Source organism: Schistocerca piceifrons, chromosome X (genome assembly GCF_021461385.2).
Source record: "Schistocerca piceifrons isolate TAMUIC-IGC-003096 chromosome X, iqSchPice1.1, whole genome shotgun sequence".
NCBI classification, from domain to species: Eukaryota; Metazoa; Arthropoda; class Insecta; order Orthoptera; family Acrididae; genus Schistocerca; species Schistocerca piceifrons.
Genome location: NC_060149.1, coordinates 70,307,671 through 70,596,028, shown reverse-complemented (window position 1 = coordinate 70,596,028; position 288,358 = coordinate 70,307,671). Strand labels below are relative to the sequence as shown.

At 41.3% G+C, this 288,358-nt stretch overlaps 1 protein-coding gene, 1 non-coding gene and 1 pseudogene across 4 annotated transcripts; 2 read left to right on the top strand and 1 right to left on the bottom strand.

Annotated features, from left to right (window-relative positions):
* Nucleotides 1–78,830: 78,830 nt before the first annotated feature.
* Nucleotides 78,831–288,054, top strand: LOC124721931 (solute carrier family 22 member 7-like). Of its 3 annotated transcripts, none has more exons than XM_047247089.1 (9): nt 78,831–78,864; nt 148,212–148,450; nt 156,386–156,613; nt 183,403–183,560; nt 214,781–214,949; nt 236,094–236,315; nt 265,715–265,929; nt 266,868–267,055; nt 287,408–288,054. In XM_047247089.1, exons 2-9 carry the CDS (start codon nt 148,215–148,217, stop codon nt 287,630–287,632), a joined length of 1,641 nt encoding a protein of 546 aa, XP_047103045.1. In that variant the 5' UTR covers nt 78,831–78,864; nt 148,212–148,214; the 3' UTR covers nt 287,633–288,054. The 3 variants fall into 3 exon arrangements, with proteins under 3 accessions (XP_047103045.1, XP_047103044.1, XP_047103046.1); XM_047247088.1 differs by having other exon boundaries at nt 78,835–78,945; XM_047247090.1 differs by lacking the exon at nt 287,408–288,054 and adding an exon at nt 268,827–269,101 and having other exon boundaries at nt 78,835–78,945.
* Nucleotides 177,863–177,937, top strand: Trnas-cga. The gene has a single exon. It is a non-coding gene; the product is annotated as a tRNA-Ser (tRNA).
* LOC124723336 lies at nt 241,844–241,961 on the bottom strand (annotated as a pseudogene).
* Nucleotides 288,055–288,358: the final 304 nt, after the last annotated feature.

Here is a 288,358-nt window from a genome sequence, read left to right as displayed (position 1 = left end):
TAATCAAATGTAACTAGAAAAGATCTGTGGGAATTTATTGATTATTTTTATATGAAATAAACGAATAAGAAAGAATTCAGAACTACAGATACAAAAAACTTCGATCAGTTTGCAAAACAAAAAATTTAAAAATACTCAACTTAATAAAGAAAAATTAATCAATCTTATTCTACATCCTGTTGACAGTATTCATAACAATAAAAATACAAAAAAATTCTTAAAAGAACTTCATAAAAACTAAAACAAATTTAAAAATTATTCGAAACTTTATAAACAAAAGTTAATTAAACATTTCAAAAATCTGAGAGAAATTTTAGTAACAATGACAAAATATTAATTAAAAACCTCCAAAAAGCTTCACCAAACCTGTAAAAAAATTTTTGAAAGTATTCTAATCTTAGTACACGGGAATTAACAGATCTTATCAATAGATCAGAGATTACTATAAAAATTATTGAAAATGAGAATTAATATCACAAGTTTCTAGTAGATAAATACCAAAAAATTTTAAAAAATAATTATCACTGACATTTATCAGGGTTCAATTTTCTAGATAACTTTTTTTAAATTAACTTAAGAATCTGATGGGATTAATAATAATGATACTACGGCTGTACCACAAGGATTTTTAACAAATTAAACAAGAAGTAATCACCAAATTAAAGAAAATTTTAATACAAAGAAGAGCAATTAAAGTTAATATGAAGGTTTATAGTAATTATAAAAATAAAGACAAAACACAAGAATTTAATCTTAAAACAAGTAATGAAGTTTTATTAAGAACAACTAATGTAGCTGATTATTATAAAAAATTTGCAAATAAACTATTAACTGAGATGGAAGAAATGCAAAGAAAAAATTTGGTTGGTTATTATTGTATACCAATAATTTGGAACTAAATGTTAATAGACATCATTAGTTTTGGTTGTTAGATACCGAATTACCAAAAGAAATTAAAGATAGAAAAACAGTAATTAATGTAAAAACACAGATCAGAAACGTTTTTTGTTATTCAATACAATCGACCTTATATCCACCAGATCTTGATGGAGAAATCGTTAGTAAATATAAAAATATCAGAAAAATGTTAGAGAAATTTTTGAAAATGAAAACATTAATTTTCCCATTCTGTTAACAGATATACCAATACTCAAATATTTCTATTTATATTTATGCCTGTTATTACATATTTTTTGTATATCCTCTTCGCCAAACTAAAACTTAACAAAAAGCATGTTAATCTTCTTTTAATTGGAGATAAAATTACTGTATTATTATTGGATAAAAATCTATCTAGACTAATTAGTTCACAAACAAGTGAACACAATTGAAGGATTTATGCTTGTGATAGATGTTTAAGACATTTTCATTCACAAGGAAAATTAAACCATCATGAAAACGATTGTAAAGAACACAAAGAAGTAAAAGTAGATAAGCCTCTAGGGGGTGATAAAATTGTATTTCGGAAATATTATCATTCATCATGACTACCTTTTATAATGTATGAAGAATCGAATGCTTATTAAGAGATATTGACACTGGTCAACCAAATTCTGAAAAAGCTAATATTAATAAAAATCAAAACATTTACTAATTTCATGTATCACCTATGCTGTTTAAGATGTATAAAAAAATTAGTTGATTTGTTAAAAGAAGAATCTAGAAAAAAATTCTCTAGATTCATACATTCAGACGAAATATGCCAAAGATAATAACCAATGAAGATAAAATAATGTTTAAAAATTAAAAAATGTTTTAATTGTGAAAAGGAATTGACTGTGTGTGAAAAAAAGTAAGTGATCATTGCCATTTAAGAGGAAACTAGTGAGAAGTGCTTAAAAAACTTATAAGCTCAAGTAATAAAATTCATCATTTATTCCATTTTATATTCATAATTCAAGAAATTAAGATGTACATTTGTTAAATAAAGAATTAGGAACAGATAATCGAGATATTGACACTCCTCTAGATAATGAACAAAACATATTTCTTTCAGTAAAACAGTTGAATATGGAGTAAAATAAATATTTTATATTCATTTAAATACATGGCCTCCAGTAATCATTAAATATTTTCTAATCTTACAGAATAACAATTTAGAGAAACAGCAAAACATTTTGAGGGAACATTTTTAATTTAATAAATAAAAAAGGAAATTATGAATACACAGATTCTGAACAAAAATTACAATAAACTAAATTACCTAAAAAATGTTTTCATACGAGAGTTAAGAAAAAAATATTTCTGTTGAAGATAATAATCGCGCAAAAACAGTTGGAAAAAATTTAATATTACAAATTTAAATGAGTATACAAGAATATATAATAAATATAATCTATTAATACCAGCAGGTTTAATAAATCTTATAAACTAAATGCATTTAGGTATTTTGGAGCTACTGGTTCATCTTGAGACTCTATGTTAAAAATTACGGAAATTCAGTTGTCATTATATAACGAATCTGATATGATTTAATTTCTTGGAAAAGGAATTTGAGGTGGCATGTCCCAAAGTATTAAAAGATATGCTAAATCAAAAAATAAATAAATGAACGATTTCGTGATAGAAAAAGAATCAAATTATACACTCCTGGAAATGGAAAAAAGAACACATTGACACCGGTGTGTCAGACCCACCATACTTGCTCCGGACACTGCGAGAGGGCTGTACAAGCAATGATCACACGCACGGCACAGTGGACACACCAGGAACCGCGGTGTTGGCCGTCGAATGGCGCTAGCTGCGCAGCATTTGTGCACCGCCGCCGTCAGTGTCAGCCAGTTTGCCGTGGCATACGGAGCTCCATCGCTGTCTTTAACACTGGTAGCATGCCGCGACAGCGTGGACGTGAACCGTATGTGCAGTTGACGGACTTTGAGCGAGGGCATATAGTGGGCATGCGGGAGGCCGGGTGGACGTACCGCCGAATTGCTCAAGACGTGGGGCGTGAGGTCTCCACAGTATATCGATGTTGTCGCCAGTGGTCGGCGGAAGGTGCACGTGCCCGTCGACCTGGGACCAGACCGCAGCGACACACGGATGCACGCCAAGACCGTAGGATCCTACGCAGTGCCGTAGGGGACCGCACCGCCACTTCCCAGCAAATTAGGGACACTGTTGCTCCTGGGATATCGGCGAGGACCATTCGCAACCGTCTCCATGAAGCTGGGCTACGGTTCCGCACACCGTTAGGCCGTCTTCCGCTCACGCCCCAACATCGTGCGGCCCGCCTCCAGTGGTGTCGCAACAGGCGTGAATGGAGGGACGAATGGAGACGTGTCGTCTTCAGCGATGAGAGTCGCTTCTGCCTTGGTGCCAATGATGGTCGTATGCGTGTTTGGCGCCGTGCAGGTGAGTGCCACAATCAGGACTGCATACGACCGAGGCACACAGGGCCAACACCCGGCATCATGGTGTGGGGAGCGATCTCCTACACTGGCCGTACACCACTGGTGATCGTCGAGGGGACACTGAATAGTGCACGGTACATCCAAACCGTCATCAAACCCATCGTTCTACCATTCCTAGACTGGCAAGGGAACTTGCTGTTCCAACAGGACAATGCACGTCCGCATGTATCCCGTGCCACCCAACGTGCTCTAGAAGGTGTAAGTCAACTACCCTGGCCAGCAAGATCTCCGGATCTGTCCCCCATTGAGCATGTTTGGGACTGGATGAAGCGTCGTCTCACGCGGTCTGCACGTCCAGCACGAACGCTGGTCCAACTGAGGCGCCAGGTGGAAATGGCATGGCAAGCCGTTCCACAGGACTACATCCAGCATCTCTATGATCGTCTCCATGGGAGAATAGCAGCCTGCATTGCTGCGAAAGGTGGATATACACTGTACTAGTGCCGACATTGTGCATGCTCTGTTGCCTGTGTCTATGTGCCTGTGGTTCTGTCAGTGTGATCATGTGATGAATCTGACCCCAGGAATGTGTCAATAAAGTTTCCTCTTCCTGGGACAATGAATTCACGGTGTTCTTATTTCAATTTCCAGGAGTGTAATTTATACGACTAGTAATGCCTCAATTTTCAACATTAAGGTATTTTAGTTTCTTAGAGCGAAAATTATTTCAGTCTTAAAAAATACTTAAAATCTCAGATGGTAACAAATATGAAATATATTTTAGAAGTCGATTTAGAATAGCCAAAAAAGTTACATGATTCACGTATTGATTTACCACTAGTACCAGAAGGAGAAAATAAAATAGTAGAAACATTAAATAATGAAGAAAAATATATTTTACGTTACAGAAACCTTAAACATTGTTTAAAATTAGGATTAAAGTTAAGGAAATTACACAGAAACTTATCATTTGAACAAACAGATTGATTAAAAAAATATTAATTTTGATACTGAAATGGGAACTAAAGCGTGAAATGATACTGAAGAAGATTTCTATAAATGATAAATAACTCAGTATTTGTAAAAACAATGGAAAATATCAGAAGTAGCCAAATAATAACAGATAGAGAAAAATATATGAAATATATTCCAAAGCAAACTATGAACATGCAATTATATTTTCAAGAAATCTACTTGTAATTCATATGAAAAAAGTAACATTAAAATAACTAATTTATATTTGAATGATTATTGTAGATATTTCGAAAATAAAAATGTAATATTTTCATTAAATGAAATGAAACCAAAATACATTGAAAATATATGTGTATGTTATATGTGTAGAGATTCCTTTAATTATAATATAAGAACTGAAGATATTTATAAGTACATTAAATCGATGGCAAAAGAATTTGACGTGACTGATTATTCTAAAGATAAAATTTATGGAATTTAGTAAAATTAAAGATGAAGATTATGGAATACTATGCTATTCCATGTTAGTTTCAGATCGAAAATGTATGCTTATAAAGTTGGTGTTAAGACAAAAAATCTAAAAAAGTTAGAAAATCTGTTGTAAAAGAGAAATTAGTTTTCATGATCACAAAGTTGTTAATATAACAAAATAAAACGATATCCCACAATTTATTTAATTAGATAATTTAAATATATGTTGTATACAGGGAAATGTAACGAAATTACTTTTAGTTTTGATAATGATGCAATTGATACATTACCATATGGGCTGGGCACTGTAGCTTCAACTCCCGATGATACGATTTATTCCTTTTGGTAACTAAACGGTTGCATAGCAGATTAACCAAAACTTACAATGACATAAAAAATTAACCACTTTTTTGTGTTTTCTCATGATATGGAAATTTTTGATGATTTTTCAAATACATATTATAAACAAATTTTCCACGCACATTCAACTCCTTGTTAAACCCTGTCTATACGATTTTGATAATGGAAAATTTGTATCTCTTTTTTCAATTGATTTGATCACAGTTAAAACAATTAGAACTTTTATTTTTACGAATTGTAACATATAAATGTTTGTTATTCCAGTTATTATCAAGCTCTATCCTATCTCAATATTTACTTTCCCTGTATTCTTTATGTTATTTTTTACACAACCATTTTTCAGATGTATTGTGTTTTGTATTCTTATTTCTTTATGAATTTTTTTCTTGATTGCACAATGGAAAAACATTTTATTTTCACTTTCCATTAACAAAGAAAATGTTTACTAGAATTAAATGAAATAGATATATATTACATTGTATATACAGTGTGTTTCAAAAATGACCGGTATATTTGAAACGGCAATAAAAACTAAACGAGCAGCGATAGAAATACACCGTTTGTTGCAATATGCTTGGGACAACAGTACATTTTCAGGCGGATATTAAGCGTTTCCGGACACATGTCCACATAAAATCTTTTCTTTATTTGTGTGTGAGGAATGTTTCCTGAAAGTTTGACCGTACCTTTTTGTAACACCCTGGATAAAAAATAAAGAAAATTCATTAAAACCATTTGATTCCATTGATACAAAATTAAAATTTTCAAGTAATTACAACATTAAGTTTTTTTGTTAACCTTTATTTCAGTATCAAATTACAATCTATCTTCTTTAATAAAACAATCAACATAATGAAAATTATTTTCAATATGAAATACATTTAAAATTGCGATAACTAACTCTGTTTGTATATAAAAATTTATTTAACATTTTAAAAAATTACTTCATTATTATTTATGTAACTGCTGTTTGAATTACCATAGCTTAACCATTTAAAATATGATGAATTATCTTTCGTTTTTAAAACTTTTGCAAAATGTGATTCTAATTGAATGAATAACATCTTAAGTTTCACCTTCTTCGAAATTTCCTTTTGATTTTCTTATTTTTACTTTATCACAAATTTTATATTTAGCATCTAACAAATTTGTTACATAGACAGTTTTCAATAATTTTTTTCATTTTCGTTGATTAAATTTTTGTTTTAATTTTTATTGTTGACTGTTTTGTGTTAGTATATTGATGAATTAATTTAAAAACTACATACATAAATTTATAATTTCTGTGTAAGTCAAATTACTTCCACATTATTTCTCTTAATGTTCTATTAAATTGTTCAACAACAAATTATTTAAATTCCCTAAATGTTGAAAAATGAATAATAGTTAATTTTTTGTATATTATTAGCCATTATCTGTTTGTAAATTATTTGGTTTTCTCGGGTCAATATTTTTTTCAAAAAAATTAATTTTATTTTCCCAATTTGTATCTTTGACTATCATAGTACAAGCAAATTTTGAAACAACACCTATATCATTTAATAAATATTTATACCCTTTATTTATTTTTGAAATTCCTTTTAATTTTCACAAATCATTTTCTAGTAAATCAGCTGGCAATAAACCATCTACTCCAAGGAAATTACATTCTTCCTTAAAATTTTTCTTCTTTGTTTCTGTAATTCATTAAGAATTTCTTTGCAAATGTTTAATCCATTACCTACAAATTTTTTAAAAAATTTGCTTTTTTGTTTCACAAATTGAACAAAGGCCTTCAATTCTTTCTTTTTCATGTTTAGGGTTACGCTATGAGGAATATGTGTTTTAGTAAACTTTTTATATTACAAACAGTAGGTGTGATTATGATTCTCCATTTATATATAATAAATAATAATTGATTTTGTTATAGCCAGTAAAATAAACTTTTTATCAACTGGGACTGTTTTAACAAAGTTACTTAAAGTTGGAAAATTTGATTTATGCACTATTATTATTAACTGAAAGAATTACTTTGTAAAGTTTGTCAAAGCACTCATATACAGTTAAAAATCATTAATTGTTAAATCTCTTTATACCAAAAACGACAAACTTTTTAAGAATAAAATCATATTCATTTAAATTGTGCAGTTTTATTCACCTCCAGTCGTAAACATAAATTTAAATATTTGTTTATTATATACTCATCTTTAAGTATACTTCCATCATTTACGTATGAAGTTAAAACAGTTTTCGAGAAATATTCCGTATAACTTGTTCCATTTCGTTTTTTGTAAAGTCATTAGTTAGATTAGTTCAGTTAAGCTGATTGAAATCCGTTTTAGTGAGATAATTATTCAAGTGTGTGAAAATTATTGTATATTCAACTTCATCTAAAAAATTCTTTGTTCATTGGAGCTTTTACATCGGTTGGCTATTTTATGCTTACAATTCTTCTACCTTTAAACCTAATATTACCTATGGTTACATTAAAAATAAGATTTAACTTTTTAATTGTTTAATTTTGAGTTTACTGCTGTCTGAATATCACTAAATTTAATTTCTGATAATTGCATTGACGGTTGTTAATAATCCTTACGCCATTTCTTCTTGAATTTGTGGATTTATTGTTGACTAATTAATTTTAGTTTTCATTTATAATCTTTTTTTGGCTGAGAATCTTGAATTTTCAGATTAATTCCACAATAATTTTTGGTCCTAATGGCTGAAAATCATTTATTTTTTATAAATTGTTATTGTGTTTGAAATATAACATATTGCCTAAAATATCCATTTATGAAATGTAAAGTATTATTAAACTTCAACTCCATAATAGTAGTTTGATCACATATAAACACAAAATGACTACATATTGTTTCATGAAACTCTAGTAAAATATTCTCTAACTGTATCATGATATTCAAGAATAAAGTCATCAGAAACTACAACTGAGTTAACTTTTCATTCGTGTAATGTAATAACTTCATTATTATATTCAATAAAAGAAACAATTTTTCATTAATTTTGTGTCCAATTTTTTATCTAGATATTTAGGTTGATCTGAGCTATAAGAATAAATGTACAAATGATGAATTTTTTCCAGTTTAACCATTCTGGAGCTAGAATATAATTATCAATCATGAATGTTGATTTTCCACAATCACTTGATCCTATTATTGAATGGAATTTGATAAAAGTAAGATGGTCTTTTTTCTATTTTTTCAAGCATTCTCGTTTTTTATTCCCAATCTGTCATTAACAAATTTTTTTTAATATAAATGAGTACATTACTTCAATTGAGTCATAATTCATCTTTTCTGAAAAAAAGATAAACTGTTCTAATAAATAAACTAATAAAAATGTTTCCCTACTTGGTTTTATTCAACTTTTTAACTCCAAATATTACAATGAAAGATAACAAATTATACACTGACGAATGAATGATAGAGTTTCCTGTTGGTGAGTATAATATGAAAACTTTGGAATATTTATTCAATGGAAAAAACTTAAGATACACATTAAAGAAGTTGAAATGTTAAATAGAGCTGTTATTGAAAGTAATATTAAACTATTTACAGATAAGGAAGTTGGATTGGTCAAATTTTAGGAATTAATAATTAAATTATTGGAGCATATGAAAAAGCAATTGCTAATAACATTCCTAAAATCATTCCATTTGAACTTTAAAAACAATGAATTTTAATGTAGCTGATGGAATATTTGTTAAACGTAATGATAATATTCATTGAGAATTTATTATTATTTCTTCATTTAAACGAAGTGCTGAGTGTAGAGGACCAAAATTTTATAAACCAAATTATTCTATAAATATTTCAATTTTTGGTACCATTCAAAATTTAATAATTACTCTTGCTGAAAATTTTAATTTGATGACTTCTATGGTGCTTGTGGAACAGGTTTTTTAAATGAATTTTTTGCAAAATAAATCATTAACAAAATTGAGATTTATGTATTTTACTCCTTTTCTGTTAATGAGAAAACAAAAAAAGTTAAATCTTCCTAACAAGGAAACAAAAATTAATATTAATATTGATTATGGTTGGATTCACACTTACAATACACTACTTTCTATGACCTTTGATGTTATTCAGACAAATTGACCGAATTTTTCACCATATAATTGTAAATCGAATGTTAAACTAATTGATAATTATGTGCCGAAATTGGTTGATGTTATTACAATTAAAAAAGGAAACAGTATTTTATCCATAATAGAACACCTATTTATTTCTTCATCAACTTTTATTTGATTAATTTCATCTCTATCAAATGAATTTACAATGGAAAATCATATTCTTAATAACGATTAAATTAAAAACAAACAAATGAAGCACTTTATCCATTAGAATTGTTTGGTGGTTTTAAATGATTAAAAAGAAATCATTTGGGAAGGAGATTTAGCAGTAATTTTTTGGTGTTCAAGAAAAGATCAAGAAGATTCTATTCTTCGATGAACTACTGATAATGATAATAGTACACTTCCACAAGAAGTTAAAATTGTTGTCAAAAGTATGGAAATTCATGTTCCTGTTGTTAAATGTGAATCAGGATATTTGCTTGAATTAGTAGAAGAAAGACTAAAAAATCCAAAAATGCCAATTTCTTGCTTTGAACTACAGCCAGCTGAATTTGCTGGATAAATGGAAAAAGAAATTTTGAACTAGGTATTAATAATTATTATACATACTTGTGCTGAATTTGATATGCCTTACTAGATATTAATAATTATTATCAATAGTTGTGCTGAAATTGATATGCCTTACTTTAGTTATGTTGTTTTCCAAATTAATCGAAAAAATTCTTCTTCTTTTGATCGTGTTAAATTAAAAATATTTGTGTAAAAATGGAAGGAATATAGTCTTTCTTCAAGAATTATGGAATCTTGATCCCCAAGAGAACGTTTTAAAAGCTTATGATGCTTTTACAAAATGTTCAAATGTGTGTGAATTCTTAAGGGACCAAACTGCTGAGGTCATCGGTTTCTAGACTTACACGCTACTTAAACTAACTTAAAGTAACTTAAAGCTAAGGACAATACACTCACCCAGCCTGAGGGATGCTTTTACAGATTTTAAAAGACTAACACAATTAAATAACGATGTAAATGCAAATCCATACAATTCCATTCAAAGATACCTTATCTGTGGCATAAATATTACTAGAAGAATTTTGATGAAAATATACCAAGTTTTGCAACTGTATATATGATTATACATGGAAAATGATTTTAACTTATGATTCACAATATAGTATTTTAACTAAACTTTTTAAGTGCCTAATTGAATAAAAAAAATTAGAAAATTTGGAGTTTCTAAATATTAAAACGTTTGGTCAAACTCTTTAAGTTTCATAAACCTAAATTTTCAAGAGTTTGAGCAAAGGTTTTATTTTCTGAAAACCTAAATTTTAAAATTTTCGGTTTCAAAAATTTTAATTTTTAATTTTCAAAAATTTTAAATCTGAATTTTTTCTATATAAATAAAAGCAAAACCAAATGAGTATGAAGGACTTTGCTATTAATCTATTGGTGGTTATGCAGAAGTGTTCACTAAATTATCAGAACTGAGAAAAAGTAAAACTTGTTGTAATGGTGACCAGAATGGTCGTAGGGTTGAAGTGATGGAAAGCGTGGTGGGACCCGCAGAATGGCCCACGAACAACAACACAATAGGAGAAGACAAACATGACCAACATAGGACAGAACGAACAACAACAAGTGCGAAACAATGGAGGCACAAGAAAACCTAACAACCGTGTCCACTTGTACACAGAACAAGAAAGTAGATAAGCTGTCTAAGGTGAGGCGATGTGTCAGAGACGTACCCAAGGTTAGACTGGTTGGCTGAGCAAGAGGCAGGTGCTTAAATACTCTATCAGGGGCGCCGCTATTGGCCACTGGAACCACGTGTTCCACTGTGGCGCCCTCACACTAAATGCGGGACAGGAGGTGTGCGCCGCCACAGCTTATGGCGCGATGGTGCAGAGACCTATAGGGGTCTTTGACTTCCATGACGTCTGGTGGGGATTCAAATTCTGCAGCGCGCGCTACCAGAAATCTTACAATATTTCAAATGCTGGAATTTTGCCAACTAAGTATGGAAAAAAGTTTTATACTTTTAGACAACAAATAAAAATATCTCTTCCACATTGTTTTACTAAAATCTTTTCAGAAGGTGAAGATAAATTAGAAATAATTTCTGGATTAAAATTTATTTATCGATGTAAAAGACAGAATGAAGATCGTTAGATTCACGTTATTGAATTTGCATACATTTTAGAATTTTTGTTTTCTTAAATTTAGTTTCTTGAATATTAAATTTTAATTGAATAAATTTGTTTCTTAAGTAAACGAAGGTTTCGTTTGCTGATACATAAATTTTTAAATGGGGGAAATGACAAAACTACAATCTTGGTTTCAAATCGAAAAATCTTTTAAAAGCATGCTCTCTGCGCTACAACTCTCATTTATATACTACTCTTGTTCCAGGATACACACCCTTTGTTTGCATTGTTTCTGGGGTACAACATGCCATCATACACCAGTTAATGTGTTACATTTCCTCTTGATTAGCACTCGCTTTTTCTCTTCATTTTGCTCTCTCCTGATGTTCATTATCATTCTTTGTGGCACTCCTTCATGTGTAATCCTTTTTTATAAGACAAATACTATTTTCTCTCGGCTGAGACAGTGTTGATTTGTTCTCCAGTCCTAAAGAAAAATGTCATAGTGCATCCAGCACTATTTGTTGCATGCTTGGCATGTAATAAATACCAAAATCAAATTCTTGCAGAGCAAACATCCACCTCCTCGGTCTCCTGTGCCGAAGTGTACATGTTGACATAAAAGACATTGCCTTATGATTTGTTACAACCTATGATTTTGGCTAGCCACGAGGTACCTAAGCTTTATGAATCCAAACACTACTGCAAATGCCTGCTTCTCAGTTGTGGAGTACTTTTACTCATTGGCCTTTAATACCTGATTACCTAAGGCAATAGTTTTTATCAGTTCTTTCCCATCTTCCTTTTCCTTTTGATGTAAGTGGACGACGAGATCGTAACCAGATGCATCACAGCCTAGGTATAATGTTTTCGTTATATCTGGAGGGCCAGTACTGCAGCATTACAGTTTTTGTTTTATTCTCTCAAAACCTGTCATACATCCTACCTTCCAAGGCCAAGTGTTATTTTTCTTCAATACTATATGCAGCACCTCGCTATTTAAATTTTGTTCATCAACGAACCGACGGTAGAACCTGCAGAGACCAAAATGCTCTTTAACTGCTACCTATTTCTTGGTGTCAGAGTACCTCTTATGGCTGCCAACTTTTCCTGGTCATGTTCTATCTCTTCTGGTCCTGTACTATGTCATAGCAAAGGTACCACTGGACTGCCAAATTCTAATTTTTTGAAAATTAAGCCTTTTGCCTGCTAGTCCACATATTTCTAATATTTTTTAACGTCTTTATGTGTTCATCCCATGTTTCATTGGCTATCAATATCATCCATGTAAATGGTAATTTTTCTCAACAACTCTTTTCATAGTACTCAGACCAGTGTACTGATTAAAGCTGATACCAACACTTTCAGTCCAAAACGCAGCACTCTATATTGATAATGTCACCATTCTTATAAAAAAAGCTGTATCTGGCCTCGATTCTGGGTCCAGCAGAACTTGGCGGTATCCAGATGTTAAATCGAGGCTATTAAATAACCTTGATATATTTAAGTTTTGAATTAGTTCGTCTATGCTTACTGGTTGATCCCTTTCTGGTTCAAATACTTTGTTGGCTTGCTGTGCAACCAACACAAGCATCACATTTCCATTTTTCTTTGCTAAAGGGCTATTGCGCTGACTTCGAGTCCTCTCTATTATTCCTGCATTCAGCATTTTTTGCAATTATTTTTCTACTGCTTCTTTCCTGGTGCGTGGAATTGGATTAGGCAGCTTTAAATATGGTTTATGAGGCTTGCCTCAGCGATACAGATAGCCGTACCGTAGGTGCAACCACAACGGAGGGGTATCTGTTGAGAGGCCAGACAAACGTGTGGTTCCTGAAGAGGGGCAGCAGCCTTTTCAGTAGTTGCAAGGGCAACAGTCTGGATGATTGACTGATCTGGCCTTGTAACAATAACCAAAACGGCCTTGCTGTGCTGGTACTGCGAACGGCTGAAAGCAAGGGGAAACTACAGCCGTAATTTTTCCCGAGGGCATGCAGCTTTACTGTATGATTACATGATGATGGCGTCCTCTTGGGTAAAATATTCTGGAGGTAAAATAGTCCCCCATTCGGATCTCCGGGCGGGGACTACTCAAGAGGATGTCGTTATCAGGAGAAAGAAAACTGGCGTTCTACGGATCGGAGCGTGGAATGTCAGATCCCTTAATCGGGCAGGTAGGTTAGAAAATTTACAAAGGGAAATGGATAGGTTGAAGTTAGATATAGTGGGAATTAGTGAAGTTCGGTGGCAGGAGGAACAAGACTTCTGGTCAGGTGACTACAGGGTTATAAACACTAAATCAAATAGGGGTAATGCAGGAGTAGGTTTAATAATGAATAGGAAAATAGGAATGCGGGTAAGCTACTACAAACAGCATAGTGAACGCATTATTGTGGCCAAGATAGATACGAAGCCCACGCCTACTACAGTAGTACAAGTTTATATGCCAACTAGCTCTGCAGATGACGAAGAAATTGAAGAAATGTATGATGAAATAAAAGAAATTATTCAGATTGTGAAGGGAGACGAAAATTTAATAGTCATGGGTGACTGGAATTCGAGTGTAGGAAAAGGGAGAGAAGGAAACATAGTAGGTGAATATGGTTTGGGGGACAGAAATGAAAGAGGAAGCCGCCTGGTAGAATTTTGCACAGAGCACAACATAATCATAGCTAACACTTGGTTTAAGAATCATGAAAGAAGGTTGTATACATGGAAGAACCCTGGAGATACTAAAAGGTATCAGATAGATTATATAATGGTAAGACAAAGATTTAGGAACCAGGTTTTAAATTGTAAGACATTTCCAGGGGCAGATGTGGACTCTGACCACAATCTATTGGTTATGACCTGTAGATTAAAACTGAAGAAACTGCAAAAAGGTGGGAATTTAAGGAGATGGGACCTGGATAAACTAAAAGAACCAGAGATTGTACAGAGATTTAGGGAGAGCATAAGGGAGCAATTGACAGGAATGGGGGAAATAAATACAGTAGAAGAAGAATGGGTAGCTTTGAGGGATGAAGTAGTGAAGGCAGCAGAGGATCAAGTAGGTAAAAAGACGAGGGCTAGTAGAAATCCTTGGGTAACAGAAGAAATATTGAATTTAATTGATGAAAGGAGAAAATATAAAAATGCAGTAAGTGAAACAGGCAAAAAGGAATACAAACGTCTCAAAAATGAGATCGACAGGAAGTGCAAAATGGCTAAGCAGGGATGGCTAGAGGACAAATGTAAGGATGTAGAGGCCTATCTCACTAGGGGTAAGATAGATACCGCCTACAGGAAAATTAAAGAGACCTTTGGAGATAAGAGAACAACTTGTATGAATATCAAGAGCTCAGATGGAAACCCAGTTCTAAACAAAGAAGGGAAAGCAGAAAGGTGGAAGGGGTATATAGAGGGTCTATACAAGGGCGATGTACTTGAGGACAATATTATGGAAATGGAAGAGGATGTAGATGAAGATGAAATGGGAGATATGATACTGCGTGAAGAGTTTGACAGAGCACTGAAAGACCTGAGTCGAAACAAGGCCCCCGGAGTAGACAATATTCCATTGGAACTACTGACGGCCGTGGGAGAGCCAGTCCTGACAAAACTCTACCATCTGGTGAGCGAGATGTATGAAACAGGCGAAATACCCTCAGACTTCAAGAAGAATATAATAATTCCAATCCCAAAGAAAGCAGGTGTTGACAGATGTGAAAATTACCGAACTATCAGCTTAATAAGTCACAGCTGCAAAATACTAACACGAATTCTTTACAGACGAATGGAAAAACTAGTAGAAGCCAACCTCGGGGAAGATCAGTTTGGATTCCGTAGAAACACTGGAACACGTGAGGCGATACTGACCTTACGACTTATCTTAGAAGAAAGATTAAGGAAAGGCAAACCTACGTTTCTAGCATTTGTAGACTTAGAGAAAGCTTTTGACAATGTTGACTGGAATACTCTCTTTCAAATTCTAAAGGTGGCAGGGGTAAAATACAGGGAGCGAAAGGCTATTTACAATTTGTACAGAAACCAGATGGCAGTTATAAGAGTCGAGGGACATGAAAGGGAAGCAGTGGTTGGGAAGGGAGTAAGACAGGGTTGTAGCCTCTCCCCGTTGTTGTTCAATCTGTATATTGAGCAAGCAGTAAAGGAAACAAAAGAAAAATTCGGAGTAGGTATTAAAATTCATGGAGAAGAAATAAAAACTTTGAGGTTCGCCGATGACATTGTAATTCTGTCAGAGACAGCAAAGGACTTGGAAGAGCAGTTGAATGGAATGGACAGTGTCTTGAAAGGAGGATATAAGATGAACATCAACAAAATCAAAACAAGGATAATGGAATGTAGTCTATTTAAGTCGGGTGATGCTGAGGGAATTAGATTAGCAAATGAGGCACTTAAAGTAGTAAAGGAGTTTTGCTATTTGGGGAGCAAAATAACTGATGATGGTCGAAGTAGAGAGGATATAAAATGTAGGCTGGCAATGGCAAGGAAAGCGTTTCTGAAGAAGAGAAATTTGTTAACATCCAGTATTGATTTAAGTGTCAGGAAGTCATTTCTGAAAGTATTCGTATGGAGTGTAGCCATGTATGGAAGTGAAACATGGACGATAAATCGTTTGGACAAGAAGAGAATAGAAGCTTTCGAAATGTGGTGCTACAGAAGAATGCTGAAGATTAGATGGGTAGATCACATAACTAATGAGGAAGTATTGAATAGGATTGGGGAGAAGAGAAGTTTGTGGCACAACTTGACCAGAAGAAGGGATCGGTTGGTAGGACATGTTCTGAGGCATCAAGGGATCACCAATTTAGTATTGGAGGGCAGCGTGGAGGGTAAAAATCGTAGAGGGAGACCAAGAGATGAATACACTAAGCAGATTCAGAAGGATGTAGGTTGCAGTAGGCACTGGGAGATGAAAAAGCTTGCACAGGATAGAGTAGCATGGAGAGCTGCATCAAACCAGTCTCAGGACTGAAGACCACAACAACAACAACATTTTTATACGATATGTGGGCCTTTAATTATCCTCGGCCTTGTTCCAAAAGGCCTTCCTCAATCTTTCAATTAATAGGAATAGTTGTACAGCTGCTACAGGGGATAGAATAATGTCTGAAATAGCCCAACAGAAAAAACGTCCTTGGACTGGCGGGATGCCAGTTCAATGCTATGTAGAGTTTGTGAAAGACCTTGCCCCTCTTCTAGTAGCAGTGTGCCACAGGTCTCTGGAGGAGCGAAGTACTCCTGATGTTTGCAAAAATTACGGATAATTCCCATTTTAAAAAATGGTCTCCTAATAGACGTACAAAACTATAGGCCAATCTTTCTGATGTCGATCTGGTGTACAATTTTGGAACATGTTTCAAGCTCGCGTATTATGACGTTTCTGGAGGAATGTAGGAATGAACATGGGTTTCAGAAGCAACAATCGTGTGAAACCCACTCATTCTCTTCATCCATGAGACCCATAAAGCAGTAGATACAGGTGTCTAGGTAGACACAGGACTTGCAGGGAGTGTTTGACACAGTTCTGCACAGCAAATACACAACTGAAAGCAGAGCTACAGTGCAGTTAAGTGCAGTCACACTGCCTGGAACTCATTCATAGACTACCTGCACAACACGCTGGTCTTTCAGGGTAGCCAAGATGATAGGCTTTACCAAACCCTTTTAACCCCCACCCCTATGAGAACTAGATGGATTAGACAGAGAAGAAAACGATTTAACTAAGTCATGCCCAGCTAAATTACGGTACGGACACCTTACTGGCTGCAAGTAAACTTCTCTAGTGTTCCCCCAGAACTGAGACAAGTTTGTAGTCTAACAACCGACACTTTTAACGTACTGTCAAGGTTCCTGCTGCTCAACATGGCCGTAAGAAAATGCAGAACAAGAAAGCAAACAAATATCAGTCACTCACCACACCGTTTTATTACAAACTTCAACTTGTAGCTGTTGACCTCATGTTGGAGCTGTGTAGATGGTCAGCTGCTGTTGTCCTAGATGTGTGGATGTGGCACCAGGCATAGACATCTCTACCACTCGCAACCACTCGCTGACACCAGGAGTCCAGTCCCAGACTCCTACAACAGTCAGGAAAGAGCTGGGCAAGATGTGGCGGCGAGGTCCCAGTTACTCTCGAGAGCACCAAGAAAACGTCATTAACAATAACACAATTGTTAGGCAGTAACACAGGATTGTCTTCCAAAGTTCCATGCCTCAGCTGGGCAGGTAAAGCAGTGCCTCGTCAGCAGTGGGCGGCCAGCGTGCACTTGACTTGCAGTATTTTCAGCACAGTGAAGTGTCGTGTGCCAGCTGGTACATCACGTGGCAGGCGTCGACCTGCAGACTCTGGCAGCCTCCAACTCTGTGTATCGATCTCCAAACTGCTCTCATTGAAGTCGAAGACTTGCATTCAGGAGATCCTACCCTCTACTGCTGAACGCATGTGTCTCTTGGGTAACTTTGCTTCTGCTGTGCGTGTAACATGACCCCACCATCTAAGACTGTTCTCCGTGACTGCTACATCTATAGAGTTCATTCCCAGTTTTTCTTTGATTTCCTCATTGTGGACACCCTCCTGCCATTGTTCCCATCTACTAGTGCCTGCAATCATCCGAGCTACTTTCATATCCGTAACCTCAACCTTGTTGATAAGGTAACCTGAATCCATCCAGCTTTCGCTCCCATACAACAAAGTTGGCCGAAAGATTGAACGGTGCACAGATAACTTAGTCTTGGTACTGACTTCCTTCTTGCAGAAGAGAGTAGATCGTAGCTGAGCGCTCACTGCATTAGCTTTGCTACACCTCGCTTCCAGTTCTTTCACTATATTGCTATCCTGTGAGAATATGCATCCTAAGTACTTGAAACCGTCCACCTTTTCTAACTTTGTTCCTCCTATTTGGCACTCAGTCCGTTTATATCTCTTTCCCACTGACATTACTTTCGTTTTGGAGATGCTAATCTTCATACCATAGTCCTTACATTTCTGATCTAGCTCTGAAATTTTACTTTGCAAACTTTCAATCGAATCTGCCATCACAACTAAGTCATCCGCATATGCGAGATGCTTATTTTGTATTCACATATCTTAATCTCACCCAGTCAGTCTATTGTTTTCAACATATGATCCATAAATAATATGAATAACAGTGGAGACAGGTTGCAACCTTGTCTTACCCCTGAAACTACTCTGAACCATGAACTCAATTTACCGTCAACTCTAACTGCTGCCTGACTATCTATGTAAAGACATTTAATTGCTTGCAAAAGTTTGCCTCCTATTCCATAATCTCGTAGAACCGACAATAACTTCCTCCTAGGAACCCGGTCATATGCCTTTTCTAGATCTATAAAGCATAGATACAACTCCCTGTTCCACTCATAACCCTTCTCCATTATTTGCCATAAGGTAAAGATCTGGTCCTGACAACCTTTAAGAGGCCTAAACCCACACTGATTAGACACTGGACTCGCATTCGGGAGGACAACGGTTCAATCCCGCGTCCGGCCATCCTGATTTAGGTTTTCCGTGATTTCCCTAAATCGCTCCAGGCAAGTGCCGGGATGGTTCCTTTCAAAGGGCACGACCGACTTCCTTGACCGTCCTTCCCTAATCCGATGAGACCGATGACCTCGCTGTCTGGTCTCCTTCCCCAAACCAACCAACCAACCAACCCACACTGATTTTCATCCAATTTGTCCTCAACTAATACTAGCACTTTCCTTTCAACAATACCTGAGAAGATTTTACCCACAACGCTGATCAAAGAGATACCTCTGTAGTTGTTACAGTCTTTTCTGTTGTCATGTTTAAAGGTTGGTGTGATTACTACTTTCGTTGGATTGCAACTGGAACAATTATTTCCACGCGAAAGTGAAGCTTAAATGCAGTTATGTCAACTATTAAACTAGTAATTCCATGGTTCTTCTTTCCAAACTCTACAGTTATTCAGTAGTCAAGTAAAACATCAGAAAAATGACGTGTAAGTAGTAAAAAACAGATTCACCTCATTTTCTCACCCCTGGAGCGATCTGCTGGGACGAACATTCGTGGACCAATAAGTTACTATAAGAAAAATCTGTGAGCTGGCGGTCAACTCCTGAATCGATGGCACCCAGTTCTAAACTCGGCCGTGCGTCGTGTCACGGACTGCGCGACCTCTCCCGCCGGGGTTCGAGTCCTGCCTCAGGCATGGGTGTGTGTGTGTTGTTCTTAGCATAAGTTAGTTTAAATTTGTTGTGACTTAGCAAGACAGCCAAGTCACAATGAGAGGAAGCCGAAAGGCACGCGTTAAGCTCACGCAGATTGGCGTGAGGTCTGGAACAGGACAATGTCTTGAGAATTGCAATAAAGTACGAAAATCTTGTAATACTTAACTTTAATCCATAATCGGTGTACATCGCTCTTGTACAGATATAATCTCCATTTTTATATACACTGGTAATGGCGCCTTGCTAGGTCGTAGCAAATGACGTAGCTGAAGGCTATGCTAACTATCGTCTCGGCAAATGAGAGCGTAGTTGTCAGTGATCCCCTTCTGGCAAAGTCGTCTGTACAACTGGGGCGAGTGCCAGGACGTCTCTCTAGACCTGCCGTGTGGTGGCGCTCGGTTTGCAATTACTGACAGTGGCGACACGCGGGTCCGACGTATACTACCGGACCGCGGCCGATTTAAAAGTTACCACCTAGCAAGTGTGGTGTCTGGCGGTGACACCACAAAATTAGTTTAAGTAGTGTGTGAGTCTAGGGCCCGATGACCTCAGCAGTTTGGTCCCTTAGGAATTCACACACCTTTGAACATTTTTTCAAAAACTCGGTGCGGGTTTTTACTCCACACCTACCCAACGTCTTTTCTTCTTGTATTATAATTTCGCATCAGAATCTTCAGACAACCCAGATTTATATTCTATACTTGTGGCTGCCTCCCTGCGACTTCTGTGCAATTTTTGGTCTCTGAGATTGGCAATTATTACATCAGAGGCACCATCTGTACACGTTTATGTACGAGCTTCCGCAAAGGGGACATCCTGAGTGACTTCCGGGGTTGGGAGCTGGTTTTCGGCTTGCACTACGGAAGGAACGGCTGTCGCACCTGTAAAGGTCCCCGTAAATGAGCAAACCTGTATGTCAAACGAGCCCTTGTCTAACCTCGGATTTGTCAAACAAGCCTGTACACGTACAAACATAGGTTGTCAGCTTAACCTCGAAGTAGACGCTGTTTGTGTTCGTGAATATTTTGACAGCAGTGAGAGTGGCCACCAAAGCCGTCCTGGAACTGACTCTGGTTCTCTGTTTAAAGAAGATGATGGAAACAAGACACCGGTCCAGCGAATGGCTTAAAATGAGAGAGAGATTTACCCATGAAAATCTGCTAAAGGAAATATTACTCTCACAAGGGAACCTCCCCATCGCACCCCCCTCAGATTTAGTCATAAGTTGGCACAGTGGATAGGCTTGAAAAACTAAACACAGATCAATCGAGAAAACAGGAAGAAGTTGTGTGGAACTATGAAATATACTTACTTACTTACTTACTTATCGCGAATGGACCCAGAAGGATCACGCAAAGCTTTCTGACGTCGTTTTTTCCATACTTCTTTCATTCGTTCTCCATGTTTTCTTTTTCTTTCTTCTGTCCATTTTGTTCCTGGTCTCTTTAGTGCTTCCTTCTCCGACAATACAATCCACTTTTCCACCTTATTTCTAAAAGTTTTCCTATCTTTGACATCTTTAAGTTCAATATTTGCTTTTTGTAAATCTAATTTTACTTGGCTAATCCATGGTGTTGTTGATTTGACTTTTTCTATGTAAGTGAGAATTCTGTTGGTGAGTCGTGCGGGGGGAAGTCTAGTGACATGTCCATAAAATTTTAATCTTCGCCTTCTTATGTCTGCTGCCAGGTTTGATATAGTTTCTGTGGTTCTCCTTGATTGTATCCGGTATCCTTCTTCTGTTAATTTTGGACCTAAAATCTTTCTCATAATTTTGCGTTCTTCTTTTAGTATTTTTTCTAAATCACATTTTGTGTGGAGTGTGAGCGTTTCACTAGCATATAGTGCTGCTGGCTTAATTACTGCGCAGTAGTGTCTGATTTTTGTGTTCGAGGAGATGCATTTTTTATTGTATATTTCATGTGTCATACCATATGCTCTCTTCATTTTCTGTTGTCTGATCTTCTGTGCAACTTTCTCTCCTCCGGTTGGCTCCAAAATTTCACCTAGGTATTTAAAATGTTTTACTCTATTTATTTTTCCATATTTTGTGTTCAAACTGTGTATATGGAATTTCGTACAGAAAAATTCTGTCTTTTGAAACGAAATTTGTAAACCTACTTTATCCGCGCATTCCTTAAGGATCTCTATTTGTTTGGTGGCGATTTCTTCATCATCTGCAAGTATGGCCAAGTCGTCCGCGAATGCTAAACAAGATATCTCCACGTTGTCTTTGGTTCTACCAAGATGGATTGGTTTCCAGTAGGATTGATTTTTTAATTCTTTTTCCCATTCCTTAATGACTTTATCCAGGACTATATTAAACAGAAGTGGAGATAGCCCGTCACCTTGACGTACTCCAGTTTTTATGAGAAAAGGTTCAGAGATTTCTCCCCTGAATTTAACTTTAGATACAGTGTCTGTCAGTGATTCTTTGATAAGCCTTAGTGTTTTGGAGTCAAGTCCAAGTTCCTCTAAAATGTTAAACAAAGATTGCCGGTCAATTGAGTCATAGGCTTTCTTAAAATCTACAAATGTACAAATTATGGGGGCATTTCTAATTGCTTTGTGTTTTAATATTGTCTTTAAATTAAATATTTGTTCTATGCATGAGCGACCGGGGCGGAAGCCTGCTTGATAATCACCAATTTGGCGTTCCAGCTGCTCTTGTGTTCTTTTCAGCAGGCATGTTGAGAGAATTTTGTAGGTGACTTGTAAAAGTGAGATTCCCCTGTAGTTATTGACATTTGTTCTGTCTCCTTTTTTATGTAACGGGTGAATAAGGGCACATTTCCAATCCTCTGGTAATTTTTCTGTTTCCCATATTTTTGTTATTATTTTTGTGAGCTCTTGCAACGTCTTTGGTCCTAGGTTTTTTAATAGCTCTGCAACAATGCCATCTTCGCCAGATGTTCTATTATTTTTTAAGTTTTTAATGTGACATTTGATTTCTTCCTGTGTTGGTGGTAATGAATCCGGTTGAGCGTTGGCACTGATTTCTTTGGGAAACCTTAAACTAGGTTCTGGGCAATTTAGTAGGTTAGAAAAATATTGAGCCAATACTTGACAGTTTTCCTGGTTTGTTAGGGCTAATTTACCATCAGGTTTTCTGAAACATAAATTTTGAGGGATATATCCTCGTATTTTATCTGCGAAAGTTCTGTAGAAGTCTCTTGTATTATAGTTTTGGAAATTTTCTTCTATGGCATCCAGTTGTGCCTTTGTGTACTTCCTTTTTGCTTGCCTAATAGATTTTGAAACCTGTTTTCTAACCTCGTTAAATAAATGTAGACTTTCTTGTGATTTTTTACTGTTATATTCTTGAAATGCCTTTTTTCTCCTTTCCAATGCATTTTCACAGTCTGAATCCCACCAAGGGTGTTTGAATATCTTTTTCAAGGGAATAGTTTCCTTAGCTATTCGCGTGATTTTAGAATGAAATTCTTCCCATGTGTTTGCCTTTTCCTTCTCCCATTCTTCTTTTACTTTAGATTCTTTAATCTTCTTGGTGTCATATTTCTGTATTTCTGTTTTCTTCTGATGACTTCTTCGTGCTGTAAACTTGATTTTAATTCTAGTTAGGTAATGGTCTGAATCAATGTTTGCTCCTCTGCGTACTTGGACGTCGTAAATTTCTTTTTGTACTGGGTATGAAATCGCCACATGATCTATTTGAAACTCGCCAATTTGTTGTATAGGAGATCTCCATGTCTTTTGTTTTCTTGGACATTTTCTTAGAGATGTTGACATTATCTTCAGGTTATTCTGCTTACATAGTTCGACGAGCCTTGTACCATTTTTATTGGTAAATTTATGTGCAGGATATTTGCCTACGGTTTTTTGGTGGATTTTCTCTCTACCAATTTGGGCATTAAAATCGCCGAGTAGAACTTTTGTATCATCTTTTGGAATCTTGGCCATTATATTCTCCAAATTTTCCCAGAACTTTTCTGTTTCTATGGGGTTTTTCTTGTTGTCTCCGTTTGTGGGAGCATGAACATTAACCATTGTGTATGTTTTGTTGGCACATTGTAAGCGCATCGTCATTATCCTATTATTTACGGGAGTAACTTCCTTGATGGAGCTGAGCACGCTCTTGTGTATGATAAACGCCATCCCGAGATGGGGGGCTCCTCTTCCGATTCGTTTATCCGTCTTGCTCTTAAAGATGCGATAGTTGCCATAATCTGATGTTTCTTCATCTGTAAAACGTGTCTCCTGTAAAGCTAGTATTACTATCTTTTGCTTTTCAAGTTCTGTTGTAAGGTTTAGAAGTTTTCCTGGTTGGATTAATGTATTTATGTTAAAGGTTCCAATGTATGTAGGTGTTTTAAGTGGAAGTTTGCCAGAGAGCTCCGACTTTCTCTGGTGTAATCGTGTAAGTCCAGGTTCCCCAGAATCCGAATTCCTGGTTGCCATCTGTTGATGGGTGGATTGGTTACCACCTGGGGTAATGTTGTTATTACTTGCACGAGTCATACTTGCTTGTAATGAAGTTGGTCCAGTGTTTCCACTGGGTGTTTAGAACCAGGGATTGTTAGTTCCTGGCGCATTGTGACCAGCCGCACATTGTGTGAACAGACGCTGACCAGGATGCCGATGGTTCCCACTTCAGACGCGTCCTGGATTTGGGTGTTGACAGTGCTTATTGTAATGGCGGCACTTACTCGCCATGACACAGCAACGTCTTCGGGTTCTGTGGTTTTTGAATGAGTGTGACCCTTGCCAAAAGTCACCCTCCCACACCCTCGTGATGCTGCCGCCTCGGTCCGGGACTGCTTGTTTGGGCTTCCCCTTATTCGCAGCTGTCCACCATATCTGATGGATCGTTCGCTATCCGCCACCTGCGACCCGCCCTGTACCTGAGGCTCGGCTAGGGACTATGAAATATATATATATCTATATATATATATATATATATATATATATATATATATATATACAAACTGAGTAGTCCATGCGCAACGTAGGCAACATCAAGGAGACTGAGCTTAGGAGCGCCGTGGTCCCGTGGTTAGCGTGAGCAGCTGCGGAACGTGAGGTCCTTGGTTCAAGTCTTCCCTCGAGTGAAAAGTTGAAGTTTTTATATAATCAACTTCGCTCTCCAAAATTCCAGGACATGTTCAGATTTGCTTGAAAATATGCATGATTTGACGATCTACACACGGAAAAATTTGAAATCGTTAAAAACATATGTTTTGACAGAGCACAGAGAAAACTGTGCGACTGTGAAACTGTTGCATTCATTTGTTACAGTTTATCTGACAAACTCTTATGTTTTCATCACTTTTTTGGGAGTGATTATCACATCCACAAGAAAACCTAAATCGGGCAAGGTAGAAGAATTTTTTTACCCATTCGCCAAGTGACAAGTTAGGTGGGTCGACAACAAATTCCTGTCATGTGACGCACATGCCGTCTCCAGTGTCGTATAGAATATATCAGACGTGTTTTCCTGTGGAGGAATCGGTTGACCTATGACCTTGCGATCAAATGTTTTCGGTTCCCATTGGAGAGGCACGTCCTTTCGTCTACAAATCGCACAGTTTTGCGGTGTGGTCGCAAAACACAGACTCTAAACTTATTACAGTGAACAGAGACGTCAATGAACGAACGGACAGATCATAGCTTTGCAAAAAGAAAGAAAATAAACTTTTTACTCGAGGGATGACTTGAACCAAGGACCTCTCGTTCCGCAGCTGCTCACGCTAACCACGAGACCAGGGTGCTCTTGAGCTCACAGCGTCCTTGATGTTGCCTATCATGCTCATGGACTACTCAGTTTGTATACTCGTATTTTGCTTATTTTTTTCATAGTTCCACTGTGTCCAAAGAGTCTGTACACGAACCGAGAAAGATTGTCAGTTTTATCTTACATATGAAGCGGACTCTTTTCGGGTATTATATATTTTGGCACTCGTGGGAATGGCTACAAATGGAGATAAGGCATTTCTAACATTGACTCTGTCACTTTGAAGAAGAAAACAAGACACTGGTTCAGGGAATGGTTTAAAATAAGAGAGGAGTATACACACAAAACCTGATAATGGAAATTTTACACTCAGAACCTGATGATCACATCAAATTTCTGCGGAAGAAGAGTGAAACTTTTAATGACTTGTTTAGAGTTACTTCGCCCTCACACTTAAAAAGATGATATATTTATGCGAACATGTATTCTCTTCTACTTGCTCCTCTAATAACAGTTCATTAAAATACCACAACGCAGTAATATACGGCCCACGGTCCACATCGTCCGTGGAAGAACGGAAATTTCGATTTCTTTTATTTAATTGCACCCCCGCTTGTGTGTTATGCTAAAATAGTGATTTTTTCATGACCTCTTCGTGCGTAATATATGGATGGTAAAAGATGTGATACCTCTACAATTTTGGTAATTGTGGCTGCTATTTTGTTTTTATCCTTGATAGTAGTTCTCATAGCTTTGGGAACCTAGGATACTCTGAGGTAAATTGTAATAAAACAGTTTTTCACTAAATCTATGCGGCAAATCATCGACACAAACAACGTCCGTTATATTGTCAAACTTACTGTCAATCAAAATCTCTCGCAAAAACGTCAAATACGCTTTATGCTTGAGAAGCACGTCAAACAGGACGGTACACATGTGGCAAACATAGTTAAGTTTGACAAAACGTTTGCCCGTTTACGGGGGCTAAAAACAGGCCTCTCTGCTTACATCGACTGGTCAGCTAGTGGCTCAGACGAAAATGTAACTGCAGTCAACTGCTGGGAGGTGACGGGCGCTGCCGGTCTACTTGCGATGGCAGTTTCATGTGTCGGGTTTCTTGCGCTGCAGTCGTTCAGACCACGGCTGATTACCTCAGCAGCATGTGTACGGCGTGAGCGGTTAAGTGGGCCGCGTCGTCGCCAGGCGGCAATGGGCCACGCAGTGCACTCGGCACGTAAGTCACCACAAAGTCGCAAACACAGCACTTTATCAGCTGGCTGTCACGGATCACAAGTGCTCTATAGCCTGTAACAGTGATGAGTGACAGGATGAGCTTTGTGAAATTAATTTTCACCTTACGATTGCAGTTAAGCCCAGGCAGTGGAAAACCGCTACCCCACTTCTTCTCAAAAACTGAAAATACACATCCACATGGACTAAGCGGTCAGGTAATACACTACTGGTCATTAAAATTGCTACACCGAGAAGAAATGCAGATGATAAACGGGTATTCATTCGACAAATATATTATACTAGAACTGACATGTGATTACATTTTCACGCAATTTGAGTGCATAGATCCTGAGAAATCAGTACCCAGAACCACCACCTCTGGCCGTAATAAAGACCTTGATACGCCTGGTCATTGAGTCAAACAGAGCTCTGATGGCGTGTACAGGTACAGATGCCCGTGCAGCCTCAACACGATACCACAGTTCATCAAGAGTAGTGACTGGCGTATTGTGACGAGCCAGTTGCTCGGCCACCATTGACCAGACGTTTTCAGTTGGCGAGAGATCTGGAGAATGTGCTGGCCAGGGCAGCAGTCGAACATTTTCTGTATCCAGAAAGGCCCGTACAGGACCTGCAACGTGCGGTCGTGCATTATCCTACTGAAATGTAGGCTTTCGCAGGGATCGAATGAAGGGTAGTGCCACGGGTCGTAACACATCTGAAATGTAACGTCCACTGTTCAAAGTGCCGTCAATGCGGACAACAGGTGACCGAGACGTGTAACCAATGGCACCCCATACCATCACGCGGGTGATAACGCCAGTATGACGATGACGAATACACGCTTCCAGTGTGCGTTCACCGCGATGTCGCCCAACACGAGTGCGACCATCATGATGCTGTAAACAGAACCTGGATTCATCCGAGAAAATGACGTTTTGCCATTCGTCCACCCAGGTTCGTCCTTGAGTACACGATCGCAGGCGCTCCTGTCTGTGAGGCAGCGTCAAGGGTAACCGCAGCCATGGTCTCCGAGCTGATAGTACGTGCTGTAGCAAACGTCGGCGAACTGTTCGTGCAGATGGTCGTTGTCTTGCAGACATCCCCATCTGTTGACTCAGGGATCGAGACGTGGCTGCACGATCCATTACAGCCATGCGGATAAGATGTCTGTCATCTCGACTGCTAGTGATACGAGGCCGTTGGAATACAGCACGGCGTTCCGTATTACCCTCCTGAACCCACCGATTCCATATTCTGCTAACAATCATTGGATCTCGACCAACGCGCGCAGCAATGTCGCGACACGATAAACCGCAATCGCGATAGGCTACAATCTGACCTTTATCAAAGTCGGAAACGTGAGTGTACGCATTTCTCCTCCTTACAGGAGGCATCACAACAACGTTTCACCAGGCAACGCCGGTCAACTGCTGTTTGTGTATGAGAAATCGGTTGGAAACTTTCCTCATGTCAGCACGTCGTAGGTGTCGCCACCGGTGCCAACCTTGTGTGAATGCTCTGAAAACTCATTTGCATATCACAGCATCTTCTTCCTGTCGGTTAAATTTCGCGTCTGTAGCACGTCATCTTCGTGGTGTAGCAATTTTAATGGCCAGTAGTGTATGTTCACGAGGAACTTCGAAAGGCAGTTCGAATACTGACTCGGTACGGAGAACCATCCATGCACGCGACCCTTTCACTTATCTAATGTTCCCTTCCACAAGTTCGAACTTCAAGATACCTCCATACTTTTCTACAATACTGTTACACAATTAATTATATTTTAATTTGACATAAATGACAGCGGCAATCTGTGACACTACAATACCAATGATATGGCCTAAGGAGATTTCTACCGTTTCAGTGGCAAAGTGAAGAATTTTGCGCGAACCAGGCTTACAACATTCACTACTGAACGATAACTTGTTGGTGTCTCTATAAGTCATCGTATTCTTCTTCAAAAACGATACACAGAAAGATCAGTCATCATCCTCCAGACGGCACTAAGTATCAGAAATCAAACAAAATACAACACTCACAGTATACAGCTAGAAACTGCAACTAGCGAAGTAAGTAAGCTTGCCTCGCGAGGAACAGCCACAAAGATCTCCGCTGAGCGACTGCTCGCCACAACAGCTCGAGGCAGACTGAAGCTAAGAAGGCAGCAGCTCCCAGTCATTGTGGTCTCACAGCGCAACGTTGCAGATAAGAACAGTTGTCATTTCTGGAAACCCAGAATCTACTATGTAGGAATCAACATGGATTCCGGAAACAGCGATCGTGTGAGACCCAACTCGCCTTATTTGTTCATGAGACCCAGAAAATATTGGATACAGGCTCCCAGGTAGATGCTATTTTTCTTGACTTCCGGAAGGCGTTCGATACAGTTCCGCACTGTCGCCTGATAAACAAAGTAAGAGCCTACGGAATATCAGACCAGCTGTGTGGCTGGATTGAAGAGTTTTTAGCAAACAGAACACAGCATGTTGTTATCAATGGAGAGACGTCTACAGACGTTAAAGTAACCTCTGGCGTCCCACAGGGGAGTGTTATGGGACCATTGCTTTTCACAATATATATAAATGACTTAGTAGATAGTGTCGGAAGTTCCATGCGGCTTTTCGCGGATGATGCTGTAGTATACAGAGAAGTTGCTGCATTAGAAAATTGTAGCGAAATACAGGAAGATCTGCAGCGGATAGGCACTTGGTGCAGGGAGTGGCAACTGACCCTTAACATAGACAAATGTAATGTATTGCGAATACATAGAAAGAAGGATCCTTTATTGTATGATTATATGATAGCGGAACAAACACTGGTAGCAGTTACTTCTGTAAAATATCTGGGAGTATGCGTACGGAACGATTTGAAGTGGAATGATCATATAAAACTAATTGTTGGTAAGGCGGGTACCAGGTTGAGATTCATTGGGAGAGTGCTTAGAAAATGTAGTCCATCAACAAAGGAGGTGGCTTACAAAACACTCGTTCGACCTATACTTGAGTATTGCTCATCAGTGTGGGATCCGTACCAGGTCGGGTTGACGGAGGAGATAGAGAAGATCCAAAGAAGAGCGGCGCGTTTCGTCACTGGGTTATTTGGTAACCGTGATAGCGTTACGAAGATGTTTAATAAACTCAAGTGGCAGACTCTGCAAGAGAGGCGCTCTGCATCGCGGTGTAGCTTGCTCGCCAAGTTTCGAGAGGGTGCGTTTCTGGATGAGGTATCGAATATATTGCTTCCCCCTACTTATACTTCCCGAGGAGATCACGAATGTAAAATTAGAGAGATTAGAGCGCGCACGGAGGCTTTCAGACAGTCGTTCTTCCCGCGAACCATACGCGACTGGAACAGGAAAGGGAGGTAATGTCAGTGGCACGTAAAGTGCCCTCCGCCACACACCGTTGGGTGGCTTGCGGAGTATCAATGTAGATGTAGATGTAGATGGGAAGGGCGGCACTCTGGGAGTTCAAAACCTAAATTTTCTCTCTCACTGGATCATCTGACATCAGGATTAATGCAGCGTAAGTCATCGAAGTGGAAAGGAGAATGCCAAGTGAATTTAGCGGGCCGATTCAGGACCACAGACGAAAGTAAATGCACTATCAGAGGGTTGCCAAATATTTGAAACTACATTACCAATTCTTATTTGTGCTATGTAGCGAAATGCTTGTCATGCTCGTATTACACGGGCTCTCAGAGGAGAAGCGCGAGGGCGTTTGGTTTTTATGCAGCGTTATCCCCTGATACTTTCTAATGTTTATTTAAGGCATTCAGTTAGATTTAGTCAAGCATTCCTCATTTTTTTAGCTTTCCAGTGTGGAAGGGCCGTCTCTTCTCTCACCACCACACTATCGTATATACAGGGTGTTTCAAAAATGACCGGTATATTTGAAACGGCAATAAAAACTAAACGAGCAGCGATAGAAATACACCGTTTGTTGCAATATGCTTGGGACAACAGTACATTTTCAGGCAGACAAACTTTCGAAATTACAGTAGTTACAATTTTCAACAACAGATGGCGCTGCGGTCTGGGATACTCTAAAGTACGATATTTTCCACATATCCACCATGCGTAGCAATAATATGGCGTAGTCTCTGAATGAAATTACCCGAAACCTTTGACAACGTGTCTGGCGGAATGGCTTCACATGCAGATGAGATGTAGTGCTTCAGCTGTTCAATTGTTTCTGGATTCTGGCGGTACACCTGGTCTTTCAAGTGTCCCCACAGAAAGAAGTCACAGGGGTTCATGTCTGGCGAATAGGGAGGCCAATCCACGCCGCCTCCTGTATGTTTCGGATAGCCCAAAGCAATCACACGATCATCGAAATAATCATTCAGGAAATTAAAGACGTCGGCCGTGCGATGTGGCCGGGCACCATCTTGCATAAACCACGAGGTGTTCGCAGTGTCGTCTAAGGCAGTTTGTACCGCCACAAATTCACGAAGAATGTCCAGATAGCGTGATGCAGTAATCGTTTCGGATCTGAAAAATGGGCCAATGATTCCTTTCGAAGAAATGGCGGCCCAGATCAGTACTTTTTGAGGATGCAGGGACGATGGGACTGCAACATGGGGCTCTTCGGTTCCCCATATGCGCCAGTTCTGTTTATTGACGAAGCCGTCCAGGTAAAAATAAGCTTCGTCAGTAAACCAAATGCTGCCCACATGCATATCGCCGTCATCAATCCTGTGCACTATATCGTTAGCGAACGTCTCTCGTGCAGCAATGGTAGCGGCGCTGAGGGGTTGCCGCGTTTGAATTTTGTATGGATAGAGGTGTAAACTCTGGCGCATGAGACGATACGTGGACGTTGGCGTCATTTGGACCGCAGCTGCAACACGGCGAACGGAAACCCGAGGCCGCTGTTGGATCACCTGCTGCACTAGCTGCGCGTTGCCCTCTGTGGTTGCCGTACGCGGTCGCCCTACCTTTCCAGCACGTTCATCCGTCACGTTCCCAGTCCGTTGAAATTTTTCAAACAGATCCTTTATTGTATCGTTTTTCGGTCCTTTGGTTACATTAAACCTCCGTTGAAAACTTCGTCTTGTTGCAACAACACTGTGTTCTAGGCGGTGGAATTCCAACACCAGAAAAATCCTCTGTTCTAAGGAATAAACCATGTTGTCCACATAAAGGCGCTGCAGTCTGGAACTGCAAGACCGCTACGGTCGCAGGTTCGAATCCTGCCTCGGGCATGGATGTTTGTGATGTCCTTAGGTTAGTTAGGTTTAACTAGTTCTAAGTTCTAGGGGACTGATGACCTCAGCAGTTGAGTCCCATAGTGCTCAGAGCCATTTGAACCATTTGAACCATGTTGTCCACAGCACACTTGCACGTTGTGAACAGCACACACTTACAGCAGATAGATGACGTACAGAATGGCGCACCCACAGACTGCGTTGTCTTCTATATCGTTCACATCACTTGCAGCGCCATCTGTTGTTGAAAATTGTAACTACCGTAATTTCGAAAGTTTGTCCGCCTGAAAATGTACTGTTGTCCCAAGCATATTGCAACAAACGGTGTATTTCTATCGCTGCTCGTTTAGTTTTTATTGCCGTTTCAAATATACCGGTCATTTCTGAAACACCCTGTAAATACGTTACAGTCAGCTCCACTCAACAAATACACTTAAGACACAACTTTCACCCACCACGAGGAAATGGGCCATTCAGTGTGGAAGAAACTTCCGTATTAGGCGACTCAAGCTACCCCTCCGGGTCTGCCAGTCAACAATGTCATAGATCTCTTTGTTTCTTCGGATTACAATGTCATGTACAAAAGATTAACCATAAACTGTTGGCGCTCAGGAGTGGCATATGCGGCTTATCCTGTGTAGGTCAGTGACCGAAGCTAGGTACTACCATCCTGGCAACGCATAGATTTCGACAAAATCGACAGTGCTGGGTTCGTTAGCGGAGCTAACTTCAACTAACCAGGAGTTTGAGAACATATCTAAGACAAGAAAAACTATTGCCGTGCATTTCCGTCAAGTACATGGTAAGTACGAAGTGGATACTTAATGTCCGGCCAGAGTGGCAGAGCGGTTCTAGGCGCTACAGTCTGGAACCGCGCGACCGCTACGGTCGCAGGTTCGAATCCTGCCTCGGGCATGGATGTGTGTAATGTCCTTAGGTTAGTTAGGTTTAAGAAGGTCTAAGTTCTAGTGGGCTGACGACCTCAGAAGTCCCATAGTGCTCAGAGCCAAATTGATACTTAATGAGTCCCAATATTCACAAGCCTCAAGTAATGCAAGAGAGGGCTCTCTGTCAGATGGAATAACTAACTATGTTTCGATCTTATGTAACACATCAGCCTGCTGTCGCAGAACTTCCTGCAGTGTTTTCAACTGTGGCTGCTACGCTAAAAATTGCACTAACTGATACTTCAACTGATATGTGTGAAGTCTGTAGTAGTATACGACGGCAGTTCAATAAGTCATGCAACACATTTTTTTTCTGAAACAGGCGTTGTTTTATTCAGCATTGAAATACACCAGGTTATTCCCCAATCTTTTAGCTACACAACACTATTTTTCAACGTAATCTCCATTCACTGCTACAGCCTTACGCCACCTTGAAATGAGGGCCCGTATGCCTGCACGGTACCATTCCACTGGTCGATGTCGGAGCCAACGTCGTACTGCATCAATAACTTCTTCATCATCCGCGTAGTGCCTCCCACGGATTGCGTCCTTCATTGGGCCAAACATATGGAAATCCGACGGTGCGAGATCGGGGCTGTAGGGTGCATGAGGAACAACAGTCCACTGAAGTTTTGTGAGCTCCTCTCGGGTGCGAAGACTTGTGTGAGGTCTTGCGTTGTCAGGAAGACGGAGAAGTTCGTTCAGATTTTTGTGCCTACGAACACGCTGAAGTCGTTTCTTCAATTTCTGAAGAGTAGCACAGTACACTTTAGAGTTGATCGTTTGATCATGGGGAAGGACATCGAACAGAATAACCCCTTCAGCGTCCCAGAAGACTGTAACCATGACTTTACCGGCTGAGGGTATGGCTTTAAACTTTTTCTTGGTAGGGGAGTGGGTGTGGCGCCACTCCATTGATTGCCGTTTTGTTTCAGGTTCGAAGTGATGAACCCATGTTTCATCGCCTGTAACAATCTTTGACAAGAAATTGTCACCCTCAGCCACATGACGAGCAAGCAATTCCGCACAGATGGTTCTCCTTTGCTCTTTATGGTGTTCGGTTAGACAACGAGGGACCCAGCGGGAACAAACCTTTGAATATCCCAACTGGTGAACAATTGTGACAGCACTACCAACAGAGATGCCAAGTTGAGCACTGAGTTGTTTGATGGTAATCCGTCGATCATCTCGAATGAGTGTGTTCGCACGCTCCGCCATTGCAGGAGTCACAGCTGTGCACGGCCGGCCCGCACGCGGGAGATCAGACAGTCTTGCTTGACCATGCGGCGATGATGACACACGCTTTGCCCAACGACTCACCGTGCTTTTGTCCACTGCCAGATCACCGTAGACATTCTGCAAGCGCCTATGAATATCTGAGATGCCCTGGTTTTCCGCCAAAAGAAACTCGATCACTGCCCATTGTTTGCAACGCACATCCGTTACAGACGCCATTTTAACAGCTCCGTACAGCGCTGCCACCTGTCGGAAGTCAATGAAACTATACGAGACGAAGCGGGAATGTTTGAAAATATTCAACAAGAAATTTCTGGTTTTTTTCAACCAAAATTGGCCGAGAAAAAAAATGTGTTGCATTACTTATTGAACTGCCCTCGTATTTTCATATATATTAGCACTGCTCGCAAGAGATAGTACAGAGTGGAATTCTAGCTCAAACTGCGAATAAGCTTTGCATAGCTTGGCACAAGTTGCTGAAGGTGGCCAATACTACTTCGCCTAATGACGCAGCTGAGCGAGTGGCGTATACGGCTACGAGACGCTCACTCAAAAAACTGTTGAAATGTGTGTGAAGTTCTGAGGGACCAATCTGCTGAGGTCATCGGTCACTAGTTATACTCACTACTTAAACTAACTTATGCTAAGAACAACACACACACCCATGCCCGAGGGAGGTCTCGAACCTCCGGCAGGAGGGGCCGCGCAGTTCGTGAGACGCTCACTCAGGATCACACTGTAGTGTAGAGAGCGTGAAGTTTCAGTATTCGCTAGGATGATGCGCTCCCTTTACTAAAAATCTGAATGTCGTATCGCATTGTTGGCTGAGATATTGCACGGAGTGTGTTCCACCACCTTCCGGACAAGGTGTTCCACTGAGCAAATTGGCCCCTTTCGTTGAGGATATGTGAGAATTGTGCGTATATATTTATGGAGTGTAGATGCATGTTATGCATGCGTGTATAGTGTAATGTTACGTTTGTGTTGATTGATGATAATACAGTCCATCCTCTCGAATAGCACCAATGGGGCCCTCAAGACTAACGTCCCATTCGACGGACGGATCACCATCTATACTGTCGCATGCCCTCACTTCATGAAACACTGCCGAGATGTTTGGAATTTAGCCCATTTCTTCCTAGAGTTGCGTACACACGACACGAAGTTTTCAGTGTTTTTTTTTCTTTTTGTTATTCACGAAGTGTTAGACTAATTGTGAAATATAAAAAAAACTCGACAGTGAATGCTTTTTAACACATAGATTATGAGTTTTGTATAATAAGTTAATTCTGACTGTATTTTGTGGAGAAGAACATCCATTTGCGTGTCGCACCACTGGGAAAAAATGGGTTAATCCAGGACATTGTTGCGAAGACTGGTGATTTGGAACTTTACCCTACCACATCCCCTACCCTTGACGGCCAAATACTGCAAGTGAAAAATTCCTCCACCACCTGGAATCGACCTAGTTTACCTGCAAGTGGAGCACCGCCGCACAGGCGTGTGTAACCGACCTCGTCTATGGAGGTGCGTGCTACCTCTGCTTCTCAGTACAATTCGCACTGTGATGTGACGTAGTGTAGCTAGCGACCATGTCTCCTTAACCATGTGATAGGGCCCTGCGCCTGTGACCGCTCACAAGGCGTTGCTCAACCACATGAAGGCGACTCAGGAAATTGTTGTCTGAGCGGTGCTGAGTCGCAGGGAAAGCGAGTGATGGTGGACGAGTACCGCTCACGTGGATTCTTTGCGTGGAAACCATTCACAGATGTACTCAGAGCTAGTATCACAGAAGTTCGTCGTAATATTGTTAAACTGATCATAGTTACTAGGAAAAGCGAAGAGACGACGGAACTCATTTCTGTGATCTTCAGAATAGGAGAGGCTGGTGATACAGCGTCTATATTAGGTATCAAGTAGGGTCTCCTGTTGTGGTCCCCGATCAAGTTCACAAATGCCAGTCAAGAAATGTATCCTAGTCCACTTTGTAGTGCAAATATCCAAACGATGTTAGAAATAAAATTTGTAATGTACGTGGCAGATTTATTATGTTTGACACTTGTTAAGCCTTTTTCTGCTTATAACTGCAATATGTAGCGTATTGTAAATTATAAGCAGAGAGTTGTAAATAAATCTGAGGTGACTAACTAAGTATGATTAAAAGATAAAGTCCGTTTCACTATCCCGTGACCGAACCATTGGACTGCCTGCAGACAGAGAACTGCCTTTCCACACTGCAACAGCCCACTCGCCGTCTTTTTACCCCCGGGAATGTTCTCATGTACTCATTTTATTGCAGGCTGAATGGATCTATGGACTCCTGGTGGGATGGGTACGAGTAAATACACATTTACACTACTGGCCATTAAAATTGCTACACCACGAAGATGACGAGCTACAGACGCGAAATTTAACCGACAGGAAGAAGACGCTGTGATATGCAAATGATTAGCTTTTCAGAGCATTCACAAAAGTCTGGCGCCGGTGGCGACACCTACGACGTGCTGACATGAGGAAAGTTTCCAACCGATTTCTCATACACAAACAGTAGTTGACTTACGTTGCCAGGTGAAACGTTGTTGTGATGCCTCGTGTAAGGAGGAGAAATGCGTACCATCACGTTTCCGACTTTGATCAAGGTCGGATTGTAGCCTATCGCGATTGCGGTTTATCGTATCGCGACATTGCTGCTCTCGTTGGTCGAGATCCAATGACTGTTACCAGGATATGGAATCGGTGGGCTCAGGAGGGTAATATGGCACGCTGTGCTGGATCCCAACGGCCTCGTATCTCTAACAGTCTTGATGACAGGCATCTTATCCGCATGGCTGTAACGGATCGTGCAGCCACGTCTCGATCCCTGAGTCAACAGATGGGGGCGTCTGCAAGACAACAACCATCTGCACGAACAGTTCGCCGACGTTTGCTACAGCACGGACTATCAGCTCGGAGACCATGGATCCGGTTACCCTTGACGCTGCGTCACAGACAGGAGCGCCTGAGATGGTGTACTCAAGGACGAACCTGGGTGGACGAATGGCAAAACGTCATTTTTTCGAATGAATCCAGGTACTGTTTACAGCATCATGATGGTCGCATCCGTGCTTGGCGACATCGCGGTGAACGCACATTGGAAGCTTGTATTCATCATCGTCATACTGGCGTATCAGCCGGCGTGATGGTATGGGGTGCCATTGGTTACACGTCTCGGTCACCTCTTGTTCGCATTGACGGCACTTTGAACAGTGGACGTTACATTTCAGATGTGTTACGACCCGTGGCACTACCCTTCATTCGATCCCTGCGAAAGCCTATATTACTGCAGGATAATGCACGACCGCATGTTGCAGGTCCTGTACGGGCCTTTCTGGATACAGAAAATGTTCGACTGCTGCCCTGGCCAGCACATTCTCCTGATCTCTCACCAATTGAAAACGTCTGGTCAATGGTGGCCGAGCAACTGGCTCGTCACAATACGCCAGTCACTACTCTTGATGAACTGTGGTATCGTGTTGAAGCTGCATGGGCATCTGTACCTGTACACGCCATCGAAGCTCTGTTTGACTCAATGCTCAGGTGTATCAAGCCCGTTATTACGGCCAGAGGTGGTTGTTCTGGGTACTGATTTCTCAGGATCTATGCACCCAAATTGCGTGAAAATGTAATCACATGTCAGTTCTAGTATAATATATTTGTCGATGAATACCCGTTTATGAGCTGCGTTTCTTCTTGGTGTAGCAATTTTAATGGCCAGCAGTGTAAATAAACCTCAGTTTTAGTGAACCATATTTTTAAATCGGACGAAAAAGTATAAAATAATTTCTCAAAGCCTCATACAGATTCCTGACCCCATAGAGTTAGTCCTAAGAATGCGTGACTGCAAATTGTTAATAGTTATGAACATATTTATAAGATTTTAAAACCTGGTTCATATGCAAGGGAAAGTAGAAAGTGCGTTCAATAAGCAATGCAACCCATTTTTTTCTGAAAGCAGGCCGGTTTTATTCAGGAATCCAGTAGACCATATTATTTCTCACTCTTTTGACTACAGAACCCTATTTTTGGACAAAATCTTCGTTCAATGCCACGGCGTTACGCCACCTTATTGGGATGGTCTGTGTGGTACCACTCCACTGTTCGACGCCGGAGCCAACATCTTGCTACATCAATAGCCTTCTCATCATCCATGCACCTTTGATTGGTACAAAGAGATAGAAGGCGGAAGATTCGAGATCAGATCTATAGGGTGGATGAGGAACAGTTCAATGAAGTTTTTTGAGCTCCTTTCGGGTGCGCAGACTTGTGTGAGACCTTGCGTTGTCGTGGAGAAGAGAAAGTTCGTTTGCATTTTTGTGGCGACAAAGTCGTTTCTTCAGTTTCCTGAGGGTACTACAACACACTGCAGAGCTGATCGTTGCACCATGAGGGAGGACGTCAAACAGAATATCTCTTTCAGAATCCCACAAGACTGTCGCCATTGATTTACCGGCTGAGCGTACGGCTTTGAACTTTTTCTTCAGAGGAGATGTGGTGGAGACTCTGCATGGATTGCCGTTTTGTTTCGGTTCGAAGTAAAGAACCCATGTTCATCGCCTGTGTCGACAAAAAATTGTCAAATTGTCACGATCGCCGCGCGGGATTAGCCGAGCAGTCTCAGACGCTGCAGTCATGGACTGTGCGGCTGGTCCCGGCGGAGGTTCGAGTCCTCCCTCGGGCATGGGTGTGTGTCTGTCCTTAGGATAATTTAGGTTAAGTAGTGTGTAAGCATAGGGACTGATGACCTTAGAAGTTAAGTCCCGTAAGATTTCACACACATTTGAACATTTTTTTTGCCACGATCAGCCTCGTAACTTGCAAATAATTTCGCACAGACGGTCCTTCGTTGCCCTTTATGACCTTCTGTTACGAGGCGAAGAACACTGCGGGCAAACACGTGTGAGTACTCTATCTGGCAGACGAGTGTGTCTGCACTACCAAGTTGTTCAGCGAGGCGCAAGATTGTGATCCATCGATCAACTCGAATGAGAGTGTCTGCACGTTCCAGCATTTCAGGAGTCACAGCTGTGTGCGGCCGGCCGGCAGGCAGCAGATGTGAGGAGGTTGCGTGACTTTGTTGTCAGACGCCTCACCCGACGACTCACTGTGCTTTTGTTCACTGCCAGGTCTACGTAGGCATTCTTGAAGCACCTATGAATATCTGCGATGTCATGGTTTTCTGACAAAAGAAGTTCAGTGAGAGACCTTTGCTGGAACGCACCTGCGTTACAGACGCCAGTTTGAAGGCCACCTATAGCGCCGCCACCTATGGGAACTTCAGGGGACTGTAGGAGATGTAGCGGGATTATTTCACCATGACCCACAACAAATTCCGCACTCCCGCTCAGGCTGCGGAGAGGTACGGATCGCTGTTGTCGCTGTTGCTGCTCGAGATGTCGGGACGCGGAAGGGGACGTAAAGCTGCAGTCCTGGCGGAGTTTTCTGCTCACGCTAGCAGGAACGTCCGGCAACCGGAAGAAGACTGTAGCGCAGTGCTTTCACTGCCAAAAGCTTGACCACGTCGCCAAGCATTGCAGCGGCGCAGTCTCGTGTTTGAAGTGTGCGCGAGCACATGACACACACGACTGCAAGAAGGAGAAGGATGCTCCTTGTACCTGCATCAACTGTGGCGGTGCACACGCGGCGAACGCCCGTTCCTGCGCCTACAAGAGGAATTGGCGCGGACCGGACAAGAAGACGACGCAGAAGCAAGTGGCCACCACTCATGAAGAGGTGGTCTCTTGTACAGAAGACGTCGTCTCCATGCGTCTAAATGACGCTGTACAAGAAGCCATGTCCGCCTTCAAATCCGCCATGGCGTAAGAGAGGGCGGCCATGTTGGCGGAACTGGGCGAGGCTCGGCGTCAGATTGCTGTGCTGACGCAGGAACTTCGCTCAGCCAAAGAAGCCTCCGCCACCAGAGAAGACACCGCCACCCAGACGACTCCTGCACGAGAGAGAGAGAGTTCGCAACGGTGGCCACGCAAACCGACGAGCCTGCCAAAGGGGAGGCGACACAGCAAAAGGACACCGAAGCAGCTGCACAAGAGGAAGAAGAGTGGGAAGAAGTACCATTCCTCCCGCTTCCGGACTTGTACAGCGCAAGTGCTGTACTGAAGAAGATTGCTAGTTCGCTTCGCGACGGTACATACCCTCACCACGAAAATCCCTATCCTTTCGTCCCACCAAACAATCCAACACCGACACTGCTACATCATGGACTTGACTATCCAGAAGGTCATATTGGACTCTCCAGGAAGGATTATGAGCTAATTAATTCCTACCCTGTCTTCGCTACCCTGCAGATGAAGGGTCTAATCTGTTCTGTGTACTACGGAGAACAACTGAAGACAGAATATGCTACGTATCAAACCAACACCGAGGAACAGTCCTCAGTCACCAGTAAGAAGAAGAAGAAAAAACGTCACATCGACAAGAACAAGAAATAATTATCGGCACTCCTTGCCAGTTCCAGATATTATCAAAAATTCCAAGAAAGAAGTTTCATCCAGATTCTTAGGGGAGTGAAGGCCAACAGGCCACAAACTTCCACTTGAACTTCCTCACAGAGAGGAAAGTCAAAAAAGGAGCAGAGGGGACAAATTCCGCAAATTTTCAGTCGAAACTGGTCCTGAAAAAAAGCGTTGTATTACATACTGAATGTCCCTCGCAATGAGGAGGTGAACTATTCACACATCAATTATGTCTTGTATGTGGCAAATGTTTTTCGTTTTAAACCTTACAAGTACTTTTATAGCTGTTAAAATTCACAATCAACAATTTTTATAACTATCCGTATGGGGTTAGTAATTTGTATGGGATCGAAGAAATTATTATATACTTATTTAGTCCGATTTAGAAGTGTGGTTAATTGAAAATTAGTTTCTATTTAAATAATTTTCTGCCTTGTCGTCTTGTGCGTGACAAATTTTTCTATTGATTACAATAGAGACATTCTGGTTTATCTCAGTTTCTCTTCACCTGAGTCAATCAATATTTTGGTTCTACCTGCATATACACTCCTGGAAATTGAAATAAGAACACCGTGAATTCATTGTCCCAGGAAGGGGAAACTTTATTGACACATTCCTGGGGTCAGATACATCACATGATCACACTGACAGAACCACAGGCACATAGACACAGGCAACAGAGCATGCACAATGTCGGCACTAGTACAGTGTATATCCACCTTTCGCAGCAATGCAGGCTGCTATTCTCCCATGGAGACGATCGTAGAGATGCTGGATGTAGTACTGTGGAACGGCTTGCCATGCCATTTCCACCTGGCGCCTCAGTTGGACCAGCGTTCGTGCTGGACATGCTGACCGCGTGAGACGACGCTTCATCCAGTCCCAAACATGCTCAATGGGGGACAGATCCGGAGATCTTGCTGGCCAGGGTAGTTGACTTACACCTTATAGAGCACGTTGGGTGGCACGGGATACATGCGGACGTGCATTGTCCTGTTGGAACAGCAAGTTCCCTTGCCGGTCTAGGAATGGTAGAACGATGGGTTCGATGACGGTTTGGATGTACCGTGCACTATTCAGTGTCCCCTCGACGATCACCAGTGGTGTACGGCCAGTGTAGGAGATCGCTCCCCACACCATGATGCCGGGTGTTGGCCCTGTGTGCCTCGGTCGTATGCAGTCCTGATTGTGGCGCTCACCTGCACGGCGCCAAACACGCATACGACCATCATTGGCACCAAGGCAGAAGCGACTCTCATCGCTGAAGACGACACGTCTCCATTCGTCCCTCCATTCACGCCTGTCTCGACACCACTGGAGGCGGGCTGCACGATGTTGGGGCGTGAGCGGAAGACGGCCTAACGGTGTGCGGGACCGTAGCCCAGCTTCATGGAGACGGTTGCGAATGGTCCTCGCCGATACCCCAGGAGCAACAGTGTCCCTAATTTGCTGGGAAGTGGCGGTGCGGTCCCCTACCGCACTGCGTAGGATCCTACGGTCTTGGCGTGCATCCGTGCGTCGCTGCGGTCCGGTCCCAGGTCGACGGGCACGTGCACCTTCCGCCGACCACTGGTGACAACATCGATGTACTGTGGAGACCTCACGCCCCACGTGTTGGGCAATTCGGCGGTACGTCCACCCGGCCTCCCGCATGCCCACTATACGCCCTCGCTCAAAGTCCGTCAACTGCACATACGGTTCACGTCCACGCTGTCGCGGCATGATACCAGTGTTAAAGACTGCGATGGGGCTCCGTATGCCACGGCAAACTGGCTGACACTGACGGCGGCGGTGCACAAATGCTGTGCAGCTAGCGCCATTCGACGGCCAACACCGCGGTTCCTGGTGTGTCCGCTGTGCCGTGCGTGTGATCATTGCTTGTACAGCCCTCTCGCAGTGTCCGGAGCAAGTATGGTGGGTCTGACACACCGGTGTCAATGTGTTCTTTTTTCCATTTCCAGGAGTGTATTTCACGCAAAGACCATGTAGGTAAAAATTAGAAAGATTCGAGCTCACGCGTTGGCTTTCCAGCAACTGTTCTTTTCGCTAACCATTAGCGACTGGATCAGGAAAATGGGAAAAAGCCAGTGCTACTCAGAGTACCATTGGCCACACACCAGATACGAAAGCGAATTAATATTACATTGTCATCCACTTGTGAGCTATGGTGAAAGGTCGGAAGTCTCTGGGTCATCGGGAAGTTAATTTAAAATCAGTTGCCAAATATATACCGAATTGAAAAACAGACAAACAAGAGAGCGTCTGTACGAGCTATGCCGCAGTCTGCTAAGCACAGCCATCGTGCAGGAACCCCAGTTGGACAGGAGATGCCCTGCGTTATGTTTCGTCACCCAGTTTTTTCACCCCGACGGCTTTCCTCTCACAGGTAGTTCTGATTACCCCCACACTACTGTATTATCATCCAGGTCTGAGCTATGTTTAAAAATTCAGATCTTTACCTCATCGGTTGGTAGGGCATATTCTGAGGCATCAAGGGATCACCAATTTAGTATTGGAGGGCAGTGTGGAGGGTAAAAATCGTAGAGGGAGACCAAGAGATGACTACACTAAACAGATTCAGAAGGATGTAGGTTGCAGTAGGTACTGGGAGATGAAGAAGCTTGCGCAGGATAGAGTAGCATGGAGAGCTGCATCAAACCAGTCTCTGGACTGAAGGGCCGGCCGAAGTGGCCGTGCGGTTAAAGGCGCTGCAGTCTGGAACCGCAGGACCGCTACGGTCGCAGGTTCGAATCCTGCCTCGGGCATGGATGTTTGTGATGTCCTTAGGTTAGTTAGGTTTAACTAGTTCTAAGTTCTAGGGGACTAATGACCTCAGAAGTTGAGTCCCATAGTGCTCAGAGCCGTTCCATTCTGGACTGAAGACCACAACAACAAACAACCTCATCGGGAAGTTAGTTTAAAATCAATTGCAATACTTGTACCGAAGACGCAGAAAGACAAGAAAGCGACCTATTAAAAACGTGGTAAAATCCCATCCCCTGCCTGCAACTGAAATGGGGAGTCGAGTGGCCCACCAGCTAGACCGCTACAGGCACAACTAAGTATAATCCATGGACGCAATTGAATGCAAGTCATACATGTTGCGAAGATTTATGACCGGTATAATGAGTTTGGACGTTCTACTGCGCAAATTATGTAATATGCACATTCGAGTATTTTTTACAGTTAGTAAATGAATGGATATCTCACAAATCTATACAGTGTAGAAGATACTACAACAGTATTTTCCGGAAGGATGTGTACATTTTTGATTATATGAAACCCCGAAAAACAACGCATTTTCGCTGATGAAATCACACATACAGCATGATGGCGTTCTCTTCTCTGTATGCAAATGCATGACCGAGTAAGTCTTTGCACCACTGCAAAATGTTTCAAACAACGGATAGCTTTCTTGTTACTGTACATTGTCTTTAGATTGCTAAAATGTGAGTTTCATTGCAAGTTATTTATTCTAGATTGATTTATCCAACGAATGGTGAAGTAAAATCTGTAGCACAATCCCTCAAGTGGGTATTGGCCTGGCTGTATGTACAGAGCACTAGAAGGGGGCAGGTACACAGCACAGGTCCCCAGCTACCTTTCGCATCTGGGAAAGTTGCCCTGCATTCATTTGATAACATGCTCAGGCGACCTGGGGTGCCCTGGGAGGACTGGAACGTTGGCAGGGTCTAATTCCCTCCCCGCTAGATCATTGCTTATTTCACACTACAGAAACTGTTAAGCGCCAGTGAAAAGAAGTGTATCATCATCTGCCATTTCTCGGGCGTAAATACAAGTAAGAGGTAATAATCACGTCTGGGTTATCAGCCCGAAATACCAGTCATACTCCAGTTGCTTCTGGAAATACTGATAATCCTTTGTGTTTTGTTGCCGTCATCAATAACTATTGATGAAGTGAATATCTCACTAGAATAATATGACGCCGCTCTGTTATATTTAAACCATTTTGTTAGAGTTCATACTCATCTTTCTCCTCCGAATTCGAATATATTTTGTTGATTACCATTTTTATAGACTGAAATTATCGTCATAATGACTCAGGGCCCGCACATAAATATTTAGGCGTTCATTTTTCTACATGATATTCTAGAGCAGAACTGTCAATAAATAGTCTGAAAGACTATGGACCTTTCGCCAAGCACTAAGATGTGAATTTCAGAATACTCGTGTAGATGCAGAAACCGACATTTTCGATTTCATATGCTCACAGAGCAGTTTGTCTCAGTGGCTCTGTGGTTAAGTGCTGAACTACTCACTCATAGGTCTGGGGTTCGAATTTTCGTCAGTCCTCTGATTGTCATCTGTCACTTATCAATTCTTTCACATATGGCGATATTTATTATGTGGAAAATTACGAGGTGCATAACTGACTGGGCAATAATTTCAAATTAGGAGGAAGACCAGGACACACCATCTCCAATACGATCCTGGCTAATAAAGCACCACGGTTGTTAAACGGACCTTAGGGTTGACAACAACATTGCTTTTTAACACTTTTTATTGGGTCGCTTTCTTGTCTGTCTGTGTCGCTGCTTATTAGGTACAAATTTTGCAATTTGTTTTAAACTAACTTCCTGATGAACTAGGTACTTGAAATTTTGAACTTACTCAGAACTGAATGGCAGCGCAATACTATTACGTCCCGGGATAGTATCCCTGGCGTACACTAAAATTTAGTCCAAGTTCTACCTTTCCAGCTCCTGGAAGCCAAACCACCTGTGCCAGTGACCGTAGACTGCCAGCTAGGAGGAAATGCTGAGCCAGTTGTGGTAAACACGGAGGCTATCACAGCATGCGGGAACGATCGAGAGCCCAAGTCTCCCAGGAAACATAATAACATCACAGAAGCCGAGAGATACCGTCATACTAGTGACCGAGCAGAGTTTCGTAAGGAAGGTTAGGAACAGTGCAACAATATGTACTCAAGTGTCGAGCCAGCAGAAAAGAGACTCTGAAAGGTGAAGTTGCTAAAGTCTGAAGTCACTAGGAGAGCTGAGAGCGAGAGAAAAGCAGGAAACATGATGTCATAGGCATCATCACCACCACAGGGCACATGGGAAGCGCAAACATAAATACCGCACCATTCTTAACAAATGCCTGATTGCTGAGTGCTGATTACCGACTAGTCAGTGCTTAGTCTGAGCCCGTGTGTCAGCTGTCCCATGTATCGAACCACGAGTCTGGCTGGAAGGGCACTGCAGCTGCTAGACGCACTGTCAACTTCTGATGCGACGCTGGTGGGGCGTGAAGGCCGCACATCGTCGTCTCCGGCATTGCCTCAGGCTGTTGTGGACGGACCAACGCCCTTGCCTCCTCCTACCGTGATGTGCAATGATGCAGGGGATAGACCTTGACTCCATGGTTGTGCCTACCGACGCTTTTGTGCTTGACCATCCGGATCCCCAGGCGTCTTCGGACACTGAAGACCACGTGCGCAAGCAACGGTCGCCGAAGAGAAGTCGGAAACGGCGGATCGCCCCTTCAGACACTTGCAAGACGCAGTCTCAAGACGATGAGGTTCACAACTCTCAAGATGTTCCCCCGATGGGCAATTCCGTGGTGGAAGCACAAGCCTGCCCCCGTCTGAGGTGCAACCATCTTCGCATGCGCCAGGTGCTGTACCTATGGACGTTGAACAGCAGCTGAGCCAGCACCACTCTTCCACCGCCGATGTGACGCCGCCTTCGTACTCTACAGGTACTCCACTGGACGCACACCTCCACGCACCTTCGAGTGGTCTGACGATGTAGACGACGAAACACCCACTGTTGTGACAGCAGCGAATGTTGCTGCTCCAACCCACGACTGCTAATCTACAGGGTTACTGGATGGGGATGTGCATCCTGCCGGGACAAAGTTCCTGTTCGCTGCTGCTCTTCGTACCTCCATGAGTGTGCCAGTAGTCCCAACTCCGCGACAAGCCTACAGGATTGGCTCCATCAGTGTCAATCAACATCATTGGCTGAGGGGGTCGGACCTCGATGTTGCCCTTCTGCAGGAAGTTCGCCTAGCGACGTTTCCCGATATCTATGGCTATGTTTCTTATCTCACGCCGTGTGCTGACAGTAGCAGTGGGACGGCTGTCTTTTAAAGGAAGGCATTGAGGTAGATGATGTAATTTATCTACCATCTTGCTGTTATTTCCACCGTGTCCGAATCATCAAAGTTTTCGCTCCCTCGGACACAGCCAAGCGATGGGAACGGTCGGCATTCTACTCACAAGGGAACCTCCCCATTGCACCCCCCTCAGATTTAGTTATAAGTTGGCACAGTGGATAGGCCTTGAAAAACTGAACACAGATCAATGGAGAAAACAGGAAGAAGTTGTGTCGAACTAGGAAAAAAATAGGCATAATATACAAACTGAGTAGTCCATGTGCAAGATAGGCAGCATCAAGGATATGGCGAGCTCAGGAGCGCCGTAGTCTCGTGGTTAGCGTGAGCAGCTGAGGAATGAGAGGCCCTCGGTTCAAGTCTTGCCTAGAGTGAAAATTTTAATTTTTTATTTTCAGACAATTATCAAAGTTCAGGCACTCATACAAAATCAACTTCGATCTCCAAAATTCCAGGACATGTTCAGATTTGCTTGGACATATGCAGGATTTGACGGTCTACACACGGAAAAATTTGAAAACGTTAAAAACATATGTTTTGACAGAGCACAGGGAAAACTGAGCGACTGTGAAACTGTTGCATTCATTTGTTGCAGTTTATCTGACAAACTCTTATGTTTTCATCACTTTTTTTGGGGAGTGATTATCACATCCACAAGAAAACCTAAATCAGGCAAGGTAGAAGAATCTTTTTACCCACTCGCCAAGTGTACAAGTTAGGTGGGTCGACAACATATTCCTGTCATGTGACGCACATGCCGTCACCATTGTCGTATAGAATATATCAGACGTGTTTTCCTGTGGAGGAATCGGTTGACCTATGACCTTGCGATCAAATGTTTTCGGTTCCCATTGGAGGGGCACGTCCTTCCGTCTACTGATCGCACAGTTTTGCGGTGCGGTCGCAAAACACAGACACTAAACTATTATAGTGGACAGAGTCAACAATGAACGAACGGACAGATCATAACTTTGCGAAAATAAGGAAAGTAAAATTTTCCCTCGAGGGAAGACTCGAACCAACAACCTTTCGTTCCGCAGCTGCACACGCTAACCACGGGACCACGACGATCCTGACCTCACATTATCTTTTATGTTGCTTATCTTGCAGATGGACTAGTCAGTTTGTAAATTTTGCTTATTTTTTTCATAGTTCCATACAACTTCTTCCTGTTTCCTCGAGTGATCTGCGTTCAGTGTTTCAAGGCCTATCCACTGTGCCAACTTATGACTAAATCTGAGGGAGGTGCGATGGGGAGGTTCCCTTGTCAGAACAGGTCGCTCCTTTTTTTTGTGTGCCGCTTCGACCATATTATTCTTAGCGGCAACTTCAATTCTGTATTATCCAGGAGGACCAACATCCTCGTTTCACTACATGCCTGGAACTCAAGCTGCTTGTGCATGAACTGAAACTCACCGAAAAAAAATTCAAATGGCTCTAAGCATTATGGGACTTAAGAATTGACGTCATCAGTCCCCTAGACTTAGAACTACTTAAACTTAACTAACATAAGGACATGACACACATCCATGCCCGAGGCAGGATTAGAACCTGAAACAGCAGCGCGGTTCCGGACTGACCGCTCGGTCACAGCGGACGGCTGAACCTCATCGATACTTGGGACCGCGTGCATGGTGATGGACCTCGATATACGTATATCACCAGCCATTCAGAAAGTGGTCTTGTTCATGTCTACGTTTCCCAAGAAATCGTAACTGCCACGCTTGACACTGAATTATGGCCTACCGCCTTCTCCGACCATATCGTCTACGTTTGCATTGTTTCGCTCCAGAGGCAGAAGGTGTGGGGCGGTCGAGGCCTGTGGAAGCTGAATATCGCCCATCTTAAGGGTCCGAAATGCAGGCAGGTCGTAGAGACGACTTGGAACAACTATGAGAGACGCCTCCTAGCGTATTCTTAAACACCGTGGTGGTGGCTCGACGGCACCAAGCCTGCTTTACGTCGGTCGATGATGAATTATGCTCGCAACAAAATGCTGTGGCAACGACATACCATGGAATAATATTGCACAACTCTCCGTGAACTCTCCAACTATGCCCCCTCTGTTCAACGACTGGTTGAAATTCAATGGGTTAAGGCGAAGATAATTTCTCTTATGCGTCACCACCTTGAAGGGACAATAGTACGAGCAATATGTCACGATTGTGTACTAGAAGAACCCCCGTCCTAGCATCATATTATCCGAGTGAAGCATTGGTGTCGGAGAAAGCTGGTCAATGCCCTCGACATGCCACATGCTCGCCAGTTGACGTCTCAGAATTACACTCCTGGAAATGGAAAAAAGAACACATTGACGCCGGTGTGTCAGACCCACCATACTTGCTCCGGACACTGCGAGAGGGCTGTACAAGCAATGATCACACGCACGGCACAGCGGACACACCAGGAACCGCAGTGTTGGCCATCGAATGGCGCTAGCTGCGCAGCATTTGTGCACCGCCGCCGTCAGTGTCAGCCAGTTTGCCGTGGCATACGGAGCTCCATCGCAGTCTTTAACACTGGTAGCATGCCGCGACAGCGTGGACGTGAACCGTATGTGCAGTTGACGGACTTTGAGCGAGGGCGTATAGTGGGCATGCGGGAGGCCGGGTGGACGTACCGCCGAATTGCTCAACACGTGGGGCGTGAGGTCTCCACAGTACATCGATGTTGTCGCCAGTGGTCGGCGGAAGGTGCACGTGCCCGTCGACCTGGGACCAGACCGCAGCCACGCACGGATGCACGCCAAGACCGTAGGATCCTACGCAGTGCGGTAGGGGACCGCACCGCCACTTCCCAGCAAATTAGGGACACTGTTGCTCCTGGGATATCGGCGAGGACCATTCGCAACCGTCTCCATGCAGCTGGGCTACGGTCCCGCACACCGTTAGGCCGTCTTCCGCTCACGCCCCAACATCGTGCAGCCCGCCTCCAGTGGTGTCGCGACAGGCGTGAATGGAGGGACGAATGGAGACGTGTCGTCTTCAGCGATGAGAGTCGCTTCTGCCTTGGTGCCAATGATGGTCGTATGCGTGTTTGGCGCCGTGCAGGTGAACGCCACAATCAGGACTGCATACGACCGAGGCACACAGGGCCAACACCCGGCATCATGGTGTGGGGAGCGATCTCCTACACTGGCCGTACACCACTGGTGATCGTCGAGGGGACACTGAATAGTGCACGGTACATCCAAACCATCATCGAACCCATCGTTCTACCATTCCTAGACCGGCAAGGGAACTTGCTGTTCCAACAGGACAATGCACGTCCGCATGTATCCCGTGCCACCCAACGTGCTCTAGAAGGTGTAAGTCAACTACCCTGGCCAGCAAGATCTCCGGATCTGTCCCCCATTGAGCATGTTTGGGACTGGATGAAGCGTCGTCTCACGCGGTCAGCACGTCCAGCACGAACGCTGGTCCAACTGAGGCGCCAGGTGGAAATGGCATGGCAAGCCGTTCCACAGGACTACATCCAGCATCTCTACGATCGTCTCCATGGGAGAATAGCAGCCTGCATTGCTGCGAAAGGTGGATATACACTGTACTAGTGCCGACATTGTGCATGCTCTGTTGCCTGTGTCTATGTGCCTGTGGTTCTGTCAGTGTGATCATGTGATGTATCTGACCCCAGGAATGTGTCAATAAAGTTTCCCCTTCCTGGGACAATGAATTCACGGTGTTCTTATTTCAATTTCCAGGAGTGTATATTGTAAACGCCTTTGTGGATCGCTACAAACAGTTCTATACAGCAGAGGACCAGAACATGACTGCAACGACTGATGTCCCCCGTTCCTTGACAGGTACCCTTGACGGGGCTGGTGCTGAGATTCTTACAGCGACAATTACGGCTGATAGCCTCGCGATGCTGTTCATAAGGGTGCGGCGAACAGAGGCCCAGGTCCCGATGGGTTTCCGCTGGAGTTTTACCGCACGTTTCACGACATCAGGGTCTGACTCTAGACTGCGCTGTATGAAGAACTGATGACCTCTGACCCTCCCCTCCCGCCAGAATTCGTAGAAGGCTTGCTTATCAAGATCCCCAAGCCATCGGGAGATCGGGGAGTTGGACATTATCGGCCGTTGACCATGTTAAATTGTGACTTCAAGTTTTTACCCGGGTTCTTGCCGCTCGCCTTCGGCGCGTAATCCCTCAGGTCATTTCACTGGATTAAACGTGCTTAGGTGGTGACAGTAACATTCAGACGGCACTAAGCGATTTCCGTGACGTCATTGCCCTGGCCACGACCTGCCGCAGCAACACCGACTCAAAGGAAGGCCTCGGCGCTTGTTGGTGACGTCACGTCAGCTAGGCACGGCGAACGCCAGGTCTGTTGCAGGCAGAAACGCCTGGGCGTGCTTATCACTATAAATCTCTTATTTTTGGACAAAAAGATAGGTATTGTTTTGGATTCTGCAGTTTCATTTAGATGAAAGATTTTCTTACTGTCGTAAAGCTACAAATGAAGATCATAGTTCTGTATTACTGAATCCTGTCGAAACAAACGTAGATCAATATGACAAGATCCTTTGCCCCATAGCAAGCTTCACAAATTTTACATTCAAGTAACTATATTTACTTGATCCATTTTGTTATCGAAACTTACCCCAAACCCCTTACAATGAACTCATTTCTTTTACTTATTTATTTATTTTCGTTTGACATCGTCACTGGAAATGTGAACTAATTTATATGTGTAAATGTCCAACTGTTGCCAGTCATTAGATTACAGTCGTTTTCAACGAACGGAATTCTAAACGGGAAACAAAATAGCTTCATACATCGAAAATACTGCTGAGCTTAAACTTTTCTTAAACATGCACATTCTAACATTCTGCGTGGTGTCTGTTGTTCTATGTCGTGTCTCCATACCACTTTCGCGCAACGACGCTCTGAGCGTGTTTTTTAGGGAACTGACTAGTTTGAACCTGGGACCTGTTGCTGGTAAGGAGACGCCAGACCACACATGACATGTAGAGTTCAGAAGAGTTCAGTGAGACTAGCGATGATATAACCAAATACTTAATGATTTCAGCGTCAGCTCCACTGCACTCCCTGTAAAACAATCTTAATATTAACTAAATTTAGTGGAAGGGGTTCAAGGATTTCCTATTTTTAGTTAGCTGGTAAAATAACGTCGAAAAAGCAGTTAAGTTTACCATTGGAAATTTTATTCTACTCACAAAACATTGTTTATAAATTGCACTATTGATAAAAGGAAATGTTTTAATACAGGATGATAAAAACCAACTGCGTTCAACAAAAATGTGAACGAATATTCCCTGAGTGGGTTTCCAAGTTCTACAATAGTAGTAGTAGTAGTAGTAGTAGTTTATTCATCCAGAGACAATTTACATTGCATGGATTTCGTCAAAAAATACATAGTATATATATATATACACACATATAGGGTGAACAATACTATACAAAATACAGATGTGCATAGTGGACTACATAACATCAGACCACATTGAAATAGCATGTACAACTTTGATTATTTACATTGATGTATGAGAAAGGCTTTTTACATGGAATAAACAGTTGACATTCTAGCACTTTTGTACATATTATTTATTTAGATCATAGCAACAGTCAGATAAAAATTACTATTGGCACAGAGTACATCACTATAATTGTTTAGTATGAAGCTATTCCAGGTATTATTTTACACTATAATAGCAGTTGGTCATTAAAAATATGAATACTGCTTCTTTAAATGAAGACAATTTTTTTAATTCTTTTATCTTTGCCGGTAGTTTGTTATACAGTCTGCTTCCTTGTATGTTTGTTTGTTTCTGCGCCAAAGCCTTGTTAACTCTTTTTATATGAATGTCATTGCACTTTCTTGTGTTGTAAATATGTAGATCCGAGTTGGATTGGAAATTGTTAATATTTCGTTTTACATTAATTACGCTTTTCTGGATCAGAGGATGACCTATGCCACATCACATCCATTATCTAGGTTTAAATTAAGTTTCACAAAAGAGAAAACTATCAAAATGGTCTACAGTGACCCTCAATTATCTTTAATTACATATCTAACTTGTCGTAAATTACAGTGGCTGATGTGGCTTCTCAATAATTATATAACAGAAAAATCATCGCGTTTCAGATTTTAACTTACGTAGCAAATGTGAATACCATGAGCTTTAATTGACGATCGATACTAGTATTACGCAAAACGGGGGTGTAACAGATGAGTCTTCTGCAGTTCTGAGTGAAGCTTTATGCACTGTTATGCGGCATCGCGTGCGTTCATTACCTTGTCGTTGGTTAGACAGTGTCAGGGGGCGTCGGTCGGCACAGCTCCACGCACCTCACCGACTCAGAAGCAACTCTCTCCTAACTTCTCCTTACTACAATTTACCGAAGTTGGTTTAAAAAAAAACGGTCTGGCTGTGTTTTCATCTGACCAACCAGGGTCTCAATGTTAACCTTAAGCTCCGCCTACAAAAATTCTGTCTATCCAATGAGAAACGTTATACTTTTCTTGGTGGGGCAATGTTTTTAAAGTTTGCAACGTAACAGAGACGCGAAAAAGTCTCACACTAAAACTTGCAGCTGGTGTGGCCCTTTTAGTGTTATCGTAAGAAAACTTGCGGCTGGTGTGGCCCTTTCAGTGTTATCGTAAGATCTATACTGTTCTTCTGGAGGGCTCTAGCTTTTAACATGGGCTGGGGGGTGGCCCTGGCGGTTAGCTGGCGACGTGGGTGTCCGTCCCTTATCGTAGGGCCTTATAGCTTAACACGGTTCTGCTCTCAGCTTCTGTTCTCGTTTCTCCCCTCGGAACTGCGTCTGTCTCACGGTGGGAAGGTATGACATGCATTTAGGCATTCTTGTGTTAGTCTGTGGTATTCCATTTGCTCACTTGTTATTCGGAGCTATGTGACATACTACTGGATTTGCTTATCATGTCAGGGTTTTCATGGAAGGTGTTGGATTTGCCTGACACCTTACAACATTAGAAAAGATAAACATTCCCTTCTTGCAACTGAAAGGAGAAACTTTATAAGATAAAAAAATTTTATTTGATAAAACAAGTATCTCTCTTTTGCCTCTTCTTCTGTCCCCCACCGCCCTTCCCCAACGTGTACAATCGCAAGATATTTCATTAACATTCAGTTCTCCTCATCCCATAGTCAACCAAGATACCTAAAGAAGAGCACCAATATGTTCACAGTTTCTTGTAAAAGCAACCTAGTACAAACGTAACTTCCTCAGATTTACAAATAAGGTAAAGAAGCACGAATTCTGTTGCTGCTGGACCATGAAGTTGTTTTTGTATGCCAATCCTTAAAACAGATGGAAATTTAAGTTCAGGAGTACACTATTTGTTAAGAAGTGTAATGAATTGCACAATTAATTGATTGCAGAAATCTCTCAGAACAATGTGTGTTGGTCAACTACCGCCAACAGTTTCACATTTTCCTGTGTCAGAGAGGGAGACACCACCATTATGAATATGCCTGCAACAGACCTGGCGTTCGCCAAGCCTAGCTGACGTGACGTCACGAACAAGCGCCGAGGCCTTCCTTTGAGTCGGTGTTGGCCGCAGTCGCGGTGCCTTAGTGACAATGGACTTCGACCACGCCTTTGATAGAGCGAGCCATAACTTTTTTGAAAACGTACTCCGACGCATGGCCTTCCCGCACAGATTTATACACATCACCTTGCTGCTCCTCCGAGGTGCCACGTCGCGAGTGCTGGTCAATGGCCGTTTGACGGGCCCTATCAATATCGTGCGGTCGGTCCGTCAAGCATGTCCGCTGTCGATGCTCCTTTTCGCCATCGACATTTGAGCCACTGTTACACGGTTTGAGAAGCCGGTTGACAGGGATAACAATGAGGGGTCGTGCTTTCATGTGCCGCGCCTATGCAGATGACGTGGTGTTCTTGGTTCTATCGGAGGATGAATGCGAGAGACACTGGCATGGGTCGATCAGTACGGGACTGCTGCGGGTAGCCGTGTGAACCTGACGAAATCCAGTGCTATATTCGTAGGTAGAGGTCTTCCAGCAGAGAGCGTGGCTCCAGTACCATTAGTGGACAAGCTCAAATGTTTGGAGATCACCTCTATGCGTGATGTACAGCACACAATCTCATTTAACTATAAACGCCTGCTTCAAGCTATTTGCGCGAACTTTCGTGGCAACCTCCTGAGAGCATTGGACATGATACAAGGGGAGGATTTTGTTAACACTCATCTAGTCTCGCGACTACCCCATTTAGCAGAGATTTTACCGATACCAAAGGCAATGGCACACAGGCTGCAGGCGGCGTTCGGCTAATTTGTAAGCGAGGGTCTTATCTTAAAAGTCTCTACGATACGCTGACACTTCCTCCTCGAGATGGCGGCCTCGGCCTCGCCAACGTCCAAGCGAGAGCAGCTGCCCTTTATGTAAGTACGATGGTTAAATCGTGGACCTGCCAGCGAACCGGATTATCGGGAAGCCTGATTGAAGATCTGGCCCCTCCCTCTCGAGTAGCACCCATTGCAGCAGGCCATTACTCTTCCTTTCCCTCACATGTCAGGACCTTCTCCATCGAATACAGGTATGTCCATGCCGACTTGCCTAGTACCAGGAACCATACGGCACGTGGTGTCTACCGCCTAATGATGAGAAATCATACTCGGAATGTTGTGGAAAGCCGGTTTCCTACGATCGCATGGAACGTGGTTTGGCGTTTCTGTGCACCATGTCCTCCTCGACACGAGAGCTCATGCCACCTGATACCTAGTCGTTAATAGAAAATACATGACACAACTTCGACTACATGCCATAAAAATGACAGATTCGCCGTTGTGCCCTCGTTGTCACACGCTTGATATTGACGAACATCCACTGATGTGTGGTTGTTATGCAGAGGTGTGGCATCTGATTCAGACGATACTTGCCTTTCTTCTACATACAGCTCCCCATGCCATTACACCTAAATCACTTCTATTCCCAGATGAGACTTATTTCCCACGTATGAAGACCAACGCTGTGATCTAGATAAAAGGCCTCTCGCTCTCTTATTTGTTCCTTGATTTTTGGACGTTGGTGCAAGATCGCTTTACTTCTCTCGTGAACCATCCGCGATACCGTCAGTACTACACAGCTTTTTGGGTAGTGCCTTCTTCGATCCCCCCCTGCAGCCGGGGTGTCCGAGTTACTGTATGAGAAGGTGATTTCAGTGTGGTCGTTTAATACCGGGACTCGATCCAATGTACCGGCCAAATGGAATGTTCTTTGCGAAGACGTGCCTGGAACATGCCTGACTGCCTTGGGATTCAGAGTGCGTCTACCCACAAGTTGGCGAGACGTGGATGTCATTTTGTTTGTTCTGCCAGGAGGACGTTTTCTTTAATTCCATTTATTTTCTGTTTGTTATTGATGCTAATTACACATCATTATTTTTCGCCTCCTCTGTGAGCTAAAAACAAAAAACAAAAACAAAACAAAACAAAATATTTGGTATGATGCATGTTCTGAAAGAAAAAAGTCGGCAGAGCACTTGCTCCCGCAAGGCGAATGTCTCGAGTTCGAGACCATGTCCAGCCCACAGTTTTAATTTGCCAGAATGTTTCACATCAGTGAACACTCGTCTGCAGAGTGAAAATTTCATTTAAGAAAATTACTTGTAAAATTGTATGCACACACCTTCCAAAAGGACCAGAAACCCAATTACAGTTTTTCTCGTGAACTCTCTGACTTACTTAAAAACCTGCAAATGAAAGATGTCTGGAAAGTAATATATCCATCTACTGTCAAGTTCACGTTATTTACCAACATGTGAGCAAGCGCTCTGGACAGAATATATGTAACACGCAATCCGGAACGAAGTGTTTCTTCTGATGAAGTAATCCCAGCTAGTTTTACAGATTATTGTGCAGTGAAATGTTATATTACACTGGTCAAACAGAAAACGTGCTGGCGGCGTGATCATTGGAAGCTGAATGATACTATACTCGACAACAACTAGTTACAAGAGTGCGAACAAATTACACTCCTGGAAATGGAAAAAAGAACACATTGACACCGGTGTGTCAGACCCACCATACTTGCTCCGGACACTGCGAGAGGGCTGTACAAGCAATGATCACACGCACAGCACAGCGGACACACCAGGAACCGCGGTGTTGGCCGTCGAATGGCGCTAGCTGCGCAGCATTTGTGCACCGCCGCCGTCAGTGTCAGCCAGTTTGCCGTGGCATACGGAGCTCCATCGCAGTCTTTAACACTGGTAGCATGCCGCGACAGCGTGGACGTGAACGTATGTGCAGTTGACGGACTTTGAGCGAGGGCGTATAGTGGGCATGCGGGAGGCCGGGTGGACGTACCGCCGAATTGCTCAACACGTGGGGCGTGAGGTCTCCACAGTACATCGATGTTGTCGCCAGTGGTCGGCGGAAGGTGCATGTGCCCGTCGACCTGGGACCGGACCGCAGCGACGCACGGATGCACGCCAAGACCGTAGGATCCTACGCAGTGCCGTAGGGGACCGCACCGCCACTTCCCAGCAAATTAGGGACACTGTTGCTCCTGGGGTATCGGCGAGGACCATTCGCAACCGTCTCCATGAAGCTGGGCTACGGTCCTGCACACCGTTAAGCCGTCTTCCGCTCACGCCCCAACATCGTGCAGCCCGCCTCCAGTGGTGTCGCGACAGGCGTGAATGGAGGGACGAATGGAGACGTGTCGTCTTCAGCGATGAGAGTCGCTTCTGTCTTGGTGCCAATGATGGTCGTATGCGTGTTTGGCGCCGTGCAGGTGAGCGCCACAATCAGGACTGCATACGACCGAGGCACACAGGGCCAACACCCGGCATCATGGTGTGGGGAGCGATCTCCTACACTGGCCGTACACCACTGGTGATCGTCGAGGGGACACTGAATAGTGCACGGTACATCCAAACCGTCATCGAACCCATCGTTCTACCATTCCTAGACCGGCATGGGAACTTGCTGTTCCAACAGGACAATGCACGTCCGCATGTATCCCGTGCCACCCAACGTGCTCTAGAAGGTGTAAGTCAACTATCCTGGCCAGCAAGATCTCCGGATCTGTCCCCCATTGAGCATGTTTGGGACTGGATGAAGCGTCGTCTCACGCGGTCTGCACGTCCAGCACGAACGCTGGTCCACCTGAGGCGCCAGGTGGAAATGGCATGGCAAGCCGTTCCACAGGACTACATCCAGCATCTCTACGATCGTCTCCATGGGAGAATAGCAGCCTGCATTGCTGCGAAAGGTGGATATACACTGTACTAGTGCCGACATTGTGCATGCTCTGTTGCCTGTGTCTATTTGCCTGTGGTTCTGTCAGTGTGATCATGTGATGTATCTGACCCCAGGAATGTGTCAATAAAGTTTCCCCTTCCTGGGACAATGAATTCACGGTGTTCTTGTTTCAATTTCCAGGAGTGTATTTGAGGAAAGTGTCTTAGAACACGTCCCAAGTATAAATCTGACATCGACTGTTGGAAATTGGTTGCAAAGAAGAAGTTAAGGTCTACAATGATAAAGTGTGGGAAAGAGACGTCTTGTTAAGCAATAAAAAAAAATATTAAAAAAAAATGTTCAAATGTGTGTGAAATCTTATGTGACTCAACTGCTAAGGTTTTCAGTCCCTAAGCTTACACACTACTTAACCTAAATTATCCTAAGGACAAACACACACACCCATGCCCGAGGGAGGACTCGAACCTTCGCCGGGACCAGCCGCACAGTCCATGACTGCAGCGCTCTAGACCGCACGGCTAATCCCGCGCGGCAGCAAAAAAACGCCATAGAATTTTTCTATAAGTGTCTCAGCAAGCGCTACAATCAACCTACGGTTTCCACTGCGATCAAAATGGAAATAAAAAAGATCAAAGCGAAACTAATAAATTTAAAACGAAACAGTTTGAGGGTCTAACAATACGATCTAAACCAAAAACGACACATCAATATACCATCTGCTGAAGCTCGCAAGGAACAAGAGGAAATCCTTCACCAACAAAATGGCGTTTCGAAACATCATCTTGCTGGAAGAGCAATGCGACATAATTACTGGGTTGCAAAATCTATGGGTTGCATCAGTTCTTCTCCAAAATGTACCGTGAAACTGCCTACGATGAACGCTCTGTGGACGAAATGCTTGAAGGGATGAATGAGAGCGTCTCACAAGAAAAGAACACGGATCAAAAAAATGGCTCTGAGCACTATGGGACTCAACATCTGTGGTCATAAGTCCCCTAGAACTTAGAACTACTTAAACCTAACTAACCTAAGGACATCACACACATCCATGCCCGAGGCAGGATTCGAACCTGCGACCGTAGCGGTCGCGCGGTTCCGGACTGAGCGCCTAGAACCGCTAGACCACCGCGGCCGGCAAACACGGATCTCGTGACACGTTTCGGTAGTAAGGATCTATTGGAAATGGTAGTTGATACGGCTTAGAAGAAAACACCTTGTCCTTATGGTTTACCTGCTGAATTTTGTAGAAAATTTTGGCACATTATCGGCTGTAAATTCACATATATTGTAAATGAAGTATTAAATGGCGAGCCAATTCGCAAACAATTTAAAGAGTATCAAATATATCAATAAAAGAGGCCCATAATGCCTGTTCATAAGCGACTAGAAGCTCATAGCCCGTGCCACCAAATTACGTGTAGCGACATTTCTGAAGCGCATAATTAGTAACGAGCAAACCTGCCTACCAGGTCGCAGCATCGTCGCAACCGCAAGCGAGTACGGAGACGTTATCGCAATTTTTTCTTCGATAAAGTTAAAAGGAGGTCTAGTATTTGTCGATTTTGCAGAAGCGTTTGGCTATATGAGTCATAAGTATCTGTTCAAAACAATGATTAAAATGGGTTTTTCAAACAGATTCCTTTAAGTAATGGGAAACATGGTGAAAGGGATGGTGAAGAAAATAGTTATTAATGGCCAGTGTACAAAACAAATCAACATTCAAAGAAGGATCACATAAGGAAGCCCACTGACGATGTTGTAGTTTGTGATAGGTTAGAAGAATGGATAAGAAGATACTTGAAAGGTGGCTTGATACTTGAAACCATCTTGGGTACTCAAAAGTTAGAAATGCCTATGCTGACGTCTTAGGTGTGATAGGCCTCAGGAGCCGCGCTCAGCGAGACCAAAACTTCTTTGCTAAGCTTAAGAGGTTTCGCACTGGTGAAATTAAACTGTATAAAACAGAGCAATACAAAAATTCGAAGCAACACAGATCCTTAGGCATCGTCTTCCTTAGCTCCCCGCTTAAATTGAATGACGTAAATTAGAAGACAATGTTTCGTAATATTAGATCCGCAGCAAAAGAAAACAGGTGCGGAGACATAAACGTCTTGCAGAAAGTTCAGTTGGTTAATATTACTATCCTAGCAAAGGCAGTTTATTTAGGACAATGCTTGCCAATCCCCAAAGGGATAGCGAAATCGATTATGACTTAACGACGTAGTTATATATGTCAAGGGCACATATTCCATGTCGCTTCTCGTGTTTTAACACGAAAGATGGGTGACGGTGGCGTAGGTCTCACAGATATTCACAAAAAAAACAACAGCCTTGTATTTAAAGGTAAGTTTAGAGTTCACTGAAAATATCCGGACACCGTCACCACAGCATTGCTGAAAGTGACAGAGTCTCAATCCACCAACAAATGTTGCATCGATCACTTCTAAATTAAAACATGTAAAGCAATTTTACATCGAACAAATTTACATCATAGTCAAGCAAAGAAATCAGTCAGACGCAAACAGTCGTTCGATCGTGTAAGCTATGATGCAGGATATGAAACTATACAAAATACGAGGTGCATTCAAGTTCTAAGGCCTCCGATTTTTTTTCTCCGGACTGGAAAGAGATAGAAACATGCGCATTGTTTTAAAATGAGGCCGCATTCATTGTCAATACGTCCCAGAGATGGCAGCACCGTACCGAAGATGGAATTTTACCGCCAGTGGCGAGAATGAGAACTGTTTTAAATACTTAAAATGGCGACGTTTTCCTTACTTGAACAGCGTGCAATCATTCGTTTTCTGAATTTGCGTGGTGTGAAACCAATTGAAATTCATCGACAGTTGAAGGAGACATGTGGTGATGGAGTTATGGATGTGTCGGAAGTGCGTTTGTGGGTGCGACAGTTTAATGAAGGCAGAACATTGTGTGACAACAAACCGAAACAACCTCGGGCTCGCACAAGCTGGTCTGATGACATGATCGAGAAAGTAGAGACAATTGTTTTGGGGGATCGCCGAATGATTGTTGAACAGATCGCCTCCAGAGTTGGCATTTCTGTGGGTTCTGTGCACACAATCCTGCATGACGACCTGAAAATGCGAAAAGTGTCATCCAGGTGGGTGCCACGAATGCTGACGGATGACCACATGGCTGCCCATGTGGCATGTTGCCAAGCAATGTTGACGCGCAACGACAGCATGAATGGGACTTTCTTTTCGTCGGTTGTGACAATGGATGAGACGTGGATGCCATTTTTCAATCCAGAAACAAAGCGCCAGTCAGCTCAATGGAAGGACGCAGATTCACCGCCACCAAAAAAATTTCGGGTAACCGCCAGTGCTGAAAAAATGATGGTGTCCATGTTCTGGGACAGAGAGGGCGTAATCCTTACCCATTGCGTTCCGAAGGGCAGTACAGTAACAGGTGCATCCTACGAAAATATTTTGAAGAAAAATTCCTTCCTGCACTGCAACAAAAACGTCCGGGAAGGGATGCGCTTGTGCTGTTTCACCAAGACAACGCACCCACACATCGGGCTAACGTTACTCAACAGTTTCTTCGTGATAACAACTTTGAAGTGATTCCTCATGCTCCCTACTCACCTCACCTGGCTCCTAGTGACTTTTGGCTTTTTCCGACAATGAAAGACACTCTCCGTGGCCGCACATTCACCAGCCGTGCTGCTATTGCCTCAGCGATTTTCCAGTGGTCAAAACAGACTCCTAAAGAAGCCGTCGCCACTGCCATGGAATCATGGCGTGAGCGTTGTGAAAAATGTGTACATCTGCAGGGCGATTACGTCGAGAAGTAACGCCAGTTTCATCGATTTCGGGTGAGTAGTTAATTAGAAAAAAAATCGGAGGCCTTAGAACTTGAATCCACCTCGTAGAACATAAATTTCAAGACAAAATTGGAAGATAGTCTGGAAAAACTTTTCAAAAATTTCTTGTGAAGCGAAATAAAGGATTTCTGATACAGAATGCTAAAGAACGTTATAAATAGTAGTGACAGACTACATTCAGTTGGTTTACGCAACGTAACTTATGTCAAAGCTGCAGATTCACAAGCGAAATTTATATAGTTATCTGGAAGGATATCAAAAGAAAAATAGCTTTCATTAAAAGAACTGGTGGTAAATATGCAGTAATATCTGAATTGTTGGTTTGTGATCAAGTAGCATATCAGTACATGAAAAACAACGGCTTCACAGGACGTATGTCAATTGTATCATTAACAAGAAACAGGTGACAGCTTGGAGGAATACCAGACGTCCATCGAAAAAGAGTTCATAGAGACTGTCCATTGAAAGTTCGTAAAACACAATGTGGAACTAAGCTGAACATCCTTTTTCAAAAGACGGTTGTAGGATAAGAAACATATAGCTCCACATTTTTATTGCGAAGTAGTGCAGAGGTGACGGCAACAAGCAGGGGGCAGCTGACGAGGGCGAAGTACCGTGGTGGTTTTCTGGTAGCCGTGTACGCCTCAACATAACTCTGATACGTTATCCCTCGTGCGAGCGTCAAGTAGCTACTGCAACGTTTTTATAAATGAAACTTGAAGAGAATTCTCAGATGGAAATCAAAACCGGAACTAAGAGTTGGACAATTCAATAACTGATACATAAATAAATTATGAAGAAGGAATTTTTAGTTTCAGTTCTCGTGATTGATTTCATTTCAGTTCATAGTTATCATGACAGAGAAAAGAGAACTTTTCCTACAAATTAAAGAAGTTAATTTGATTTAATTTCATTTTACCATACTAATGTCAGAATAAGAAGTAATATTTATTTTTCAATAACGGCGGAAGATCAGTTCTGAAGGAAAGAAATTTCAATGCCTTTGTAACCTCCCCTTCACTTATCGACCTTAATGACAGTGAAAAATTAAACAGCGTGTACGTAATGGAAATTTGGGAAAAGCAATCGTCACTGAAGTTAATCTGTCGGTAAAGAGGGAGGAAGGGTTACATCTAAATGAAAGGAAAAATGCAAATGAAATTGGCGTAAATTAATTGTGAAAAAGGGTAAAGTTAATAAAGAAAGTAAATGTGCGGTCGTTACGATAACAATTAACTGGCGTTAATGAGATATTTGAGATTTGGGGAAAATTATGGTCGCCAGTTCTATGGACAACTACTATAATAACTGAAAAAGAAAGGTTAATGCACATTTAATTAGCACTAAAAGCGTGGCAACTGATGGTTGACACGTGCTGTGTGTAAACTGAATATTTGTCAGAAGTAATAAATTTCGCTACACTCTGACTTAATTTAGCAAAAGAATTAATAAAGCCGGAAAATTGAGAGTTAATTTAGTGATTGAAATTAATAGTAAACTTTGTTTCTGAAGCACTACGAAATTAAATAAAATAAGGTTAATCTTGGGCTACCTCAACAATCATCTCAAAAGCAACTTGAATATACGCAATTTAGAAACAAGAGATTTAACTTTGAACTTGAATTAAATGATTTTGAACAATTAACAATAGTAAAATTTAGTATGTACCAAGCTGAGCTGCAGTCACAGGTAAGCTAAAATATGGTAACAAAACTAGCAGTTTGAAAAGCTGAGGTCCGCCATACAGTTCTAAAACTTAACGTACTTTCAGTCTTCCTTGTTGGTTGATTGAATGTTTGAAGTCGTCGATCGAGGAGGTGGCGACAATCGATTATTGTCGGCCGTCGCTGTTGCAGAAGCTGGATGTTGGCGCACCTTCCTCTTGACACGGTCACCTGGCGAAACAGGTTCTTGATGTGTGCCAGCTAATGTTACCCGTCCGCAACGCCGTGCCAGAAACTATGAAAAGCTGTGCCAGAAACTACACTCCTGGAAATGGAAAAAAGAACACATTGACACCGGTGTGTCAGACCCACCATACTTGCTCCGGACACTGCGAGAGGGCTGTACAAGCAATGATCACACGCACGGCACAGCGGACACACCAGGAACCGCGGTGTTGGCCGTCGAATGGCGCTAGCTGCGCAGCATTTGGGCACCGCCGCCGTCAGTGTCAGCCAGTTTGCCGTAGCATACGGAGCTCCATCGCAGTCTTTAACACTGGTAGCATGCCGCGACAGCGTGGACGTGAACCGTATGTGCAGTTGACGGACTTTGAGTGAGGGCGTATAGTGGGCATGCGGGAGGCCGGGTGGACGTACCGCCGAATTGCTCAACACGTGGGGCGTGAGGTCTCCACAGTACATCGATGTTGTCGCCAGTGGTCGGCGGAAGGTGCACGTGCCCGTCGACCTGGGACCGGACCGTAGCGACGCACGGATGCACGCCAAGACCGTAGGATCCTACGCAGTGCCGTAGGGGACCGCACCGCCACTTCCCAGCAAATTAGGGACACTGTTGCTCCTGGGGTATCGGCGAGGACCATTCGCAACCGTCTCCATGAAGCTGGGCTACGGTCCCGCACACCGTTAGGCCGTCTTCCGCTCACGCCCCAACATCGTGCAGCCCGCCTCCAGTGGTGTCGCGACAGGCGTGAATGGAGGGACGAATGGAGACGTGTCGTCTTCAGCGATGAGAGTCGCTTCTGCCTTGGTGCCAATGATGGTCGTATGCGTGTTTGGCGCCGTGCAGGTGAGCGCCACAATCAGGACTGCATACGACCGAGGCACACAGGGCCAACAACCGGCATCATGGTGTGGGGGGCGATCTCCTACATTGGCCGTACACCACTGGTGATCGTCGAGGGGACACTGAATAGTGCACGGTACATCCAAACCGTCATCGAACCCATCGTTCTACCATTCCTAGACCGGCAAGGAAACTTGCTGTTCCAACAGGACAATGCACGTCCGCATGTATCCCGTGCCACCCAACGTGCTCTAGAAGGTGTACGTCAACTACCCTGGCCAGCAAGATCTCCGGATCTGTCCCCCATTGAGCATGTTTGGGACTGGATGAAGCGTCGTCTCACGCGGTCTGCACGTCCAGCACGAACGCTGGTCCATCTGAGGCGCCAGGTGGAAATGGCATGGCAAGCCGTTCCACAGGACTACATCCAGCATCTCTACGATCGTCTCCATGGGAGAATAGCAGCCTGCATTGCTGCGAAAGGTGGATATACACTGTACTAGTGCCGACATTGTGCATGCTCTGTTGCCTGTGTCTATGTGCCTGTGGTTCTGTCAGTGTGATCATGTGATGTATCTGACCCCAGGAATGTGTCAATAAAGTTTCCCCTTCCTGGGACAATGAATTCACGGCGTTCTTATTTCAATTTCCAGGAGTGTATCACAGCAAGTCGAGCGCAATTACATGCTGCCAAACCCCGAAAGCGCAGCAACTCGCGGGAGCGTCACTCAACACACCTGCTCCACCGCCCTACTCCAGCCAGACTCTGCTCTGCCCTCGCTCCACGGCAGAGTTAACACTACCCAAGATCCTAAACACTTCGGTTCTCTACACAACCTATCGATGTAATCGTTCGATAGCATAGTTTTCCCTAGGCAAGACCCAGCGTAAAAATACAAATAATATTTATAAAACAAACCAATTATACATCGACACACACACACACACACACACACACACACACACACACACACACACACACATATATATATATATATATATATATATATATATATATTGTAAAACAATTACAATATATAAAGACACGGAAATGTCATTTCTTCAGGTAAACAAAATAAGGAAAAATTTTATAGTACAACAGAAGGAAATAGGAGGATATGCATTTCCGGCGTTACACCTTCTCAAGAATTTTTAAGTTTTACCCATGCAACCAAGGAAAAACTGGCAGTAGAAGAGGAGTACTATTATGCACAAAAAAACAACTTTTCTTTTAACTTCAGATATCTCATTGTTTTTAAAGGCAATGAAGTCGAGCCCAGAAGGAACACATGGCGAGAGCAAGGCGGGTCGGAGGAAGAAGGCCTTAAAAAAGTGGTTCCGCACATGTCTTGCGATACAAGGGCGGAGTGAGTAGTCAGTTCCATGTGCACTATGGGCCAGTGTATTTTAGGTTCTTATTCTCCGTTTTATTTAATGGAGCTGCAAATCCCTACACGAAATTCTTTAACTATATCTGAACATAACCTTTACACATCAAGTCTTCTCACAAGCTAGACTCCGTAAGATGAGTTAATGCTCATAGGTATCTGCTTTGCATATAATAAACTGATTCACTATACAAACGTCCCTGAAGAACTTCCACTCGACCGTCAACGATAAGAATTTCAGTTTTGTTCGTCACATAGGACCCATACGTCAGGGGAGTAGCTAAATCTGTGTAATAGCAGTTAGGAATCCCTGTAAACATTTGCTAACACCGTCGTTATCAACTGCCTTCCACTCTGGGTAGCTTCAAAAATTGACAGTTTGGTTAGCCTAAATCTAACTCAATACCTGAAACATCACTTTCGATCAGCGTTTTGTTCTTCATGAATCCTTACGTGAACCTCAAACTGTGGGGTGTACCTGCGTTGCTATAGACTATAGATGCAAGGTATTCACACAGTTTATAGCATACATTTACCGTAAGAAATCACACAATGACAGTAAAACGCATTACACCACAGTTACTCACTGTGGCTTCACGAAAACAAATGTATTCCTGACCAAAAAATTGCTTGAATAACCGCTTCCAAAAGAAAAAGAAACGAAATATAAAGCGTTACTGATAACATCAAACAATGAAGTGTGGTTTTCTAGCTAGATAACAAACTATAAAATTAATTTTGAGCGATACTCATGTCTTGCATTTAGTGTAATGCAGTATTCATCATATTAAAACGGATCGCCTACCTCCATTGCTATCGAGCGTTAAATGAAAATCGCAGACATTTTTTGTAGAGCATCATGCAACAACAGTAAACCATTTTATATTATACAGAGCGAAGGGTAAGGGGGCGCTTCGCTGCCGCGGAGTCGCTACCGGATTCCAGCAAATGGACCCTGGACAGCTGTGGCCCACGTGGCGTTCCAAAGCAGACAGTCTACCGAAAAATTTTTCGCAAAAATGTTATTGGATGAAACTGTCATTTCCCGTGTGTCATAGAGTAAATTACACTGCAGCTGTTCTACCAGTACACTCAGGACTTCAGTATTCAGACGAAAGGCGCTGTACAAATTTAGGCAACGAACGGTTTTGACCGCGAGACATTGCATTCAGATGAAGGGCGACTTACCGCTTTTTTTTTTTTTTTTTTTTTTTTTTTTTTTCGCCACGCGCATTACCGCCCTTATTTTCCCCTCTAGAACTCCTCCACTTTAGGCGTTGGCCCATACTACCCCACCTATCTAACATACAAGCAAAACCAGTGTCTAATGCAACCTACCACTTTCACCCAAAAAACTAACTAGGACGGATTGTTGCCACCACTTCGTGCTCCGGCCACGAACAAAAATGATCGTTTTGTTAAAAAAAATTAAAAAGGAGGGAAGACAAGAATGCAATGGTTTTTATTTTTTTGTTTATTTTTCTCTTTTTTGTCTTCTTCTGAGGGGTGTCCGTAGCAGCCACACGGTAGGGTATCCAGGCCGTCTTCTCTTTTGTCGAGAGTTAAATACCCTATAATTACCGTCGCTGTCTCCCGTCAATCAATCCTGTGCTATACTTTCAATCTCTTCTTACACGCTATGAGGCGTAGCGCCGTATACCGATCCTGCCTTGGAGGCGGTTAAGTGGGAGATGTGTCTCAGAGCTGGATGGTGACAGATGGTGACGCGAGACTGGACGCGCACGTAGCAGCCGATAGAGGACAGTATTGGATAGGGGACCGTGATTTGGTTTCGAGTGTGCCCACTATTGTGCACTAAAGTAATAGAATGTTTTTCATAAACTGTACTAGTATTTTCATAAAGTGTTATTAAGTCTTTTTGTGTATGTAAAATGTTATAAATGTGTTTTAGCAGTATGAATAATGCGCGAGTATGGTTTAAGGTGAATATGAAGATGATTGGGGAATGAGATTTTCACTTTGCAGCGGAGTGTGCGCTGATATGAAACTTCCGAGACTCGAACTGGGGACCTTTGCCTTTCGCGGGCAAGGCAAAGGTCCCGAGTTCGAGTCTCGGTCCGGCACACAGTTTTAATCTGCCAGGAAGTTTCATATCAACACACACTCCGCTGCAGAGTGAAAATCTCATTCTGGAAACATCCCCTAGGCTGTGGCTAAGCCATGTCTCCGCAATATCCTTTCTTTCAGGAGTGCTAGTTCTGCAAGTTTCGCAGGAGAGCTTCTGTTAAGTTTGGAAGGTAGGAGACGAGGTACTGGCAGAAGTAAAGCTGTGAGGACGGGGCGTGAGTCGTGCTTGGGTAGCTCAGTTGGTAGAGCACTTGCCCGTGAAAGGCAAATGTCCTGAGTTCGAGTTTCAGTCCGGCACACAATTTTAATCTGCCAGGAAGTTTCATGAAGATAATTGTTTAACGAGTTATGTAGTGGGATTTAGCGTGGAAACAAATCGAAGAAGTATGGATGCGGACAAAGGGGATTTTTGTAGAATAGATTTGTAAAGTAAGTTTATGGTAAAGGGAAAATTAATTCCGGTATAAATAACAACAGTAACTAACTTTATGCATAAACAAACCTACAGCATATTAGATAATTACGTCGGTAAAAAGTGCAGTCGTTAGGTTTAGTATTTAGCGATTGGTTATTGATGAAAAGCGCGGACTGACGCGGGAGATTGTTGTTTTGCTATTGGCTGTTGAGTAAACTGACCAATGATAAAGCAATATTCTTATCGTGCCTTTCTCTACTGGTAGAGAAGACTTAGAGTATTCTAGAGAGGGGTCGGAGCCTAGCCATGGAACAGTTCGGACGTGTGCAGTACTAGTTCCGATGGAAATGATAAGTTGCCGGATATAGCAGTGTTTCATACATCAAAAGTGTTGTAAAGTGACGGCATAATTATTCTGATGGGTGTGTAGAAATTTCGGAATTTTTAAGTGAATTTTGTGACGAGAAAAGACATAAATTCCGCGTGGCGTATTGAGCAGGTCGGTGGCTAAAAACTGTGACTGCATTAGGTACCGACAGACTTAATATTTGTCGAGCATTCTTAATCAAAAATAATCCGTGTTTTTGTAGCTATTACATTTTCGGGAAATGCAACACCATACACTTGGTAACGTGAGTGTAAGGGATCGCGAGTGACAGACTGTGTTAAGACTAGCACGGGCTTGGCAGTGATACTTATTCACCTAAGTTTCAGAATATATTAATTAAGGACAAAATTTCCAACCTTTCATTTCGTGTGAAAACTTTCTCCCGAAACGTAGATTAGTGACTTTAATTGCAGCCTGGTTCACGTTGAAGTACAGTAGGTTTCACTCGGCTTCCCTACTGCTGATCTGCTGAGACAATGTTCACAGGTAGGTGCAGGTTCGTCGTAAAGGGACGGAAGGGACCGCGCCGCAGCAACTATACACCCCAATCCTCTGGAGGGTGCGCAAACATCGACCTCAAGTAATTACCAAAGAGCGAACCATACGACGCCTTGCACCATAAAACAGCATAGTTTCTCGTTAAATAGTGCCAAAAATCTACCAATTCTGCAGCGCCCTCACTAAAAATGTATGACAATGTCGCACTTTTAACTCATATCGTGGCATTGTGTCGAGTAACACGGAAGTAAGTGACGTCAGGATGGACCACTTCGGCGGGCTCTACGGACTGAGGCGTCCGTCACAGCAACAATGCCAACATGCGCCGTGTGAGGAGCCAACAGTCGGCAGCTGTCTCACAAACGAAACTGTGCACGTCAGTGTCGACAGCGGCGTATCTGAGGCAGAGAGCGTCCTCGGCAAGATCAATAGTGTATAAAAGTTGTCGGGTGTGGAATTTTTCAGTTGTTGTCACATATCACAGTTCCCTTACCGCGGTGGTAAGGAAAGGTGAGTGTATGTATGTAACTCCACACCTGCTTCGAGCCAACCGCCGGTTGTCAGCGTTCAGTCACATTAGCAGGTGGTGTCCGTTGAAAGTAGCGGTAGAGGTCCTTGGTTCTGGGCGCCCACGTGGTCGGTAGGACATCTGTGGTGTGCGTACTGCAAGACCTTCAGTACACACACCACCAGATTATTTGACTTGTCGCTCTAACGAAGTAGGCGAGTGTCAGCAATATGTCTCGTGGTCTTATCAGGGCGTGTTTATCTTCTGCCGTTCGGTCAGACGATAGAAATTCCACTTGCACGCTTAGAGTAGCAGATTGACGGTGACCAACTTTAAACAGAACTTGATTCATTTTCACACACATTTATTAAAAGAGTAAAAAGCATAAAAATTACTTAACTTGGTTCTGGATGCAATTTACAATTGAAAATCTGAAGTTCCTTTGGTATTGGTACGTTAATCTTATTCTCAAATATATCTCTGATACTTGACAAAAGTGTCTATACATTTATCTTCGTGGCTGTGTACAGAAATATGGTAATCTTATTAGGCGCAGACTGAAACTTGACTATAGACTGGTACAGACAAACGTAGAACTCGCACAGACTGGTACAGACTAATGCAGACTGGTACAGACTGGTGCAGACCAAATGCAGACTGACCAATCGGAGGTCTGTACACTCGTTATAATACCTCGCGCGTTCATGTATCACTGCACGAGTGTGATCCGAGAGGAGAAAAGGTTCTACGTTAGCAGCAATCTCATTGGCTGCGTTACATATTAATACACGGATCGGCGGAAGCAGAATTTGGTCCGTCTCTATGGCAGCGCCATCTCGTAGTGCGGAGACGGACGAGCACTGGGCCTGTGCTGTTGTGCTTAGCGGGGCGCGCTCTAGTGGGAAAGTTGTGTACGCGCTGACTACGTGGAACTATGTACACAACAACATCCAATAGATATCTCGTGTAGAACAGATAGATGCGAATGTGATGTGGTGGCTGCGCGATATGTCCAAAAGGAATTGGCGGCGGGAGGGATTGAGGCACCACCTCCTCAATCAGTTTACCAGTGAGGGTGTCCTTGTCCGAAGCACGTAGGTGATGCGTCATCCACATGCCATATTTTGCTCGTTCATCATGGCAATGGTGCCCACATGTGTGGGCAACGTCAGTGTCTCATAACGAGTCTTGAACACTCTATCATCGCTGGTGAAATGACCAACGGCCGCCTGGAACTTGGCAGCCACTGTAGCGGGCAGTGTGAGAACGTGTGTATAATGATTAAGTTTCAGGGCGAGATAGACGTTCACAAAATGTACCCTCATGATGAAGTCACAGTCTCGAAAGGTATGAAGATGAACTTGCGTGCGGATCATATTGATTAGTTTGCCATACAGAGGTGCTGCTGTACACTGCACGTTCCCGTGTAAGGTCACTCCCACACAGTTTATCGCCAGGACCTTGATTATGAGCACTGGCGTACTGATAGTTAGTCCACTGCCCACAGCCATGTAGTGCGACCTCCGCAGTTTGATACGGCTGCCGGCAACCTCGCGATAATGCTGAAGCTATACGATCGCCGTACAAACATCTTCTGCCGACCTCGCCAATAAAACTGCATCGTCCACATAGGCACAACATTAAAAATGCACATTGAAGAGACAAACAAATGCTGATGTAGACTATGAAGTGCAGGTTCGACGGCGACGGAGAAGAGAAAGGTTAACAGAGGGCAGCCTTGTCCGACTGTGTGCTCAGTAGTGAATGATAGCGAGTGGTAGCCAGCGACCAGTTCAGTAGCAGCGGCCCCGTGGATTAGACGGAGAACCACACTAGCCGATACTGGGGAGACAGACCTGATTTCTCTAAGCTAGCCTGCAAGAAACCGGTGAACAAGTGGTGTAGGTCAACCGCCTCGAGGGCACCTTTTAAATGACACGGTGACATGAGCGCCACCACATCTCTTAACGCCACGTGTATATTACTGCCTCCCCTCAGATATCTTTGGTCGGCGTCAATGGCATCCTGGACAGTAGCAAGGAGGTGAGCACGAAGTATGCGTGTGGACAACTTCTAATACCAATCCACTTACGTCAACGGCTAGAAGTTTTGCGATTTGCACCCTCCGTTCGGTTTTGGCACAGGGATTACCATGCTCTCCAAAAATTCGGGGGGGGGGGGGGGGGGGGGGACTGATCGAGTGAACATCCGCTGCACATGTGCTGCCGTACTTCCCCCATCAGGTCAGAATAATAGGTGCTATAAAATGAAAGTGGAAGACCATCAGGTCCAGGAGATTTATTTCTCGCGCCCTACGACGGAGCTACGAGCGATTCTTCCAGCGTGACGGCCTCTAAAACTGTGTCGTCTCCTTGTGCCCTTCCCGAAGGTGTCAGGTTGTGCAAGACGTCCTCAACGTCATTGTCAGGCCGTTGACGAACCAGATATAGAGCGCGATAATAATCTGTAATGACACGGGAGATGGCGGTGTGTGTGCACGTTGCCCGTCCGCCGCAATAAGTACCGTGATGAGTCGCCTCTTACGATGTCTCCGTTCTCTGACGATGTGATAGAGAGAAGCACGTTCATCTGGGATGGAATCTTGAAGTGTTGCTCGAAACTACGTGCCTTCCAGTTTGGCCGCCGTGATCTGCAAGAGCCGCGCCCCTGTACAGTGGACGGCCGTTTCGCGCTCCGGTGAAGAAGATCGCGACGCTAGTTCCCTTAAGACCATATAGCAAAATTCAGTGGTCGAATGTTGCCAAAGCGCTCTGTCTCGCCCGTATGCCATGAGCGTGCAATGAATAGTTGGTTTGGTGAATGTCTCCACCATCGTGTCACAGAATCATAGGGACGACGTCGTCGTTCAGATTTGTGCCAGAAATCAACGACATCTAGACTGCCAGCCTCTTCCTAGAGAATGTTGACTTTAAGAGTCCATGGTCATCTAATACAGCTTGTCTGCTGTCGCTGCAGGTTCACAGCGCAAAGGAAGGCCTGATGGTCGGTGAATGTGGTGAGCCACAGCTCGGCACCAATAGTTGCTGCCCAAAGAGCTCATGAAACGTAAATCATATCCAGCCTGCTGGCCAAGTGGCTAGTGAAGTACTTATACCCACGTCGTTCGGCGTGGATGATTGTCCGTGTATCATGAAAAGCTAAGTCCCTGACCGTTCGATAAAGGGCCGGACACAGAACATGGTGAGGGACCTAATCATCAGGGCGTAAGACGCTGTTAAAATCCTCGTCTACCACTAAGTAATCTGTGGCACACTGAAACAACGAAGCCGTCTCGGAAGAGTAATAGACTGATCGCTCACGATGCCTCACAAGGCAGATCACGCCGACGTCGAGGGCAATAGCTCGCGCTGATTGCAGATATTGATTATCTATTGCTTCTATGCCATCATGTATTAGTACGGCCGTATACCACCCCCACCATCTGTAGTTGGGTTGCCATAAGAAGTTTATCCATAAATATCCAGGAGCAGGTCAGGCTTCTAACAATACCACCACTTGCAAAGTAGGTTAGAAATCAGATTAATAATGTTATTCACGCAGCATATGTTCGCTTTATCGGGCAACAACAAAGTTATTGACTGTGGATGGTATCGTCAGAATGGAAATAATGAAGTCACTGTAAAATAGTCGTTAATTATGGCACTTATCTTGAATGGATTCCCACGTAGACCGTCGAAGTTGTTATGGCTCATCTTGTTGATTCTAGGGTGATTCCACTTTGACTGCTAGAAGGTCCAGATCTGTATTTTAGCAATATTTGAAGACCTAACAAATGCGTTTATCAGGAAATTCTTAATGATCAAACAATCCCAGATCAGAAGAATGGTATGGTAGAAATAATTTTTGACTTGGTGTTCACAATCCACATTTTTATTAAACTTCTTGTAAATTCGCATATACTTCTTCTTGTCACATCATCGAGAAAACAGTTTTGTATCAATCTTCATATATATAATTTCCACTTTAATCAAACAGAAGACTTGACTGTTCTTTCGCAAAGCGAAATAACAACTTAACTTCTGCAAAGTGAAACAAAGACTGCTCTGTGCGCATTCGCGCCAAAACGGTTACAAGTAAGTCAAAGATTATTACAGTCTCACAGAAATGAATACACACAAGAACCATATCACTGTAATATTTCGATACATCGGAGTACCTATACATTAATAAAACCAAGTGTGAATATTGTCACAAAAAATTTGTCTGTTACTTCGCAGAATAGTAGTACGATATTACTGCTATCGAGAACTGGGGTTGGAGTGCCGTAATGGTTACGTGAATAAAGAACCATTACAGGCTGTACCTCTTGATGAAGGAAGACATCAATGTCCGCTGCCTGAATAATGTCCATTAACAGCTGAATTTTGGTCGTGGAATTAATGCTATTGATATTGACTCTACCTATCCGATATATCTGAGTCATTGGGTAGTAAAAAGAGATATCTTGCAGTCGCTTGAACCAGTGAGTGCGAAGTCACCCCTCTGACCGTCCCTGTCACCAGCGACATGCATACAAGTATCAGTGATCGGCCGAGATACGATATCCGTCCAATGGTCCTCCGGCCGTGGGCATCAGGTGGTCTCTCGAGTCTGACATCGTCCTTTCCATCTCCAGATCAGACAGCCATTCACCGAGCTGGAGGTGGGGTACGCTAGGCGATGGATGACGTCCATCTGGCGTCTTAACCACAGTCTTAGCCACAACATCGCCAGGGAGCTCGTCAGTGGGTAAGAATCGTCAAACTGTCTTCGTCCTTGGGCGGTCGTTGCCAGCATCGAACCAGGAACCGCTGCAGTGGAGTTCACTGCCTGAGATTTGTAGCAAATAAGTTGGATTGCTTCAAAAGGAACTGCCACAGTCACTCTGTGATCACTACAGAGAAAGACGATTTTCGCTTGGACAATACTTCTTTAAACGAAACTAATGAAATGCATTAAAACAAAATGAATGGATCGATGAAGGCGAAATCTGTAAATGTGCAAAGACGTGAACTGAGATCAGTGCGAACTTTGTTTGTGTCGGGGGTCAGAAAATGTACAGGTTGAGGTCACTGCTCGCAAAGATCAGGATATCCGGCTCAAAGTTCCGGTCACGACGTATTCACACCATTAATCGCTGTATATAAAACGTGTGCACCATTCTGCAAGTTTCATTTTCAGAAACCTTTTAGCAGAACTTAAAAATATGAGGGCTGAACCGCAGCTTATCATACCAAAGCTGAAAGACCGCCTTCTGACACCGTCATTGTATTCAGTATAGGAGTTCCTCCTAATAGTTTACAGCCTGTCACTGTAACATAATATTTACTGTATAAAATATTGTGCATCATTTTGGATTTTTTAAATTTTGTAGTCTGGTTTTCTTGGTTTTTAAATTTTCTTGAAAAAACGCTGACAAGAAGAAAGGACAGGCCGGTAGAACATCCGTTAAGACATCAGGGAATAACTTCCATGGTACTAGAGAGAGCTGTACAGGGTAAAAACAGTAGAGGAAGACAGAGACTGGAATATATCCAGCAAATAACTGAAGACGTAGGTTGCAATTCGTGGCGGGCCACATCAAACAAGTAAGAAGTCTCATTACTCAAAAAGCTATCTGTGAAGTACGAAATGACTCGTTACACGAAGAATTAGCTTTGGGTCACATCGTCTCACGGACCCCGTACAATTATGAAACTAACATATCTTTACGAAGTGCGTGCGGAAATTGCGAATACGATTGCACAATGCTTATACGATTTAATAGCAACGTATGAAAATTTGTGCCAGACCGGGATTCGAACTGGGATTTGGCTCTTTACACGAAAGGTCGCCTTAACCGCTTTCGCTATCCGTGCAAAACTCACGGCCAGACCCAAACTTCCATACGTTCCAGTGTCTACGTCCATACAAATCCTATGATTCCTGCTCATAGAGAGACATTGTTTCGCTCGTCAGATTGCCTTGCTTGGGCGTGAAATACAGTAGGGCAGTGTCTGTATTTTACAGTGTTTGTACAGTACGATGCAATGCATACAACGGAACATTGTATCAGACTATACAGACACTGCAAAATGCAAATGCTGCACTACTGTAATATAACTTTGTGTAAAACCAAGTTAAAGAAGCGCCTGTGGAACAATCCCTCTTAAACTATGGAAGAAACGATTTGTTGTAATAACAGAACCTCGTGTTCCAAATAATACTGGAAATTCCTGTTAATTGTCTGTAAACATATCAGTTTTAATCTAAGATGGAAAAGAAGAAAACTCATAACTGTTGGTGTTCTTTTTTATTTTTATTCTATTTATTGATAATATTCCTGTATCGACTCTTTCCAAACGACTTGTTTGCAGATGTGTATCTGCACACCGTAGTTAAGTGAGAAAAATTGGTGACTGAACCACCATCCTTCCTCTTCTTGGCGGGCAAGTCCTGACGATGAACGGTAGGGTTCGAACCGGCTACCTACATCTACATCTACATACATACTCCGCAATCCACCATACAGTGCGTGGTGGAGGGTGCCTGGTACCACAACTAGCATCTTCTCTCCCTGTTCCACTCCCAAACAGAACGAGGGAAAAATGATTGCCTATATGCATGCCTCTGTACGATCCCTAATCTCTCTTATCTTATCTTTGTGGTCTTTCCGCGAAATGTAAGTTGGCGGCAGTAAAATTGTACTGCAGTTAGCCTCAAATGCAGGATCTGTAAATTTCCTCAGTAGCGATTCACGAAAAGAATCCCTCCTTTCCTCTAGACACTCCCACCCGAGTTCCTGAAGCATTTCCGTAACACTCGCGTGATGATCAAACCTACCAGTAACAAATCTAGCAGCCCGCCTCTGAATTGCTCTCCCTCAATCCGACCTGATAGGGATCCCAAGCACTCGAGCAGTACTCAAGAATAGGTCGTATTAGTGTTTTATAAGCGGTCTCCTTTACAGATGAACCACATCTTCCCAAAATTCTGCCAATGAACCGAAGACGACTATCCGCCTTCCCTACAACTGCCATTACATGCTTGTCCCACTTCATATCGCTCTGCAATGTTACGCCCAAATATTTAATCGACGTGACTGTGTCAAGCGCTACGCTACTAATGGAGTATTCAAACATTACAGGACTCTATTTCCTATTCATCTGCATTAATTTACATTTATCTATATTTAGAGTTAGCTGCCATTCTTTCCACCAATCACAAGTCCTGTCCAAGTCATCTTGTATCCTCCTACAGCCACTCAACGACGACACCTTCCCGTACACCACAGCATCATCAGCAAACAGCCGCACATTGGTATCCACCCTATCCAAAAGATCATTTATGTAGATAGAAAACAACAGCGGACCTACCACACTTCCCTGGGGAACTCCAGATGATACCCTCACCTCCGATGAACACTCACCTCCGTTTGGAACGCCATCCCACAAGCATGAGGTCTGAGGTGGTGACATCGGATACGCAGACTGCTGTAGGAACAGGAATGTAATGTCCTCCAAGAGATATGCGCAAGCCTCTTTGTTAATTAGCCTGTAAACGGGATTATTAAGGGGCTCCGGAACACCCTATACTTGCAATGTTAAAATAACGCTTATAAATTACATCTTTCCTCACAAAGTAGTTGAGGTAGGAAGTTGAAGTTTTTACAGATTATTTATTGGAATATGGGCTACAACTTAACACAGGGATTTTACAAAATTTTAGTTCAGTTATTAAAGACGATTTTTTTCAATTGTAATGAATATTCACAACATTTTTTTGCAATTTTTTATTTATATATTCAAAAATATTCAGTTTTTTGGAAAAAGGCTGTGTTAAATTATGCAGCAGGTACTGTGTAACATTTACTGAAAGTTTGAAACAAATATGTTTGGAAGATCCTTAGAAACATGTAATTAGTATGAGAAAATAAAAGTTTTGGGAATCGAGCGACAAAGATTGGATTAACTTTTTAGTGCATTCCAGGTCCATAGGATGGATTATCTTCATCCTCTGCAAACTCCTCCTCCAGCTTCCTCTTGTTCCTCCTCCTGTTTACTCTTGCTTGTATTTCTAGACTCTTTACAGCCCTGTCTGCAGCCCGAAGGCGTTCCTTGTCTAAAGCAAGCATCGCTCGTTGTTGTGTTCGTAGATTTTCCTACCATTTTCTTCAGTTGCAGTTACTGCAACACTGTTCCAAAAGGTGGTCATGTATGAACACTTATCACATTTCAGTTGTATTTCACTAGCAAGTCCTACGTGCTTTATTATGGAGAGTTCCAGACCAACTTCACTACAATGAATACATCTTACACAGTTTGAAAAAATTCCTTTGAAAACCGACATATCAAATATTTCGTTCACATCCGATTCGCCCATAAAACATTCATAGTTTTCACTCATTGAACCAAGCTTCTTCTGTGAAGTATTTTCTTTCCCACTTTGACTGCTATGGGCAGGTGTACTTGACAGGTTAGGTTCACTCACTTGGTTATCGTCTTTATTGTTTACAGTAATAACACATACCTTTGGCTTTCCAACATTTCTCCTTTTCTTAAAAGCCTTCAGAGGATTTCTAATAACTTTACTTTTACTCATTATTATACGTCAACAAAACAGAGACTCAAGAAACAGAATTAATTACGAATATTTTCGAGATAACGACAGAGTAAATAAACATGAAACAATCGACAATCACACCAGCAATATATATATTGAACCATCACAGGTTAGCCACAACACATACTTTATCTCACATCACTAAAATGTACCTGATGAACACGGACGTTAATAATAACACCATTTGACAGCAGTTCAACAGCGCCACAGTGGGTCACGCCCATGTGGAACACATTTCAAAAAAAATTTAAAAATAGTTGTAGTCTTCGAAACTGAATAAATTATATATCTATTAAAAGGTAATAGTCTGCAGATTCAGAAAACGCAAAAAAGTAAAAATTGAACTTTTCATGATTTTGAGCCTTTCCGGAGCCCCTTAATAGCTCTGATGTTACGTGTTAAAGGTTTCACGTTCGATGCAAATTAGTTATGGAAGATAAGTAAAGAAGCGATAGTACTGCCTCAAATTACGGCACTTCTCGGTATCCCTACACATATAACGAGCCTATTATCGTGTGTTCGGTACCGGTTTTTAAGGGGACATTATAGATAGTAGGCTTCTTGGAGATTTCACAGGTAGGACACAGCAATGAAACGTTAGGTAAGACACTGGCCTGCGGACAGCAAAGCTTACTGAACACAAGCCGAGGAGGCAGCATCGGGGTTCGCAGACGCGCTCTTAGTGAGTAATATACACTTGATGAATATAAAGAATACTACGCTAGGTTTTACCTTCAGCTTCACCATCAAATATCCTTCGGTAAATCAACCGCGTTCTACTCAATCTCTCAGTCTGGAAGTCCCCACATAGACACCTATTCACTTCAAAGTTGCGCGAAAACGACAGGAAGGAAGGTTACGGATTAACGTGGTGTTGACTACCCATGTGACTACTAGAGATGAAGCACATGTTCATTTTGAGGAAGGATGGGGCGGGACAGAGAAATCGAACGTGTTCTCTTCAAATGAACCACCCAATGTACCCGTTCATTCTACTCCTCATTACATTCGTCATATTTCACGGATTCGGCAAAGAGAAGTCGCTAGCATTTGGAAAGAAGTCAAGAATGCACAGTTTATTTGTGTTCCATGGAATGGAATGACTCAGCTTTACGAATGTTGAAATATTAACGTGCAAATATCAAATATAACCTGATATATTAATGTAGAGTTTCTTTGAAGGCACTACACATTGGAGTAGAATGAGTTGTCCAACAGAAAGCTGTTTAATTCAGACATAATCCACTACATTGCCTACAATTTTACGTGCTATGACAAGTTGTTGAATAGACATCTACACATGTATCGACTCGGTTCTGTACTAATGATAAATCATTTAAGTCTCTGTAGAGAATTGTCATGCTTTCTTTTGTGTCTGTAGCTGGTAAGAGGTGGCGTGGTCAGTTAACCATAGAACACTAAAGGGAGGGAAATGTAAAATTGTTATACTAACAATCTTAGTTTTACTATTCCACGTTTCATTTAAAGGAAGTCGGCCGACCGGTGTGGCCGAGCGGGTCTAGGCGCTTCAGTCTATAACCGCGCGACTGGTACGGTCGCAGGTTCGAATCCTGCCTAGGGTATGGATGTATGTGATGTCCTTAGGTTAGTTAGGTTTAAGTAGTTCTAAGTTCTAGGGGACTGATGACCTCAGATGTTAAGTCCCATAGTGCTCAGAGCCATTTGAGCCAAAGGAAGTCGTAATTTATAGTGTATGCACTACTTAATTACAATTGAAAGGTCTCCAGTGGTATGTCACATACAAAGTAAGTACAAAATGTCCTGTTTTACAACTTATACTGACAATACTAGTTTGGCGGAAACCGCGAATTGGTACCAAATGCAATTGCAAATTTTATGAGAGTTTAGTAATCTAGGTTTAAGGTCGGGCGACAAACATTCGATAGTGGTTTGAAGGTAGATGCCCAACATCTGACCGTGAGATGCATTCGCAATAACTTTCAACTGTACAACTAAATCGCACGTTCTTGGTGTGGTGTCACCGCCAGACACCACACTTGCTAGGTGGTAGCCTTTAAATCGGCCTCGGTCCGTTAGTATACGTCGGACCCGCGTGTCGCCACCATCAGTGATTGCAGCCCGAGCGCCGCCACACAGCAGGTCTAGAGAGACTTCCTAGCACTCGCCCCAGTTGTACAGCCGACTTTGCTAGCGATGGCTCACTGACAAATTACGCTCTCAATTGCCGAGACGATAGTTAGCATAGCCTTCAGCTACGTCATTTGCTACGACCTAGCAAGGCGCCATTATCATTTACTATTTATCTTGTGATGCATGTACCGTCAAGAGCGATGTTCACCAATTATGGATTAAAGTATTCCAGAAGCTACGTGCCTTTTTTGCTAGTCTCAAGACATTGTCCTGTTCCAGACCTCACGCCATCCTGCGTGAGCTTTACCGCGTGCCTTTCGGCTTCCTTTCATTGTGGGTTGGCGCTCTGGCCAATCGACAACACTTGGAACTGATGATACAGGCACATGTCCATATATTGCCAAGAAAAGCATTTCAGTATCTACATCTAATGCATGGCATGCATGTTCTGTTGTATTATACAATATGTGATCTGAGCATTTGGTTTCATCAAATGCTTATTGTCTTCTTGAAGCAGTTTAAACACAGAATTATGCTTCCAGTGATTTGCATTTGCATTATCGCCTCAGTTTACAGTGAGGTTTTTTATATCTACTTTATGAAATTTCAGTGAGCACTTGATTACACTTTGAAAACCATTAGTTGTCTCATCAGCCTATACAGTGAAGTTCAGAAACCTATTTCTTATTACCCTTTCAGTATCAAAATACCTTACAACTAGACGAACATCTTTGTGTTTTTATGTTTGGAGGTATCAGCTGCAATGGAGAAAAAGTTGTTTGATTTAGAGGGATCTTTCAAGACATCAGCGATAATGACCTTGCTGTCATTATCAAAATATGTGAGTAAATTTGAGGACGCCTTCACTTCTTTTTCGTTCCTGTTATGTACATCTATGAAAGAATGTTGGCTGCAGAGTACGCGAAAGAACTTGCCCCCCTTCTATCACCTTGTACCGCAAGTCTCTAGAGGAACGGAAGGTTCCAAATGATGGGAAAAGAGCACAGGTAGTTCCAGTTTTCAAGAAGGGTCGTCGAGCAGATGCGCAAAACTATAGGCCTATAACTCTGACATCGATCTGTTGTAGAATTTTAGAACATGTTTTTTGCTCGTGTATCATGTCATTTCTGGAAACCCAAAATCTACTCTGCAGGAATCAACATGGATTCCGGAAACAGCGATCGTGTGAGACCCTGAAAGGGTGCAGTACCGCCCGACATTGAAAATAGGTACAACATACTTCATTATTTTTGTCAGAACAACACATTTTTTTGTAAAATAACTCAATTTCAATTAATACAGCGAAGCCGGATACCAGTGTGGGAAAGAATGACAATTTATTTATTTAATTGATCACATGTGCACTCCCACAAAGTAAATCCCTACATCCAGTTTGGTGAGATCTGTGAAGTGAATGAATGTATGGTGGTCTGCTAACCGCAGATAGTGAATGTGAATATATGATCATCTTTGAGACGATCCTTTGGCCACCTTTGGTGGGACCAAAGAGATGAAATTTACCTGAGCTTTGAGCGCCTGAAATGTGGCTGACCAATACGGTAGCAAGGTGCTCCCCTACTTCAGCAGAGGTGCGAGAGGACCTGCAGAATGGCCATGTTTCGGCACTCTGCCGCTGGATCTGGTGCTGTTAAGACCTGTCTTAGGTGTGCTTCGTAAAGACAAAAGAGTGGAGACATGGTATGCATGTGGAATATTTAAGAGTAGTTTGAAATAATAATTTCTCTATTTCAGGAACTTTTGCGGGGAGAATTAAATGTCAGGCAGGTAATATTAATGGGATCGTAGTAATCTTCGGAAGTGACCAACAGTCACAATGAAACCACATGTAGCAATAAGTTGAAATACTTCCGTGGGCTTAAGTCAAGCTGAATTACTAGCGTGTGCAGGACTTGAAATTAGAGACGAGTACTTCCACGTGGTGAGTACTGTGTGAGCCTCAATCTGTGTATGAGACAAAGGATAAAGAGAAGTACTCGTCCATGGTATCAGTTGAGGACTCGCGTGTGTGACGAATATGTTCTTGATATTACTCTCCGTGTTATGTTTCCGTGTGACGCTGGATTCAAACTATAATACTCTGAGAGAGAAGCAAGGTGAGTCAGCCGTCTATCCAGCAACGCCACTTGGCTTGCATTGCACAGGAAGACGTGCATAAATCTCCAGAGTTCATAGTAGGAAAGCAGAATTACAAAGTGGGGCAGTGTCGTGTGAAACTGGGATAAATACTAATTGGAGTGGGAAAGCTGAAAGTGATAGTGTTGTGACTATTTGCTGAGTTGGCAGAAGAGCCAACACCGTGTTGCTAGAGGAGGCCGAAATGCACGCGTTTAATTACACGCAGACTGGCGTGAGGTCTGGAACATTACAAGGAAATGAGAACTTAGAAAAACGGACGCAGTTGCTGTAATACTTAACTTTAATCCATAATTGTAGAACATCGCTCTTGCTGGTACATTAATATGCTCAATATAAATTGGTAATGGCGCCTTGCTAGGTCGTAGCAAATGACGTAGCTGAAGGCTATGCTAACTATCGTCTCGGCAAATGAGAGCGTATTTGTCAGTGTAGCATCGCTAGCAAAGTCGGCTGTACAACTGGGGCGAGTGCCAGGACGTCTCTCTAGACCTGCCGTGTGGTGGCGCTCGGTCTGCGATCACTGACAGTGGCGACACGCGGGTCCGACGTATACTACCGGACCGCGGCCGATTTAAAGGCTACCACCTAGCAAGTGTGGTGTCTGGCGGTGACACCACACTATTTATTGTATTGTATTCCATGTTGTAGTGTGGTGTATGTCATGTAATTTGGGTATGTGTGGTTTGCATGGGGGAGTAGCAAGGTAGTTTCAAAAGATTAGTGGGTTATGCTTGTTCCTTCAGTACCGCTCGATCTGGAGGAAAGTTTCTTGATGATGATTGTGAGAGTCGAAGTGTGAGATATAATAAAAGATCCACCATCCTATTCATAAAGTGCACTGTAGCGTTAAATAATTACGAGACCATAAGGTAGAGAATCACCAATGTAAAGCCATGCCCACTGGGAGGAATTTCTCATGCGTTATTGTTGTAGGTTATAGAATTTGTGTGTTTAGGTTATAGAATTTATCGGAATAAATAAGATAGTGAAAAGAAAAAGATTGGTGGACTTTTCCTTCGAATTGTATGTTGTCATGATGTCCCGAATTTATAATGTGTGCGCCATTCATATTCAGTGCGGTGGCCACGTGTTGATAAAAGCCGTTAAATAAAAGACAAAAAGAAAATGTGGTATTGCCAGTGCGTAGTGAACAGCCAGAGTTCTGTAAATCACTGATAGTCAGATGTGCGCTTCCGTTGCGTATTATTCATACAGGAGGATAATTTGTAACTTAATTGTGAGTACGAGAGTTCATGTTACTCAATAAATAAGAATGAATCCACTCGCTTGGCAGACCACTCATCTTGCAGGCCTGACCGCTTGATGCCACAGTATGAGCAAGGCATGTGGGTACCTCTCAACCCAACTCGCTTTATTTGTTCATGAGACCCAGGAAATAATAGGTTCAGGTTCCCAGGTAGATGCTATTTTCCTTGACTTCCGGAAGGCGTTCGATACAGTTCCGCACTGTCGCCTGATAAACAAAGTAAGAGCCTACGGAATATCAGACCAGCTGTGTGGCTGGATTGAAGAGTTTTTAGCAAACAGAACACAGCATGTTGTTCGCAATGGAGAGACGTCTACAGACGTTAAAGTAACCTCTGGCGTGCCACAGGGGAGTGTTATGGGACCATTGCTTTTCACAATATATATAAATGACCTAGTAGATAGTGTCCGAAGTTCCATGCGGCTTTTCGCGGATGATGCTGTAGTATAGAGAGAAGTTGCAGCAATAAAGGAGGTGGCTTACAAAACACTCGTTCGACCTATACTTGATTATTGCTCATCAGTGTAGGATCCGTACCACGTCGGGTTGACAGATGAGATAGAGAAGATCCAAAGAAGAGCGGCGCGTTTCGTCACAGGGTTATTTGGTAACCGTGATAGCGTTACGGAGATTTTTAGCAAACTCAAGTGGCAGACTCTGCAAGAGAGGCGCTCTGCATCGCGGTGTAGCTTGCTGTCCAGGTTTAGAGAGGGTGCGTTTCTGGATGAGCTTTCGAATATATTGCTTCCCCGTACTTATAAAAATGGTTCAAATGGCTCTGAGCACTATGGGACTTAACAGCTATGGTCATCAGTCCCCTAGAACTTAGAACTACTTAAACCTAACTAACCTAAGGACAGCACACAACACCCAGCCATCACGAGGCAGAGAAAATCCCTGACCCCGCCGGGAATCGAACCCGGGAACCCGGGCGTGGGAAGCGAGAACGCTACCGCACGACCACGAGATGCGGGCCCCGTACTTATACCTCCCGAGGAGATCACGAATGTAAAATTAGACAGATTCGAGCGCGCACGGTGGCTTTCCGGTAGTCGTTCTTCCCGCGAACCATACGCAACTAGAATAGGAAAGGGAGGTAATGACAGTGGCACGTAAAGTGCCCTCCGCCACACACCGTTCGGTGGCTTGCAGTGTATAGATGTAGATGTAGTCGATATTTCTCTTGCGAGGAATGTTGAAGTTACGTTTACACAGCAAACAGTAAGCTTGTGTTAGTGATCTGAGAAGTATGTAATGTAACGAGTGGGACATGAATGTGTCTGTAATACATTTTCGGGAGTCATTGTTATTTCCGTGCCTTATGTACACCATAACTGCTGATCGGTACGAAGCGAGCGCATCCGTGGGTTTCCAGTATTGATCGAGAAACAAGTAGGCCTAAGCATTCCCCCTCTCACAACCCCTCTAGACGCGTAAGCTGTGGCATTCTTTCTCCACTCCTCGCACTGTCTTGAGCCAAAGCGTCTTATTTCCGTAGAAGCATGAACAGAAAAAAAGGCGACATGTCGAAAATAGTACCTGTTATTATACGAAAATGTTTCCAGATTTGTCGATCACGGATTTTGAACTATCGGTAGTACTTAGTGAGATTAGTATTTATAACAGTGATCACTGACGAAATATACAGGAGAACGAGCCAGTCAATAAGAGAGCCTGGACGACTGAAAAAAATGCTGTAGTACGGGAGATTCGGGTAAAAACCTGAGAGTTGGTCGCGCTAGCTTATGGGCTCTCTGAACTTTTATTAAATGGTCGAAACATGAGCTTATTTATTTACACTAGAAACAAAGTAATGGAAAACTTACATAACAAAGTCTCTTGGCTGTCTGTTACGTACTAGTGTAATGGTTCTCATACTCTAAAGAGCCAAATTAACTGGTACACCTGCCTAATATCGTGTATGGCCCCCGCTGGCACGAAGAAGTGCCGCAACGTGTCGTGGCATAGAATCGATAAATATCTGATGTAGTGCTGGAGGGAGCTGACACCCAGAATCCTGCACGGCTGTCCATAAATCCATAAGAATACGAGAGGGTGGAGATCTCTTCTGAACAGCAGTCATCCCAGATGTACTCAATAATGTTAATACCTGAGGAGTTTGGTGGCCAGCGGAAGCGTTTAAACTCAGAAGAGTGTTCCTGAAGTCACTTTGTAGTAATTCTGGACGTGTGTGGTATCGCATTGTCCTGTTGGAATTGCCTAAGTCCGTCGGAATGCACAATGGACATGAATGGATGCATGTGATCAGGCAGGATGCTTACGTTCGTGTAACCTGTCAGAGCCGTATCCAGACGTATCAGGGGTCCCATATCAGTCCAACTGCACATGCCCCACACTATTACAGAGCCTCCACCAGCTTGAAAAGTCTCCTGCTGAAGTGCAGGGTCCATGGATTCATGAGGTTGTCTTTATACCCGTACACGCTCATCCGCTCGATACAATTTGAAACGAGACTCGTCCGACCAGGCGACATGTTTCCAGTCATCAACAGTCCAATGTCGGTGTTGACGAGCCCAGGCGAAGCGTAAATCTTTGTTATGTGCAGTCATCAAGGGTACACGAGTGGGCATTCGGCTCCGAAAGCCCATATCGATGATGTTTCTTTGAATGGTTCACACGTTGACAACAGCTGAAACTGTTGAAATCTGCAGCAATTTGGGGAAGGGTTGCACTTCTGTCACGTTGAACGATTCTCTTCAGTAGTCGTTGATCCCATTCTTGCAGGACCTTTTTCCGGTCGCAGCGATGTCGGAGATTTGATGCTTTACCGGATTCCTGATATTCACAGAACACTGGTGAAGACTGCCAGTTTCGCTAGCGGGATGAAAGCAGAGCTCACCATCTGCAGCATCGTCGACAGGACTGACTGCGGACCTTTGGTACAGAGCCGAGTGGAGGGTCTGAATCAGAGGCTGAGACGGTTCTGCGACCGTGTGGGCTGCGAATTCCTCGACTTGCGCCATAGGGTGGTGGGGTTTCGGGTTCCGCTGGATACGTCAGGAGTCCACTACACGCAACAAGCGGCTACACGGGTAGCAGGGGTTGTGTGGCGTGGGCTGGGCGGTTTTTTAGGTTAGATGGCCTTCGGCAAGTACAGAAAGGGCAACAGCCTCAACGGGTGCGGGGCAAAGAAAGGACATGCGGGGACCAAGCAGCAATCGGTATTGTAATTGTCAACTGTCGAAGCTGCGTTGGTAAAGTACCGGAACTTCAAGCGCTGATAGAAAGCACCGAAGCTGAAATTGTTATAGGTACAGAAAGCTGGCTGAAGCCAGAGATAAATTCTGCCGAAATTTTTACAAAGGTACAGACGGTGTTTAGAAAGGATAGATTGCATGCAACCGGTGGTGGAGTGTTCGTCGCTGTTAGTAGTAGTTTATCCTGTAGTGAAGTAGAAGTGGATAGTTCCTGTGAATTATTATGGGTGGAGGTTACACTCAACAACCGAGCTAGGTTAATAATTGGCTCCCTTTTACAGACCTCCCGACTCAGCAGCATTAGTGGCAGAACAACTGAGAGAAAATTTGGAATACATTTCACATAAATTTTCTCAGCATGTTATAGTCTTAGGTGGAGATTTCAATTTACCAGATATAGACTGGGACACTCAGATGTTTAGGACGGGTGGTAGGGACAGAGCATCGAGTGACATTATACTGAGTGCACTATCCGAAAATTACCTCGGGCGATTAAACAGAGAACCGACTCGTGGAGGTAACATCTTGGACCTACTGATATCAAACAGACCCGAACTTTTCGACTCTGTATGTGCAGAACAGGGAATCAGTGATCATAAGACCGTTGCAGCATTAATGAATATGGAAGTTAATGGGAATATAAAAAAAGGGAGGAAGGTTTATCTGTTTAGCAAGAGTAATAGAAGGCAGATTTCAGACTACCTAACAGATCAAAACGAAAATTTCTGTTCCGACACTGACAATGTTGAGTGTTTATGGAAAAAGTTCAAGGCAATCGTAAAATGCGTTTTAGACAGGTACGTGCCGAGTAAAACTGTGAGGGACGGGAAAAACCCACCGTGGTTCAACAACAAAGTTAGGAAACTACTACGAAAGCAAGGAGAGCTTCACTCCAAGTTTAAGCGCAGCCAAAACCTATCAGACAAACAGAAGCTAAACGATGTCAAAGTTAGTGTAAGGAGGGCTATGCGTGAAGCGTTCAGTGAATTCGAAAGTAAAATTCTATGTACCGACTTGACAGAAAATCCTAGAAAGTTCTGGTCTTACGTTAAATCAGTAAGTGGCTCGAAACAGCATATCCAGACACTCCGGGATGATGATGGCATTGAAACAGAGGATGACACGCGTAAAGCTGAAATACTAAACACCTTTTTCCAAAGCTGTTTCACAGAGGAAGACCGCACTGCAGTTCCTTCTCTAAATCCTCGCACAAACGAAAAAATGGCTGACATCGAAATAAGTGTCCAAGGAATAGAAAAGCAACTGGAATCACTCAACAGAGGAAAGTCCACTGGACCTCACGGGATACCAATTCGATTCTACACAGAGTACGCGAAAGAACTTGACCCCCCCCCCCCCCCTTCTAACAGCCGTGTACCGCAAGTCTCTAGAGGAACGGAGGGTTCCAATTGATTGGAAAAGAGCACAGGTAGTCCCAGTCTTCAAGAAGGGTCGTCGAGCAGATGCGCAAAACTGTAGACCTATATCTCTGACGTCGATCTGTTGTATAATTTTAGAACATGTTTTTTGCTCGAGTATCATGTCGTTTTTGGAAACCCAGAATCTACTATGTAGGAATCAACATGGATTCCGGAAACAGCGATCGTGTGAGACCCAACTCGCTTTATTTGTTCATGAGACCCAGAAAATATTGGATACAGGCTCCCAGGTAGATGCTATTTTTCTTGACTTCCGGAAGGCGTTCGATACAGTTCCGCACTGTCGCCTGTTAAACAAAGTAAGAGCCTACGGAATATCAGACCAGCTGTGTGGCTGGATTGAAGAGTTTTTAGCAAACAGAACACAGCATGTTCTTATCAATGGAGAGACGTCTACAGACGTTAAAGTAACCTCTGGCGTGCCACAGAGGAGTGTTATGGGACCATTGCTTTTCACAATATATACACTCCTGGAAATTGAAATAAGAACACCGTGAATTCATTGTCCCAGGAAGGGGAAACTTTATTGACACATTCCTGGGGTCAGATACATCACATGATCACACTGACAGAACCACAGGCACATAGACACAGGCAACAGAGCATGCACAATGTCGGCACTAGTACAGTGTATATCCACCTTTCGCAGCAATGCAAGCTGCTATTCTCCCATGGAGACGATCGTAGAGATGCTGGATGTAGTCCTGTGGAACGGCTTGCCATGCCATTTCCACCTGGCGCCTCAGTTGGACCAGCGTTCGTGCTGGACGTGCAGACCGCGTGAGACGATGCTTCATCCAGTCCCAAACATGCTCAATGGGGGACAGATCCGGAGATCTTGCTGGCCAGGGTAGTTGACTTACACCTTCTAGAGCACGTTGGGTGGCACGGGATACATGCGGACGTGCATTGTCCTGTTGGAACAGCAAGTTCCCTTGCCGGTCTAGGAATGGTAGAACGATGGGTTCGATGACGGTTTGGATGTACCGTGCACTATTCAGTGTCCCCTCGACGATCACCAGTGGTGTACGGCCAGTGTAGGAGATCGCTCCCCACACCATGATGCCGGGTGTTGGCCCTGTGTGCCTCGGTCGTATGCAGTCCTGATTGTGGCGCTCACCTGCACGGCGCCAAACACGCATACGACCATCATTGGCACCAAGGCAGAAGCGACTCTCATCGCTGAAGACGACACGTCTCCATTCGTCCCTCCATTCACGCCTGTCGCGACACCACTGGAGGCGGGCTGCACGATGTTGGGGCGTGAGCGGAAGACGGCCTAACGGTGTGCGGAACCGTAGCCCAGCTTCATGGAGACGGTTGCGAATGGTCCTCGCCGATACCCCAGGAGCAACAGTGTCCCTAATTTGCTGGGAAGTGGCGGTGCGGTCCCCTACGGCACTGCGTAGGATCCTACGGTCTTGGCGTGCATCCGTGCGTCGCTGCGGTCCGGTCCCAGGTCGACGGGCACGTGCACCTTCCGCCGACCACTGGCGACAACATCGATGTACTGTGGAGACCTCACGCCCCACGTGTTGAGCAATTCGGCGGTACGTCCACCCGGCCTCCCGCATGCCCACTATACGCCCTCGCTCAAAGTCCGTCAACTGCACATACGGTTCACGTCCACGCTGTCGCGGCATGCTACCAGTGTTAAAGACTGCGATGGAGCTCCGTATGCCACGGCAAACTGGCTGACACTGACGGCGGCGGTGCACAAATGCTGCGCAGCTAGCGCCATTCGACGGCCAACACCGCGGTTCCTGGTGTGTCCGCTGTGCCGTGCGTGCGATCATTGCTTGTACAGCCCTCTCGCAGTGTCCGGAGCAAGTATGGTGGGTCTGACACACCGGTGTCAATGTGTTCTTTTTTCCATTTCCAGGAGTGTATAAATGACCTAGTAGATAGTGTCGGAAGTTCCATGCGGCTTTTCGCGTATGATGCTGTAGTATACAGAGAAGTTGCAGCATTAGAAAATTGTAGCGAAATGCAGGAAGATCTGCAGCGGATAGGCACTTGGTGCAGGGAGTGGAAACTGTCCCTTAACATAGACAAATGTAATGTATTGCGAATACATAGAAAGAAGGATCCTTTATTGTATGATTATATGATAGCGGAACAAACACTGGTAGCAGTTACTTCTGTAAAATATCTGGGAGTATGCGTGCGGAACGATTTGAAGTGGAATGATCATATAAAATTAATTGTTGGTAAGGCGGGTACCAGGTTGAGATTCATTGGGAGAGCGCTTAGAAAATGTAGTATACTTGAGTATTGCTCATCAGTGTGGGATCCGTACCAGATCGGGTTGACGGAGGAGATAGAGAAGATCCAAAGAATAGCGGTGCGTTTCGTCACAGGGTTATTTGGTAACCGTGATAGCGTTACGGAGATGTTTAATAAACTCAAGTGGCAGACTCTGCATGAGAGGCGCTCTGCATCGCGGTGTAGCTTGCTCGCCAGGTTTCGAGAGGGTGCGTTTCTGGATGAGGTATCGAATATATTGCTTCCCCCTACTTATACCCCCCGAGGAGATCACGAATGTAAAATTAGAGAGATTAGAGCGCGCACGGAGGCTTTCAGACAGTCGTTCTTCCCGCGCACCGTACGCGACTGGAACAGGAAAGGGAGGTAATGACAGTGGCACGTAAAGTGCCCTCCACCACACACCGTTGGGTGGCTTGCGGAGTATAAACGTAGATGTAGATGTAGAAATGGTCGTACTGGAAAATCCCCACTTCGTCGCTACCTCTGTGATTCTCTCTCCCATTGCTCGTGCGCCGACTATAGCACTTCAGACTTACATCTTGATAACGTACCATTGTAGCAGCAGTAACTGATTTAACAACTGTGCCAGATGCTTGTTGTCTTATATAGGCGTTACCAAGCACAGTGCCAATTCTGTCTGTGAATACGCAAGCCTATACTAGTTTCTTTGGCGCTTCAGTGTACAATCATTGAACTGTAGTTACAATAACACTTACTGGAGAGAGCGTGGCTCGCGCTGGCTTGCTGCAAATGTGTCTTCTTCCACAGAGGTGTGAGCGGCGCGGCGTGTGCTGTCGACAAAGACACCGTCAAAACTGCTTTGCTCTCGCCACCCCCTCCAAATTGCGCACAGCCACATAGTCTAGGTGCGTTTTTTTTTAGGTGTGAGCCCCTCCACGCTCGCACAAGCATGGTGACCAACTCAAAAGGTCTACTGTCACCTCTGCATTGTTACGTCTGTGTAGGGTTACCCATTAATACGGGCCCATTTGGGTGATAGAAATGGTCGAAAAAGCTCGACAGAGTCAAGCTTGAAAGAAGAGCGGTTTGAAGGGCAGAGGGAAAAAAGTGCCAAGGGAAGTGCCATGGGAAAAAACAATCTCTGCGGCAGTATCAGGTTGGGTAGTAAGGGCAGTAGCGGTTTCTTGCTATCTGTGACAGATCGTGCAAGGTAAGGTTATATTAGCAATTGGGTATCATACATCAGTACCATAGAATCAATGCCAGATTGTCATGGAATGATCAGTCCTGTCGAGGAGGTGAGCGCTGCTGATGCTGGGCCGACGATGTCTCCTGGGCCAGCTGCCGCTGCTGCTCCTGTAACATAGCCATGTTTTTTTTAGGTTTGTAAGTTCGATGGTCCTGAAGGAACAGGCGGTGTGATATGTGTTGGGGGTTTGTTTATGAGTCGTGTATGGCTTCCCTGCGATTGCCAGTTCTCGTGGCAGAGGCTCAGCTAGCAAGCTAGTCAGTGGCTGCTGTGCGGGGGCTCGCCTCATTGTGTCGTTTGCGTAGTTACGAAGTTACCACAGATGGTTAGTCCCTGAGGAGTGTCTTTGGGCGCTTGTGTTTCCATTTATGGTTGTGATCGTAGTTGCCCAGGTGTAGGATGTGAGGATTGTTCGAGTGACTTGATTTGTACAGTCGTGTGGCGAGCGTTTGAATACCTCCTGGAGAGTCTCCAGTCGGTATTCTCGGTGAAGGTCCGCTGTCCGTGTTTATCGGGGAGCATTGCTTATGATACGTAATACCTTGTTCTGTATTTTCTGGAGGCGGTCTAGGTGTGTGGACGCTGCGTATCCCCAGACAGGAGCTGCGTATGTCATCAGCGGTCTAAGCAGTGTCATGCATAATGTCCTAGACACCCTCCTATTCGGTGTACTATTCCTGTTGAGCATAGGATAGAGCTGTTTGAGCCTCGCGTTTGCCCTGTTGGTCATGTATTGTATGTGGTCCCGTCCAGCCAAACACCGAGGTATCTGACTTTCGCAGTGAAGCGTATTGGGCTTGCAATTTTGGTGTTTGCGCAGTAATTTCGGCCTGCGAGTGAACAGAACTGCCTCGCACTTGTCGACGTTTACTTTAATACGCCACTTCTCCAACCAAGGCTCAACAGTTCTGAGTGCTGTCTGTAGTCTGTTATTAATGTTTGACGGTTTCCAGTCTTGCGCAAGGATGGCTGTGTCATCCGCGTAGATGGCAACCGTCGTGTTTTGTGTCGCTGGAATATCATTAATGTAGAGATTAAACAAGAGGGGCCCTAGGATGCTACCTTGGGGTACCCCTGCTTGGATAATATGTTGTGTCGATTGTTTACTCAGAATGTCAGTGTTGAAACATCTGTTGGTGAGGTATGAGTGTGCGAGACATACGAGTCCGTCGGGGAACCCAGCGTCCGTGAGTTTGCGGATGAGGCCATTGCGCCAGAGACGATCGAAAGCTTTCTCGATATCAAGGATCACTGACCCAGATGCGTTGTTCGTGTTGTAGCCGTGTGTTATGTACTCTACAACTTACAGTAGTTGTGTTGTTGAGTGGTGATTCCTGAATCCGAATTGCTCTGGGCGCAGGGTGTCATTGAAAAACCGAGTGGCTCGAAGTCCGTCACTCACGTCAGTGTGAACAGGGACGAATGCAACAGCAGCGGTTGCGTAGATTGATCTACAACAGGATCATAATAATCACGAAAACGAAGTTAGTTTCGGTGCCGTTTGTGGGTGCCTCTTTCGCCACAAATGGTACAATGAGCTCGTCCAGTCGTGTCAGTGACGGTGACAGACTGCAAGTTGTGAGACTTGTTACAGACATGATAGAAAACTCTGACCTTAGTGCGAAAATTTGGTGTAAAGTTGGCATCTGAGACAAGTTGGCAAGTGCGGAATAGATGCAGCGAAGTGCGATGATGACGACCATGTAATAATTCAATCGTCGAAGCAAGGTGAAAGGGCAGAGTGCGATAGGCGCTGTGAAACAACAAAGCATTTTCCCCTCGAGTGCAGAACACGAAGTTTGGACATCTAAACCCTGAAAGTACGATCGCAGTTCGATTGTAACTCCCATTTTGTTGCCAATATGATTGAAATCACAACGGCCGCGTGGATTAGCCGAGCGGCCTAGGCGCTCCAGTCATGGGCTGTGAGGCTGGTCCCGCCGGAGGTTCGAGTCCTCCCTCGGGCATGGGTGTTTGTGTTTGTCCTTAGGATAATTTGGGTTAGGTAGTGTGTAAGTTTAGGGACTGATGACCTTAGCAGTTAAGTCCCATAAGATTTCACACACATTAGAACTTTTTTTTTTTTTTTTTTAAATCACAACGAGGAAAACTGCGGACCGTAATCCGAAACAAAAGACAAAACCGAGTGCTTTTATAGCGCTACCGCTAGTTGAAGTCACTAGAATGGAAAACGGAAATCTACTGTATGCATCGATGAGATGATAACCAGCGAAATCAGTATGGATTCGTTGTCAACAACCGGCAGTTGGAAGTTCTCTGTTCAATCTACTTATCAACATTGGGCCACAAGAATGCTGGTGCGCTAGCTGTCTAGTGTTAACGATCCCCAAATATCCTCTATAGGGGTGGACAAAAATATGGAAACACCAAAAACACAATTCATTACCATGCCTAATACGATGCAATAAACTCTTTGGTAGTCGTCTCGGAACGGATAAATAAAGGGCCTGTATGGTTTCTAAAGGGATCTTACACCATGGTTCCTGCAAAATAGAAGCAAGTTCAGGTAACGATCATGGAAGTGGACTCAAAAAACCGGTCCTGGAGGATACAAGCTGTGTGAACACGCACTCCATCATCCTGGAAAAAAGCATCACCATTGGAGAATGTCAGCAGTTGTAAACAGTGTGAAACAGGGCTCATCCGACCAAATTGCTTTCTTCCACTACTCCATATTCTAGGTTTTATGGCTTTGGTTCCACGTTTCCCTGTTACTGCCATTTACATCACCTATGAGCAGTTTTGGAATTGAAGGTAGCTCTGCAATTCCCTGCTTGTGGAGCTCCCTTCGCTTTGTTTTGGTGCTGACAGGGTCCGCGAGTGCGACATTCAGTTGTGCAGTGACTTTTATTTTTCGTCGCAAACCTCTTCAATGACCGGCTGTCACCATCACTTAACACACACTTTCGTCCGCATTGTAACTTAGCGTATGATGTTTTTCCGCTTTTCCTGTATGCGGTATAAATCTTCGATACGATGCCTCTTGTAAAACCAAACGCTTCTGCTACCTTGCTTACCGAAGCACCAACGATTTTCCCATGTTCGAATTCATTTAGCTCCTACAGAATGCACGCACAACTACACAAAACATTGTTCTGACCACGACAGGCACTTGTAACGTATTGAGGACACTGCACAGGACCTGTTCGTGATAAAATACAACAGCATAATTGCAGGGTTGGCAAGCATCTGAATTTACGTTCAAGCATGAACTTCTTGCGGTGTTCCCATATTTGTATCTAGCCCTGTATGTACGAGGGTCGTTCAATAACTAATGCCCCACATTCTTTTTCTCAGATCGTATTTATTGTTAAGAGTCAGTTTTGGTGACAGTATACATCAACATGTCTTGTTTGTGTCCTGTTTTTCTACATAGTCTCTATCACGTTCTGTGGTCGTATGCTATCGTTGTGGAAGAGCATGTATTCCCTGCTGATAAAAGTTCTTATCCTGTAGGAGTAGCCATGTTTTCAGTGCATGACTGACACTCTAGCCATTTTCAAAGTGTTCTCTGTAGAGAATTCTTAAGCGGCCCAAAGAGATGGATGTTCGTGGGTGCCAGGTCTGGACTGTAGGGTGCATGAGGCAATGGTGTCCAACCCAATTTGGCGATGTGTTCCCGGGTTCCCAGACTTGTGTGCGGGCGTGCATTATCGTGTTGGAGCAAGGTTTCTGTTGGATTCTTGTCCGATCGAACAACTCGGAAACGGTTCTTGAATTTATTCAGAGTCTTCGCGCATGTCTCTGAATTGATGGTTGACCCTCTTGGCATCACATCCACGAGATTGACGCCATCACAAAGTAGGAAGACTGTCACCATGGCTTTTCCGGCAGAGGGGGTCGTCTTGAATTTCTTCTTTTGTGGTGAATGATGATGATACCACTCCATGGTCTATCTTTTTGTTTCCGGCGCAATGTGGTGCATGCAGCTTTCGTTCCCCGTAACGATCCGTGAAAGAAAGGCCTTCCCGTCAGTTTCAAAACGCTCCAACAATTCAGATGAAATAGCCTTGCTTTGAATCTTGTGGTCCGCTGTGAGTATTCGTGGAACCCATAGTGAGCACATCTTTGAATATCCAAGAGTCTCGATCATTGCAGACGCACTTCCAATGCTGACCGAGAACTGTACAGTCAATTGTTGAGTTGTGATGCGCCGGTCGGCACGAATAATCGCATCCGGCATCCGCACTATTCATTATGTCTGGAGCAGTGGTTGTGACAGGACGTCCCGAGCGTGCTTGATCATGGATTTTGTTTCTGCACTCCTATCAACTGCAGCATCGCCATACACTGCACAAAAACGTTTATGGATGTTCACCACGGTTTCTCTTTCTGCATACAAGAATTCAATAACAGCACGCTGCTTGTAATGTGAGTCATAAGTAGACGCCATTTTGACGCTGTACTGCGGCTCTGCCGTCTGCCAAAACGGTTCGAAACTTCACCGGCACACAGAACAAACATCAAATTTGAAGCACCAACAAGGACGTTTGCCTATGTATATTAATGGCTTTCTTTAAAAGAAATGTGGAGCATTACGCATTGAACGACCCTCGTAGAAGTTTCAAAACATGTGCTGGAATGATGCGGGAATCATGACTAGCGTTTGTTGATTAGGAGTATGCAATAAAATGACACCGTTCTGTAGAGAAAGTTTGTCGCGATGAGCATAGTATTTTGGTACTGATGCATCTGAAAGTAATTTCCGATTACGAGGTCGACCCATCTGAATATAGTAGTTAAGCAACCATAGTGATTGATCCTGTTTAGCAGCTTGTGCGATCCGCCGACAATCAATATCAAAAGCGTGCAGTGCTTGCAAATCAGAACGATCAATTTCAAAACAAGAAGCTTCAGATGCATCAAATTTCAGATCGCTTCCAATAAGTAGGCGTGATAGGCGCCTACGCTTGCACGCTCTTGCCGTAGGACGATAAAGAATTTCGTAATATGAGTAGTAATTCGAAAGGAGTATGAAAAACGTTGCAGCTTCTGAGATGTACAGTCTGGTACATATGTCGTCGGATGAAAAAGAATAATCAATTGCTTATTATCGGTTACGAGAGAAAAAATTCTGGGATGATGATACTTACGAAATATCGTGATTCCATATATAACATTTAACGCTTCCTTTTGCAGCTGACTTCAGTTGACTTGGGTCTTGTCGAAAGTTTCAAACAGAACTTCTGCGGGGTGCTCTGTGTTTCCAACCTTGTGAGATAAGTCTGCCCCTTTTCCCTGTGACGATGCATCAACTACAAGCACCACCGGTTTCTGTGAATCGAAAAGAATAAGACATGGGTGACTAAGAGATGTAGTTTTCAACTTCTGAAATCGTTGATCGCTTTCTCCAGCCCATTGGAAAGGAACAGTTTTACGCCTGTGGCGATGCAACGGGCAGAAATTTGAGTTGCATTAGGAAGAAATTTAATGTTATAGGTAAGTTTTTCGAGACCCGTTGTTACTCCTGTAGTAAGAAGTCCCAAATATTTAATTTTGGTGTTGAAAAATGAGCATTTCTGTACATTGCATTTGAGTTCAAATGGTTCAAATGGCTCTGAGCACTATGGGACTCAACTGCTGAGGTCGTAAATCCCCCAGAACTTAGAACTACTTAAACCTAAGTAACCTAAGGACATCACACACATCCATGCCCGAGGCAGGATTCGAACCTGCGACCGTAGCGGCCGCGCGGTTCCAGACTGTAGCGCCTAGAACCGCTTGGCCACTCCGGCCGGCACTGCATTTGAATCCTGCGTCAGATAAAACCTGAGGAAGAGATTCTAAATTTTTGATATGCTGTTCTGGTGTTTGTCCGAATACATTGATGTCATCCAAATAATTTAAGCAAGACGGAATTTTGGATTTCGCTTGTTCGAGGTTGCATTGAAACTACGTAGGTGAGATACGCATCCGAACGGAAGGCACTAGTGTAGTTACAAGGCAACTTGTGTATTGACCACATTTTTTTGCGTTTACTTATCCAGTGATGTTGAAAGTAATTATTAGCTAAACCAAGGTGATTCATAAGCTCCTCGATACTTGGAAGTGGTTAAGAGTCATTAAGTGTTTGAGCATTAACTGTGGCTTTAAAGTCCGCACAAAACCTGATTTTCCAGATCGATTTTCTAGTCATAACTAGAGAAGATGCCCACTGAACTGCATAAATGAGTTTCAAAACACCAGTTTGTTCTGATCTGTTGAGTTCAGAAGCAACTTCATCGCAAACAGTGTAAGGTAGCGGACGTTCCCGATAAAATTGGTTTTGCATTGCCCCTGAGCGTAATGAGCACTTGAAAATTCTTTAGATGCCCCAATGTGCCATTGAACGAATGTCCATATTTTTCACACTCGATGAATGTTAGCATGGCAAATCTGAGAATCGATAGAACCCATTTATCCAGGAAACGTACCCGTAGCGACTTTGATTCATAATCAAAACGCCTTCGGTCCCGGGTTCGATCCCCGCCACTGCCTAAGTTTTGATAAATAATCAGCATTGGCGGCCGAAGACTTCCGGTATAAGAAGTCAGCCTCATTCTGCCAGCGGCCTTGTCAAAGAGGGCGGAGGAGCGGATAGAGGTTCAGGGCACTCTCTTGTCCTAGGGGTGGGAAATTGCCCCTAAAGGCGGAAGAATCAGCAAAGATCGACGACATGAGGATGCAGAAGGCAATGGAAACCACTGCATTAAAGACACGTAACGTGTATCCACAGGACATGTGGCCTGTAATAGAAGAAGTGTCATGATGATCTCTCCATTGGCAAAAGATCCCGGAATAGTCCCCCATTCGGATCTCCGGGAGGGGACTGCCAAGGGGGAGGTTACCATGAGAAAAAGATTGAATAATCAACGAAAGGATAACGTTCTACGAGTCGGGGCGTGGAATGTCAGAAGCTTGAACGTGGTAGGGATACCAGAAAATCTGAAAAGGGAAATGCAAAGGCTCAATCTAGATATAGTAGGTGTCAGTGAAGTGAAGTGGAAGGAAGACAAGGATTTCTGGTCAGATGAGTATCAGGTAATATCAACAGCAGCAGAAAATGGTATAACAGGTGTAGGATTCGTTATGAATAGGAAGGTAGGGCAGAGGGTGTGTTACTGTGAACAGTTCAGTGACAGGGTTGTTCTAATCAGAATCGACAGCAGACCAACACCGACAACGATAGTTCAGGTATACATGCCGACGTCGCAAGCTGAAGATGAACAGATAGAGAAAGTGTATGAGGATATTGAAAGGGTAATGCAGTATGTAAAGGGGGACGAAAATCTAATAGTCATGGGCGACTGGAATGCAGTTGTAGGGGAAGGAGTAGAAGAAAAGGTTACAGGAGAATATGGGCTTGGAACGAGGAATGAAAGAGGAGAAAGACTAATTGAGTTCTGTAACAAGTTTCAGCTAGTAATAGCGAATACCCTGTTCAAGAATCACAAGAGGAGGAGGTATACTTGGAAAAGGCCGGGAGATACGGGAAGATTTCAATTAGATTACATCATGGTCAGACAGAGATTCCGAAATCAGACACTGGATTGTAAGGCGTACCCAGGAGCACAGATCACAATATAGTAGTGATGAAGAGTAGGCTGAAGTTCAAGACATTAGTCAGGAAGAATCAATACGCAAAGAAGTGGGATACGGAAGTACTAAGGAATGACGAGATACGTTTGAAGTTCTCTAACGCTGTAGATACAGCAATAAGGAATAGCGCAGTAGGCAGTACAGTTGAAGAGGAATGGACAACTCTAAAAAGGGCCATCGCAGAAGTTGGGAAGGAAAACATAGGTACAAAGAAGGTAGCTGCGAAGAAACAATGGGTAACAGAAGAAATACTTCAATTGATTGATGAAAGGAGGAAGTACAAACATGTTCCGGGAAAATCAGGAATACAGAAATACAAGTCGCTGAGGAATGAAATAAATAGGAAGTGCAGGGAAGCTAAGACGAAATGGCTGCAGGAAAAATGTGAAGACATCGAAAAAGATATGATTGTCGGAAGGACAGACTCAGCATACAGGAAAGTCAAAACAACCTTTGGTGACATTAAAAGCAACGGTGGTAACATTAAGAGTGCAACGGGAATTCCACTGTTAAATGCAGAGGAGAAAGCAGATAGATGGAAAGAATACACTGAAAGCCTCTATGAGGGTGAAGATTTATCTGATGTGATAGAAGAAGAAACAGGAGTTGATTTAGAAGAGATAGGGGATCCAGTATTAGAATCGGAATTTAAAAGAGCTTTGGAGGACTTACGGTCAAATAAGGCAAAAGGGATAGATAACATTCCATCAGAATTTCTAAAATCATTGGGGGAAGTGGCAACGAAACGACTATTCACGTTGGTGTGTAGAATATATGAGTCTGGCGACATACCATCTGACTTTCGGAAAAGTATCATCCACGCAATTCCGAAGACGGCAAGAGCTGACAAGTGCGAGAATTATCGCACAATCAGCTTAACAGCTCATGCATCGAAGCTGCTTACAAGAATAATATACAGAAGAGTGGAAAAGAAAATTGAGAATGCGCTAGGTGACGATCAGTTTGGCTTTGGGAAAAGTGAAGGGACGAGAGAGGCAATTCTGACGTTACGGCTAATAATGGAAGCAAGGCTAAAGAAAAATCAAGACACTTTCATAGGATTTGTCGACCTGGAAAAAGCGTTCGACAATGTAAAATGGTACAAGCTGTTCGAGATTCTGAAAAAAGTGGGGGTAAGCTATAGGGAGAGACGGGTCATATACAATATGTACAACAACCAAGAGGGAATAATAAGAGTGGACGATCAAGAACGAAGTGCTCGTATAAAGAAGGGTGTAAGACAAGGCTGTAGCCTTTCGCCCCGACTCTTCAATCTGTACATCGAGGAAGCAATGATGGAAATAAAAGAAAGGTTCAGGAGTGGAATTAAAATACAAGGTGAAAGGATATCAGTGATACGATTCGCTGATGACATTGCTATCCTGAATGAAAGTGAAGAAGAATTAAATGATCTGCTGAACGGAATGAACAGTCTAATGAGTACACAGTATGGTTTGAGAGTAAATCGGAGAAAGACGAAGGTAATGAGAAGTAGTAGAAATGAGAACAGCGAGAAACTTAACATCAGGATTGATGGTCACGAAGTCAATGAAGTTAAGGAATTCTGCTACCTAGGCAGTAAAATAACCAATGACGGACGGAGCAAGGAGGACATCAAAAGCAGACTCGCTATGGCAAAAAAGGCATTTCTGGCCAAGAGAAGTCTTACTAATATCAAATACCGGCCTTAATTTGAGGAAGAAATTTCTGAGGATGTACGTCTGGAGTACAGCATTGTATGGTAGTGAAACATGGACTGCGGGAAAACCGGAACAGCAGAGAATCGAAGCATTTGAGATGTGGTGCTATAGACGAATGTTGAAAATTAGGTGGACTGATAAGGTAAGGAATGAGGAGGTTCTACGCAGAATCGGAGAGGAAAGGAATATGTGGAAAACACTGATAAGGAGAAGGGACAGGATGATAGGACATCTGCTAAGACATGAGGGAATGACTTCCATGGTGCTAGAGGGAGCTGTAGAGGGCAAAAACTGTAGAGGAAGACAGAGATTGGAATACGTCAAGCAAATAATTGAGGACGTAGGTTGCAAGTGTGCTACTCTGAGATGAAGAGGTTAGCACAGGAAAGGAATTCGTGGCGGGCCGCTCAAACCAGTCAGTAGACTGATGACAAAAAAAAAAAAAAATCCCACTTTGTCTTGAATATTCAAACCAAAATTTCAAATGTATCCACGCCAAAAATATTGGACTAAAGCTTGACTGAACAATCATGAATGGCACTAATGTAGTTTCTTTTTTATATGCTGTATCCATAGTGCCAGCCCCGAGAACGGAGATTCTTTCGCCGTTGTAGGCTGCGAGGTGCAGATACGATTTGTGTAGCTTATGTCGCGTCGCAGCACAGTTTCCCTACACCAAATTGTTTGCTTTTGGCTTCGGTGTTAACTTGTTTGTCAACCTTTAGCGGAGATAAGAAGGAGAAAATCTCCTTGGTTGGGATGAGTCTTCAACTACGACAGGTTGGTTATTTTCATGGAACTAGTAGAACTGATCTGATGAAGTAGCAGTTTATTACATGTAGTCAATTCGTTTACTGTTGTATCAACACACTTGTTTACTGAAGTGTCAGGCCAAAACCCATTAACAGAATGCCAGATGCTTTCAATAATCACTAGGAAGAACCTGTAACAGAGACGATGCTATCACTGCCACTCGGTCTGCTAACTACTGGCTACTTAGCCTAAATCATAAAGCATCAACTCTTTGAAATAACTCACTATCAGTCTAGTGGCACTTGCCCTGTAGAACAAGAGACAAGTAACAAGCAGTAATTTATTCCTGCTATTCGCCGAAATTCCTCTAACTTAGTTCTTTTAGAGAGAGAGAGAGGCAGTCGCTCTTCAGTTCTATTCCAGTAAATACTGCAAATTGCTATTTAGCTTGCAGTTGCCGTGGCGATGGCGAGGTGTCAAGTGTACTGCTTGCAGGAGTGTTTGACCAGCCTCGAAGAAACAATGTTCAGTTGAGACTTTCCGGTGATTCGTTGTCATCTTATAGAATCGGGTGTACTGCCGGTGTTCCGCGTCTTTCCAACATGATATTTCGGCGTGGTAACTTGGCATCTTCACTGGCGATAACGAATAAGATGGCCAGACTTATTGAGACAACAATAACGACGACCGTAATCCGAAGACACACAATACCGGTGTAGTTACCTACCCTACATCCACCTACCTTAAGAAGATTTTGGTACCAAATGTGGGAAAGCGCGTCCACCAGATCTGCAACTCATCGGACTTCGTGGAACGCCTCGAAAACCTACGAATCTCGAACACAGACATCATCGCCAGCTTTGATGGTGGGTCTATTTTCACAAGGTTGCCACTTCAGGACACACTCGATTTAATCAGTGAGAGGTTTGACAGAACTCTGCTGGATATTTTCAAGCATTTTTAACATCGACTTACTTCCTATATGGAGGCCAATTCTTTGAACAGACTGAAGAAGTGGCGATGGGTAGCCCATAATCTCCGGTAGTGGCAAATGTGTTTATGGAGAAATTCGAGGATTAGGCATTACCTACTGCTGCCTACTACCCTACGTGTTTCTTCATATATGATGATGAGACGTTCGTCATCTGGCCAGTTGGCTAGGAAAGACTGGGCAAGTCCCTGGACCATCTGAAATCCAGACACCCCAACATTAAGTTCACTATCGAACTAGAGAATGATGGTCAACTCCGATTTCCGGATGTCCTGGTGAAAAGGAAGGCAGACGGCACTTTAGGCCACAGTGTGCCGTCGCAGGTTCGAATCCTGCCTCGGGCATGGATGTGTGTGATGTCCTTAGGTTAGTTAGGTTTAAGAAGTTCTAAGTCTAGGGGACTGATGACCTCAGATGTTAAGTTCCATAGTGCTTAGAGTCATTTGAACCAACTTGTACGCCGAGTCAAAACAATCTCCAACCGAAACAGCTTGACAGAAGAGTAAGAACATCTACTGTAAGTGTTCGCAGACAACGGAAACTCAACCAGGGACATCCTAAAAGCGCTATATCCCACCAGATGACATGATACAACGGGAGAGGAGCAAGAAGAAGAGACTGGGAAGATAGCTTTTTTACCGCATGCAGAGCCTATATCTGCTAAGATCAGCAAGAATCACGAAGAAACACAAATCAGAAGTGTGTTCTGACAGCCAAACAAGATCAGGATGCTCCTTGGAACTGTCGAGGATGATCTGGGATTAAGAAAACCTGGTATCTATCACATACCATGTGAATGCGGTATGTCTTACATCGGTCAAACCACCACAACGGTTCAGATGGTTCTAATGGCTCTAAGCACTATGGGACTTAACATTTGAGGTCATTAGTTCTCTAGACTTAAACTACTTAAACCTAAATAACCTAAGAACATCACACACATCCATGTCCGAGGCAAGATTCGAACCTGCGACCGTAGCAGCCGCGTGGTTCCGGACTGAAGCGCCAGAACGGTTGACAGAAGAACTAAGGAGAACTAAAGACATACTAGGATACTACAGCCCACTAAATCAGCAACAGCTGAACATTGCCTGCATCTTGAACACATCATGATATATAACAAAACCAGGTTCCTGGCTCAAACCCCCAGATTCTAGGAAAGTGTCATTACTGAGTGCATCGAAATCTAGGTGGCGGAGAACTTGGTCAACAGGAAAGCAGGACACCAGATCAGTACGGCGTGGAATCCTGCTTTGGAATTATTACAGAAACAACTGAAGAAAGTTCCCTTCGCCTGTAATGAACCTTAGACGACAAGAGACGAAATTAACAGGATGAAACCTTTTATGGAGCACCAGGAGGCAACTACCTTCTCGGGAAACAGCCACTGTGGTCACACAAAAAAGGGACAACATGAACCACTTGAAACCTCAGGCATCTCACCACCTGGAAGCAGACATACGACAGAAATCCAGACGGCAGCCACTGCCGCGATACATTGCTGCAGCGTTCGCGGACATAATACACTGTTGGCCATTAAAATTGCTACAACAAGAAGAGATGCATATGATAAACGGGTATCCATTGGACAAATATACTATACTAGAACAGACATGTGATTACATTTTCACGCAATTTGGGTGCATAGATCCTGAGAAATCAGTACCCAGAACAACCACCTCTGGCCGTAATAACGGCCTTGATAAGCCTGGGCATTGAGTCAAACACAGCTCGGATGGCGTGTACGGGTACAGCTGTCCATGCAGCCTCAACACGATACCACAGTTCATCCAGAGTAGTGACTGGCGTATTGTGACGAGCCAGTTGCTCGGCCAGCATTGTCCAGACGCTTTCAGTTGGTGAGAGATCTGGAGAATGTGCTGGCCAGGGCACCAGTCGAACATTTTCTGTATCCAGAAAGTCCCGTACAGGACTTACAACATTCGGTTGTGCATTATCCTGCTGATGTGTAGGGTTTCGCTGGGATCGAATGAAGGGTACAGCCACGGGTCGTAACACATCTGAAATGTAACGTCCACTGTTCAAAGTGCCGTCAATGCGAACAAGAGGTGACCGAAACGTGTAACCAATGGCACCCCATACCATCACGCCGGGTGATACGCCAGTATGCCGATGACGAATACACGCTTCCAATGTGCGCTCACCGCGATGTCGCCAAACACGGATGCGACCATCATGATGCTGTAAACAGAACCTGGACTTATCCGAAAAAATGACATTTTGCCATTCGTGCACACAGGTTCATCGTGGAGTACACAATCGCAGGCGCTCCTGTCTGTGATGCAGCGTCAAGGGTACCCGCAGCCATGGTCTCCGAGCTGATAGTCCATGCTGCTGCAAACGTCGTCGAACTGTTCGTGCAGATGGTTGTTGTCTTGCAAACGTCCCCATCCGTTGACTCAGGGATCGAGACGTGGCTGCGCGATCCGTTACAGCCATGCGGATAATATGCCTGTCATCTCGACTGATAGTGACACGAGGCCGTTGGGATCCAGCACGGCGTTCCGCATTACCCTCCTGAACTCACAGATTCCATATTCTGCTAACAGTCATTGGATCTCGACCAACGCGAGCAACAATGTTGCGATCCGATAAACCGCAATCGCGATAGGCTACAATCCGACCTTTATCGAAGTCGGAAACGTGATGGTACGCATTTCTCCTCCTTAGACGAGGCATCACAACAACGTTTCACCAGGCAACGCTGGTCAACTGCTGTTTGTGTATGAGAAATCGGTTGGAAACTTTCCTCATGTCAGCAAGTTGTAGGTGTCGCTACCGGCGTCAACCTTGTGTGAATGCTCTGAAAAGCTAATCATTTGCATTTCGCAGCATCTTCTTCCTGTCGGTTAAATTTCGCGTCTGTAGCACGTCATCTTCGTGGTGTAGCAATTTTAATGGCCAGTAGCGTATGCAATTCCTACAGCAGCCCGATGCCGCAGGAAGCGCGTTGCAGGGGCACAACCCAGAAAGGCAGGAGATGATACGCCCACGAGAGAAACCAGCAGCGATGGCGAACAGCATAAGAAACGTCTAGACCGTTACGATAGCGCTAGGAACGCGACTGGATGGAGCGGACCATATATGGAACGCCATGGAACGGTTCCTCTCCTCTCCTCTCTCCTTTTCCGAAAGGAATACTCGAGTTCCTGTTTCTCGAAGTATCAGCGCTTGGTGCTCTTCCTTCCTGATCGGTGATGCTACGTATTTCCACTGCCGGTCGGAGTGGCCGTGCGGTTCTAGGCGCTACAGTCTGGAACCTCGCGACCGCTACGGTCGCAGGTTCGAATCCTGCCTCGGGCATGGATGTATGTGATGTCCTTAGGTTAGTTAGGTTTAAGTAGTTCTAAGTTCTAGGGGACTGATGTCCTCAGAAGTTAAGTCCCATAGTGCTCAGAGCCATTTGAACCATTTCTACTCGAATTATTTTGCTTGTCGTTTCTGTGTAGCGATTTTGTCCTACTTTTCTAGCAGTGTTCACCATAGGCTGCTATTTATAATAAGGTTATTGACTTTAGATTACGATCGTCGTTATTGTTGTCTCAGTAAGTCTGGCCATCTTATTCCCTATCGCCAGTGAAGTCTTTTCCCCAAGGTGAGTATGGTTTCATGCCACGCGGGAAATAGCCGCAACGGGCGCCGACGTAAGGCAGGACGCAGACATATACCACCACTAGAAACGACTGCAGCCGAAGTAGATGGCATGGTGAACACCAGACACCGCCCACGCCTAAATATGGGACCCAGCCAGCTTGTCGACCAGTGTCAGGAAACAACCGATGAAGGCGCCAAGTTACGGCGTCGGAATATCGTGTTGGGAGAACACCGGCAGCATACCCGTTGCTGTAAGATGACAGTGTTGAGCTGCTTTGAGACGTGTTATCTGCGTCTGATATACTGTTTAACTTCCCCCTCTCATACGCGCGGGCTGTCTTGCGTATCAGACCCGGCTCATTTCTTACATTATTATCTGACCTGTAATTAAAATTATTAACCTTTTCTGATCTGACATGTAAATATTAACATTTTCTACGGCCATGACACTTATGGTGTCCCAATCGCTGGCATGTATTCCGATTAGAGTTGCACCTCACCAAAACTGCCAAAAACTATAATCCTGTAGCTTCGGGACACTGTATAAATTACACAGTAAATAGCAGGATTACCGGTTCTATGAAAGCATTGGTAGGAACTGGAAGACGACGATCTTCTTTGTTTTTTCACATAATTAGAACCACACATCATTCAGTGTTAGTCCACGGTGTATTTTATATCCTTACAGAATACAACTTGCTTTTTATAAGTTATTTTATCACGTAACTTCTGTACTTTTATGTAATCAAAGCAATTACTTCGATGCAAGTACAGTTCACACGCACAAACGTTATATATATATATATATATATATATATATATATATATATATATATATATATATATATCCAGAGGAACTGGTATAGGCGTGAGTATTTAAATACAGCTATATGTAAAGAGGCAGAATACGGCGCTGCGGTCGGCAACACCTACAGAAGACAAAAAGTGTCTGACGCAGTTGTTAGATCGGTTACTGCTGCTACAATGGCAGGTTATCAAGATTTAAGTGAATTTGAAGGTGGTGTTAAAGTCGGCGCACGAGCGATGGGACACAGTATTTTCGAGTAGCGATGAAGTGTGAAATTTTCCCATACGACGATTTCACGAGTGTACCGTGAATATCAGGACTCCGGTAAAACATCAAATCTCAGTCATCGCTGCGATCGGAAAAAGGTCTGGCAAAGACGTGACCAACGACGACTGAAGAGAATCGTTCAACGCGACAGCAGTGCAACCCTTCCGCAAATTGCTGCAGATTTCAGCGCTGGGCCACCAACAAGTGACAGCGTGCGAACCATTGAATGAAACATCATCGATATGGGCTTTCGGAGCCTATGGCTACTCGTGTACCTTTCATGACTGCACGACACAAAACTCTATGCCTCGCCTGGGCCCGTCAACACCGATACTGGACTGTTTATGACTGGAAACGTGTAGCCTTGTCGGACGAGTCTCGTTTCAAATTGTATCGAGCGGAAGGAAGTGTAAGGGTATGGAGACAACCTCATGAATCCACGAACTCTGCATGTCAGCAAGGGATTTTTCAAGTTGGTGGAGGCTCTGTAATGGTGTGGGGCGTGTGCAGTTGGAGTGATATGGGACCCCTGACACGTCTAGATACGACTCTGACAGGTGACACGTACGTAAGCATCCTGTCTGATCACCTGCGTCGATTTATGTCCATTGTGCATTCCGACCGAGTTGGCAATTCCAGACACCCCACACGTCCAGAATTGCTAGAGTGGCACCAGGAACACTCTTCTGAGTTTAAACACTTCCGCTGGCCATGAAACTCCGCAGACATGAACATTACTGAGGATATCTGGGATGCCTTGCATCGTGCTTTTCAGACGAGATCTCCAACACCTCGTACGTTTTTGGATTTATGGACAGCCCTGCAGGATTCATGGTGTCAGTTCCCTCCAGCACTACTTCCGACGTTATTTTGTGCTTGGGAGGAGGACGACAGTTCAAACCCGCGTCCTGGTTTACGTTTTCCGTGATTTCCCTAAATCGCTTCAGGCAAATGCTGGGATGGTTCCTTTGAAAGGGCACGGCTGACTTCCCTCTCCATCCTTCCCTAACCCGATGGGTCCGAGGACCACGCTATTTGGTACCTTCCTCCCAAATGAACCAAGCGACCATTTGTACGTAATGTAACGTTCATCATGATCAAAGGGAAGAGCTTCTTATTGTTACTGGTAAGTGCGAAAATTGTTTATGAATAACAGAAACACGTTTTATATAAGTAACAGGCAAGAGAAAATCTATAGATAACAAACATGTTCTGTAGGTTATCTGGTCCTTTATATATCCTCATTCAGTTTCAAGAGAGTTCACCGCTTCCGGTTTTTAGGGAAATCTAGTAAGACACTGATTGCATACGTAAAAAAAGGCGATCGTTATGAAGCAACGAGGTATGGTGGTGGTAAGTTCCTATGGGACCAAACTGCTGAGGCTATCGATCCCTACGCTTATACGCTACTTTGTTTAGCTTAAACTAACTTACGCTAAGTGCAATACACACACCCATGCCCGAGGGGGACTCGAACCCCCGACAGCGGGATCCACGCGAACCGTTGCAAGTCGCCCAAGACCGCTCGGCTACTACGCGTGGCAACGAGGTGTGCAACACACCTGGCGTACAGATAAGGCAGTTGCAACCTTAACTGGCATACATGAAATGTATGGCAGCTGCGAATAGAAACAACTATCATCTATATAATGGGATGACGACAATGAAAATTTGTTCCGAACCGGGACTCGAACCCTTATTTCCCGCTTATCGGGAGCAGTCACCTTATCCATAGGCTATCCAAGTACGACTCACATCCAAACCCAAACTTCATTATGTCATCAACCATGTGTCTACAAGCAGCACTAGTACATTCATTATGTATATTTCCGTGCAGGATAGACATATTAATTGTAAATCGCTTGCCCGATAACGGTGGATAAATACGAAATGCATGCATGTCGAAAGGAACACTGCATCATACTTCTGAACAACAGAGGCACTGAAATATCGTATTAACTGACCAACGCTACTAGGAAAACTAACGTTGTCTACCCTTTCTTAATTATAGTCTACAATAGCCTACGGTTATTTTACAACATTAATTCTGATTAATTTATGTGAGTGAAGCACCAGTTTAACTGAAATGGCATAGTTAGACTGTAAATTTGTAAGAGATTAATAGTAAGTGGTTATTCCTCTGAATGTCAATGTCTGTTCTGACTTTTATTTTTGAGTGACAGACCGTTTTGGCCGGCCGGTGTGGCCGTGCGGTTCTAGGCGCTTCAGTCTGGAACCGCGTGACCGCTACGGTCGCAGGTTCGAATCCTGCCTCGGGCATGGATGTGTGTGATGTCCTTAGGTTAGTCAGGTTTAAGTAGTTCTGAGCCATTTGAACCATTTAGACCGTTTTGGTATTTGTGTGAAGAGAGTTAATTTGAATGAGCAAGATTTTGCACTTTGCATTTTACTTTGCGGTACTTGCACCTGCATCTATGGTTTCTGTGACTATTGCCGGGAGGAGCAGGTGACGATTCAGAATGTGGGACTGCACTGATTTCCATTTTCTCCGTTTTAGACTAATGTGAGATACAATGTGCTTTGTGATACTTTTGCAGGCACACATGAGGTCTGTGTACTGACTTACGACAGTGTCGGCATTCCGCTCTGCGGAAGAAGCAGTGCTTGCGTTCGTGTGTTACATAGCACTTAAACCAAGACTTTGGAACCCGTAAACTAGCAGGAAAACTGGCTGGCTCGTCTACTGCTTGCACTACTGCTTGGGCCGTTATCAACATGTGCTACATCGGGTGGGCCCACTTAAGGATTATCTATGGTCAGCGTTGCAATAACAGGCGCGTTCAAGTATAGAATGATTGACGACACGTAAGAAAAAATTTGAAACAAAGCAGCCGTTACGTGTATGTGTGACTCAAAAATTCGGCTTCCTCATAGAGAAGAGTTTAGAATTCTTACTCGGAGAGCAATTTTCGACAGAAACAGAAGACCCACACTCCTAAGCATGGAAAAAAGAAAGAACGTCGTGAGCCACTTGAAATTTTTTAGGTTCCATCCGGATTTTATATTTCACCCAGTCCTCTTGTTTTGCATCAATGGAATGGACAGGAGTAGGCGGTACCTGGCCGCCGGGATTCTGTGCTTCAGTTATATTTTATTGCTGGGCTAGTAGTGCATCCAACAGTCTGCTAATGCTCAACAGTAATGTCTGTATTTGTCGACTCTGAAACTGAATAAATACAGTGAGTGATGGCTATCCATCCTTTGGTTGCCATTTTATACAGAAAAGTATACGAACTTCGATAGAATATGAATACATTAGAAAATCAGACAGTGAGATTCAATTATTGTCTGAAACTGCTGCAAGGAAAAAATGTGTTAATTTGATCACAGATGATGATTAATATTGTTCCATGCATCCACAGTGATCACATAATCATTGCAAGAATTGTCTGTAACGTCCATAGTTGATAAAAGATGCCACTAGCAGTAGGACAACAAGGACACCACCCACTCTGCATTGTTACCAAATTTATTTAAGATGGTGGATTCAAGATGACGGATATAGATGTGACAACGCCACAATGACGTCATGGCGGCAAGTCCAAATTTTGGAGGGAAAATAGATCAATAGGGCTGCCTCCACAGCCTAATTTTTTTTGTTACATTAATATATTTTGTTACATTTTAGTATATCATACAGTCTTTCGATTTTTCACATTAACAAAGCCGAAATTATATTGTCTGCACAAAATGAAAAAACACGTCTGATCACATCACAGACATACATCCGATTGTCTCACTCAGTGGAAATAACAGTATCCCAAAGGGTTTACAGTTTTTCTTGACAAATGAATTTCTATTAGTTTGTTATATTATTCTTTTCGATTATTACTTCATAAATGAATACAGAAGTAGACATAGTAACCAGTACAGTATTGCATAATTAATAACAGAAATTTTAAGTGTGCCAATAGTTCATTATTTCAAATGTTTCTAAAAAATAACTTTAACTGTCCATTCAGAGCTAGTACCTATCGATTATAACATCGAGACTAAGACTTTTTAAAAAGTAATTCATTATCATACATTTTAGCTTGAAATATAACATACTGTGTGCAAAATTATATGGAAGTTATCAGAGAAGCAACTGAGATATTGCTGACCTGTCGAAATATCGAAAAATAATATTGGTATTGACAACTATTGTTGAAGAGAAGTAATGCTAGAGGAGGATGTCCCATTACACAGAGACAGATGAGAGCTATGTTCGTCCAAAACAAGCACGACTGTTCCCTCAGGCTCCCTCGGTGCAAAATGGTTCCTTAGCCACAGAAGAAAAATATAAGTTGTTACGTACGCCGACTTTTGTGACATGAAAATCGTGGAACCCCGCGGCATACCGTCCTTGTACTCGGCCTTCCCATTTTTTCCCTTCAAAACACAAGCTGGGGGTAAAACCATGCCCTCTCCATTGCAGCAAGCGAACACAGATATGATTTCACCCTTTTCAGCGGATGTTATCGCTGGAATGCTCTTAGACCCCTTTGCTGCCAACACGTAACCTGGTCTATTATTCAGCTGAAGTCCGGACTCATCTATGTTGAATATATTTCCCGGCTTATCAAGGAGGTTATGCTCTACCAAGATGGTCTGCAGCAATGAAAAATAGTCTGAAACGTTTTTCATACTTAAAGCCCTTTACCGTGCTTGTGAAACTCCTTCCGATTTGCGGATTGAGAGTTCCGGATTTCTTTTTAAGAATAAACGTAGCCAGTCCGTTCCAGCAATTTCCTTTTCTCGGTTAAATTTGTGATGTTGGTTATATTTCTCAGCTAGTTTATAAGCCATGGTACGTACTTCTGTCCTTGTCGGTGCAAATCCGAAGTTTTGTAATTTTATGATATGTATTACCAACTTTTTCTCACATTCTTGTATTAGTACAGGCGGCCCACCCAAAGGTTTTTTCGGAAAAGCACCCGATTGCTAATCGCCTCTTCAGCGTTGACCATGGAACGTGAAACTCCTTTGAGGCTTTATTCAGGCTCATTCCATTTTGCACCGCTTTTACGGCATCGTTAAGTTGGTCCTCTGTCCAATCAACACGGCTGGATCCTTTTTATCTTTTGTAAAATGTAGGCATCTTTGCCTGGAACGATGGCGGTAGTTAGAACATTTACTTTTTTAATCACTGACTAACCAAACTGTATTCGCAATATATATATACAAACTAATTTTTAAATTAACTATTGTACTGAGACGTCGGATAAAACAGATTATAACTCTCGCATGGGATAGGAAACGCTAACATTTCATGACTTGTCAATATAAAAGCTTTACACTTTACACATAAGAAAAGTCCTTCACAGAATCACACCTGCCCGAGTTCATCATTTCTCCCATTTTTTGCTATGGGTGAAACGGTGAATAGCACAGCAAGAAGTTCAAAACACTAGACGCAACGATTTCTAGGTTATGTAGTACACAAGCAGTATAAGAAGGCAGAATATGTCAAAAAATACCCCGCGGACTACGCTACATGAAGTTGGGTTGGGTTGGGTTGTTTTTAGGGAGAAGACCAAACAGCGAGGTCATCGGTCTCATCGGATTAGGGAAGGATGGGAAAGGAAATCGGCCGTGCCCTTTCGATGGAACCATCCCGGCATTTTCCTGGAGCGATTTAGGGAAATCAGGGAAAACCTAAATCAGGATGGCCGGACGCGTGATTGAACCGTCGTCCTCCCGAATGCTACATGAAGTAACTGCCTCAAATGTATGCAGCGTATAAAAATTATTTAGCATCGAAAACAGTTTTGTACAAAGTACTTACGGTTTTTAAAACGGAGCTGGTTTTAAACACGTGCACACCGCACAGATGATCAGAGACTGTTGGCATACAGACATACAGAGACATATGTTTAACCAGTAAAGAATTAAAGCAATTCACCATTTCACCCGATTCACCATATCACCCTGACTTACCCTACAGTCACGAGATAGGTCAAATGGGAATCCATGGAGGGAAGACGATGTTTTTTTCGAGGAACACTATTGAGAACTGACATTTGAAGCTGACCACAGAGGGATTCTACAGTCCACAACATACATTTTATGTAAGAATCGCGCTATTAAAAACACCATCATAATGACTAATTGTAAGGATCCCATACAGCAAAAACTCCAGCTCTGTTTTTTAGACAATCCCTCTGCATCTTGTAACTGCACCTGTCTCTGCCCCGCCATCCCTGCAGATTCGTCCATGTGATCATCCCAATTTAAGTCGGAGCTGGATGGAAGTCAGAGAGCGCTATATCTAAGACCTTCTGCATCCCGTGGAGAAAGAGAAAGAGCCGAGTTAATGCTACAGGACTGCGTTTTGACCACTCAGTGGAAATGGGAACATGTTGACGTTACCATGTGTAAGGCCAGCGCCATACAAAGCTTTCCCCCTGTCTTCTTTGTAAAATGTAGGCATCTTTGTCTGGAACGATGGCGGTAGTTAGAACATTTACTTTTTTAATCACTGACTAACCAAACTGTATTCGCAATATATATATATATATATATATATATATATATATATATATATAAACTAATTTTTAAATTAACTATTGTACTGAGACGTCGGATAAAACAGATTATAACTCTCGCATCGGATAGGAAACGCTAACATTTCATGACTTGTCAAAAACCCTGGTTGGGATGTACCTAAATAAAAGCTTTACACTTTACACATAAGAAAAGTCCTTCACAGAATCACACCTGCCCGAGTTCATCATTTCTCCCATTTTTTGCTATGGGTGAAACGGTGAATAGCACGGCAAGAAGTTCAAAACACTAGACGCAACGATTTCTAGGTTATGGAAGTTATGGAAGTCAGAGAGCGCTATATCTAAGACCTTTATTTCTCCACGGGATGCAGAAGGTTAATGCGACAGGACTGCGTTTTGACCACTCAGTGGAAATGGGAACATGTTGACGTTACCATGTGTAAGGCCAGCGCCATACAAAGCTTTCCCCCTGTCTTCTGATATATCGAAAACAAATATAGGCTACATGCCGACACTGACCTTATGTGGCAGTCCTATTAAATATACAGATATTGCTTCATTGGAGCAGGTTGCTCGTGATCAAAGTCGCTTCCACAGACCAGTGTAAAGCTTCGTCACATGTACTGTAGTAGGACCATATCCCATAGACTATCAAGCACAAGAGAGGGTCCCTGTGTTGTTGTTCGATACAGTGTTTTTTTTCTGCTGTATGACATCCAAGCAGTGCGTGAATATAGTTACATACATCGCCATCATTTTTTTTCCATGACTTCGAGATTTGTTTCAGGTGCGAAACTGACATTAACACATATCGATCCATTGCCTCTCACAGAAAACTGGCCATCACATGGTGTAAATTATGCTCCTGCTGCTTCCACAAAACTCACAGGATGGTTGAAATAAAAGAAAGAAGCGGTGTTTCTTATTTACAAAAAATGCGGAAGACATCGCAACATATGGAAACTGGTAGAGTTTTGCGGCGCTGAGGGGCATTTCCAAACAGCTGTCTGAGGGTGATTGATGACCTCTAAATTTAAAGTCATCTTTCACAGCGACGACATAGCAGATGTCAAGGTGTCCCGTTACGACTGATCCGTCATGTTGCAGTCATGAACGCCATAACTGTTTCGATGCAGCCCATCCTCGGAGGGTATTGCTCCCAGCAAGACTCTCTCTCCATGTCAAAGAAGTGATGTCAGTCAGTCAGTCATCAAGTGGTAATCAACGGCGTACCAGTGGACGGATGGGACGGAAAAGACGCTGTCTACTTACTGTAATAAGAACCACAGTTGATAGTGCAATCAATTTTGGCAATTTTACAAGTGTTTCTGTAATTACAGCATTAACGAATGAGGCAGCAGCTTGCTTCCCAATTTCTGTATCATGTATGTCTGTGTCTGTGTATGTGTATGTGTCGCAGATGGCTACCATCACCCATTTATCCCACTGGCGAATTGAACTTCGGACATAGAACACATCTCTGAACGATATGCGTGGTGGATCCACCTTCTAACCCCATCTCAGACGTGACGTATCGTGGATACGTCTCTGAACATAGCTCTGGATATAACCCCCAGCGAATCCACTTTCAAACCCTATCCCAGACGTGGCATATTGTGAATCTGCATCCGAAAATCGCTCTAGATGTGACTTGTGACGGATCCACATTCAGACAATCACTCGGGCTACTCCGGGTAATGGGAACCATTTGCGACACATACACAGACATCCATAAAATAGAGCAAAAGCACTGCATCTGTAGAATATGTGGTTGACGGTGACTGCATGCATTCGAGAACAGTGCTGTAGTATGTCATCTGATCAGAAAAAAAGTACATTTGCACAAGGTGTTGACAACTGTACTGCATTTACGAGCAATTTTAGAATACGAGGCAAAAAGTGCCGTTATGATCCTATGGGCAGAGGTGACATAAAATCGATAACATTACGAAAAATGAAAAAACCATCTTCCTCTAAACTGACATGGATCTGCGTTAAACGATGATGCAAAGCGTATGGAGTGATCAGTTGAGAGGGGTTGTGGCGAGACATTGCAGGGAAGCAGCCTACTCACGCCGCCGTAGTAAATTTACATCAGTCTTTCCATTGTGTGCCAGCCAGTCCGCTGTAACTAGCTCTGACGTCATAAATGTTGCGCAATACTTTTAAAATCAAGAGAATAACCTGAAACGGTTCTAGCATGTCAGGAGTAATACTAAATTAATATGTGTTGAATATCAGTTCGATAACTTCAACCATTTTCGAAATTTGGACGTTTTTCTGTAAAAATCATTGGCGCAACAGAAAAGAGCTAGAGACTTAAAAATTTATATTTAGATTCCTTTTTCACAATAATTTAATAGAAACAGTACTTTGGATCTCACAAATTAAGATTTTAGTTGAAATTCATAATTTTCTGGTTTTTGTCTTAAAAATTAAGGAAGCAAGATAGATTAAGTAGGCTAATGAATAAGGCTAGGATGTTTATATTTAAGCTGAATGGAGATCCGCTATAACCATAAAGATGTGAGAAGTTTGATTTGAATAACTATAAAACTATAGCGATAGCGTATCTCCAAAGGGCAAGTTCAGAGCTCGTCTACTGCGTGCAGTGTAATTAAATTAATTCTCTCGCCCAAAATATTTAACTTAGCCACGTCAAACTTTTATTATGATTACTTACCTGTGTGCTGATTGCACATTTAAATTGAGAGCTTCATCTGCCACCAACAAAGGAAGCGATGATTTATTCAATAACTTGAAGTGGTGCATTACTAGCCCAGCGGCTAGTCGGGAGAGCCGATTTGATCAGGCGTTCCCTTAGCCGTCCGCACTGCGGCTTTATACACTCCTGGAAATGGAAAAAAGAACACATTGACACCGGTGTGTCAGACCCACCATACTTGCTCCGGACACTGCGAGAGGGCTGTACAAGCAATGATCACACGCACGGCACAGCGGACACACCAGGAACCGCGGTGTTGGCCGTCGAATGGCGCTAGCTGCGCAGCATTTGTGCACCGCCGCCGTCAGTGTCAGCCAGTTTGCCGTGGCATACGGAGCTCCATCGCAGTCTTTAACACTGGTAGCATGCCGCGACAGCGTGGACGTGAACCGTATGTGCAGTTGACGGACTTTGAGCGAGGGCGTATAGTGGGGATGCGGGAGGCCGGGTGGACGTACCGCCGAATTGTTCAACACGTGGGGCGTGAGGTCTCCACAGTACATCGATGTTGTCGCCAGTGGTCGGCGGAAGGTGCACGTGCCCGTCGACCTGGGACCGGACCGCAGCGACGCACGGATGCACGCCAAGACCGTAGGATCCTACGCAGTGCCGTAGGGGACCGCACCGCCACTTCCCAGCAAATTAGGGACACTGTTGCTCCTGGGGTATCGGCGAGGACCATTCGCAACCGTCTCCATGAAGCTGGGCTACGGTCTCACACACCGTTAGGCCGTCTTCCGCTCACGCCCCAACATGGTGCAGCCCGCCTCCAGTGGTGTCGCGACAGGCGTCAATGGAGGGACGAATGGAGACGTGTCGTCTTCAGCAATGAGAGTCGCTTCTGCCTTGGTGCCAATGATGGTCGTATGCGTGTTTGGCGCCGTGCAGGTGAGCGCCACAATCAGGACTGCATACGACCGAGGCACACAGGGCCAACACCCGGCATCATGGTGTGGGGAGCGATCTCCTACACTGGCCGTACACCACTGGTGATCGTCGAGGGGACACTGAATAGTGTACGGTACATCCAAACCGTCATCGAACCCATCGTTCTACCATTCCTAGACCGGCAAGGGAACTTGCTGTTCCAACAGGACAATGCACGTCCGCATGTATCCCGTGCCACCCAACGTGCTCTAGAAGGTGTAAGTCAACTACCCTGGCCAGCATGATCTCCGGATCTGTCCCCCATTGAGCATGTTTGGGACTGGATGAAGCGTTGTCTCACGCGGTCTGCACGTCCAGCACGAACGCTGTTCCAACTGAGGCGCCAGGTGGAAATGGCATGGCAAGCCGTTCCACAGGACTACATCCAGCATCTCTACGATCGTCTCCATGGGAGAATAGCAGCCTGCATTTCTGCGAAAGGTGGATATACACTGTACTAGTGCCGACATTGTGCATGCTCTGTTGCCTGTGTCTATGTGCCTGCGGTTCTGTCAGTGTGATCATGTGATGTATCTGACCCCAGGAATCTGTCAATAAAGTTTCCCCTTCCCGGGGCCAATGAATTCACGGTGTTCTTATTTCAATTTCCAGGAGTGTATATAAGAACGCTGCGAGAGGAAGCAAGGCCCCAGTTCTCTCCAGATGCTGTATAGCACACCATCTGTGTCGGGAGTCGCGTCGTGTCGGTATCATTGCTATAAACAGCCTCGGATGCCGTATTAAGTTACTTGGGATACGCGTAACCATGAAATCATTTTCGAGTGAAGTGTTAATTCTAGGATGACTTTAATTATCGATCTTCAGTTTGCGTATGTCGTATTTTCACGTGCCGCCGCGGGACAGACATTCTACCATTATTTAGCGTGGCGTTTGATGAGCATTATCATCAAATTATGGCGAGCATTCACTTAAACATTTAATTTGGACAGCGCATTAGACTCTGAACTGCTTTGTTAGTCAGATTGTGTGGAGTTTTCTTTTTTTTTCATCTGTGACTTTCAGAATACAGAATTTTTTTTTTTTACACAATCGTTTTTGATTATGAATCCCGGACAGTCTCCTAATTCCTCAGAGCTATAAGCTGTAGCTATAAGTGTATTTCTCAGATGAAGTGGGCACTAGGAATTCTAATTACAGGCTTCACGTTTTGCTAATCACTTTCTGGTTGCCAAAATTGTAGTTGGGGAGAGCCAGTGTTGAGAACGGCAAAACAACAGCATAAATAATAGGAACACTTATATAACAGTTAATTCCACCCGCCGCTCCACATATGGTTAATCGGCCGGGAAATGCATCTGCAGTGTTTCTACATTCTAACATTTATACAACAGTAAATTTCCACCAGCCGCCCCACAGTATGCTTTAATGGTAGACTGATGATGCATACTAGGAAAGGGGAGATGTTGCTGCATGACATTTATCATGCATTTAACCATTTTTCCCGTTGTTCTCTCGCGGTGTATCAGTTGCGTGGTATAACCTGCGATCGACTAGTATACAATTACGTGTTCTGTAAGTGTGACTTACAAGGGGAGGCCGCCAATTGTGAAATTCAGATTCGATTCGTGCTGCGCATAATAAAAGCTCATGGCCAGAGGTGTAATGTGGCAAAGCACCAAGACGCACTTCGCAGCCGTTATCGAGAAAATCGACAGTTAAAAGAAACCGTTGCGGTGAAATACTCTCTACGATCTATAGTTTTCTACAACGTCGTAGTGCAGTGGTAAGCGCTCTGGTTCGAAATCCGAAGGTCGCCGGATCGAATCTCGAACCATGCAACTTTTTTTTTTTTTGGAATTTGTTTTTTGTAATTCAAATGTGTATACACACACACACACACACACACATTCCCGGCAATCAGTTGCAACAATTATGCATATAATAAGTTGTTGAAAGTCGTTTGTCGTGGAAAAACTGGCGACTTCGAACATCATTATGTTTTCCGCAAACAAAGTTGTATTTCACAAATGTTATTAATTGTCTTCATAATGTTTACCACGTATAGTTAACGGAAGACGTAGAAACGATATTCCGATACGACATGAACATGGTGACGCATTCGTATACGGCACAATATTCAATCACGATGTCTGGACGAGTCTTGCCTCTTGTTTTCGTATGCCTCCCAGAGTCCACAGGTACGTTTGGACCCAGAGTACAGAAGACAGTCGACGAGTACGCCAAGAAGTATACCAACGTTGTTATTACATCCTCCAAATCCGGTAAACTAACAACGGGTTTGTTCATGGACTTCTTGCGTAATGCTTTGCAACCATACGTACAAAAGAGAGAATTTCTCCTTCTGATCGACTCGTGGGGTGGGCAAACGAACCCGGCGTTATACGATGAGATGTTCCAGGACGATAAGAAGTTACCAACGTGCACTATAAAAGTCATTCCTCCAAAGAGCACTCCTCTCGTCCAACCGTGTGACGTGTATTTTTACCGGCAGGTAAAAAATTTGATCAAGCGCCTTCAAAATTGTGCTTTTTTAATCGAGCGAAACCGTGACATCAACTCCAGAGACGATTGTATAAAAATCCAATCCATCGTCCACCGTCAATTGTCTTCTCCGATTTTTGCCGATATGATACGATACGCGTGGTATGCATCAAACCTGTCGAACGATAGAACAATTTTTCAGAATGTCAATCAGGTGTGTTTCCCAACAGACAATTTAAAAAACAATTGTTCTTGTCAAAACGCATCGTTTATCAGATGTGCTCGATGTCGTGCTGTTTTCTGCTTTCTATGTTTCTATGATAACTATCACTCTGGTTCGTGCGATACTCCAGCTACTTCTGGTCACTAATTGTTAATTATGTGCGAATGTATACCGAACTTTTTCAATAAATTGTATCCACTTGAATATTATTTGTGATATTGTGTTTTATTTCAAGTATTACGTTTCCACAACAAACGACTTTCAACAACTTATTATATGCATAATTGTTGCAACTGATTGCCAGGAATATATATATATATATATAGTGCTCTTTGGAGGAATGACTTTTATAGTGCACGTTGGTAACTTCTTATCGTCCTGGAACATATATATAGTGCTCTTTGGAGGAATGACTTTTATAGTGCACATTGGTAACTTCTTATCGTCCTGGAACATCTCATCGTATAACGCCGGGTTCGTTTGCCCACCCCACGAGTCGATCGGAAGGAGAAATTCTCTCTTTTGTACGTATGGTTGCAAAGCATTACGCAAGAAGTCCATGAACAAACCCGTTGTTAGTTTACCGGATTTGGAGGATGTAATAACAACGTTGGTATACTTCTTGGCGTACTCGTCGACTGTCTTCTGTACTCTGGGTCCAAACGTACCTGTGGACTCTGGGAGGCATACGAAAACAAGAGGCAAGACTCGTCCAGACATCGTGATTGAATATTGTGCCGTATACGAATGCGTCACCATGTTCATGTCGTATCGGAATATCGTTTCTACGTCTTCCGTTAACTATACGTGGTAAACATTATGAAGACAATTAATAACATTTGTGAAATACAACTTTGTTTGCGGAAAACATAATTATACATATATATATATATATATATATATATATATATATATATATATGTGTGTGTGTGTGTGTGTGTGTGTGTGTGTGTGTGTGTAGATCTGAATTACAAAAATCAAATAATAAAAAAAATTGCTTTGCGCGAGATTCGATCCGGCGACTTTCGGATTACGAACCCGAGCGCTTACCGCTGCGCCACGACGCTGTAGAAAAATATTAATCGTAGAGAGTATTTCACTGCAACGGTTTCTTTTAACTGTCGATTTTCTCGACAACGGCTCAGAAGTGCGTCTTGGTGCTTTGTCACATTACACCTCCGGCCATGAGCTTTTATTATGCGCAGTATGAATCGAATCTGAATTTCACAATTGGCGGCCTCCCCTTGTTAGAGCACTGTTTACCTGCAACCAGTAATAGCAAACGTCTCCATGTCACAGTCATCCGTGGGCTTCCAACGCATGTGTGATGATGAAACATATCCATCAATGGAAAACCTGTTTCGGCCCCTTCGGCTAGACGAACGAAGATGTATGCGATGTATTCCATTTCTCTGTCACATCTTGAACATAAATCGAGTCTCAGTTTCATATAGGTACGAAGCGGCTGTTACAACAATTTTCATGTTCGTCCTACGCAAAATGCCTTGAAGAGGATCATTAGGGAGGGGGCAGGACTTTTTAGTAGGTTTGTGTATAAAATGCGCAAACATTCTCGTAGAAAATCAAACAGCACATGAGTATGTCAGCAATATGACCATATACATATGAAAACTGTGGAAAAAATATGGGAAATGACATAAAATCGGTAAAATTCGAGGAAACCTGGTATAATCACGAAAAATTGACGCGAGATACGTAAAAACTGAGGGAAGTAGCATGAAATATGTAAAACTGCGAAAAGCTAGTAAAATTATGGAAACTGACTGAGAATACTTAAACTCAGAGACAAACACCATGAAAAGAGGACTGAGCAAGATCAATAGCATTGTGTGTTCTGGTGAAAGAGAGTAGGCTGATGTTACATACACACCTTAATAGTGGAGAGAGGAGGCATTCTAGAGATGTGGCATCAAGGCGAAACGGCAGTATTATCCTGGTTCAAATGGCTCTAAGCACTATGGGACTTAACTTCTGAGGTCATCAGTCCCCTAGAACGTAGAACTACTTAAACCTAACTAACCTAAGGACGTCACACACATCCATGCCCGAGGCAGGATTCGAACCTGCGACCGTAGCAGTCGCGCGGTTCCGGACTGAAGCGCCTAGAACCGCTCGGCCACCGCGGCCGACAATGGACGCAATCTTGTATGTGGTACTCGCAAAGTAGTGGAGGGGTGGTTTAACGATGATACAGAAATTGAGAAGCACGCTGCCGCCTCGTCGAAATTACAGAAAAACTTGTAAGATTGCTAAAATTGAGCGCACTATCAACTGTGGTTCTTATTGCAGTAAGTAGACAACGTCTTTTTTGTCCCTGCCGCGCGGGGTTAGCCGAGCGGTCTGGGGCGCTGCGATCATGGACTGTGCTGCTGATCCCGGCGGAGGTTCGAGTCCTCCCTCGGGCATGGGTGTGTGTGTTTGTCCTTACGATAATTTAGGTTAAGTAGTGTGTAAGCTTAGGGACTGATGACCTTAGCAGTTAAGTCCCATAAGATTTCACACACACATCCTGTGTGTATTGTGGAAGCAGCAGGAGCATAATTTACACCATGTGATGGCCAGTTTTCTGTGAGAGCCAATGGATCGAGATGTGTTAACATCAGTTTGGCACCTGAATCAGATCTCGATGTCGTGGGGGAAAAACAAAATAATGGCGATATACGCAACTGTATTTATGCACTGCTTGAGTGTGTTACAGCAGAAAAAAACACTATATCGAACAACAACACAGGGACCCTCTCTTGTGCTTGATAGTCTATGGGATATGGTCCTACTACAGTACATGTGACGAAGCTTTACACTGGTCTGTGGAAGGGACTTTGATCACGAGCCACCTGCTCCACTGAAGCAATACCTGTATATTTAATAGGATTGCCACATATGGCCAGTGCCGGCACACAGACTGTATTTATTTTCGATATATATCAGAAGACAGGGGCACGGTAATATCTTATCGAGTTCTCTAATGGATGATGTTAGCGGAGTTTTATACTTCATAGGTTTTCTCTGTTTGATAGTACAAAATAATGATGTGGGAGAGAATATTTGGGTGACAGACATGAATGCACCTTGAGAGACGCAGATCTGCTTCACACTGTAGTACCTGTATGTAGTTTGAAGATGTATCCCAATGCAGTACCAAAATCCTCGTCCTACTTCCATTCCTATTTGATGTGGAGTCTTCCTATTTTTTCCAATGAGAAACACCACCTTTACTGCTCTTACTAACTTTACCACTACCTCGTGTTGCAGGGGAAAGCTTCGTTTGGCGCTGGCCTTAGATATTGTAGACGGTTGGAGGAGAATTGACATCATATCCCCATTTCCACTGAGTGGTCAAAACGTGGTCCTATTGCACTAACTCAGCTCGTCCTGTTTCTCCATGGGATGCAGAAGGTCTTAGATATGACGCTCTCCAACTTCCGTTCAGGTCTGACTTAAATTAGGACGATCACATGGACGAGGCAGCAGGGATGGCAGGGCTCAGACTGAGGAGCAGTTACAAGATGCAAAGGGACTGAAAAAAAAAAAAAAACAAAAAAAACGGAGCTGGAGTTTTTGCTGTATAGGGCCCTTAGCAGATAGGTTCGAAAAAGTAACTCGTTTCAAGACAAGACCAAGAATATGATTTACAAGTGGCTGTAATGATTAAAAGACAGGATCCAACGCAAGTATGTGGTTGAATGGATAGACTTGATTCCAAGTCACAGACAGCATTTCTACCAGAAAGCGAAACGCTATCAGTGATCCGTGTGTGCCTGTAGCCTTAAGACCGCTTTTAATGCAGGGTGACTGTAACATAGTCATTATGATGGTGTTTTTAATAGCGCAGTTCTTACGGGAAATATATATTGTGGGCTGTAAAGTCACTCTGTGATCAGCTTCAAATGTCAGTTCTCAATACTGCTCCTTGAAAAGAACATCGTCTTCCCTCCATGGATTCCCATTTGACCTACCTGGCGAGTATAATCCGACTGCAGAAAAAAAATTATTCGCCATGCAAAGTGACTCTCATGATCAATTTAATAAATTAACCTATCAATTTCCAATCAATGGCGTGCCGCCTGGTGGGTGGAAGAGATGGCTAGGGTACCACTGAATGATTCTTGACAGACGTTTCTTTTTTTTTTTTTGTTCTTCGTTGTGGCGCCATCGTTTAACAAAATTTCAATCTCCTCCCTACACAGGGCGAGGCGGGCTCTCATGATTTGTTTTGTAAACGCTAGTATGATATAGCATTGCACTGGTAAAATGGGACATGCCATAGTCTACAAAACAGCTACGGTCTATTGAATTATACTTTCGTTGTTGCCGAAAGTAAAGTGATTGTGTTCTTTCTGACATATGAGCTAATGGCATGAAAGGTTGTATTAAAAAAATGGTTCAAATGGCTCTAAACACTATAGGACTTAACATCTGAGGTCATCAGTCCCCTAGAACTTAGAACTACCTAAACCTAACCAACCTAAGGACATCACTCACACCCATGCACGAGGCAGCGTTCGAACCTGCGAGCGTAGCAGCAGCGCGGTTCCAGACTGAAGCGCCTAGAACCGCTCGTCCACAGCGGCCGGCAGATTGTATTCTCTAATGTTATTTCACGGATATGAAATGCTTGTAACACAGAGGTGTCTGAAAGTTTATTTACGGACAGGAATTTGAACGCGAGAGACTCTCTCAGGTCGTGTAATTTATCCATCAAGCGGAAAGAAATTCCTTAACATACACTCCTGGAAATTGAAATAAGAACACCGTGAATTCATTGTCCCAGGAAGGGGAAACTTTATTGACACATTCCTGGGGTCAGATACATCACATGATCACACTGACAAAACCACAGGCACATAGACACAGGCAACAGAGCATGTACAACGTCGGCACTAGTACAGTGTATATCCACCTTTCGCAGCAATGCAGGCTGCTATTCTCCCATGGAGACGATCGTAGAGATGCTGGATGTAGTCCTGTGGAACGGCTTGCCATGCCATTTCCACCTGGCGCCTCAGTTGGACCAGCGTTCGTGCTGGACGTGCAGACCGCGTGAGACGACGCTTCATCCAGTCCCAAACATGCTCAATGGGGGACAGATCCGGAGATCATGCTGGCCAGGGTAGTTGACTTACACCTTCTAGAGCACGTTGGGTGGCACGGGATACATGCGGACGTGCATTGTCCTGTTGGAACAGCAAGTTCCCTTGCCGGTCTGGGAATGGTAGAACGATGGGTTCGATGACGGTTTGGATGTACCGTGCACTATTCAGTGTCCCCTCGACGATCACCAGTGGTGTACGGCCAGTGTAGGAGATCGCTCCCCACACCATGATGCCGGGTGTTGGCCCTGTGTGCCTCGGTCGTATGCAGTCCTGATTGTGGCGCTCACCTGCACGGCGCCAAACACGCATACGACCATCATTGGCACCAAGGCAGAAGCGACTCTCATCGCTGAAGAAGACACGTCTCCATTCGTCCCTCCATTCACGCCTGTCGTGACACCACTGGAGGCGGGCTGCACGATGTTGGGGCGTGAGCGGAAGACGGCCTAACGGTGTGCGGGACCGTAGCCCAGCTTCATGGAGACGGTTGCGAATGGTCCTCGCCGATACCCCAGGAGCAACAGTGTCCCTAATTTGCTGGGAAGTGGCGGTGCGGTCCCCTACGGCACTGCGTAGGATCCTACGGTCTTGGCGTGCATCCGTGCGTCGCTGCGGTCCGGTCCCAGGTCGACGGGCACGTGCACCTTCCGCCGACCACTGGCGACAACATCGATGTACTGTGGAGACCTCACGCCCCACGTGTTGAGCAATTCGGCGGTGCGTCCTCCCGGCCTCCCGCATGCCCACTATACGCCTTCGCTCAAAGTCTGTCAACTGCACATACGGTTCACGTCCACGCTGTCGCGGCATGCTACCAGTGTTAAAGATTGCGATGGAGCTCCGTATGCCACGGCAAACTGGCTGACACTGACGGCGGCGGTGCACAAATGCTGCGCAGCTACCGCCATTCGACGGCCAACACCGCGGTTCCTGGTGTGTCCGCTGTGCCGTGCGTGTGATCATTGCTTGTACAGCCCTCTCGCAGTGTCCGGAGCAAGTATGGTGGGTCTGACACACCGGTGTCAATGTGTTCTTTTTTCTATTTCCAGGAGTGTATATGTTTTTTCACTGGAGTTTAAATTCTCGCTTTTTCTTTATTCTAACAACGGTTTTGGAATAACGAGGACATTCTGTGGTGATAGGCCGTTTTAGCATCAAAATAGTGGAAGTTTTTTTTCAAGGTTTTAAGCAGGGTGGACATGTCTCTGCTGATCATGTGTAATCAGTGGCGGTGCACTTCGTTGGATGTCGCAAAATATTGAGATGCGAATTGTATCCTGCAGCTTAACGTAAAAACTATACCGTTTTTGCTCATAAAACTAAAAGAAAATGGACTCCGCCCACCCAAAGTCTCGAATGGTTTTCTTTTCCTTTTTTTTGTATGGTTGGTACAGACGCAATTAACTACCGGGTTCGTGCATAAGATCGTAATGAGAGGCACCCACATGCCTTGCTCATACTGTGGCATCAAGCAGTCAGGCCTGCAAGATGAGTGGTCTGCCAAGCGAATGGACTCATTCTTATTTATCGAGTAACATGAACTCTAGTACTCACAATTAAGTTACAAGTTATTCTCCTGTTTGAATATTACGCAACGGAAACGGAAACGCACATCTGACTATTAGTCATTTACACAACTCTAACTGTTCACTACGCACTGGCAATACCACATTTTCTTTCTTATTTAACGGCTTTGATCAACACGTGGCCATCGCAAGGAATATGAATGGCGCACACATTATAAATTCTGGATATCATGACAATATACAATTCGAAGGAAAAGGCCAACAATCTTTTTTCTGTTCACTATCTTTTTTATTCCGATAAATTCTATAACCTAAACACACCATTAGATTTTCTACAACAATTGCACATGAGAAACTCCGCCCACTGGGCATGGCCTTATATTGGTGATTCTCTATCTCATGGTCTCGTAATTATCTAACACTACAGTGCACTTTCTGGATAGGATGGTGGATCTTTTGCTATATCTCACACTTCGACTCTCACACCCATCATCACGAAAATTTCCTCCAGACCGAGCGGTACAAAACGAACATGCATAACCCACTACCTCTGAAACTACTTGCTACTCTCCCATGCAAACCACACATACTTAAATTACATGAAATACCACCGCACTGGCAACATGGAATACAACACAAGGAATACACTCCTGGAAATTGAAATAAGAACACCGTGAATTCATTGTCCCAGGAAGGGGAAACTTTATTGACACATTCCTGGGGTCAGATACATCACATGATCACACTGACAGAACCACAGGCACATAGACACAGGCAACAGAGCATGCACAATGTCGGCACTAGTACAGTGTATATCCACCTTTCGCAGCAATGCAGGCTGCTATTCTCCCATGGAGACGATCGTAGAGATGCTGGATGTAGTCCTGTGGAACGGCTTGCCATGCCATTTCCACCTGGCGCCTCAGTTGGACCAGCGTTCGTGCTGGACGTGCAGACCGCGTGAGACGACGCTTCATCCAGTCCCAAACATGCTCAATGGGGGACAGATCCGGAGATCTTGCTGGCCAGGGTAGTTGACTTACACCTTCTAGAGCACGTTGGGTGGCACGGGATACATGCGGACGTGCATTGTGCTGTTGGAACAGTAAGTTCCCTTGCCGGTCTAGGAATGGTAGAACGATGGGTTCGATGACGGTTTGGATGTACCGTGCACTATTCAGTGTCCCCTCGACGATCACCAGTGGTGTACGGCCAGTGTAGGAGATCGCTCCCCATACCATGATGCCGGGTGTTGGCCCTGTGTGCCTCGGTCGTATGCAGTCCAGATTGTGGCGCTCACCTGCACGGCGCCAAACACGCATACGACCATCATTGGCACCAAGGCAGAAGCGACTCTCATCGCTGAAGACGACACGTCTCCATTCGTCCCTCCATTCACACCTGTCGCGACACCACTGGAGGCGAGCTGCACGATGTTGGGGCGTGAGCGGAAGACGGCCTAACGGTGTGCGGGACCGTAGCCCAGCTTCATGGGGACGGTTGCGAATGGTCCTCGCCGATACCCCAGGAGCAACAGTGTCCCTAATTTGCTGGGAAGTGGCGGTGCGGTCCCCTACGGCACTGCGTAGGATCCTACGGTCTTGGCGTGCATCCGTGCGTCGCTGCGGTCAGGTCCCAGGTCGACGGGCACGTGCACCTTCCGCCGACCACTGGCGACAACATCGATGTACTGTGGAGACCTCACGCCCCACGTGTTGAGCAATTCGGCGGTACGTCCACCCGGCCTCCCGCATGCCCACTATACGCCCTCGCTCAAAGTCCGTCAACTGCACATACGGTTCACGTCCACGCTGTCGCGGCATGCTACCAGTGTTAAAGACTGCGATGGAGCTCCGTATGCCACGGTAAACTGGCTGACACTGACGGCGGCGGTGCACAAATGCTGCGCAGCTAGCGCCATACGACGGCCAACACCGCGGTTCCTGGTGTGTCCGCTGTGCCGTGCGTGTGATCATTGCTTGTACAGCCCTCTCGCAGTGTCCGGAGCAAGTATGGTGGGTCCGACACACCGGTGTCAATGCGTTCTTTTTTCCATTTCCAGGAGTGTAGTCACAACGTTATAATCACATCACTTTCAGCTTTCCCACTTCAATTAGTATTCATCCCAGTTTCACACGACACTGCCCCACTTCGTAGCTTTTCTTTCCTACTATGAACTCTGGAGGATATATGCACGTCTTCCTGTGCAATGCAAGCCAAGTGGCGTTGTTGGATAGACGGCTGACTCACCTTGCTTCACTCTCAGAGTATTAGAGTTTGAATCCAGCATCACACGGAAACATAACACGCAGAGTAATATCAAGAACATATTCGTCACACACACGAGTCCTCGACTGATACCATGGACGAGTACTTCTCTTTATCCTTTGTCTCATACACAGATTGAGGCTCACACAGTACTCACCACGTGGAAGTACTTGTCTCTAATTTCAAGTCCTGCACACGCCATTTCTTAAATATTTCCAACTTATAGTACATACGCCAGTAATTCAGCTTAACCTAAGCACTCGGAAGCATTTCAACTTATTACTACACGTGGTTTGGTTTCATTGTGACCGTTGGTCACTTCCGAAGATTACTATGATCCCCTTAATATTACCTGCCTGACATTTAATTCTCCCCACAAAAGTTCCTGAAATAGAGAAATTATTATTCCAAACTACTCTTAAGTATTTCACATGCATACCATGTCTCCACTCTTTTGTCTTTACGGAGCACACCTAAGACAGGTCTTACCAAGACTAGATCCAGCGGCAGAGTGCTGAAACATGGCCGTTCTTCAGGCCATCTCGCACCTCTGTCGAAGCGGGGGAGCACCTTGCTACCGTATTGGTCAGCCACATTTCAGGCGCTCAAAGCTCACGTAAATTTCATCTCTTTGGTTCCACCAAAGGTGACCAAAGGGCCGTCTGAAAGATGACCATATATTGCACCTTCACTATCTGCGGCTAGCAGACGACGATACATTCATTCATTTCATAGATCTCACCAAATTGGGTGTAGGGATTTATTTTGTGGGAGTGCACTTGTGATCAATTAAATAAATAAATTGTCATTCTTTCCTACACTGGTATCCGGATTCGGTGTATTAAGTGAAATTGAGTTATTATTACAAAAAATATGTTGTTCTGACAAGAATAACGAAGAATGTTGTACCTATTTTCAATGTCGGGCGGTACTGTACTCTTTCAGTAAGATCACAACTTTTTCCATAAGTTTATTAAAGGTTTATTAAATACCACAGATACACGTAACAAAGGCTTTAGTCATCAGTAATACGTTCTCCTTCAGTACGGACAGCAGACTATCAACGCTGGGGTAACTTTTCATTTCTGCGGCTGTAGAAATCACGTGGTTGTGAGTCGAAGAACTCGTCCACCCGTGTTCGGTTCGCATTTACATCCAGAAAGGAAATCCAAGATTGTTTTATAGGGAGCGGGAAAGGTGAATATCTGAGGGTACAAGATAAGATGAATAAGGTGGGTGCGGAATGACTTCCCAACTCAGTTCTTGTATATTGTTTTTTGTCAGTGTAGCAGAATGCGGGCGGGCGTTATCGTGGAGTACCACCACTCCACACAGTCTTCCTGGTGTTGTTGTAGGACTGTGTCTGCAAGACGTCTCTGTTCTTGACAATAAATGTCAGCAGTGACGGCTACACAGCGGGGAAGCAATTCGTAGTACACCACACCGCTGCTCAAAATGGTTCAAATGGCTCTGAGCACTATGGGACTTAACATCTGAGGTCATCAGTCCCCTAGAACTTAGAACTACTTAAACCTAACTAACCTAAGAACATCACACACATCCATACCCGAGGCAGGATTCGAACCTGCGACCGTAGCGGTCGCGCGGTTCCAGACTGAAGCGCCTAGAAGGGCTCGGCCACACCGGGCGGCACACCGCTGCTATTGCACCTGATGCATAACATTATCTTTTGTGGATGCGTACAGGTCTTTGTATGGGGAGTTGCTGCATTGTTTGGGCTCAGCCATTCCTTTGTTTTCCTTATGTTAGCATAAAGACACATTTCTCGTCACCAGTAACGATACGGGATAGGAACGGTCGGTGTTGCTCACGAACCAACTGATGACGAGAAAGCTCAGGTGCACATATGGCCACCTACTGATTTTTGTGGTTTTGGCACGGATGGTTGCTTATGTACTTGACGTGGGAATGGACCATTATGGGTCACATTTAACCAAAACTATCTCTTGTTAGATAAATCTGACTGAGTTCCAGTTTGAGGTAAATGAAAATATGACGTATTTTTAAGCTTTCGTTCGCATAATGTGCTCACCTAACTCCAATATCAAAAAAGTTGTATGTATGTCGAAAATTCTGTAACATCGTCAGAAAGCGCATTTTCATAAATTTTCCGTGTATCGACTTAATAATTTGTTGCCGTACATAAAACTAAAATCGAAACGTAGTGCAGCTCTTCTAGAACACACTGATGCCAATTCCACTCTTGTGCTTTGAATAGTTTGCCTGTTTGAGCGTGTTTAGTGAAATACAAGGTCACGTCTGTGTTCTGTGCCGGACGCGGCATACGACAGGCTCAGAGAACCTTCTCAAGAAGGAGCTGAGGTACTGAAGAACTGCATCCTCAGAGAATGTGCTTCAGATATTTTATTCATACGAAATTGAAAACTATGTCAGAGAATGTACTTTCGCTTTGAGATTCTTCTCTGGATAAAGTTCTTTTTTTCTTTCTTACGACTGATTATCATAGATATGACGAGCGAGTTGGCATGTCAATAAGTAAAACAGAGGCGTTTTTGTTGCGGCGAGATCTTTTCATGAAATTTTAGTCCCTAAAGGCTCGTTTACACTGGGGCAGCGTCTTGCAACATTGTGGCATGCAACGGAAATGTGGCGTGTGTCGTCTTGTGGCATGCTACAAGAGGCAACATCTTGGGACATGTTCCATGCGGCAGGTTAATTTATTTCAAAGCACAGTATTTGTGCCTTACTGAGTCGGTCTTGCAGGAGAATGGACGGTAAAGTGATTGCGGCGGCTGCTTACCTGGTCATCGCACAGTCAGCTAACAACGGAAATCAAAATAAACGGGAAGGGAAACGATGGTGGAAGAGAAGAATATTTAAAGAAGGTGCACAAACTAGTATACAAGGAGACCTAGCAGCAGATGATAGAGCATTATTTAGTAATTTTACGAGAATGTCCAGTGAAGACTTCAATTATTTACTGCCGTTAACGACACCTCTTATTCTAAAGAAAGATACCAATAGCCAAGATAGTATTTCACTAACAATTCGATTGGCCATCATATTACGCTTTTACCCACTGTGGATTCGTACAAGTTACTAATGTGCTTATTCAAAATATCATATTCTGCTATTTCCCTTATGTAATTACGGACTTTTTCGGGCACGACGTACTGTCTAAAATGCTTTCGGAATAATGTCGTCGGTTTTCAGAGTGTTAGGAAGCCAATGTTATTTAAAGTTGAGAATATTGAAAAAGTTACAGAAGCTTGTACGTATCTCCACCATTTTTTAAGGCGAAGTGCAACGTCCAGAACTATTTCTTCATCTCCAAGTAGTTTGGACACGAAAGACGTAGATAATGGTGTAATTACTCGTGGGGAGTGGAGTGAAGCTACTCGCAGCTATACCGGTTTAACGAATTTACCAAAGGTATCTCGCAGACCTTCCAGTGGTGCACAGGCAGTACGAGAGGAATTCAAAGAATATTTTTTATGACACCACAATGGAACGTTGAGTGACGCGACAGACTACTGTTTATATTTATCTATTACATACTGGAATGAATTTGGTAGAAGGTAGTATGTGTAGCCTATTCATTACAACGATTTATTGGGACTTCACAAAAATACAATAAAATTTCCTATTTTACTAATATACTTACTGATAATTTTATGGTCATGGATTGATATACTACAGTATTCAGTTAAGAAATACTAATAGTTATTGAAATCGGGACATTTACAATTGAGCTGTCCATTCCTGCACGTGGTTCAGTCACATCTAGAATGGATTTTAATGATTCATACTTACGAACTTTTTTTCCGTATTAGGCGCTGAGCTTTTCTTTTATTCGTCACTCGTGTGTGTTCGCAATGAACTGCAATTCTCAGATTTTTAATCTTATTCCTTACAGCGTTCTCACCGATTTCTTATTTTGAAGCGCGATTCCGTATAACGTCGCTTTTCATTACATTATTTTTATAATTATTATTACTTTCACGTAAGTTCACAAAATCTCAGCTTGTCTGTAGTCCTCTATGAACGCTAAATACTTCTCGTTCGACCTCCCCATATTTTACAATTTACCGCTGCCGCACGAACCCTCTCAACTAGGCACCCTGCGGCAGCTTTACGACAAGACGCACGGTGTCATCTAAGCCGCATGATTCAAGCGAGAATGTGCGTCATGTGACATGCGGCACTGTTGCATGCCACAGTGTTGCAAGATGTTGACCCAGCGTAAGAAATGTTTAACTTTCTCCTCCGATTGCGAAAATATTTTGTTGACATCCACCTACAAACGGAGAAATGATCGTCGTAATAAAATAAGAGAAATCAGAGCATGCACGGAAAGATTTATGTGTTCGATTTTCCCGCGCTCTGTTCGAGAGTGGGACGGCGGAGAATCTGTGTGAAAGTGTTCCGACGAACCCTCTGCCAGACACGTAAGAGTACATTGCAGAGTAGTCACAGAAAGCATTTGACTCAGCTTATTGTCAAAAGTACGATCATATGGGGTTGTTGTTGTTGTAGTCTTCAGTCCAAAGACTGGTTTGATGCAGCTATCCATGCTGCTACATCTTGTGCAAGCCTCTTTATCTCCAAGTAATTATTGCAATCTACATCCTTCTGAATCTGTTTTAATGTATTCATCTCCTGGTCTCCCTCTACGGTTTTTGATTTTTACCCCCTCCCCCACCCCCTCCGGCTTCCCTCCCGTACTAAATTGGTTGTCCCTTAATGCCTAAGAATGTGTCTTACCAACCGATCCTTTCTTTCTAATCAGGTTGTACCACAAATTTCTCTTCTCCCCAGCTGTATTCAGTACCTACTCATTAGTTACGTGATCTACCCTCTAATCTTCAACGTTCTTCTGTAGCACCACATTTCAAAAGCTTCTACTCTCTTCGTGTCTAAGCTGTTTATCGTCCATGTTCCACTTCCATACATGGCTACACTCCATACAAATACTTTCAGGAAGCGCTTCCTGACACTTAAATCAATACTCGATGTTAATAAATTTCTCTTCTTGAGAAATGTTTTTCTTGCCATTGCCAATCTACATTCTATACTCTCTCTACTTCGACCAACATCTGTTCTTTTCCTTCCCAAATAGCAAAACTCATCTACTGCTTTAAGTGTCTCAGTTCCTAATCGAAGTCCCTCAACATCACCTGATTTCATTCGACTACATCCCATTATCCTTGTTTTGCAGATTGAACAACATCGGAAATAGGCTACAACCATGTCTCACTCCCTTCTCCATCACTGCTTCCCTATCGTACCCCTCGACTCTTACAACTGCCATCTGGTTTCTGTACCAATTGCAAATAGCCTTTCGCTCCCTGTATTTTACCCCTACCACCTTTAAAATTTGAGTGTATTCCAGTCAAGATTGTCAAAGGCTTTCTCTAAGTCTACAAATGCTAGAAACGTAGGTTTGCCTTTCCTTAATCTTTCTCCTAAGGTAAGTCGTAAGGTCAGTATTGCCTTACATGTTCCAGTATTTCTACGGAATCCAAACTGATCTTCCCCCAGGTCGGCCTCCTTCCATTCTTCGATAAAGGATTCGTGTTATTATTTTGCAACTGTGACTTATTTATTAAACAGATAGTTCGATAATGTTCACACCTCCCTTCTTTGTACTTGGAATTATAATATTCTTCTTGAAGTCTGAGGGTATTGCGCCTGTCTCATACATCTTGCTCACCAGATGCAAGAGTTTCGTCATGGCTGGTTCTCCCAAGGCTGTCAGTAGCTCGAACAGAATATTGTGTACTCCTGGGGCCTTGTTTCGACTTAAGTCTTTCACTGCTTTGTCAAATTCTTCCCGTAGTGCCCTGTCTCTCACTGCTTTGTCAAATTCTTCCCGTAGTGTCCAATCTTCCTTCTCATTTTCATCTACGTCCTCTTCCATTTCTATAATATTGCCCTCAAGTACATCTCCCGCGAATAGAACCTCTACATACTCCTTCCACCTTTCAGCTTTCACTTCTTTGCTTAGGACTGGTTTCCCGTATGAGTTCTTGATATTCGTACAGGTGGTTCTCTTTTCTCCGAAGGTCTCTCTAATTTTCCTGTAGGCAGCATCTATCTTACTCCTAGTGATATATGTTATCTTGGATGGAGAGTCATCGTCATATGTTGGAGTAACTTCGGGTGAGCTCCAGGGAAGTGTGTTGGCACCCTTGCTGTTCATATTGGACACAATATTAATAGTAACATCAGGCTTTTTGCAGATGATGCAGTTATCTATAACGAAGTACTATCTGAGAGAAGCTGCATAAATATTCATTCAGATCTTGATAAGATTTCAACATGGTGCAGAGATTGGCAATTTGATTTAAATGTTTCGAAATGTAAAATTGTGCACAGCACAAATCGAAAAAAAGAAACGTAATATCCTATGGTGAGTGAGTCGCTGTTGGAATCGGTCAACTCATACAAATGCCTGGGTGTAAAGGTTTGTAGGGATATAAAATGGAGTGATCACATAGGTTCAGTTGTGGGTAATGCGGGTAGAAGACTTCGGGTTATTGGTAGAATACTGGAGAAGTGCCACCGGTCTACGAAAGAGATTGCTTGCAAATCATTCGTGTGACTCATCCTAGAATATTCCTTAAGTGTGTGGGACCTGTACAAGAAAGGTCTAACAAGGGGTATTGAACGTATACAGAGAAGGGCAGCACGAATGGTCACAGGTTTGTTAAATCAGTGGGAGAGTGTTACAGAGATACAGAAGCAGCTTGAAATGATTACTCTAGGGATAAAGTGTAACCTCATACTTATTACTCACACAGGGATCGTGAGGATAAGATTAGAATAATTACTGCACGCACAGAGGCATTCAAACAATCATTCTTCCCGCGCCCCATACGTGAATGGAACAGGAAGAATGATGTGTTGGCAAATGTGCCAACACCTTGTAGATATAGGAGGCCGAAATGCACGCTATCTAACGCAGACGGGCGTGAATTCTGGAACAGGATAAGTAGTGAATTCTAATAAGAAAAGTATGCAGCTCCTCGAATACTTAACTTTTATTTATCCTTGTTGTGAATACAACGTTCTTGATGAGACATTTCATATGATCACTATCAAACTATGTAAGGCTAATGGCGCCTTGCTAGGTCGTAGCCATGGACTTAGCTGAAAGCTATTCTAACTGTCTCTCGGCAAATGAGAGAAAGGCTTCGTCAGTGTAGTCGCTAGCAAAGTCGTCGTACAACTGGGGCGAGTGCTATTCCGTATCTCGAGACCTGCCTTGTGGTGGCGCTCGGTCTGCGATCACACAGTGGCGACACGCGGGTCCGACATGTACTAAATGGACCGCGGCCGATTTAAGCTACCACCTAGCAAGTGTGGTGTCTGGCGGTGACACCACAAAGAAACCCAAAGTACCGGTACAATTGGACACACCCTCTGTCATGTACCTCACGGTGTTTTGCAGAGTCTAGATGTAAACGTAGGTGTAGAATTTGTTTATGCGCTATGTCGCATGTTACGTCAGTTTATATAAACAACACCAAAATATTAATAATCCTATTGTTGCCTCACAGATTACGGTATAGTCAAATAACGTCTTAGTTTAAATTACACACAAAAACACTTAGTAAAATATTCTGCCTTTTGAAAAACATTATACCAAAGAAGCAGAAAATGTAAGTAAACTTACCTTTTTAAAAAAAAATTCTGACAGCCATTTGATGATTAAAATAACTCCACGAAACAATCGAAAATTTGGGAACTGGCTCCGGAAACTAATTATCTGCCTGGACTTCTGCTTTTTATGCTTTCTAGTGTGCACGTCTTTCTTGGCGCCGGCGTTTGAAATATTTTCTGCCGTCCAGCGGGACCGCATTAACCCGCTATCCGCATGCAGTTGGAAATGTGTTTTGTTTATTGTTTGCATTACTTAATTGTAGAATGCTTGGTGCAAATACTGTACGTAGAACGGTATACTGCGTTTACCAGTGTTGTCGTTTTTGTTTACCGTTGTTTCAAGTATTTCGATGCAGGGCATAATTTGTATGTAAAGATGATTGAAGAGTCTCACGCAGTTCTACGCTGTACTTTTCTAAGCTGTAATTTGCACGATTCTAACAGAAAAGAACCTGAATTTTTATTTTATATTTCCGTAGCATACAATATTAGGAGTTTTGCTGTCGAAATTATACAGAAAAAACAATATGAATGGAGTGGACTGTCGTATATGATATCATTTCCAAGAGTCTGGTTAAGTAAGAAACATTCGTCGGTCATAATCGATGACATTATTGTATGGAAGTGTGTTTCAGATACACTATGTGATCAAAAGTATACGAACATCCCCCAAAACATACCTTTTTCCTATTAGGTGCTTTGTGCTGCTACCTACTGCCAGGTACTTCATATTAGCGACCTCAGTAATCATTAGACATCGTGAGAGAGCAGAATGGGGCGTTCCGCGGAACACACGGACTTCGAACGTGGTCAAGTCATGGGTGTCACTTGTGTCATACGTCTGTAAGCGCGATTTCCACACTCCTTAACAGCCCTATGTCCACTGTTTCCGATGTGATAGTGAAGTGGGAACGTGAAGAGACACGTACAGCACAAAAGCGTACAGGCTGACGTCGTCTGTTGACTGACAGAGACTGCCGACAGTTGAAGAGAGTCGTAATGTGTAACAGGCAGACATCTATCCAGACCATCACACAGGAATTCCAAGTTACTATGACAGGTGGGAGGTGAGAAAACGTGGATTTCATGGTCGAGCGGCTGATCATAAGCCACACATCACGCCGGTAAATGCCAAACGACGCCTTGGTGTAAGTAGCGTAAACATTGGACGACTGAATAGCGGAAAAACGTTGTGTGGAGTGACGAATCACGGTACGCAATGTGGCGATCTGATGGCAAGGTGTAGGTATGGCGAATGCGCGGTGGACGTCATCTGCCAGCGTGTGTAGTGCCAACAGTAAAATTCCTAGGCGGTGGTGTTATGGTGTGGTCGTGTTTTTCATGGAGAGGACTTGCATCCCCTTGTTGTTGTGCATGAAATTATTACAGTACAGGCCTACATTGATATTTTAAGCACCTTCTTGCTTCCCGCTGTTGAAGAGCAATTCGGGGATGCCATCTTTTAACACGATCGAGCACCTCTTCATAATGCACGGCCTGTGGCAGAGTGGTTACACGACAATAACATCCCTGTAATGGACTGGCCTGCACAGAGTCCTGACCTGAATCCTATAGAATACCTTTGGGATGTTTTGGAACGCCGTCTTCGTGCTAGGCCTCACCGACCGACATCGATACCTCTCCTCTGTGCAGCATTCTGTGAATAATGGGCTGCCATTCCCCAAGAAGACTTCCAGCACCTGGTTGAACGTATTCCTGCGAGAGTGGAAGCTGTCATCAAGGCTAAGGCTGTGCCAACACCGTATTGAATTCCAGCATTACCGATGGAGTGCGCCATGAACTTGTAAGTCATTTTCAGCCAGGTGTCCGGATATGTTTGTCATAAAGTGTAGATAAATTCCATCAAGTACTTTGCCATGCAGTAGTGGTAGATCCCTCAGAAAACTGTCTTTGAATTAACTTTTGTTCTTGTGCATAGACGTAGAAACTTATTCTGAGAAGGGAGTGTCTTTAGAAACTTCTGCATAACACATACAGAGTGGTTCCCCACTATTCACCCAAAAATAATACAAATTCCTGCAAAATCCGAACATTCATTGTTCATACTGTCATCAAAAAGAAGTAAGCAAAGCAACTCACGTCGAAAAAGAAGAACGTGGTATGTTTATGCTGCTAACAGGGATTAACTAAATAAAAATTTGGGAAAATAAAAGTGTTGTAGAGAACTTCGACTCGCATCATAACTGTAATGCAGGCAGCGTAGCTCCTTAACTAACATGCATGTACCCCTCTCTCAAAACATCATCAAATGGAAATGTTTGCTTTGATGTTACGACATACAGTCCCAGATTATGATAAGCAATTAATGTATGTCTTAACACTACCGTATTGTTGTTTGACAGCAGTTATATAAAATACTGAAACCTGTCAATGGAAAAATGAAATGTTTAAGTGGATCTGGTTGATGTTTCTTGTTCTTGCCATATGTCTACAAGTATTTCACAACATTATAAGGCTAATAATGTGAAACTTTGGCGTATTTAGTGCACTGCATGACAGCATTGCTGACAAAAAATGTAAACTCGTACTGTTTTTTGTAGGTCGTAGTGTGCAACACTTAATTCCTTGTCTTAACGTATTTCAAGAGATTCTGTTCCAAATTCCTGAATTTTTAAGTCAACGGTTGGAATTAAAACAAGAGACAGTGACAAAATACGTATGTGAATATGATCTGTTACAAATGTAAGGGGCAAAACCCCATCTTAGGAAATGAAACCTTTTTAATATTGATATGTTTACACTAGTAGAGCATTTTATATTTTAAAAAGGTGGGAGAAATCTTGTTCTCCACTGTGACGCCACAGTGCCCGCAAGTAGCAGAGTGGGTTGCTTGTTGTCAAAATTTACAGCTGCCCCCTCCCCCCCCCCCCTCCCCCTTCGCCCTCGCTGGGTGTGCCCATGCTCTTCAATCAAGGCACATAGTAGCAGTAGTAGTAGTAGTAGTAGCAGCAGCAGCAGCTGTAGATCTCTTTTTACAAGGATATGGGACATGTCAAAGTATTTCCAAGTTTAGACCAACTTAAAATAAGCTAATTTGATTACACATGAATTTACAGACTTCGTGTTGGTCTTACTTCTGCTATGCAATACTTTTTTTTACAAATAACTTATTCAATAGTGTAGTGCCACACTGTTCCCTCATATCTCGCTATGTCACTGCACAGACTATAGACGCATTGTTTGATAACACAACACACACACACACACACTGGTGATCTCTGGGCCATTTTCTGTACCACAACTTCCCATTTGCTATCCTGAAAAACTGAATCAGCATCCCTCTATAGTGAGTGAGATGCTGAGCTCAGAAAGAGAAAGAGGTGTTAGTATTGTGCAATGTGTAGCTTGGGGGTATGTTTTTCTAGAAAAGGAAAAAAGAAGGAAAAAAAATAATGTGAAGCTGTTATGAGGAATGTTGGATGTTCTATAATGAGTATTATTATTTCTTTGTATAACCTTTCTTTACCAAGCTCCTTCTCTATTTTATCTAAGTAATCGTTCAACGTATAAAATGTATTGCATAACAGGTATTTTTTAGCTGCCTTTTTAAATAAGTGTATTTTAGAAATTTCTTTTATCTCTTTTGATAATTTATTGTACATTTTCATTAATTGGTAGAAAATGCTGTTTTGAGTTTTATGTTTATTTCTTCCTGGCAAATGTAAGTTGAGTGTAGCTCTTGTTCCATGGTCATGGACAGAACTGTTTGTGCAATAATTACTGATGTTATTTTTGATGTGTACAACTGACTGGTAGACATATTCACATGGAGTATTTAAAATCCACAGTGTTTTGAACAAATATTTACAATGAGCTCGACTACCATTTTTGGTTATGATTCTTATGGCTCTTTTCTGGAGTTTGAAAATTGTGTTCATATTTTGTGCATTTGTTCCCCAGAAAAAGAATGCCATAGCTAAGAATGGAGTGTACATATGAACAGTATGTAACTAAAAGACACTGCATGTTACACACTGATGATTGGATTCTAAGGGCATAACATGCTGATGACATTCTGTTTGCAAGTACCTTTTTATGTTCACACCACTTTAACTGAGAATCAATATTCATTCCTAGAAATTTCATTGGGTGTTAGGTTGTTATTTTCTGCCAAAATATGCATTCTGCAAACCAGTTAAGGTTGGAAATGTAAGGATACCATGATCAATACTCTTACCAATAGCTACCTGGCAGCATGCACTAACTGGCAAGCCTTAGAGTCTAGAACTTTCTGTTGTTTGGTGGCTTTTCCAGTGGATAGGGCATTGTCATGTCATGCCAAGAGTGATAGTTAGTATTGATCATGTGAAGGGAGTAGTGGGGCAAAGTCAATCTAGTGACCGTTTATTGAGAAAATTGAGAGGAGGGAATACATTAAATTAAAATAGAAAGCATTCTAGTGCAGTAAGAGGAGTATCTCAGTGAAACAGGACTGTTGAATTATTTGTGGATTAAACGAAACAACAAGTTTACTGTTAGCAGTCGCAGTTTTGTTTATTTCCACAATGCATTTCAAAGGTTTAAACCTTCATCATCGGGTGGATTTACATTAGTTAGTATGACATTTGTGTGTGTGTTGTGTTACGATTTTTTGGAAGAACTTGTGGCACTGCCTAGTGGAGAAACAAGACACCATTTCAGAACATGGTTTTGGATTTCTTCTGTCTTGTTTCTCCACTATGCAATGCCACAAGTTCCTCCAAAAAATCGTAACACAACACACACATACAAATGTTATACTAACTAATGTAAATCCACCCGATGATGGAGGTTTAAACCTTTGAAACGTGTCGTGGAAATAAATAAAACTGTGAAAATCTTCGTATCTGTGGATTTTTCAGAGTGAATCAGGTTTGGAATTTGTTAGTTTCATCAAAGCGAATGGGTTTGATATAGTTCGAAGTTAAATAAACTATGTGCATCCCAGAAGAACAATTTAATTTCCTATACAATTGTAGCTGCTGGAAGTCCCTCCCTCAAAGTCAGATAGCAAATCCTTAGGAACATGGTCAGGTCACTTAAAATTATTGGTTGGAGGAGAGCTTACATTGGTCACTCTACTTTTTATTATTTTCATGTTGTTTTTCTTGTTGAAAAAAAAAAACTCTGTCCTTAAGACAGAACATATCATCCAAAAGTAAAAGAACTGCATGAATGTGCAACAATTCACTAGTTTCATAAAATTTGGAGCCTGAAACATCACTGTAGGTGAAGGAAAACTGTTTGATGAATACTTTTGAGTGAGTAAACATCTGGATTGTAATAACCAATCCAATATTAGTGTCAGTGAAAAATGGCAGGAAATTTTTCCACATTTCTTGCAGCGAATGGTTGTGTCTAGGAGAAACACAAGTTTGGTTGAGTTTTATCAGACAATTCCAGGTTCCAAAGCACCTGTAGTTTGTTTTCAGAAATAATAACGTTTCAAGACATGAAAAAATTTCAGACTAATCTCAAAAAGAGTGAAAAGACTAATGATAATAAAAAATGTTTGCCAAACTCTTGTGTGTGTATTTCCAATGGGTAGTTGATAAGTAATAAAAAAAAAAAAAGCTTCAAAAGGAAATACACAAGCCTTGAAAGGCTGTTTAAGTGTCAACGAGACTACCGCATCAATTCCAGTTTAAAACTTGTAACAGTAGCATGCTCAGTAATGTTACCAATCTCCCATTTTGTTGAAATATAAATAGTATTATGCCCGTATAAATCAAACATTCAATGATGTACTGATTTCTGCGTTTTTTGGATTTTTTTGTGCAAAAAATCTGATTTTGCCTAAAAATTACATGATAGCCTTTATATTGCAGTTTGTTATATCACTCCTTTCATGTCATGCAAAGAAAACTAAAAACATGTCTCATTAACCACTGACATAAATTTTCTGATTATCTACAGGATGTCTGTAATTAAGGTTCCAGTTTCATAACACTGTAGAAAGGCATCTACTGCCATTAAATTTGGGGAGCTTGTTATTGACACAGGGGGAAATGACATGGAACAAAAACAATAGAAAATAAAAAAAGAAATTAATCTGAATTTGACCAATACATAGTGCTGTAAGCATCAGAATACGCACCTGAGTTTACCTTAAAGACAACCAACACAGCTGTCTCTATGGAGGATCATGCACTGCTGGTAAAACTCTCTTACAGTAATGGTGACTTGTGCCATTGGCCTGCAGAAGTTGTGGACACTCAAGGGCATGAAAAAGACATTGGTCCATTGTCTGCTAAATTAAAAAAGACAGGCTCTTTTGAAGTGCAGTGTGGCAGAGAGAGGAAAGTACGTTGATCCAGTGTCATTTGCAGTGTGCAAACATACAGTGTATGAGGAATTGCCTGAACGTTGGACATGCCTGTGAGCACAGTGTATAAAATCCAACAAAACATTTTGCATTGCTATCCATACAAAAGCACACATGTTCAAGTGTTGCTTCCTCTGGCCTGCCAGCATCACAGATGTTCACTCTCGAATATCTTGTTTGTGTGGAAGTAGACAATGAAAGGCCATGGAACACTCAGTGGACAGACAAAGCCCATTTCCATCTCCAAGAACATATCAATATGCAGAACTGCAGAATATGGGCAATGGAAAATCAACACATACATCAACTGGTACCACTTCATCCTGCAAAACTGACTGTGTGGTGCTGGTATGTGGCACCATTTATTGTACGGCTGTATTTTTTGAGAAGATAAGACCTGTGGGTCTTGTTGCTTTACTAGCAATCACCATGAGACTCTTTTGCACACCAACATCATTCCAACCCTTCAACAGTGTGGATGTGTGAGTAGGATTATTTTTATGCAAGATGGCACTCCTCTGCACATTGCACATACAGTGAAGTGACTGCTGCATAGATATTTCAGAAATGCTAGGACTTTGTGGCATAATTTCCCTACCCGGTCATCCAGAGCACCTGATCTTAAACTGTGTGATTTTGGCTGTGGGTTTTTCTGAAAGATGCTGTGTTCAGTGCTCCAATTATGAGCATAGCAGAACTGAAGGCAAACATTGTGCAATGCATTCTGAACATGACACCTCAAGACATTCTGATCTATTGTGGAACATGTTGTTTCTCATTTTCAGCTTGTGTCAGAAAACAGTGGACAGCATATTGGACATTTCTTTTGCTAGTCTCGTGACAGTTAAAAACCAATGTCATTTTCCTTTTTCTGCACTTTTTGGCCCAAGGACAATTAAAAACCTATATCATTTTTCTTTTTATGTGGCTTTTGGCCTCAAGGGAATTAAAACCCAATTCTTTCCATCCACTGTGGTACAGCCTTGCTGTGGTGGATGGGCATACCTAACAATGACACAGCTTTTGACTGCCGAACTTGTGCAGTCATGCACATTGAACAGTATGGATGGTGTAATGTGCATCTCAAACTGTAGCCACAATATTTTCACTCATCTGTCATTTGTAGCTGACCCCATTTATATTAAGATGCTTACAGAACTATCTACTGGTAAAATTTTCATTGAATTTTTTGTGTTCCATGACATTTTCTCCTGCATCAATAATATGCTGTTCAAATTTGCTACCATTCTGAATGGTGGTTCTCTTTGTACAGCATTTTGAAACTGGATCTTTAATTATGGATACCCTGTTCATTCCTTGATGGAAAATTCCTATTAGATATATGATAAGTAGTAGTGTACTGTGAATAGGCCTCTGTTACAGACATAGGTAAACAATTTTCTTTAAAATTACCAGTAACATTGAATAAATATTATGCTACTATGGAAATATAAAAGAAACAGCAGCTATTTGATATGACTGAGCAAGCAGCTAGTGCAAGTGCAAATATTGTTAAATTGTCTAGTAGTAGTTTACTGTTAATACAATGTAAAAATCATGTTTTTATAATGTTCTTGTTTTTAGTTTATGTACATTGACTTGTTTCACATTGCACTTAACTCTTTGAAGGATCTGTGGGGCACAATGAAGTAATTATTGTCACTTTACACTATTTTGCATATAATTTTTATAGATATTTCCTTTCTTTTTTTCTAAAAGTTTAATTTGTATTATTATTTTATTCATTATTGCAGCAAGAAAACGAAATTGGTAGGTAACTGTAATGTTCTTTATTCTCTTTTATAATATTTTTGCAGGGAAGTCCTCTCTCATTCTTTTAGTAATTCTTAAAATAATGTACTGTAAATCATGTTCCATGTTTTAGAGTTTATACTTGTTGGGGTATTTAGCATTTACAGAAGGAAGTATTTGTGTAAATGGATGGAAAGTGACCTACCAGCCTCAAACACTTCTTTCATGATAACTGAGAGAAACTTCCCAATTTCTGTTTACTGAGTGGGAATTAAAATATGTCTGCACTTAATTTCTCTACTGATTGAGGCTTTAGTATGTATCTATTGTAACAATGTGTTTCTTTATTCTTTGCACTATTTTGATTACTTCACTCATAAAAAAATAACCAAAAATTTTACCTGATACAAGTTGTATGAGAAGTTTGTTGTCATGAAAGAAATATTTCTGATGAAAAGCAGCAAGTTAAAAGCTGCACACTGTAAAATCTACCAAAAGAGCAATTGTATTGATAGAGTAGTTCTCTCATAGTAAAACAAGAGCCAATAGTGTGAAAGTTTTATGGACACTGTGCAAATACTTCCTCACCTTTAATCAGGTTATTCACATTCTTATCTCCTCTTCATGAATGTTCATGTTCAAATGCTATTAACAGGTCTCAGAAGTACTTTTACTTAATATTTCACTTGCCCACAACTATTCCCTGGCATATATAAACTTAATTATTAAACATGTGACTTCATATCTCAGGGGCTATATATTAATCAGTAGGCCTAGATGCAATCCCTGAATGGTATCAAGAACCTTATCTGTTGTCCAAGACAGTGGCACTGTATCTGTCACTGGAGTGGGAACACCACCTCGGTGTCCCCAACTGATAATGATGTTAGGTTGACTAGTTACAGAAAAACACATTTGAGTGACAGATTAGCTTTAAGTACAAATTAATAATTAGCTTGGTGGTGGATCACATGCTTAGCCTTTGGCACCCACTTCGAGCCATCACCTGAGGACTGTGCATGAGCTGCCTCTGTCATTTATTGTGATTTTCACCTCTGGTAAAGTTTGGCAATGTGAAAAACATTGCACTGCACCACAGTGCACATTTAACTGTAGGTCCCTCTGTAACTAGCTGGACAAGTCAGTTCATACATAAGGAGGAGGCATGGGCATACCACTTCCCATAGGATGATGCCTAGTAAAGTGCATAAGTGTTCAAACCAACCATCGGGCTAATAACAGCTTTTCCTTGTTGCTTATTTACTAAACAAAAACATGGGACATAGTCAAGAGATATCACCGGACGATAAGATATTAATTCTAGCATACATAGATGAACTCACACCCAGACAATCCCCATATACAGGTACTGAAATTCAGAATCAGTTTGAGGGAAGCTGGAACATACAATTGATGAATAATGACTAGTACTTACAAAAAGTTGTCACAAAATCTCAAAACTGTTTTGCCATCACTGTTATTCTCCTTGTAATTGAATATACCAGATGTCTCTGGTTTCTAATAGCTTTCATTGCTGTTTTACCTTCCAATGCCAAAAACTACTATCAACATGAATATAAAAAGTACTTGCATCTATTTACGTTCTTTGCCTGACAGCGAAATTATATGAACAAATCCAATTTGTGTATAATATCTCAGTTAAGTGCATTGTATATGGAGTAGTAAAATGAAAATGAGACTGATGGGAAAAAGTAAGCAAAGTGTTCATTATTTCAAAAGTAATCACAATAATAGTTAATAAATTTATCCCAGGGTGAGACAAGATGGTCAATACCTTCATGGAAAAATGTTTGCTGTTGCCCACAGAGTTGTGACTGTACCTAGACATGTACCTCTTTGTCTGAAGCAAATCAGCAGCCATAAATGTTCTTCTTCGGGGCTTTGAAAACATGGAAATTGCATGGGGAGAGATTGTGACCCTATCGAGGAAGTGCAAGTGCTCACGTGTTACCAAGGTTGTTTCAACTACACTGCAGAAATTTTGCTGGAAGCCCTTACACATCCTCCATACAGTCACAATCCCCCCCCCCAAGTGACTTCCATATTTTTTGAGCCCTGAAGATAGACATTCATAGCTGTCAATTTGCTTCGGATGAAAAGGTGCATGCCTAAGTACAATCATTGTTTATTAGGTAACCATGAACATTTTTCCATGAATTCACTGGCTGTTTTGTCTCGCAGTGCGATAAATGTATTGGCAGTTATGGTGATTACTTTTGAAATACTAAACAGTTTACTTACTTTTTCCATCTGTCTCCTTTTAAATTGACCTCCCATTATAGGTAGTACATAAAAATTATAAATTTGTACTTTTAATATGTCTTCTTATTAATAAACATAGTTTTCTAATAGTTTTGAGATATGTTCTGTAATAAACCACGCTCAGACATGGGAAATGCCCTTCAGAGAGAGAGAGAGAGAGAGAGAGAGAGAGAGAGAGAGAGAGAGAGAGAGAGAGAGAGAGAGAGAGAGAATGTGTGTGTGTGTGTGTGTGTGTGTGTGTGTGTGTGTGTGTGTGTGTGTGTTTGTACTCTAGCTCATCAAAGGATTTATTTCAAAAGCTACCAAGTTTCATTCTCTTTTGTGTGTGCCTGTTGACAACTCAATGCTTAGGTTGTTTGATGAGTGATACTCTTTATGCTTACATAAATATATATATATTTACAACACTAGAACATAAAACTTTAAGTGAATCTTAACTGCTGTATTTTTGTTTCTGCCTATTCTTTTCAAAATTTCCCATGGTACTATGTCATTTTTGAATTTTTTATCATCAGTAATTTGAAACTGTCCTATTTCATACAGCACATAATTAGTTTTTGAGTTTTGATTTCTGATTTATTCTGTATAATTATTTCATTACATAGAGTCCATACAAGTAAAATATGTTGCATGTATCTGAAAATTGCTGAGATATTGAATAAAATACCATTTGGACAAACAAACATTATATATAAGTTCTTGTTTTGTAAATTGCTGTCACATTTTGTTGATATATCTAAAATTGAATAATTGATTATTTACTGGTTACATTGAATTGACAGGACATGGAAGAGACATTCCAGAGTGTGAAGTTTGAGGACATTATTGATCAAATAGGTGGCAATGGAAAGTTTCAACAACAACGTAACATAATTTTCATATGTTTATCTGGCATTTTTATGGCAATGGTAATCTACAGCGGAATGTTAGCTATTACAATTCCTGATCACTGGTGTTATGTACCAGGAAGAGAGGAGGCAAATGTAAGCACAGACATCTGGAAGAACATGACAATTCCTAGGCAAGTAAATAAAAACTTTGATTGTTAAAATGTAGAAGTTTTCAAAAGTATGTTAAAGTTTTGCATCATGATGAAAAATTGCCAAGAATCATTATTTTATTAATAATAAAATAATTAAGGGAGTGGTATTGACAACTAATGAAATTATTAAGTCACTGTATCATGAACAGGCACATGAGCAAGACTAATAACATTGCTAGCTTTCAGAGGAACCCTTCTTCTGATCTATAGAGAACATGAAGTAAGAAGGTAATGCAGAAGACATAGAAAATTACCAGCCCATTTCCCCACTGTCAACATTCTCAAAAGTAATAGAATCAATTCAGAAAGACAGTTTAATGAGTTAGCTGAATAAATACAATCTTTTATGTGAATCCCATTTTGGTTTCCAGAGTGGTAGAAGTACAGAATCAGCCATACTAGAATTCACAAAAGTGGTAGTTAATGCTCTTGACAAAGATGAGTGTGTCACAGGCATATTTTTAGATCTTTCTAAGGCTTTTGATACTGTTGATCACAGCTTCTTATTAAATAAGCTAGAAGCATTAGGAATAAGAGGAGTACCTAATAACTGGTTCTGACCATACGTAGCTGATAGAGTTACAAAGATTACATATAACAAACACAGCACATAAGTCTAAAGGTTAGTAAAACACATATCAGGGCCAAAATATATTAATATAGATAGATTTTTAGGATATAATTTTATGTTCAGTACTGTTCTTAATACACATCAATGACTTTCACTCTAGTCACACAAAACCTCCATCGTACAAACCATGTTTTTATCATTGGTATAAAAAAGTCTGAAATATGAGATATACAAAAGTTTTAGACATACATATTCAGGAGTATTTGAAGTGGGAGACACATCTTAACACTCTAAATAAAAGACTGAGTACACTTATGCTTATAGAATTCTCACTCAAAACACAAGATGCTCATTGGTGGTGACAATGTACCACACCAAAGCCACTAATGATGTACTGCATAATTTTTTGTGGCATTCCACACTCAGTAAAACACATTTTTGTTTTGTCTCCTATTTGTTGTTACATAATTGATATTCTTCCTTTACAAATACTATAATTCTATGAACATTAGATGAATTTTATTGTTCTTTTTATTGGTATTTTCAAATCTTTGTGCATTTTGTGCATCAATCATGTAATAAATACTGATGACGAGTGACTTATTGCATGAACTTAGATACTACTGGTTGTGACATCCTGTTCTGTTTATGGGTGAAAAGTCAATACTTTCTGTTTTGACTGTTGTCAGGTATCCAGTCAAAAAAATTAAAATAAAACAAAAGATTTTTCTAATGTAGCACTGTTTCTGTTCTATAAAAGACTTTCTGAATACGTAAAACAAATGTTACTTAAAATTTAGTTGTGTGAATAGATGCTTAACTTTTAATTTGCCTACTCTTTTTCTCGTACTATGTAGTACTGTAACTTTTTTGACTTGTGCTTCAACAGTAACTGATAAACTTATAGTATAAGAATTTCTACCAACTTACTTTCACTCTTTTGCTTATGTTTGATATAACTGTATCTATATTTTGACTTGTCGAATATAAGTTGTCTATGATGAAACTGGACCAATAAAAATTAGTCAGTCTTTGTGGTCAACAGACTATTTTGATGGCTTTATGTACCATAGCAGGGGGCTAAAATGACATATCATTTTGTTTTTAGGTAATTATTGCTTCATAAACCATGATGTTAAATAAAATTTGTATCAGGACCATATCACATTCATTTGTGGGTTTTGCTATCTTGGTGCCATGTTTTTAAATTAATACAAACCATACATTTTTGACATTCTTTTAAAAAGTACTAAATATGCCGTTTTAGACTGTTGTCAGGGTAAAATGGCATAAGAGTAAGGAAAGTAAGAAATGCAGACAAACATTAGATATTTGATATATTTAATATATAAGTAGTTAAGAACAAATAAAAGATCATTCTTGAAATAATTCTATAGCAGTATCAGTTAAGGTTTCCCTGTTCAGTTGTACAAAAAAGTGAAGACTGAAAGTCGAATTAAAAATATTAATATATGAGACAACAAAATTAGTTTCCTTTTTGAAAGAGTAATTATCACCAATCCTATCTATTTGCAGACATCACAAACAAAAAATTTTATTCTGTGGCTTAATCTAGCACAGTGCATACTCACAAATTACACTACTGACACCTTTACCATTGTTCTGTGGGTTTCGCATGTGAGTATAATTCCAGGCAGTTCAAACAGTGACAATCTTTGGAAACATCACTGTTGTCACCTAAAAGGTCTTTTTCATACAATATTTATTTTCCAAAACAAAGTTTCCTCTTTGCTTTTTTCTTTGCAGTGCACTATTCTTTTTCGCATTTCTCATCACCTCTCTGTTGAAATTGTTTTACATAGAGGCTATTGGTGAGTACAGTAGGTATATTGTTGTTTTTTTTTTCATTTTCTTTGGAGTGCATCTCCAAATGAGCTGGAAGGAACGGGGCTGATGTCCGTCACTGCTACGTGAGTGGGAGTCACATTCACTTCCACAGCTTCAATATTTTTGTTTGGTTCTTTGCCTTTGATTTCACAAGGAGAGGTTATTGACTCAGCAAACACTTCTGATGTCTTTGGAGGTTCACAGTACAGAATATCTATAGTTGCTGCTACAGAAAAGAGGTGTTCCAAAGATATGTCACAGTTACAAGGCCAGAGTAGTCTGCTGAAAAACACTAGCATCATTAGCAAGAGTTGCTGCTTTTCTAAATCTACATTTATACTCCGCAAGCCACCCAACGGCGTGTGGCGGAGGGCACTTTACGTGCCACTGTCATTACCTCCCTTTCCTGTTCCAGTCGCGTATGGTGTGCGGGAAGAACGACTGTCTGAAAGCCTCCGTGCGCGCTCTAATCTCTCTAATTTTACATTCGTGATTCGTATAAGTAGGGGGAAGCAATATATTCGATACCTCATCCAGAAACGCACCCTCTCGAAACCTGGACAGCAAGCTACACCGCGATGCAGAGCGCCTCTCTTGCAGAGTCTGCCACTTGAGTTTATTAAACATCTCCGTAATGCTATCACGGTTACCAAATAGCCCTGTGACAAAACGCGCCGCTCTTCTTTGGATCTTCTCTATCTCCTCCGTCAACCCGATCTGGTATAGATCCCACACTGATGAGCAATACTCAAGTATAGGTTGAACGAGTGTTTTGTAAGCCACCTCCTTTGTTGATGGACTACATTTTCTAAGCACTCTCCCAATGAATCTCAACCTGGTACCCGCCTTACCAACAATTAATTTTATATGATCATTCCACTTCAAACCGTTCCGCACGCATACTCCCAGATATTTTACAGAAGTTACTGCTACCAGTGTTTGTTCCGCTATCATATAATCATACAATAAAGGAACCTTCTTTCTATGTATTCACAATACATTACATTTGTCTATGTTAAGTGACAGTTGCCACTCCCTGCACCAAGTGCCTATCCGCTGCAGATCTTCCTGCATTTCGCTACAATTTTCTAATGCTGAAACTTCTCTGTATACAACAACATCATCCGCGAAAAGCCACATGGAACTTCCGACACTATATACTAGGTCATTTATATATATTGTGAAAAGCAATGGTCCAATAACACTCCCCTGTGCCACGCCAGAGGTTACTTTAACGTCTGTAGACGTCTCTCCATTGATAACAACATGCTGTGTTCTGTTTGCTAAAAACTCTTCAATCCAGCCACACAGCTGGTCTGATATTCCGTAGGCTCTTACTTTGTTAATCAGGCGACAGTGCGGAACTGTATCAAACGCCTTCCGGAAGTCAAGAAAAATAGCATCTACCTGGGAGCCTGTATCTAATATTTTCTGGGTCTCATGAACAAATAAAGCGAGTTGGGTATCACATGATCGCTGTTTCCGCAATCCATGTTGATTCCTACATAGTAGATTCTGGGTTTCCAAAAATGACATGATACTCGAACAAAAAACATGTTCTAAAAATTCTAAAACAGATCGACGTCAGAGATATAGAAGGGGGGCAAGTTCTTTCACGTACTCTGTGAAGAATCGAATTGGTATCCCGTCAGGTCCAGTGGACTTTCCTCTGTTGAGTGATTCCAGTTGCTTTTCTATTCCTTGGATACTTATTTCGATGTCAGCCATTTTTTCGTTTGTGCGAGGATTTAGAGAAGGAACTGCAGTGTGGTCTTCCTCTGTGAAACAGCTTTGGAAAAAGGTGTTTAGTATTTCAGCTTTACGCGTGTCATCCTCTGTTTCAATGCCATCATCATCCCGGAGTCTCTGGATATGCTGTTTCGAGCCACTTACTGATTTAACGTAAGACCAGAACTTCCTAGGATTTTCTCTCAAGTCTGTACATAGAATTTTACTTTCGAATTCACTGAACGCTTCACGCAGAGCCCTCCTTATTCTAACTTTGACATCATTTAGCTTCTGTTTATCAGTGAGGTTTTGGCTGCGTTTAAACTTGGAGTGAAGCTCTGTTTGCTTTCGCAGTAGTTTCGTAACTTTGTCGTTGTACCACGGTGGGTTTTTCCCGTCCCTCACAGTTCTACTCGGCACATACCTGTCTAAAACGCATTTTATGATTGCCTTGAACTTTTTCGATAAACACTCAACATTGTCAGTGTCGGAACAGAAATTTTCGTTTTGATCTGTTAGGTAGTCTGAAATCTGCCTTCTATTACTCTTGCTAAACAGATAAACCTTCCTCACTTTTTTTATATTCCTATTAACTTCCATCTGGAATGACTCCCCCCGGTATGCACACGGAGTGCACATTGGTTTTCTTCCCCTCTCTTTCTGCCATTTCCCTAAGGGGCCCCATTACGCACCTGACGTTGGAGCTCTCAACTACCAGTAAGCCCACCCTCTGTGACCGCCTGGATCTTGCAGACTGAAGGGCAACCTCTGGAACAGGACAAGCAGCCATGTCAGGCCGAAGATCAGTATCAGCCTGAGACAGAGCCTGAAACTGGTTCGTCAGACAAACTGGAGAGGCCTTACAGTCAGCCCTCCAGAATGTCTTTCACCCCCTGCCACACCTTGAGACGACCTCCCACTCTACCACAGGTGAGGGATCAGCCTCAATGCGGGCAGTATCCCAGGCAACCACAGTCTTAGTCCGATCGGGGGATGCGTGGGACGAGCTGGCCGTCCCTGACAAACCACCATCCGGACCCCCACAGTGATGCCCATTGGCAACAGCCTCAAGCTGTGTGACCAAAGCCAACACTGCCTGAAGCTGGGCGCGAAGGGATGCCAACTCAGCCTGCATCCGAACACAGCAGTTACAGTCCCTATCCATGCTAAAAACTGTTGTGCAAAGAACGTCTGAACTAATCTACAGAGAGCGCAAACAAATCGACAAAATTTAAACGGTTATTAAAATACAAGATTGCCTAGTAAATGCAGTAATGCTGCTACTTGCTCACTGCTGACACACTGCTCGGCAGCAAAAGGAGACTACGCGATTTTACACTATTTAGGTACTAAAACGCGAAGCTACAACTCTCAAATACTATAATGCGCCTGAAATTTATGAATTAAACAATGCAAGTACCAAAAACACGCAAAGAAATTAAGAATTAAACTATGTAACAAATGAGTGAGCTAGGAGTATACGACTTGCTGCTGCAGCTGCTTATCCAACGGCGCCAGGGAGCACATTATTTCTTCAAGAATTGAAAAGAATTTTTTTACAACAGGTTTGTTAAAACCTGCAGCCCTAGGTGCAGATGTTGCCTCAGGTTTACGTCGGCTAATGTCTAGATTTCACTTTAAGAAGCAAGCAACCCAGTCCCTCCCAGCCATATTTTTGCTTGTTGAATCTGTGCTCAATACAGATTTTCTCACTTATTTGAATGCAAGTTGTCTCACCTCCTTCATAGTTGTGAGGTAATGGGCAAGTTGTGGTGCCCTGAAAATATTCTATGTTCGGAGTTGGCGTGGCTGCATGGGCGGCTCGGCAAGCTGGGGCTCGTCATCAACTGCGTGGTGCCGAAAAGTAGCCGGAGCAACGGGGGTAGCTCCAGGACATGGCCCAGGCTGACCGCGTGGTTGGGAATTCCGTATTGACACTGTGTCGAGGAAGGTACTTTGTGTCTATGAAGGAGATTTGTATGCCAGTAGTGCCAAAGCTGGTGAACTTTGTGAAACAATAATGGCAGACATTTCACAGTTCATGTAAAAATTAATAGTAGCCAGAGGAAACATCATACCTCAAAAAGAAACATTTACATTACCATTATTTGCACAATGATTCCGATGGTGTAATCAGATTTTCAATATCTTTATTAGTTTAAATTTTAGTATCTGACGTAGAATTTCCAAAATCTAAATGGTTCGTTCAATTTTGTCAATCAACATGTCTTTAGGAAGCTATTAGTGTAAACCTAAATTGGTATGAATTACAGGCATGTAACATGAATAGTACATGAGTTATTGGAGGTCAAAGTGGCCAATTACTATTGATCGTGTAGGGCCATAAGTACTCCAAAGTTACACAAGAAAATGGGAGCAGCATGCTTATAAATATATATTTATTCGTCTATGTCTTTGTTTATATCTAATATATACTATTCATCAAGAAATTGGTCATATATTTACTGTGTTTTAGAAAGAACATTAACATTAAGCTTTATGTCTGAAAATGTCAGTGCTGCAGATAATGATCTGATAAGTTATTCAGCTCACTTTTCCAGCATCTTAGGGATATGGGTTTCCTAGCACCTCAAAAGGTAAACATTGGAAGGCCTCACTCACATCTGAGATGGATTAGCATTTGGACAAAAATCGTGGAACAAGTGTAAAAGAATAAGCAGCAACAGAAGGAATGAGTCATCCTCTTGTCTGACAAGGCTAGGTTCACAAGAGATGCTGTTAGGGACTTTCATAATTAATGCGTGTGGGCGACTAAAAATCACCACACATTTGCAGAAAAGGGGCATCAGAACCATTTCTCAGTTACCATATGGGTAGGAATTCTTGGTGAGATGTTAATAGGGCTGTTCATGCTAGTGCAAAGATTAAATGGGGCTCATTATCAGAATTTTCTCATGAATGTTTTGCCTACCATGCTGTAGAATATGCTGTGTAAGCTATGACTGTAGATGTGATACATAGACAGTGGTGCACCAGTACATTTTGGTAACAATATGTGTGTAACTCTGATGTTGCAAATTTAAGACAACTGGATTGATAGGGTGGGCTCCACAGCATGGCCTCCTTTTTCACAAGGCCTGAGTCGATTATACTTTTGGTTATGGAGAAACTAGAAGGAATTGGTCAGTACCATTCACGATAATGATGTGCAGACACTGCAGGATCACAAATTCTATGCATGCCAGCATGTAAAACAACAGCAAGGGCAACTTGAAAAGGTGCATGATTCCTTATACTGAGGAGCATAAGGGTGCATTACAAGAGATGAACACCAATTTGATAATCTCCTCAGAAAAAGTCTTCAGATCTCAAAAAGTATCACTCCCAGACATGTGTTTATTGCACTCATTTTTCTTGTTTCAATGAGTGCTACAGCCTCTTAAAATATGTCACACTTTTCTGACCATCCTCTGTATCCTCTTCCTCCTGCTATTTATTCCAGGCCTGCATAGCATGGACAGTGGAAGCACAGGATTGACAGCAAGAGGGAGGGGATATATAATATGATTCACAGAAGACACTAAGTCATCAGGACCACCTGAGGATGCCAACAAGTCAGGATGCTGAAATATTACCCTTTCTGTAGAATAATACTTGGTTCAGTACCTGAGAATATTCATAAACCAGCAGAATCTAAAATAACACAATATTTTTAATGATGCATTATAAGCTATTCATTCTGCATCTTTCATAGAATAAACTTATTTCATGGCATAACTTGTTTAAATATTCTTGTTGTCATTCAGGAATGGAGAGACCTACAGTAAATGCCTCATGTACAACGATTCAGATGAAAATAATGAGACAATTCCATGCATTTATGGCTGGGAATATGATGACACTTGGTTCTCCCTCACTGCTGCATCACAAGAAAACTGGGTGTGTGACAAAGCAATATATGCTCATACATCAATTTCACTGACCCTCTTGTTCTCAACAGTTATTGGAATAGCATTCTTTTATATTGGAGATAGGTTAGTAAACTGGGGATATTTTCTCACTACTAGCCTTAGTTCACATATTAAGAAAATAACTGAACAGATTTTCCAGCTTCATAAGTAATGATGATTATGTGGATTGCTCACAATGTGATGTGAACAACATTAGCACTGGTAAGTTTTGTCTTATGATGTAATGATACAAATAATCAGCAAATATAATCACACAATGCTCTGACACTTTTAATGAAGACTAACAACAGACTACAGCAAAAGATACTTGGTTACAATGGTGTTCATTTGAATTTCATATCTATTACTTGTTTCTGTGCATGTTTATAAGTGTATGGCTCTCTGTGGTAACAAAGTTTCAGCAACAGCTGCCAGAGAAATTTATTAACAACTCACAATTCACACAACTTATTTATTTACTGTTTGCCATAGTAACCATTCAAGTACATCATTTTTACATATGAAATAGGACAAATCAGAAGCAATACAATTAATTTACAATTACGGTAGTTAATATATTAACCTACAAGTTTTTAACATGCATCAAAGTAAAAAGTGGAATAATACATAATGATAATATAACAAACTATATTTTGGAACTCATATTTATTTATTTATTTATTATTATGCTCCGGAAATTCAGGGGCGTAGCAGAGACAGTGGTGAAGCAACAATTCTTTATACTCCAAAAATTCAGAGACATAGTAGAAGCAGTGAGCAAGCAACATTTCTTTCAAATTTACTTTAACTATATTGAATGTCAGTATGTGTTTTGAATAAGGATGAATGTGATTATATGAGATAACTCCAATGCAATATCCCCCTCTTCTGTGTAAATTTTTACTTCTATTTTTTTGAAAATTATTGAAAACCCCAGAAAAAATAATTCTGTACACCAGGCTTTACTATTAGCAGCTGCAACATCTATGAGTGCATGACTGATTTTAGCACCAAATGGATTCTCACAGAATCATTTGCAGAATAATTATTAATTGCTTACATTGTCGCATGTCTTTACGTCAATACACTGTGCACAGCTGAGGCTGCTTCCCATAAACATTGTCATTGCATTCAAAATGTTAAATTTTAATTATGATTTGTGTAGTTAAGGGATAACAGATGTAGTCTCACCACTCCCCTCTCCCTCCTGAACTATGGATTTTGATAACGTGAGGTGACTTTCCTGTTAGAATGATAAAGACTGTTATACTGTAGGTATAAGCTGTTGGGGTATCTGTGAAGAGATGAGACTAACCTGTGATTCATGAAAAAGGAGCAACAGCCTGTGCAGTAATTACAGGGGAGACAGTGTGGATGACTGACTGATCTGGCCATGTAACATTAGTCAATGTGGCCTTGTTCTGCTGGTACTTTGTATGTCTAAAAGCTAGGGAAAGGTACAGCTACACTACTGGCCACTAAAATTGCTACACCAAGAAGAAATGCAGATGATAAATGGGTATTCATTGGACAAATATATTGTACTAGAACTGACATTTTCACGCAATTTGGGTTCATAGATCCTGAGAAATCAGTACCCAGAACAACCACCTCTGGCCGTAATAACGGCCTTCATACACCTGGGCATTGAGTCAAACAGAGCTTGGCTGGTGTGTACAGGTACAGCTGCCCATGCAGCTTCAACATGATACCACAGTTCATCAAGAGTAGTGACTGGCGTATTGTGATTAGACAGTAGCTCAGCCACCATTGACTAGAAGTTTTCAATTAGTGAGAGATCTGGAGAATGTGCTGGCCAGGGCAGCAGCTGAACATTTTCTGTATCCAGAAAGGCCTGTACAGGACCTGCAACATGCGGTCGTGCATTATCCTGCTGAAATGTAGGTTTTGCAGGGATCGAATGAAGGGTAGAGCCACGGGTCGTAACACATCTGAAATGTAACGTCCACTGTTCAAAGTGCCATCAATGCGAACAAGAGGTGACAGAGACGTGTAACCAATGGCACCCCATACCATCACGCCGGGTGGTACGCCAGTATGGCGATGACAAATACACGCTTCCAATGTTTGTTCACTGTGATGTCGCCAAACACATATGAGACCATCATGATGCTGTAAACAGAACCTGGATTCATCCGAAAAAAAATGACATTTTGCCATTCATGCTCCCAGGTTCATCGTTGAGAACACCATCACAGGTGCTCCTGTCTGTGATGCAGCATCAAGGGTAACGGCAGCCATGGTCTCCGAGCTGATAGTCCATGCTGCTGCAAACATCGTTGAACTGTTCGTGCAGATGGTTGTTGTCTTGCAAACGTCCCCATCTGTTGACTCAGGGATCGAGACATGGCTGCACAATCCGTTACAGCCATGCAGATGAGATGCCTGTCATCTCGACTGCTAGTGATACGAGGCTGTTAGGATCCAGCACAGCATTCCGTATTACCCTCCTGAACCCACCAATTCCATGTTCTGCTAACAGTCATTGGATCTCGACGAATGCGAGCAGCAATATCGCGATACGATAAACTGCAATTGTGAGAGGCTAAAATCCAATCTTTATCGAAGTCAGAAATGTGACGGTACACATTTCTCCTCCTTACACGAGGCATAACAACAATGTTTCACTAGGCGTTGCTGGTCAACTGCTGTTTGTGTATGAGAAATTGGTTAGAAACTTTCCTCATGTCAGCACGTTGTAGGTGTTGCCACTGGTGCCAACCTTGTGTGAATGCTCTGAAAAGCTAATCATTTGCATATCATGGCATCTTCTTCCTGTCAGTTAAATTTTGCCTCTGTAACACGTCATCTTCATGGTGTAGCAATTTTAATGGCCAGTAGTGTATTATTGGTTTTGAGGGCAAGCAGCTCTTCTGTGTGGTTAAATGATTATGGCATCCTCTTGGGTAAAATTTTCTGGAAGTAAAACAGTGCTCCATTTGTACCTCCAGGTGAAGAATACTCAGGAGAATGCTGTCAACTGGAAAAACAAACTGGCATTCTACAGGCCAGAATGTGGAGTGTCAATACCTTAATTGGGTAGGTAGGCCAAAGAATTTGTAGAGGGAAATGGGTAGGCTGAAGTTAGATACTGTGGAAATCAGTGAAGTATTGTGGCAGGCAGAACAGAACTTCAGGTTAGGTGAGTACAGGATTACCAAAAATACAAAGCCAAAGAGGGGTAAGGCAGGAATAGGTATAACAGGAATGAAAGTAAGCTTCTATGAACAGCATAGTAAACATATTATCATAGCCAAGATTGACACACAGCCAACATCCAACACAATACTACACGTTTATATGCCAACTAGCTTGACAGATGATGAAGAGATTGAAAGAATGCATGATGACAAAAAAGAAATTATTCAAATACTTAAGGGAGATGATAATATATTTGTGATTAGGGACCAAAATCTGATAGTCAGGAAAGATAGATAAATAAAAATAGCAGCACAACATGGACTTAGGGGGAAAACACTGGAAGGTTCCAGACTGAATATACAATGGTAAGACAGAGACTTTGAAATGAGGTTTTAAACTGTAAGATATTTTCTGGGACAGATACAGATTCTGACCATAATTTATTAGTTATGAATTGTAGGTTAAAAGTAAATAAGTGTTTAATAAGCAAGTAAATTAAAGATATAGGACCTGGGTAAATTGAAAGAAACAGAGGTTGTGGGGCATTTCGGAGGAAACATTAGACAATGACTGACTGAAACAGGAGAAAGAAATACTGTGAAAGATGAATGACTTATTCTGACAGATGAGGTAGTGGAAGTACAAAGGATCAACTATATAAGAAAAGTCCTAGTAGAAATCCTTGGATGGCACAAGAGACATTGTATTTAATTGGCAAGAGGAGAAAATATAAAAGTGCAGCAAATGAAGGTAGTGAAAGGGTATACATATGTCTAAAAATTGAGATTGTCAGAAAGTTCAAAACGGTTAAGCAGAAATGGCTTGAGGACAACTGAAAGTCTGTGGAAGCATGTGTAACTAGGAGGAAGATAGAGGCCACCTATAGGAAAATTAGATACCTCTGAGGAAAAGAGAAGCAACTCTATGATTATCAAGAGCTCAGGTGGCAAGCCATTGCCAAGCAAAGAAAGGAAAACTGGAAGATGGAAGGAAAATGAAGGAGGGATGTGTATGCCAAGCAGGATTAGCCAAGCGGTCTAAGGGGCTGCAGTCATGAACTGTTCGGCTGGTCCCGGCGGAGGTTCGAGTCCTCCCTTGGGCATGGGTGTGTGTGTTTGTCCTTTAGATAATTTAGGTTAAGTAGTGTGTAAGCTTAGGGACTGATGACCTTAGCAGTTAAGTCCCATAAGATTTCACACACATTTGAGCATTTTTGAAGGGATGATGAGGGAAATGAATCTGACACTACTATTATATAAAGGTAACTGGAAGAAGAGGGAGGGGTGATATGATGCCGCAAGAAGCATTTGATAGAGGACTGAAAGGCATAAGTCAACACAAGACCCTTGGATTTGAATACATTCTTTCAAAGTTGTTGTGATCCTTGAGAGAGCCAGCTATGGTAAAACTATTCCACCCAGTGTGCAAGATATGTGAGACAGGAAAAATACTTTCAGACTCAAGAAGAATGTAGTAACCCCAATTCCAAAAATGGCAGATGGTGACAGTTGTGAAGATTACCAAATATTGGTTTAATAAGTCACTCTTGCAAAATATTGACAAGAATTATTTACAGAATAATGGAAAAACCACTGGCAAACATACTTATATGACATTTTTAGATCTGAAGAAAGCCTTTAACAATGTAGACAGGATTACACCTATTGAAGTGCTGAACGTAGCAGGGATACTTGCAGGGAGTGAAAAGTTCTTTACAACTTGCATTTATTTATTTATTTATTTACATGTTTAGTTCCATAGGACCAAATTGAGGAGCAAATCTCCAAGGTCATGGAACGTGTCAGTACATGAAATTACAACATAGAAGTAATAACAGATAAAAATAAAATGTTTATGAATCCAAAAAAGGTCAAGCCATAAGTTAAAATAGACACAATCAACAAAACAACATGAATCAGCTTAATTTTTCAAGGAACTCCTCAATAGAATAGAAGGAGTGACCCATGAGGAAACTCTTCAGTTTTGATTTGAAAGAGTGTGGATTCCTGCTAAGGTTTTTGAAATCTAGTGGTAACTTATTGAAAGTGGATACAGCAGTATACTGCACACCTTTCTGCACATGAGATAAGGAAGTCCGATCCAAATGCAGGTTGGATTTTTGCTGAGTATTAACTGAGTGAAAGCTGCCTATTCTTGGGAATAAACTAATATTGCTAACGAGAAATGACAGTAAGGAAAATATATATTGAGAGGCCAATGTCAAAATACCCAGACTCATGAACAGGGGTCAACAAGAGGTTCATGAACTTACACCACTTATTGCCTGAACTGCCCATTGTTGAGCCAAAAATATCCTTTTTGAATTGGAAGAGTCACCCCAAAATAAAATATCATACAACATAATCAAATGAAAATATGTAAAGTAGACTAATCTTTGTGTTGATCACTCACTTCAGATACCATTTGAATAGTAAAAATGACAGCATTAAGTCTTTGAACAAGATCCTGAATGTGGGCTTTCCATGACAGTTTACTATAAATCTGAACACCTAGAATTTGAACTGTTTAGTTTCACTAATCATATGCCCATTATGTGAAATTAAAACGTCAGGTTTTGTTGAATTGAGTGTTAGAAACTGTAAAAACCGAGTCTACTGTGATTTAGCGTTAGTTTATTTTCTACAAGTCATGAGCCTATGTCATGAACTGCACTATTTGAAACCGAGCCAATGTTGCATACAACATCCTTTACTATCAAGCTAGTGTCATCAGCAAACAGAAATATTTTAGTTACGTGTAAGACTAGAGGGCATATCATTTATATAAACAAGAAACAGGAATGGCCCCAACACTGATCCCTGAGGCACTCCCCACATGACTGTACCCCACTCAGACCCCACATCAAAGTCACTCTCAACACTGTGAATAATGACCTTTTGCAGTCTGTTGCTAAAGTAAGAGTTCAACCGACTGTGAGCCACTCCCCCTGTTCCACAATGGTCCAACTTCTGGAGCAATATTTTGTGATCAACACAGCCAAACACCTTAGTTAAATTTAAAAAAAAAGATATGGCTAGCACTTGAAACTTTTTGTTTAACACATCCGGTACCTCACAGAGAAAAGAAAATATAGCATTTTCTGTTGTTAAACAACTTCTAAAGCTGAACTGTACATTTGATAGCAAATCATGTGATAAAAAATGATCAATTATCCTTACACACACGGCCTTTTCAATAACTTTAGCAAACACTGATGGCATAGAAATAGGTCTAAAATTGTCTGCACTGTCTTTTTCTCCCTTTTTATAAAGCAGCTTAACTACTGAGTACTTTAATCTATCAGGAAACTGACCATTCCTAAAGGAAAAATTACAAATATGGCTAAATACAGAGCTAACATGTGCAGCACAGTACTTTAATATTCTGCTAGGAACTCGATCACATCCATGAGAGTCCTTAGTCTTCAGTGATGTAATTATCGACTCAATCTCCCCTTGTCTGTATCACAGAGGAGTATTTGAGACATCACACTCGGAATGGCATTTTCCAAGAGAGTTATATGATTCCCTGTAGAAACTAAATTTTTATTTAATTCACCAGCATTGCTCAGAAAATGATTGTTAAATACTATACATATATCTGATTTATCAGTAACAGAAATATTTTTACTACAAACTGACTTAATATTGTCAAACATGTGCTGCTGACCAGACACCTCCTTCGCAACTGACCATATGGTTTTAATTTTATCCTGTAAATTAGCTATTCTGTTTGCACACCACATACTCTTTGCCTTCTTAATAACATTTTTAAGCAACTTACAGTACTCTTTGTAATGGGCTACTGTAGCTTGATTGTGACTACTTCTAACATTCTGATATAATTCCCGCTTTGACTACATGATATCCTTATCCCACTAGCCAGCAACTCAGGCTGCCTTTTACTGCTGGTACCCCATTAAGTTTGCCCTAATAGAAAGCAACTCTCAAAGAGTAAGAGAAATGTGTTAAGGTAAGCATTATGTTTGTCATCCTGCCACTCTTGTTCCTTGATAAGGTTTAAAAAACTGTCTATTGCTGTTGGATTAACTTTCCTACATAGTTTGTAATTATATCTGACATTTGTTTGGGTACAAAAGCCTTTTAGTGTTAAAATTTGTGCATAATGGTCTGTAAGGCCATTCACCCTTTTACTAACAAATGCCTGTCTAATAATGAAGAGTGAATAAAAATATCATCTATGGCTGTGCTACTGTTCCCCTGCACCTTATTTGGGAAAAACACAGTCTGCATCAGATCATATGAATTTAGGAGTTCTACCAACATCCTCCCTCCCTCTCTCTCTCTCTCTCTCTCTCTCTCTCTCTCTCTCTCTCTCTCTCTCTCTCTCTCTTTTTCCATCATCATATACAAAATTTATATTGAAGTGACCACATATAATTGATATATAATGTATTCTGGTACTTCCTATAAACTGAATCAAGAGCCCTCTCTAGCTCGATAAGAAATGCTCTGAAGTCAGAGTTAGGGGACCTACAAACAACAAAAGTTAGAAGTTTAGTTTCACTAAATTCAACTACTCCTGCACAACATTCAAATACAGTATCTGTTCAGTGCAGTGCCATGACATGTCTATGGACTCAAATGCAATACTGTTTTTTATGTACATGGCCACACCCCCACCCCCCAAGAAACTGCTTGAAAAACAGCCAGCTAATCTGCATCCTGGTAAAGGAAGCCTCTGAATATTCAAATTATTTAAGTGGTGCTCTGATATACCAATAATTTTAGAGCCAACATCTGTAAGCAGTTCACTAACTTTACCTCTAATACCGCTCATATTTTGATGAAATATGCTAATTCCTTCTCTACCTGGATACCTGACCTCCTCTGAAGGTGATCCCTTAGTTAGAGGGACTTCCTTTAAGCAAGTATACCTATCATCAGACTAAAAAAGATTCTGCTATAACACCAACTACTACAGGAATTTTCCCACCACCACCACCACCTACTACACTGTCACCTACAAGCACAACACGCCGGAAGCGGCTACAAGGATAGCGGAGTACGTGTGGAGTGCACATGGTTTTTTTTAGGTTAGATAATTCCCTCCCTAGGCCCGACAAGACGCCTCCTGAGACGCGGCAAGGTAGGAGTAGGCAAAATGCAACAGGGAATAACAATATTAATGTGCTAATAGTAAACTGCAGGAACATATTAGACCTTCTGGTGACAAACAGACCCGAACTATTTGAAACAGTTAACGCAGAACAGGGAATCAGCGATCATAAAGCGGTTACGGCATCGATGACTTCACCCGTAAATAGAAATATTAAAACAGGTAGGAAGATTTTTCTGTTTAGCAAAAGTGACAAAAAGCAAATTACAGAGTACCTGACGGCCCAAAACAAAAGTTTTGTCTCAAGTACAGATAGTGTTCAGGATCTGTGGACAAAGTTCAAAACCATCGTACAATATGCGTTAGATGAGTATGTGCCAAGCAAGATCGTAAGAGATGGAAAAGAGCCACTGTGGTACAACAACCAAGTTAGAAAACTGCTGTGGAAGCAAAGGGAACTTCACAGCAAACATAAACATAGCCAAAGCCTTGCAGACAAAAAAAAATTACACGAAGCGAAATGTAGTGTGAGGAGGGCTATGTGAGAGGCATTCAATGAATTAGAAAGAAAAGTTCTATGTACTGATTTGCAGAAAATCCTAAGAAATTTTGGTCTTATGTCAAAGCGGTAGGTGGATCAAAAGAAAATGTCCAGACACTCTGTGACCAAAATGGTACTGAAACAGAGGATGACAGACTAAAGGCCGAAATACTAAATGTCTTTTTCTAAAGCTGTTTCACAGAGGAAGACTGCACTGTAGTTCCTTCTCTAGATTGTCGCACAGATGACAAAATGGTAGATATCCAGGTCATCGCCGTTTTCAAGAAGGGACGTTGAACAGATGTGCAGAACTATAGAGCTATATCTCTAACGTCGATCAGTTGTAGAATTTTGGAAGACGTATTATGTTAGAGTATAATGACTTTTCTGGAGACTAGAAATCTACTCTGTAGGAATCACCATGGGTTTCGAAAAAGACGGTCGTGTGAAACCCAGCTTGCGCTATTCGTCCACGAGACTCAGAGGGCCATAGACACCAGTTCACAGGTAGATGCCGTGTTTCTTGACTTCTGCAAGGCGTTCGATACAGTTCCCCACAGTCGTTTAATGAACAAAGTAAGAGCATATGGACTGTCAGACCAATTGTGTGTTTGGATTGAGGAGTTCCTAGATAACAGAACACAGCATGTCATTCTCAATGGAGAGAAGTCTTCCGAAGTAAGAGTGATTTCAGGTTTGCCGCAGGGGAGTGTTGTGGGACCGTTGCTATTCACAATATACATAAATGACTTGGTGGATGACATCGGAAGTTCACTGAGACTTTTTGCGGATGATGCTGTGGTGTATCGAGAGGTTGTAACAATGGAAAATTGTACTGAAATGCAGGAGGATCTGCAGCGAATTGATGCATGGTCCAGGGAATGGCAATTGAATCTCAATGTAGAAAAGTGTAATGTGCTGCGAATACATAGAAAGATAGATCCCTTATCATTTAGCTACAAAATAGCAGGTCAGCAACTGGAAGCAGTTAATTCCATAAATTATCTGGGAGTATGCATTAGGAGTGATTTAAAATGGAATGATCATATAAAGTTGATCGTCGGTAAAGCAGATGCCAGACTGAGATTCATTGGAAGAATCCTAAGGAAGTGCAATCCAAAAACAAAGGAAGTAGGTTACAGTACACTTGTTTGCCCACTGCTTGAATACTGCTGAGCAGTGTGGGATCCGTACCAGATAGGGTTGATAGAAGAGATAGAGAAGATCCAACGGAGAGCAGCGCGCTTCGTTACTGGATCATTTAGTAATTACGAAAGCATTACGGTTATGGTAGATAAACTCCAGTGGAAGACTCTGCAGGAGAGATGCTCAGTAGCTTGGTATGGGCTTTTGTTAAAGTTTTGAGAACAGTATATTGCTCCCTCCTACGTATATCTTGCGAAGAGACCATGAGGATAAAATCAGAGAGATTAGAGCCCACACAGATGCATACCGACAATCCTTATTTCCACGAACAATAAGAGACTGGAATAGAAGGGAGAACCGATAGAGGTACTCAGGGTACCCTCCGCCACACACCGTCAGGTGGCTTGCGGAGTATGAATATAGATGTAGATGTAGAGAAGCTTTGCCAGCCTCCCCTTCCCATACCTATTGAGGTGCAGGCCATGCCTAGTGAAACCAGATCTACTGATAGACTCAAATGGCACCACTGAAATGTGACCCACAGCCTCTGCCATCAGTGCCCCTTCCAGCCCCATGTTAATGTGCCTAACAGCCACATTAAGATGAGGCTGATCATGGCACTGAAACAGTTGCATGAAATGCATGTTAGTGCCACCAGTTGGAGTAGCTGTCTTTACCAGGTAAGCACCTACATTACATTCCCTGTCCCTATCAAGACTGTTTCCTCTTCCACCTACTATCACTACCTAATCCTTCTTCGTAAAATTCCTACATAACTCCCCCATGTTGTCAGTCACGTGAGCCAACCCTGCACTAGGCTTCACAATGCTGGTGACCTGGTACTCACTCCCCAACACTTTCTGCAACTGCTGGTCCACACCTCTACCATGTGAACTACCTAGAAGCAGAAGTTTCTATTTTCTGTTAGACTTTGCAACTGATCTAGGCCTCGTAACTGCTGAGGACTGCTGCATGTTTCCTACACTTACAGCCATAAGAGGCTCCTCTCTACTCAACTCTGACAGTTGGTCAAATATATTGCATATACACAAAGTATACCTATCTCCTCCTCCTAGCTGCCTTCTTGCCAACTGCCAGTTCCCATTCCCCACCACCATTCACCCTCCTCAACCTATCTAGTTCCTCCTTTGCACATTGGAACTGCACCTGATGGGCACAGACCTTACACCCCTGCTCCTGCTCCTCTATCAACTTATTTCTACTACAGATTCTGCATTCCCAGGAGAAGATCTCATTAGAAGACCCACTGTCTTTCCCACTGCATTCCCCCCAATGAAAAAACTTTAAACAAATCCCACACCATAACCCACACTTCTCACTCATGGTAAAATTTTACAGTTACTGAAAAAACTATATGTCTACATTACATAAGTTCATTTACACCAGTAGAACTATTTATAGAACTAACAATAGCGGTCTCGAAATTCTCTCTCTACTAAGAAAGCAACTATTTCTATTAATACTACTAAAGCACAACTAATACCTATACCAATAATACTACACAAAATTATTAGCTAAAACCAAAAATTCAAGTGGCCATTGGAACACTCAATGAAGTTAAAACACTGAATGAAAATTTTACTCAAATATTTCACTAGAAACAATAAGAAACATCAGCTGAAAACTAAAGCACAAAATTTACTAAACAATTTCAACACACAGAAAACTGCAGTTATAAAGAGCACGAGGATATGAAAGGGAAGCAATAGTTGAGAAATGAGTGAGAGGCAGAGTTGAAGTTTACTCCCAACATTATTTGGCCTGTGCATTGTGCTGTAGTAAATGAAACCAAAGAAAAATTTTATGAGGAAATTAAGGTTTAGGGAAAAGAAATAAAAATTTTAAGGTCTACGAATGGCAATATAATTCTGTCAGAAACAGCAAAGGACTCATGAGAACAGCTGAATGGAATGGATAGTAATTCTAAAAAGTTGTTCCATCTTCCTAAGTAACATACTTAATTATATATGTACTGCATCACTGGCACAGGGGGTTTTTCTAAACAGATTAAACTATTCAATTGTTAAACCTCTTCATAAGAAAGGTGACAAGACAGACTTAAACGTTTATCATCCAGTTTCCTTACAGACATCTTTTTTGAAAATATTGAAAAAGTAATGTTCTCAAAAGTAGTCTCAAACTTAAGTAGAATAAATTACTTAGCATATCATAGTTTGGATTCCAGAAGAGTTGCTCAACTGAGAATGCTATTTATACAGTCACTCATAAAACAGTAAATACTTTAAATACTAAAATATCATTAGCTGGTATTTTTTTATCTTTCCACAGCATTTGACTGCGTAGATAATGTTACTGCCTTAGAAAAACTCAACTTCTATGTAACTGATGATTTTATGCACAGCTTGTTTGAATCATAATTAACAGACAGAATGCAGAAAGTTATCCTGAATAATTCAAATAATGTTAAAAGGGGAGAAAATTTTAGTGACTGGGGTAAATCACCAAGGGAGTACTACAAGGTTCAGTTGTGTTCCTTACCCACACTGCTGAGAAAAAAAATCGTACACCATTTTAGATTTTTCCACCTCGCTCCAGATTTATTGTTGTAACAGTGCATATGGTGTAAATGATATGATTACATTTACAAATCAGTAGCACAATAAATTACAAACACTAGTGAAAGGATTCATAATTAAAAATCATGTCCTTATTTTTGTAAAGTCCAGGGTATCATCATAAACTGCAGTGACTTCAGTGTAATTATTGTCTTTGACTAAAAGTGTCATTTACATTTGCCTCATTGTGTATTTCTTTCATTCATCTTATGTACTACACTGTAGTAGTTCCATCTCTGTATGGTCCAAGTATCATTCAGCTGTGTTACTTGACAGTGACACATCATGCAGAAGGTACTTTCATCCTTAAGTTTTGCACAATAGTGTAGGCTGTTATACTTATTTATCAGAGCAGATCAGCAAGTTACGTAGACTATGGGAAGCTTACCAAAATTCAAAAGTGGTAGTAGTCAGCATAATAACTCAACATCACTTCATCTGACTGATGACATAGTAACTTTACTGACAGAAAATTTGTCCATGACTGACTGACACTGGAGTTTGCATAATGAGTGATGAACAATAACTGATTAACATAGATATCCATATTTTGATTACTGGGCACTGATTAACTTTGAAGTTTACATAACAACTAGCTAGCATGAAGAGACTGCTGCAGTGGACTCAATTTTTAACTGTGCATGCACATATTACAGAAATTACAAAATACTAAAATATAAATTAAAATATACAAAGATACAATAGGCAGTGATGTGTGTATCACAGACATTACAAAACATTAAAACATAAAAAAGATACAAAGATACAATGTGCAAGAAAGTAAATTTGTTTAACCAATAGCTGTATCCTTTTAACCCTGGAGTGGTTACGCAGTATCTGACAGATGCCAGCTGCACTTCATTCTCTCACTGTTGTTCAGCCAATGTACTGATGGACGTGTGGTGGCATCTACCTTTCTGTTAACTAAATACAGACGTATTCAGCTCATCAACATTGCATTAGTCACTGTACAGTGTTGGAGAGATGAGCATGTTTCCAGAGCTGCATTGCTGGAGTCTACCAGATGCCACACAACCTTTGCTGCTACTGAAGGTATATATTACATTTTTATTTAATGTAGTAGTTTTTAATACTTCTTAGTAACAGGTGTTGCTAACAGGTATTTTTTTACCTTCAGATCCAACATGAGTTCATAGAAGACCTACAGTTTGGAAAATGAATGTGATAGGCAAATTGCACTCCGACTGTTGTTCGAGGAAAATGATGAATCAGATGATGAGTTTGATATTTACAGTGATGTGGAAGAAGACAATGTGGAAACAAGAAGATTCAAACACTGAGTAAGGTGTTGGCTCCAGTGACAGTAACAGTGATGATCATGTTGATGAATGTTTTCTAGGAAGAAATAAATCCACAAAGTAGTCAAAAGTTTTCCCCCACGATATGTTCGTACTTGATGACAAAACATTGTTACTCATTTACCAGCAGTGAAAGGAGCCGCTAAAAAGACAGATCACTACTGGAATGTTGAGAATTATTTTTCAGTAGTGGATTACTTTCTAATATTATTCATCACACAAATAAAAAGATTTCTGAAGTACAGAAAAATTATTTCAGAGAAAAGGATGCTCAACTGACAGATGTATCTGAAGTAAAAGCTCTGTTATTAATATTGTATTTATATGCTTCAATAAAAGATAACCATACTAACACCCAAGATATAGGGGCAGCCAATAAAATGGGAATTGAGTTATGTCGTCTAATAATGACTGAAAAACAATTTAGGTTCCTGTTGTATTGCTTGGGTTTCGACAACAAGGATATCCTAGAGGAAAGGTAGAAGGTGGATAATTTAGCCCCCATACGTGAGGTGTTTTCTTCTGTTGTGGAAAATTGTAAAGATGCTTATTCTGTTGGGGAGTAGTGTACTATTGATGAAAAGCTGGAAGCTTTCAGGGGCAAGTGTTTCTTAAGACAGTACATCCCTAGCAAGCCAAATAAGTATGGGCTGAAAATATTTGCTTTTGTGGATGTTAGGATGTATTACACAGCCAACCTGGAAATTTATGCTGCTAAGCAGCCTACAGGTCCATTTGCAGTTAGCAAAAAACTAACAGATGTTGTGAAACATCTCACTAATGAGATCTCAGGAACTGGACGTAATATAACTGTAGACTACTAGTTCACATCATTAGGATTAGCTGATTACCTGCTTCAAAAGAATCTTACTTTGGTTGGAGCTATGAGAAAGAATAAATCTGAGATTCCACCAGAGTTTATGCAAACAAAAAACAGGGAAATAAGAATAACACTGTTTGGATTTCAGAAAAACTCAACTTTAATGTCATATGTCACCAAGAAAAACAAGACGGTTCTGATACTATCCACAATGCATCATGATAATGCAATTGATGCCACTTCTGGTTATAAGAAAAAGACAGAAATGATAACATTTTATAATGCAACCAAATCAGGAGTTGATACTGTCAATCAGCTATGCGGCACCTACAATGTATCAAGAAAAACCAACAGATTACCAATGGCGATTTTTTATGACATGATGAACATTGCAGGTATAAATGCCCAAATAATATACCATGCAAACAACAGCAGTGCTCATGACCAGGTGCAGTGAGTTTCTGAAACTTCTGGCATGTAATCTAGCTGATGATTACTTGCGTTCACATTCCCAGTGCTTATCGCTGCCAAGAAATCTCAGACAAGATATTTAGAACCTTTTTCCAGATGCAGCTGCTGTCCAACCCACAGAAGAGGACCAAAGCTCAGAAAGACAGAGTTTCTGTGAATGTGGTCCTTCAAAAAACTGGTACACCAAGTACAGATGCTGCAGCTGTAAGAAATTTTTGTGTTACAACATGTGCAGCTGCTGAGAGTAGTGCTCACTGAATGTGATATTTCTGTTATTTGTACAATGCAATTTACTAGTAACATTTTCAAACAAGGACTGTAATGCAAGTTTTTGAAAAGTGTATGATAGTTTTTCCCCTTTGTGATGAATGGCATTAAAAATTATATAATGTGACAGTCAACAGTTTTGTGATGCACATTTATACTTAAAAATAAGAAAAATAAAATATTTTCCATTGGTCATAATGTACTCATCTCTTTTAGAGTACTTGATTAGTGCTTTTACAAATATAAACTTGAACAGATTGAACTAAATGTACATTGTTGGCGAAATAATGCTTAAGGCATCTGAGAGATGCCACGCGACCTACAATGAAATGATATCCCGTGCGACCATTGCAGGTTTTAACTGGTAGAAATGATGTGCACTGTTTCATGAGAGGGAAGTATTAACATGCACTAGAGCTACCAAAGCCCACCAAGAATTTTCTGGAAAGTTACATTTTATAATTTGGATATTTTGTTTAATCATATTATTTTCTAAAGTTGTACATTTTGCAGTGAGAAAAATCAGGACTATAAAATTATAACAGTAGATTTGGGAAAGGTTTAAATTTGAAGCTTGGAGCATTCTGGAATAACATTATTTTGAATACAGGTGTGTATTGAAACGCAATATTTTTGGAAAAAGTAAAATACTTTGTTTGAAAAATAAGAACAAGGACCTTCAATTGAGGTATATCAATGTTACAGTGGACAATTATTAAATGAGTTGAATTTTAATATTCACAGATGTTGTAACTCTAGGATATTTCCTTGAATAAAATATTTCTACATGGATTATTTACATTGTTATCATCAGCAGTCAGTAAATTATACTATGAACAATAACTTTAAAGAATAAAAAATAAAAAAAAATATTGGCATCAGGATTAGAATTATCTTATCTCATGCTATTATACTTCAACTTGTGCATTAATTCAGTTTCATAAATACCTTATGCCACCTTCAATTCTCTGACTGGTCGCTACAAATCCTATGTTACTGTTATTCTCCTCATGGCACAAATGTATGCAATAAGCATAACATGTTATACTCACATTCAATCATCTTGTAGACAGTTGTTTAAAGAGTTCATTATTTCAACTACAACCTCACAGTACATATTTCATCTCATAAAATATATTGTAAATACTGCTTTAAATTTCAGAACATAATAATTAAAATCTCCTTTTTATTCTTCTTCTTCCTTGCTTTATTGTTATAGGGATTATGGCAAAGTAACCGACAGTGGATGGTCAGATATCAATCCTGATGCTGTGACTCCCCTCAGAATAGAATCTGTGTACCCCATTTGTCTGCATGAAGAGTAAATCTCATGTTCATATGTGAGAACACTTTCTAAATCATGGCATAATGTGTATCTGAGGTAGGACAAGGGTTGTTGTTGTGGTCTTCAGTCCAGAGACTCGTTTGATGCAGCTCTCCATGCTACTCTATCCTGTGCAAGCTTCTTCATCTCCCAGTACCTACTGCAACCTACACCCTTCTGAATCTGTTTAGTGTATTCATATCTTGGTCTCCCTCTACGATTTTTACAGTCCACACTGCCCTCCAATACTAAATTGGTGATCCCTTGATACCTCAGAATATGCCCTACCAACCGATCCGTTCTTCTAGTCAAGTTGTGCCATAAATTTCTCTTCTCTCCAATTCTATTCAATACCTCCTCATTGGTTATGTGATCTACCCATCTAAATTTCAGCATTCCTCTGTAGCACCACATTTCGTAAACTTCTATTCCCTTCTTGTCTAAACTATTTATCATCCATGTTTCACTTCCATACATGGCTACACTCCATACAAATACTTTCAGAAACGACTTCCTGACACTTAAATCTATACTCAATGTTAACAAATTTCTATTCTTCAGAAACGGTTTCCTTGCCATTTTATATCCTCTCTACTTTGACCATCATCAGTTATTTTGCTTCCCAAATAGCAAAACTCATTTACTACTTTAAGTGTCTCATTTCCCACCCACCCAATATTTATCTAGTTGGATGTGAGAATCTACCTGAAAAACCACATCCTGGCTGGCTGGCTCACCAGCCCTTGTCATTAACTCGTGAGGGGAATCCAGTCTGGGCAAGGCTCACTACAATAGTAGAAGATTAAAAGTACCTTCACCGTTCTTCATTAAAATTTTGTTTAGCTTGAAAATAAGTGAATAGTGTTTCTACCAAACTTTTTAATCAGTTACCCAACATTAAATACCCGACACATAACAAAGTTGAATTTGAGAGTAAACTGTTAAATACCTCCTGGACAATTCCTTCTATTTTGTAGATGAATTTTCATTAGAAACTTGTAGCTTATTTAGTGCAAAGGTGTTATGGACTTACTTTTGTTATTAAAATAAATACTGTTTTCTGTTGTGTGAACACATCTGTACATTGCCAGTGTGCAGCCACACTTAACTACCAATTATGTTAATAGTCCGTAAACTAACTCACTCCACATAATTACAATATATCATACAAAATGGTAACATGAATAGAGCAGCAAAATTTGTGTTCCTTAGTTTGATTTCCAATCTTTCCATCACAAGATAATTATTTCTGATTGTTCTGGTTATGTAAATACATTAAATTAATGTGAAATAACATTACTTTTTAGAAAATATGTGAAATAAAATACAATCTCTGTTTCACAGTTAATAAACTAAGTAAGTGGTGTAGACTTTCCTATCAACTCTAGAACTTCAGCATTAGTACATAGATTATTAAAATCTTAATTTACTTCACTCTTGCTGAATCATCTTCAATTATAATGACTTTTTATATTCAAAATATGACACAGTGTTTAATGACACAAATAACTAGTATTTATTTTGTCAGTGGCTTGATAAGAAACTGCAAAAGACATACAGGTAAGCACAATTCATGTTGCCATTGGCTGCGTGCATACAGTGGTTCTCATTAACATCTCTGACAAGTACAATAACAACTTCACTTGCTCTTGCAGCTATATACAAATAAAAACATGCTCAGAGACAACACATAGATAGCCTACTGTACATAACAATAATTAAATTATCTATCTCTTTCTGTCACCCTTCACAAGAGAAAAATAAAACCCTTCTAACTTTCTTTACTTTATACTTCCCTGATTTCTACACTTAATTCAAACAGTGGATGCATTACAGTAGTTAATATCAAAAGTTATCAGCTACTGGAAGAGCGAACAATATATAAAGCTGCTGAAAAACAGTGTAAGAATTCCGTGCTGAAAGATGAAATAATGCAAAAAAGTATAAGGATAACAAAATGGGTAATTGGTCCAAAAGGCTGTAATATGTGGATAGTCATTGGATTAGGAGATGCATAGTACCATTAAGAAAATCATGTGAACAAAACTCAGAACTGAAATGTGTTATCATGTCACCAGACTGCAGATGGAATTATTAACATGAAAAAATAGGTAACTTCAAATATTTTGATATCTGAAGGAGGACACATTAAAACAGAAAAATGGGATATGCAAGAAGAACAACGGAAGATTCAAGAAACATGTTGTGTATTAGCAATTGTGAAGGCATTCTGATGGCTAAAAAGGTCTTAGCATGCTGTATAATCTGAAAATATTTTGTTTCTTAATTATAACTACAGGTGAGAAGCTATTACAATTAACCATGCATTTAATTATTATATTCTTAAGATATAAAATGTCTAAATTCTAAAGGTATTCTGATGAAAGAGTAAAACTACCAACTTCCACAAACATCCTGAAATGTTTTACTGATCCCTCTCATTACCTGTATACTGCATTAGAGTCTTCAAAAAATAATGTTAGTTGAATTTAACTTGATAGGAATCAGAGAGATAGAAAGGGAGTTTCTGTAGCAGTTAATAAGGCAAAATGTGGGGGTAAAAATTCCACAGCATATTAACTGCTTATAAGGAAATACCAGGGACATATAGGACTGCATTCACAATTTAATAAAAGATGAAATATGATTCTATGGCCTTACATCAGGAAATGGAGAAATTGTGAACACTGACAGATGAATATATGGCAGCTTATACATAGGGCCTATGATATATACAGGGTAATTCAGCTGCTCATATCAATGTCATTTATGTCATTTTATGCAACCTGCAGTGTTTTATCTGGTCTCCAAAAACCACATGAAAATAAAAATGAACAGGGCATTTAGGTAGAAAATTTAATTTATTAGGTTGCTACATAAGTGCATAGCATTTTTGTTTTGCATGTTGTTATTCCAGTTACTATGCCTTTTGTTTATTGATTGCCAACTTTTATTTATAGTTAAATGTTGCTATTTGAGTTTACATTCTATCATTTTGTCATTTTGGTGTGGTGAGTGAAGCTGTGGATACTAGAAAATAGTCCCAAGTGGAGAACTCAAAGCATTTCTGACATATTCTTCTTTTTGAGTTCAATAGAGGGGTGACAGCAGTGGAGGCAGCCATAAGCATTTGTGTCATGTGTACAGAAAATGTCACTGGACAGAGCATGGCAACAAAATGTTTTTCTCATTTTAAGTAGCACTGTTTTGGCATTAGGGGATTTCCACATTCAGAAAGAGCTTCAGGGCTTGATAAAGATTGTTTAAATACATTAATCCACAATTATCCATGCCACTGTACTCGATAACAGACAAATGTGATGAATTGTGATCATTTCACCATTGTGCAACATTTGCAGGCAATGAGAAAGATTCAAAAATCAGATGTAGGGGTACTGCATGCTCTAAACCAAAACCATAAAAATTAGGGAGTGCCCATATATGCATCTCTGCTTGCTTGTCATCAATTTGGTTGTGACTAGTGCTGACCATTCTCATTCTGTATCATTACTGATGATGAGAAATGATGCCTTTATGCTAACATAAGGCAAGAGAGGAATGGTTGAGCACAAACAAAGCAGCAACTCCCTGTACAATGACCTGCATGCATTTACAAAATACACTGAAGCACCAAAGAAACTGGCATAGATGTGTGTATTCAAATACAGAGATAAGTAAACATGCAGAATATGGCTCTGTGGTTAGCAATGCCTATGTAAGACAACAAGTGTCTGGTGCAGTTGTTAGATTGGTTACTGTTGCTACAATGGCAGATTATCAAGATTTAAGAGAGTTTGAATGTGGTGTTGTAGTTGGCATATGAGCGATGGGACACAGCATCTTCAAAGTAGTGATGAAATGTGGATTTTCCCATATGACCATTTCATCAGTATACTGTGAATATCAGGAATCCAGTAAAACATCAAATCTCTGACATTGCTGTGGTTGGAAAAGGGTCCTGCAAGAATGGGACCAACGACGACTGAAGAGAACCCTTCAACATGACAGAAGTGCAACCCTTCCACAAATTGGTGCAGATTTCAATGTTGGGCCATGAACAAGTGTGTGCATGCAAACCATTCAACGAAACATAATCAGTATGCACTGTCTGAGTTGAAGGCCCATTTCTGTACCCTTGATAACTGCATGACACAAAGCCTTTCACTTTGCTTGGGCTTCTCAATGCTGACAATGGACTGTTGATGACTGGAAACAAGTTGCCTGATTGTAAGAGTCTCATTTCAAATTGTATCAAGTGGATGGTGGTGTATAGGTATGGAGAAACCTCATATATCCATGGACCCTACATGTCAGTAGGGGACTGTTCAAACTGGTGGTGGCTGTGTAATGGTGTGTGGCATGTGCAGTTGGATTGATAAGGACCCTGATACACCTAGATACAACTCTGACAGGTGACATGTGTGTAAGCATCCTGTCTGATCACCTGCATCCATTCATATCCATTGTGCATTCTGAAGGACTGGGCAAGTCCAGCAGGACAGTGGGACACTCTCCTGCGAACCTTCTGCGAGAGCTTCTGCAAAGTTTGGAAGGTAGGAGACGAGGTACTGGCAGAAGTAAAGCTGTGAGGATGGGGCGTGAGTCGTGGTTGGGTAGCTCAGTTGGTAGAGCACTTGCCCGCGAAAGGCAAAGGTCCCGAGTTCGAGTCTCGGTCCGGCACACAGTTTTAATCTGCCAGGAAGTTTCATATCTGAGATGCCGTGCCAGCTGCTGTTCAGAAGAGATCTCAACCTCCTCATACTCTTATGAATTTGTGGATAGCCCTGCAGGATTCATGGTGTCATTTCCCTCCAGACTACTTCAGACATTAGTAAAGTCCATGCCATGTCATGTTGCAGCACTTCTGCATGCTCACTGGGGCCCTACATGATATTAGGCAGGTGTACCAGTTTCTTTGGCTCTTCAGTGTAAAATGCCATGCATCTGGTGGAACAGTAGTCATGAGGCCTACTATGAATTGCTTACCTGAGGTGTAACCATCACTGCTGACATTTACTGTCAACAACTGAGATGTCTTGCAGATGCTATCCAAGAACAACGACCAGGCAAACTGCATCAAGTGATGCTATTCCATGAAATCGCCCGTCCCCTTTCTCCTAGAGGGGAAAAAAAAACTATACAGAAGTTGGGTTTGGAAGTCATTCCACACCCACTTTATTCGCCTGATCTTACACTCTCAGATTTTCACCTTTTTCACACTGTATCAAACAACCTTTCCTTGCATATGAAAATGCACTGCAACATAGCTCAACAAGTTCTTTACCTTAAAACCATGTGATTTCTACAGTCACGGAATTGAAAAGTTACCCCGATTGATACACTGTTGAAAATAGTGAAGGAGAATATATTATTGATGACTAAAGTCACTGTCATGTGTCTCTGTTGTGTTTAATAAACTTATGGAGGAATGCTACAAACTTATGCACCATCATAAGAGTTAAATATTGCACTGGGACACAATTTCACTAGAGGCCTTAGTTTTCGAGTTACTCAAGAAAAATGCACAAAATTGGCATTCAAATTCACCTACACACCCTCGCACACCTGCAATGGTCAGGATATTGGTATGTCGATCATGGCACTCCCTCCTACCTCTGCACAAAAATTTGCAATTTTACGAATTATTCACATTCAACCCTTTTCGGTGTTCATTGACTGGGCTTATTGTACCGACAGCTCAATCAAGCACTTACAAATTGTGAAACTGACATTTGTGTAAATTTTTCCTAACAATTTTGTGAATTTTAACAGCGTACAATAAACAATAACGTTGTATTCATCAGGCCTCTTGACTACAAGAATACTGTGCTTGTAAGGGTTAAGTTTGGATCAAATTGTCAGTGTAATTAGTTTTAGCATAACATTTACAAAAGTTGTTTTTCTTTCATTATCCTCAAGGGCCTGTTTAAATCAAGAATTTTAATGGAGTAGTTGACTATGTTAGTGGCATAATTGCCCATCAATAGAGACCAAAAATTATCAAATACTGGGAACAGATAATGCAGTCAGATATTTTTGTACATTGATAGGAGGGTGTGCCACAAATAATATAATAGGAATCATGACTAGTGAGGGATGAGTGTAGTGATGGAGGTGCATTTGAGGGTAACTTGTCTACATTTTTCTTGAATAATTCAAAAATCATGGCCCAACGAAAATTTATCCCAGTACAAAATTTAACTACATTAAATTTCCTACGAGAAGATCCTATTCATTCCTTCTATAGGTCAGATAATTTGTGTGTAGCAATTGAGAGAATATGGAAATATTCCACGTGGGATTTGATCATCAGATATAACATTGTGCGTTTCATAAACTGAAATTGCTAATGGCAGTGGAATCACCCTGTATAACTATCATGCTGTGTTTATGTTCTACATCTACATCTACATTTGTACTCCACAAGCCACCCAATGGTGTGTAGCGGAGGGCAATTTACGTGCCACTGTCATTACCTCCCTTTCCTGTTCCAGTCGCGTATAGTTCGCAGGAAGAACGACTGCCGGAAAACCTCCGTGCGCGCTCGAATCTCTCTAATTTTACATTCGTGATCTCCTTGGGAGGTATAAGTAGGGGGGAAGCAATATATTCGATACCTCATCCAGAAATGCACCCTCTCGAAACCTGGACAGCAAGCTACACCGCGATGCAGAGCGCCTTTCTTGCAGAGTCTGCCACTTGAGTTAGCTAAACATCTCCGTAACGCTATCATGCTTACCAAATAATCCTGTGATGAAATGCACCACTCATCTTTGGACCTTCTCTACCTCCTCCGTCAACCCGATCTGGTACGGATGCCACACTGATCAGCAATACTCAAGTATAGGTCGAACGAGTGTTTTGTAAGCCACCTCCTTTGTTGATGGACTACATTTTCTAAGGACTCCCCCAATGAATCTCAACCTGGTACCCACCTTACCAACAGTTAATTTTATATGATCATTCCACTTCAAATTGTTTCGCACGCATACTCCCAGATATTTTACAGAAGTAACTGCTACCAGTGTTTCTTCCGCTATCATATAATCATACAATAAAGGATCCTTCTTTCTATGTATTCACAATACATTACATTTGTCTATGTTAAGGGTTAGTTGCTACTCCCTGCACCAAGTGCCTATCCGCTGCAGATCTTCCTGCATTTAGCTGCAATTTTCTAATGCGGCAACTTCTCTGTATACTACAGCATTATCCGCGAAAAGCAGCATGGAACTTCCGACACTATCTACTAGGTCATTTGTATATATTGTGAAAAGCAATGGTCCCATAACACTCCCCTGTGGCATGCCAAAGGTTACTTTAACGTCTGTAGACGTCTCTCCATTGAGAACAACATGCTGTGTTCTGTTTACTAAAAACTCTTCAATCCAGCCACACAGCTGGTCTGATATTCTGTAGGCTCTTACTTTGTTTATCAGGCGACAGTGCGGAACTGTATCAAATGCCTTCCAGACGTCAAGGAAAATAGCATCTACCTGGGAGCCTGTATCTAATATTTTCTGGGTCTCATGAACAAATAAAGCGAGTTGGGTCTCACACGATCACTGTTTATGGAATCCATGTTGATTCCTACAGAGTAAATTCTGGATTTCCAGAAATGACATGATACGCGAGCAAAAAACATGTTCTAAAATTCTACAACAGATCGACATCAGAGATATAGGTCTATAGTTTCGCGCATCTGGTCGAGGACCCTTCTGGAAAACTGGGACTACCTGTGCTCTTTTCCAATCATTTGGAACCTTCCATTCTGCTAGAGACTTACGGTACATGGCTGTTAGAAGGGGGACAAGTTCTTTCGCATACTCTGTGTAGAATCGAATTGGTATCCCATCAGGTCCAGTGGACTTTCTCTGTTGAGTGATTCCAGTTGCTTTTCTATTCCTTGGACACTTATTTCGATGTCAGCCATTTTTTCGTTTGTGCGAGGATTTAGAGAAGGAACTGCAGTGTGGTCTTCCTCTGTGAAACAGCTTTGGAAAAAGGTGTTTAGTATTTCAGCTTCACACGTGCCATCCTCTGTTTCAATGCCATCATCATTCCGGAGTGTCTGGATATGCTGTTTCGAGCCACTTACTGATTTAACGTAAGACCAGAACTTCCTAGGATTTTCTGTCAAGTCGGTACATAGAATTTTACTTTCGAATTCACTGAACGCTTCACGCATAGCCCTCCTTACGCTAACTTTGACATCGTTTAGCTTCTGTTTGTCTGAGAGGTTTTGGCTGAGTTTAAACTTGGAGTGAAGCTCTCTTTGCTTTCGCAGTAGTTTCCTAACTTTGTTGTTGAACCGCAGTGGGTTTTTCCCGCCCCTCACAGTTTTACTTAGCTCGTACCTGTCTAAAATGCATTTTATGATTGCCTTGAACTTTTTCCATAAACACTCAACATTGTCAGTGTCGGAACAGAAATTTTCATTTTGATCTGTTAGGTAGTCTGAAACCTGGCTTCTATTACTCTTGCTAAACAGATAAACCTTCCTTCGTTTTCTTATATTTCTATTTACTTCCATATTCAGGGATGCTGCAACGGCCTTATGATCACTGATTCCCTGTTCTGCACTTACAGAGTCGAAAAGTTCGGGTCTGTTTGTTATCAGTAGATCCAAGACGTTATCTCCACGAGTCGGTTCTCTGTTTAATTGCTCAAGGTAATTTTCGGATAGTGCACTCAGTATAATGTCACTCGATGCTCTGTGCTGAATGGTCCTTTTAATATTATAGATCAGCCTGAAACATGTGTCATCATTACTCCTTCAAAAGACTAAAGTATATATCTAAACATTTATTGTGCATATTAAAATGGTCTTTGTAGAACTCTGTAAAGGCAACAACAGAATTCTGTTCTGCGAAAATTTTAACACTATTTTTTATACTAACTAGTGTAGTCATAGATAAATAGTAATTTCTACTTTTAATTTGTGTACCAGAGCTATATTCACAACAAAATTACTGAGACAACTATTGACAATGTGTTTATAAATTTGAAATAAAGAGACTAAAATGTTGGTAAATGTAATATACTAATTATCAGTTTTTGTTGATATAATTTTCAACTTAGCATAACAAAGTTAAGATTACAAGTTCATCATAGTTTGAAATTCCAGAAGGTCCTCTTCAATGAACATGTTCCAAAATATTTAAATGTAAAAAATGACCAAATCACCCTGTTTAAGATCTGTTTATAGAATTTGGCTGCATTAAAATTGGCATTATTTTGCAAGAACTGCAATTGTATAGTTCTGAATGTAGAATTAGTAACTGTTTCATGTTATGTTTAAATAATAGGAAGGATCGTATTAAACAGTACCCTCAGTTTTCACAGTTGGTGACAAATTATAACTGGCATTTCAATGTGTATTGGTTTTCTGTAGATATGCCATCATTTAGATCAGCCAAATACATGGTACATACAATTTTGAATCTCATGTTACGTTTATGATACAAGTACTGTGAGTGTAACTGTTGATTATCATGATGAAATTGTCAACAAGTTATCTTAAAGGGCATGTTTTCAATTTTTAATGTCATTTGGTGTAATATGTTATGATAATTTGCATGACGAAATGTACATTGACAATAATATGCAGCGGGCATCCTTTAACATCATGCAGCCAGCAGTTTAAGCAAATGGTACTTTTTTAAAACAGATTTCCTAAATTAGAGAATGTGGTGTGATTTTAAATATGCTGTCAGAGAAGCAAAAGTTGTGGCTAGTCAACTCTGTACGTATAACAGAGATGCCAATGTAATGAAAATTTAATTCAGTACAGAAATGAAATGAATAATCTATATTGGTCTTAAAATGGTAATATTTTAGTGGCTATACAAGATGTTGAAAACATCACTATTACTACTACTACTACTACTACTACTACTGGAATATTCATTTGGTTAAACTGATTCTTAATGTTGTAGTGTTTGTAGAAGATGTTTACTCTTCAAGTGACAATGTTATAGAGAGATCATATCAGCTGGCGATCCAAGTATTTTTTCCATATATTTAAATAAACCAGGTTCTTATTTTTTTATTTAAAGCTAAGTCTTACATTTTGGCAAAACATTGTTACTTCAGTATAAACTTGGTCATGCAGTTACATGTTCACAAAATGTACTTCTTTTTATAGGTTTGGTAGGAGAAAGCAATACATTTTCAGCACAAGTCTGGCAAGCATATGCCGAGGAGTGCTGCCATTTATAGTTTCTGTATATCCACTCTTTATTGCAGCATCAGCAGTAGCTGCAGGAGCTGCAATGCCTGCTATAGAATCTGCCCTTGCTATTGGTGAGAACAAAATAATTATTCCAAATATTTATCTCATAAGACTGAGACATAAAAGATCTTACCCATACTCTAAGCTTTTCGCATTTTGTTTTTATTTAATTCTCTGTATAGTCTTATTCAGTGGTGTATCCAACCAATCATTCTGCTCCTGTCGAACCTCCCAATTGTTAGCCCATCTGACCTAATGAATTCTCAGGCTGACTGTGCACTGCAGAGGGAAAAAACACAGACTGATATTTTCACAAGCTCAGCCACCCACCAGCTTATTATCTGAACAGCACTGTGAAATGGGTTTGCTAGTTACTTTAGCCTGTTCTGTGTTATGTAACCAAGTAATACACAAAACCAATCCAAATAACACAAATATGGCTTTATTCATAGACCTCTGAATCCACACATAACGAGACACAGAGCAACAGATGTAAGCAGTACATCTGGATGAACATAGAGAGGGTTATTCAGTGCTGCTCCGTGCATGTATATGTGTGTGTCACTGGCAGATGGCACAGCAGAGACTTTGTTGCATGTGTACCTCCCACAGGCAACCTCCAGCAGCTGACCTGTCCTGATATTGTTGGCAGCCAACTCAAGCACACACATGCGGTGACACCACACTTGGCACACTCACACACAAGTGCACTAGTAGCAGGATACTGCACACCTCTCTCTTGTGCAACGTGGGTGCTCAGGTGACAGATGAGATACTGATGGCCTGGTGAGAGAGACATCCATCACATCTGGAGTGGCGGCAGCCAGTTGCTACAGAGGGGACTGGATGATGTGGCAAGCAGACACCAGAGCATAGGACCAGAGTGTGTGGGGATGCAAGCACACCCAAAGATGGAGGACATATGCAGCACCCTACGACAGCACTGGAGAGGAGGGTGCCATCACCATCTCTCTGTTGTCATCAGCAGGCAGCTCCCAGTGAGAAGGAGATGGGGCTGGACCCACCGGCAATGATAGCTGAGACGATGATGGTGATGGACCAGTGAAGGGCACCTGACTGGAACAGCAGGCTGTGGCAACACACTGAGGTCAGAGATGGAGTGGCACACAGCACCAGGTAGCTAGCACTCCAGGGTGCCGCACATGGAGGAGGCAGCCAAAGTGATGGGGATGCTTCACAACAGATGACGATGGGCTTGAGGCAGAGGGTGACAGGGTAGTGTGCAGTGACAGGGCCCAAATCTACAAACCAGTAGCTTCCAGTAGGAAGTAGGGATGCAACTGATCAAAGTTGCATACCAGCAGCCCATCGGTCTTTTTGACATCCCAAAGATGGTGTTCCCAGCAGTGGACAACAGTGGCTGGTATCTACTTGGGCCGGTGACCAAAACCTTGCCCACACACTCGTGATCCCGGCATGAAATGGCCAGACAAACCTGACCACAGCAGGAGTGGTGCAGGCTGCAGAAGGTATGGAGGAGCTTGTGTAGCTGTCAGCGATGATGCAGCTCAGCTGGGCTCCACTTCCCCATAGGATGAAGCAATAGGTGCTCAGAAAATGGAGGAGTGTTGTCTCTCAAAGAATCCACAACAAAATTTTTCATTTGGGACTTGAACATATGCACTAGTCATTCTGCCTCACCATTTGATTGAGGGTGGAATGGTGGAGTTGTAACACGATGAACTCTGTGGTGGGAACAAAACAATTTAAAAGAGTGAGAAACGAACTGTGGCTAATTATCAGAAACTAAGGTACCAGGCAACCTCTCAATAGAAAAACCCTAAAAAGTGTATGAATTTTGATTTCAGCCAACATTGATACACACCAGAGAATGTAAGGAAACCAGGAAAATGCATCCGCAACCAAGAGCCAATAGGAATTAAAGAAGGGACCATCAAAATCTACATGAATGTATTCCTATGGCTGGCAGGGAGTTGGCCAAGGGAACAGGGATGCCTTGGGAGCTGCCTGTTGTCAGGCACACTGCTCACAAAGTGCGACTAAGTGGACAATTTTGCTATGAATCCCAAGCCAAAAAACATGCCTCCTAACTAACAGTTCAGTGCACAAAACTCCACAATGGCCCTGGTGGAGAAGGAGTAGAACATCATGTGGTAATGTAGTGGCAATGACTACTCTGGGAGAGATATTTCCCATGGGCAACAGCAAAACACTGTCACACACTGAGAGGTGATACCATAACAAAAAGTAGTTATGCAGGGGATCTGAAGCCTGACCCAGGATTTCATCTGACCAGCCCTGTTGAACAAAATGAACCATTCGACACAGAACCGGGTCAGCAGCAATAGCAGCTGCTATGTGCGAGCTCATAGTTTGGAAACTCTTGACTGCAGCCTGCATTTCAGTATCAAGATGGACGCAAAGCTATTTTTCATGATGAAAGTGGGTATCAGGACCTGCAGGGAGATGGGACAAGGTGTCCGAATTGACATGTTTTGATGTAGATCGAAAATGGATTTTGTAATTGTAGTGAGACAAGAAAAGCATCCAGAATTGTAGGCAGTGTGCTACCTTGTGAACCAAGGAAGTAGGGGGGTTAAACAAGGAAACAAAGGGTTCATGGTCAGTAATAATGTGAAGCTTGGAGCCATACAAATAAACATGAAATTTCCATAGAGCATAGATTATGGCAAGAGCTTCTTTTTCCACCTGAGAGTAATGCTGCTATGCAGGAGTGAGAGATTTGGAGGTCAAAGTAACAGGTTGTTCAGAGTTGTTGACATATCGGTGTGCAAGGGCCATGCCAAGGCCATACTGTGAGGCTTCAGTCACCAAAACTGTATGCTCATCCAGAGAGAACATAGCTAAACAAGAGGCCAAGAGTAGTTTGTATTTCAACAATTGAAAAGCACATTCACAATACAGGCTCCAGCAAAAAGGTACATTTTTGCATAACAAAGTATGATATGGGTGGGCCAATGTTGCCACCCCAAGAAGGAATTTATGATATTAGGCTATCTTCCCTAGAAAGGCCTGAATCTACTTTGTGGATGAGGGATGAGGCATAGACATAACAGTGGAGATGTGGTCTGGCAGAGGGTGAACCCCATCTCAAAAGACCTCAAATCCCAAAATAAATAATAGAAGGTTGAAAAAAATTGAGATTTTGTGAGATTACACTGTAAGCCTGTGGACTGTAAGACAGAAAACAAATTGAGCAAATTTGTAAATTTTTCAAGCGATTGAATGTGGAGGAGCTGATGACAACAATATTATCCACATAATTAATAGAACCTGGTACAGGCATAGTCAGTTGCTCTAAAAATCATTGGAAAACAGCAGAGGCACTAGCCACACCATAAACAGGGGCAAATATTGATAGAGACCAAAAGGAGTATTCAGAACTAGAGCTATCAGACTCTCTTTGTCCACAGTAACCTGCAGATATACTTCAGACAAATCAATTTTGGAAAATTACTGCTCACCCAATATTTTCATCAAAAGTTCCTCCTGGTGTGGAAGAGTATACGTATTCATGATCAACTGTGCATTGACAGTAGTATTGAAGTCACCACAGAGGTGAAATTTCCCTGACATCTTCTGAACTACAACCAAACAACCATTCATTAGCCATAACAGGTTTCATCATCCCTTGAGACTTGTTTGTCCAAATCTGCTTTGGCGTGATCTTTGAGGGCAACAGGATTATGATGCGCATGACAAAAATGAGGTTAAGTCATTGATTTCAAAGAAATATGAGCAGAAAAATTTGTAGCTCATCCTATACCTCTCAAAAATAAGTCCAGAAACTCCTCACACAGTGTTTCCAATTGAGAGTATGGTAGCTGATTAGATCCAAAGTGAACTGTGTTGGTGATAGAAAATCCAAATGCCTGAAATGCGTCCATCCCAAACAAGTTCTCAACACTGGCACCAACAAACCACCAAAATTGTAATGGAACGAACCATTCACTCATAAGAGACAGATACTGTAATTTGTCCCAACAGCACAATGTTCTGTTTGTTATAGCTGATCAGCTTCCGCATGACCAGTGTCAATGGCAGTGAGCCTAATCTCACATAGGTTCAATAATTCGATAACGTCATTGCAGCACCTATGTCAACCTATAGCTGGAGCACCTGGCAAAAACACTTAACTTGATAAACAACTTGGGAGAAGTCACAAGCAGTAGAGTCACACAGTTTACGTCCATGTCCATATCCTGAGCAACCTTCGGTGAAGGACACTTGGAGGTGATATGGCCTTTCCTCTGGCAAGCATTACAAATAGCTTGGTGCTTAAGGCATGCTAAATATTCATGCGTGACAAAACAGAAAGGACAAGATGTCAATGGATAACACTGATGTCATGGCTGCTGGGGCTGGCCTTGGTCTGCTCAGTGGGGAGCCTGCATGTTTACCATTGCCACTGCTGCTTCTTCAAACAAGTTATCTGTCATCCTAGTGGGCACACTTTGTAACACTGCTGCCACACTACCCCAAACTGCAATTTGGTCACCTGCTGCCCAAGAAATTTCCAAAGATTGTGCTATTTGCAAAACTTCAGCCAAGGGGGATTTTCACAGAGTAAAGCCTTCTGGAACATTTTCTTGTCAGGAGGTAACAGATAATTGTGTCATGCATCATAGGGTCTGCATAAGAGTCATTATGGATATTAGTATTAATTGACACGTATGGCTAAGGCCATGGATTTTGGCTGCCCTGGCCCTGTATGACTCTTTTGGTTTCTTGCAGCATCGGTAGACTTCAACTTGTGCCACTATGACATGCATTTGTTTGTCATGGTAGTTCAACAAAAAAAGCACACGTGATTGAAAGTAAAAGCTGCCAGTTCTTGTAAAGCAGCAAACTGACACAGCACTTATACATTTTAGGTGTAATCCATGAGAAGAAGAAGGCCTTGCACAAATTAAAGTCTGTCATGCCAAAAGCCAGCTGTCTGAGTTTCTTTTTGTAAGCTTCCCAATCCTCAGCTGAATCATCATATAGAGGAAAAGTTGATGGATGGCACAGTGGAATGGTGCCCTGTGTGTTGATGTAAGCTGATGAAGTGGTCACTGCCAAAATAAGCTGTTCAATCAGGGTCAGCAGCACAGTGTCCACAATGACAACCTTTGATGAAATCATTCTTAAAGACAGCACACATGGAAACTGTTCCAAACCTCTCACCAATCATTTAGTGACCAAGTAATACATGAAACCAGTCCACGTAACACAACTAATTATATATATATGATAGATCTGCATGTGATTATCTTCAGAAATTTTTTCCTTCAAACCATTCATAGCTGTTGCCTCTTATCATTCTATTATTTTTATGGCATTGTTATAAATGATTATATAGGATTTTGGAGATTAGATGTTCCTCTACCTGCGGCACATGACTGCTATGTAAGTTACAAATCACTTGTTTTTCACACTCCACTCCTTCAAAAAACTGCCACATATCTAAATTTTGTTTTCACGTGTCTAAACATTATTTATTTTCTAATTTCAAATGAAATTATAGGATAAAATAGTTGTCCAGAAACTGCTTCATTCATTTCCTCATCGCCTTCTATGGCAACACCATATAGGTACCATGAAGAAGCATACTAGTTGGAAGCTCTGATTTACTCACTAGTTAATTGCATCAACTAATTAAATATACTCTGGTCAAATGACTGCCCACTTCCTCTGCTCAGGCTGGTGTTTGATTGCTTATCAGCTCTTACCATTGTACCAGTTATAACCTGAGAGAGAGCACTACTTGAAATCTGGTGATGCTTGCCAGTTGACCAGATCTGCTGACTAGCTCTACAATGTTTATTACATTGAGTGTGCATTACATTACCTAATTAAAAGTACCCAGAAATCCTAATTTAATATGGAGTTGACCACTAGATGTCATGAGATGTGGACCCCTCCATATAAATGAGACATGGAGTATTGTGTTGTCAGTAGAAAAGCAGTAACAGCAGAATGAGTCAGTCAGGAAAGCCCAAGGACTTTGACAGTGAACTAGTAATTGGATGTCACCTGAGTAACAAATCCATCAGGGACATTTCAATCTAGTAATGCTGTTATCAGTATCCCCATGTTCTGATTCCACAACTGTTTGTTGAGCTAATGACAAACTGCTCCTATTGCTAGTGAAAACTTTATTGAGTCCACTACTGATTTCAGCCTTTGTATTGGGCCAATTACAAGTGGTTCTGAAAACTGCTTTAATGCGATGGATGTATAAACCTTGTATGAAAAAAAAAAAAATGAGAAAACAGAGTTTACCTATGACTAATATAAGTATAAAACTTACATTATGCTGTAGAAAAGTAACATCCAATGTTACATGCCCAATCATATAATGACGAATGTGGGTGTGCCGAGATTATAAGGATTGTGAAATTAATTACATTATAAGTATCCTTTGGGGTTGAGAGGATTTATGTCTTGGGTATATTCAAAAAATCAATATTGCATGTTTTACAAATGAAAGACTAAAAATAGCTTTTTTGGTTAAAAAAAAGTGTAAAATAAAAAGTTTAAGATAGTTGCAGTGGATGGTGCATCCAAATCCAGTGTAGAATTTCATACTGTTGTACACAAAAGTTGGACCATAGAGAACTTTAGAGGTCATTAGCATAGTTTGGATGCATCATGGAGTACTTACAGAACACGTTTATAAACTTGTAGATACAGCTATGAATTTGTGAATTAACTTTAAAGGAATTTATAAACATCCAGGCAGGTGGAAGATGTCCAACAAACAAGTGCTTTTAAGTGTGCATTGCTCATTGAGCAACTTTTGTTTGGATCTTTTAGGTGTGTGTAAACTTCTAATTCTTTGTATGAAGGATTACAAGGTTGTTTTCGATATTGTGCACTGTATGACTCTCTTGTCTTTTACATGTTTCAAGTCTGAGTGTGGCCTCAGTTGCCTGACAGCAGTCATTTGTGTGTGTGTTGCATTTGCATGAGTGTGTGTTTTATTGTCTCATTTTGATGAAGAGCTTACTGGCCAAAAGCTATTTTTGTGACAGTCTTTTTGTTGTGCCTATCTGTGACTCAGCATCTCTTCTAAATGGTGAGTAGCAAGTTTCCTTTTCACAATATTGTTACATCTTTCAAAGTCATTTTTCTTCCTGAATCACTCCACCCTGCTCAGTATGAAAAGGTCTTCGTCCATTCTGCAATAAACAGGCTCCTTACACTGCCACTACATTTAATAAAATAGAAAAGGAACTTAACTGGTTATGAAACACAGCCCAAAATATTGTCTATAACAGTATGATCATTGGTGAAAGTTTTAGTTTCACAATGTCTTAAAGGAATTCATCTGACACAGATTGAGTTACTACATAAAAACAATTTGCATTGCTTGCTTTGTATGGTCATGTCTCACGCAGGGTAAGTAACCCTTCTAGAAACATATTTTACACATTGCACATGAATCTCAACCTTCACTCTTAGGTGATTTAATACATGACATTAACATAACACAAGGCTTCCAGAATGAAGGCAAAAAAATGCAGTCATTGAGCAATGTACACTTAAAAGCACCAGCTTCTTGGACATCTGCCACCACATTATTGATAAATTCCTTTAAAGGTAATCCGCAAATTATAACCATACATAGAAGCTTGTAAATGTGCTCTGAAAGCAGTCCATGGTGTGACAAATCTACCCTAACAGCCTCTTTTGGATGCTAGAAGACTTAATTCTACACCTGATTTGGATGCCCCATCCAGTGCAACCATTTTACACTTTTATTAAACCAAAAAAATCTATTTTTAGTCTTTTATTTGTAAAACGTGCAATATAGAAGTTTTTAATATATCGGGACATAAATCCTCTAAACCCTAAAGAATACTTGTAATGAATTATATAATCTTTATTACCTTGACACACCCATGTTTCCCATGATATCATTTGACGTGTAACATTGGACATTATTACTCTACAGCATAATGTAGGTTTTATACTTAAGTTATACATATTTAAGCCTTTTTTCATCTTCTATTATATACAAAGTTTTTATATCTGTCACATTTGAGGCAGTTTTCAAAACCACTTGAAAATGGCCAAATATAAAGGCCAAAACCAATAGTGGACTCAGTAAAATTCTCAACAGCAGCTGAAGTAGTTTTTCATTAAGCCTTTAAAAGCTACCAAAGTTGTGTGTTGATTATGTGATTAAGAAGTGGAAATGTAATGGAACATCTGCAACTATACCAGTAACAGGTAGTCCTCATGTACTGATGGATAGGGATTGTCAAGCATTGAAGAATATGGTTGTTGAGACATTCATATCGATATGATGTCACCAAACACCAATATTGCAGCAAATGCACTTCCTGCTAGTGTAGTAATAGGGCATGCACCATGCCAAGAGATGATTTTAAGTTGGTGTGCAAGCATGAAAGAGGCAAGAGTGGACTCTTGGAGGATAACTGGAAAAAAGTCTAAGAGCAGTCATGGCCATGTGAATGCTGCATACCCACATTGACATAGATGGGTATGGAAAGACAGCAAGGCTAGCAGTCTGAAGCTGGTGAGAAATGGATATGTGTTTACACAGGAGGACATGGCATGTTGTTGCTGGCCTGGAGGTCATGTGTGGAGGAGCAAGTATGTTGTTGCTGTGGATTGTGGTGGCTGCCTTCATCCTCTGTCTGTTCAGATAAATAGTGAACTTCCATTCCTAACTGTTTTAAGCTTAGCTTCATTGTGCTGAGCTCAAATGAAACTCACTGACTGTGCACCAGCATAACAGCAACTCTCTGTGGAAGCTTATTAATCAACTAATATACTGAACTGAAGGGACTCGTACAGCACAAAAGTGTACTGGCCGACCTCATCTGTTGACTGGCAGAGACTGCTGACAGTTGAAGAGGGTCGTAGTGTGTAATAGGCAGACATCTATCCAGACCATCACACAGGAAATCCAAACTGCATCATGATCCACTGCAAGTACTATGACAGTTAGGCGAGAGGTGAGAAAACTTGGATTTCATGATTGAGCGGCTGGTCATAAGCCACACACCTTGCTGCTAAGTGCCAAACAATGCCTCAGTTGGTGTAAGGAGCATAAACATTGGTCGATTGAAAGTGGAAAAACATTGTGTGGAGTGACAAATCATGGTACACAATGTGGCAATCTGATGGCAGGGTGTGGGTATGGCGAATGCTCTGTGAACATCATCTGCCAGCGTGTGTAGTGCCAACAGTAAAATTCGGAGGCGGTAGTGTTATGGAGTGGTCATGTTTTTCACAGAGGAGGCTTGCAACCCTTGTTTTTTGCATGGCACTATCACAGCACAGGCCTACATTGATGTTTTAAGCACCTTCTTGCTTCCCACTGTTGAAGAGCAATTTGGGGATTGTGATTGCATCTTTCAACATGATTGAGCACCTGTTCATAATGCACAGCCTGTGACAGAATGGGTGAACATCAATAACATCCCTGTAATGGACTGGCCTGCACAGAGTCCTGACCTGAATCCTACAGAACACCTTTTCGAACAACAACTTTGTAGCAGGCCTCACCGACCAACATCAATACCTCTCCCCTGTGCAGCACTCCATGAAGAATGGGCTGCCATTCCCCAAGAAACCTTCCAGCACCTGATTGAATGTATGCCTGCAAGAGTGGAAGCTGTCATGAAGACTAAGGGTGGGTCAGCACCATATTGAATTCCAGCATTACTGATGGAGGGTACCATGAACTTGTAAGTCATTTTCAGCCAGGTGTCCAGATAATTTTGATCACATAGTGTACTTACAATTTCATCTGCAACAAATTGTCACAAGGAAGCACCTGTTGATACATGAGTGATTGCTTTGCCATGAGGCACACAGGTAGCGGAGGCTGTGTGGCATGGACTGGGCAGTTTTTTAGGTTAGAAGGCCTCAGGAAAGTATGGGGTGGGCTGCAATCTCAAAAGGTGCATGCCAAATACAGGACGTGCTTGGATCAAGGAACAGTCTGAATTGTAGTTGTGCTGGGAAAGTCCCTGAGCTTCAAGCGCTTATAGAAAGCACAGAAGCTGAAACCGTTATAGGTACAGAAAGCTGGCTAAAGCCTGAAATAAGTTCTGCAGAAATTTTTACGAAGTCTCAGATGGTGTTCAGGAAAGATAGAGTAGGCAGAATTGGTGATGGAGTGTTTGTGTCTGTCAGTAGTGGTTTATCTTGTAGTGAAGTCGAAGTAGATACTCCGTGCGAATTGGTATGGGTGGAGGTTATACTTAACAGCCGAACTAAGTTAATAATTGGCTCCTTCTAACGACCCCCAGACTCGAATGATATAGTTGCGGAAAAGTTCAGAGAAAATTTGAGTCTCGTAACAAATAAATACCCCACTCATACGGTTATAGTTGGTGGGGACTTCAACCTTCCTTCGATATGTTGGCAAAAATACTTGTTCATCTTCCGAGATTGTCCTAAATGCTTTCTCCAAAAATTATTTCGAGCAGTTAGTCCACGAACTCACACAAATTGTAAATGGTTGCAAAAACACACTTGACCTCTTAGCCACAAACAATCCAGAGTTGATAGAGAGCATCATGACTGATACAGGGATTAGTGATCACAAGGTCGTTGTAGCTAGGCTCAATACCGTTTCTTCCAAATCCACCAGAAACAAACGCAAAATAATTTTATTTAAAAAAGCGGATAAAGTGTCACTAGAAGCCTTCCTAAGAGACAATCTCCATTCCTTCCGAACTGACTATGCAAATGTAGACGAGATGTGGCTCAAATTCAAAGATACAGTAGCAACAGCAATTGAGACATTCATACCTCGTAAATTGGTAAGAGATGGAACTGATCCCCCATGGTACACAAAAGAGGTCCAAACTCTGTTGCAGAGGCAATGGAAAAAGCATGCGAAGTTCAGAAGAACGCAAAATCCCGAAGATTGGCTAAAATTTACAGACGTGCGAAATTTGGCATGGACTTCAATGCGAGATGCCTTTAATTTGATTGATTGATTGATTTCTTTATTAATACATGTAACAATTTACATTGTGTGGATTTCGTCAGCAAAATCATATACAATACAATACAATATACCTACAATTATACACATAAAATTTGTATTTACACACATTTTTGAGGTATCTTAAATTAGTTTTATATCCTTGTGTAATTCGTAATTTTCTTATAGTACTGTACAATTTTTGATTTCATATTATAATTATTTCCTCATGTATTACAATGCAGGCTACTTTAATTACACAACATGTTTTAATTCAGATAGTCCATTACTGCGTAATAACTTTTATTTAATAAAAAAAAAATTAGTTTTGTTTTGAACTGTCCGATTGTGTCAATATCTTTTATTTGTTGGGGTAATTTATTATATAATTTAACACCATTGTACAACAAGCTCTGCTGAGTTTTAACTTTATTTTTCCTCTCTAGTTGCAGATTGTATTGGTTTCTAGTTTCATAGCTGTGTACTAAAGAATTTTTCATATAGCAGACAATATATATATATATATATATATATATATATATATATATATATATATATTTTTACATACATAACACTTTGAAAAATGTATTCACAGGGGACAGTTAGGATTTCCAGCTTTTGGAAATGTTCAAGGCAGTGAGCCCTACTGCCACTCTTGGTTATTATACGAATTGCTCTTTTCTGTAATTTGAAAACTATTTGAATATTTTTACTGTTGACTCCCCAAAATATTATTCCATAGGTAATAACAGAGTGGATATAAGAAAAATATACAGATCTGACACATGTAGTATCACAAACTACAGTCAGAATTCTCAGAGCATAGCATGCTGTAGCGATTCTGTTACTAAGTATTTTAGTATGTTCTTCCCACTTTAACTGACTGTCAACATGCATACCAAGAAATTTTGTGTAGTCTGCACATTCTATAGTTTCATTGTTTAACTTAAAGTTGTTATAGTGTGGTTTTTTGCAGACATAGAAGTTAACAGCATTTGTTTTTTTAAGATTTAGTGTTAGTTTATTATTGGATGCCCACTCACGTACACTGTTTAGTGTTTGTTTGGCTTTTTCTTTTAGTGCATCTGGTGATTTGTCACTGATTAGAACATTTGAGTCATCTGCAAACAATATTGTTTGTCCATGCTTGATGCTCTGTGGGAAGTCGTTTATGTAAATGAGGAATAGTACTGGGCCAAGGACACTACCCTGTGGGACACCTATATTTACATAATTTGGGTCTGAAGTATACTTTACAATATAGTTTGAGCAACTTGAAATATGTGAGATTTCAGTTATCTGTATTCTATTTTTTAGATATGACTGGAACCATTTGTTCACAAGTCCCCTTATTCCAAGTTCATCTAACTTATTTAACAATATGTTGTGGTCTGCTGTATCAAACGCTTTAGTTAGATCAAGAAATATACCTGTTGTGTAGTTCCCTTTATCTAATGCTTCTAGAATGTGTTTTGTGAGGTGTGCTGTTGCTGATTCTGTGCTTTTCCCTGATCGAAATCCAAACTGGTCAACAGATAGTAAGTTGTATTTATTTAAATAATTCATTAGCCTATCTTTCATAATAGTTTCTAATATTTTTGCAAAGAATGATAGTAGAGAAATTGGCCTATAATTTTCAATTATTCCTGCATCACCTTTTTTGAAGAGAGGTAGTAATTTCGCATATTTTAAATAGTCTGGAAAGTAGCCCTGCTTGAAAGATTGATTTATAATATCAACTAAAGGTGGAAGTAGGCTCTTGATACAGTCCTTAATTATAAAAATGGGGACTTCATCCAGACCAGCTGAGTTTTTGTTTCTCAGTTTGCGGACTGCTTTATAGACTTCTTCCTGTGTTGTAGGGAATAACACCATTGAGTGTGATACACCATTATTTGGCTTTTTGACCTGAGGGGCTGTTAGAAAATTTTCCTGTAATTTTATTCCTATGCTACTAAACTAATCATTTATATAGTTTGCCAAATATATTGGGTCTTTTATTAGAGTCCCTTCCTCTTTGATTTTCAAGTTTGACAGATTCATTTTCCTGGTACCAGTTTCCTGCTTCACAATCTTCCATACTGCCTTATTTTTGTTTTCAGCAGAGTGCACTATTTTGGAGTTATGAGCTCTCTTTGCTGCAAGCAATATTTTCCTATAGGTTTTCCTATATCTTTTATAAAAGAGTGAGAAAGCAGGATTAGTTTGGCTGTGTTTAATGGAGCTCAGATGATTTTTTGATTCCTTTTGTGACCCACTTGCTTTTTCCTGCTGTTGATAATGGACATAATACTTTAGGAAATGTTTCTTCAAAATTTAATTTAAACAATGTCATGAAATTTTTGAATTTTTCATTTGCATCTACCTCTGTAATAGGTTCCACAACGAAACATTGTCTTGAAATTTGGTAGAAAATCCGAAGAAATTCTGGTCATATGTAAAGTACACAAGCGGCAAGACGCAGTCAATACCTTCGCTGCGCAATGCTGATGGTACTGTTACCGACGACTGTGCCACTAAAGCGGAGTTATTGAATGCAGTTTTCTGAAATTCCTTCACCAGGGAAGATGAATGGAATATTCCAGAATTTGGAACACGAACAGCTGCTAGCATGAGTTTCTTAGAAGTAGATACCTTAGGGGTTGCGAAGCAACTCAAATCGCTTGATACGGGCAAGTCTTCAGGTCCAGATTGTATACTGATTAGGTTCCTTTCAGATTACGCTGATACAGTAGCTCCCTACTTAGCACTCATATACAACCGCTCGCTCACTGATAGATCTGTACCTACAGATTGGAAAATGGCGCAGGTCGCACCAGTGTGTAAGAAGGGTAGTAGGAGTAATCCATCTAACTACAGACCTATATCATTGACGTCGGTTTGCAGTACGGTTTTGGAGCATATACTCTATTCAAACTTTATGAATCACCTCGAAGGGAACGATCTATTGATACGTAATCAGCATGGTTTCAGAAAATATCGTTCTTGTGCAACGCAGCTAGCTCTTTATTCGCACGAAGTAATGGCCGCTATCGACAGGGGATCTCAAGTTGATTCCGTATTTCTAGATTTCCGGAAAGCTTTTGACACCGTTCCTCACAAGCGACTTCTAATCAAGCTGCGGGCCTATGGGGTATCGTCTCGTCCCTCAACATCAGTTCTGAAGTGTCTTATGGCCTCGTAAACTGCAAGTAATTCTCTGTCGAATGCTGAGTATTTCTTCTGCGCATTGTTTAGCTTTTTTGAGAAAAACTGCAGGGGGGGTCGTAACATCGTTGTATGTCTGACTCAGTACTGCGCCGATAGCATTGTCACTAGCGTCAGTAGTGATAAACATTGTGGCATCCGCGCGTGGGTGAGCAATAGTGACAGCGGAGGCCAACAGCTGTTTGAGTTCGTTAAATGCCTTGTCCATGTCTGGTGTCCATGGTACCTGGCGGGTGCCAGAAGTTTGTGGGCCAGCGAGAGCATCTGTGAGAGGAGCCTGCACTGCAGAAGCGGCTGGCAAATGTTTCCGGTAATAATTAACTGTTCCAATGAACCTGCGTAATTCCCTATAGGTCTGAGGGCATAACATCTTGAGAACAGGCTTGATCTTGTCCTGTGGTGGTGTCAGACCATCCGATGACACAACATAACTTAGGAAAGTGACGGATGACTGGTGCAATTGAGTCTTTTTACTGTTCAGTTCAATACCAGTGGCTGCTAAAATATCTGTCACAACTTGAACATGCTCCTCACTCTGTTCCAAAGTAGAAGCAAAAACCAATATGTTGTCCATGTATACGAAACAAAAGTCTAGATGGGATAAAGTTTGACTGATGAAACGCTGCCATGTTTGGGGGGCATTTTTCAACCCAAATGGCATAAATTTATATTGGAACAGCCCGAAGGGAGTGGTTATGGCAGTCTTTTCAATATCCTCCGGAGCCATAGGAATCTGATGAAATGCGTGCTTACAGTCCAAAACAGAGAAGTAATTTGCACATGCGAGCGCATGATTGAAGTCTGCAATGTGTGGGACCGGATATTTATCAATGATGGTGCGGGCATTTAAACGCCTATAGTCTCCTACCGTACGCCAAGTACCATCTTTCTTTTGGTCAAACAGGATAGGACTAGCCCAGCAACCGGAAGAAGGTTCAATTATTCCCTTTTGTAACAGATCGTCCAATTGTTCTTTTGCAATTTTCATAAATTCCGGCTTGAGGCGGCATGGGCGTTGCGATATGGGCAGCCCATCGGTTAGACATAACTGATGAACTGTGCCAATAGTGACTACTGCAATACGTGGCGCGGCACGACAGTCAGATGTCCGTGAAGCGGAGCAGGCAGTGGCGGACAGGCCAAGCTGTGGCGCTGAGGGCACGGAAGTACAGGTGTGCCACCCGCTCATAGGCTGCGTAAAGGCCGCACACGTGTTAACATGGGTGAGGCTGGGACACTGGTTCCTGGTAACGGGCTGTGCTGCTACGAGCACTGTAGGCACGAGTGGGCGTGGCCGAACAGCAGATGGCCGTAGTTCATTGCCACGAACTTGGCAAGTTAATTGTCCATTCGGAACGCAAGGAGCATGAGCACTCGGGCATACCCTATCATTACAGAAGGGGGTGCTGACACAGTTTACAGAGTTCACAACATTGTCGTTAACGTGCGCGGGCACGGGAACACCAGGTTGGCATGGACTGACCTTGTCTGTAGCCAACGAGTCGTCTGCTTGTAGTGCCGCAAGGTGTTGTTGTGTGGAGGCCAACTCGTGGTGTATGTCGCGGAGATGCAGCAGCATTTCCGTACGTTCCATCCGCAAATTCGAAGACTTGGCGCACTCCTCTAGCCACTTGTTTGTCCAAGATTGCAGCTCCAAGGATAGGTTTACACACTTCTTAGCACAGCACACATGTTTGGTGTTAGCCGAACTGTCACTCAGCGAAGCAAAAGGAATATGTTTGTTAAGGGGGGGGGGGGGGTAAAACACAGTATTTTGCACAAAATCTAGTGACAACTGATAGTGCTTGAGGAAATCAATTCCGAGAATAGGTTCTTCAATTGGTGACACTAGAAACGTCCACTCCAGCTTGCACTCGGGTGAAAGTTTCACTGTATACAAAGTGGAACCCGAACACTGTAGGGTAGACAAGTTCACTGCACGAAGTACTGTTTTGTGTGGTTGCACTTTATTGGTTGCTAGGCGAACCGGCAGCAAAGAGACGTCTGCGCCAGTGTCTACCAGAAAACATACACCTGATCATAAATCACGAACATAGACTCGACCACACTTACTGTTATTGTCCGAAACAGAGTGCAACGTGGGATGGTGCCCGTTGTTTACATCGCAGGAGGTGGCACCGTAGCCTGCCTGCGGTTGGAGTTTGGGTAAGAACACGGTGACTGGCATTTGCGAGCTTGCTCCCCGAATCTCGCGTGGAAGAAACAGTAAGGTTGGGCGGGCCTGTGCTCCTGTGGGTAGTTGCTAGGTGACGGAGTATGTGCCCCAGAGTCTTCCACAGAGGCCGATGCACTGTCGTTGCAGGGAGTTGAAGGTGCAGGCAGGGTGGCTAGTTTAACAAACTTGTTATTAGCAGCACCAGACAAGGGCGTGGTGTCAGAAAGCGTCTTAGTGTGGTCACGTCCAGAATGCAGTGCACGGAGCTCACGTAGCCTGGCGGAGTATGCTCTGTTGGCGGCGCGTAAACGTTCATTTACTGGCCTATCTTCATACGCAGAGGTTGCAGTCTGGACAGGCAAAGGCAACTTTTCAGTCCAGATTTCTGCGAGCGTGTCATCAGGCATAACTTTCTCATCGACGAGAAGACGGATGCACCACCACAGCTGGGACGGAGACCTGTCGCCGAGACGCTCTTCGTAGATGAGCTGTCGCACATTTTCTCTCCTGGTTTTAGAGACGCGCTCCAGTATCGTCTGTTTCGCCACAGCATACTTCCCTGCTAGGGGGGGGTGCTTTGACCAGATCGTAAATTAAATCGACGCGGTCGTGAAGATGGTTCATGAGGCAGGCGAAGCGTGCGTCGTCGTCCAAAGCACAGACATTGAATGTTTGCTCAACCAGGTTATACCAGAACTCCGGGTGAGTGGGTTTGAAGTCTGGCAATTTCGGCAGATTTGGCACTGCAGTCACTGCGGATGTGCGGCTATTACTTCGGACGGAAGTAGAGCATGCAGAAGATTGTGAGTCCGAATTATTGGCGTCCCGTAATGCGGGAATCGCGAAATTCACTTGACGCCGGGGGGGCGGCTGAGAAGCGACGGACGCTCGAACGGTGTGAGGCTCGTAGTCAAAATGTGCATTCTCATTGACGTGGTAGCTCGGAGAGAAGCCACAAGTGCTTAAGTACGACGGTGAATGTCCGTTATGCACACAGTATTCACTCGACCGTGAGTGGTGGGGCTGGTTGTAGATGTCGGAGTAATTTCTGTCCAGCACAGAATTGTTGACTTGATTACAGGCAACACAAGGATCCCACACACGTCCACTAGGATGCACACTCGGTGTGATATTTCCTGTTTGGCGAGCATTGAACACCTGTTGACTAGCTGGCGCGGAAGGATACACACATGGCGGGAACTGATTCGAGTTTGAATTTACTACTGGATTTTCCAAAGTAGCACAACCTCGCTTGATGCCACGAACTGTATTGAATTGTGTGTTCGACACAGGAGTAGGAATGTTCTGACCAACACTCTGTGGAGAACACGTGGGAAGGTCCAGGCTAACAAAGCCAGAGTCCACGACCGTTGGCGGTTGGAAGAAACTGGCGGCACTCGATGAATCCCACTGCATGTTCTGGCTGAAGGATTCTGAAGATTCTTGCGGCATGTCCACTATGATTGCAGGAGTGCTGGAGAGATGTTGCTGGAATCTGGGCAGCGGTGAATGCTGAAAGGCCATTGTCTGTAGCTGAACAAAGGCCCTCGCGATCGCGGAGAAACCCGACACGCTAGATGCGTAAATAACCTTCGGGCGGTAACTCGGATGCGTATTACACAAAAACGGGGTCACCAGTGAGGGAATATACAATAGTTGTAGGTAAACAACTAGAATTCACTCAGATACAGATTTATTCATACTTAGCTTCTACACAGATACAAGTCCGGAGGCTAACTGCCGTTAGCGTCCAACATCCTGCCCAAAGCCCTCTCCTCAAAGATAGCACACTTACGCACAGAACAAATATTGATATTTATGGCGCTCTATGCCACAAGGTAATTCATAATGTTCAAACATAATATAGGTTCCAAAATCCTGCTGCATATTGACGTTAATGATTTGGGCCTGTAATTTAGTGGATTACTCCTACTACCTTCCTTGAATATTGGGTGACCTGTGCAACTTTCCAGGGTTTTGAGGAATGTACAAGGATAATTACCAACAGAATTAGAGTTGGTAGCTAGGCTAAGCAGCCAGGTCAGTTTTAATCACTGTGGGCAAAGCGAGCATGATTAATAGTTCTGCTGCAGGTTGCTGACTGCCATTTTAAGACACATTGTAAATCAAGAGGTTGTGATAGGCTAGAACATGTGTGGAAAGTCAGGAGTACAAAATGCATTGTCTGCCACAGTTCAGGCAATGGTCATTTAAAATTAGCTGTGGACAGAGCATCTCGTGTTCCCACCATACCTGGTGGCAGCAGCTTCCAACATTGCTCTGTGTTTAATGAACAGCATTTGAGCAATTGTGAAGTGGCTCACCATGGCTGGATGTTGCCTTTAACTGAGCAGTAGCGGATGGGGCAACACTGTAGCATCAAGTGATACATGGCAACTATCAAGTAATTTTAAATGAACTATATATTCTGGTCACAAGGACTTGACCACTTGTCGCAGAGGATGCTGGGAGTGTTATTTGTCAGTAGAAGTCAGAATTAATCATTTTAGGAGCAGTTACCAACCTTTGCAATCTAGCAGAAGATGGAATTCCATTATTACTAGCATGCGTTTGTTATACACATTGAAGAGCAGAAAATAACTGGTGTGCAGAAGAGAAAAAAATTAAATAAATTATTGTATCTATTGGAGCAAGCTGTGCAGCCTGCAGCTGCATACAAGAGTCATAGCTGCAGAACTATAAAGAGAATTCTGCAGTCTGGCTGTAATAATAGAGTACTGTACTGCATTTGAAGATGACTGTCTCTGTAACCTGCCAACACAAACCCTTGTTACTTCTGTGTGTAATTTATACCATAGCTACAGATTGGTACAAGATGGACCCATCAGTGGGTTGCCAGCCCTGGCCAACAAACACTCCCCACTTGTGCCTGAGATAAGCTGCCTTCTTTCCATAATAGATGATTTGTGCCGTACTTCTCATTTTTACTCCAAAAAATATTAGTAGGCCTATAATGCTTTGCCATACGTATGCAACCTGTAAAAAGAACAAACTCTTGAAACAGCATGTTCTGAGTCATAACTTGTAAGCATGGGATGTTGTTAAAGTCATTAAGTGTGGCACCCCAAAGGTATATCTTTACTAGGATTATCATACATCTTTCACTACACACGTGTAATAAAAAATTAATACATAAAGGAGAAGACAGAATCCAGCATGGCAAATCAAGGGCATCAAACAACTAAATTACAAAAACACTAATTATTAAATTAAGTACTGGTATTTAACTAAGGGACAGGTGCAAACCAATGTTAGAACACACCATTGGAAATTACAAATGATTTGTGCACTTATACCATTCAAAGAGATGATGAACAAAATACAAATTCATTTCACTGGCAGTTTTTTCAAATTTGTTCAGAAACTTTCTCTTGTTTTGTTGGTAATGTAACTTGGTATTCCCTCTGACTCATTTGTTATAAAGTCTTCGGAGGAAGCACTTGAAATATGAAATCACAACTTCCAGAAATTGATGGCTCCAGTATGCCTAAGTCAATACATTTGAGTGTCTATACATGAGGTGCGTATGGGACCTGCAGATGGCATATTGAAATGCCGAAACTGGTGTGTTTGTTGTGTTGTGGTGTTCAGTCCTGAGACTGGTTTGATGCAGCTCTCCATGCTACTCTATCCTGTGCAAGCTTCATCATCTCCCAGTACCTACTGCAACCTACATGCTTCTGAATCTGTTTAATGTATTCATCTCTTGGTCTCCCTCTTCGATTTTACCCTCCACGCTGCCCTCCAATGCTAAATTTGTGATCCCTTGAAGCCTCAGAACATGTCCTACCAACCGGTCCCTCCTCCTTGTCAAGTTGTGCCACAAACTCCTCTTCTCCCCAATTCTATTCAATACCTCCTCATTAGTTATGTGATCTACCCATCTAATCTTCAGCATTATTCTGTAGCACCACATTTCGAAAGCTTCTATTCTCTTCTTGTCCAAACTATTTATTGTCCATGTTTCACTTCCATACATGGCTACACTCCATACAAATACTTTCAGAAATGATTTCCTGACACTTAAATCTATACTCGATGTTAACAAATTTCTCTTCTTCAGAAACACTTTCCTTGCTATTGCCAATCTACATTTTATATCCTCTCTACTTTGACCATCATCAGGTATTTTGCTCCCCAAATATCAAAACTCCTTTACTACTTTAAGTGTCTCATTTCCAAATCTAATTCCCTCAGCATGACCCGATTTAATTCGACTACATTCCATTATCCTCGTTTTACTTTTGTTGATGTTCATCTTATATCCTCCTTTCAAGACACTGTCCATTCCATTCAAGTGCTCTTCCAAGTCCTTTGCTGTCTCTGACAGAATTACAATGTCATCGGTGAACCTCAAAGTTTTTATTTCGTCTCCATGGATTATAATACCTACTCTGAATTTTTCTTTTGTTTCCTTTACTGCTTGCTCAATATACAGATTGAATAACATCAGGGAGAGGCTACAACCCTGTCTCACTCCCTTCCCAACCGCTGCTTCCCTTTCATGCCCCTCGATTCTTATAACTGCCATCTGGTTTCTGTACAAATTGTAAACAGCCTTTCGCTCCCCGCATTTTACCCCTGCCACTTGTCAGAATTTGAAAGAGAGCATTCCAGTCAACATTGTCAAAAGCCTTCTCTAAGTCTACAAATGCTAGAAACGTAGGTTTGGCTTTCCTTAATCTTTCTTCTAAGATAAGTCGTAAGGTCAGTATTGCCTCACGTGTTCCAACATTTCTACGGAATCCAAACAGATCTCCCCCAAGGTCAGCTTCTACTAGTTTTTCCATTCGTCTGTAAAGAATTTGTGTTAGTATTTTCGGCTGTGGCTTATTAAACTGATTGTTCAGTAATTTTCACATCTGTCAACACCTGCTTTCTTTGGGATTGGAATTATTATATTCTTCTTGAAGCTGAGGGTATTTTGCCTGTCTCATACATCTTGCTCACCCGATGGTAGAGTTTTGTCAGGACTGGCTTTCCCATGGCTGTCAATAGTTCTAATGGAATGTTATCTACTCCTGGGGCCTTGTTTCGACTCAGGTCTTTCAGTGCTCTGTCAAACTCTTCACGCAGTATCTTATCTCCCATTTCGTCTTCATCTACATTCTCTTCCATTTCCAGTATATTGTCCTCGAGTACGTCGCCCTTGTGTAGACCCTCTATATACTCCTTCCACCTTTCTGCTTTCCCTTCTTTGCTTAGAACTGGGTTTCCATCTGAGCTCTTGATATTCATACAAGTGGTTCTCTTTTCTCCAAAGGTCTCTCTAATTTTCCTGTAGGCAGTATCTATCTTACCCCTAGTGAGATAAGCCTCTACATCCTTACATTTGTCCTCTAGCCATCCCTGCTTAGCCGTTTTGCACTTCCTGTTGATCTCATTTTTGAGACATTTGTATTCCTTTTTGCCTGCTTCACTTAGTGCATTTTTATATTTTCTCCTTTCATCAATTAAATTCAATATTTCTTCTGTTACCCAAGGATTTCTACTAGCCATCGTCTTTTTATCTACTTGATCCTCTGTTGCCTTCACTACTTCATCCCTCAGAGCTACCTATTTTTCTTCTACTGTATTTCTTTCCCGCATTTGTGACAATTGCTCCCTTATGCTCTCCGTGAAACTCTGTACAACCTCTGGTTTAATCAGTTTGTCCAGGTCCCATCTCCTTAAATTCCTACCTTTTAGCAGTTTCTTCAGTTTTAATCTACAGTTCATAACCAATAGATTGTGGTCAGAGTCCACATCTGCCCCTGGAAATGTCTTACAATTTAAAACCTGGTTCCTAAATCTCTGTCTTACCATTATATAATCTATCTGAAACCTGTCGGTATCTCCAGGTTTCTTCCATGTATACAACCTTCTTTTATGATTCTTGAACCAAGTGTTAGCTATGATTAAGTTATGCTCTGTGCAAAATTCTACCAGACAGCTTCCTCTTTCATTTCTTTCCCCCAATCCATATTCACCTACTATGTTTCCTTCTCTCCCTTTTCCTACTCTCGAATTCCAGTCACCCATCACTATTAAATTTTCGTCTCCCTTCACTACCTGAATAATTTATTTTATCTCATCATATATTTCATCAATTTCTTCATCATCTCCAGAGCTAGTTGGCATATAAACTTGTACTACTGTAGTAGGTGTGGGCTTGGTGTCTATCTTGGCCACAGTAATGCGTTCACTATGCTGTTTGTAGTAGCTTACCCGTATTCCTATTTTTTTATTCATTATTAAACCTACTCCTGCATTACCCCTATTTGAAATTGGTACTGAAAATAAAATAAAATAAAATAATTGCAAGGCTATTTGGCAATTTTCCATATAAAAAATCATTCATTATTAGTTCATTATTGTTACTATTATTCATCCACTAATGGGAGCTTTCCTATCCCTATTATCAGCCAACACACGTTACCAGTGGACCTGGAAGAATAGTGTGTTGGATGTTTTGAAATGTAGAATAAGCACATTTATCTTGGCATCTCATTTCTATAACAATAGGAAAAGTCCAATAGGAAAAGATGACAATAAGAGGCTGGTGAAACAGGCTCTACTGCAACAGTTTCTTCTGATTTAGCCCAATGGTGACAAGTAAATTCTTCTCATATTGTATTACACAACAGCCGAATATATAGTATGGACTCTGCCACTGCTATAGATACCTACAAATTTGTTACCACCACTATGGGTTACCATTGGCTCAGCTGCTGATTACAGTGTCGCAGTTGTAAATGGAAAACTATGTTTGATAATTTTGTTCTGCTGCTGTTCAATTGAGTTATGCCAATGGATAAATTAAGGTCTCTTCTTGCTTTTATTTCCACAGCTATGTAAACTTACATGAAAATTCTGGGCAATCATGTGTGAGTTTCATTTTTCATAAGCCATCTCACAACCTTGATCCAGTACCTCATGGGAGCAGGCATAATGCTCTGCCATTTGAATACCAAGCAACAACACACAAAATAAGTCACTGGAAAGATTCAAAGGAGCAATCAGTGTCATGGATTTGGATTCTTTTCATCACTTAGGGAATAAACAAGAAGTATACATTACAAAAGCAATGAACAAGCTAGTTGGTATGCTTTATATGTATAGATCTCAATCTGAAAAACATATGAAGGTGAAAAATAGGTCCTGTGTTAATTAACATAAATTTCAGTTTCTTCTCTTCTGAACCCTGAAATGAATTGACTACCACATGGCATCAAATAATTATTCAACTATATTTCTTCTTGTTTTCATCCCCACTTCTGCATTCTGGTAGCCATGAAAATCTGTTTGTCTACATCACAAGAATATACGTAGACACAGTCAATTTCAAGGTGCAAAGTGTTGTATGCTGAATGAGGGGCAAATGTATTAGCTTTGCTACCTCTGCAATGAAATGAAATAATGCCAGCATTAACAACACCCTTTCACATTTGAAAGCACAAAAGAAATTATTAATTTGAGATGAAATTTAATTGAATGCCTTCAACATAGGTAGACTGAAAGGCAATGTTAGAAAATATTGGCAGATAACACTGCATAAAGAACCTTACACAATCCTGTCAGCCCTCTGAGAGCTAGTATAAGATGGGCACAACAACCACTTTATGATATTGCTACCCTTAGCCCAGTAAAGAATTGCCAACATTGCTGCAAATATTTGGAAACCCTGTAACAATGCATTTACTTCTGCATGTGGCCCTGAATTGCTCCACTAAATTCATTCTTTTTCCACTTTGATGACTCATGCTACATAATCCTCATGGAAGGTGAGACACTGAGAGAGGAAATTTAATTTTTGTATTCCAGGAATTGTGTGCTTCATATAAATAACTGTTTTTATCTTTAACATAGTGTTATCAGGCTCAGTGACCAATATTGTGATGAGAGAGACCTACTCCCAACAGCATCTTCGTTAGCTCAGGTGTTCCACACACATCTTGTGATGCAAGGACAGTGTGAGTTGTCAATTCTAATTGCGGTGAAGACCAGTTCACCCTAGATTATTATTTTCCGTATTTTCCGTTTATGGTGCTGCAAATTACTAGAGGAAATTCCTTAGCAAAATCTGAAGAAAATCTTTACACATTAAGTCTTCTGACAAACTTGACTCACTAAGCAGTGTTAACAGTCATAGATGTCTTCTTTGTGAATGCCAGGCTTCTTCGTTATACAAACACCTCTGAAGAATTTTGACTCAACCAGCAATTATATGAATTTCAGTTTTGTTCATCATGTGGTATCCACATGTCGGGAATAATTATGAAGTGAAAATCATTTCTGCTAGCTAAATCTGTCTTATAGAAATTAGACATTTTCTAACACTAGCATTAGCAACTCCCTTCCACTCTACAAGTGGGAAATTTTTTGTGGAGCATCACTTATAAACAGTGAAGCATTTTATGCTCTCCAAAGTCATGATCGGTAGCTGACCCTTTTAACAAAGGGTCAGGCATCACAGCACTGCCATGGTAGCCACTGCCAGGTAGTAGCAAATGGGTCCAGAGAACTCTAGTGCATGTGGCATTCAAATGCAGATTATCTATGTGATGCCTGTTCTTTTGGACTGAAAATCTATACTGGACCGGGATTCAAACCTGCGTCTTCTGCTTACTAGGCAGATGTTCTGACCACTGAGCCATGCAGACACAGTGGTCATCACTCCTGCATGAAATTCCCCAGCACACCTCCTGTCAGAAACAAATTCTCAATTTATCCACACACTACTAATGTAGAGCCTCTTGCCATTATTCTCATTACTTGCAGAGTTATGCTAGTTCCCGTAAGAGTTTGAGCCTGGTGTGGTATCTGCTCTGAAGAGATCATTGGCAATCCTCACCTTAATTGCATTTGTGTGGTGTCTGTTCTCTCAGACATGTCTGAAAGAACAGACACCACACACACACATATATATATATATAGAGAGAGAGAGACAATGACCACTGTGTCCAGATGGCTTAGTCGTCAGAGCATCTGTCTAGAAACCAGGAGACCTGGGTTTGAATTCCTGCACAGCACAAATTTTCAGTTTTCCCAATGATTTAAATCAATACCCATTTGCAGCCAATATCTGTGATTCCTTTTTGTCCTAAAGGCAGATCATCTGCCAACAAATCTTTTGTGGAAATGTTGCTGGATGCAACTGTTATTATTGGTGCATCAGAAAGATAATTGCATTATAGGTGTGTTACCATTACATCATGACTTCAGCATTTAGATGAAGTATACTATACGAATTTAGGCAACAAACAGTTTTCACTGCAAAACGTTGCATTCAGACAAAGCACAATTTACCACTAGACTGTGGTCGTAGGCAGAGCATAACAGCTAGAATAGAACACAAGATTTTCTGCAGGAACTGCCAAAGTCTACAGTGTTGGCAGATTGTGAAAATAGCCAGACTTAGCTAACCATATGCCTGGCCATCTTATTTGTTCAGTGTGACAATCGGCATGGACTTAGATTCTGTAGTGACTGGCCACCAGCCAGGTTTTATGTCAAAGTGCATTCACCAAAATAATGTAATGAAGCAGGCTACTTTCTGCAAATCAACTTTTTACTGAATATCAAATCCGTCAATGCACAAAAATCAGAATACTTGTTTGTAACTTAATAAAATAATTTTCAAAGTGAATTTACAGTCCAGCACCTCATGCCAACTTCCATCTTGTTACTTGATAACATACAGACTCCAACTACTTTTTTATTATTCTATTGTTACACAAGTTTCACTTGCTATCAACACAATCAATTTTTCAAAACTAAAGAGACACAGACAATTAATATTTCACAAACCAAAGCATTTTTTATTAGTTTTGTCATTTTGAATAATTTTAGATAAGTGTGATCATAATACTGCATCAAAAGATTCATAATGTGAATTTATTGTGAATCATTAGTAGTGTATTTTCATGTTCTATGGATCACTTTCATGATAAATTGCAATTATGTGGAATGAGTCATTTTAAGTTTGCATCACAAATTGTTTTGTAAATCCATCCACATGCTGGTCATATATAAAGAAGGCATACAGATATGAGTTAGTAATTCCTACCCACCACCTTTTACACATTACAATAATAGAAATTCTTCTATGGAATAGAAGTTTGTTTTCAAATTTTATTTTGCTATCTGTCAGATTTTTTGCATCAGTGGGTAAGTGATCAAAGATTTTAGTTGCAGCAGGGCGCATTCCCTTTTGTGCTAAATACAACCTTAATGTGCAGTAATGAATGTAACTTTTTGTTCTGGTATTGTAATTATGTACATCATTGTTCCCTTTGAACTGCTATAGAGTATTTACGAGAAACATCATGAGGGAATAAATATACTGCAAAGCAGTAGTCAGAGTGCCCAACTCCTTTAACAAGATGATTGTGGGTGAGCACCACATATTATTCTTACAGCACATTTTTGAACAACAAAGACTTACTTTCTTAAAGATGAGTTACCACAGAATATTGTATGATATGACATTATTGAATGAAAATATTCAAAATATATAAGCATACTGATTTGTCTCTCCTCATGATTTTAAGTGATTCTGAGTGCAAACGTGGCAGAACTGAGTCATTTTAGCAGTTCCAAAAACTACCTTTTCTAGTTTAAATTTGCTTCAGTATGGACACCAAATAGTTCTGAAGTTTCCACCCTTTTATTATTTCCTCACCATGTGCTACACTTTCATTAGTGTAGTACCTCTAGATGTGCAGAACTAAATATGTTGTGTATTTCTAAAATTAAGGGTAGATCATTCACATAAAATCAGTGAATTATACTTTTAAGGACATTGTTTGCCATTTTTTCTGTTTCTGTATGTATGAATGCGTGAATTGATTACAACACTACTGTCATATGCTAAAAGAACTATTTTTCCTTGTTGTACACTAAGGAACATTGAAAATATCACAGAAAAAGGTGTGTGATTGATTGAAATTAAATTTATTAGACTTAATTATACAGATGAGAGATTCACTTGATCCCAAAATTAAGACAAGTAAACAAAGACAGTGAGTAAAAGCAGAAAAATACAGTGTAACATCAATAATATGTTGGACCACCTTGTGCTGCAATACATGCCATAACATGGTCTGGCATTGAGTTGATTAGATATGTAATATCATTCTAAGACAGGTTGATCCACAAATCTTGAACAGCCACCTCCAAATCATGCACAGAGAGATACTGTCACATCTGGCATTTCAGCTGGTTCCACTCATGTTAAGTCTGGAAAGCAGACAGGTCATGGAAGAGTTGGAAGTCATGAGCAACTTGAGCTGTATGCAGAAAGCATTATCTTGCTGGAAATGTGCCCCTGGGGTCCATGCAGGGAAGATCCCACATGGGGTCAAATAATGCCATCAACATAACAATGACCCAGTAAGGTTCCACATACTAAAATTAGAGGGGACTGGCTATCATATGATATAGCACCCCACACCATTAATTTAACTGTGTGGATGGTGTGGCATGCAACAGAATGGGTGGAACTGTACTGTTCAGCAGGTTGCCTCCATACTTTTATGCAGGTATCACATACCCAAAACAAACAAGGTCTCACGGTACTTATCTGCAAAGTTTCATGTTTACACTTTTCTTCTCTCTAGGTGTGCTGTTTTCAATGTTCCTAAGTGTTTATTAGATGGCAGATTGTTTACATAAATGAAGAACAATAGCAGGCCAAGAACTGAGCCCTAGGGGACTTCATATGTGATTCCTCCCCAATCAAAATCATGTCCCAAGACTACATAAGTTGAATTATTAAGTACAACTTTCTGCTTTCTTTTGGTTGGATGTGACATCATCCATTGGTTGGCTATACCATCAATGTAAATGGCATTCCCAGAAAAACAACACTTCTGAAAGCCAAAATGTGGTTTACTGAGGATATTATTGTTGCTCAGCTGAGAAACTATTGTAGAATTAATTACAGTCTCAAAAGTTTTGAAAAATGTTTTAAGTAGTAAAACAGGTTGTTAGTTATTGACATCTATCCTATCACCTTTCTTAAAGATGGGTTTAACAGCATATTTGTCTCTCAGGAAAAATGCCTTGACTTGCTGATGCATTACATATTTCTTACAAGATTAGGCTTGTTGTATTGGAAGAAATATTTAGCATTCTGTCTGAAACATCATAAAATTCCGATGAGCTTTTATTTTTAAGTGAATATATAATTTCCTAATTTATGAAGAAGAAGTTGGAGACACATTCTCATGATTAAATTTTCTGAGAGTTGCTTTTTCAACATATTGTTGTTCTGTACTTTGCAAAAAAAGGAGGTGTGTTGAGCCGTTTCAATAAAAAGTCTGTTAATAGATTCCCAGACTCTTGTGATCAGATAATGTATATTATGATTGTTGTTTCACTTTACAATAATACTTACAAACTTGCCTCCTATTTCTTTTGATCTGTGTTCTGATTGAACTGTCTAGTGTTTCTGTCTTCCTGTTTGCATATATTAATCAAGATGAATAAATCTTTGTTATTAAACTGAAAGATATAATATTTATTTGTTGGATTTTCTCTTGGCATTTTCAAATATTTCTTAGTATTCAGGTTGTAGATCAGATACTAATTCATTTATTCATTTTTAAGAGACTAATATTTGTTTTTATTGTCCTTAATAAGTTCATACCATATTTAACTGCTATTGTTTTTACTAAAAGACACACCTCACAGAAACAGGAGGCACAGCACATGAGCTACAAGAATGAAAAAAATGGAATTAATTATGCAGTGTCCAACAAATATTAAAACTGATAAGTAATTACATAAGAATTTAAAAGTCTCTAAAATTAATACAATTGTAAGAACACTAAGACAAATATTGCAATTGACTATGACATTTCAAATAAATTCATTATCTAGTGACAATTACTGTCAGAGACAGTAGAAGGCCAAAGATGAACAGTTCTAATCTTTTACACCACTTCAGTAGAGGGGACAGATTTAGAAGTAAAGATCAGTTAAGAGAAAAAGTGGAAAGAATTATGCACTTAATAAATAGAAAATAAGGATAAATGAGTGGCAGTGGAAAAATAAAAATAGAAGTAAGTAAAAGAATAAAAATTATAAAAATAATATACACTGAAGAGCCAAAGAAACTGGTACTCCTGTTTAATATCATGTAGCACTCCCACGAGCAAGCAGAAGTGCCACAACATGAAATGGCATGGATTTGACAAATGTCTGAAGTAGTGCTGGAAGGAATTGACACCATGAATCCTGCAGGGCTGTCCATAAATCTGTAAGAGTACAAGGGCCTGGAGATCTCTTCTGAACATTTTGCAAGGCATCCCAGATATGCTCAATAATGTTCATGTCTGGAGAATTTGGTGGCCAGCAGAAGTGTTTAAATTCAGAAGAGTGTTCCTGGAGACACTCTGTAGCAATTTTGGATGTGTGGGGTGTCCCATTGTCCTACTGGAATTGCCCAAGTCTGTTGGAATTCGCAATGGACATGAATGGATGCAGGTGATCAGACAGGATGGTTACATACACGTCACATGTCAGAGTTGTATCTAGACATATCAAGAACCCCTTATCACTCCAACTGGACCTGCCCCACACCATTACAGAGCCTCCACCAGCTTTAACAGTCCCCTGCTGACATGAAGGGTCCATGGATTTATGAGGTTGTCTCCATACCTATACACATCCATCTACTCAATACAATTTAAAATGAGGCTCGTCTGACCAAGCAACATGTTTCCAGTTACCAACAGTCCAAAGTCATTGTTGACAGGCCCAGGCAAGGCATAAATCTTTGTGTTGTGCAGTCATCAAGGTTACACAAATGAGGCTTCAGCTCTGAATGGTCATATTGATGATGTTTCATTGAGTGGTTCACACACTGACACTTGTTGATGTCCCAGCATTGAAATCTGCAGCAATTTGTAGATGCGTTGCACTTCTGTCACGCTGAATGGTTCTCTTCAGTCATGATTGGTCCTGTTCTTGAAGGATCTTTATCCGGCCTAACTGATGTTGGAGATTTGATGTTTTACCAGATGCCTGATATTCACGGTACTCTCATGAAATGGTCGTATGGGAAAATACCCACTTCATTGCTACCTCAGAGATGCTGCATCCCATTGCTCATGTGCTGTTTATAGCACCATGTGCAAACTAACTTATATCCAGATGACCTGCCATTGTAGCAGGAGCAACTGATCTAACAATGCTGCCAGACAATTGTTGTGTTATATAGGTGCTGACAACTGCAGCATTGTATTCTGTCTGTTTACATATATCTGTATTTGAATATGCATGCCTGTACCAGTTTCTTTGATGCTTCAGTGTACAGTCATGAGAAGGTATAAAAATAAAATAAAAATAAATTAGTAAATGACGAAGTAAGTAATTTAGAAAAATTATTCATTTCTAACATGTGAGCTTTTGTCACAGGATCATTATTACTTTATTTTTCTATTATTTTATTTATCTATACATTTATTTTTCCTCTCACTATCTGTTCTCCTGGCTTTCTGTTTCTTAACTGCATTATTCTTCCCTCTTGGCATTACTTTTTGTGTTTTAATCTGTCTTATTTCTCAATCCATCTCTTCCAGCATGTCTGAACTGAATCTGGCATAGCACCTACATATGTTTAATTATTGACCTCCTGCTTTCTCTGATACTTTCTCCTTCATATTTACCACATTTGATCTGAGTATTCTGTGTGCTCCCACAGCCATATCCCACAAAAATTCCTTTTTTAATCTTCACTAATACACCTTTCCTCCCTGAAGAAAGGAGTAGTAATTGTGTCACCTGATAATGAGTATTTACCAGGTTTTATGTGTCCCACTAATTTTAATGACTTTCTCAGTTGAATTTTCACTATAACATTATTTTTTGCCTTATAGATGATTTAGTTATGGTTTACTTAACATTAAACTTCTCTAACTTCTCTATTTTCTTTGTTTCAGGAATAGAATTATGTGGCGTCAAGCATCGATCAGCCAACAACTTTAGATCGTGTCTCTGTTTTGCTTTTGGATTTATCACCATAATATTGTTAGCTTGGCTTTTGAGAAACTGGACTTATTTCATTCTTATTACAGCAGTTTTGAGCTGCATCCCATTATTGTTTGTCAGGTAATGTTAAAAGTTTGTAAAATAGAAATTTATTTCCTAATATTCTGTTAAACACGCAGAACATTGAGAAGTGGTTATAAAAATTGGGAATACGTTGATAAATGGAAAACAAAGAAGAATGCAAAACACCATCAGATTACGTTCATTACTTAAGAATGAACCTAAAAATTGCGGTTATGCTGGACCAGTTCTCGAACCCAGATTTTCCGCTTGTCGCAGGGGGTTGCCTTAACCACTGTGGCTATCTAAGAATATGCCAGTATGTCAATTTGTCCTGGTGTCTATTCTCCTTTTTGCTCACGCTATGTTACCGTGATTACCATGTGGGGTAAGATAATGTGTCCTTTCATCATTGCCTTGCTGTAGCATGAAATACTGCAGTGTTGTGTCTGAGACACTGTGTTGATGATCAACAGCAGCATTCAGTTAATAATGGACTTATCAATTGGGATTATGGTTTTGCATCAGCTGTAGAATATTTCAAAACAAGTGTAAATATTTGCCAGAGCAGGACTCAAACCCAGACTTCCTGCTTGTCATGAGCTGTTGCCTTAACCATTTCAGCTCTCTGAACATGCTTCCAGCAGCAGCCCGATCTCCATTTGTCCTACTGTATTCCACAAACCATTCATAAACTTGACTTTTAGAGTTGACAGTGTAAAGTCTAGGTGCTTTATCATAAAGAAAAGTGAGAAAGTATCTTTACCCATGCAAACCATGAATTGAATGAGTCCCATTCATATCAGTATGAATAATCTCTAATGTTTATTTTGTTTTGCTTCTATTGTTTTCAAATGTAAAATTTGCATTTTATTTTCAGTAGAAATGTTACTTCATAAACTTTGATTCTATATTGGTTGGCAATCCACCTCCTAACTGATGTTTACACAACATATTCAGATTGTTAAAATTTACATTTCCAAGTATATGATGATATTTCTGCTTTACTGACATAGTATCCTTACTACCCACACTATTTACATTAATCTTTTTCTTATAAATTCTACTTGTCATTTTGTACAACCTATGTTCTTTCAAAACACTCACAAGTAAATTATTGTCCTTAAAAAAAATCAGATATTGCATGCATAATAATTTTGTTTTTCAGCCACTTTAGCATAACTAATCGATTTGCTCTGATGTAAAATACATTATAAACTGGGAAATAACTAGCTGTGTCTCCTGTTTTTGTATCTTCCAGAACTTTACCATCCATATAACTTACATCCACAGAGTCTTTTAAAGTTACGCACTCAGAAACAGAATTGTCATTATTAGCAATGCGATTTGTGCAACCTCTGTCTAATAACCAATTAATGTGTACATTGTTACCTGGCTCAACATTATGACATGTCATTGTAGGTTGTACCTCCGTTACAAAGCTGCTTATGCTTTTTTTGTTCTCCTGATATCCTCTGTGTCTTGGATGATGTCCACCTCTGGAATGACACTGTTTACTTCAACCACATGACCAGCTGTTTTTATCCCCACTACCCTGCTTACTTGGCTCAGATTGCCAACTACCACATGTCCATGAATCTCTGCTTGTTCCTGCTGGCACATGTTCCTCTTGAAATGTCCTGGTTTGACACATCCATAACATAACTGCTTCTGGTAACTTAAACTGGTTTCCTTTTCATCATGAAATGCATTGGATTTTGTATCCTCACTTCCATTCTTGCCTTTTAAATCAAACACTTTAATTTTGCTTTTAACATACAATTCTGTTTGATTCGTTCCCGGGTTCGATTCCCGGTGGGGTCAGGGATTTTCTGTGCCTCGTGATGACTGGATGTTGTGTGATGTCCTTAAGTTAGTTAGGTTTAAGTAGTTCTAAGGTCTAGGGGACTGATGACCATATATGTTAAGTCCCATAGTGCTCAGAGCCATTTGAACCATTTTGATCTTCTTTTTTTGAAACATTGATCAAGTCCCTGATTTATCTCAAAGATTCTGGCAAGTTCTCAGGTTGTTGTTTAACTTCTCCCTTTCTGCTACTTTTGTGCACTCTAATTTTAATTCATTCACTTTTTTCTCAAAAATAATGAAGAGTATTGCCATATAAGAATTGTCTTTAAATCTCAGTTTGTCAAATTTGTTTCTGCAAGCAGTTTGCAGTGCAGTCAATTCCTCTGAGTATAATTTGTTGAACTTTCTCATTATTTCAAATGCAGTTTCCTTATCTCTCATGAATTCTAGTTGCTCGTTTGAAATTGCTCCACATATGTAGTTCATTGCAGTCAGATTTTCTTCTTCCCATGTATCCTCCTTGTCCATGCTTGTTTTTACTCTTGAAAACGTTTAACATTTCGTCATTTTCACATACTTGATTTGCTGTTTCCCATTTCCATAATCTTCTCTACCAAACACTGGTATCTTGGTGTCAGCTACATCCAGTTTTGCAAAACAAACATTTTGCATTACAGATTTCTTTTTTAGTTCATAACTTATCACTTCATTTTTGAATAAAAAATTCCTTTTTATTAAACAACTGTACTCTGCTACCTATTAATAGTATTTGTTAAATAAAAGTTAAATACAATATACATCTCTCTTTCTAATGTGAACTCATAAATGGCAAGGAACTGACTGATTGTTTTGTGTCTGTGTGTATATCCCTCTTGATATTGTTGATACTAGCAATATAAATGTACCACATTCCAACACATTTAATGGCTTATGATGGTTCTGACCTTGCTGCTAATACTGCTCACGAGCCATTGCACAGTCCACAAACCACCCTCCCCCCTCATCCTCCACCCCCAGAGCATAAGTTATTGCTCCTATTTGTCTGTGCTGCCCTACCAATCCTAGTGGCTTGTTGTGCTACCTTTGCAAAGTGTATATTCATAAATGTACATTTAGTATTCCAGGTGATATCATTAACCTTATACTAAAAGTAAGTATGCTGATCATTTTGTACCTCACATTACATGTCTGGCTGAGGAATAAACAGAATTTAAATAAAAGTTAATCTAAATGACAAAAAATGCACTTAAAACTAAATTATGCTATTTATCCCTATCGTATTCACAATATTACACTCTACATGCAAATAATTATTATGGTTTTATTTAATGTAGCAACCAAAATTGTTACTGGCCTCACTCGTTTGGCACTATGGCCAGAATTAATCATATATATGCTACTTACTCTCATCATTAATTAAGTATAATGTTTGATTCATGCCTCATGCTTCAGTTAAAGGGGGTATCAACCATAGGTTGTGTTGCACACACACACATTATTGTGGATGACTTTCTTGTCTTTTATCTGAGTTATCACTGGTTTCCCTACATGCAATGTTTTTGGAGTGCAGATGAAGTCTTAGTCATGCTGCACTCATCACATTGATGTGGTGAAATTGGTGTGCTTGTATTATTTGTATAATTTATTCCACACGTTTACGGATAGAAGTAATTTTGTTACTCCCAAAATGTGCCATTTTCTGTGGAAAGGTGCCACATTGGCATTTATCCTTGGGAGTTCCCAGTCTCTTAATCATCACTCTTCAGTCCTTTGACTGCTGTACTAGGGAGGACAGACTCTGCTCATGCCAACAGAGTGTTCTTCACCTATTAAAGTTTTCACAGCCCTGTTGGCACTGAAGCGTAAGTGTAATCTCACAGGCCCATGCAGGAATTTTTTAAAAATTAATAGAAAATCTTTAAATACAAATCACTTGCATTTTTGATAATAGCATAAAAGACAGGAGTTGTTGGCAATACTTCTACAGAGTTAGAAATAGAATTATTTTGTTTAACTATCGGCTGTGCATTCTTTAAACAGCTTTGATACTGGGTTCCACTTTTGTGGGTGGATTTACAAGCAAACATATTTAACCAATGTTTTCTAACAAAGCCCACCAAAATTGCTTTAGAAAAGATTTTGTATTTGAAATATTTTGCTAACTAACAGGATTTCCTATTAATGGTTCAAATGTGTTTACATCCTACTAATTTTACAATCTCTGTTTCTTATGAGAACCTTATTTTTGCATATTAATATTCCCTATACTATGAAATTTTGGAAGTAGTCAAAGTTTCTTTTCTGGGCTGCAGAATGAGGTACTAGTATATTTTAAGTGCAGATGGTTCTTCTGGATTTTAAATATTGAATATTTTCTCACGTACCAGTGTAATATTTCTTTATATCATTTTAATCAATCAGATGTGAGTCAAAATTTAAACAACAAGGAGTTTGAATAATAACTGTTGTTTAAGAATTTTTGTGCTATTGCAAATACTATGTAGACACTATATATCAAAATTGGAGAATAGTGTAATGTGTTTATTAGCAGTGATATCAGAAGAAGTAGGGCTGTTCTATCTTCCTCAGTAAATGCTTTTTTATTCCTTATCCTTCACTGCAACTTTTGTCTATCAGCAAAAATATTGATAAATTTTGATCTCTGCAAGTATTGTCGCATTTTGTGGTTCCTTATAATATATGGCTTGCACTTATTGTTGTGCAGTGTTTATTTTATACATTTTAAAGTTTGAAGGCGAGTCTACTGAACGTATATGGCATGACAGTGGTGATGAGAAATTGGTTACAGCTTCATTTTGTATCTACATTTTACAAAATTACAAGTCTTTTATTTACATTACTACTCACTTTTCTAGAGAAATGATACTTAATGGTATGTTAATACTATTTTATCATGGACCATAAAATTTCTCTAGATTAGTTAATCTATGATTTGATTCATTTATTTTTATTCTTCAAAGCCTTTGTTGTCCTAAATGTTTGGGTTTATCTCTTTCTTTTGAAACTGTGTACCTACATACAGTTTTTGCTTAAGAATCTACCCTTTAAACTTTAGCTAAGATACAAATAAAACATTCATAGCTAGGTATCTAGGGCATCCCAGGAGCAATATGCAACATATGCAACATATTTGGAAACTGTTATTGTGATTTAAATATTTGAAGCTGAACATCATCAGTTATTGTTTGTGTCATACATATCTCAAAGATGTTTTATAGTACATACTTATGGACATCAATCTTTATTTTAATTTCATTAATGTCACCATAGTACAATTAGTGTTTGTACACATGGAAACATTCCAGCTGATTATTACAGCTCCACTGAAATATCCAGGGTCATTCGACAGTAACTGTAAGACTTCGTGGGTGTAATGTATACATAAAAATAAAACATTAAATAAAGTTTATTCTGAAATGGCTTTATTTCAGAGTTATGCAACAGATTAGAGATCACAAGTGCACACAAAATTAATTTATCTCAGAAAGCAAGGACACAAACGGAACTGAAATTCAACTCAACTGTTTACTGAATACAGTGGTGTGCTTGACTTCTTACTGCACTCAGAATGTTGCATACTCTGTTCATCTCATTCTTCACAGTGGCACAGCTATTTTCAGTTGGCTGCTGTAGTTGTGCTATATTCTCAATTCCAGCACCATACACAAACTAATTGAGATGACGCAAAGATAGAAGTCCGGATGTTAAGTTCCAGAGATCTGGTGGGTCAAGCAACTGGTCCTGCATGACCTACACACTTATTGGGATAAAGAACTTTGACATACTCTCTTGTCTCCCGACTGAAATGAACAGGTACACCATCAACAAAGCAACATCAGTCAATATGCAGGCAAACACGACATACCAATAGCCTCTGCAGGCTCATGATGTTGAGGTGGATGTTCGGGTCAGTTACACCAAACAACACCTTATTATCAGGAGTTCATTTATTCACCTCTTTACACAAACAAGGCTTACAAAGAACTGGATGGTGGAACTGCACAAAGATAATGTTTAGCTTAGTTCAAAGACGATACTCAGATCGATACTGGTGTTGACCTCGAAGAACGGCAGTATGGGCAGTATGGAGTATGGAGTACTATTGAGAGGCCGGGGGGGGGGGGGGGGGTGACTACGGCGTCAGCAGGGGTGGTCAGCGGGAGCTGGACCACGGTCAGCTCAACAGCGTCGTTGGGGAGCTGTTTGGGTAGATGTCATCAAGGAAGGTCCGGTCACTGAACCTGGAAGTCATTGAAGTGCACCAGGCGTCGTACTGGGTGCGCTGGTCATGCAGTGACAGGTAGGCCGGCGGTTTGTGGGAACAACAGAGCGACGACGACAATGTCTCCGGTGGGCATGGCGATCACACGAAGCATGTCCAGGTTGACATGGGCGAGAGGGGAACACATTTCACCAGGTGGCAGGGAATGGCGGAAGTTGTGTCATTAGCACCGGATGAAGGGAAACACACTATGAACAGTATTATAGATGTGTTGTGGATTATGTCCAGGGGAACAGGCACACACACCTTGAGTGAGGGCACATTCAAGAGGGGGGGGGCATGAGAAACCTCAACAGGACAAGGCAGGAGAAGGGGGAGAGGTCGAAGGGACTGGCGAAGGGCCCAGCAGCGGGGGCGTGATCGTAGGTAAGCTCGACATGGGGAGCATGAGGTCACTCGATGGAGTGCATGAGACTGCAGTAGAGAGCGAGGTCGGAGGAGAGCTCAACGAATGGAGCAGGAAGTCACTCGACCGAGTGTGTAAGTCCGACGTGGAGGGAGTAGTCGGAGCGTTGTGAGCCATGACAGTGAGTGGCGTGGTCGTGGCCTGAAGGGGGATAGAAGCGGGCTCGACATGAGCAAGCTTTAGTCTGTTGGAGAGACTGTAACAGCTGAATCTTTTATCTGGATGTCATAGGTGTTGGCTGAGCGCCATAGAACTAGGTACGGGCCGGTATATGGAGGTTGGAGGGGAGCACGGACAGTGTCATCTCGGAGCATGACGTATTCGTAATTGTCCAGAGATTTCGGGATGTGAACCTTACGGTGGGAGTGGCTGGCAGGCAGAGGTTGATGAAGTGGCATCTGACACGGTCCACGAAGAAAGGTAGGTCAGAATGAGGGAGAGAAGCGGAAGGGTTCACATGTTCACCGGGGAGAACAATGTTCTGGCTGTATAGGAACTCGGCTATTGTGCCCTTGAGGTCTTTCTTATAGATCACACGAATGCCAAATAGCACAAGGGGAAGGGTCTCCATCAGTGGAGAGTCGTGGCATCGAAGAGCTGCCTTCAAATTGCGGTGCAAGCGCTCAACTAGCCCGTTACTTTGCAGGTGATATGATGTGGTATGGATACACTGGATGCCGCAGATATTACAAATCTCGTTGAAAGGGGCTGACTCAAATTGTCTGCCCTGGTCAGTTGTGATGATAGCTGGACCTCCGAAACGCGATAGCCATGACTCGATGAAAGCTCAAGCAACAGTTTCTGCCATAATATTAGGGAGGGGGACAGCCTCGACCCAGCGAGTTGTTCGGCCGATAGACGAGAGGACATAACGAAAGCCTTTAGAGGTGGGGAGAGGACCGACAATGTCAATATGAATATCTTAGAAACGCCCAGGAGGGATCGAAAAGGCTCCGAGGATGGGTGAAGTGTGCTTGTGTACTTTGCAGCATTGGCATGCAACGCAGGAGCGTGCCCATTGCTGGCAGTCCTTGTTGACATTTCTCCACACAAAGTGCTCCGCAACGAGGTGGGCGGATGCACAAATGCCGGGCGGGTTTGTAATGGCCGCAGCCAGGGGCTTGTGGTCCGTTAAAACATAGAAAGGGTGTCCCTCAACGTCAGTCTTGAAATGCTTGATCACTTCATAGACCGCGAGCAACTCCCTGTCAAAAGCAGAATATTTCCATCGTGCGTTGTGAACTTGCGCGAGAAGAACTGCAGAGGCGAAGTCTGGCCATCGATTGTCTAGCTAAGGACAGCGCTGATGGCAGTATTGCTCACGTCTGTGGTGATGAAAAGCTGTGCATTGGGATGAGGATGCGTGATGTTGCAGGCCTCGGCAAGAAGACTTTTGAGGGCGGTGAAAGAGTCAGTTATAGCAGGGGTCCATGGAACAGTCCAAGATCCAAAAGAGTGTGTGCCTGCCAAACCTGAACCTCCGCAGTCCTTCATTCATGAAGCATTGCCAGGTCTGGGTTGCGTTTTTCAGACCGAAGGGCATGAATCGAAACTGAAATAACCAGATTGGGGTGGTGATTGCTGTCTTCTCGATGTCTTCAGGTCCCATGGGGATCTGGTGCTAGGCCCGTTTGCAGTCAATGACAGAGAACGTGGTCACACCTGTGAGGGAACTGGTAAAGTCGGCAATGTTGGGTATGGGGTAAGTGTCCATAATTGTTCGCGCGTTTAGTTGACGGTAGTCTCCGCACATGCGCCAGGACCCGTCTTTCTTGGGTGTCATATGAATGGGCATAGACCAGCTACTGGCAGGGGGTTCAATGACACCGGAGTTTGGAAGTTCAGAAATCTGATTTTTAAGGGCAGAGAGGCGCTCAGGACAAAGTCGACGTGGTTTACTGGAGATCGGGGGGCCTGGTGTGAGGCGAAGCTTGTGAACCGTGCCGTTGGTGATGACGGAAATGTTGCCGGTAGCACTGGGGGCTGTTTGTTTACAATGTGTGGCGGGTGGGGCAGGCGAAGCGTGGTCCTGGTGTTCGGAGACACTCGGCGGATCCGACGGGAGCTGAGGCGGCTAAGTATCCCAGGAGTCAATGTGACAAGATGGCCACCGGCCCGAAGCAGTGGCACCGCGGTCGGGTGAGCTCGGTAGAGCTCGTGAGCCATTAGTGAGTGCATTGTCGGTGGGCACGGCCTGTGGCAGCACGGTTGCGTGCTAAGCGCTAGGTGTGAGTGCACTGTCTGTGTTGTCAGTGGCGGTCGCACGGCAGCGCGCAGGAGCCGAAGTTGTATAGTTTGAGGTGCTGTCCGTGAGGGGAGGGGTAGGAGCTGTCAGTTCGGAACACGTGACGGTTGTCACGTAGGCGCACTCGTGTCCAGCCGAGTGTCAAATGCTGCGGTGTTAGGGGGGTGTGGTCCTGTGGAACTGTCAGTATACGTTATGGTAGACTTGATAGCACAGTTGCGAGGGGTAGCGGGATGTAAGCACACAGAGGCTCGATTGCTGGGACTACAAGTAGATTTGGCGCACTTACTGACCTTGCTTTGCCCTTGCTGCATTGTCTGTAATTCCTTTGCTGCGTCGGAGAGCTGGAGCCGAGTTTCGTAGAGCCGGAGGGAGAGCTCAAAGTTTTCCTTGAATAGGCGAGCGACATTTTCAAGCTCAACAAGGCGCTTGTGCATTGTTTCTTGTAACGTCGACAGAGACGAGTATGTATGGATGAGATGAGCCCCGACCCACGTGTCACAGGGGGTTTTGCTCAACGGAGCACAGGGGAAGTGAGTTTTGGACGGGTGATGAAACACGGTGTTTCGCACTAGGTCCGGTGAAAGTTTGTGGTGTCGCAAGAAGTCAATGCCTAGTATAGGTTCCTCAATATCGCACACTAAAAAAGTCCACTCCAGTTTGCAGTTTGCGCAGAGTGTGATGACATGGGAGATTGAACCCAAGCATTGTAGTTTAGTTGAATTCACGGCTTGCAGTGAAGTATGATGAGGGCGGATGTTCGATGACACTAAGGACGTAGGCAGCAGCGAAACATCAGCGCCTGTGTCTGCTAGGAAAAAGTATCCCGACGAAATGTCTTTAATATAAAGTCGTCAGTAATTTCAGATTGTTCCCGGACAGAATGGAGCACTGGGAGGTGCCTGTCATGTTGTGCGCAGGAGGCAGCACCCGGACCTACCTGCGATTAGCATTTTGGAAGCAGCAGGGTGGGTTGCAGTTCCGTGCCTTCTCACCAAACTGTGTGTGGAAGTAACAGTATGGGTAGTGCGGTTGCATTTCCTGTGGAAAGTTCGTTGTCAGAGGTAGTGGCCGAGGTTCAGTGGTCGCAGCAGGTTCGGTTGCAGGAGGGGGCGTGTCCATGGGCGGAGCCGGTGACGTCCCAGCTGCTTGTTTACTGCTTCCCTGAGCGAGCGGAACAGTCGGTACAGTACGGCCCCATCCGCGTGATGCAGGGAGGCTGCGGAGGTGCGGGCTGTCCAGAAGCACAGTGTGGAAAATGATGTCGAACGTCGGACAGACTGTGTGAATGTTCACTGTTCATAGTCACTCCACACTCCACTCAAAACGGTGTGTGGATAAGGTGAATGTCGTGGCACAAAACACTGAGACGTAGCAGTAGGACAGAAATGGAGGTCAGGCACAGATAACAAGTTATTGTTCCTGTTGCAGGCTGAGGTATCGAAGCAGGAAGGCATGTGTTGATGCTGAACCGAGGCAGGCGCGGGTGTGGTCGGATGCTGAGGAGGTTGATCTGTGAACAAAGCGGTTCCAGCCACATGGCAGGAATCTCCGTGGTACTGCACAGATTGCGGCATGGCAAATTGTTGTCCTGGCGGTGGTAGGTTGTCCAACGAAGCATTTGCAGAAATCGGCATTGGTCCCACACTGCACGGAGATCCATAAGAGGTAACTGCACCGTCGATGAGGGAGGGCACATGTGGTGGGAACAAAGGCATTTGATAGCTGGAGTCATGCACACTCCTAACCTCACTTATTATTGCAGGCTCGAAAACGTCTGTCGATATTGGCGTAATCGTCGAGTGAGAGGCATCGTGTTGTAGTCCTGGCGGGTGTACATTGTCCGCAACACGATGCATGTCGATTACAAAATCCGGCATTAGGCATTGGGCCAAAGCCATTGTTCGAATGTTTTGTTGATGTGATACACGTGAAAATAACTGATGCGTAGGCCGCGGACACAGTAAAACAGCAAAAATAGAAGACGTTACAACTCGGGGTCACCAGTGAGGTGGATTTTTGGGTCAGTTATACCAAACAACACCTTATTATCAGGAGTTCATTTATTCACCTCTTTACACAAGCAAGGCTTACAAAGAACTGGGGCCGCGGGGGTCTCGCAGTTCTAGGCGCGCAGTCCGGAACCGTGCAACTGCTACGGTCGCAGGTTCGAATCCTGCATCGGGCATGGATGTGTGTGATGTCCTTAGGTTAGTTAGGTTCAAGTAGTTCTAAGTTCTAGGGGACTGATGACCACAGCAGTTGAGTCCCATAGTGCTCAGAGCCATTTTTACAAAGAACTGAATGGCAGAACTGCACAAAGATAATGTTTAGCTTAGTTCAAAGACAATACTCAGATCGATACTGGTGTTGACCTCATCGGTACCACAATGTAATTCCTACCACAAATGATAGTATGTGTCATAAATTGGAAATAAAGCATTTTCATAAAAATCTGTATTTCACATTTTACTCTTGTTTTGATTCATACAGTACATCCATGAAATGTGTGCAGTTACTTTTGAATCATCCTATATATGTTAACAGGTAAATTTTTATTGTGAACAGTGTTGAGAATGATGCAATAGGCTACTGAACAAGTGTTGTGTAATTATGTGTTGGTGAAGGTATCTCACATCTGCACATGTGTGCAAGGTAGGATGAAGTGGCTAAAATGATCCAGAAGTCTGCTGAGCAAACCATAGTGATGACAACTTAGAAAGAAAATCCTTTGTGGATTTATAAGTGTTATGCAGCACTGCAAAATTATGAACAGAGAGAACTTAGGCATTAAGATTTTATCCATTTAAAAAACTTAGAAAGTGTATGGTTAAAATATTCAGAAATGTATCATAAAATTATGAGAAAAAGAAACTGCCTGATAACATTAAGTAATAGACTAAAATATTCATGCAAAGTTTAAAAAAATTGATTGAGGAACTTGTGCAATGATGAGATAATTGCTTATATCTTCAAAGAAAAAGTGAACATGATACAGAATTTTAATATATCTTTAAAAGGTGTTCTGGATAGAGAAAAGTGTTATAACCCTGCAAAAGTACTCCAGATATCAGTATGTTGTTGATATAAAGTAAATGAAAGCTAATAAAGAAATAAAAATAAATTATTAGAAGAAAGAGTGAGAACAGGAAAGCTTTTGAAGATACAAAACTCAGTGCAAACTTAAAGTATGTTGATGAAACTATGGTGAAACCTTTGAAATACTCTTTGTAGACAATTACATAACATAACATAATAAAACATAACCCCATATGTTTCATGAGAGATGTTATGACTTACAGAAGAAGGGTGTTGAAAAAGATGTTAATAACTTGAAATCATGTCCTTTACTACTCATGATAGAAACATATCAAAGGAAATGCATACGTCTAAAAAATGAGTCTGATGGAAAATGCAAAATGACTCAACAAGAATAGCTAGATGACAAATGGAGGGCTGTAGAAGCATGCATGACTACTGGAAAGGTAGATGCTACCTATGAAAAGATTAGAGAGACTTCTGGGGAATAGAGAAGAACCTATATGAATATCAAGACCTCAGATGGCAAGCTGGTAATTGTAAAGATAGGAAAGCTAAAAGGAGGAAGAATTATATGGAGGACCTGTTCAAAGGAAGCAAACCTGAGGACAATATTATGGAAAGGGAAGAGGAAGTAGGCTGAAGATGAGATGAGAGATATGATACTGTAAGAACAAAGCTGGCAGTGCACTGAAAGACCTAAGTTGAAACAAGGATCCCTGGAGTATATGGGATGTCTTCAAAATTTTTGAGAGGCTTGGAAGAACCAAGCTTGACAAAATTATTCCAAGGTGTGCAAGATATGCAAGGCAGAGGAAATATCTTCAGGCTTCAAGAAGAATGTATTCATTCCAGTTTCAAAGAAGGCACATGCTGACAGGTGTGGATACTGCTGATACATCAGTATCCCAAGTCATGAGTGTATTGACATAAATTACTTGCACAATAATGGAGAAACTGGTAGAAGCTGAGGTCAGGAAAGGTAAGTTTGTGGTGCAGAGAAATGCAAGAACACATGATGCAGTACTGACCCTTCATCAATAGACTAAACTCTTTGAAATTTTGAAGGCAGCAGGTATAAAATGAAAGGAGCAAATAGTTACTTACAACTTGTTCAGAAATCAGAGTGAAGCTATAAGGGTAGAATGATGTGAAAGGGAAGAAATGGTTGCGAAGGGAGTGAGACAGAATTGTAGCATATCCTCAATGATAGTCAATCTGCACACTGAGCAAGCTATAAATCAAAACTGGGAGAAATTTGGAAAGCAATTAAAGTTCAGAGAGAAGAAACAGCAAAGTTTGCTAATGACACTGTAATTCTGTGAGACATGGCAAAGAACTTGGAAGAGTTGCTGAACAGCTTGGATTATGTCTTGCAAAGAGATCATAAGATGAACATGAACAAAAATAACACAAGGATAATACAATGCTATAGAATTCAATCAGTTGATTCTAAAGTAGTTAGAATAGCAAATGAGACACTAAAAGTACTCAATGAATTTAGTTATTTGGGCAGCAAAATAACTGATGTGGCCAGAGCAGAGAGAATATAAAATGCACACTGTCAGTGGCAAGAAAAGTATTTTTGAAAAAGAGAAATTTATTAATGTCGTATATAAATTTATATGCTAGGATGCTTTTTCTGAAGATATTTCTCTTGACTGTAGCCTTATGCTGCTCAGACAAGAAAAGGAAAATGGATACATTAGTAAGGAGATTGATCAAGCACTCCATCAAAAAGGAGAAGAGGTCAGATGAGCTGAGCGTTAATGGCTGCCATCTAGAAAACCTTTTCTCGCATTCATTAATAAAATTATGGATTGTGCTGGGAAAATCTTGGCCAAGTATAAGGTTGAACTGATCTTTATGCCCACCAAGAAGAGTAATGAATATTTAAGAATGGTAAAAGATCCACAACACTGCTTAGGAACAGCTGGGGTGTAAGAAATTCCATGCAGTTGAGGACAAGTGTATATTGAAACCACAAAAAGAAGTGACAGCATCTGCATAGCTGAGCACAAAAGGAACTCTCACCTGGCACATACCAAAAAATTGGCTTTAGCAGAATGTGTTCTTCAAGATGGGAACCATGAAATGTAATTTAGTGAAATGAGCACTTTAGCAGCAACACCACAGTGTCATGATGCATGTATAGAGAAGCAATAGAGATTCGTAACAAGCATAATAATTTTAACAGAAAAGAACAAGGTTGGTGTGTGTGTGTGAGTTACATCTGCATGTGTGTATGGTGTCTAACTCAAATGAAGGTCTTTTTGGCTGAAAGCTTACTAATTTAACAGTCTTTTGGTTGTGCCTATCTGTGACACAACATCTCTGCTATATGGTGAGCAGCATTCTATCCTATTTATAATATGGTCAAGAAGGTTTGAAGTTAGATAAAATATGGATGTTGACTTGATGTCAACAGAAGGGCAATCAATTACTTTTAATCAAGAATGATGATACCATCCAGACATAGTCACACAGTTGGCATTACGTGATGTATTATGGTGTCCCCTCTGCACTCTATAAATGTGAGAACCCCTCAAGCCTTAGTGGCAGTAGCCATTGTATCTCAGAAAAAGTCCCCCACAGCTGGAGATGAAATGTCAGGAAGCAGTTATATACCATCAACCATGCCCTCTCAGCCCAGAAGTTTTAACTGACAAAGACACCAGCTGTAAAAGCCTACATTGTAGGATTAAATGTCTCTACAGGAAAGATAAGTCAGTTTAGGTTCAGAAACTGGTGAGACTGTGCAATAACAAAGCTCAACAACTGTGTATGCTCATTATCCTGGTATTACACTGCTGGGATATTGCAACAGTTCAAAAATTTCTGAAGGTGATGAGAATGTTGCACTTGGCAAAAGCTAACTATGTTTACAACCACATGGAACCAGCAATGCTATGGGAATGGATCCACCAAACATGGTGAGAACTGGTGCCAACTAGCAGTAAGTTGTTATACCTCAATTTATACATCAGTAATGCATTGCGGTGTTGTGACTGGAATAAGGTGGATAGGGTAATGCTCAGGACTATGGAACTCAGTGCAGAAGTTTTAAATTTCAGATTCAAGAAATCATTCAGACACAAGAATCATACAAACATACTGTCATTTGACCATTGGACAGACTTCTGTATGGATGACATAGTAATAAGCATCCCTGGCATAGAGAAACAGCTGAAAGATTTGACAGAAAATAAATCACCATATCATGATGGAATCTCAGTTTGATTTTACAAAGAGTACTCTATAGCATTGGCCCCTTACCTAGCTTGCATTTACCATGAATCTCTCACCCAGCACAAAGTCCCAAGCAACTGGAAAGAGGTGCAGGTTACTCCAGTCTATCGAAATGAAAAATAATGTTCCCGCAAAATTACAGCCCAACATCCCTAACTTCTGTTTGCTGCAGAATCCTTGAACATATTCTCAGTTTGTATATAATAAACTTTCTTGAGACTGAGAAACTTATGTCCACAAATCAGCAAGGTTTTAGAAGGCATCACTCATGCAAAGCCCAGCTTGCCCTGTTTTCACATGATATACTGCAAACTATGGATGAAGGGCAACAGGCAGATTCCATATTACTAGATTTCTGGAAAGCATTTGTTACAATGCCCCATTGGAGGCTTGTAATGAAGGTACAAGCATATGGAACAAGTTCACAGATATGTGAGTGGCTCAAAGACATCTCAAGTAGCAGAACCCATTATGTTGTCCTTGATGGTGAGTGTTCATCGGAGGCAAGGGTATCATCAGCAGTGTCCCAGGGAAGTGTGATAAGACTGTTATTTTTCTCCATATACATAAATGATTTGCTGGACAGGGTGGGCAGCACTCTATGGTTGTTTTCTGATGATCTGCAGTGTACAGTAAGGTGTCAAAGTTGAGTGACTGCAGAAAGATACAAGGCGACTTAGACAAAATTTCAGTTTGTGTGATGAATGGCAGCTAGTGCTAAATGTGGAAAAATGTAAATTAATGCAGGTGAGTAGGAAGAACAAACCTGTAATGCTTATAGGCAATGTGAGGACTGTGGTGGGGAAGGTGAATAGTAAATTTTGGTTTTTTGAGAGAATTTTAGGAAAGAGTGGTTTACCTGTGAAGGAGACCATATATAGGATGCTGGTGCATCCTATTCTTGAGTACTGCTCAAGTGTTTAGCATCTGTACTAGGTGAGATTGAAGGAAAACATTGAAGCAATTCAGAGGTGGGCTGCTAGATTTATCAGTAGGTTTAAACAATGCATAAGTGTTATTGAGATGTTTTGGGAACTCAAATGGGGAATCCTTGGAGGGCAGGTGACATTCTTTTCGAGAAACACTGTTGAGAAAATTTAGAGAACTGGCATCTGAAACTGACTGCCAAGCTATTCTACTGCCACCGACATACATTTCACTTAATGACCATAAAGATAAGATATGAGAAATTAGGGCTCATATGGAGGCATATAGATACTTGTGAGTGGAACAGGAAAGGAAATGACTGGTAGTGCTAAAGTGTACCCACCACCATCCACCACACAGAGGCTTGCAGAGTATCTATGTATGTGTAATAGGCAGAACGGGAAGTCTGATGGCTTACAGAAAGGCAGATGTGAAACATCAGTCACTGAAAATTCTCAAACAGTTTTTAACTTGTCTGAGAGAGAATTAACCAAAGAATAAAATTCCGTTCTATTGAAAGGAGGTAATTTTGCCACTAAAGTTTCCCACGGAGGACATTATAGCCAATGTGGAAACAGGAATCCATCTGTTATCATCACAATCTGTTGATGAATTAGGACAGAAAAGGCCAGAATATTATGGAAACTGAAGCCACCTATCAGTAATTTGTCTCAATCACAAAAAAGGCAGAGATCAATGCAGGTAAGTGCATTGTTGTACGTACAGCTGACAAAAGTAATGGCACACTTTTGATGAAGAGCATATGACTCACCCAAGTTTTCTTTGAGACAGATTGTCAGTGCCATAGGATCTCCAACCCATGAGATCGTCCAATATCTTGCCTCTGTGCAGGTAGAGCAGACAGTTACAATAAAAACTCTGTACGTTTTCTTGAAACACTGAGGAATATTATGTAAGCCAATGTGATATGCTTGTCAGCTTTGATTGATATAGTGTCCCTCTTCACTATCGTTCCTGTAAACAAAGCTATTTCATTCAGATATTTTTCCAACTGACATAGCTGCTTTATTTAGCCACAGCCATACCACAACTTATTTCCAGTACCACAATTAATTTTATGAACTAATTGATAGGGTGGCTATGGGCAGCTCTCTTAGTCCAGCTGTTGCTGATTTACACACATCAAAAAAAAGTTTTGCATTACCCAGTTCCCAGAACTCCTGAAGATAGACGTTGACTGTCAATATTGTATCACAGAGACAGTCCTTTTGGGTTGTCAAAGATGTCACTAAACCCACCAAAAGATGTAAACAACCATGCATGAGCAGCTCTTATTAGATTGAGGGAGTCCGACAGCTGATCAGTTCCAGTCGTTCCACCAGGAGGGAGGTACACGGCTTGTGTTGTCTGTAGTTCAACCATACCTAGATGGTCAATACCATGGTTTGATTGCATCCAAATTGTTACTTTGTACCAGGAATGGCTCTCAACAAGGGAAGAATCAGAGTGAACCAAAGCAGTGTTGTTTGGACATGAAGGAGATACAGAGAGACAGGAACTGTCAATGACATGCCTTTCTCAGGCCATCCAAAGGCTACTACTGCAATGGATGGCTGCTACCTATGGATTATGGCTCGGAGGAACCCTGACAGCAATGCCACCATGTTGAATAATGCTTTTTGTGCAGCCACAGGATGTTGTGTAATGACTCAAATGGTGCGCAATAGGCTTCATGATGCGCAACTTCACTCCCGATGTCCATGGCAAGGTCCAACTTTGCAACCATGACACCGTGCAACACAGTACAGATGGGCCCAACAACATGCCAAATGGACCGCTTGGGATTGGCATCACATTCTCTTCACCGATGAGTGTCACATATGCCTTCAACCAGACAATCGTTGGAGACGTGTTTGGAGGCAACCTCGCCAGACTGGAAGCCTTAGACACACTGTCCAGCGAGTGCAGCAAGATGGAAGTTCCCTCCTGTTTTGGGTTGGCATTATGTGGGGCCCACATACACTGCTGGTGGTCACAGAAGGCACCATAATGTCTGTACGATATGTGAATTCCATCCTCCGACCAATAGTGCAACCATATCAGCAGCATATTGGTGAGGGATTCACCTTCATGGAAGACAGTTCGCACCCCCATCGTGCATCATCTTGTGAATGACTTCCCTTAGGATAATGACATCACTCGACTAGAGTGGCAGGCATGTACTCCAGACATGAACCCTATTGAGCATGCATCGGATAGATTGAAAAGAGCTGTTTATGGATGACATGACTCACCAACCACTCTGAGGGATCTACGCCTAATCACTGTTGAGGAGTGGGACAATCTGGACCAACAGTGCCTTGATGAACTTGTGGATAGTATGCTTTGGTGAATACAGGCATGAATCAATACAAGAGGATATGCTACTGGGTATCAGAGGTACTGGTGTTTACAGCAATCTGGACCACCACCTCTGAAGGTCTCACTGCATGGTGGTACAACATGCAATGTGTGGTTTTCATGACCAATACAAAGGGTGGAAATGATGTTTGTGTTGATCTTTATTCCAATTTTATGTACAGGTTCCAGGACTCTCAGAACCAAGGTGATGCAAAACTTTTTTTTGATGTGTGTATTTATGGAGTCCTTCAAACAGTAGACACTGCAAACAGCCAGTAAAAGACAAGCTAAGTGGTACTCCTAGGTGAATGACACATTTGTAGTATGGACTCATGGTGCAGAGGTGCTGGTTGTCTTGGTGTATCTCAATGGTATTAACCCAAAGGTACAGTTTATGATGGAGAAAGAGAGCGAAGATCAAGTTAATTTTCTAGACATTTCCATAATCAAATGGGTGGATGGAGCTCTGGGCCATAATGTAAACAGAAAGGATACACACACTGATTGATAACTCCATAAGGAATCACACCATCACCCTATTTTTCAAAAAAAAAAAAAAAAAAAAAAAAAAAAACAGGTGTCGTTTAAACTTTGGTGAACAGAGTCAACAAAATGTGGTAGCCAGTTTATTTGCAGGGTGAATTAAAATCACTTACAGTTGGCCTTCAGAAAAAATGGATATGCTGGTAAGCAGACTGATCAGGGACTACATCAAGCAAGAGAAGAAGTTGGAAGTACTGAGCAACAATGGGTGCCATCTGGAAGAGTTTTTCTCCTGTTCATTAATAAAATTATGGAATGCATCATGAAAATTTTTGGCCAAGTATAGGATCGAAATAATTTTTAGACCCCCAAGAAAATCAATGAATATTTAAGAATAGCAAGAGATGTACAGTTCCCTGTAGCAACACCTGGGGTATATGAAATTCTGTGCAGTTGAGGACAATTGTATACTGGAACCACAAAAAAGAAGTGTCAACACCCGCATAGCTGAACACAAAAGAAAGTGTTGTCTGGGACATGCTGAAAAACTGACTGTAGCAGAACATGTTTTTCAAGATGAAATCAAATTAACTGAGATGAGTATTTTAGCAAGGACATTTTATTACAACTGCAAACAGCCAGTCAAAGACAAGCTAAGTGGTACTCCTAGGTGAATGACACATTTGTAGTATGGACTCATGGTGCAGAGGTGCTGGTTGTCTTGGTGTATCTCAATGGTATTAACCCAACGGTACAGTTTATGATGGAGAAAGAGAGAAAAGATCAAGTTAAGAGCCTATTGCGCACCATTTGAGTTAAGAGAAGCAATAGAGATCCATAAACACCATAATAATTTTAACAGAGAAGAAGAAGAAGGTTTGAAGTTACATAAAATATGGGTGTTGACTTTGTGCCAACAGAAGGACACTGGATTATTTTTCATCAAGAATGATGATGCACTCCAGAGATAGTCACAAAGTCGGCATCATATGATGTATTGATGTATGGTGGTGTCCTTTATGTGCTCTATAAATGAGAGAGCCCCTCAACCCATAGTGGTAGTAGCCGTTTTAGCATGGAAGATGTCTCCTGCAGTTACAGATGAACCATCAGGAAGCAGTTTTATACAATGACCATGGCCTTTCAACTCAGAAGTTTTAAATGAAGAGATACTGAACAGTTGGCTTTCTTGACACAGTCACTGAACACTATAAATTTCTGATAGCTGATATCAGTATGTAGATGTTCGTGTTACTGACACATGTTGTTATCACAGTGAATGCTGCCCTCCAACTGACTGCTCAATGTCAAGAGGGGGTATATAAAGACAGACATGTGGATAATTTATGAATTCAGTAATTACGTTTTTCTTGTTATAGTATAAGGATCACATTTAATAGTGGTGTCCCTCTTTTAATTCAAGAAATAACTTTATTTAATTGTGTGACAGTTATTTATAAAAATATTAAAATTCAATCTACTATATGACTGATGCACTATATACCTACGTGATGGATCACCAGTGTTCATGTAAAGTTATCAGCTTCATTATCTAAGGGAGTAGAATGGTATAATATGTGGTAAATCCATCTCACTATGTTTCAAGCTCCATTCTCAATATTTCTTCTTGTTGTGGTCCTCAGTCTAAAGCCTGGTTTATTACAGCTCTCCACACTCGTCTATCCTGTGCAAGCCTATTCATCACTGCATAACTACTGCAATTTTTAACTTGCTCATGGTAGTGGAACTTGTCTCCCTCTGCAATTTGACTATCTACAGTTTCTCCTTCACCAAATTCACAATTCCCAGATGCATCCAGATGTTTCCTAGCAACTGGTTGCTTCTTTTAGTTAAGTTGTACCATTTTTTTTAGATAAATGGCAAATATCTCAAGAAAACACTACATAACACTTAAATTTATATTAAATGTTCTTTTCAGAAATGATTGTTGTGGTAAAGCCAATGTGCATTTCACATCCTCTTTATGTTGGCCATGATCAGTTATTTAACTGCTCAAATAGCTAAACTCATCTGCCACTTTTAGCATCATTTTTTGTAATGTAAATCCTTCAGTACAACATGATTTCATTCAACTACATTGCATTCTCCTTGTTTTGCTTTTGTTGATATTAATCTTATAGTTTCTATTTAAGAACATTACCCATTTTGTTAAAGTGACCTTCCAAGTCCTTTTCCATATCTGACAGAATTACAATATTGTCAGAAAACTGCAAAGTTTTATTTGTCCCTAAAAATGCTTTGTTCATTTTATTAATTGACCCAGTGACCCTTATGGAGTTCTAGGCTTGTCTTAGGATACATACATTACTATACACTAAAACCTCCAAAATGTATTAAAAAACAGATATTTTCATTGTACAGGTACCTACCAGAGTCTCCACGTTGGCTTGTTGCCAAAGGATATCCAGAGGATGCTCTTAAAGTGCTTCAGAAAGTGGCTTCAGCCAATGGCACAGAATTGCCAAATGATACCCACACCAAGCTAAAATGCTTGTCTGACCAAAGAACAGAAAAAATGGGTTTGATGACCTTATTTGTGAACAGAGTGTTGTTTAGAAATACACTTCTTCTCATTTGGGACAGGTATGTGAAATACTCTTGTTTATAATATTCTCCTTTTTAAATATACAATCTCTCTCTCTCTCTCTCTCTCTCTCTCTCTCTCTCTCTCTCTCTCTCTCTCTCTCCTTCCCTACCTCCCTCTCCCTTTCCTCCCAACATGAAAAAAACTGAAACACCCAGACAGTTTTGTTAGATGTCAGCGTAACTTTATACACATATATACCATTGATGGGTGTGTAAAAGATTAGAGCTGCAGTTCTCTGTGATGGCAATTATGGCCACTAGAGTTCATTAGTGTTGGCCATGTTTAGTGTTATCACCAGGCCTGTTATGGAATATAAGAGGCATGGGCAGTGTCAGAAGTTGAAAGGGGATCATGAAGGACACAGCGATGCCACATACACATGTGAGAAAGAATTATAAGCACCTGACAGGGTTTAAAGTTGTATCATTCTGTGGCTCCACTTGGCCATCTGGTTGAATAATTCAACATCCAGTTTTTTGGGGCATTTTTATATGACAGTGGCTTGATGTTAGACTGCATGGGAAGCAGAGGGCAGACATACTCATTGTTAAGTTTCTTGTCAACCATGTTTGACCACTATAAAGGAGGGTAACTGTAAATTGCACCAAGCATACGATAATCCCTTCATATCTACACCTTCCATCTGAGAACAAGTAGTGGACTCTCTGCAATATTGTGTGTAATCACACACCATTGACCAGAGACTATCAGCATCCAGAGTTGGAAATTAGGTGTAGGCTACCATTACCACCACTATACAGTTGGATGTGTTAGAAGTGGTGCCATGATTAGGGAACATGGACTGTTGATGAATGGCATTGTGTTCTGTTCAATGATGGATCACAGTTCTGCACTATCCTGGTCATCATCGACAAGCACTGTGGCAACTTGGGGATGATTCCCATTCTTGTAGTGTTTTGGGGTGGTAGAGTGGTGTTACTCCTGTCATTGTGGCTTGGAGAGCCATCAGGTATGACTTCATATCGATTCTGGTAGTGACTAAGGGATCTCTGATGGTACAACAGTATGTTTCAGACTTCCTGCAACCTCGTGTGTTACCTCTAGATTAGATTAGATTAGATTAGATTTACTTTCATTCCAATTGATCCGTAGTGAGGAGGTCCTCCTGGATGTGGAACATGTCAGAAAAACAACAATACATGACAAATATTTACAACTAAAACAAATAAGCTAATGTACCATTCCACAGGTCCCAAGTGGAATGATCGTCATTTTTAATGAACACTAAGAGTCATTTTACAAATACTAATGCACTGAATTTAAAATAAAAAACGTTTTTTATTTATTTATAAGGTAATAAACATGTAATACAACTACTGTAATACTTATTTACAATGAACACATTACTGCACTGAAATGGTGCAGAAGTCAGATTATACTTACACACACACACAAATTTTCAATGAACACATCACTGCACTGAAATTGTGCAGAAGTTATGTTGTACTTATATACAAATCAGTTGGTTTTACTAAGAAATTCATCAATGGAGTAGAAGGAGTTGGCCACCAATAAATCCTTTAGGCTTCTCTTAAACTGAATTTCATACTGTGACAGTATTGTGGAGCAATTTTTCAGCAGAAAATATTTGCCCACAAATGGGATGAACCAGATTATTGTTGAGATACACCTACAGCCAATGAGTTCCCCAGATGTGACCCCAACAAAACGTGGTTGGGACAAGGGTGGACATCAACTCCGCCCCAGCGCCAGTACCCATGTTATCGTGGCAACAACAGTTGTGGACCAGTTTACTTCAGGAGAGGGTACAATGGCCTTATGATACCATTCTAAACTGAATAAATGGATGCATTTGGGCCAGAGGCAGTGCAATGTCACACTGATGTGGGCTCATTCTGCCAATCTGACTCAAGTTTGTAATTTCTGGAATAACATCACATACCCTCTCAACCCATGTACTTCTGGGTGCTCTGGGCTTGGAGATCATCTTTGTGAATAAAGTGTTGTTTAAAAATACACAACTTCTTATTTGGAACAGGTATGTTAAATATATTTATTTATAAGACTTCTATAAACACTTGTTATGATATCTGTTGAGCTTGGAGCTAAACACAGTCAAATGCTTGTGTAATATTGAATTAAAAGTGAGAATATATCAAGAAAAGAATTCCTGAGCAGTATTTGCAGTTGATGATGAGGCATTTCTTTTCTTTATTTACATTAATAACCAAGGTAGCAATGTTTGCTAATACGCAAGAATTTACATTAAGGCTAGCAGCTGCACTATGTAGTAATCAAGAAAAACAACAGTGAATAAGTAATGTGAAAACTTGGTGAGCAAGAGTTTGACTGTGTATCTTTGAAAAATTTATTTTATACAGTTGTCAGGAAATATTTTAACCCCAAATCTTTCAAAAACTAATCTTACTCAGCTTAACTAGTTCTTGGTCAAAGCATTAGCTGCTGTCACAGTAATCACAAAATATTTCTGCAAGGCATTTGCTTATCATCTTCAGGACCTGCTATATCTGCAATATAGTGGCAAGCTAATATATATGATGGTTCAAAAGAGAAGTAGAGGCACCTGGAGGAGAGGATGGACTATAATGTCCTTTAATGGAAAGTTGACATACAGAGCGGCCTCTGCTCCAGTAATGAATTGTAGACAGTGTACTGAATAGTATATGTAACTTGACCACAAGCTACAGACTCTTGCTTATGGACCTGAACAAGTTATTAGTGGTCAGCCTGGGTGTGCTGTCTTAGAGATCCTATCAGTATGTTTTTACTGAATTTATTGTTCTGTAAACAATGGTGTCTTAGTTCCAACTGTGATGGTCCACACACTTTGGTCAGCTGTTAGCTCTTTCTGATACTGAACCAACACAATGATGTCAATAACTTTTTTCTGTCTACTAGCATGTAAACTCATTCATTTTGTTGTACTATCTTTGTTTATGAAGTCTGCACCAACATTTTTAAGGTCTATAAAGTAAGGACTGCATAAAATTTTGCTGGGAGGGACAGACTGTTAGCATATAAAGCTACTCAAATTGTTGAATGTTTGTGTAGAATGAGGATTGCACACAGTTGAGTTGAAAGGGTCAGATAGGTTGCAGTAATACTGTTTTCGTAAGAAATAATTTATACCTTCATTACAGCACAGGACCAGAGACAAACAGTGACATTGGTTCAATATTAGTAAGGAAGTAGCTATACAAGGTGCGACAATAAAGTAATGAGACTGATGTGAAAAAAAAAATTGTTTAGTGTTTTAGTCAAGTTTAGTGTTCTCTCCTTCAAAGTAGTTCCCTTCTGCCATTGATGGTAACATTTCTGGAACTCATCTTCTGTAATATCCTCCAAGACATTCATCACAGCTTTTTGGACATCTTGTGTTGTTTGAAAATGGTATCCCTTGACACCCATTTTGACTCTTGGAAATAGAAGAAAGTCGCACAGAGTGATATCTAGTGAAGAAAGTGGCTGTGGTAGTATTGACATTTGTTTTGAGGTTAAAAATTGCTGTACTGACAGAGCAGTATGGGATGGTGCATTATAGTGATGCAGAATCCAATTATCAGAAATATTTGCACGGACACACAGAACTCTTTTACGAAGTTCAGTTCTTCTTCAATCATTTTCACAGATAATCTTTGATCAGATTGTACGAGTTCACACACCCTGACCAAGTCGACACCCGTTGATTGTCGTCCACTGCCGTCTTCATCTTCAACATTCGTTCTGCCTTCACTAAATATTTTATGCCAACAAAAAACTTCAGCTATTGACATAAACTCCTCTCCAAAAGCCTTCTGAAGCTTACTGTAAGTTGTCGAGGCGTTTTCACCCAATTTAACGCAAAAAGAAATGGCATACCATTGCCCAATATTATGCGGTTTCATTTCCATGACGAGAGAGACAAACACATATTAACTTATTACATCACAACTCACGACTGAGCTGTTGCATCGATGTGCCACTTGGACTAGAAGCAGCTTGTAGATGAAGGTCAAAGATATTGTGCCTACACAAGCCTACAGAGTTGCCACATCTTGCAAAGAAAATCAGTCTCATTACTTTATTGTCGCACCTCATACACATAGCTACTTATGTATTCTGTCCCTTGCTGGGAAAAATTAAATGTACTATTGGCCACAGAATGTAGTTAAGAAACTAGTTGAAGACCTGCTCATCTGCTCATTTTACTATATTGCAGGGTATTTTCCTAGGGACTATTAAAAATAATGTTTCATTTTATAAATATAATTCATATTTGTGCAATTATCTTCCTACATTTAATGATTTTATAATATTATATTGTACTGCACCTAAACAGAGTGAAGATCAATGACTTGTTTACAAATATCTAATATTCCCCTCACTACAATCTATGGAATATTAATGTACAGAAAGTTCTGGTTGAAAATTATTAATTATTTAGGAATAAAGGAGATGACTCACCGAAAGGCAGAAATGCTGCATTATTAATAGGCACACAAACAAAAGGTAAGGGCTTGGCTAGCTTTCAGAGTACACTTCCTTTTTGTAGCTATAGCAAAAACATGCACACAAAAACACACACACACACACACACACACACACACACACACACACACACACACTTACTCACATGCACACTCCTGTTTCTGTGCTCAGCTGCCTGCCCGCTCTTTACTGGTAAAGAGCTGGCAGTCAACTGAGCACAATAGACGGAGACAGTTGTATGCATGTGAGTGAATGTATGTGTGTTTGTGTGCATGATTTTGCTACAGCTAGAAAAAGGAAGTGTATTCTGAAAGCTGGCCAAGCTCCTTACCTTTTGTTTGTATACCTATCAATGACACAGAGCTTCTGCCTTTTCTGAGTCATTTCCTTTATTCCTAAATAATTCATAAGCAACAGAATATGATTTGTAAATAATTCATAAGCAACAGAATATGATTTGTATCCTGCAGTGTAGAAGCTGAGACATCTGAGCATGCCTCACATGCCACATCAATGCTTCAGTGTACTAGGTACAAACCCCTAATTTTGCATCAAGTGACCCATAAGCACTAAGCAGAGCATAAAGCCACAAATAGGCAGATATTAATTTTTAAAAAGTGGCTACCAGAATGGAAATGTGCAAATCTGTCAACAACTTCAGTAGCAAAGTCTGTTTTCCTGATATTTTAATATTGTTGGTGGCACAAAAATTCGTGCCTTGATGACACAGGGACTGAAATGAGCAATATAAAAAGGTAATATGAAATTATGTCTTGTGCGTTCCAATGCAGTTTCACAAAGGCAGAACAAATAAATCCCCTCTGTTCAATACCACTGGAAATGGAAATTCCATCTACAGGCACTGGCAGACCCAGCAGTACCTACCAGCTGCCATGTCATCTTCAGCCCACAGGCATCACCAGATGCGGATACGGAGGGGCATGTGGTCAGCACACTGCTCTCCTGCCAGTATGTCAGTTTCTGAGACTAGAACCACTACTTCTCAATCAAGTAGCTCCTCGTTTTGCCTCACAAGAGCTGAGTGCACCCCGCTTGCCAACAGCTTTCAGCAGACCAGATGGTCAACCATCCAAGTGCTATCCCACCCCGACAGTGCTTAACTTTGGTGATCTGACGGGAACCAGTGTTACCACTGTGGCAAGGCCATTGGCACATTCAATACCACTGCTGCTGCTAAAATAACAGCAATGTTAATCAGTACAATATTTTTACACCTCATGAATAGAGAGAGAGTGGTAGGGAAGCGTGGAGGGGATGAGGTCTGCTTATGACATAGTGGCACAGGAGGGGAGATACTGTCTTTACTGTGAGATCTTATGAAGTGTTACTGTGGATAAATTGTATCAGCAGCATATTATGGACATATCACATGCTAGAGGAGGGCAGTTATTCTGCATTACTTGAGGCAAGGCATCCAGGATAAGACTAATAATTCTTGTTGACTGCTTGCAATGTGGGGGTTGGAGGGTGGGTGGTGGGGGGCAGCGAGGGTGGCGAGAGGCTGGGATGAAGCAAAGAATGGTATTAAACAGGGCAACTTGCAGACGTGACTTGCACTAAAACAGTGTTGAAAAGTGACTAAAGTCACTAGTTATTCTGTTATCATGTGTGATAATCTTTAAAATCATTTTTTCGTTAGAGTGACTGACAAAAGTGACTACTTTTGTTATCTTCTTTGCCTGTTGCTTATGATGTACACTAAGATAACAGAAGTCATAGGATAGTGATACGCACATATACAGATGGTGATAGTATCACATACACAAGGTATAAAACAGTGAGGCATTGGCAGACCTGTCATTTGTACTTGGGTGATTCATGTGAAAAGGCATCCACCTTGATTATGGTTTCATAATGGGAATTAACAGACTTCAGACACAAAATGGTAATTGGAGCTAGACAAATGGGACATTCCATTTTGTAAATCATCAGAGAATTCAGTATTGTAAGATCCACGGTGTCAAGAATGTGCCAAGAACACAAAATTTCAGTGATTATCTCTCACCACTGACAACACAGTGGCTCATGTGTTTCACTTACCTAGAGCAGTGGCGTTTGTGCAGGGTTGTCAGTGCCAATAGACAAGCAGTACTGCATGCAATAAATGTATAAACCAATGTAGGATGTACAATGAACATATCCATTAGGACAATGTGGTGAAATTTGGTGTTACTGGGCTATGGCAGCAAATGATCAACACGAGTGCCTTTGCTAACAGCACAACATTGGCTACAGTGCCTCTCCTGGGCTTGTGACATTATTAGTTGGACTCTAGAATGGAAAACTGTGGCCTGGTCAGATGAGTTCCAATTTCATCTGGTAAGAACTGATGGTGTGGTTCAAGTGTGGTGCATGAAGACATGAACCCAAGTTGTTAACAAGGCACTGTGCAAGCTGGTGTACACTCCATAATGGTGTGGGCTGTGTTTACATGGAATAGACTGGGTCCTCTGGTCCAAGTAAACCAATCATTGATTGGAAATGGTTATGTTTGACTACTTGGAGATCATTTTCAGTCATTCATGGACTTCATGTTCCCAAAAAATAATGGAATTTTTGTTTGAAGAACATTCTGGACAATTTGAGTGAATGATCTGGCCACCCTCACCACCCGACATGAATTTCATCAAATATTTATGGCACAAACTTGATCAGTGACTTCATGCACAAAATCCTACACCAGCAACACTTTCACAATCATGGATGGCTATTGTGGCAGCATGGGTCAGTATTTCTGCAGGGGACTTCCAATGACTTGTTGAGTCCATACCACATCAAGTTGCTGCACAATGCCAAGCAAAAGGAGGTCCAACATGATATTAGGATGTATTCCATGACTTTCATCACCACACTCTATATATTTAGTCGACATTCCATTACATACTGAATATCATCCTCTGTGGTTACAGTGTTAGTCATTGATACTCAGTGCAGCATTATTTAAAATGACACACCACATGAACCAAATTCTCCTGCAAATAGTTCTTCTTGAGTTGTCTGCTCCAGTTTAAAGAAAGTAACATTTAAAGAGCTCAATCCTTCCTTTTAGCCAATTAAAACACTCCATTTGAAACTGAAGTAAAATATTTAACAAAAAGATCTCTATAAATTGTAATTCCAGGACTTGCCTCTTTATGAGAAATGAATTGGTTCAGAAATGGCTTATACAATGTCAAACTCAAACTTTACTACACAACTACGAGGGTATGATTATAGACGAGCTTTCTATCCCTATGAACAGATTGCCAAATTCATGTTCAGTGGCAAATTTGACTTACCAGTTGCAAAGAATGCTGCTCAGATTGACTTTGTCAGCTTTTACATCTTCTTTACAACACATGCCGTTTGGATCTTCCTGACACAGTGTAACACTACTGTCTCTCAACTCCAGTGGAAAATATACTTTCTACATCCCAGAACCCTCTTAGTCCAACCTCTATTTAACCCCACCATCAATTAGTTTCTGCTGCCTTTCTAATATCTTGGGTCTGACTTACCCTAATCCACAATTTTTCTTTGTGATCCCCATTTACCTTTTACTATTCTCTTCCATTTTCTTGTTTCCAAGCTACTGATCCCACGTTATTTTCCGTGAAAGGTGTCTATGCCAATGCATTTCTATGCCCCTCTACACCAGACACTATCACTGCCTATTATGTATGCATATATTTTTTCATTTTCATGGTAACAGTTCATGCCAATACATATGTATTACATATGTTCATACATACCATAATGTGATCATGACACAAACTCTGGTAAGGAGAACATAGAAATAGGTATACAAAGTGGTGAAAAGTAACTAAAAAAGTTGAAAACAAATAAGTGTACAGGTCCTGATGGAATCCCCACATACTTAGCTTGCTTCTATTGTGAATGTCTCATCTGGCAGAAACTCGTAAGTAATTGGGGGAAAAGTGCTGGTGACTCCTGTATATAAGAAGGGTAAGAGAGCAGATATGTAAAATTACACACCAATATCCTTAAAGTTGGTTTGCAGAGGAATTCTTGAGCATATTCTGAGTTCAAATATAATTAACTTCCTTGAGAGAGAAAAGCTTATACCTACAAATCACATGGATTTAGCAAGCACTGTTCATGTGAAAATCAACTTTCCCTTTTCTCACACAATATCCTGTGAGCTGCAGCTGATAGGCAGTAGGCAGAGTCCACATTCCTAGCTTTCTGAAAAGTATTTGACACAATGCCACACTGCAAACTTGTTACTGAAGTTCCTACCATACGAAATGGTTTCTCAAGTATGTAAGTGTCTTGAAAACTTTTCAAGTAATGGAACATAGTACATTGTCCCAGAGGTGAGTGTTCATCAGAGACAAAAATATCTGCTTCATTGACCAAATATTATTGACATAAAACATAAATGTGACAGGGAGAGAACCACTGAAATAGTTGCAGTTATTGAGGTGGCTTGCTTGCACTATACATTTAGTATCTTGAGTATGAAGATGATGGTTGGCAATACTGTTAAAAATTCACATCTTGTGCCCTAACTTTGCACACGAGTCTAGTTCTTAATCCAGTGAATGATAATTAATATAACTAGCAGAATGTCCAGTTGGGCTCTTCTGGGCAGTGACTGTAGAAGTCGTGGTGCTATCTTGATGCACAGTATGGATACTGTTGGACTAACTGTTCACATGCTTTTCCATGTTCACACATTCTTCCTGAGTAGAGCCATGTGTCCGCTTACATTTGAATTTTCAGATGATTGTCCACATGGGAACTATTTGTGTGACATAACAGGAATTACAATGCAGTCCATGTTATGTGCGACTTCTATGGTTTCCGACCATACTATGTTGTGCCTCTCTAGAAGCTGGTCTTGTCATGTCTCGCCCTCTCTATGTGTGGCTGCATACATATCTTCTGGTGGACACATCATCCCTCCCCTGAATGATGTGGAGAGGGGGTGTGAAGCTTCATACTTGCAGACACATGAATTATGCTAGGTGCCCTCATGTCACTACCCCTGGCATTCATCCATGACATCTGAGGAAACTATAACCAAAACTTGAATGAGGGAGCAGCCAGTCAAGCTGATCTCCCACATCAACATCCATATCTTTATCTGTGGGATAAGCTGCAATGACTAATTCTAAATGGACATTATGGACTTACTACTGCTGGTGGTGATGTTGCGGTCCAATGATGGATGCCATTGAAGAGCCCCAAAATGGCTAGCTGCACCAGAGTTGTGCAAGGAAACAGCTTAGTGGTGCTCACTTCTGATGTATGTGCATTTTGCAGCCTCATTTGGTTTCTGTCTCAGGTTGTGACATCATTATCATTTTGGTCTCTCTATATTATGGGTCTGAGCTCTTGTATCACTTCCTCTGGTGCCCATGATTTCTTTCTATTTTTGTGTATGGTAATGAGTATCTGATCACTGACTTTGAAAATTTTTTTTCTTAATTGTTGTGTCTGCATGGTCTATGGGTGCATGAATGACTTGAGTATGGGCAGTAGAGTCCAGTGCAGTCTGCCATGCAATTTTTCTTCTAGTGATTTTGTATTATGTTGGGTGGCTCTGTACTGAGAAAAAAAGTTAATAATCCGTTATCCTTATTGTACTGCCATGGTCAGCTTTGTCATATGAAATCTGAATGTCCTTAAAAATCTTTCAGCAAGGCAGTTTGCTCTCAGGTTAAAAGATGTGGTTTTGAAGTGTCCTGTGTCATTTCAATCACATAATAGTTTGAACTCCTGGTATGAAACTACTGATTTTGGCAACCCTTCAATGACAACCTTTACAAAGCTTGGAATGTTTTCAGAGAAGTTACAGGTGATGTTTGTATTACATATGGTAATTTAGAAAATTCATCCATGACAATTAGCCACTAACTTCCAAAAATTGTCCAACATAGTCTGTATGTGAATGTGGCAAGGATTCTGATCCCTATGGCCATGGAAAATCTTGCTGCAGGGGAGCTGACTGGAATTTTTGACATAAATGTGGTTTAGCCCACATCACTTCTATGTCTTTATCTACATCTGCATCTACATGGTTTCTCTGCAATTCACTCTTAAGTGCCTACCAGAAGGTTCATCGAACCATTTTCATATACTACTTCTCTACTATTCCACTCTCGAATGGCATATAGGAAAAAGGAACACCTAAATCTTTCTGTTTGAGTTCTAATTTGTCTTATCTTATTATGATGATCATTTCTCCCATGTAGGTGGGTGTCAACAAAATATTTTTGCATTTGGAAGAGAAAGTTGGTGACTGAAATTTTGTAAATAGACCTCGACTTTGTTTCAGTGATTGCCACCCCAACTCACGTATCCTATGAGTGACACTTTCATCCATAACACAAAATGAGCAGCCCTCCTTTGCACTTTTTTGATGTCCTCTGTCTATCCTACCTGGTAAGGATCCCACACCACTCACCAATATTCCAGCAGAGGATGGGCAAGTGTAATGTAGGCTGTCTCTTTAGTGGGTTTGTCGCATCTTCTAAGTGTTCTGCCAACAAAGCGCAGTCTTTGTTTCGCCTTCCCCACAATATTATCTATGTGGTCTTTCCAATTTATGTTGCTTGTAATTGTAATTCCTAGGTATTTATTCAAACTGACAGCCCTTAGATTTGTGCGATTTATCGTATACCCAAAATTCATCGGATTTCTTTTAGTACCCATGTGGATGACCTCACACTTTTCTTTGTTTAGTGCCAATTGCCGCTTTTTGTACCACACAGAAATTCTCTCTAGATCATTTTGTAATTGGAATTGATCATCTAACGATTTTACTAAATGGTAAATTACAGCGTCATCTGCAAACAATCTAAGGGGGCTGCTCAGATTATCACCTAGATCATATATGTAAATCAGGAACCTCAGAGGGCATGAAACTATCTTGCAGAATGCCAGATATCACTTCTGTTCTACTCGATGATTTACTGTCTATCACTACAAACTGTGACCTCTCTGAGAGGAAATCATGAATCCAGTCATACAACTGAGACAATACTCCCTATGCACGCAATTTGGTTAATAGTCACTTGTGAGGAACGGTATCAAAAGCCTTCTGGAAATCTAGGAATATGGAATCAATCTGAGATCCCTTGTTGACAGCACTCATTACTTCAAGGCAATAATGTGCTGGCTGTGTTGCACAAGAATGATATCAGTCTATTCATCTATGCCTTTTGAAAATCAATGCTCACTGGCAATGAATGCAGTACAAAAGGAAGGTAGGAAGACAGGGGTTAATGTTTGGTTGACAATGAGGTCATTAGAGATGGAGCACAAGCTTGGATTGTGTCAAGGATGTTGAAGGAATCAGCTGTGCCCTTTCAAAGGAACCATCTTGGAACTTTCTGGGAGCAATTTAGGGAAATCATGGGAAACCTAAATCTAGATGGTCAAATGTGGGTCTGAATCTTCTTCCTCCCAAATACAAGTTCAGTGTGCTAATCACTGGGCCACCTCACTCAGTACATTTGATACATATGATATCCCAGTGGCACTGATGCAGCATTTTGTGGAAGTGGCTATCTACACTCCTGGAAATGGAAAAAAGAACACATTGACACCGGTGTGCCAGACCCACCATACTTGCTCCGGACACTGCGAGAGGGCTGTACAAGCAATGATCACACGCACGGCACAGCGGACACACCAGGAACCGCGGTGTTGGCCGTCGAATGGTGCTAGCTGCGCAGCATTTGTGCACCGCCGCCGTCAGTGTCAGCCAGTTTGCCGTGGCATATGGAGCTCCATCGCAGTCTTTAACACTGGTAGCATGCCGCGACAGCGTGGACGTGAACCGTATGTGCAGTTGACGGACTTTGAGCGAGGGCATATAGTGGGCATGTGGGAGGCCGGGTGGACGTACCGCCGAATTGCTCAACACGTGGGGCGTGTGGTCTCCACAGTACATTGATGTTGTCGCCAGTGGTCGGCGGAAGGTGCACGTGCCCGTCGACCTGGGACCGGACCGCAGCGACGCACAGATGCACGCCAAGACCGTAGGATCCTACGCAGTGCCGTAGGGGACCGCACCGCCACTTCCCAGCAAATTAGGGACACTGTTGCTCCTGGGGTATCGGCGAGGACCATTCGCAACCGTCTCCATGAAGCTGGGCTACGGTCCCGCACACCGTTAGGCCGTCTTCCACTCATGCCCCAACATCGTGCAGCCCGCCTCCAGTAGTGTCGCGACAGGCGTGAATGGAGGGACGAATGGAGACGTGTCGTCTTCAGCGATGAGAGTCGCTTCTGCCTTGGTGCCAATGATGGTCGTATGCGTGTTTGGCGCCGTGCAGGTGAGCGCCACAATCAGGACTGCATACAACCGAGGCACACAGGGCCAACACCTGGCATCATGGTGTGGGGAGCGATCTCCTACACTGGCCGTACACCACTGGTGATCGTCGAGGGGACACTGAATAGTGCACGGTACATCCAAACCGTCATCGAACCCATCGTTCTACCATTCCTAGACTGGCAAGGGAACTTGCTGTTCCAACAGGACAATGCACGTCCGCATGTATCCCATGCCACCCAACGTGCTCTAGAAGGTGTAAGTCAACTACCCTGGCCAGCAAGATCTCCGGATCTGTCCCCCATTGAGCATGTTTGGGACTGGATGAAGCGTCGTCTCACGCGGTCTGCACGTCCAGCACGAACGCTGGTCCAACTGAGGCGCCAGGTGGAAATGGCATGGCAAGCCGTTCCACAGGACTACATCCAGCATCTCTACGATCGTCTCCATGGGAGAATAGCAGCCTGCATTGCTGCGAAAGGTGGATATACACTGTACTAGTGCCGACATTGTGCATGCTCTGTTGCCTGTGTCTATGTGCCTGTGGTTCTGTCAGTGTGATCATGTGATGTATCTGACCCCAGGAATGTGTCAATAAAGTTTCCCCTTCCTGGGACAATGAATTCTCGGTGTTCTTATTTCAATTTCCAGGAGTGTATTTGGAGGGAATTGTGTATAGTTTTTTGTTATTACTACTACTACTGCTGCTACTACTACTACTACTATTGTTATTATTATTATTATTATTATTATTATTATTATTATTATTATTATTTTTTCTTTATTTTATGAGTAGATTCTCTTTCATTCCAGTCAGGTATTGCTGGCTGCTGTGGGACCACTCCCATGGCTCACACTCATTACTTGGCCAATGTTGCTAGCCTAGCAAAGTTCTAACAGTTGGAGATTGCTGATCAATAATGAGAGTGTAGGATAATGATCACATGAGACCTCAGCAGATGGAAGCAGAGTGATGGTTCCAAAATGGATGCTTTCTCTGCAACCATCTCTTAGCCTTCAGCATGCCTCCTCCTGTACTCTCCCATCCTACTGTGCAGTTCAGTCTTAATAGCCCCCCTCAAATAGGTTACTTGTCTAACAAATATGTTCCCTGTTCTTAAAAGCTACCAGATGTTCACTCCTCAGCCTCAGCTTCCCATTCTGTACATCTGGTGTCAGTCATTGGGATCTGACCCACGTTATGGTCCAGAAACAACCTATATTTTTGCAACTGGATGCTGCCATACACACAGTGTCACAGTTGGGTGAGAGGCTTGGCTGTGCCTAGTGATCGTCCCTTGATGCTGTGGTGTATGAGCCTATTTATTGTACCAGGTGCATTTTGTCTTCATTACCCACTAACAACAAGTGGGCTGAGAGCCATGAGATGCTCTTCAGTTGCTGGTCCACAGCAGCCATGTCCAGATGCCATTACTGAGATGCTACCTGCCTGCCCTGCCATGCCAAGTGGCACTGAGCAAAGTCCAGTCAGAGTGTCATGTACTGCACTTATGTTGCAGTGCAGCCTGCTTGACCACAGCCCTGCTGCGGACGCACCTGCCACCATTGCACCCTCACTGGTGCATGATTGGATTGAGAAAAGTCCCTGAGAACACTGCCCCATCTGCTGCTGTGCAGGTGGTCCAGGTGATCACACTGCCTTACAGTCTTGCTATTGCACAGCCTGTTTGATGGCCATTTAGTCGACACTATGGACCATGCTGTGTGACACGAGTCACACTGCAGCCTCCAAGCCCACCCATCAGTGCAGCTGACTGCTGTGCACATGCCTGCTCTACCTGAGGTTTTTATATTCAGTGCTAGGGGCACCCCATGCCTTGCTTCCATTGTAGCCAGCCCCTGCAGTCAACCGTGCCACAGCCCTACTGTCACAAATTGCTGCACCCAATGTAATTGTTGGCATGCCAAATATTGCAGCCACAGACTCATGAATGACAAAACTGTCTTAGACAATGGCAGGGTAAATCAATGTCTTTGCAGTAGTTACTCATTAGAGTGGAACATTTGCTCTGTTTTGCAATATTGCATTAGCAACCTTATCCCTAATCCATAGACGAATGCCCATCACACATGCACACAGGGAGAGAGTGGTGCAGGGGAAGGTGATAGTGAAGATTATTTCAAAACTTTGCAACAGTGTGTTGACACACTGGCACATAAAACTTTTGACTTAGAGGAGAGATTAGAGTAGTTTTACATGTTAAAGGAAAATGTGGAGACTCAGGCTACTGCTGTGGGGCCCAGAGAAACTGAAAGTAAGACTGCTGCTGTCCCAGAGTTTAGTATAGTGAGCAGCTTCACTGCTTTTATTGTCATTCCTTCTTTCTGAGGGAACTCTCCAAAATTTCTACAAAATACCTGTGATGTTTGTCACATGTGCTTGTGGCTGGAGGATTTGCTGTTAAATGTGGCATGCTTAAACTTTTCAGGTGGTGTGCTTACCTATGTAGAGTCACTTGATGCACTGAAGCATGCCAAAAAGGCTGAAATTCTTGCATGGATGTTAACAGAGAAGAACACAGACAAGAGAATCATCAGTTATTATTGCAATAAGCTAGACGCTCTTCAGCAGAGGCTGTGGAAAGATTTTGAGGCAGACAACAGAATCCAGATGATTTCATGTTGTGTCTATTGTATTTTGGGAAGAGACGCAACACATAATGATGTCTTACTAGAAGAAGCTGAAGTTTGGTCAGTCAATATATTTACCTAAAATATCAGTCATAAAATCAGTGGTGAAATGAAAGTTACATCACTCTTCCCTTTAAATGAAGCAGTCCATTCAGTGCCACTGCACAAGGAATCAGGCTTTTGGATGGGTCATACTGCCAATGTTGAGCCCCCTTGCCACCATTGCTAAGAAATTGATCATTTGGGTGCTGACTGCCCTCAGTCACAAATTAGAGCAAATTATGCCTAGGACAGCTATCAGAAAATAAGGACCGTAGGAGAGCAAATCAAGAAAACAATAGGGGAGCAGTAGCAGCCATCTCTCTGTATTCCCAGTAAGATTCTTAAACCCTGTTAAATTTAGTGGCCTAAAAGAAGTGGAAGTCATGATTGTATTGGGAAAGATGCAAAGATGAAAAGTGAGAATTTTGGTTCATAATGGTGCTCAAGTGCATAGTATTCTTATCCCCTGGTGATGAGCAGGTGTTAAAGTCTTCCGACTATAGCATCAGTAGTTTAGGGGCTGAAATAATTAAGCATGTAGGAACTTGGTATGTCATATAGGCAACCGATGGGAGGGCATATGGATCTGAGGTGGCATCTTTGATGAGGCAAGGGCAGGGAGGATGTTGATGTCATTCTGGGGAATGACTTTCTTCACTGTTATCAGGTTGTGATTGACTAGCAGTCACTAACTGTCTGATATGGAGAATTAATTCACCATTTTTCCAGTGACAGCACTACATAGATGAGAGAAACAATAGAAAACAAGTCTGTTCCTTGAGTGACTACTGAACCATGTATCTTGGTGTTAAAAGCCATAACTCCTGTAACTATATGTGGTGCTATTGGAAGGGTTCTCTGAATGACAGCCAAAAGGAACTACTTTTCTGGTCAACCTGCTCAGCCAGAATGAGATTCTTGACAGTCTTCAGGTTCATGTTGAATGAGGCCTTTGTAGCGTGGAAACTGTGAATAGCAAAATGTGTATCCCAATTTGCCTAGAGAGAGATTTTGTTATAACACATGAAATTATGATGGCTAGTATACAAGAGATGGAAAGAGAAAAATTCCAAAGGGATAGTAAACAGAGTCATTCCCATGAGAGAAGTTTATACAATCCCACCACTCCTTAGGTACTATTTGCAGGAGAACTTGTCCTATTTGTCTGAATCAAATTGAAGTTTCCAGTATTGGAAGAGGTAGCTTGGTTGCTATCTACAGATCTAGTCTACCACAAAATGCTGACTGGAAATGCTAGGCTGATGGCACAAAAACTCTACTAAATATCATATCACTTTTAATCAGTTGTGAAAGAAAGTATTCAGCAACCGCTTGATACTGGAATCATACAAGCTTACTCTAGTCCCCAGGCCTCACCTACTGTACTCATTCCCAAAAAGTCAGTTAATGGTGATAATTCCTATCACCAGTAAATAAAGTCATCACCTATCTACTACCTCATATGGGCAATACTTTTAATAGGTGGGGGAATTTCAAATATTTTACTATCCTGAATGTGAAATCAGGCTATTGTCAGATTCCTATTGTGCCCCAGGGTAGGCTGAAAACTGCTTTTGTAATGTCCCCTACACTACACAAATTTTTGAGCATGCCTTTGATTTACAAAATGTGTGCTCCAAATTTCAGTGATTTGCTGATTTGTTGTTAAGGTCTGTTGCTAGTGAATCCATATCGAAAAATTGATTTTTTGTTTTTCATCTTAAAACAATGTTTAGTGTTTTTTGAATAATATGGTAGTTAAAAAAATTGAATTGGACATTGGGAAGTTGTTTAAAAACCAACTCAATGATCTTTCATTGTGCAGCCACACGGTTCCTCTGCTTTCACACATCAGATGTTGTCATTAGGCACCTGTTTGAGCAAAGAATACTATGCAACCATTTTTTGAGTTGGTGGCCCTGTTACAGGATACACTTTGTGATGCTATTGCATTTTCTCTTATATATTTTTGGTTTCCAACTGTTGATTTGCTTATAAACTTGTGTGTAGTTTGCGTTGTTACTAATCTGATGTTCCTGGAGGTTATAATGCCTCCAGAAAACTGTTTTGGTAGTGGAAAATGTAAGTTTTATGGCAATTTGTTTATTGTGCCTGATTGCAGATACTGTGTAAGTACAATTACAAACTGACTGGATGTTAGGTTGACAGGAAAACATGTGCAACTAGTGAAGTTTGTGTTCACCATCACTCCCTGCCATTTGCAGCTTTAGATGCAATGAAGCCTATATACAGGGGCCTGTGTAACAGTTAAATCTCGTCATGGTACTTACAGAGAAAGACAAAAAATGTGAATGAATGTTGAACCAATTGATATCTAGATGCCTGCCAAAAACAGTGTTTGTTGGATTCAGAACTATGAAATTAGGTTTGTTGAATGCCATAATTTGTTTTAAAGATGATGCAAGTTGCATGTATCAAGTTCTAGAGTTGCTAGAAATATATTATGGGCTCAGTATGAAACAATCACTGGTGGCAATTGATTCCATGAGAGTGGCTGCAGCTGAAAAGTGGAGCCTTGAAATAACTAAAGTTATTAGGATACCAAGGAGGAAAACAAAAAGAAGGAGAGAAAATGAAAACATAAACCAATAAGATTATGCAATGGGAATGTGTTAGCAACAACAGACTGTGTCTTAGATCAAATATAGCTTTGAATTGAATTTTCCAAGAATTAAAACGTCTGACATGTTTATTTTGCACTCAAAAACCTATTTGAGGTAACAATCTGAAAATTTTTGGATATTTCAGGATATTATTTGGAATGAAGTAGACTACAGACATTAACATACTATCAACAGCAAGAAAATAAATACTGATTAATTATTTAAAAAAGCAACCTTTATTTTGATTATCAGATGTAAATATTTCTAGAATAATAACTTGAGACTGAAATGACATTATTGTAGTCTGCTTTTTAGACAGACACATTCTTAATGTGCACTTACAATTTCAAGCCCCTAAGTGAAATAGTCATTCAATGCATAGCTTCCAAGTATGAACCGGCAAATAAAAAAGGTAATTTTCTGATCTTCACAAAAATATTGTAATAAAGTCAATGTGATGACTAATGTGATTAATTTTACATCAAAATGTTCAGCAAGAAATACTCCAATTGTCCTACAAGTTTCATTCTACTAAGAGTTCAGTTTTTTTATTTATTTTTTTATTAGAGTAGTGTAAACTTTAGTTATTTAGGCATTCACAGACAAGTCACCTTAAGGGGTTCAAAGCCAGTTGTGTGCTTGGTTTATTTAGATGATATTACTGTATTTTAAGAAAGATGGAAAAACAGGCCAAATGACTAAGAGGCATATTGTCACAACTGCAAGAGGTACATTTGAGACTGAAGTTTTAGAAATGTTCTTTTGCAGAATCTCAGGTTCAGTACTTTGGTTATATTACCAGTTTTGCTGGATTAAAACCAAATCTGCATTTAACGGAAGCAGTAGACAATTTTTCTGTGCCCACCAACATAAAGAAATTACAGAATTTTATCGGTCTAGTAAATTATTATCATCATTTTGTCAAGAATTATGCTACAGTAACCAAAGCCTTAATGAAATTGTTCAAAAAAGCCATACATTTGGGTGGATTGTGGAATACAAGACTCCAGTGCAACAGGTAAAAGATGTCTTAACAAGTTCTTCCTTGCTGATACACCTTTATTTTGGGAATCTACTCCCAGGGCCTTGTTTTGATTTAAGCCTTTCAATGCTTTGTCAGATTCTTCATGCAGTATCATATCTCCCTTCTCATCTTCCTCTGCGTTCTCTTCCCTTTCCACAATATTGCCCTCAAATTCAGCTCCCTTGTACAGACCCTCAATATACTCCTTCCACCTTTCTGCTTTCCCTTCTTTGCTTAGGACTGGTTTTCCATATCAGCTCTTGATATTCATACAGTTAGTTCTCTTTTCTCCAAAGGTCTCTTTAATTTTCCTGTAGGCAGTATCTATCTCACCCATAGTGATATAGGCTTCTACAGCCTTACATTTGTCATATAACGATTACTGCTTACTGAGTGAATATGATTATGAAATGTGTCATTAGCTGGGGAAGCTTCATCAAAAAGCAGATGGTTTAAGTAGGAAGGTCTGTGTATTGCAAGCAGATGAAGTGCTTATTGCAGAACTGAAAGCAGCTCAGAGACAGGATTGAGAATATCAGCAGTATGTCACCCTCTCCAATGTTATACCCAATGATGATGTTATTTACCACAAAACCCCACTTGGGATCCACTTAGTGACACCCAGAGTGCTTCAACAATGGCTAATATCCAGTGTTATGATAGCACGCAAGCCTGCCATAGAAGAAAATGTGTCACTAATGCATGAACTATCACATACTACTGATGGAAAAATCATGGCCTGATGAGAATCATATGTGCTTGCCTTCTGTGTGCCAAAAGAGCACAGCAAATGTGAGCACAGATTCTGCTGCAAACTTTTTCAGAAGCTTCTATGCCCTTTAAGATTGCAGCATTAGATGCTATGAGACCCTTCCCACAGAAACAACAAGAGAATAAATAAATTCTCTCATTTATTTATCTTTTTTAGCAGTGCCTCATTTTGGTAATATTTGCTGATATGGTGGTAGAAACCATAGTAAAGGCCTTTTTGAATCACTTAGTATTATCGTTCGAAGTTCCGACACCATTCTGAAGCAACAAGGAACATGTTTTACGTATGCCTTATTTTTACATGTGTGCAAGTTGTTGAGGATTAAGACATAGAGAACCACCCCCATCCAACTTAAAGCCAATCGCCATGTATAATGTGTTTGTAAGACTATTGTGAAAATGTTATCTTATTATGTAAATAACACATATAAATACTGGGCTCAATATCTGCCATACATATTGTCTACTTATAACAGCAGAATTCACAAACCAATGGAATATGCACCTGTGAGGTAGTATATGGATGCCTAATGAGCTTTCCCTTTGAATTCAGTAAGTTACCACCAAGTGTTGCTTTGAACAAAGTGGAATGTTTAGCCCAGCTGCTTCAGATGATTTTGAGGAATGTCTAGAAAAGTGATTTCAAAGCAGCAAGGAGACATATTCAGAGAAACAACTAAGGTGTAGTGTTACCATCCTACTGACAGGGAGATGATGTTCTGTTGTGAAACCTGCCAATGAAAAAAAAGTAAAAAAAAAAAAAAAAAACCTAAATAGCTTTTTCCACCCAATGAAAGGCCATATCAAATGACATATTTGACATATCCAGTGAATGTTGAAATGCAGTTGACTGACTGCTCTGTGGCTATCCGTTTCAATAGACTGAAACCTAATCACAGGGCCACCATGAGACAAGTCCATTGTTTTGATTCAATTCAATTCAATTTGTTATCATCCATTTTATCATATACATGATATAGAAATTCTTATATAGAAAGAGAGAGAGAGAGAGAACATGATTTATATTTTTAACAATTAAGGGAAATAACGTGTTCTTAATTGCACTTTACACATCTTGTCTTATTTTTACATGGAAGATGAAAAAAAAATGCACAGTTTATACAAAAAATATTAGTTAATGGAAATAATATTTTCTTAATTACACTTCAATATTTTCTTAATTACACTTTACATATTTTGTCTTCTTTTTACATGCAAGTTGGAAAAAAAGAAGGTTTATGCAGAACAATCAAAAGATGAGCACTATCTGTTTAGATAACAAAGAAATTCATAAACATTATAGAAACTTTGACCTAATAAGAGCATCTTTAATTCTTTTTCAAATATGTATAAGTTTTTATGCTATTCATTTCTTTTGGTAAGGCACTGAACATTATTTTGGGTAGATACATCACACTATTTTGGTACAGGAATTTTGAATGTATGGTTCTATGGAAATCATGCCTGTTTCTGGTTTGATAATCATGTACTTCACTGTTTAGAGAAGAGAATTCTTGATTTGCCTTCAGGAAACATACTGATTCATACATGAATAAACTAGGGAGGTTCAAAATTTTCAACTCCTTAGAGTCCTCTACAGGGATCTCTGTAGGAAACACCCTTCAGAATATGAATAGCTCTCTTTTGGAGCTTAAGACAACATTTTGTGAAACCTGTATTCCCCCAAAATATAATACCATATCTTAGATTACTATGTATGTAAGAATAGTAAGCTCATAGTACTGTTTCAGAATTGCAGTTTTCTTTAAGATTTCTTAATATATAACAGCATTTACTAAGTTTTTTATTCAATATGTTTTCCCCATCTCAAGTTATTGTCCAGCCATACACCAAAAATTTTGTATAACAAGTTTGTTTTGTCTGACATTTCCCAATCTCAACTCTTATATTATTTTTTACTTTGTTCCTTATGTGCCTAAAAATCATCCAAGTGTTTTTTGTCATTTATAATTAAGTAATTGTCCTGGAACCATTCAGCTACTTCATTTATTGTTGAAGTTAAGGTTTCTTGTAGGTCAGCTTCACTAATTCCCTTGATAAGAAGGCTCATATCTTCTGCAAAAAGTGCTGATTTTGCTCTTGTTGGATGGTTAGGAAAATCATTAATAAAATGTAAGAAGAGCAGAGAGCCTAGAACAGAGCCCTGGGGTACACCACAGTTGACTTTCAGATATGTTGAGTAATATTTTGTGCCATTATGTATTATTTCAACACTTTGATATCTGTTGCACAGATACAATTGAAACCAGCTGTACGCTTTTCCACATACTTCATAGAAATACAGTTTCTCTATCAAAATATCATTGCTGATGAGGTCAAATGCCTTGTATAGATCTAAAAATATTCCAAATTTTAAGTCCGCATTATCCATTGCAGTTAAAACCTATTCCAAGTAGTGATATACAGCTGTTTCTGCAGACCTGTTTTTCTTGAACCCATTCTGTGCATTGGTTAGAATTTTGCATTTGTTAAGGAAACTCAACAGTTTCTGTGCTGCCACCTGGCCGAGCCAACGCATGTAGATGCCAAGACTACCACCTGAGACATGAGTATGGCCTTCTTTTTGTGCATGAACTTATTACATGGAGAGCTTATAGTCTCCTAATGACATGTATTCAGTTGTGAGACTTTACCCTGAGCAGTTCAGTGATTTCCAGTTGCTAACACATTCATTAGGAAGTTCCAAAATTGAAGTGTGAGTTCTAGGTTTAGTTTTATTGCAGTAAATTGTCCACTGTTGGGCTGTGCATAAATGAACAAAATGTTGTTAAAATTAAACCTAATATTCAATAAGAAGGTTGGAACATTTTCATTGTTTAAATATATTTTGATCATGGTTTGTTTTTATGTGGGAAACTTTGGCCATAAGCACAAAGTGCATTTACCTTGGTACCACACATTACTTTTTGTGATACTTATATCTACCTTTTGTCTTTGTGAAGCGTCACCATAAAGTTCTGTTGATTGTTTACAACTTCTTTATATATCAACCCCATTGCAAAGATGGATGGCTATGAGCCAGGAAGGTGCAAGCAGGTGATGGATGGGAGATGATATCCTATGATGATGATGAGTAGTGTTTTAGGGCGCACAACAACGAGGTTATCAGCGCCCGATGATATCCTATGAGGATTCACAGAAAAGCAGCTGTAGAGGTAATAAGTTCTCTACTGAAGCAACTGTGCTGCATAATATACCTGGTCAGTGACCAGCTGGCCAATGAATTCTATGTGGCTGCCTGCTTGCACATCCCATGATGCTGACATGGATCCTCCACTGAATGGCAACAACTATGTTGCACAAGGCAGCACAAATCCTGGGCCAGCAGTGTGCACTTGATGATGGTGTCTCTGCTATGTCCCCAGGCAGTTCATCATAGTGATGGATGGCCATCATGATAATATGCCCATCCTATAATGGTGGAAGACAGGTGACGTGCATGGGGTGTGACCCATTGCCCCTGGGCAGCAGTCGGCCATGCTGCTGGAGTCGACCTGGGATGGCCAACTGTGCTGTAACACTAAGGCTGGGTGGGGAGATGGGGAGGTGGGGGGGTAAGAGGGGAGGAGGTGGGGGGGGGATAGGGGAAGGGGGAAGTTGGGAGGGTGAGAGGGGAACCTAGTTCATAGAGTTGTTTCCTTGTCGTGACCTCAAATCTGACTTCTACTGGCAGGTCCATGTGACAACCTCATCCAGCATCTTGGCAGGGCTTCAACAGAGAATAATTTCATTACAAAATGTTTAGTACTTACAGGCAACATCGGGCTTCTTGTTATGCATATCACCACTATCAGTAACATATCTTAAAACACTACTGCCACTGTCAGTTAGGAAATCTACCTTGTCCTTTGCTGCACAAGTCTGCACAGCACCATTGCATTCACTGTTTCAGCAAGCATCACCCTTGCTGAATTATTAAAGTTACAACATCCCACACTCACTTGATGTCAGCACTGCTGCAGTCAATACAACATTCAGGCTAATGCTAATATGCCCATATATGGTTGGTACTCTACATTACCCATTTCAATGAACAACACCTGCTCCCCAGAGTCAACCATAAAACCAGTTTCATATGTTTTGTATTACTCTAGGTGTTTGTAAACAGAGAAATTTATAAAAAAAGACAACTGACAGCTTGCCCATTTGTGTTAGATAGCACATCATATCTTGCTATGCTGCTTATTTTATCTTTATCTATGTGCCTATTTACTAGCCTTGTTTTGTGCATCTGGAAATCTTAACTCCATTGCTAGTCCCATTGCTCCCATTTCTCTTAACCCTTAATTTACATTTTTCCACATCCACAGTACAATGTTACAGTCTGACTCTCCCTCTTAGGCCCTATGGATCCATTCTACTGGAATCGTGACTATTGATCGTTTACATTGACCGTTGGCTCTCTGTCTCAAAAGAATAAATGCTATGCGCAGCAGATTTAGAGCCTCTGTGGCACTAAAAATAACTGTCCTGCACTGTTGTTCTTCTCTTGACTGCTCTATGTGCTGCATTAACTGTTGAGGTTATACAGCTTGATTTAGAAATGTTATATTCAGTGCTGGCAATAATTCCAAAGGTACATCTGGCCAATACAACTGTTCCTGTGAGATGTTCACTTGTGTGATTCCTATAATCATGGCTGGCAGATGGAAGGTTGCAATGTCATGTAGTCCTATTGATTAGTAACCCATTTCCCTTAAGTTCAGTCCATCTGATCTCTGTGAGCTCCCATTGCTCATAAAAATCCACCACTATTACTATGTCATCATGTTGTTGTTGTGGTCTTCAGTCCAGAGACTGGCTTGGTGCAGCTCTCCATGCTACTCTATCCAGTGCAAGCTTCATCATCTCCCTGAACCTGCTGCAACCTTCATCCTTCTGCATCTGCTTAGTGTAGTCACCTCTTGGTCTCCCTCTATGATTTTTACCCTCCGTGCTTCCCTCTAATACTAAATTGATGATCCCTTGACGCCTCAGAATGTGTCCTACCAACCGATCCCTTCTTCTAGTCAAGTGCGCAAATTCCTATTTTCCCCAGTTCTATTCAGTACCCCCTTATTAGTTACGTGATCTACCCATCTAATCTTCAGCATTATTCTGTAGCACCACATTTCGAAAACTTCTATTCTCTTCTTGTCTAAACTATTTATTGTCCATGTTTCACTTCCATACATGGCTAAACTCCACACAAATTCTTTCAGAATAGGCTTCCTGACACTTAAATCTGTACTCAATCTTAACAAATTTCTCTTCTTCAGAAACACTTTCCTTGCCATTGCCAGTTTACATTTAATATCCTCTCTACTTCAACCATCGTCAGTTATTTTGAGACCCAAATAGCAAAACTCATCTACTACTTTAAGTGACTCATTTCGTTATCTAATTCCCTCAACATCACCTGATTTAATTTGACTACATTCCATTATCCTCATTTTGTTTTGGCTGATGTTCATCTTACATCCTCCTTTCAAGTCACTGTCCATTTTGTTCAGCCACTCTTCCAGGTCCTTTGCTGTCTCTGACAGAATTACAATGTCATCAGCAAACCTCAAAGTTTTTATTTCTTCTCCATGGATTTTAGTTCCTACTCTGAATTTTCTTTTGTTTCCTTTATTGGTTGCTCAATATATAGATTGAATAACATTGGGGGTAGGTTACAACTCTGTCTCACTCCCTTCCCAACCACTGCTTCCCTTTCATGCCCCTCGACTCTTTTAACTGCCATTTGGTTTCTGTACAAATTGTAAATAGCCTTTTGCTTCCTGTATTTTACCCCTGCCACCTTCAGAATTGGAAAGAGAGTATTCCTGTCAACATTGTCAAAAGCTTTCTCTAAGTCTACAAATGCTAGAAATGTAGGTTTGCCTTTCCTTAATCTATCTTCTAAGAGAAGTCATAGGGTCAGTATTGCCTCATGTGTTCCAGCATTTCTACAGAATCCAAACTGATCTTCCCCAAGGTCAGCTTCTATCAGTTTTTCCGTTCTTCTGTAAAGAATTCGTGTTAGTATTTTGCAGCCATGACTTATTAAATTGATACTTCAGTAATTTTCACACCTGTCAATGCCTACTTTCTTTGGGATTGGAATTATTATATTCTTCTTGAAGTCTGAGGGTATTTTGCCTGTCTCATACATCTTGCTCGCCAGATGGTAGAGTTTTGTCAGGGCTGGCTCTCCCAAGGCTATCAGTAGTTCTAACTGAATGTTGTCCAGTCCCGGGGCCTTGTTTTGACTTAGACCTTTCAGTGCTCTGTCAAACTCTTCACACAGTATCATATCTCGCATTTCATCTTCATCTACATGCTCTTCCATTTCCATAAAATTGTCCTCATGTACATCGGCCTCTATATACTCCTTCCACCTTTCTGCTTTCCCTTCTTTGCTTAGAACTGGGTTTCCACCTGAGCTCTTGACATTCATACAAGTGGTTCTCTTTTCTCCAAAGGTCTCTTTAATTTTCCTGTAGGCAGTATCAATCTTACCCCTAGTGATATATATCTTTACATCCTTACATTTGTCCTCTAGCCATCCCTGCTTAGCCATTTTGCACTTCCTGTGGATCTCATTTTTTTAAATTCAATATTTCTTCTGTTATTCAAGGATTTCTACTACCCCCTCTTCTTTTTACCTACTTGATCCTCTGCTGCCTGCACTATTTCATCCCTCAAAGCTACCCATTCTTCATCTACTGTATTTCTTTCCCCCAGTCTTCTCAATCATTCCCTAATGCTCTCCCTGAAACTTTCTACAAACTCAGGTTCTGTCAGTTCATCCAGGTCCCATCTCTTTAAATTCCCACCTTTTTGCAGTTTTTTTTACTTTTAATCTACAGTTCATAACCAATAGATTGTGGTCAGAGTCCACATCTGCCCCTGGGAATGTCTTACAATTTAAAACCTGGTTCCTAAATCTAAATTATATAATCTATCTGAAACCTTCCAGTGTCTCCAGGCCTCTTCCCTGTATACAGCCTTCTTCATGATTCTTGAACCAAGTGTTAGCTACGATTAAGTTATGCTCTGTGCAAAATTCTACCAGGTGTCTTCCTCTTTCATTCCTTACTCTCATTCCATATTCACCTAGTACATTTCCTTCTCTTCCTTTTCCTGCTATTGAATTCCAGTCACCCATGACTATTAAATTTTTGTCTCCCTTCACTACCTGAATAATTCCTTTTATCTCATCATACATTTCATCAGTCTCTTCATCATCTTTGGAGCTAGTTGGCTTATAAACTTGTACCACTGCAGTGGGCGTGAGCTTCATGTCTACCTTGGCCACAGTAATGCATTCACAATGTTGTTTGTAGTAGCATACCTGCACTCCTATTTTTTTTATTCATTATTAATCCTGCTCCTGCATTAACCCTATTTGATTTTATATTTAATACCCTGTAGTCACCTGACAAGAGGAAGTCTTGTTCCTCCTGCCACTGAACTTCACTAATTCCCACTATATCTAACTTTAACCTGTCCATTTCCCTTTTTAAATTTTCTAACCTACCTGCCCGATTAAGGGATCTGACATTCCACACTTAGATCTGTACAATGCCAGCTTTCTTTCTCCTGATAATGATGTCCTCATAAGTGGAGTAAATCCAATGAAAACCTGCTTGCTGGAAATGCAGTTTGGATTCCATGATATCCCTCAGACAAGTCTCTCATGTCTGCCTAAGAACAACTGTACCTTGCATGTGCTCAGGCTTGTTTTTATTCTGCTGGTCAGATGCACTATAATCCCTCCTTTGACAATGTTGTAACTCCTCCATCATTATTGGATGCCTGCTACCATCTTCTGAAATTAATAATATTCTGTGAATACTCACCTGTATGAATTTTCCGTGAACTCCCCACTTTACTGTGCATGTCTTCTTGTTACTGGGAATCAAATTAGAATAGACAATGGTGCTCAGTCAGTTTCCACCTCTACCAATGCTACATAGTAGTAGAAGGTTAACTTTTGTTAACTGTGTTGCATGATTGGGCATAACTCAGGTGATATCTTGCTCTGTGCTTTCTCTAACCATGACAAGTACTGTTCAGGTGAAAACATGAAACACTGCTATGACTTCCATTCCTTCCAGTCTGGCCCTCAATTATTTCAACCTGATGACAGGGTCTAATATCACCCTTCCTCACTCCTCAGATGGCTGCTGCAATAGCAAGCCCATTCACAAACAATAACAATAACAGAAAAGCCATACATTGTTCAATACAATCCTACACATATGTAAACATAAAAAAAGCAATCCTTGACCAACACCCTGCATTTTCTTGATCTTAACTAATACCATACTTCATGCACAGGCTCAATCATGTCTTCTTGTTGCTTCCTCTGATTCCTTGCCGGCCTTAGTGGCCGAGCAGTTCTAGGCTCTACAGTCTGGAACCGCGCGACCGCTACAGTCGCAGGTTCGAATCCTGCCTTGGGCATGGATGTGTGTGATGTCCTTAGGTTAGTTAGGTTTAAGTAGTACTAAGTTTTAGGGGACTGATGACCTCCGAAGTTAAGTCCCATAGTGCTAAGAGCCATTTGAACCATCTGATTCCTTTTCCCCATGTTTTTCATTGGCTCTGGCCTTGAAACTCCTGGGATCAACTCTGGACTATCTTGAAAAGGTTGTAGACATCCAACAAGTACTACCACAATTATTGTTGGCAAATGAAGCTTCACATTGACAGGTGAAGTTGTCTCCACCATCTGATAGGGTCCTTGGTACCTTGTGATGAATTTCATCATCTTCCCTTTTGGCATGTAAGGACTAGATAACATCATGCATTGTCCTACATTACATTGTGGTAAACTTGCACATTCCACTGATTGCTCCTCTAACATCTTTGTTTCCCCATTTCTACTCATTTCCATAAGGCTCATACCATTATTGTGAAGTCACATACCAACTCTCCATCTTTACTGTAGAGTCACTGCATGCATCAGTGTGCTTCTTCAGATTCTAAGTCTCAATTACAAGGGTACAAAAACCAGGGATGGGTCCTTTTTTCCCATTTTGACTGCAGGTCATCATATAAATAGGAAATTGTACACCTGATAAACATTGCATTTAAAGTTCAGTGAAACATGCTCTTCTGCATTTAAAGGCACCATAAAAGGCAACAGTCACAGTGCTTTAACATACATTCAGTTTACTGTCTGACTGGACTGTTTTACTATCACAGTTCGACCATCCTCTTCAGAAAAATCATGTTGTCTTTGTGTATAAGTTATCAAAGACACTTAGCAACAGCTCACTGTGAATTCTCTTTATTAAAGAATGCTAAAATATAAACAGTAATAAATCTGGTGAGGTACATAATTTTATTGACTGAATGACATGAGTTGAATACTCCTATAATGTGAAAAGTTCACTTTCCTTGTTTACTGCTGGACTACTGAGCTTATTTTTGTATATACTATAAATCAAATGTTTCAAATAACTGGTAGCACTCTAAGGTTCTCATTTATATTACACTGTTCTGTTACAGGGCAGCTGCAGCATTTACTATGCTTACTCTGCTGATGAGTGATAAGACTTTTGGAGGAAATCCTTTTGTTCCTTTTATTGGACAAGCATCTCTTCATATACCCGCCATAAGTCTGTCCCATTATGTTGGCAACAAATTTGGAAGAAGATGTTCACATTTATTTATAGTTCTAACTGCTGCTATTGTATCCTTCCTTACTGTCTGCTCAATCACAGGTATAGTGTAAAGTACATTTTGTCTGGTGAATGTTTGAACAACAGACATGAACAAGACAGGTGTTCCTCCATCATAAAAAACTTGTACAATATGTGTATATATTTTGCAGCTACTTCATTGCTTAAGATAATTTGTTTCTCATGTTGTTGTTGCTGTTGTTGTAGTCTTCAGTCCTGAGACTGGTTTGATGCAGCTCTCCATGCTACTCTATCCTGTGCAAGCTTCTTCATCTCCCAGTACCTACTGCAACCTACATCCTTCTGAATCTGCTTAGTGTATTCATCTCTTGGTCTTCCTCTACGATTTTTACCCTCCACGCTGCCCTCCAATGCTAAATTTGTGATCCCTTGATGCCTCAAAACATGTCCTACCAACCAATCCCATCTTCTAGTCAAGTTGTGCCACAAACTTCTCTTCTCCCCAATCCTATTCAATACCTCCTCATTAGTTACGTGATCTACCCACCTTATCTTCAGCATTCTTCTGTAGCACCACATTTCGAAAGCTTCTATTCTCTTCTTGTCCAAACTAGTTATCGTCCATGTTTCACTTCCATACATGGGTACATTCCATACAAATATTTTTAGAAACGACTTCCTGACACTTAAATCTATACTCGACGTTAACAAATTTCTCTTCTTCAGAAACGATTTCCTTGCCATTGCCAGTCTACATTTTATATCCTCTCTACTTCGACCATCATCAGTTATTTTACTCCATAAATAGCAAAACTCCTTCACTACTTTAAGTGTCTCATTCCCTAATCTAATTCCCTCAGCATCACCCGATTTAATTTGACTACATTCCATTATTCTCGTTTTGCTTTTGTTGATGTTCATCTTATATATTTTTCATGTAAATGACTCAAAACACTTCTCTTTTTTGAGTAAAGAAAAAGCAACAAAACTAATAAAAGTGTTACTTCTGCACATTGCAGTCTCTTCACCACAGTGGGTGATAACTACCAGCTCTCTGTTTATTCAGTTCTGTAATCAAGCTTCGCTCTCACTCACAAACTTACAGAGCATGGAGATACATCCAACATGTCTTAGACAAACCAGTGTGGCCATGGAATACATGCTTTCAAATGCCATTAGCTGTGTGGCTCCATATGTCGCATATGTGGTATGTATACAGGAGTTTAAATATTTACACTTGATAACAAGATAAAGCCCTATTAAATGTTAAGTGAAAGCCTTTTTTTCTGGGTTATGAAAAGTGAATCAATATACATTTATAGCTTTACACAGCCATAAAACATACAAATTTAATTAAAATATTTGAATATTCATCATATATTGCCATAAGCTAAGGCATACAACACAATGTGGTTAGTGGTCAGCAGTGTAGGTTGGCATGTGACTAGTTCAAGTGTTGCCATTTCCAACCTGCCCTTGAGCACCTGTTTGTATTTAAAATTTATCATTTCTGGAAAGTTCTTGAAATATTTTATCTTTATAATGTTTTTATGTTTTGCAATATTCTATGTTTGTGTAAATACCAGAATTCTGGAATATTCATTGAATGCATAAATATTTGCACTCTCCATCCAGGAGGTCAGTTCTATTCTGGCAGTATACTGGTGTTAGTAATAAATGTGCTTTCCCACACCAAGTGTTGTACTTCATTTACAATGCTGCACTCAGATGCGGAATTGATTGTTGTTTGGATGTGTCATTGTTTGATGGAGATGCCATGTACCTTAAAACAATCACTTCATTATGGCTACAATTTGGCAATGTAAAAGTCATCACCTACACAATCAGGAATTGGAATACAGTACATCATTCCTAAGATCTCTATATTCAGGAGACAGATGGATTCAAAAATGGCAGTAAGTCAGTTGCATGTTCCACATCTATCCATGTTTCCCAGAGATGCTGATCAGGACCCAACAAAATGGCTGAAAGGAGTTTGTGAGTTGACATATACAACAGGTGAGATGACATGATGTATTTGGCAGATGTGCACTTTCACTTGGGTGGCACAACCCAGCAGTGGTTTGAGAATAATGAAGAGAAGCTCAATAACTGCAACAAGTTTCTAGTCAAACTAAATAAACTAAACAAGTAGTACCAAGTCTGCTTAGTGGAAGAACTATTGAATCATTCATACAAACAACATTGCACATAAAAAAGGAGCAAATTTTACAGGAAGAAAAAAAAACCAATTTTTTCCTAACCTACTTGGGCTTTCTTGATGCAGGTGGGGTATATCAGGTAAAACACCATTCTTCATATCATTGTAACAGCTATTACACAGTTGTTAATGTCATGTTTGAGAAACCAGTAATCCATATGCTATTCTGTCATTTAGAGCTGATTGAGTTCAAGTATCACAATGTGCATTGTCCATGTCAATAAGTAATTGTCACCATATGACATTGTCTTTTGTTGTCAGAACTGTTTAACTTTTAATGGTCTGCTCAGTGTTCATCTCCTTCACTGAGTCACCAACTGTGGGAACATTGATCCAGTTTAAGACCTATGCACGCATTATACAAAAAAACAAATGAAATTTATTTAACCCTCTATTGCTCATGCAGATGACACATGATTTTCCCACTCTATTTTGTCTGAGTGGGCTGGACTGCGTTTGCACCATTTTCAGTATCTTTCTGTTAAAAGTCCATCTGTTAATTTTACCTATCATTGGCTTTCAGTTATGCAACTTGCATTGTTTATGAAATGTTATTGTAGCCTGGAGCACACTGATCATCCACGTGAGCACTGCTCCTACAGTTTAAAATGAAGTGGAGCTTGTTACTTCACTGCTTTTGTAGATTCAATACAATGTTCATGTGCATAATTGTAGATGTTTCTAAACTAATTACAAGTAATTTACTTTTTACCTAGAATACTTACCTACAAAAAGTAAATATTCTCTATACTTCTAGTTTGTGGAATAATGTCAAAAATAAAAACTCCTAAGCCAGAGATCCTGACATATGGCAGGAGGCATGAATGGCTGTAAGAGCTGAGTTGTGAAGATCCTTACTATGATACTGCTGACTCAGAGAATGCATACTGTGTGCATGAAAATGAAAATGGCCATGATCCAGGAACAGCATAGGAAGTGTCAGAAAATCATGAATTTGAATCACAGGAAGAACTAATTCAAGAGGACATATATCTTTTATGTAAAGACAGAAGAGCTAAAGTGATGAGAAATAAATATACTACCAATGTTAGAGTAGGAGTTTTTAATGTTGTTATGTATTTACCTCGACTGAAAAATGAAGTTTGTATAATAAATACAGAAATAGATATTACAATGCTAACTTCAATTAAAATATAACATCCATTATTGCAACTTGTACTAATATTTACATCAATCAAGTTCATGGAAATTTTTCTAGGGAAAGGGATGCTAAAGAAATTTGATGTTATAAAGATCAGGACTTTATTGGTATGTAATATATGTGTGGCGGCTTTCTGAGATGTGCTAGAATGAGTTTATCAGAGTTGTGAGATCTTGAATCACACTATCTGTGCATGAGTAAAAAGTGATTAAGGTTGCACTTGAGATGTCTCAGGTTTGACAGTATCCTTGTCAGAGGTGTTCACAGAGAAAATGATACATTGGCTGCTGTCTAGAGGTACTGCAGCATTTACTAACAATTGCCAAAAATATTTATCACCTAGAGTATACCAACCTGTATTTGTGTCTTAAATGTATTGTATTTACATCTAAAGAAAACACTTCTAAAATCCTTCATATATGCCATTGAAAGTGTCGAGATACACCATTTATGTTGTGAATGACACCTGTCATCCATGCAAGTAACCTTCTCAGGAATTATCACATGTGTAATGGAGAGTTAATACTTGAGCAGTATATGCAAAACAAATCACAGATTGTGATCAGGTCTGAACTAAATAGAAGTACAAAGACCACTGAGAAAAAAGGTTAAGAAAGTCAAAGATGTCACCTTTCTCCTTCAACAGCTATGTTCTACTCTCAGATTCTGCCATTGCCACAATATTATTGAATGAGAACATGCTAAATAAATTAACTTTCTTATTTATTTCTCCACAAAATTTGTAATGATTCAGTGTGCAAATTTGGATGAACTAAGCTGTTTTAGGAGCTCCAAAATGTGAACCTGGAAGTCGTTGAAGTGCGCCGGGTGTCGTACTGGGCGTGCTGGTTGAGCAGCAACAGGTAGGTTGGCGGTTTGTGGGAGGAACGGAGTGACAACAACGATGTCTCCGGTGGGTGTGTCGAACACACGAAGCATGTCCATGTCGACGTCAGACGAGAGGGGAACACATTTCACCAGGTGTCAGGGAATGGCGGAGTTTGTGTCATGAGCACTGGATGAAGGGAAACACATGACAAACAGTGTGTCATCACGTAGTATTATGGAGATGTCATGGATTATGTCCCCCCCATGAACCATGGACCTTGCCGTTGGTGGGGAGGCTTGCGTGCCTCAGCGATACAGATAGCCGTACCGTAGGTGCAACCACAACGGAGGGGTATCTGTTGAGAGGCCAGACAAACGTGTGGTTCCTGAAGAGGGGCAGCAGCCTTTTCAGTAGTTGCAAGGGCAACAGTCTGGATGATTGACTGATCTGGCCTTGTAACAATAACCAAAACGGCCTTGCTGTGCTGGTACTGCGAACGGCTGAAAGCAAGGGGAAACTACAGCCGTAATTTTTCCCGAGGGCATGCAGCTTTACTGTATGATTACATGATGATGGCGTCCTCTTGGGTAAAATATTCCGGAGGTAAAATAGTCCCCCATTCGGATCTCCGGGCGGGGACTACTCAAGAGGATGTCGTTATCAGGAGAAAGAAAACTGGCGTTCTACGGATCGGAGCATGGAATGTCAGATCCCTTAATCGGGCAGGTAGGTTAGAAAATTTAAAAAGGGAAATGGATAGGTTGAAGTTAGATATAGTGGGAATTAGTGAATTTCGGTGGCAGGAGGAACAAGACTTCTGGTCAGGTGACTACAGGGTTATAAACACAAAATCAAATAGGGGTAATGCAGGAGTAGGTTTAATAATGAATAGGAAAATAGGAATGCGGGTAAGCTACTACAAACAGCATAGTGAACGCATTATTGTGGCCAAGATAGATACGAAGCCCACGCCTGCTACAGTAGTGCAAGTTTATATGCCAACTAGCTCTGCAGATGACGAAGAAATTGAAGAAATGTATGATGAAATAAAAGAAATTATTCAGATTGTGAAGGGAGACGAAAATTTAATAGTCATGGGTGACTGGAATTCGAGTGTAGGAAAAGGGAGAGAAGGAAACATAGTGGGTGAATATGGATTGGGGGACAGAAATGAAAGAGGAAGCCGCCTGGTCGAATTTTGCACAGAGCACAACATAATAATAACTAACACTTGGTTTAAGAATCATGAAAGAAGGTTGTATACATGGAAGAACCCTGGCGATACTAAAAGGTATCAGATAGATTATATAATGGTAAGACAGAGATTTAGGAACCAGGTTTTAAATTGTAAGACATTTCCAGGGGCAGATGTGGACTCTGACCACAATCTATTGGTTATGACCTGTAGATTAAAACTGAAGAAACTGCAAAAAGGTGGGAATTTAAGGATATGGGACCTGGATAAACTAAAAGAACCAGAGGTTGTACAGAGATTCAGGGAGAGCATAAGGGAGCAATTGACAGGAATGGGGGAAATAAATACAGTAGAAGAAGAATGGGTAGCTTTGAGGGATGAAGTAGTGAAGGCAGCAGAGGATCAAGTAGGTAAAAAGACGAGGGCTAGTATAAATCCTTGGGTAACAGAAGAAATATTGAATTTAATTGATGAAAGGAGAAAATATAAAAATGCAGTAAATGAAACAGGCAAAAAGGAATACAAACGTCTCAAAAATGAGATCGACAGGAAGTGCAAAATGGCTAAGCAGGGATGGCTAGAGGACAAATGTAAGGATGTAGAGGCCTATCTCACTAGGGGTAAGATAGATACCACCTACAGGAAAATTAAAGAGACCTTTGGAGATAAGAGAACGACTTGTATGAATATCAAGACCTCAGATGGAAACCCAGTTCTAAGCAAAGAAGGGAAAGCAGAAAGGTGGAAGGAGTATATAGAGGGTCTATACAAGGGCGATGTACTTGAGGACAATATTATGGAAATGGAAGAGGATGTAGATGAAGATGAAATGGGAGATATGATACTGCGTGAAGAGTTTGACAGAGCACTGAAAGACCTGAGTCGAAACAAGGCCCCCGGAGTAGACAATATTCCATTGGAACTACTGACGGCCGTGGGAGAGCCAGTCCTGACAAAACTCTACCATCTGGTGAGCAAGATGTATGAAACAGGCGAAATACCCTCAGACTTCAAGAAGAATATAATAATTCCAATCCCAAAGAAAGCAGGTGTTGACAGATGTGAAAATTACCGAACTATCAGCTTAATAAGTCACAGCTGCAAAATACTAACACGAATTCTTTACAGACGAATGGAAAAACTAGTAGAAGCCAACCTCGGGGAAGATCAGTTTGGATTCCGTAGAAACACTGGAACACGTGAGGCAATACTGACCTTACGACTTATCTTAGAAGAAAGATTAAGGAAAGGCAAACCTACGTTTCTAGCATTTGTAGATTTAGAGAAAGCTTTTGACAATGTTGACTGGAATACTCTCTTTCAAATTCTAAAGGTGGCAGGGGTAAAATACAGGCAGCAAAAGGCTATTTACAATTTGTACAGAAACCAGATGGCAGTTATAAGAGTCGAGGGACATGAAAGGGAAGCAGTGGTTGGGAAGGGAGTAAGACAGGGTTGTAGCCTCTCCCCGATGTTGTTCAATCTGTATATTGAGCAAGCAGTAAAGGAAACAAAAGAAAAATTCGGAGTAGGTATTAAAATTCATGGAGAAGAAATAAAAACTTTGAGGTTCGCCGATGACATTGTAATTCTGTCAGAGACAGCAAAGGACTTGGAAGAGCAGTTGAATGGAATGGACAGTGTCTTGAAAGGAGGATATAAGATGAACATCAACAAAAGCAAAACAAGGATAATGGAATGTAGTGTAATTAAGTCGGGTGATGCTGAGGGAATTAGATTAGGAAATGAGGCACTTAAAGTAGTAAAGGAGTTTTGCTATTTGGGGAGCAAAATAACTGATGATGGTCGAAGTAGAGAGGATATAAAATGTAGGCTGGCAATGGCAAGGAAAACGTTTCTGAAGAAGAGAAATTTGTTAACATCCAGTATAGATTTAAGTGTCAGGAAGTCATTTCTGAAAGTATTCGTATGGAGTGTAGCCATGTATGGAAGTGAAACATGGACAATAAATAGTTTGGACAGGAAGAGAATAGAAGCTTTCGAAATGTGGTGCTACAGAAGAATGCTGAAGATTAGATGGGTAGATCACATAACTAATGAGGAAGTATTGAATAGGATTGGGGAGAAGAGAAGTTTGTGGCACAACTTGACTAGAAGAAGGGATCGGTTGGTAGGACATGTTTTGAGGCATCAAGGGATCACAAATTTAGCATTGGAGGGCAGCGTGGAGGGTAAAAATCGTAGAGGGAGACCAAGAGATGAATACACTAAGCAGATTCAGAAGGATGTAGGTTGCAGTAGGTACTGGGAGATGAAAAAGCTTGCACAGGATAGAGTAGCATGGAGAGCTGCATCAAACCAGTCTCAGGACTGAAGACCACAACAACAACAACATGGATTATGTCCGGTGGGACAGGCACAAACACCTCGAGCGAGGGCACGTTCAAGATGGGGGGTCATGAGAAACCTCGACAGGGCGAGGCAGGCAACAGGGGAGATGTCGAAGGGACTGGAGAAGGGCCCAGCGGTGAGGGCGTGATCATAGGTAAGCTCGATGTGGGGAGCATGTGATCACTCAACGGAGTGCATGAGACCGGAGTAGAGGATGAGGTCGGAGAAGAGCTCGATGATTGGAGCTGGAAGTCACTCAACTAAGTGTGTAAGTCTGACATGGAGGGAGTGGTCGGAGCGTCGTGAGCCACGACAGTGAGTGGCGTGGTCGTGGCCTGAAGGAGGGTAGAAGTGGGCTTGACATGAGCGGGCTTAGGTCTGTTGAGAGAGACTGTAACAGCTGAATCTTTTATCTGAATGTCATAGGTGTTGGCTGAGCGCCGGAGGACTCGGTACGGGCTGGTATATGGGGGTTGGAGGGGAGCACGAACAGTGTCATCTCAGAGCATGACATACTCGCAGTTGTTCAGAGAATCATGTTGGGGTCACCAGTGAGGTGGATGCTTTGGTGAGATACACCAAACAATACCCTATAATCAGGAGTTCATTTATTCACCTCTTCACACAAGTAAAGCTTACACAGAACTGGATGGCAGAACTACACAAAGATAATGTTTTGCTTAGTTCAAAGATGATGCTCAGATTGATACTTGTGTCGACCTCATTGGCGCCACAGAGATAATTCACAGAAAACCAATTAGTAATACTTAATCACTTATTTTGTTGCTTTATGTATATTTACATTGATTACGATACTAGTGCCACACACTTGAAGTCATCAGCAGTAGACCCAAAGGATGACCTAAGCAATGTTGGGCTGATACGATTCATAAAGACCTTAAATGCATGAACTTCCACCCAGATACAACCCATGATAGAGTGCAATGGAGATAATGGACCCATGTAGCAGATCTCGCAGGCACGCAGGACAAACACTGAAGGAAAAGAAGAACACAATACTGGTGCTATTGACCAAAAGAACTAATTCTGCTTGCTGTGTAATAGATAGGAGATTGTTTATACATATTAGAAAAAACAGTAGACCTAAGACAGTTTTGTTGCATCTGATATGTGATTTCTTCCCAAAGAGAAAAATCTCCTTTCCTTACATTGGTTAAATTATTAAGCACAATTAGCTGCATTCTTTTGGTTATATATTACATTATCCATTCATTGCCTATACCCTCAATCCCATAAAATTGCATTTTATCTAGGAGAGTACTGTGATTCACATGGTCAAATGGCTTAAATACCTCACAGAAAATGCCAACAGGTATTAGTTTTGTTCATTAAAGCTTGTAAAATTTGGTGATTGAACATGCAAATGGCATTCTCAGTTGAGAAACTCTCCTGAAATCTAAACTCTGATTTGCTGAAAGTATTATTGTTGCTCATTTTGCAAAATGTCAGTAGTAAAACAGGTCAGTAGCTATTAACATCTTCCCTGTAACCTCTCTTATAGAGGGACATATTTTAGGAATGGCAGCACTTATTACTTGGTAACAAGTGTTTAATACTCCATTGGAAACATCATCGAATTAAGATGAGCCGTTATTTGTGGGTTAATACATAATTTTCTTAATTTCAGAAGGAGAAAAAGAGGTGATAACCCTATGATTGAATCCTGCGTGAGATATAATAAATTCTAATGACTTAAAGAATCTGCCTTCTTGAAAGGACACGTTTCCCCCCCCCCCCCCCCCCCCCCCCCCCCCCCCCCCCGAAACATATTTTACCAGAGTTGTGGCATCCTCAGTGGATTTTTTCCTTTCTTTTTAGTGTTTCTGAAACACATAGAAGAGCCAATTTGAAAGTAATGAGCAATATTTTTTAAAATTTTTAATCTTTATTTTTTTTATATAAACTAAATACATTAGCTTAGTATGCATTCTTTCTGTCACTTTACGAAATTGTCACCATTTCTTTACACACAGTTTTTCCCATCATTCTGTAACTTTGAAAAATACTCTTATGATTGAACTCTATTCCAGCTTCCTGAAGACACTTATGCACTGCTATCTCATCATCTCATAGTGTTGGCCTCACATCTTTAACAGATCCAAAAAGATGGTAGTCAGAGGGTGCCAAGACAGGACTGTGGGAGGGATATGGAAGAGTTTCCAACCCAAATGTCCTGATCTCATTCACAGTGGCATGAGCAGTATGAGGACACGTGTTACCATGTTGTAGGATGATCATCTTCACAGGACATTATTCACAAAGCACAATGTATCTCCAAAAGTGTCTGGATGTAGTGGGCAGCATTTATAGCTTGTCCAGGTTCAAGAAATTCAATCAAAATGCATCCCTGTACAGCCCAGAAGACAGTGCCCATATCTGTCCTAGATGATGGCAGTGTCTTCAGTTTCTTTTTTGATAGTGAGTCCAAGCAATTCCATACCATAGTCAGGCATTTTGTTTTATATTAATAATGGTGGAGCTACTTTCATTTCCTGTCACAATAATCACCAAAAATCAACCACCTTCATTTTGATATCTTTGAAGAACATTTTTGGTGATGGTTCTACACTGAAGTTTGTGGTCTTTGGCCAATAAACATAGACCCAACAGGCACAAGATAACTTCAGCTTTGAATGATTTCTTGCACTCCACTGTGTCCTACTAAAGCTTTACAGTTATTTTGTACATTTTGACATACCTGTATGTCTTCTCTAATGAGCTCATCAACTCTTTACTTGTTGCATTCTGTGAAGGCAGTTCAAGGGTGACTGCTTTGATGCTCAACTTCGATACTTTTGTTTCCATCTTTGAAATGTTTCACACATCTGCTAAGACTGCTGGGACTCATGCAGACATCTCCATAGGAATACTGAAGTCTGAAGTGGAATTCAATGACAGCACATTGTCAAAACAAGACATCATTTTCCAAAATTTTTGAGAAGGATGATGTATTCTAGAATCTTAGCAACAATAATATACTCAGAAAATCACAATTTCAGTTTCAGGACAATTGCTCTACTGAAAATGCCATTTCATGTTCACTCACCAGATTTTACAAGTGTTAAACAATATAGTACCAGTGTATTTTCTGCAGCCTATCTAAGGCCTTGGAGAGCATGAACCACAGTATTCTACCAGATAAATTGAAGTCTTATGGGATTGGTGGTATAGACAACCAATGGATAATGTCATACCTAACCAAAAGAATGCAGAAAGTTGTGCTCAGTATGAATATAAACCAGGACATAATTCTGACTGGAGAGAAATCAAGCACGGTCTTCCCAAGTTCCAATCTTAGGTCACAATTGTTCCTCGTATATGTTAACAATCTTCTCCTAACACACAACAAGCAGAATTATTTCTTTTTGGAGATGACACTAATATTGTAACCAATCAAAGCATACATCCCGAAACAGAAAAAATGGTGAATAAAGTTCTTAAAATTATCGTTGACTGGTTTTCTGCAAATGGTCTCACCTACAATTTTAAAAAGATGCAACATACTCAGTTCTGCACATCTAGAGATACTACACCAGTGATAAGTGTAACATGTGGTGAGGAAATAATAAATACTGTGGAAACTTCAGAATTCTTAGATGTCTATATTGATGAGAATTTAAATTGGGAAAAGCACATTTTGGAACTCGTAAAACAATAAACCTCGGCCATATTTGCACTTAGAGTCACTGCAAATCTTGGGGAGAGGCAAATCATTATGTGGGAAAATTTTGCATATTTTCATTAAATAATGTCATAAGGAATAATGTTCCAGAGTAGCTCATGTTTAAGAAAAAAAAGTCTTTACTGCTCAGAAATGTAAGAACAATATATGATGCTTGCCCTTGATTGTCTTGTAGACATCTACATCTACATCTACATCTACATTTATACTCCGCAAGCCACCCAACAGTGTGTGGCGGAGGGCACTTTACGTGCCACTGTCATTACCTCCCTTTCCTGTTCCAGTCGCGTATGGTTCGCGGGAAGAACGACTGTCTGAAAGCCTCCGTGCGCGCTCGAATCTCTCTAATTTTACATTCGTGATCTCCTCGGGAGGTATAAGTAGGGGGAAGCAATATATTCGATACCTCATCCAGAAACGCACCCTCTCGAAACCTGGCGAGCAAGCTGTTTAAGGAGTTAGGCATTCTGACTACTGCTTCAGAGTATACTTATTCCCTCATAAAGTTTGTTGTAAGTAATCCATTATATTTCAAAAGAAACAAAAATCTATATAATTACAATACCAGAAGAAAAAATTACATTCATTACTCCACATTAAGAATGTCTTCAGCACAAAAAAGAGGTTCACATTGCTGCAACAAAAAATTTGTTCACTTACTCAGTGATATAAAATGTCTGAAAGGGAACAAAGAAAAAATGAAAAGAAACTTCTTGACAACTCCTTCAATTCTGCAGAATAATTACTATTACTGTACTGTGTAAAAGTTGGTGGGTAGAAACTACCAACTCACATCTGTGTATCTTTTTTTCTTTAAAAAAAAGTTATGAAATGTTTATCATGTAACCATATGTACAAATTAATTTGCAATGTGAATGTAAGATGACTTGTTCCACATCATTACGATTTATCATGCAAAATGATCCATGGAACATAAAACTAACTATCTTTGACATCAGCCATTTTGGGAGTACTGACTGTGGTCACATGATATATGCTAATTTCTGAAATAATGTGCATCTACTTTGTTTTTAAATAAATTTTCTTAGTACCTTTGAGAAGCTTTTATGGAGTTCAACTGCTGTAGGATCCTTACTTGTTCTTGCCAATAGATACAGTTCCCTTTTCCTCTCACAAGATACTTTAATCCCTATGGTGATCCATGGTTATTTACTTTGCTGTTTAATGTTGTTTCTGACTAGCTTATGTTAAAGTTGTTTTCAAATAATGACATGAATTTATCATGGAATCTATGGGTGCGTTTAGTGACATCTCCGAACAGTCAAAGGAACTGTGTCTGTGATACAGTATTGACAGTCAACGTCTATATTCAGGATTTCTGGATACTGGGGTGATGCAAAACTGTTTTTGATGTGTGTAGAAGGAAAAAAGTATTGGCATGCTCAGTAGTGTTAACACTGATCATGTTCAAATATCACATATTGTGTAAAATGGCCCATTCCAAATCATTTTGATGAGAGTATCTTTCAAATCCCCTATAGAACATTTAACCAACTGTGGGGCTGGTGGAATGGGCTTTTGCAAGTACCTAGTGAATCTAATGGGGGCTGATGGCATAGGAGTGGCTTAATCAGTTGATGTCAATGTTATCAGTGTCAGTTAAATGGCATATAACAGTAAGGAACTGAGTCATGTACTCCTGTTGCCAGAACTGTCAGGGTGATAAAACCCTCTCATAACAGGGCAGTGGTCAGTGAAGGTGGTGAAAGGGCATACCTCAACTGAAGGGTGAATTACTACACTGCCTCATAGAGGATGAGCAGTTCCTGCAATGATTGTGAGGGAAGCAGACCGGTAGGTGTGTGCCAGAAGGGCTCCATTGATGAGGTTGTACTTAGCTCTCTTGAAACTGGGAGGCTCCATGGGAGGGGTTTCTTACCATTTGTATGCTCACCTGGCAGTCTGGCAGTGCAATAGTGAGATGTTTCTGAACAGAGACTGCATTTCTAAGGAGACAAAAAAAAAAAGAAAAGATGAAGAAGAAAGCCATGCTTAGGAATCTGTGAAGCTCTTTATACATCATAGACTGTGGAAATTCAGAGATCATGCTGACTTTCTCAGGCGTGGATCATGAACTGGAAGTGGAAATGGTGTGCCCTAGGAATTCAATCATGTCTACCTGGAAAACACATTTTTCTATGTTGAGAATGGCACCTGCTCTTTCCAGGTAGCCAAAAATTTCCTTGGAAGTGCTCACATTGTTCTGCCATGTCTTGGGAGTAGTGAGGAGTAGATAAGAATATTGTCCAGCAGGTAGGCAAAACAGCCTGGTGTGCCAAAGAGCACAATGTCTAAGAAATGTTGCTAGGTTTGTTTAGCATTAGGGAGAGCTGAAGGTCAGGAAGGGGCCTTTGAAGAGGCCAAAAGGCATGATATTGGCTGTCTTATTGACCTCCTCCAGTGTGAATGGAATGTGTGAAAGGTTTCACATAGTCTGTCTTACTAAAGATGATGGGGCTGGAAATGTCATCACTATAGCTGCATAAGATCAGGGTGTGATAATGGTTGGGGATAGGTCTCATATGGAGCCACCAATAATCACCCCTACGGTGCCTCCAGATCCTGTCCTTCTTAGATGCTAAATGATGTGTGGAGGACTAATAGTGTTTGGATGGGTGGAGAGTTCCAGTGGCAATGGAAGTCTTGATTTCTGCCTGTGTAAATGTGTGCTTGTCTGGTGGGAGTGAACTGGTGGGCTGGGAGTGATTGCAGTGTAGCACAGCATGTCATGAGTTGCACCTCATGGTGAGCAGTGTGGGAAGGTAGGGGGGGGGGGGGGGTTCAGTTGAGGAGCAGGACTTGGGAAAGGAGACTGGTGAAAGAAAGTTGTTTAAGGGCAAGATGAGCAGTGGATCGGGAATGGGGGGGGGGGGGGGGGGGGCTCTGTGGAGAGACCTGTCAGGCCATTGATTAGGTGAAGTTGTGTGAGGTTATGGGGAAGACTGAAATAGGATATAAAATTTGGACTGAAGATTGGATTGGTAACATCAGGCAAGGAGAAAGTCCAAAGAAACTCCTGACATAAGTGGCAGTCAATGTGATGCATGTAGGGACTGTATGTAGTGATGATGGAACTGTTTGTAGTGGTTAGGAGGAAAGAGGAGGAGGGGTCTGGGCCAGGGCAGGAGTTTGCATGGGAAGATGGACAGGTCCCAGGTAGTGTCAGTGAGGTAGTGATTTGTGAGATGGGGTTATGGTGGTCATGCATGAATGGGTGCTGGAAATTGCTGAGCAACCAGGTGTCTACTGCTGGTCACGGGCTGCCATCTGATATTAACGGCATCACTGCCAGAGTGGTTGTGGTACCAGCACAGACATGCACCCTGGAGGTCCCTGTGGAGGAGGGAAGCACAGTCACATGAGATGCAGGACTGGTGCAGGTTGGGGGGCAGAAACAGTTGGGTGCGAGCAGGTGAGGGCAGTAGTTAGCAGTTAAGAATTTCCTCTTGCTGCTCAGACATGCCATTATTTGCACAAGGTCTGGCTGTGCATCCTGAGTTGCAGGCTGTTGGGGCACCACTACAAGCTGCACTTCTGGATGGCTGAGGGACTAGTTGCTGTTGTGGTGGGAGGTGGCTGGAGGAGTTGGTGGGGGGCAAGGGTAAGGGGACTGGGTGGGGGTTGCAGCTGGCAAGCTATAGTCTGCTATAATGGTGGCAGCATCATTGCCTGTATGGTTGTGCATGGCATTCACTGTACGGATTTGTGGCAGGCAAGCAAGAATTCCGGTTATGGAATAAAAACTTGTTGAGCAAAACATGGGGTTTGGCTAAGGCATGCAGGTGCTGCAGGAATTGGGTGGACCTCATGTTGAAACACTCCTCCAGAGAAAATAGTGCCAAGGAGCACTGCCATTTGGACAATGCCAATTGCATTATTAACTGCTTTTTTATAACACGGTAGATGTTGGGCTACAGAGGGCTGGTGATGATGGTTTGACTCTCTGCTGTGACAGCAGGATAGAGCTTAGCAATAATATGGGAGAACTTTTTGTCACTCATTATTCTGGACCCAGCAAAGGTTAGCTTGGCAGAGAAAAACCACAGGTTTTATGGTGCAGAGAAGTGGGCAGAAGTTCTGTTTGACTCGTGGGTTGGTGATGGGACCTGTGCCTGAGGCAAAGCAGCACTCAAGATTTGTGCCAACTGAGTGAGAAACTGATTTAAACTGGATGCCTGAGCCAGCAGTTTGGACAGGCTATATGCAGGGGTCTGACTGGACAAAACAAGTTCCCCCACAGACAACATTTCTGGGGTCAGTTCATTGGATGGCTTTGCAGTGTAGATTGCATCTGCATGAGTGTGATATGAATCTGACTGGGAGGGAGAGGAAAGAGATGTATGTCTGGCACTCACGAGAGTGCAGGCGCATGGTGGAAATAGTGACTTAACATTACATGGAGCTTGTGAAGCAACACAGAAATACATGAAGAGTAACCAAATGGGGAGGGTGTGCTACATGGTGCATGTGAGAAATGGGGACAGTAGAAGGGGGGCACTTGAAGTCCAGGTCACCAGTGAGACAACACTGGCAATGCACATCACAGCTGTCAGGTGAGGGAAATGAAGAGGAAAAGAAGAAAAAGGTAGGAAATGACACGGAACACATGTTTCAGTGAAGAAATATAAAAGCGGGGGGGAAAATTTTTGGTAACACAAACTATTTATTACTGTAGACACTAATACATTTCATTTAACAAAAGCAAAAGGGGAATAGGTGATCTGTTCACAATGTAGGTGTGATTTTCACAGCAAAGGTTCTCAGTTTATCAGAGCTGGTACAGGAATGAACATACATTTAAAGTTCATAGATGGGAGCCTTCACAAAGATTTACACAAAGTCTGGAAGCTCAACATAAACACTAAAAGTTTGTCTCTAGCAGAGGCTGGGGGTAATGATGAATAAAAGTAAAGGGGTCACTGTGGTAATGCACCATAATGCGCAAAGGGAGATATAAAGTTGCATTACAACTGATAGGGATAGTCCTTGAGGGTGCTTGGTGGTAGCACAAAGTAGTTCAACATACAGGGAATGTACAAATGTTACAGGATTTTGAATTTATGGCCTCCAAAAACAGGAATACAGCTCTCCAAAGTTTCTCAAAAAAATGAAAGAGCCATAAAATGCTGGATTGTGACTGGTCTTGTCTGGGGAGCTATGCTCTCATAAACTATCTACCAGAAACTATGTACAAAGCTATCTCACACAATTTGTCCATGAATAATCATAATTCAGCAATTCCTAGGTCCTTGTAGAAAGTATTGGTCCAAAACAAAAGCATTGATTGACATATTTTAACAGTGGATCACAACAGAAGGCAAAAAGAGAAGCATTTGTGTGGATGCTGGATCGACCATTCATCACTCGTGCATGTTGAAGAATGCTTGCCTCACACATGGATGGGAATTCAGGCCAGAAGAAGTGGTAAGCAGATTGTGGTAGTGAAGGAAAAGACATTCCAGTTGGTAGATGTCCACTATGGCATGGATGCTCAGAAGATTGTCCAGGTGCAAATGCGAGGGAAGAGTCATCTGCTAGGCTTCGTGAAATTTTAAAATTTACTGAGGCCCACAAGATAGAAAGATAAACACAAACAGTTTTTCTTGCAATTATTCAGTGTGAGCACCAATCACAGATCGAGTCAATAGGTGAGTTGTACCAAAACCTCGATCACTGTGTCAGGAGTAACTGTTACAATAACACTGTTTCTAAAGTTCAATAGATCAGCTGGCGTTGGAGGCACATACACACGATCATGTCAGAACATGTATGAATGTGGAGGTCATGCATATAATGCTGTGTCAACCAGCCCCTTGCACCCAATCCACGCGTCAGATACATTGGATACAATGTTGTTTAATCAGTCGCGTACTGAGTTATGCCAGTGAGACGGTGCACCACCTCGCTCCCAAATAAAGATATGTTGTTGAGCTTCTTCCCAATGAGGCACAGGCCATAGCTGTAGCACATCAAGATAAGAAATGTCAGTTACAGTTGATTCACCAAAAAAGAAAGGCCCATAATCTTTTCGCGGGGATATTTCTTGGGGCTAGGTGTGAAAGACTCGCACTCATTTAACATGTTTTTCAGTCACACACTGTCATTCCATACTCTTCCCATTGCACACAGGTATGCAAACAAAACTGTTTGAGATGCTCTTTCATTTGGTGTATTATTTACAATTGTAAGTTGAACATAATAAATGCTATAATGCCTTAAAACCGGTATGTTCACCCTGTACAGCTGGACATTGCTGTTGAAGTGCATCTGACAATGCTGGAAAAACAAAACAAAGGTAGAAATAAGCTGAACTGAGTACAAAGTCCCTAGACACAGACTAAAGTGAGCATTACTGTTGTCAACATCAAGTAATGCAGTTTAATGCAACAATTTGTTTTTAGACAAAACACAGCACTTGCCTTTGATATTTGCACTGTTGTGCAGATATTTTCACTTCAATACAGATACAGAGATAAATTAGGGGAATAAATCAAAGGAAATGCAATTAGTCTGTAATGAGCTACCAGAGATCATCCTTTTACCAAAAGACGCATAAAATGTCCCTGAGCAACTTCCAAAATTTTGTTGATGGAGTTCAGATTCATCCTGTATAAATTATTGGTTATCAAATAAAACACAGCACAGTCAATTCTTTACTGCGTAAGACCTGAGTATACCTTGAAATTAACATGAGAGTGATTTGATAAATATTCTAAATTCTTGGCTGTACATTATGATAAGAACTCGATCATTTTATAATTCTAAACTCTATAACTTTTATGTAATAGACAATATCAGACCTCTGGAGTAACTCATCTTTAAGAAAGAAAGTGTTTATGCACAAAAGGATATAATACAAGTAATATGTGGTGTCTACTCTAGAGCCTCTTGTAGACAGCTCTTTAAACAGGAAGGAATTAAGGTGACGATTTAATGTCCTATTGACAAGGTCTTTAGAGATGGGCTAGGGTATACTGACCATAATCTTGTAGTACAGTTAATACTTCATGAAATTTGTTTTGCACTATTGTAAGAGATCACAACTGTGATCCATGGAACATGCATATAATTAAAATAATTTAAACTAAATTGCACATTTTTATGAGACTGGGGTTCATATTGCCTGCAAATATCTCAAGGTAAAAGTGAATTATTTTGTCTGTGCAAACTATAGAGCCTTTCTGTTCCTATTTACTAACTCATTCGTTCAATTTTGATACTGGTTGCTATTATTGTTTATCATAAGTGTGTATATCTTTAGGAATATTCAATCTCCTTAACAGGATAGTACTGTTTACGTGCCAAGCTACAGAATCTAAAAAAATATTACACTTGTTGCTAATGTCAATCATTCAACTTACTGCTTCTCAAGTTTCCTGTCATAAACTTTATTTTAGCACAGTAATTTTGTTTTAAAACAGCATTTGCTATATTCATTATTTTGTTCAGTTTTAATACAGAATTTTAGTGTTAAAATTTCTCTTAAACAGGGTGAGAGTTTCCACTTCATGACATCTCCTTTGACAACATTATCATAATATGTTAAAAACATGCTCTGTTGAGCTGTTGTGTGTATGTACAGTTCTAATAACATCTGCACCACCCAATCAGAAAGGTAATCAATAGACGTATGAGGGTTAACATTAAGAACACAAATGATGATGACTCCAAAACAAGCAGATGATAAATTTATTCAATAAGAGAAAAATTTAAGTTCGCTCAAGGGCTGTCTTCATTGCCTCTAGCTGAATGCAAAAGTGAGCACTGAACTTGAATGATGATCAGGATTTTGTAGCTAGTTTGAAAAAAAGCTGAAAGAGTAGGAAGAACAGCAAGTTATCAAATACAGATTAATAAATAGTGAACTCTGAATAAAGCTAGTATGAGTTTCACACATTTCAATTTTGGCACTGAAGACATGTGCTGGACAGTTCATTCCAAAAATTTCTCCTGATGACAGTATAGAGAGATTAAACCTAGTATTCAGTTGTCTTGATCACAGAAACAGAAGTTCTGCTGTGAATAACAGCTGACAAAAGAGGAGAAATCAGGCTGAGATTGCATTGGGTATATATTATGAAAAGAGAGATAAATCTGGAAGTTGCTGAACTGGAATAAACATGGATAGAATTTTAATTTCTGAACTGGAGTAGACAAAGATGAAGTTAAATTCTCAATAGAAAAAGTGAGAATCATTCTCAAGTGCTTCCCTTCAATGTTTCCTTTAATCATAAGATACAAGAAACCATGTCCCACAATTTGATATAGATGTACATACTTACTTCTTCATTAGTCTCTGGAATTTCTGATTCATTATTACTATTTTCCCAGTGAAGATTTTGCATAGGAATAGATATTTTGATATTTTATTCTTCTGAGAAGGAAATTTTGATTAAGTTTGTAGAAAAATGAGAGTACTAATTAAAACTTATTTCATTGTAAACCAAAAGAAAACTACAGAGAGACATAATATAGAAGGGCTGATCAAAAAGTTTCCATTTGAGGGTGTTTGCAGTGTATATGCAATTTTGCATGACACTGATGTGGGTATATAAGCACTGATCTGCAGGCAAGGAATTGTTGTGGCAGTCATGCCTTTCAGACATGCTTGCAGTAAATGCAGAAACATGAACATTGTTGCCAGAGTAAGATTTTCACTCTGCAGCAGAGTGTGCGCTGATATGAAACTTCCTGGCAGATTAAAACTTTGTGCCGGACCAAGACTCGAACTTGGGACCTTTGCCTTTCACGGGCAAGTGCTCTACAAACTGAGCTACCCAAGCATGACTCACACCCCGTCCTCACAGCTTTAATTCCACCAGTATCTCGTCTCCTACGTTCCAAACTTTACAGAAGTTCTCCTGTGAAACTTTCAGGGCCAGCAATCCTGCAAGAAAGGATATTGCGGGGCCATGGATTAGCCACAGCCTGGGGGATGTTTCCAGAATGAGATTTTCACTCTGCAGCAGAGTGTGCATCGATATGAAACTTCCTGGTACATTAAAACTGTGTGCTGGGCCAAGACTCGAACTCGGGACCTTTGCCTTTCATGGGCAAGTGCAATATCCTTTCTTTCAGGAGTGCTGGTTCTGCAAGGTTCGCAGGAGAGCTTCTGTAAAGTTTGGAGTGTAGGAGATGAGGTACTGGCAGAATTGAAGCTGTGAGGACGGGGCGTGAGTCATGCTTTGGTAGCTCAGTTGGTAGAGCACTTGCCCGCGAAAGGCAAAGGTCCAGAGTTTGAGTCTCGGTCCAGCACACAGTTTTAATCTGCCAGGAAATTTCATGAACATTGTTACCAAACGCATCCAAACATTGCCAACATGCTGTTATTCTTTTCTTGGCTGGCAATGAACAAATATCAGTAGCCATACATCAGAGAATGAAGAATCTGTATAGACAGCATGTCTGTCAGAAACCACCATTATGGAATGTTGCACCAAGGTGTGCTGCTGATTCATGATAACGCACATCCCCATATCACAAATTTTGTAATGCAGAAGTTATACGAGCTCAAGTGGGAGACACTTGAGCACCCACCCAATAGCCCTGATATCTCTCCATGTGATTATAATGCCTTAGGTCCCTTAGAAAAGGCCTTGAAGGGTCGAGAATTCCAGCCAGATGAGGATGTGCAACAGTCAGTTACAAACATCTTCATGTAGCAGGACACAAAATTTTACCAAGTGGGTATCTTCAACCTGGTCTGTTGTTGGGCTGATTGCCTCAGTGCTTTGGTGCTTTTGCCTGATTAGCATACCAGTTGTGGATTGTACAGCCTTCAAATGTAAACTTTTGGATTGTCCCTTTAACGTCAGGGATATTTATATTCTTTTTGTTAATGAGAAATAGTTTTAAAATTTACAGCTCTGTCAACTATAACATGCAGTTATCAAAGTCCAACTCTGTGAATTAGCTTCTCTGAGACATGCGGATTTCTGCTTTTAACATTTTTACTATTTTCTCATTTTAAAAAATATTTCCCATATATTTCTCATCATACAGCTTAGCAAAAAATTGTTGTCATGTCATATCCTAATATATAGTAATGTTAGTTATGGTTTTTTTTTCTTTTTCAGGGAACAGAAATTGAGCTCCGCTACATGTTCAGTATACTTGGAACTACAATGCTTTTTACTTCACTTTCAATATCATTTCTGCCAGAATCTTTGAATCAGAAGCTTCCAGAGACAATAGAGGATGCTACTGCATATGGTCAGAGGCAGAAATATTGGAGACTTTCACAAAAGAAACATTGTGAAATAGAAACTGCTAACTTACGTTCACCTGATCTTCCAAGCTGACAATTTTCGTACAAGAATTGATCATTTACACTGTGAAAAAATTCAGAGTAACACTTCACACTTATGTTTTGCATCTTATCATTATTTCTTCACTGAGGATCCATATGCTACCAACTGGATCTTTAATTGAAAACAAGATATAGCTTTCAATATACAGAGGAAACATCAGTGATGAAATCAGCACAGTGAAGTTACTATATGTAAAAAAGAATTTATTGCTGTCTTGATAACTTCTGTTTAGGTGATCAAAGTCTTAGAATAAATTACTGTTTGGATTAGCATCCCTAGATTTCGAGTGAAATGAAATATGCTGACAGTTTGTGTCACAATGTAAAATATCCAAATGACTAAAGATATGTGTTTGTGATTGTTTAGTTAATCTCTCACTTATCCAGCTTCTAGGAAAATGTTGCAATAAATAAATTCACCATTTCAATATTTTTATTTTTGATTGAGATTGTAATTGACAAAAATTTGTAAATATACAAGGAATATCTATATCAAGTGACAGAATATATCCATATTTTATGTTGGAATGGTAATCTGTATCTTGTTTATTGACACATTTCTCCAGCCTCAGAACACTCTTCCAGTTCAGTCAAGACTGCTGTCAAGAAAGATTGTTCGATATACAAAGTGAAACAAGTTAGTAGAGTTTGCAAAGAAACTGACTTGAAATTGGAGCCCCTCTGTGGTAGCACACTTCTTTATCACACAAAAGTGAAA

Bases quoted from the DNA above. Each gene is read 5' to 3' on its own strand.
- LOC124721931 (XM_047247089.1), top strand. From the start codon at position 148,215: ATGGAAGAGACATTCCAGAGTGTGAAGTTTGAGGACATTATTGATCAA. The intron at 156,614-183,402 runs GTTAGTAAACTG...TTCTTTTTATAG, and splicing joins TTCTTTTATATTGGAGATAG to GTTTGGTAGGAGAAAGCAAT. The intron at 265,930-266,867 runs GTATAGTGTAAA...TGCACATTGCAG, and splicing joins TACTGTCTGCTCAATCACAG to TCTCTTCACCACAGTGGGTG.